At 37.1% G+C, this 288,358-nt stretch overlaps 1 protein-coding gene and 1 pseudogene across 1 annotated transcript; both read right to left on the bottom strand.

Moving 5' to 3' along the window:
* Positions 1–64,564: 64,564 nt before the first annotated feature.
* Positions 64,565–259,951, bottom strand: LOC149248718 (uncharacterized; annotated as a pseudogene).
* A 13,252-nt stretch (positions 259,952–273,203) lies between these two features.
* Positions 273,204–274,306, bottom strand: LOC149248717 (uncharacterized). The gene is made up of 2 exons (XM_089458526.1): positions 274,066–274,306; positions 273,204–273,951 (listed from the first exon to the last, which is right to left on the bottom strand). Exons 1-2 carry the CDS (start codon positions 274,213–274,215, stop codon positions 273,310–273,312), a joined length of 792 nt encoding a protein of 263 aa, XP_089314652.1. The 5' UTR covers positions 274,216–274,306; the 3' UTR covers positions 273,204–273,309.
* Positions 274,307–288,358: the final 14,052 nt, after the last annotated feature.

The following is a 288,358-nucleotide window of genomic DNA, read 5'->3' as shown; positions in this document are numbered from 1 at the left end:
TATATTTTGGGTCTTCCCATAATCTGATGAAAAATATAATCATGGACCAGCTGCAATTAGAGGTCACCAGAACTTATCACGATATTTACACTTTTGACTCCAAGAAAGTACCCTATCTTGGACTTATAAAATATCTGGTAGTTACTTTAGCTTGGATCCATCTTAAGAGTGCGGTTTTAGACATTGTAGTCACTAACACCCCTCCCAAATTTGGCATGTTATTATCAAGATCTTGTTTTTCCAAAGTAGGAGGAAGCTTTCAAATGGACATGTCTTATGCTACCATTCATGTATATGGGGGTGAGCATATTAGATTAGATAGAGAAGTAAAATTCATGAATATTGTTTGTAAATCTGATCAAGCCAGAAATCATCCTATTTATCTAATGATCAAGATTTTGGATGTTTTGAATTATCATCAAATAATTCACAAAAACTCAACTTACTAAAACCATCAACATTGATATTTGGAAATTGTACTTTGATGGTTCTTGCTCAAAGGAAGGAGCAAGAAATGGAATTGTATTGATTTCACCAGATAAAGAAAATATTACGCAATCTTATAAGCTTTAATTTGATGTAACTAAGAATGTAGTAGAGTATGAAGCTTTTCTGTTAGGATTGGAATTAGCAAGAAGTCTTAAGGTGCATAATCTAAACTCGGAACTTATTGTCAAACAGGTAAGGAATCTTTGTCAAACTAAGCACCCTAGACTTAGATCTTATAGGAATGAGATTTGGGATTCAATAGATAATTTATTTTCAAAACTCAACATCATTTCTATTCCTATAGATCAAATTATTCATGAAGATTCCTTGGTTGTTTTTGCTAGTTCTTTTAAAGTTCCTGATCAAATTCTTGTCCAATATCAAAATCAAGTTAAGTATAGACCATATATTCCTGAAAATCTTAAGCGTTGGAAATTTTTTGATGATGACAAACAATTAAAATCCTTTTTGCAAGTAATTGATGAGTTTTCAACCCTGCAAGTTGAGGAAGAACAACTTGATAATCATGAAGTTTACAAGGAAAATCAAACACCACAATTTGACTCAAAAATTGCTGATCATATAATTATTCAATTATCTAACAATTTTATTCCAAAAGGGTTAGTCTCTCTTGAGAAGTTCTTTGATCATAATAGTTCTCCCAAAAATCCATTATCAAATTCACTTGAGGAAATTATTTAAATTTGTAATATTGGAAGTTCCAAAGAAATCAAAAATGTTAAAATTTATGCATCCGTGTCAATGGAAGCCAAAGGCAAATATTTAGCCTTCCTTAAATCCTATAAATATTTTTTTCCTGGTCTTATAATGAAATAAAGACATATGATACATCTCCCATTGAACATAAAATCCCATGAAAACTAGAGGCTAAACCTTTTAATAAACAATTAAGGAGAATTAATCTTGTCATTTTCCTCTTCTTGAAAAAGAACTCAAAAAGCTACTTGATGCTAAAATTATAGTTCCATTGAGATATTCCGATTGGGTAGCTAATTTAGTTCCAGTGAGAAAGAAGAGTGGTGAAATTAGACGATGTGTGGATTTTAGGAATTTGAATAAATCATTTTTGAAAGATAATTATCCATTACCCAATATGGATCAATTACTTCAGAAAGTTTCGGGAGCTAATAGAATTTCTATGTTAGATGTTTTTTCTAGATACAATCAGATCATGGTTAGTCCAGAAGATAGAGAAAAGACAAAATTCACTACTCGGGGTACATTCATGTATGCCCGGATGCATTTTGGGTTAACTAATGCTAGAGCTACATTTCAAAGAGCTATGGACTTAACATTTATGGGTAAGACAAACAAATTTTTTGTTATTTATCTTGATGATTTGACTATTTTTTCTAATTCTGATAAAAAAACATTTAAAGCATTTGAGAAAGGTTTTTGAAAGGTGTAGAAAGTTGGGGACTTCTCTTAATCGCAAAAAGTTTTTGTTTGCACTCAAAGAAGGAAAATTGCTTGGCCATATTATTTCTAATGAGGGAGTAGTCATTGATCCTAAAATATTTTCAACTATATAAGCACTTTCATTACCAAGGAATAAGAAGGAAATTTAGGCTTTCCTTGGGAAAATATTTTTTTTAAGAAGGTTTATTCCTAATTATGTTGAAATAGTTAAGGATATCATTGATATGTTGAGAAAGAATCATGAAGTTAAATGGACTATTGTTGCAAGGTACACATTTGATCAGATTAAAAAGGATATTGCAGAAGCTCCCATTTTAGCTAGCCCAGATTATTTTGAACCATTCAATATCTTTTATTTTGCCTCTGAAATTGTCTTGGCTATTGTTATTTTGTAATAAAGATGGAGATGACCAACCTATTGCATTATTGAAAAACAAGCCTATTCTTTAGTTCAAGCCCTGAAAGCTTTTGGAGTCTATCTCCTTCACTCTTATATTATTGCCTATATACCCAATAGTGTTGTTAAAACTGTGTTAACTCAGCTTGATATTGATGGAAGGAGAGGGAGATGGATAACTAAGATTTTAGAGTATGATCTTATTATCAAGACTACCAAGTTGGTAAAGGGACAAGGCCTCGCCAAGATCCTTGCTGAGTCAAATTGTACGATCTTGGGAATAAATTCTATTTTTGCCATCCCAACTGAGAAGAATCCACAAGAACCTTATGCAATCCCATTTAAGAATAATCCACAAGAACCTTCTGAAACCCTAACATAGAAGAATCCACAAGAACCTTCTTTATTAGACTAATCAATTCCGATTCATATTCATGAGAAATTTTTATTATCTGATTCGTACACTAATATTGTCAATTCTCTTAGAGATTTTGAGTGCCCATCTGAATTTACAAAGAATCAATGTAAAACAATGAAGTTTAAGGCCATAAAATACTATATTTTTAATGAAAATCTATATTGGAAGGATCCTCTTAACATCCTTTTACTTTGCTTAACATAAAATGAGACAAAAGGGATTATTGATCAATTTCATGCAGGCATTTTTGGGAGGGCACTATGCTTGGAGGGCTACAACACATGAGATCTTAAGAGCATGAGTTTACTGGCCTATTTTGTTTGCGCAAGTGGGAGCAAAGGTTAGAATTTGTACTCAATGTCAGATGTTTGCTAGAAAGCAGATATTAGTAGCACTTCCATTAGTTCCAATACTAGTCCAAGCAGCTTTCCTTCAATGGGGATTGGATTTCATTGGTGAAATTCATCCTCCATCAAGTAGTCATCACAGATGGATATTGACTATCACATATGACTTTACCAAATGGGTAGAGGCCATTCTAGTTAGAAATGCAACAGATACTGTAGTTATCAAATTTATTGAAGAATACATATCGTCTAGATTTAGATGCCCCCAAAAAATAGTGAGAGACAATGCAACAACATTTAGCAGTGTCAAGATGATTGAATTCTATCAGAAATGTCAAACCATATTGCATCATTCTACTCCATAATATCCACACGGAAATGCACTGGCAGAGTCCTCAAACAAAAGTTTGGTTAAAGTCATAAAGAAAACATTGGAGGATCATAAAAGGAGTTGGGACAGTCATCTCATTTATGCACTTTCGGCCAACAGGATTTCACCAAAGGGATCAACAGGTAAATCTCCTTTTCAGTTTGTTTATGGTAAAGAAGCTATATTTCCCACACATTTAAATTTTCCTATCATGAAGTTTTACAAGAATCAAATGAAGAGCTTGATGATTTCTCTAGAAGGATAAATAAAATTACAGAACTTAATGAAGATAGAGATGAAGTTCATTATAAGCTTCAAAAATATCATAACAAAATGAAAAGCTTGTTTGATAGAAAATCTAGGGAAAGAGATTTTAGGGAAGGTGATTTGGTATTAAGATGGGATGCTAGAAGAGAAGACAAAGGAAAACATGGAAATTTTGATAACCTTTGGTTTGGACCTTTTACCCTTGCTAAGGTTAAGGGTAATAACACTTTCATCCTGTAGAATTTGGAAGGACATTATTCCTCATTTCTTGCCAATGGGAAATACTTGAAGCACTACATTCAGTTTTGAGAGGTTCCCCATTCATTCATCATTGTATATCACAAGAGAGTTTATTTGACATGCAATATGTATTTGTTTCAATAGAGAACCCATTAGCCCGAGGAGAAGGCACATGGATATGCAAGTTATTTGCAACTTGCAGGAGGAAGCAGTCCCCAGTTGGATCCAACATTGTAAAATCATTTATTTTTGATAAGTTAGTTTTTATTTATAAAAGAGCATATGAAAAAATAAAGAATAAAAAAACTGAAAATAAAAAAATAGAAAATAAAAAGAGATGAAATGAAACCCATCAAAAGAAAATCAAAATTTTGTATAAATGAGTCAGTTTAAATGCCACTTCAAAGAAATAAATTGCATTGTAAAAAATTAAGGTTTTGTGTGCATCTGGTTTAAATGCCACAACCTGTTGTTTTATTTGAATCATATTGTTTAATCAATGATCAAATCATTTAAATTTATGTTTCAGAATAGAGAATAAGTTCACCAAATTGTTTAATCTTGGTAGAACATTATTAGATAGGATAGAATAGAATAAATTGTGGCCTAACATTCTCAAAACTTAGCTAAGAGATATAATATATTAAGGATTGGATTGATTAGTAGATAATTACCTCTTAACGGTGATTAATTTGAACTTTTATTATGTCTTAAGCCAAAGTCATAAATGACAAATCAAGTTTATCGTGAAGCGGTAAGCAACTGACACTTTTGGAAGATGATCCACTTCCCCGCCCATATTAACGACGAGGAAGCCATTTCGCACCCCCTTCCACTATTGCATGATAACGGTAGGGGGGTCCGAAAAGCGGTTTTACTTTATGTGGGCCCCTCGCAACATGTCATTCCCTCCTCACTTCACACCCCCCGCTTATTACCACTTACCACTACCCCCCAGTAATCCGCTTATCTACTTGGCGCATATGTCACCCCCCCCAATGTCATTCCATTTCCCTCACCTTCCATTCCGCAACCATTTCACTCCACATTTCCATAACTGTCGCAATCTGCCTATCCATTTCTTCCAGCCGTTATATTCTCTTGTTGGCCATAAATGGAAATCCTCCTGTTCAGTAGCAGTTTCCCTTTAACGATAATGCATTATCTGTTATAAATAAGCCCTTATCCCTGTTACGTGATTTTCCCTCGCTTTGTCTTTTATTCACTAGTTTCATAAGTTTGATTGTTCATTGTTTCTTCTCTGTGGCATAACTAAAATTACCATCACAATGGAGCCTCTTCTCTGCTAGGTATTTTCATTAGTAACCCTTTTGTTATTTCTTCCTCCTAATTCTGTAAATAATGAATCCTAAAAGAAAATACCAGCCTTATGTTAGTCAAACATCATCATGAGAAAATCCCAAAGTATCTGATACCCCAGACCTTGATCACATTTCCTTAGCTGACTAGTTCTTCAAAATTACAGACACAAAGTAAGAATTCGACATGTTTGAATTACACCATTGGTTAAAGCAGACTTACCAGGACTCTGAAGATGAAATCAACTTATGGGAATCTTTATTTCCTGTGTACATGTTTCCTCAGACCCATTTTTTTCCTGACTTGGTCATGTGGTGTCGAGCCAAGTACAATCCCCTACAGAGAACTGTGGTAACCTAGAATGGAGACATTCTTGTATCCATCACCCTTGAACTATCAATAAGATGCTTATTATCCATGAAAAAAATTACCTTAGCTTTTTCTCCACTATTGTCTTAATGGATCTATACTATAAGCTCACTTTCCCCCAAAGAGCTCAAATTTTTGAGATATTTCTTCCATAAGATGATGAAATTCCTAAAAGAACCCTCCTTATCCACAATCCATGTTCCCTAAGAGAGCTAAACACATAATTTCCTTAATTTCTTTCTTGTTAGGTTACCAAACATATCAATGGGTAGATGAAACTATCTTAGTTTATCTATCAATCTTCTCTAAACAAAACAAACCCGCTTTCATGTATAATTACAATCAATTTTTGGCTAAAAGTATGCATGAACAATTGATGAAAATTACTACTGAAGGAATATTCAAATATTCCCCTGCACTAGTTCATATGATTCTTTTTCAACAGGGAGACATGTTGCCTATAACTTTACAAAAGTAGGATGATCAACAAGTGATTCAAGTAGCCACACATTGGACTTCACTGATTAGGAGGAACTCAACTAAGTTCAAGTTTTCAAATTTCATTCACTCTTTTATTCATCCAGTTGCATAGATTCTCAGTAGCTAGACCGAACCTGGGATCAGTATAGAAATCAAAAGGATCCTGCATCTGAGTGACCAAGCCAAGAAAGGGGACTGGTACCTTTACCAACACTACACAGAGATTAGAGTGTATGGCTATGAACTAAATCCATACAAATTGCCCAAATATGTTGCAATGAGAATTTTCTCTCTAGAATATATTAGGAAAATAATTAATATGGATGAACTACATTTCATTTCAAGGAAGAGGAAATCTCAGTTCAAAATCAAGTCAAAAGTAGGGTCATTTATTTGCAATACCAGATCAATAGGTATTGAAGAAAATTTAATACTCAAACCAAGGAGATAGCAGAAAGTGAGCAACACAAAGAAGAAATGCTCAAGCTTATCATTGAGAAAAATGTACATATAAGGACAATGGAAGAGAAAATAGAGAAATTACTTAAAGAAAAAGAAGAATCTGCTCAACTAGCCATAGCTCCAATTACAAATATACCTATTACAGTGTCAAGGACAACAGAGGAATCGACATCAACAACAACAGAGTCTAAACCAACAATAGGAGTTTTAAACAAAGTCATACAGGAGTTGTCTCTCCAAAGACAAGAGAATGAAAGGCTTCACAAGAGATTTAGAATTTGGAGACTCAAAAGATTAATATGTCACTCTTTATGTTGAATAGATGCAGAAGACCCATAGATTGACTAGAAGGATAGAAGAGTTGGAAAATGAGTCATCAATGGCTCATACCTTGGCCGAAGCCAAGGAAAATATTTGGGCAAACATCAGTTAGGCTATAACTAAATTTTTCCCTCTTTAAAAATTATTTTGAATAGGAAGAGCTGATAAATAGGTTCCAGACAAGTATTGAAGAATTTAGAGAACTTCTTAAGGATAAACCAAGTGAAGCCATAGAAATTATTAAAGTTCTAAATTCAAAAGCCAGAGCTGAGTTGGACCAGATTTAGATTGTGGATAGGACTGAAACTATTTTGGAGATTAAGAAGGGTTTTCGGAAAAAGAATATCATGACTCAGTTAGAGATTAAGTGCCAAGACTTGAAAACTATTGTACAAAGGTTTAATTTCAAGTTCAACTTACTCAACCAGAGAGGACTAACATGATTAGTGGCACCGGATGACAAGTTGATTAGTTTGGAGGAATATTGTCAAAAGCTTTATGCAACTGCAACTAATGAACCTAGATTTGCAAGTACAAAGGGTCACCTTACAGGGAAGGAAATTTTAGAAGCTTTGGATTTTGATTTAATAATTAAGTATGAAATCAGTTTTTTTTTGTTAATAAGCCTACTTTTGAAAAGTATACTGAGGTTAATGAAGTCTACATAAAATTGTTTAATCTTTCTATACCAAGTGATGATAGGTGGGATCACTTAAGTGAAATTATCGAGTAACTTTCATCACCAACTGACAGATTGATAGGCAACACATTTTGGGGAACGAATTATTAGCAAATTCCTTAAAGATAGTGCGAACATTCATTAGTTTTAGAATTCTTATTGTTTTGTACTATTTTTGTATTTTTGTTAAAATGTCTCTAGAAGATCTTTCATTTTGTATAAATAACTCTTCCTTCGAGTTATTAAGGGTTGAAACAATGGATGAGATTTCAAAGCAGAATTGTAATCAAGGTGGAGATTTACTTCAAATTAATGAAAGGATTCTGAATTTGCCTCAAATAGTTTGTCTCCTTGTAAGTTTTTCTTATGTGTTCATTTCATTATGTTTTTCTTCATGTATTTAAGTCTTTATGTAGAAATATAGGTAAGATTAAATTGAATATTAGTCCTCTGTAAATCCCCTGTGAAGTTATAAACAATAATTAGAGATTAGTTTATAACATTGTCTGTTATTATAAACTCCTCTATATCAATAAATGGTCACACCCATCTGAATTAGATTAAATACATTTTGTTGGGTAGGTAAACATTGTCTACCTGCATTCGTTCTTATGATCAATTAAATATTCTTTTTGAATATATAGTAAGTTGTAATTATTTAACACTTTCTTATTCACTTAATTAAAATCAATTAACTATTTTAGACAAATAAACAACCCTTTCATTCTATTTGGCAAGTGTTAAAGTTTAAGCACCTATTTTCAAACTATTCATAACATTGGTCATCCAAAAAACTTTAAAACAAACAAAACATTTTAGATGCTTTGGCATGATTAATTAACCTAGAATCATCTCAGAGGACAACATCAGATTGGCACCATTGTCGGGGAGCGAAAATTGAAGTATTTTCCCTGGGACAATGATTAAGACTTTTCCTTTAAGGTGAATAAAGGAATTGTAGGTTAAAATCTTTCACCTGACAACTCCACAAGCCCAAGTTGGCTCCTTCAAAACATACCAGATCTCATTATGATTCTCAAATTATTTCTCCATTATCTGATCTAGAGAGACTGGTAAGAGAAGCCTCTTTTAGAAGGAGACTTGAAGCTTCTGCTTCTTCTTCTGTACCACTATAGCCTGAAGATATTTCAACTTTTGATCCCTTTAGGTCTGTTCCATCCAAATTAGACTTGGCTGATCTAACACCTAGGGTTTTAGAACTATTATCTAAATGGGTTGATCTGCAGTCATCTCTCTTAGTCCATTATTTGGAATCATATAAAATCCCTGAAATATTTTCGAATTCACCCAAGTCAGAAGAAGAATTAGATGTACATTTATCAGAGTTAAAACCTACTGATTTTATCTCCCCCACTCATTATACATTTCCATCTACTTCTACCCAACCTAAGGAAACTTTTTCTGTATATTCAAACCCTTTGTTTGAAAATAAAGAAGAAGTTGAAACAGAGGTTCAAAAGCTAGTTATCAAAACAACTTTAAAAACTTTTAGGAATCCTCCACTTTCCCATCCTCCTCCTCCTACCATTACACCTCCATATTCACCTACAACTTCACCATCTTCCTCCTCATCCTCTACTACATCATCTCCCACCTCTTCTACTGATTCATCTTCATCTTCATCTTCAAATATGGTTGTCTTTCAACCTATTATTCAAGCTAGGTATGTTGCCTTACATCTTCCTAACCAACTCAATAATTTTTCTGATGGGTATTTAAAACACCTACAAAGGTTTAAAGGAGAAATTGGTTTGTTTGCTAAGATACTTTAGCCACCTTTTTGGATTTCGCTGATAATATGAACATTGAACATGAAGATGTATGTATGAGATTATTTGTTCAATCATTAGAGGGGAACATTAGGATTTGGTTTAGACAACTGAGAGTTGATTCAATTCATTCTTGGAATGAATTAACTACCATATTTAAGAATCAATGGGGTGTTAAGAAGGATCTAGTTTACTATCTTACAAAATTTCAAGAATTGAAAAGAAACCATGGTGAACCAGTGGCAGACTTCATAAAAAGATTCAATAAACTTTATAATAAGATTCCACCTAATTGTAAACCACCAGTGGCAGCAACAAAAGCTCGATTTTCTAAAGAATTTGATGATGACTTTGCAGTCATGCTTTAGGGAAAGGACATCTCATACCCTACAAGACATGCAAACAAATGCTATAGAAGTTGAGGCTAATAGGTCAGCATCAGCTAAACTTAAGCTAAGGCTGAAAAAGATGAAAGGAAAATGAAAATCAAGGAAGAAGGATCTTCCTCAAAAACTAAAAATGAAGATCAAAAGATAGATGAGATCACATCATTACATAGTAACCTTTCAAATAGAATTTCAAAAATTGAAGCTCTTTCTAGAACAATTCGAAAAACTGTTGCTAGACCTTAAACTCAATTTAGAAGAGCCCCCCAAACTCAAATTTTACAAAGACCAAATAGTGATCAACAGATCTAACCCCCATTGATGATTGATGAGCAGCAACCAGAAGACATTGGCCCTTTGATTTATGAAGATATAAATAATCTGGATCATTCATCTTTACAAAATCCTATTGTTTCTCTCCCATTAAATCAGTCTTCTCAAGATCAAGACTCTCAAATTTCAAAATATGAGGCCTTTTATGAGTTTTTAATTGCAGAATTGAATAGGAGATACAATCTAAGACCTAAATCAGGGCCTGGTAGACCTCCAAAAAGGCCCATTGTAAATGAACCTGAAATCAAATCCACTGAAACTAACAACAACAATTCAACCATTGAATCAAACAGATGAAACAACTCTAATTGATAAAACTTTTTTAACCACTTTCAATGTTTTGCTTGTATGTCGATTCCTTTTTATAAATAATAATAGTAATAGTCTTTTTAAAATAAAATTATAATTTAGTTAATTTCTTTGAATTTTTAATTTTTTCGCAATGTGAAATGTATTATAAGATATGAGATGAGTGTTTTGAATTTAATTTATATGATTACACTAATTAAAATGTTTTATGTTTTAGAAATAATTTTATTTGAAATAATAAAAAAAATTGTCAGCTTGGTAGGACTACATCTTCATCATGTCCAACTTTTCACCTCGATGGGGGGGGTAGCACAAGATTTGAAGCCACTTGAACCCAAGGCTTCCGGTTCAGTGAGACTTCATTTCCATGACCATTGCCAATTGAGCTACCCGAAGTGGACAAAACTATAATTTTAATAAGTAGACAGTATAATTTTATAATTTAAAAGTTAAATAATTTTTAATTATTTCCAAAATTATAAAACCATTTTAGATTATCTTAACTTTGCATGTACTAAACTTTAAAAAGATATAAAAAAAAATTTAAGTTCAGAAAACATTTGCACCTCCAGAAATTTGATTATTTTCTGTATTTAGTAAATTTGGAGATATATATATATATATATATATATATATATATATATATATATATATATATATATATATATATATATATATATATCTATTATATATATATATATATATATAATGAATTTGTTATTAATATTTATTTATTATTATTATTATTGAATTGATCTCACATTATGTTACGGGCAACTTGGAAAGCCCAACACGTGACACCCCCATGGGCATTGAGCTCCCTAGCATGCCCAGCACGCGATGCCCACATGGGTGCCTAGGCACCCCACCTTCGTGCGGGTGTGCACAGGGCAGGGGTGTTCTCTCCGTTGTGAAAATCAATGAACACAAATCATTAGCTCATCAATGAAAACAAAATATTATCATTTATTATTTCCATGATGAAAGATCAATATTTAATTATAAACCCGCTTTTAACACCTAAACAATAAATTACTTAATTTTCCAAAAATCATTCTGAGACACCCTTGTTGGAACTCAGTTCATGGGAAATCATGGGACGACATTACTTCTTTTGTGCGAGCATCCCTTGCCAAGTTGAGTTGACCCATAATCTTGTCGCATGGGCACCTCTATTGGGTGGGCGCCCTGGCATGCCTAGCACGTGATGCCTGCATGAGCGGTCGGTGCCCTGACATGCTTGACACACGATGCCCCCATGGGCGTTGGGCGCCTTGGCGTGCCCGACACAGAATGCCCCCATGGGCACTCAATGCCCTAGCACTAGTACAATAACAAAAAGATTCATAAATATAACAAAAAAAACTATTGCAATAAGAAGAATGCTTTACCAATGCACACATTTACTTGATTAACCATGTATAAAAAGGTTTTGTCAACTTTAATTTGAAAAAAAGAAAGAATTACACATCTTATTGTAAAATGAACCATTTTGCTAAATAAAATTTGCTTATATATAACTGAATGTTAAAAATAATAATGAAGAATTTATTATCAAGCAACTTAATAGAATTGGAATAATCTCAAATCCCTAAGAAATTGGTGGGCGCAAAGCCTCTTGGAAATTTGCTTATATGTAAATGAATGCTATATTTAATAATGAGGAACTTATCATGGAAAAAACTTGTTAGAATTGGAATAATCTCAAATCTTTAGGAAATTGGTGGGCGGGGAGCCATTGGCAATTTGCTTATATGTAAATGAATGCTATATTTAATAATGAGGAACTTATTATGGAAACACTTGTTAGAATTGGAATAATCTCAGATCTTTAGGAAATTGGTGGGCTAGGAGCCACTTGGTACGAATCTAATTTTTTAAATTTATTAAAAGTCAATAAACATTGTAATACACTAAAAGTCTTGATAAACATTGAGACTAAGCATATCTCTTGAGAATCTAGATCATCAATTAAAAAATAAAATAAAAAATTAACAAATTTTCATCTACCTTAAATTAAAATAAAAAACCTTGGATGATTATTTAATTTTATTATATGTAAATTTATACACCTTAAAAATATTGTGTATATTGTAAAAATTATAAAAAAAAAAATCCCACGTGCATCGTAAGTAATTTTGGTTGGAATATTGAAGAAACAATGGAATTGAGGGAATTTCGACCAAAAGAGTATAGAGAATCCCCGATTAAACAGTTAATTTTTCGGTTAGAATAGTGACGTAATAGGTAGATCTCTGCAGTAGTTTGAAGTGATCTGAGTTTTAAGAATTTAGTATTTTGAGAGTTTTGATTATATATATATATATATATATATTTCTGAGGTATTTAGTATTTTGGGAGTTTAGATTATTTTGATATTTTGGAGTTTTTAAATTTTTATTTTTATTTAAATTTTGGGAGATTTTTTTTATAAAAAATAATGTTTATAAAAATTAAAATTAAAATTAAATTATGTTTTAGTTAATAAATTATTAAATTAATTATATAAAGATGTTTTTTTAATTTATTATGGAAGAGATGTTGTAATGTCTTGTTATGTAAACATTTTGATATTGTCAAAAATAAAATCAGCATAGATTTATTTTAAATAAAGATGTAACATGAGCCAAGAGGGATCAAATTTATTCAGGTACAAACATTTTTAGAGTGCAAATTACAATGTGTAATTTTTCATTGCTTAAATTGTATTTTTGAATATATATATATATATATATATATATATATATATATATATATATATATATATGACTAAATAAATGTTTTAACCATAAAAATTTATTTTTTTCATGATATATACAAAAAGTTTTTAGAATGATATATAATATACACATAATTAACATTAAAATATTTTACATAACATGTAAATCGAGACATCTTATCAGGGCAAATTAAAATGATTTATTTATTATTAATATATTTTTAATTATTTGTCAATATTAATTCATATTAAAATAGTTTATTGATAACTCACATTGATCACTAGTTTTAAAATATTTTACAATTTTTTCCTATATATATATAGATATATATGAAGTTGATATCCACATAAATTAGTTAACATAGATCTTCAAATAGTTTGTTTAAGTTTAATAATAATAATAGTAATAATATCCATTTTTAAGATCACCCAAATTGGTGTACGAGACCCCTTTGTTTGTGGGACAAGGGACCCATCTCAGCGGAGCGATTTGACTACTAAGTCTACGAAGGCATACATACTCTACCCCCTCTGGTTTTGAAACTGTGACCTCTTAGGAGGAAACACATGCTCTTAAACAAATTAATCATACAATTTTTTTTTAATTACTGTACAACATAGTCCACATTATTTTTCTAATTAGGTTACAACAGATTCATTTTCTTTTATTATAGTGTGACATTATTTTTCTATTTAGAACTGAGTTTTTTTATTTTTACTTTAAAGGGGCATGTGTCAACTCAATGTATGCACCTACGGATGGACATATTTACACATCCTCTCGCATTGGGTTTTATTTTCTTTTATTATAGTGTGACATTATTTTTCTATTTAGAACTAAATTTTTTATTTTTATTTTAAAGGGGCCAACTCAATGTACGCACCTATGGATGGACATATTTACACATCCCCTCATACTGGGTTTCATTTTATTTTATTATAGTCTTAGATTATTTTTCTATTTAGAACCAAATTTTTTATTTTTATTTTAAAGGGGCACGTGTCAACTTAATGTACGGATGGACATATTTACACATCCCCTTATACTAGGTTGTAGAATGAGCCTCTTGGTTCAATAAGAGACACTATCCAACCCAAAATAAAAGAGTGTGTAAGGAAAATAAACACAAATGGTATTTTGTTGAGAGAAAAGCACACTTCCCTACAATAACAATTGACAGTTTCTCCTTTTTAATCATATGAAATTTATAATGTTAGATAAACATAAAAATAAAAATAAAAATGATAAAAAAAAGAAAATAAAATAAAAGAATCAAATTAATAACAATAAAAAAATATTATATATAATTATAATTAATAATTAAACTTAATCCATTCTAATTTAGAATAAAATTTAATTTTTTATTTTTTTTGAAAACTTAATAAATACAAAGTAATAAATACAAAATTAAAATAAATGCAAAGTTAAAATAAATGTAAATAGATGTACATCATATTTTTCTCACTAGTCACACAGTGGCAAATATGGATATGTGGAAGTAAAAAATGAAATTAATGTTGTTAGTATTTTACTTTTAATTTTTTGTAATTACTAAAGGATATAGAAAAAGAATAGTTACAATAAATAAATAAATAATGAATTTCTTTTATATAATTCCGGAAATGGTTAATAGTCAAAACAGAATGAAGATCTAAAGAAAGTTTGGGAAACAACTGGAGGTAGTTATTATTTAGTTTCCTTTATTCTAAGTCTTGGAGATAAAAAGGGCTCCTGAGGGACGATTAAGGGAGGAACCACTTGAAGAAGAAGGATGCATGAAAACTATAGGAGTATTTCTAGAGCTAGTTGGAGACCAACAGAAATTTCTCCAGTCAGATTGATTTCTAAGAAGTTCAAGACTAGACTCGAGTCTTGAGGTTTGGAAGTATAACCTTGACACGTTACATCCATCTATGCCAAACATCTTTCTAGGGGGGGAATATGGACATAATTTCTGGTTCCATTGGAAGGGCAGACTCGTCTCATTCTGGTTCTAAACTCTTAATCATCTAAGGAATTTCAGATAAATACATTACTCACTAATTCTAATGATAGAATAAAGTTGTTAATAATATGTTACACTGTGAATTCATTTATGAATGGAAAGCAGCAAAGGTCTAGTTGTTACCTTTTAGAAGTTTTTCTTTATAGTTCCTTCTTAAAATGGAAGTTAGCCAACAGTAAAGGTTTAAGGGTACATTACTCACTGATTCTAATGATAGAATAAAGTTGTTAATAATATGTTACACTATGAATTCATTTATGAATGGAAAGCAACAAAGGTCTAGTTGTTACTTTTCAGAAGTTTTTCTTTATAGTTCCTTCTTAAAATGGAAGTTAGCCAGTAGTAAAGGTTTAATGGTTAGTGTGTGCCTATAAATAAGTCAATCCTTGTTAAGAGGAAGACTATAGACAATGTTGTTGATAATAAAATGCATAATCTGTTACTGCTATTAAAATATTTATTGAGCATGTTACTATTGGTTAAGGAATTGTTGAATTAAAAAAAAAAAAGCAGTTCCTAATACCCACCAGGTGAAAGGACTTTCCTAGAGTTATGAGAAATTTCAATTACAAGTATTATGTCTGTAATACAAAAACATTTTTGCATAGCATTCAGGAAATTGAAATGTAATCACACTAAGAATGATAATAAGCATGTATACAGATACAAGTACAACTTATTACTACTTGAGTTCAACTAGAACAAGTAACAAAGGGAGACTTTCCACTAAATTGTGAACATAAACTATACCACTTTGTATTCGGGTTAACATGCTCAAATTTATTTTCGGGCCATAGAAACAAAACACCGAAACGAATTACCCGGATTTACCTCTTGGTCAGTCCCGTTAGGACAACAAGTGGTTCCAGGTAGAGCTGAATGTAGCACATGAAACTCACATTTTAAAAGAAAGGAAACCTGGGTATCAGGTGCATCTTTAAGCTATGAGAAAATTAACTCGCAGGGCTTGGAGTTGATCCCACAATCGACCAATAGTGGAGACAAGATCTATAAATACACATCAATCCTAGAAAATAACTGGTGACCAAGCTAGAGTGGAGGGTATCAAGCAAGGGTTAACGACAACCTCTACCTTATCAACAAGGGGAGTCTCTCCGCCATTTCTAACTATGTATGCAATGAAAATCAGTTTAGTTGGAGGGAAGCATTTATAATTTACAAGAAAGAAAATGAAGACAAGTCAGTTTGGTTGCAACAGATCGAAAACTAACTATCCATTCAATTGACTAAGCAAAAAGTAGTTTAACCAACAGCATAACTTCCTCAATTAAAAAAACATATATACATATCTGATACATCCAATACGAACAATAGTACTCTAAACTTAGGAACATCACGGTATACAGTTAAGTATGGCAATCATAACCAGAGAATATAAAACCCTCAACACAATCCAGCCAAAGGAGAAGCCGGTGTGTAAACCCTCATACAATATTATGAGCAAAGAACGAACAGAAAATTGAAAAAACAATAATTAACGAAATACAGGGCAAGAGCCCAAGGGTTTTCCCGTAGTCCAAGCACAATAACATAGTCCTTCAGGGACTGTCAACAAGTCGAATTGCAACAAAAACCAAGAGTTATATGATTGCCCACTTGGTAGCGTTGAAGCAACATTGCTGGATAGCTGGTAGAATCGATGAACTTAGTGTTATCCCTATAACCTGCAAACCCAAAAAACCTATAGATTAGGTTCAATAAGTATAACTCGGCTAAGGAAAATGAAGGAAGTTGGTTAAATAAATCTAAAAAATACAACAACTTAACCCATTACCTGTGCCGACAGTGAATGAAGAAACGCCATGTTGTAAAATATTGTATGCAGTGTGTCAATATGGTGTCCAAGCTGAATCCAGAGTGGAATGGAGTTGGGCGGCTGAGGTATGTCAAGTTTGCAGAGGCTTCGTACTCCTCCCGTCGGAGAAGGGAAACCATGGAACAAGCGTTGCAGAACCAAGCTACGTAGTGGAGACGAGGGAAAATGAGATCTGTATGCAGCAACCCAACAATTAGTTACCTTAACCCTTTCGCAAACGATCTTAGCCGTCGGAAGAACATGGGCCAAGACCATTGCTGGATCGCTACTGTGTGGTGGTATGAGGGGTGCACACCTAGTGGCAAGCCTTAGAATGTGAGTTCCACCCAACAGTAGTTAATAGCTTAAGTATTGTAAGTAAGCTCGACTGTAAACACATTGAAAACACACAATAGAATGTATTAAAGGCATGCATATCTTCAGATAATGTGTTTCTTAGATTCAATTATGAAGGTTGTAGATATCTGTTAAACTATGCCAATTAACCATTCCATGAATATAAAATTCATTGCAATTAAGTAGTAAGTAATGCATAGTCATTTTAAATAAACAAACAAAAAAATATTTTTGTTATTCTATTGTTTGAGTTAATTTGTATGTGACAAGTGCTATCAGAGCCTTCAGGTTGCTAGACTGAGGCCTGAATGGATAATTATAGAATAACAAAAGTAATTATGATGCACAAAGGAAGAACGTTGATGTGTCATGAGATGAGGAGCACGATCTGCCCCCTTCAAAGGGACAACCAAACATAACCCAGAGGTATGGGTATAGTTGGGGGAGCCAAATCAGAACATAAACATTGCACTACTGGAAACAGTCCAGCAACTACGATAAGAGATGTTGAACTTACGAGTAGACAGTGAAATATTACGATTGGAGAAGGAAAATATTATGAAGAGTTTGTTGGATAGGAAGAACGAAAGGAATCCTAATCCCAGTTAGGATGAGAAAAATAGAGTAGAGTCACATAGACATCAAGAGGAGTGTCTGGAGTCTGAGGGAGGGCGAACTTGCCATGAAGAAGAATCTGATAATTTATATGATAAGAAGGGATTTAAAAGATAGAAAACTGAACTTCAAGGGGAATTCAAAAAGATTAATCCACCAATCTACAATGGAGAGGTTGAGGGAATGATAGAGGCCTGGTTAATCAACATGAACAAATACTTCCAAATATACGAATACGATGATAATTAGAAGGCAAGGTTAGCTATATACCAGTTGCAAGGTAAGGCCACTTTGTGGTGTGAAGAAATTAAAACAGTCAAGGAAATTGATGAACAAGAAGTCATGTGGGAGCAATCCCAGAAGCATGGACAAATATCTGACTAAGCAGTTCTATGATGATAAGGAAAAAGAGTTTCATGACCTGAAACTGGGACAAAAATCTATGGATGAGTTCATAGCTAAGTTTACCTCCCTGTTGAGATATGTCCCTTACATTCGGGAAGAGAAGGCTAAAGTCCAGCGCTTCATCAGTAATTTACCGATTTATATGAAGGAGAAGTTGGAATTTGACAATCCTAAAACGATGGATGAAGCGGTTAGAAAGGCTCAAATCTTCTATCAGAAGATGAAGCAGAAGGATGAAGATGCCAAAAATTGGACAAGTAAGAAAGGGCAAAGAAATTTCCCAACTAGTAAGAGCATGAAAAATTCCAATACCAGGTATCCAGGTCAAAAAGGACCAAGCAGACCTATAAATAAGAAGAAACAAAGGTATAGACCCCAAAGTGAAGTGAAACAAAGTGAATCTTCTAGCAGGCTAGAAACTAATTAGGTTCCTAAACCTCCTTTAGAGTGTTAGGGTTGTGGGGAACCCCATTAATATAAAAAATGTCCCCATCGAGGGAGATATGAATTAGTTACAAATGTTTAAGAAGCTTCTACTATTGGTGATACAGAAAGGAACATACCAAGGATTAACACTACGTTAGAGGATCGCCAGGAAGAATATCAACCATCGATGGTGGAACTGGAAGGTAAAATATTCAACCACCTTGTTTCCATTTTGACAAATCCGGGTGAAAGCTTAAGCTATGTTATCCCAAGAGTAGTTGATTTATGTCATTTGACAAGTATAAAGTTTAGAAATCCTTGGCTGGTCTAGTTAGCGACAGGAGCTAAGAGAAGAGTTAATGCAAAGATAGATGATTGTGTAATTGAATTGGTTGGGTGACATATCAATACCAATTTAAATGTGCTACCATTAGGTTCCTATAATGTACTAATAGGTATGGACTAGTTGGAGTAGCATTGAACCTTAGTAGATTGTAAGGGAAAGACAATTAATTTACTGTCTGACAATGGCAGGAGAGTAGAAATTCAGGGTATTAGAAGAGAAGTTAAGTTACAACCCATTACAACTCACCAATTAGGGAAAATTATGCGTAAAGGTTGTCAAATTTACGCAGTCCAGGTATGATACACTAACTCTAAAGATAAAATATCTGTTTTGGACAGCATACCAATTGTTCAAGAATTTAAGGATGTCTTTCTGGAAGATATTTTGGGATTACCACCTAAAAGGAATCTTGATTTTACTGTAGAGTTGATCCCTGGAGTTGCTTCAGTTTCAAAATCTCCTTGTAGAATGAGTGTTCCAGAGCTAATAGAGTTAAAAATGCAGCTTCAAGAACTATTCGATAGGGGTTATATTAGACCCAGTGTATCCCCTTGGGGAGCCTTGGTTTTATTTGTGACGAAAAAGGATGGTACTCTGAAATTATGCATAGCTTATAGGCAACTGAATAAATTAACCATAAAAAACAAGTACCCCTTACCTCGAATGAACGATTTATTTGACCAAGTGAAGGGTGTTGTGGTATTTTCAAAAATGGATTTATGGTCCAGTTATCATATTCATATTAAAGACAAAGATATATATAAAACAACGTTTAGAACGTGTTATGGTCATTATGAGTTCATGGTACTTCCATTCGGACTCACTAATGCCTCGACAACATTTATGAGTATGATGAATGGGAATTTTCACCCCTTTTTTAGATAAATTCATTATCATTTTCATTGATGATATCCTGGTGTATTCCAAGAGTGTGGAAGAAAATATGGAACGCCTACAAATAATATTGTAGACTCTAAGATAAAACCATCTCTATGCCAAGTTTAGCAAATGTGATTTTTTTAGGGATCAAATTCAGTATTTGGGACACATTATTTCCTTCGCTGGCATAGCGTAGATCCGAAGAAGATCGAGACTATCATGAACTGGCTTGTTCCAACCAGTGTGGCAGATTTACGCTCTTTTACGGGTCTTGTTGGATATTACAGATGATTTATAAAAGGATTCTCCAAAGTAGCATATCCAATCACCTCTTTGCAGAAAAAGGAAAAAGTTTTAAATGGTAAACGGATTGTCAAAGGTTGAAGCATTTCCTTACCACTGCACTTGTGTTAAAAATTTGAGACCCAGAGGAAGATTTTATACTATGTATTGATGTTTGTAAAGAAGGCGTGGGCGGAGTTTTAATACAAACAGATAAAGTAATTTCTTACGAATCTCGAAAGTTAAAAGATCATGAGCAGAAATATTTTGATTATGACTTGGAGCTAACTGTTGTTGTTTGTGCCTTAAAGGTATGGCTTCACTACTTTTTGGGAAAGATATTCTTACTTAGGATGGATCATAGCCCCCTAACAAACTTCTTTAGTCAACCCACCCTAAATGCGCGCCAAGCAAGATAGACTGCATTCTTAAGTGAATTTGATTTTGAAGTCAAACACTTGAAGGGAAGGGAGAACCGAGTAGTAAAAGCATTGAGCAGGAAGTTGCATCATGTCTATGAAATTTCATTTAGTTGAGTGGAATTTATTTATTTTTATCAACTTGGGGTGTTTCGAAACTGCTGCCCAAGTCTGGGGAACTCGGTGTTTCCAGGTCGCGGCAAACCCTGAATCGCCCGAGAGTCTGTGGAACTTCGGATTTCCATGTCGTGGGGCCATGAAGAGCCACCAAAGTTCGGGGAACTCGGGGTGTCCATTTCGCAGCGCGATGAAAACTGCTACCCAAGTTAGTGGACACACACGGGTTTTCCATTTCGCATCACAACAAAAATTGCTACCCAAGTCTGGGAAATGCGGTGTAAGGACCTGCGGTTCTGTTTCTCCCCGTCGGTGCGAAGTGTGAACTCTACGACCGAAATGTGCGAAGGGACATAAGAATAATGCACATTAGAGGTGGAGCGATGGTTGGTTTATAGCGTCGGAGCGTTTGGCATAACCCACGGGCCGACTTACATGTTGGGGCGACTTGAACGAAGGATTGTTTGTTGACCAACAATCAGATGGCAAGTTTGCGATGCGTAAGGGCATTTTGGCACGCAGTGGTCGAGTCAGCATGGGCAACGACTCGCCCAACCGCTCGTATAAATATGGCAAGGCATTGGAGCATTTGGCATTCATTCGAACATGAGCATTCGGTGATCAAGAAAAAAGTGCGAAGTAGTGGAGCAGGTCGCAAAAGAGGCCTGGGCATATATGCACCTGCTTTGGGGCAAGCACACACGATACGCACAGGGTTCGATTATCGGGTGAGGGCGCAGGTAAGGAAGGCACCCGTCATTCGGTGTGACACGGGTGTCTCGGGTAGGTTGCCCGCCCGTTGTGCAGCAGTAAACGAGGTTCGGTTGAGGAGTACGATTGGCAGCTCGTGTGAGGGCGCGACCACCCAGCTCGGGCAAGGAACTCGGTTGGCACACGGAGGTGTTTCCTATTTGTAAAATTGGCTAAGTATGAAACTTAGTGTTTCCCAAGTATAATTGTAAAGCCTCGTAAACATTGTAGAGTTGAATAATATATTGTATTCGGGCAGACTCATTGTAATCTTGGATGGGGTAGGACCGGTTGTATATCAACTCACACTACCTAGTCACATTCGAGTGCATAATGTATTTCATGTTTCCCTTTTAAAGAAGTATATATATGATCCTCGGAACATCATAAATTGGCAAGATATTCAAGTAAAGGAATATTGAAGTATATGTATGTTTGTAATTTTTTTTATATCTCTAGATATATATTTAGATGCCAAGTTTATGACAGTTGGATGATGGTAGGTTGAACCGAAAAGATAATTCCTGGTAGATCCCCTGTGCATACTCGATCAAAGAGAAGTAACATTGCGGAGACGAGCTATCATCCAGGTTAAAGTGCAATGGAAGTAGGAGGCATACCCCGGACTATTCTAGGAGAAGCTAGAAGATTAAACACTGAGGACGGTGTTCCACATGAAGGGGGGAAGACGTAAAACCCCTAGATGTGGAAGTAAGAGCTGAAACTATTGTTGTTAATATTTTACTTTTAAACTTTTGTAATTACAAAAGGAAATAGAAAAATAACAGTTACAATAAATAAATAATGAATTTCTTTTATATAATTCGGGAATGGTTAAAAGTCAAAACGTAATGAAGATTCAAGATGATCTAAAGAAAGTTTGGGAAACAATTGGAGGTAGTTATTATTCAGTTTCCTTTATTCTAAGTCTTGGAGATAAAAAGAGCTCCTGAGGGACAATTAGGGGGTTGGCCACCAGAAGGGAGGAACCACTCGAGGAAGAAGGGAGGAACCACTCGAGGAAGAAGGATACGTGAAAACTGCAAGAGTATTTCCAAAGTTGGTTGGGGACCAGCGGAAATTTCTCCAGTTAGATTGATTTCTAAGAAGTTCCAGACTAGAGTCAAGGTTGCATCTAGCTATGCCAAATGACTTTCTAGAGGGAGAATCTAGACGTAATTGTCATTTCCATTGGAAGGGCGAACTGGTCTCATTCTGGTTCCGAACACTTAATTATCTAAGAAATTTCAAATAAGTACCTTACTCACTGATTCTAATGGTAGAATAAAGTTGTTAATAATATGTTACACTGTGAATTCATTTATGAACCGAAAGCAACAAAGGTCTAGTTGTTACTTTTCAGAAGTTTTTCTTTGTAGTTCTTTCTTAAAATGGAAGTTAGGCCAAAGTAAAGGTTTAAGGGCTAGTACCAAATGACAGTGCCTGTAAATAAGTCAATCCTTGTTAGGAGGAAGACTATAGACAATGTGCTGATAATAAATGTGTAATATGTTACTGCATTAAAAAATTTGTCGAGTGTGTTACTCTTGTTTAAGGAATTGCCGAATTAAAAAAAAGAAAAAATGTCCCTAATAGTGACCACGTGAATGGATTTTCCTAGAATTATGAGCAATTTCAACTACAAGTATTATAACTCTAATACAGAAAACATTTTTGCATAGCATACAGGAAATTTAAATGTAATCAAACTAAGAACGATAATAATCATGTATACAGATACAAGTACAACTTATTACTACTCGAGTTCAACTAGAAGAAGTAACAAAGGGAGACTTTTAACTGAATTTTGAGCATAAATTATACCACTCTGTATTCGGGTTCACATGCTCAAATTTATTTATAGGCCATAGAAACGTAACACCGAAAAGACCTACCCGAATTCATATTGTGGCCAGTCCCCTTAGGACAGTAAGGAAGCGGTTCCAGGTGGAGCTGAATGTAGAAAACTCGCATTTTAAAAGAAAGGAAACCTGGGTATCGGGTGCAGTTTTAAGTTGTGAGAAAATTAACTCGTAGGGCTTGGAGTTGATCCCACAGTCGACCTAAAAATAACCGGTGAACTGACTCAAGCTAGAGATGAGGGTATCAAGCAAGGGTTTACGACAATCTCGACCTTATCAACAAGGGGAGTCTCGCCGCCATTTCTAACTATGTATGCAACGAAAATCAATAGCTGGAGGGAAGCCTTTATAAGTTACAAGAAAGAAAATGAAGACAAGTTGGTTTGGTTGCAACATATCAAAAACTAACTTTCCACATATCCGACACATCCAATACGAACAGTAGTATTGTAAAATTAGGAACATCACTGTATATAGTTAAGTATGGCAATCATCACTAGAGGATATAAAACCCTCAATGCAATCCGGCCAAAGGAGAAGCCGGTGTGGAAACCCTCATACGATATTATGAGCAAAGACCGAACGAAAAAACAGAAAAATGATAATTAACCAAATACAAGACAAGAACTTGAGGGTTTTCTGGTAGTCCAAGCACAGGAACATATTCCTTCGAGGACTATCAACAAGTCGAATTGAAACAAGAACCCAGAGCTATGTGATTTCCCACCTAGTAGCGTCGAAGAAACGTTGATGGATAGTTGGTAGAGCCGACAAACTTAGTGTTTGCCCTGTAACCTGCAAACGCAACAAACCTGTAGGTCAGGTTCAATAATTATAACTCAGGCCAAGGAAAATGAAGGAAGCTAGTTAAATAAATGTAAAAAAAATAAAATAACAACTTAACCAATTATCTGTGTCGGCGGTGAATGAAGAAACCCCATGTTGTAAAAGACTATGCAATATGTCAATATGGCGTCCAAGCTGAATCCATAGAGGAATGGACTTGGGGGGTTGAGGTATGTCAAGTTTGTAGAGGATTCGTACTCCTGCCGTGGAAGGGAAACCATGGAATGAGGGTTGCAAAGCCAAGCTACGTCGTGGAAAGGAGGGAAAATGAGCTCTGTACGCAACAACCCAGCAAGTAGTTACCATAACGCTTTCACAAACGATCTTAACCGTCGGATGAATGCGGGTCAATACCATGGCTAGATCACTGTCGTGTAGTGGTATGAGGGGTGAACACCTGGTGGCAAGCCTCACAATGGGAAGTCCACCCAGCGTTGGTTAATATCTTACTGTAAATACATTGAAAACACACAGCGAGATGTATTAAAGGAATGCATAGCTTTGGAAATGTACCACTTAGATTCGATATTGGAGGGTATACATATCTTTTCAACTATGCCAATTAACCATTCCATGACAATAACATTCATTGCAATTAAGTAGTAAGGATTTCACGGTCATTTTAAATAAACAAACAAAAAAACATTTTTGTTATTGTATTGTTTGAGTTAATTTGTATGTGACATTTCCATTCGTTCAAATCTAAAATTTCCCCGACTGAAGACGCAAGTGATTACGCATGATTCATACGTATTTTTAATACGTGCTCGCCTGTAATGCATTCAGTTTTGTTTTGAGGAAACAAAATTCGTTGACTGTAGACTAGCAATTGCCCTAAAAAAGTGTAAAAGACGCCCATAGAATTTTTAAATTGGAAAAATAGTTTGGAGAACCTATTTTTAAATATGTATATCATATATATTGAAAAATTTAAATTTTATATAAATATTGTAAGAGATGATATTTTAATTTTATTATATGTAATAAGTTGTATATATTTATATATAATTATTTAAATTAAAATATTATAAAAGATGATATTTTAGTTTTATGGAACTTTATTATTATGTATAATTAATTGTATAAATTTATATATAATTATTTAAATTATATAACTATTGAAAACCACCATTTAAATTTTAAATAATGCAACTATTTTATCTCATGATATAATATTTAAACTCAAATTATTTTCTCTAAATATCCCCAATCAGAGTTCCATGTTTCCATGTGAAAGACTTGTAAACAACTAGTACTTTCAAACACACTAACAAATATATTTCCAAACTACAAAATTAGTCGTGTTTCCTGAATATGGATATACAATTAATAATCGTCATTGGTATTTGTTTTAGAAGACTTCTTCAAAGAACTACTTAGAGGTTACATAAACAAAAAAAGGTCTTATTTTGCTTACAGATTCATTAATCCATTGAATCGTCCTATAAAAGGTCTTATTTTGTTTAGAGATTCATTAATCCATTGAATCGTCCTATAAGATTCCTTCAAGAGTACCATTGTGGCATGTTAGCTGTAAACAAATGTGTAAATATTTAAACTTACCCTATATGTTCCACAGCAAATCGAAGAAAAAGATAGGGGCATTTTTGGCAACAGTTGTTGGTACATGAGGGCCCTTGATTCTCCTCGAGAAAAAGAGGGATGAGGGAGAATGCAAATATGAACTAAATAAATAAATGCAATAGACAAGTAAATGCTTCATAGGAGGTAGACATTAAAGCTCATAAATGTAGTCATAGATAGCCTCAAATTCTGAACCTCACATGCCATCATTTTGGACTAAGAAAAATAAAGAATACTTCATTAAACTTGGTATCCATCCTTCTGCATATTGAGTACACAATGAGGTATTGAGTACATGAACCCTTATTGATAACTGCTTGGAAGAAATTACATTTGAGATGTGATTGGAGAGTACTAATCTCTTGAAGTCTTCTTACTGCTCGGAAGAAGTTACATTTGAGATGTGACTGGAGAGTACTAATCTCTTGAAGTCTTCTTGCAAAGTTCATATTTTCATGGAATCACAACTCTATATTTTCTATCCTACCAATTAATGAGTGTTAATATTTCAAAAGGACCTAATTGGCTAGAAGCATGTAGGTATCATAAAACTCATTTCCTATGTTATATAATACAAATAAATTTAATTATATAGTTGGAAAATGAAAAGTAATATTTTTAAAATTTGAATTTAAATAATGGTTTTTAAAAAAAATTGTTTTAAGTGTTATTTTCTATTTCAGTTTCTTAAACTAGTCTTATTTTTGTTATTTAAACTAGTCTTCTTTCTTATGTTATATAATATAAATAAATTTAGTTATATAGTTGGAAAATTAAAAATAATATTTTTAAAATATGAGTTTAAATAATTGTTTTAAAAAAAAAATGTTTTAAGTGTTAATTTTGGAGTTGTCTTGATTTCTGTTATTTAAACTAGTCTTATTTCTTATGTTATATAATAAGAATAAATTTAATTATATAGTTGGAAAATGAAAAATAATATTTTTAAAATGTGAGTTTAAATAATTGTTTTAAAAAAAATATTTTCAATTTTATTTTTTGAGTTGTCTTGATTTTGTTATTTAAACTAGTTTTTTTTACTATAGATATGGATTCTGCACCCTTAAAAAAATCTTGATTTTTGTTATTTAAACATGTTTTTTTAGTATATATATATATATATATATAGAGAGAGAGAGAGAGAGAGAGAGAGAGAGAGAGTAAATATCAAATATCAAATATTTGAATAAAAAATTAAAATACTTAGATAAATAGTGTTAAACACACATGGGCAGCAAGAGAAAATAGGAAAGATAAAACATGAGAGTGCATTTTTTATTAACAATTGATATACATTTATAGTACATATTGTGACCGTTGGGTTTTACATCCCAAGGTCTCTTGAACTCCTTTTGTCTATTCAGCTTTCACTCTAACCCATTTAGGATTAGGTGTCCAACATTCCCCCCCTTAATCCGAAGGGTTATGTATGAGTCCAAGAAGAGAGCTGAAATACAAAATGTGCAAAAATGCATGGCAGCACTAAGCTGAATGTTCTCTCTGAAATGTTGGTATAAAGGGCAGTGGTTTAAGGATGACCACCAACACTGGAACACTTAGTGCAGTTCCTGGAACTCTTCCAAAGTGTCAAGAAGCTGAAGTCTTCTACTAGAGGAAGTGATCCTATTATTTTAAAGAGGGAAACCTTCAACCATGAAAGGGAGGTCTCACCCCGCATAAAAGGGAGAACTTCAACCTGAAAAGGGAAGTCTCAATCTGTGATGGTTTAAGGATGACCAACAACTCTAGAATGCTTAATGCAATTCCTGGAACACTTCCAAAACTGACAAGAAGCTGGAGTCTTCTGCTAGAGGAAGTGTTCTCAATTTTGATCCTGGAATTCTTCCGAAACTGGCAAGAAGTTGAAGTCTTCTGCTAGAGGAAGTGTCCCAGATTGCCAACTGAAGGCATGTTCACAGGCATCTTTGTTTCTGGCTACAACTCTGAAACTGGTGTGGCAGGTTGTGGCTCAAGCTCACTTGATGTGGCTTTGAAGCTTATAGATGACCATCATTTCCCCCCCTGTCAGATACAAGGTGAGATGATGGAGAAAACTCAACTGCAAGACTGTTCAATACTCTAGAACAAGTTCTGACATGTGTTTGGAATATCTTCTTGGCTGTTGATGCCCATTGCCAAGAAGCGATCCATCCAAGATGAATCTTTGTTCTTGCAGGATGTTTATTTCTGAAGCATATGTGTGAAGAATGACTGGTTTTATGACAGTGCTTACATGGATGAAGATCAAAACAGTGATCTTTCAAATGGCCAACTCGGTCACAGTGTTGGCATTTCACAATATGTTGTTGTTGCTTTGGAAGATGGGCAGAGTGTGGAACAGCTGAAGCTGAACCGTCATGAGGAGAAGGTGAACTGTCATGAATAAATCCAGCACTTTGAAACTGAATGGGCTTTGAGTAGTCTGGAATATGAAAGGACAAGTCCTTGTCATATCCAAAACCGGTTATGTGCTTGTTGTAGACAAGTTGTTCCCAAGGTCTGATGATGGGCTTGGGAAGTGCAAGCTGAACTTATGCATCTACATGTAACCTTGCTGCTTTATCTGAATGAACTATAACATTATTGACTTGCTGCTGATGGGTGGTTGTCTCAATGTTCTGAACAGAAACAGATTCAGAATGATGACTATTTTGATGTAGCTCTTCTTGTTGTAGCTGTGATTCAAGCTGCAAAAAATCGATCTTTTCCTGTGCATTTTGTAGACATGTCTGAATTTCTGAGAGAGATCCTTTGCTTATTTGTAATGTGTCATCAACAGTAGATTGTATAAGAGTTTTTACGAACTCTAATACCTCACTGTTTCTGGCCATTTTTCTTCAATGTCAGATTTACACCTTAAAAGCTTATCACAATTATTACTTAATGCATAAAAGTAATATCCACTCATAGTACACAGCAATATTTTGTATAAATGTGCAGCAAATGAATCAGGGAATCAATGCATATATATGTAGACAGAAACTATAATGGATAATGCCACAATTGGGGCAGCAGCAACTGCAAACTTGCTTGGATCCTTCAAGTACTCCTTCAAAAATGATGGCTATCAAAACACTATGTCATGGGAATTTAATATCAACGCATACCCATCACAACTCATAAAGTTGCATTAACTATATTCCATATTACATATAATTTCATTGCATCAAATGTGTATGCACAATATTCAATAGATGCACATATATTATGATCAGTGACTCCAACGCACAACAGAATTATTTTAATGCATTTTCAATGGAAATCAAGTAACACATCACCATAAATTAAAGTAGGATTTGAATGCACAGTGAAGGATCTCCCAACCAGACTTCTTCCCAATAGTGTTTTTGACTCCTTCAAAATATAGCGACGTTATTGAGACTATTACTCATCAATGCCCATTTTCTCTTGATTGTTTCTTGTTCAGCTCTTAGTGCATCAATGAACTCATCAAATGGAACAACGTTGTTTTAATGACATCAATGTTATCTCGTAGCGTTCACCACAGTCTTCACAACATTAAATTTAGGCAACGTTCACCACGGTCTTCACAGCATTCAATCTAGGTAGCATTCCACGTTATTCACAGCAGTTTCACCACGGTTCTCAGCAGAATTTCAAAAATTCCATCTTCCAGCGCAACCTTCAAATATACTCTTGATTTTGATGCAAAGAAAGCAAAGCCCGAGCGCCATTCAAGGCTCAAGCTCTTTCCCTTGTGTGACTGTGGAATTTCGACATTGTCAGTCTGCAAGGGACTAACGCAATCAGGAGTTGAACTCACTACAACTTGCACAACAAGAAGTTTTCATTCAACGCATAATAGTAGGTATTTATACACGGCATTTAGTTGAACATACAACCAACACATCATACATTCAACGCACAGTTCTAAATTGTTCAACGTCGAGCCAATATACCACCCTCAATGCACAAGATTTCAACAAGTTCATATATAGCGTACAGCAGTTCATATTCCATATATACGCATCATTCAACAGCGTTAAAACAACGTTAAACACACATGCTTTTTACTAAAAAATGTGCCATTATCGATGCTTCTGGCCTCTAATAAAATGACCTCTTCATAGAAGGAATGAAGAATTGAATGCTATGGGTACGCACCCATGAGAGAACGTTGCATACCATTGTCTTTCAGTCCCATCTCATCACCACTATAATTTCCCTGCAACTAATGAAATTATAAAATCTGCAGAAAACTCTGTGGATCCATGATATTAAAAACAAACCCGTGACAAACTGAAACAATCTTCAAATGGGGTAGCAACGAGAGTATCCGTTACACAGCTAAGCGAAGTTTTTGATGAAGCTGGAGTTGGAAAAACGACAGTTTGTCAATTACATAAACATTACATGATAGGTCGGGGGAGTCCAAGAGTTTTTAAACGGATGCTATGATCTATAATGTCTGATACTACTCAACAATTCAAACGTTGCGTTAAAATGGGACAGCGTTACCAATGGGACAACATTACCATTTAATACCATTCAATACCACGCAGAGATACCATTCGCATAAAATGTTGATACAATTCAATATCACACAGAGATACCATTCAATACCACGCAGAGATATCACATAACAGTCAAGCTTTAAATACAGCAGACAAAGATGCCTCAAGGATGATGATCCTTATGTGCGAAAGACGGCTGCTATATGTGTTGCTAAACTTATGATATTAATGCTGAACTGGTGGAGGATAGAGGGTTTCTAGAGACTCTTAAGGACTTGATTTCAGACAGCAATCCCATGGTTGTAGCGAATGCCGTGGCAGCACTGGCAGAGATCCAAGAAAACAGTAGTAGAGCAATATTTGAAATTACTAGTCACACACTTTTTAAACTTTTGGCAGCGCTCAATGAATGCACTGAATGGGGTCAAGTGTTTATACTAGATGCTCTTTCAAAATACAAGGCAAGTGATGCCCGAGATGCAGAGAACATTGTTGAACGTGTAACTCCTCGTCTTCAGCATGCCAACTGTGCAGTTGTACTTTCGGCTGTGAAGGTGATCCCAGAATTGTCAGCGTACTGTCAAATTCTTGCATATACAAAAGCGGTGTATACCGAAAACTACAGATCCCCTTCAACGCATCCGTCTCCCACGCATATACCACTCAATAATCCATTGATACTACAAACGCATTCAATATCGAACCATAACGCATTCAACAGGAGCTGGACCAGCGTTCAATTATCAGCATGTCAGGCCAGTTCAACGCACAACATTAATATTCAAACGCATTCAACGCTATTCAATGCATCAATGCATCAACCTTCAACGCACCAACAAAGGGCAGAGGAATATGGCAGAGAATGCATGAGTTACTGGGTAAAAAATGTTAAACGCATACCAATTCACTGAAAAAACGCAGAGGACAGAGGGACAACGCTCAGTGGATTAGTTAAGAAAGACAGAGGACAGCGCTGGCAGAGGCAGGTTATCTCAGGTCTGAGGGGAATAAGGCAGAGTCAGAGGTCAGGTAACGCAGAACTGACATATATATAGAGACCACAAAACAAATGGCTCAAGTTGGAGCAGGACCAGCAATCGCCCGCTTTGATATCATGTTAAACACACATGGGCAGCAAGAGAAAATAGGAAAGATAAAACATGAGAGTGCATTTTTTATTAACAATTGATATACATTTATAGTACATATTGTGACCGTTGGGTTTCACATCCTAAAGTCTCTTGGACTCCTTTTGTCCATTCAGCTTCCACACTAATCTTAATATAAATAGGTTACTCATTCTTAATATAAATTAATATAAATAACTAAAAAACTAAACATGTAAAAATAAAATAGCTAATAAATTAAGCAATGGTGGTAATTGTGTGAGTAGAGGTGCATTTGATCAAGAAAAAGTTAAACATAATGAATAATCTTTCCAAAAACACTATATTTTATTGAAATTTTATTAATATAAATTATATAATGAATAATCTTTCCAAAAAGACTATAATTAATAAAATTAATTTTAATAATCTTTTATATAATGTAATTTTGACATGAATAATATAATATTAAGATGTAAATTTGAAAAGATTATTAGGTTAAATTATAAATAAATCAATTAAAAATAAATAATAAATTTAAAAAAGATTTAATTACCAAAAATTTAATCTAATAGTGACTTATGCATTAATATTTCCAAAGATTTATTTTAAATTTTAAAAATAAAAATTTACATATTTTTTAACATTTATTTTAAAAATAATGATTTACATATTTTTTAACCTTTTAAAAATGGTAATTTAGATATTTAACAATGTTATAAATTAGTTAATTTAAATTACATTTAAACTTATGTAGTTAAGGAAACAAATTATTCACCAAAATATTAAACATAAAAAAAAAATTAACTTTTTTTTTAATATATTATATAAGATATAGTCTAACTTACAATGAAATAGTACAATTTAAAGTAGGAATATAAAATAATTTTAAAATGCATAAATAGATATTTTTCTTTAAAATGCATAAATAGATTGAATAAATTGAAAAACCCTAAAACACTAAAATTTTATAGGTTAAACAACTTCAACCCACGTTTTTCAAAATTTATACCAAATTTTTATTTAAAAATATAAATGAAATTACACCTATTATATAATACTCATTAAAATTAGTAAATTTAATTTTCATTGAGATGGGAAACCTTCCTATCCTAAACGGTGTTATCTTAAAATGCCATTTGCTGGAAGATGACCCTATAACGAGTTTATGGATTCATAACTTGAGATGTCGGATAATTGCAGAAGCGATGTCATCTTCTTCCGCAACCGCAAGCACCGCCTTGACCTGTATTTCCAGAACTCAACTGCTGATTGCTAATAATATAACTTAATCAAAATTATTTCTATCTGCAAAGCAAGTAACGTCAGAATTGTTGTTTTCGCATTGCACAACTACGAAGTACCAACAATTCAACCTAATCTGGATAATTTATGTTCTACAAATGAAGTAATATCAGGAGGACCTTGCGCATTGCACAAGCGCTGATAAGGTGATAACAGTGCATTAGTTTGGGTCTCCACTTCATGCGTATAAGTGGCAACTGCGTCTCCCTGTACGTGTGTAATTGGTACACCATTTCCCACTGCATAAACAAAAATAAGAATTTAATCAAGATGTAAATATAATACATGTGAAGAGATATATAACATTTTTTTTTGGGCAGATGAAACTTAAAAGTGTGTAGTTATTGTTATTTTTTTCTTCCACAAACTCATTGCTTATATTGCTTATAGTCCATTGAAACAAGATTGCTACAGAATTTATTGACAAATGAACCTTCATTTTATGCAAAGCCATTCCATCAGTTAATAGACTTATAGTCCATTGAAGCAAGATTATAGTCCATTGAAGCAAGATTGTTACAAAATTTATTGACAAATGAACCTTCATTTTATGCAAACCCATTCCATCAATTAATAAACGGGTTAATTATTCAAACAAGAGTGGAAGATGCAGATGCCGAGGCTCTTCCATTATTTGCAAGTCAACATCGCTTGTCACTGAACGATAATTTCAGAAGTTACTGCTTGGCAGATGGATAAACGAACTAAGCTGGTATTAAGCACCAATTGCAATATGTTATCGAAAAGTGGTATAGTTGTCAAAGCATTATGTTATATATTACTAAATTATATACAATAAACACATTAATTTTCTTTTTAAACAACATATTATCAATTATCCATATTCTTGCAAATTTTAGCAAATGACATGAAATTGAGCAAAAAAATCTATTTTTACGAGATTGGTAGCCATGCCCACAACAATTTATAGGCTGTTGGCTTGAAAATATACTTTCTTACTTGATTGTTTGTTTGAAAAAATTACATGGATCAATTGTATTGGTCAGTTAAGTTATGAATTTCATAAAGTGTTGGTAAGAATTTTGTTTAACAATCCAGTTATGAACAGAATATAAAGACTATACCTGAAGGTTTTTTGGAGTCTTACATATTATGATTGGGATTTAAAAGTTCATATTCCCATGTATGAAAGACAACTCAGGACAACCAAGCTAACTGATGGGAATAAACATTTGGGCAATCTCTGAAATACAACCCAATAAATGAATGAAATATTAAAATTACAGATGCATATACAATCAACAATGAAGGGCTAAGAGCGAGGCATGCACATGCACAAGAAACTTGTTGTAAAGAAGAAAATTGAGAAAAATGAACTTTGGGTTATAATATATTTCCTTGTCTAATGAGAATTGCTAAGATGCTTGCTCAAAACATGGGGAGTGAAAAAATATTCACACCCCAAAAAAAGAACTATGTTTGGTAGCCATACCAACCAAACATGTAAAGTACAGTAAAGCTTAAGGTAGAATTCATACTTGGTGTTGGAATGGTGAGAAGGCGCACCCTGACATGTAAGAGAATCAGAGTTTGGCCTCACATTAAAACCTATTTACAAGTTAAGTAACCATGGAGATTCAACCCAGTTTACCATGGATATTCTTATTTCTTAAATAAGCTTTGTTAAAATACCATGACTTAATAATACAACATCCCCAAAAAAACCATAACTCATGTTCATATCACATTGTTTTTAGTTAATCAAATTACGTTAAGGAAGAGAAAATGCATAACCCCTTTTAAAATAAATCTCAATCTTTAATTTGTGACTATTACTAAATCTAGCACAACCATATAAATTAAAGAGTTGCTAAATGCTCATAAGTATCCATCCATACTTCATTACATATCAAAAAATAATAAAAACTAAGTAATGATGGAGATTTATCTCCACTTTACCATGGACATTATTAATATATAAATAGATTTTTTACAATACCATGGTCCAATATCATGGATTATCAATATCACATGCCCAAAAACCCATAATTCACTCCATATGACACTGATCGATATGATATTTTTTAATTAATCAATTTAATTAAAAGAGGAGATAAATGTCCACCATTGATTTGTGTATGCTACTATGAATATTCTAGAATATTCCATGGAAGTTAAATCCATACCTTCCATTCTGTCACACATATATTGAAGAGTGATGTATTCAAATCAAATACTATTTCATTTTTTTATTTGAAACATATTAGAGAGGGATGTATTCAAATCAACTACAATTTCATTTTTTTATTTGAAACACATTAGAGAGCTATGTATTCAAATCAAATACAATTTCATTTTTTTTATTTGAAACATATTGAAGAGCAATACATTCAAATACAAATACAATTACATGCTCAAAAAACCATAACTTATGTTTTATATGACACATATGGTTTTTAATTTACCAATTTAATTAAAAAAACAGAAAGGAGATTACTATCTTGGATCTATGACTACTATTAAAAAAATTCTAAAATATTACGTAGAGGTTAACTCTCTATCATTCACTTAATAATTATTAGTAATTAAATTAAAATTCTAGAGACCTATTTCAAAATAAACATATCTATAAGTAATAATAAAAAATTGTAAGTCAATATTCTATTAATGTTGGAAAAAGGAGTACATAGAATCCATCCCAAAATAGTGAACGTGTCCTTCATAGTGAGCCATCCATGTCTCGAGCTTTTCTACTTTCTCCATGAGTTGGCTTTTCCCCCGCCAGACCACAACCAGTCTTTCCCGAAGTTGACTTTGAAAGTAATGCAACTGCTCTAGAGATGCCATTTGTACCGCATGATCCTCGCACAAAATTTGTTATGTGGTTGCCACCCTGTCCATGAAACTGGCAATGAGAGTGCGACAGTTCTCCAAGAAGCAGTGCTAGAGACCTTACCCCTCCTGAGCCTTGGGTGCTACCGGCCCACGCTTTGCCCTGCTGCCATGAATGTTTTTGCCCCTGTGAGTCTGCCCACGGTCGTGTGACCCTTCACCTCTACTCACCCCTCGTTTACTACCTCCGCGACCTCCTCACACAACTATATTGCCTTTCCACACACGCCCAACCATTTTTCCACCCCGAGGGGGCATCACTGTGACCAGAGCTTGGTATGTCACCCCTTCAGAGGCAAGGGTAGTAGGGGAGGAAGAGTAGCCCCTTTGCGCCAGTGGTTTCATAGCTTGCCATGGCAGAGACATTCCTTGAACAGGCACCAAACACCAGAATTTCCACCTGAAAGAACACTCCTTGCAAACAGAAGACCTGAGCAACACCACCAAGAATAACACGAATTCACCAAGATGGCTCCTTCTACCCAAAATGGACCTCCCCCACTAGATAATCCTGACACCTCCACCTTCTAGAATACCACCAATGATGGATCACCACCTAGGGATAGGGGAGTTGTTTTTGTCCCGAGACAATCAAAAAGTCGGCCACCATCTATAAATTTGACAACCATAAACAATAGGCGAACCCATCAGTCCCCATCGTACCAGAAATCACTATTAGAGCAGGAGCACTTGGGCTTCCTCCTTCGACTGCGAGGTTTCCTTCCCGACGAGCTCAACCACCCTATAAGAATGAAGTAGAACATATAACCTCACTGCAAGGAGTTTTTCTTATGTTCACAGTATTTCCGTCTGCCACCAATAACTAGGATTCCCAACCGCAAGGATTTAACAAGCCCACTACCCTATATATTTCCTTAGCAAGCAACCACACTCTGTTTCCAATGAGCGTCGACCTACGGTGCATCCTCCTCCTTCCTAACAACCACCATGACTTCCAACACCATATTTAAATGCAGATATAAATGCCTGGTGCATTCATTGTGCATTGCCTTAACACTTCACCACTGCCACATAGACGTTGAATCACTGCTCACAAAAACGGTTGACATTAAAAAGGTACCTCTCCTTTTGAATTATTGACCGGAGAATCCACAGTAAGAATATTTTTACACCAACGTTTCGAATCCCAAATGGGATCCATCATCAGGGTATGAGAATGATGATAAAAGAAGAGTAGAATGGAAAGGATAAATACTCATGAGGGTAACATTTTTAAGGAGCAGCACAGGTCGGCTGAATCTAAATTTATTATAATTTAATTTTTATTTTTAAATTTATTTTTCAATTTTTAATAAAATTATTTTTATTTATTTAATAGAAATTTTATTAAAATTTTTAATTTTAATAACAAGGTTCATAACCTATAGAATAAGAAGGAAAAAGAACTAATACTAAATTTTTTATAAAAGATTGACAGATCCCGGACTCATTCAGCTTAGAAGCGCCTAGCCTAGAGAGATCTTTCCTTAAATAGGAGGATGGATGCGAAAATGTGAAAGGACTGAAAAGTCATCCCTCCCATTGTATCCACTTATTTTCACACATGAGAAGCAAACTCCATATGCTACCCTAGTCTCACCCCATCTGGGATATAGATATAATTAATTTAACTCAAACCCTATTAAAATAATATTTAACACTAATACTTCAAAAAAACAAACTCTAACATATTTTATTATAATAATGTTAGGTGAGGAAAATGAAATTTATTCAATCCTTAATAAAAAAGTAAAGAAAAATAGAAACTTGATTTCTAAATAATATTAATAAAACAATGTATTGTATAAATATTTTATTTTCTCAATTATGATATAGATTTGTAAATTTACATAAAATTATTCATGACTTATATGGTGGTGGACACAAATTGATTTAGAATAAATTCAATGTTTGTTTTAAATTAAATAGATGGATAAATTTAATTAATCATATATACATATATATGAACACTAATTAAAATATTTTTAGCATTTCAATATTTAATCATTAATATGACTGTAATGTATTTCAAATATATTAATATAATTTTTTAATCATTATTCATTTTAATATTTAATTATTAATATGATTATAATGTATTTCAAATATATTAATAGAAATTTTGTTATTATTAGTGGCAAATGCAAGTTATAATGTTTAATTTTGAAAAACAAATATTTATTTTTTAATATTATTGAAAAGATTATTTCCAAATATTTATTGAACCATAACTTTGAGACATTATATGCAACCTGTTTGCCATGTGGACATATGATTCATGTTTATTTACCATAATTTATGGATGTATTTGTAATGTTTATGTCATGACTTTTAAATATGTGCAATGAATTTTCATCTTTAAGCTTAATTATTTATGTTTTCTTCAACGCTTTAACATGTATGGGTAAAAGTGTAAATGTGCAAACTTACTAGTAGTTACTACCCACCAAAAATCTATGTAAGTCCTTATCCTTAGGAAATTAACTTTTCCACTTCATATAACAATTTGCAATTTTTCTAGCATGACTGTGATGCCTTGTAGCACTTGTTAATATATGGATAGATATCAAAATGAAATGATAGATCTCATATTTCCAAATTAAAAAAGCATAAATGTTAACTAAATTATAACTTTATTTTAAATTATTACTATTAATTATAAAAATTAAAAAAAAAAAAACTAATATAAGAGTTATATATATATATATAACAAGATTCTTAACCATGGAGATGCACTCCACTTTACTATAGAGATTTTTAATATGTAAATAGGCTTTTCTACAATACCATGGGCCAATATCACCATTTACCAATACCACATGCCCATTTTGGAATAGGGCTTCTAGAATTTAATTTAATTATTAGGTGGATGGTAGGGTTTTAACCTCCATAGAATATTCTTAGTCGTAGTCACAAATCAAAGGTTGATATTTATCTCAAAAGTAGTTATGACCCTTTGACTTTTTTAATTAAATTTATAGATTGAAACATGGAAGAATTAAGTGTTTGAGACTTGGGGCATATTCTTTGGTCATGCCCATTTTTAATATGGATGGTGCAAACGAACAACACAATAAGACAAGGAAGCCATTGAAATTTCCTAAGTCTAGGGATATGTAATTTTATTTGTTTTCTTTATTTTTAATCATTTTTCCATTAATTTTCCTTTGAACAAGAATTTGGAATACTTGGAAGAAGTCCAACCACAAGTAAATTTGAAGTTGAAACCAATAGCCTCAAGAGAAGCATATATGTAACACAATTTAAAGACAACATTGGAGGTTCTTGATTCCTTAACAACTAATTTACACATGCTTGGGGAGGAAGTCATGGACAATTTAGTTTGTTAAAGTGAATCCCATATTGGATTTTAGGTAAAGAATTTTTGCAATTGTTGGAGGTGGCCTTAGAGGCCACTTGCTATATTTATTCACTTAGCAAAGCTATGTGTAACTCATTGGATAGAAATAGGCATTGGAGTATAAGGCACCTACAAGGATGCAAATTTTAGTGGAAGGATAAATGAAGGAGGAGTCATTTTCTTAGAAGGATGAAACTTGCAATGGTAGTAGGCCATCTTATTCCCCGTATCAATGTTGGTTGTTTTCCAAGAAGTATGATAATGGGTAAGGTGGTGCTAGTGCACGAGTGCCTTGAAGAACTTGTTGAGTTGTAGGGGGAAACTCGATAAATTTTAGGAAGGGGGAGAAGACATTTCCTTTAGGTAGCAAAGATGATAGTGAAAAATAATGGATGCTCACTTGGGGATCAAGGGATTCCAATTTTGAGTATATGGATGGATACAATGAAGGAGTCAACACAAGAAATGTGTGAATTCTACCTAAAGCTTCAGAGAAGAAAGTAGACCAAGTTGACAAGGAACATGTTCACCCACCATTCTATATGGGGACCCAGAATAAGCTAGAGTACTCTTTGGGTGGTTGAGGATGATTTTCGTGATGACTTGGAGATCATGATATCATTGGTTAAAGGTGATGGAAGTATTGTTGTGGGTCTACCTATCTTAGCCAAGAGGTACAGAAGTATTTCAATTGAATCATCTGAGTTATGGGACTTTACACATACTATTGGAGTGCTTGAGAGCAATGGTTGTGATTCTAACATACAACCCTCCTCTTGACTATAGAGATTAGCAAGATTAATTTCTTATGAGTTGGAAATGGAGCCTAGGTGCACCAAATAAAGGTGCCAAGTTCAATGAAAATTTTGGAAAGTTGAGTTGAAGATCTAGGTATGGTTTCGGGAGAACAATCCACCAAAGAAGTCCCTTCACATCTAGGTATCAAAATTTATTTTATGGCTATTTCTTTTCATGTAATATTTTTCGTCATGAGATAATAGATTGTAGAGCCCATGTAAGAAATAAATATATAAGGAATAAAAGTAGGGGATCATATAACTTCTCAATGAACGGTTTTGTGAGCAACAATCCTATGTTTTAATGGTAATGCTATTAAAAATTACAATTCATTTCCCCCTGTTTTGCTCTACAACAACCCCCCATTTCATACCAATTATTATTCACAAAACTATAATATGAAATGGGTCCCTTTTTATTTTTAATTGGTATCAACTTTGTATCATTCAAAAAAGGTCCAAAAACAAATTGAAAACATTACAAAAACCATTTTTTTACAAATCAATAATATAAATGATTAATCTTTTATCATTGCGATAAAGCAATCGCAAGATCGCATATCGAAATGACAAAGGAGGCATAACTTAAAGGCCCATTTGGTTTTCTCCGACGCGATAACATGCAATAGGCTATCGGATATCGGCAATAATAAGTTCCCATAACAAAAGTGCCTCCCGCTCTGATGCGATGCGATATCGCAATCGATAATCGGGGATATACCATGCATGCTTTCTAAAGTGCCCTAGTTAATACTCCCGATGCGATGCGATGCGATATCGCTATCGGCGATCGGGAATTCCAAAAGGTGTCAATATAAATATTTAAGTTTTCCCCCGACGCCCGATTGCGATAAAGCCAAAGCGCAAACTCCAAAAACTGTTAAAGCAGGGATATTACAATTAATTCATATTAAAGGCCTTATCTTTCAAACAGTGATTCACCTGCACTCAACCGCCAAAACATCCAAGGCACGCTTAAACAAATAATTCGGCCGATAAGCGATATGATGGGCATTTAAAGGATTGGCAGGTTTTAATGGCCATTTAATGAAATAGTAAATTTAAAAAATCTTCTCATAGATTGTATCCGCGGCCACTTTAAGTTAATCCTTCATCGTGCATTGAGCAATATATCTCACTCATATTTGGTTTTTGCTACCAATTCTCTATGTTACGCTTTTTTCCACTACTGTGCAGAATTCTTTCGAAGTAATAGATTCAAGCATAATGGGGAAGAAGTCTAAGAAAACCGCAATCACTTTCGCTGCACCAGCCACAGGACAAGTTGTCGCTGATCCAGCAACTAAAAAGAAAGGATTGATTTCTGATACTACATGTTCAGGACTTGGCAAGACCACTTGGCAAAGTACCTATAATTTGATCGAGGCCGAAGAACCAAAGGTAACGACAGTACAAGCTACAGCAGGTTCCAGTCGAAAATCTGATGGTACTTTAAAAGACTTGGCTGACTCTTTCCTTCATCGGATAGTAGCTCGGGAACAAATTCTCCCATATACGGATGTAATGAAATGGGAAATTGAGGAAATCCCAATCACAGACAGAACCTTCTGCACCAGAGATGGGAGAATCTTCGGTTCATTCAAGGCTAATGATTTGAGGCAAATGTATCATTTGCCTGAGCTAGAGAAAAAGTACAACAAGTCATTTCTGGAGAAATTCTGAAATGAGAACGAAACTGAATCCGAAACCATTCGGGAGTGGAGGCAAAATCCGGCGAAACATAAGCATGAAACCTCTGGTAAGTACTCTGTTGATTCTCTATGTTCTCCGTATTGTTATGCTGGGATAATGATGTGTAGATTGTGGGGGTTGCACGATTCCGCTAATTTCACCATTGAAATGGTTCCCTTGATGGAAGTGGCGTGTAATAGTGAGATAATGGATTGGGCAACCATACTATCAGATAAGCTAGCGACAACAGTTCTTAGTTTTAGAACTAAAACTTCCATCTTCGAAAGGCTTATACCCCCATTCTACTACAATGCTTATATACTAGATAACTTGTGTTTTAATTCTGAGTTTCCTGTACTCGGCTAGAGGTGGACTACACAAGACCCCACGCCAATTCACATATACCATCAGAAATTATGGAAGACTTCCTATAAGCACCATTTATACCAAGTCTGCAACAGCTTCATGCTATCCATTCATTATTCTATTTTTAATAAACCTGATCCCAAAATTTCTTACCAAGCAGGGATTGATTTGACATCAATAGGAAGATGGTTCGGAGAGGAGAAATTTACTTATGTAAGAATTTTCGGGAGCCAAGCCGAACCTCATGTCCTTCCTTTGTACATACCTGATAAACTGCTGGCAAGGGAGATAGCCTATCAGATTATTGCCGAAGGAGTTACACAAACTCTGAAGAAAAATAAGAAGCAGGTCTGGCCCTCCTTTCCTCTAAGATGTGGTGTCTATACTTTGCATGATTTCAAACATGCAGAAAAAGAAGCTATGAAGATGAAGTCATTAACTCTAGCAACTCTCCTTAATAGGAGATTTGATCCCAACAAGGTCGCCTATAATGCACTCGAACAGGCCAAATTGACAAAGTTTGATCATATAGAAGATAAGTTTGATGACCTATTCTCCTCAACTGAATCAATGTATCAAGTTAGATCGCTGGCCATAATGGAATACAAAGATGAAGGGTTAGTTGAATTCAACAGACTTAGAGAACAGAGGTTGCAAACTCTGCCTCTAGATCTGTTGGCAACAACCCCAGCAACAGGACCAAGCGAGCCTGAACAGCAACATCCTAAGGAACCTCCAGTTACAACAGAAGAACAGGAGAAAGTGCAAGAGAAAACCCAGACTAAAGAGCAGGAACAGAGCAACATAGAGGTAAATGTAGATACTCAAATTGATCCCAAATTTCTCCAGGAATGGCAGCAATTTGATTCAATTATCAGTAGTCTTGAATGCTCAAAGGACACCGAAACTTCAAAACAGACAGATACACAGGAGACCACTTCAAAACAGGTTCCAAGTGGAACCAGCGGCCTACCCAGTTCGAAGGAAGTAGAAATAATCCCAAAGGATCCCTCCGATCAAATTATCTTGCAGATAGAAGAAATTCCTCCCTTGGATGTCTTCTATAGCCCGAGACACAAAGTTGTGGTAAAACGACAGAGGAAGAGGAGAAGGACTGATCAAACTTCCCTATTCCCAGAACAAACAGTCATGGGCAATGTAGTTTGGAAGGAGAAATTTGACCCCTCTGATGACCTAACAAAACTATCACAATATGTTGGAGCCTATTCGGCAGCAACAATAGATAGGGCATCAGAGGTGAGTCTTTTATTAAAAACAAAATACCAGGAGATCTTTTTATTGCAAGCACACTAACAGAAGCATAACAGAAGGCAGAGCAGGCAGAATGGCAATTGTTGACACAACAACAAATAAATAATTAATTAACTCAACAATTGCAGGAAGAGAAACAGACAATTGATCACAGCGCAGTCCAGAAGCAGAAAGAGTTGTTTGAGGCATTGGCACAACTAAGGGCAGAAAATGAACAAATGTTGAAGTTAAAAGATGAACAGATTGCTCAACTATCAGCCCAACTAGAGAAGACAAAGGATCTTCCACAGATAGCCAAATTCAAATCCGAGGCATTACAGATAAATAAGGCATTAATAACACAGATCAAGCTTTTATGCCAACAAATTGCCCAGGAAGAACCATTATGCGATTTAACGACATCAATAAGTAAACAATCAGAAAAAGCTAGAACAGACTTGGATCAAGCTGATGAAACATTAACTGAGTTTCTTGAGTGGCAAGATACCGATCAGGGACAGGCGAAAAATTACCAGGGATTTTAGAATCACATAAAGAAATATTATTTACAGAATGGCAGTCCCAATTAATGAAAGCAGAGAGGGCAATTTCAAGATGCAAATCAACCACAAGTAATTTGGTTGAATTGGTTAATAATACTCTCTACTTGTCTAACATGATTTCCCAATGCACTCTAGGTAAATTGACAGCGGCGAAAACATTGGAGCAGTCATGTTATCTGGATCTGGAGAAAAATGGGAGATTAATTGCTGGAATTAACAGTTTAACATGGGACACCTATTGGTTCTTCTTGGTAAAACCGCATACTCAAAGAGCTGCCCTCAAATGCCTTACAGATGCAATCGGGTATATTATTCCTGATATTCAGGATGCCACATATTCCGCCCAGCCAACTCCCGCCTCAACAGACCTCCCGAAGTGGAGCAAACGCTTGCAATAAGTTAGCTCAGGTTTAAAGGCAAACAGCCTACATGATGATTCATGCGCTGACTGCCAGATCGCTGAGAAGGAGATATTCAAGATCATTCGATACCAATTAAGTAGGATTTCAGTTTCATAGATAGTTAGTTTAATTTAGTATTTATAGACCCTTTCATTGTTTTGGAAAGGGTCGTAAAGTTTTGTACTTGACTCAAAAGGCTGAAGTTGCACTACTGTACTTCAGGCATATTCTTTTATAAAACTGGACCAATTATTCTAATTTTGGCAAGGAAGCTTTTATGCAAATGTGCACTACTGTCTTTGTTTGAAAGTATTTCTGCGTTGAAAGAAGAATCTCAAATAGCAATTGATATCGGGAGTGACTAGCATCTCATATGGTACTATTATCTATGTCTGAATTCATTCCCTTTATATGAATTGTCGTCTGATTGCCTTTGCTATTATCGAATATATGTATGTTTTTCAACAAGCATTTATTTATTTCCTCCACTATTGGATGTTTATGGTGATGCTTTTCTTTTGATCATATATATTTTGATGATATAAATGATAAGTGTAGCAATATTGCATTAATCACTTTGTTTAACTATTTGAGCAGAGTAATCCTTAAATGAATAAATGTCCATGTTTATTGGATGAAGTCATCTATATGCCTGTCAATAAACATAGATCATCAAGCACTATACTTCAAAGTACAATAGTTCCCGGGATTAGTAGTAGATCTTTTATTTTGTTGATAGATTAAGTTATTCGCCTATCATTAGATTAGACAATCAATCATTCATCCATCCCGTTTATTCATTACTGGGAAACTGGTCCCATTATCCCCAGTTGGAGCCATCATTCCAAACGGAAAAGGAGTTGTATTAAGGTCTGGTGCGGGTGGTTATCCCCCAATGTTGATACAACAATTTTCGGGGCATCAACATTTTTGGCGCTAGAAGGAGGGCCATCAACTGTGAATGGCAAGCAAACCCAAATCTACAAACCATTCTAAGAGTAATTCTCCCTCCGCATCACCTCGTACTTCCCAATTGCATGTTGTTTCTCCAGTATCCAAACAAGAAGAAGAGGAATCAACTACCACTGCTCAAACCCATCATACTCCAGATCAATTAAGTCTTGAATCCCTTGAATTCCAGTCTCTTATCCACAAACTTCAGAGCTTCTCGATTTCACCACAGAAATCTGAGGTATCTCAAAGCAGTGCGACTTCGCAGTTCAATTTACCTCACCCTCTCACCAGACTTCAGAGTGAAAAGCTCGGTATTGAACCCACTGAGTTCCCTTTACCCAAAAGGAAAAAGGCAAAGAAACACACTGAAGGATCTGACAGTGAAGAATTTTCATCCACATCCTCCATCTCACCTTCCCCCGTGCGAAGTCAACCATCCACTCCCTCATCACACATTGTTGTTCATCAAGGATTAGCAACTGCAACATTCCAAACTACGCAATCCTTAATATTAACTCCTTCCCAAACTTTTGTAAGTTCAACAGTAATATCATCCACTACTGCGGTTATAATGACAGACCCATGGACCAGGCCTGGTGCAGTCAATATGCCTGCTCCATTGCATGCATTACCTGATGCACCTGAAAAATGGCTACCCAAATTTAATCCAGATGATGGAACACAAGCTGAGGAACATATTAATAACTTCATGTCGGCAGTTAATTTGAAAGGAGTAAAAGAGCTAGATGTTTTCGTTAGGCTTTTCCCTTATACTTTGCAAGGATCAGCAGGATCCTGGTATTTTTCTTTACCTTCAGGTTCAATTACCAGCTAGACGACTTGCCAAGAACAGTTTCTTACTAAGTATGGTGATGATAGGTCTTTGGCTACACTAATAAATGATCTCTCCAATCTTAGGATAGAGCATAGGGAACCAATTAAAAAATTTAATGCGCGATTCAATAAACTCTTGAACAAAATCCCAACGGCCTCTAAACCAAGTGAGCAAATCCGAAGCGAGTGGTATATAACTGCCCTACCTGCCAATATAGCTATTTTTGTAGATAGGGCTGGAAAACCAACTTTAGCTGAAAACATGAAAGAAGCACTTGGTGTGGAGAAACGTATTAATGCTCTAGAGAAGAAAGCTGCTCTCGAAGATAGAAAAGCCAAAAAAGTTTCTTTTAAAGATGATTCAAAGAAGAAAACCTCAAAAGATCCATATGACATGGAGGGTATACAAAAGGTCCTCAAAACTACGTCAAATGAAATTGTTGAAATCAAAAAACAGGTAGTCGAAACCTCAACCAAAAGACCCTTTAGAAATTACAAGAAAACTGAATCAAAACCACCAAATGTTATATCAAATGCAGATTCAAATCTTGAAGAAGGAGAAGAAGAAACAGCTACACCAACTGATGAAGAAGAGGAAGTTGTTGAATGTCATGGAATGTGGGATTTTATATTGCCTAACTCCGATACAGAAAATGAAGAAGAAGCATTTCCTGTCACTACCAGGAGTAGAGGTACCTACGAACCTGTTCAGACAACTTCGAAGAAAAGAAGTAGAGGCGATGCTACAACAAAAGAAAAGGTACCCCCAAAGAAGCCACCTGTAACAATCCCACAAAACCAACCTTCAACCTCAACAATTCCATCAACATCTAAGACATTGGTAGTGTTTGATTCAATGGATTACAATATTGTTCATGACATGAAAACGACCAAGGCAATCATTACCATGTTTGAACTTAGTAAATTGAAACATCAGCAAAAATTGCTTCTCAAAGAATTAAATGTTGTTCCTACCTCACCCCTTCCAAGTGCTAAAGCTGCAAACGATACAGGTCAACCACCTTCTGGTATGGTCGAAGCTACTGATGCAGTCCTAATAAGAGATAGATCAAATTCTCATACTCCACCTTTCCTTCTAACCTATGAGATCTACAATAGACACCTGCACAACTATTTGATTGACTCAGGGGCATCTTCTAACATAATGCCAGCTTTGGTTTGTTCCAAACTAAACATTGAACCCCAGAAGTCCGCTATTCATATTGTGCAGTTGGACAGGACTAAAGTACAGGTTTTGGGAGAGATCAACTCCGTAACTATCAGGTTATCTGCTGATCCCAGAGTAGTACAAAGGATTGATATCTTGATCAACGATATACCTGAATTTAATGGTTTGATCTTGAGTAAGGATTGGTCTGGAAAACTACATGGGTATAATTCTACCAATTGGTCACATATGTGGCTTCCCTATAAGGGTAAGCCAAATCAAATAAGAATCGATCGGGAAAAGCATATGACCCATACAATTACTAAATTTGAACAAGAAAACCAACCAATATCATTTAATAACAACATTTTGGGGAATTATTCATCAGAGTCATTCTTTGGCAACTTCGCTGCCCAACCATCTCCTTTCTCAGTAAACCATTCTACATCTCAGATTGAAAATTATTCAGAGACAAATAGGTCAATATGTTTTAATGATACTGAAGAAACTGTAAATAAAATCGTTAATACTTATTTATTTTGGTCATTATATTTCGATGGGTCCAAATCTAGTGAGGGCTCAGGAGCAGGATGTATTTTGATTAGCCCACAAGGAGAAAAAACAATGTTGTCCTGTAGGTTAGAGTTTGAATGCATAAATAATACAGCAGAATACAAAGCCTTAGTCCAAGGACTATATAAAGCTATTGGCCTCAAGGTCCAATATTTGAAAGTGTTTGGAGATTCTGAAATTATTATCAAACAGGTAAGAAATACAATTCATTGTCTTTCCACCCATCTCAAACATTATCAATCGCTGGTACAGGAACTCACCTCCCAATTTTCGTCATTCAATATTTCTTCCATTCCCAGGTCTCAAAATTCGGCAGCCGACCTGCTAGCCAATGTTGCTTCCAAGCTCCTACCCTCCGAAGACTACATCCCAGATAGATTTTTAGTAGAATTGCTTTTTAGTTCATCAATTCCTGACAATGTAACTAATTGGAGAGTATTCAACCACGATGAAGACATTTTACAGTTTTTAACTTCCGAAAAGTCCTATGATGATCAGATCATTGAGGAAAACGAGCATGACCTTCAAATGAGAGGTAAACCCGAGGAGAATTCAATCCTTAAGCCTGTGGTGAAGCTTGAGGATCTTTATGATATTAAAGACAGGTTTAAACCTGTGACCAATACAAAGCTCCAAAGTTCTACCTTAAGGTTTGAATTGATAAACCTTGGCACTGAGCAAACTCCTCAAAACATTAATTTAGGATTAGGACTTTCTGTGGAAGAAAAGAAAGCATTTATTAGACTATTACAAAAAAATAAACAGGTTTTTGCTTGGAAATATGATGATTTAAAGACGTATGATACATCCATCATCCAGCATACCATTCCAATGCTTCCCGAACAGAAACCAATTCAGCAGAAGTTGGGAAAAATACATCCAAACTTAGAAAGTCAAATAAAATCTGAACTTAATACACTCTTGAAAGCTAAGATTATTTTTCCCGTTCGACACTCAAACGGGGTCTCCAATATGGTGCCAGTCAGAAAGAAAAATGGCAACATTAGGATTTGTATAGATTTCAGAAATTTGAACAAGGCGAGCTTAAAAGACAATTTCCCATTACCTACTATGGAGCAGATACTCCAATCAGTAGTAGGCTCTGAGTTAATGTCCTTTCTAGACGGTTTTTCAGGATATAACCAAGTTTTGGTCCATCCTGATGACCAACTTAAAACCACATTCAGAACAAAATGGGGAACATATGCATATCAGAAAATGCCTTTCGAACTTATTAATGCAGGAGCCACATTCCAAAGAGCGATGGATATAGCTTTTAAAGGATTGATTAACAGAACAGTAGTCATCTATTTAGACGATATTACTGTATTTTCTAAAGAGAAGTCCAATCATTTTCATGATTTAAATCAAATTTTTCAACGCTGCAAAAGGTATGGTATTTCACTTAATCCTAAAAAATCTTTCTTCGCTCTTAACCAAGGAAAGCTCTTAGGGTTTATTGTTTCTAAAGATGGCATTTATATTGATCCCGATAGGATCAAAGAAATCTCTGAAATCCCTTCCCCTCATAATAAAAAATTCATGCAGTCATTTTTAGGCCAAATCAATTTTTTCAAAAGATTTGTTCCAGAATTTTCTCAAATCATTTTGCCACTTCAAACTATGATTAATAAAAATTCAGTCTTTAAGTGGGGATCAGCAGAAAAGGAATCGTTTGATTTAATCAAAAAATCAATAATTAATGTCCCCCCCTTAAATAACCCTAATTTTTCTAATCATTTCACACTGTATACTATCGCATCCGATTTGTCTTATGCAGCAGTACTCACACAGATTAACGATCACAATTCGGAAGCACCCATTTCATTCTATAGTTCAAATCTTCAGGGTGCTGAATTGAATTACTCCAAAGTAGAAAAACAATCCTTTGCTGTATATAAAGCTATCAAACATTACAGACCCTTCCTTTTAAAAGCCCACACAAAAGTTATAGTTCCTTTCCGTGCAGTAAGGCAACTATTAATCCAAAGAGAACTAGGTGAAAAAAGGGAAAACTGGGTCACAATACTTCAAGAATATGATTTAGAAATTAAACCAGCAAATATTGTTAGAGGCCAAGGTTTTTGCCGGTTATTGGCAGAAGAATCCAACATTCCAGAATCAGGTGATACAGATCAAACCGAAGAAATCAACCAGATAAGTATTACTGATTCTGAATCACAATATGCTGACTTAATCTTTTATTTGAAAAATGGATATGCACCTCCTAACCTATCTTACAAAAACAAAAGGGCCATTAGATTAAAAGCAAAAAATTTCACAATTATTGATGATGTGCTTTTTAGGCAAAATTATGATTCAATCTTATTAAGATGCCTAGAAAAACCTGAAGCACAAAAGGTCTTGCAGGAATTACATGATGGACCAGCAGGAGGACATTTTGGAGTTGATACAACAGCCCACAAAATCATTCATGCTGGATATTATTGGCCCACTCTGTTTAGAGATGCACATGAATATGTAAGGAAATGCCAAAATTATCAAACTTCTAGTGGAAGACAAAGAAAACCAGCTTTCCCTTTGCAACCAGTCAACATTGAACAACTATTTGAGCAATGGGGATTGGATATCATCGGAGAAATTACTCCACATTCTTCCAAGCAGCATAAGTATATTCTTACTGCTACTAATTATTTTACTAAATGGGTTGAAGCAATTCCTTTGAAGACAACAAATTCTGAGGCAATCATTGAGTTCAGAGATCAATTCATCATTACCAGGTTTGGTGTCCCAAATGCTCTTGTTTTTGATAATGCATCTTACTTCTCAGGCAATGCTATGTTTGATTTCGCTATTAAAAGAGGATTTAAATTAAAATATTCTGCTAATTACTATCCCCAGGGTAATGGTTTAGCAGAGTCTACAAATAAAAATCTGATTAAAATTATTAAGCGAACCATCGAACAGAATCATAAAAAATGGCACAAATCCTTAATATTCGCACTATGGGCTGATAGGATAACGAAAAAGGTTTCCATAGGTTCTTCTCCGTTCAACCTTGTGTATGGAAAAGAAGCAGTGCTACCAACAAATCTTGTTCTTCTTTCTCTAGCCTTAGTACAATTTATTGAAGAAAGCCCTTCTTCTTCCATTCAACTTAGACATGACCAAATTCTAAAATTAGAAGAGGAAAGAGAAAAGGCCAAAGTTATTCATGCAAAACATCAGCAAATTATCAAGTCATCCTTTGATTTAGTCTCATCTGGTTCAAAACAATTTCAAGTTGGTGATTTGGTTCTGAAATGGGACAAAGCCCATGAGGACAAGGGAAAACACACTAAGTTCCAGAAGATGTGGCTTGGGCCATTTCAGATCTGTGAGAATATAGGCCATTCGACCTTCATATTACAAGATTTATAAGGTTTGAGAGATTCTCTCCCTGTTAATGGCCTCATCTTAAAGAAATTCTTCAATTGAGAAGGTAACCCCTTCTCCCTTTTTTAGAATTTTGTAGTTTGTAGGATCATTAGAAAATAAAGTTGTGAGATATCTTCCATTGACCTTTGATGTACTTGAAAGTTTCTCAAAACAAGTAGGGTTGATATTTACTTTTAAAATAATAGAAGTCTTAAACAAAAAGGATAATTTCTGGGAAATTAGGTGTAATTACATTCTGAAACTACACTTCAATTTTTGTGAACGCTTATCAAAGTTTAGAAATATTGTAAACCATTTTATGTTTTTAAATTGGTCACAAAAAGGTTATCAATATTAAAATAGAAACTAATCCAACTTCAGCATCCTTAACTCTTACCTTGTCATCCATTTACTCTTAAGGAGAAAATTGCCCATCCCACTCACTAAAGCTTATGATTACTCAGAGTGTAATTCTAAAAAAATTGATATAAAAGATAAGAGGTCTTATTTCAAGCTTGCTTACCATGATCATAGGGAAATAGTTTAACTGACATTACCAATACTGCATACCAAAACAGGGTAATGGCTTAGAATTATAAAAAAAGGGGTCTCATCACGAGCCAGCTTGTTCGGTTAAATTACTACCAGTGAATGGCATTGTCACTAAGCTGGTCACCAAACCAGGACAATGGCATTTTATCTTACAAAATAACAGAAAAGTGGAAAAGAAATGCAAAATATGAAAAGCATGTTTTGAATTCATTCTGTTAATCATACTCTGAAATGAGTAGGACAATGGACAATAGCATGGTTAAAAAGGTATCCCTGTCGAAACTATGAATGTTTGCTGGCAGCAGAGGCTCTACCTATGACAAAGGAGTCAATTCTAAAAGATGATTTGGAAAGGTTTTCTGTTTTATCACCATCAACCAATGAAGGCCAATTTAAAACTTAGAATGTATCTAATTTTAAAACAAGAGAGGAAATTAGCAAAGATAGTTTCATTTTATTTGGAATGCATATATACCTAGTTGTATTAAGAAATTTCCCCTTTGATGAGAACTCTATTTTGAAAAAGTTTAAGTATTTCCATACTTTTCAGAGATAACTGTTTCTTCCAGCAAATCGCCAATTGTTGTGCTCTACAACAACCCCCCATTTCATACCAATTATTATTCACAAAACTATAATATGAAATGGGTCCCTTTTTATTTTTAATTGGTATCAACTTTGTATCATTCAAAAAAGGTCCGAAAACAAAATGAAAACATTACAAAAACCTTTTTTTTACAAATCAATAATATAAATGATTAATCTTTTATCATTGCGATAAAGCAATCGCAAGATCGCATATCGCAATGACAAAGGAGGCATAACTTAAAGGCCCATTTGGTTTTCTCCAATGCGATAACATGCAATAGGCTATCGGATATCAGCAATAATAAGTTCCCATAACAAAAGTGCCTCCCGCTCCGATGCAATGCGATAGCGTCCCTTTCGTCCCTATGCGATGTGATATCGCAATCGGCAATCGGGGATATACCATGCATGCTTTCTAAAGTGCCCCAGTTAATACTCCCGATGCGATGCGATGCGATATAGCTATCGGCGATCGGGAATTCCAAAAGGTGTCAATATAAATATTTAAGTTTTCCCCCGATGCCCGATTGCGATAAAGCCAAAGCACAAACTTCAAAAACTGTTAAAGCAGGGATATTACGATTAATTCGTATTAAAGGACTTATCTTTCAAACAGTGATTCACCTGCACTCAACTGCCAAAACATCCAAGGCACGCTTAAACAAATCATTCGGCTGATAAGCGATATGATGGGCATTTAAAGGATTGGCAGGTTTTAATGGCCATTTAATGAAATAGTAAATTTAAAAAATATTCTCATAGATTGTATCCACGGCCACTTTAAGTTAATCCTTCATCGTGCATTGAGCAATATATCTCACTCATATTTGGTTTTCGCTACCAATTCTCTGTGTTACGCTTATTTCCACTACTGTGCAGAATTCTTTCGAAGTAATAGATTCAAGCAGAATGGGGAAGAAGTCTAAGAAAACCACAATCGCTTCCGCTGCACCAGCCATAGGACAAGTCGTCGCTGATCCAGCAACTGAAAAGAAAGCATTGATTTCTGATACTACATGTTCAGGACTTGGCAAGACCACTTGGCAAAGTACCTATAATTTGATCGAGGCCGAAGAACCAAAGGTGACGGCAGTACAAGCTACAAAAGGTTCCAGTCGAAAATCTGATGGTACTTTAAAAGACTTGGCTGACTCTTTCCTTCATCGGATAGAAACTGGGGAACAAATTCTCCCATATACGGATGTAGTGAAATGGGAAATTGAGGAAATCCCAATCACAGACAGAACCTTCTGCACCAGAGATGGGAGAATCTTCGATTCATTCAAGGCTAATGATTTGAGGCAAATGTATCATTTGTTTGAGCTAGAGAAAAAGTACAACAAGGCATTTCTGGAGAAATTCCGAAATGAGAACGAAACTAAATCCGAGCCCATTCGGGAGTGGAGGCAAAATCCGGCGAAACATAAGCATGAAACCTCAGGTAAGTACTCTATTGATTCTCTATGTTCTCCGTATTGTTATGCTGGGATAATGATGTGTAGATTGTGGGGTTTGCACGATTCCGCTAATTTCACCATTGAAATGGCTCCCTTGATGGAAGTGGCGTGTAATAGTGAGATAATGGATTGGGCAACCATAATGTCAGATAAGCTAGCGACAGCAGTTATTAGTTTTAGAACTAAAACTTCCGTCTCCGAAAGGCTTATACCCCCATTCTACTACAATGCTTATATACTAGATACCCTGTGTTTTAATTCTGAGTTCCCTGTACTCGGCTGGAGGTGGACTACACAAGACCCCACGCCAATTCACATATACCATCAGAAATTGTGAAAGACTTCCTATAAGCACCATTTATACCAAGTCTGCAACAGCTTCATGTTATCCATTCATTATTCTATTTTTAATAAACCTGCTCCCAAAATTTCTTACCAAGCAGGGATTGATTTGACATCAATAGGAAGATGGTTCGGAGAGGAGAAATTTACTGATGTAAGAATTTTCGGCAGCCAAGCCGAACCTCATGTCCTTCCTTTGTACATACTTGATAAACTGCTGGCAAGGGAGATAGCCTATCAGATTATTGCCGAAGGAGTTACACAAACTCTGAAGAAAAATAAGAAGCAGGTCTAGCCCTCCTTTCCTCTAAGATGTGGTGTCTATACTTTGCATGATTTCAAACATGCAGAAAAAGAAGCTACGAAGATGAAGTCATTAACTCTAGCGACTCTCCCTAATAGGAGATTTGATCCCAACAAGGTCGCCTATAATGCACTCGAACAGGCCAAATTGACAAAGTTTGATCATATAGAAGATAAGTTTGATGACCTGTTCTCCTCAGCTGAATCAATGTATCAAGTTAGATCGTTGGCCATAATGGAATACAAAGATGAAGGGCTAGTTGAATTCAACAGACTTAGAGAACAGAGGTTGCAAACTCTGCCTCTAGATCTGTTGGCAACAACCCTAGCAACAAGACCAAGCGAGCCTGAACAGCAACATCCTAAGGAACCTCCAGTTACAATAGAAGAACAGGAGAAAGTGCAAGAGAAAACCCAGACTAAAGAGCAGGAACAGAGCAACATAGAGGTAAATGTAGATACTCAAATTGATCCCAAATTGCTCGAGGAATGGCAACAATTTGATTCAATTATCAGTAGTCTTGAATGCTCAAAGGACACCAAAACTTTAAAACAGAAAAATACATAGGATACCACTTCAAAACAGGTTCCAAGTGGAACCAGCGGCCTACCCAATTCGAACGAAGTAGAAATAATCCCAAAGGATCCCTCTGATCAAATTATCTTGCAGATAGAAGAAATTACTCCCTTGGATGTCTTCTATAGCCCGAGACACAAAGCTATGGTAAAACAACAGAGGAAGAGGAGAAGGACTGATCAAACTTCCCTATTCCCAGAACAAACGGTCACGGGAAATGTGGTTTTGAAGGAGGAATTTGACCCCTCTGATGACCTAACAAAACTATCACAATATGCTGGAGCCTATTTGGCAGCAACAATAGATAAGGCATCAGAGGTGAGTCTTTTATTAAAAACAAAAGACCATGAGATCTTTTTATTGCAAGCACAATAGAAGGTAGAGGAAGCAGAACGGCAATTGTTGACACAACAGCAAATAAATAATCAATTAACTCAACAATTGCAGGAAGAGAAACAGAGAATTGATCACAGCGCAGTCCAGAAGCAGAAAGAGTTGTCTGAGGCATTGGCACAACTAAGGGTAGCAAATGAACAAATGCTGAAGTTAAAAGATGAACAGATTGCTCAACTATCAGCCCAACTAGAGAAGACAAAGGATCATCCACAGATAGCCGAATTCAAATCGGAGGCATTACAGATAAGTAAGGCATTAATAACACAGATCAAGCTTTTATGCCAACAAATCGCCCAGGCAGAACCATTATGCGATTTAACGACATCAATAAGTAAACAATCAGAAAAAGCTAGAACAGACTTGGATCAAGCTGATGAAACATTAACTGAGTTTCTTGAGTTGCAAGATACCGATCAGGGACAGGAAGCAAATTTACCAAGGATTTTAGAATCACATAAAGAAATATTATTTACAGAATGGCAGTCCCAGTTAATGAAAGCAGAGAGGGCAATTTCAAGATGCAAATCAACCACAAGTAATTTGGTTGAATTGGTTAATAATACTCTCTACTTGTCTAACATGATTTCCCAATGCACTCCAGGTAAATTGACAATGGCGAAAACATTGGAGCAGTCATGTTATCCGGATCTGGAGAAAAATGGGAGATTAATTGCTGGAATTAACAGTTTAACATGGGACGCCTATTGGTTCTTCTTGGTAAAACCGCATACTCAAAGAGCCACCCTCAAATGCCTTACAGATGCAATCGGGTATATTATTCCCGATATTCAGGATGCCACATATGCCGCCCAACTCAACTCCCGCCTCAACAGACCTCCCGAAGTGGAGCCAATGCTTGCGATAAGTCAGCTCAGGTTTAAAGGCAAACAGCCTACATGATGATTCATGCCGCCGACTGCCAGATCGCTGAGAAGGAGATATTCAAGATCATTCGATACCAATTAAGTAGGATTTCAGTTTCATAGATAGTTAGTTTAATTTAGTATTTATAGACCCTTTCATTGTTTTGGAAAGGGTCGTAAAGTTTTGTACTTGACTCAAAGCCTGAAGTTGCACTACTGTACTTCAGGCATATTCTTTTATAAAACTAGACCAATTATTCTAATTTTGGCAAGGAAGCTTTTATGCAAATGTGCACTACTGTCTTTGTTTGAAAGTATTTCTACGTTGAAAGAAGAATCTCAAATAGCGATTGATATCGGGAGTGACTAGCAGCTCATATGGTACTATTATCTATGTCTGAATTCATTCCTTTTATATGAATTGTCGTTTGATCGCCTTTGCTATTATCGGATATATGTATGTGTTTTAACAAGCATTTCTTTATTTCCTCCACTATTGGATGTTTATGGTGATGCTTTTCTTTTGATCATATATATATTGATGATATAAATGATAAGTGTAGCAATATTGCATTAATCACTTTGTTTAACTATTTGAGCAGAGTAATCCTTAAATGAATAAATGTCCATGTTTATTGGATGAAGTCATCTATATGCCTGTCAATAAACATAGATCATCAAGCGCTATACTTCAAAGTACAATAGTTCCCGGGATTAGTAGTAGATCTTTTATTTTGTTGATAGATTAAGTTATTCGCCTATCATTAGATTAGACAATCAATCATTCATCCATCCTGTTTATTCATTACTGGGAAACTGGTCCCATTATCCCCAGTCAGAGCCACCATTCCAAACGGAAAAGGAGCTGTATTAAGGTCTGGACCGGGTGGTTATCCCCCAATGTTGATACAATGATTTTCGGGGCATCAACATTTTTGGCGCGAGAAGGAGGGCCATCAACTGTGAATGGCAAGCAAACCCAAATCTACAAACCATTCTAAGAGTAATTCTCCCTCCGCATCACCTCGTACTTCCCAATTGCATGCTGCTTCTCCAGTATCCAAACAAGAAGAAGAGGAATCAACTACCACTGCTCAAACCCATCATACTCCAGATCAATTAAGTCTTGAATCCCCTGAAGTCCAGTCTCTTATCCATAAACTTCAGAGCTTCTCGATTTCACCACAGAAATCTAAGGTATCTCAAAGCAGTGCGACTTCGCAGTTCAATTTACCTCACCCTCTCACCAGACTTCAGAGTGAAAAGCTCGGTATTGAACCCACTGAGTTCCCTTTACCCAAAAGGAAAAAGGAAAAGAAACACACTGAAGGATCTAACAGTGAAGAATTTCCATCCACATCCTCCATCTCACCTTCCCCCGTGCGAAGTCAATTATCCACTCCCTCATCACACATTGTTGTTCATAAGGGATTAGCAATTGCAACATTCCAAACTACGCAATCCTTAATATTAACTCCTTAACAGACTTTTGTAAGTTCAACAGTAATATCATCCACTACTGCGGTTATAATGACAGACCCATGGACCAGGCCTGGTGCAGTCAATATGCCTGCTCCATTGCATGCATTACCTGATGCACCTGAAAAATGGCTACCCAAGTTTAATCCAGATGATGGAACACAAGCTGAGGAACATATTAATAAATTCATGTCGGCAGTTAATTTGAAGGGAGTAACAGAGCAAGATTTTGTCGTTAGGCTTTTCCCTTATACTTTACAAGGATCAGCAGGATCCTGGTATTTTTCTTTACCTTCGGGTTCAATTACTAGTTGGACGACTTGCCAAGAACAGTTTCTTACTAAGTATGGTGATGATAGGTCTTTGGCTACACTAATAAATGATCTCTTCAATCTTAGGATAGAGCATAGGGAACCAATTAAATAAATTTAATGCGCGATTCAATAAAATCTTGAACAAAATCCCAACGGCCTCTAAACCAAGTGAGGAAATCCGAAGCGAGTGGTATATAATTGCCCTACCTGCCAATATAGTTATTTTTGTAGACAGGGCTAGAAAACCAACTTTAACTGAAAACATGAAAGAAGCACTTGTTGTGGAGAAACGTATTAATGCTCTAGAGAAGAAAGCTGCTCTCGAAGATAGAAAAGCCAAAAAAGTTTCTTTTAAAGATGATTCAAAGAAGAAAACCTCAAAAGATCCATATGACATGGAGGGTCTACAAAAGGTCCTCAAAACTATGTCAAATGAAATGGTTGAAATCAAAAAACAGGTAGCCGAAACCTCAACCAAAAGACCCTTTAGAAATTACAAGAAAACTGAATCAAAACCACCAAATGTTATATCAAATGCAGATTCAAATCTTGAAGAAGGAGAAGAAGAAACAGCTACACCAACTGATGAAGAAGAGGAAGTTGTTGAATGTCATGGAATGTGGGATTTTATATTGCCTAACTCCGATACAGAAAATGAAGAAGAAGCATTTCCTGTCACTACCAGGAGTAGAGGTACCTCTGAACCTGTTCAGACAACTTCGAAGAAAAGAAGTGCAGGTGCTGCTACAACAAAAGAAAAGGTACCCCCAAAGAAGCCACCTGTAACAATCCCACAAAACCAACCTTCAACCTCAACAATTCCATCAACATCTAAGACATTGGTAGTGTCTGATTCAATGGGTTACAATATTGTTGATGACATAAAAAAGACGAAGGCAAACATTACCATGTTTGAAATTAGTAAATTGAAACATCAGCAAAAATTGCTTCTCAAAGAATTAAATGATGTTCCTACCTCACCCCTTCCCAGTGCTAAAGCTGCAAACGATACAGGTCAACCACCTTCTGGTATGGTCGAAGCTACTGATGCAGTCCTAATAGGAGATAGATCAAATTCTCATACTCCACCTTTGCTTCTAACCTATGAGATCTACAATAGACACCTGCACAACTGTTTGATTGACTCAGGGGCATCTTCTAACATAATGCCAACTTCGGTTTGTTCCAAACTGAACATTGAACCCCAGAAGTCCGCTATTCATATTGTGCAGTTGGACAGGACTAAAGTACAAGTTTTGGGAGAGATCAACTCCGTAATTATCAGGTTATCTGCTAATCCCAAAGTAGTACAAAGGATTGATATCTTGATCGCCGATATACCTGAATTTTATGGTTTGATCTTGAGTAAGGATTGGTCTGAAAAACTACATGGGTATATTTCTACCGATTGGTCACATATGTGGCTTCCCTATAAGGGTAAGCCAAATCAAATAATAATCGATCGGGAAAAGCATATGACCCATACAATTACTGAATTTGAACAAGAAAACCAACCAATAGCATTTAATAACAACATTTTGTGGAATTATTCATCAGAGTCATTCTTTGGCAACTTCGCTGCCCAACCATCTCCTTTCTCAGTAAACCATTCTACATCTCAGATTGAAAATTATTCACAGACAGATAGGTCAAGATGTTTTAATGATACTGAAGAAACTGTAAATAAAATTGTTAGTACATCTTTATTTTGGTCATTATATTTCGATGGGTCCAAATCTAGTGAGGGCTCAGGAGCAGGATGTATTTTGATTAGCCCACAAGGAGAAAAAACAATGTTGTCCTGTAGGTTAGAGTTTGAATGCACAAATAATACAGCAAAATACGAAGCCTTAGTCCAAGGACTATATAAAGCTATTGGCCTCAAGGTCCAATATTTGAAAGTGTTTGGAGATTCTAAAATTATTATCAAACAGGTAAGTAATACAATTCATTGTCTTTCCACCCATCTCAAACATTATCAACCGTTGGTACAGGAACTCACCTCCCACTTTTCGGCATTCAATATTTCTTCCATTCCCAGGTCTCAAAATTCAGCAGCCGACCTGCTATCCAATGTTGCTTCCAAGCTCCTACCCTCCGAAGACTACAGCCCAGATAGATTTTCAGTAGAATTGCTTTTTACGCCATCAATTCCTGACAATGTAACTAATTGGAGAGTATTCAACCACGATGAAGACATTTTACAGTTTTTAACTTCCAAAAAGTCCTATGATGATCAGATCATTGAGGAAAACGAGCATGACCTTCAAATGAGAGGTAAACTCGAGGAAAACACAATCTCTAAGCATGTGGTGAAGCTTGAGGATCTTTATGATATTAAAGACAGGTTTAAACTTGTGACCAATACAAAACTCCAAAGTTCTACCTTAAGGTTTGAATTGATAAACCTTGGCACTGAGCAAACTCCTCAAAACATTAATTTAGGATTAGGACTTTCCGTGGAAGAAAAGGAAGCATTTATTATACTGTTACAAAAAAATAAACAGGTTTTTGCTTGGAAATATGATGATTTAAAGACGTATGATACATCCATCATCCAGCATACCATTCCAATGATTCCCGAACAGAAACCAATTCAGCAGAAGTTGAGAAAAATACATCCAAACTTAGAAAGTCAAATAAAATCTGAACTTAATAAACTCTTGAAAGCTAAGATTATTTTTCCCATTCGACACTCAAACTGGGTCTCCAATATGGTGCGAGTCAGAAAGAAAAATGGCGACATTAGGATTTGTATAGATTTCAGAAATTTGAACAAGGCGAGCTTAAAAGACAATTTCCCATTACCTACTATGGAGAAGATACTCCAATCAGTAGCAGGCTCTGAGTTAATGTCCTTTCTAGACAGTTTTTCAAGATATAACCAAGTTTTGGTCCATCCTGATGACCAACTTAAAACCACATTCAGAACAAAATGGGGAACATATGCGTATCAGAAAATGCCTTTCGGACTTATTAATGCAGGAGCCACATTCCAAAGAGTGATGGATATAGCTTTTAAAGCATTGATTAACAGAACAGTAGTCATCTATTTAGACGATATTACTGTATTTTCTAAAGAGAAGTCCAATCATTTGCATGATTTAAATCAAATTTTTCAACGCTGCAAAAGGTATGGTATTTCACTTAATCCTAAAAAGTCTTTCTTCGCTCTTAACCAAGGAAAGCTCTTAGGCTTTATTGTTTCTAAAGATGGCATTTATATTGATCCCGATAGGATCAAAGAAATCTCTGAAATCCCTTTCCCTCATAATAAAAAATCCATGCAATCATTTTTAGGCCAAATCAATTTTGTCAAAAGATTTGTTCCAGACTTTTCTCAAATCATTTTACCACTTCAAACTATGATTAAGAAAAATTCAGTCTTTAAGTGGGGATCAGTAGAAAAGGAAGTGTTTGATTTAATCAAACAATCAATAATTAATGTCCCCACCTTAAATACCCCTAATTTTTCTAATCATTTCACATTGTATACTATCGCATCCGATTTGTCTTATGCAGCAGTACTCACACTGATTCACGATCACAATTCGGAAGCACCCATTTCATTCTATAGTTCAAATCTTCAGGGTGCTGAATTGAATTACTCCGAAGTAGAAAAACAAGCCTTTGCTGTATATAAAGCTGTCAAATATTACAGACCCTTCCTTTTAAAAGCCCATACAAAAGTTATAGTTCCTTTCCGTGCAGTAAGGCAACTATTAATCCAAAGAGAACTAGATGAAAAAAAGGCAAACTAGGTCACAACACTTCAAGAATATGATTTAGAAATTAAACCAGCAAATATTGTTAGAGGCCAAGGTTTTTGCAGGTTATTGGCAGGAGCATCCAACATTCCAGAATCAGGTGATACAGATCAAACCGAAGAAATCAACCAGATAAGTATTACTGATTCTGAATCACAATATGCTGACTTAATCTTTTATTTGAAAAATGGATATGCACCTCCTAACCTATCTTACAAAAACAAAAGGGCCATTAGATTAAAAGCAAAAAAATTCACAATTATTGATGATGTGCTTTTTAGGCAAAATTATGATTCAATCTTATTAAGATGCCTAGAAAAACCTGAAGCACAAAAGGTCTTGCAGGAATTACATGATGGACTAGCAGGAGGACATTTTGGAGCTGATACAACAGCCCACGAAATCATTCATGCTGGATATTATTGGCCCACTCTGTTTAGAGATGCACATGAATATGTAAGGAAATGCCAAAATTGTCAAACTTCTAGTGGAAGAAAAGAAAACCAGCTTTCCCTTTGCAACCAGTCAACATTGAACAACCATTTGAGCAATGGGGATTGGATATCATCGGAGAAATTACTCCACATTCTTCCAAGCAGCATAAGTATATTCTTACTGCTACTGATTATTTTACTAAATGGGTTGAAGCAATTCCTTTGAAGACAACAAATTCTGAGGCAATCATTGAATTCATAGATCAATTCATCATTACCAGGTTTGGTGTCCCAAATGATCTTGTTTTTGATAATGCATCTTACTTCTCAGGCAATGCTATGTTTGATTCCGCTATTAAAAGAGGATTTAAATTAAAATATTCTGCTAATTACTATCCCCAGGGTAATCGTTTAGCAGAGTCTACAAATAAAAATCTGATTAAAATTATTAAGCGAACCATCGAACAGAATCATAAAAAATGGCACAAATCCTTAATATTCGCACTATGGGCTGATAGGATAATGCAAAAGGTTTCCATAGGTTCTTCTCCGTTCAACCTTGTGTATGGAAAAGAAGCAGTGCTACCAACAAATCTTGTTCTTCCTTCTCTAGCCTTAGTACAGTTTATTGAGGAAAGCCCTTCTTCTTCCATTAAACTTAGACATGACCAAATTCTAAAATTAGAAGAGGAAAGAGAAAAGGCCAAAGTTATTCATGCAAAACATTAGCAAATTATCAAGTCATCCTTTGATTTAGTCTCATCCGGTTCAAAACAATTTCAAGTTGGTGATTTGGTTCTGAAATGGGACAAAGCCCATGAGGACAAGGGAAAACACACCAAGTTCCAGAAGATGTGGCTTGGGCCATTTTAGATTTGTGAGAAGATAGGCCATTCAACCTTCATATTAAAAGATTTATCAGGTTTGAGAGATTCTCTCCCTGTTAATGGCCTCATCTTAAAGAAATTCTTCAATTGAAAAGGTAACCCCTTCTCCCTTTTTAGAATTTTGTAGTTTGTAGGATCATTAGAAAATAAAGTTGTGAGATATCTTCCATTGACCTTTGTTGTACTTGAAAGTTGCTCAAAACAAGTAGGGTTGATATTTACTTTTAAAATAAACAATGTAAACTTTGAAACGGGAACTGATAATGTTACCCGTTTTGTAGAGATAGCAAAAAAGTGACTCGATTTTGAAAAGGGGTGATGCAAAACACACATGTTTTGTTTAGAGCATAGTTTTTGGCACTTTAATTTTTTTTATGTACATTACATTTTAGAATGGTAGTGAATGGTAGTGATTTTCATGTTGATTTTAAAAAGTGGTTATTCTGCATCACACCCTTTTTTTAAAAGACCTATTTTTTGACTTTAAATTTTCTAATGTATGAAATGTAAATAATTATTTTGTAAATTTAATAATTTTGGAAGTGATCTTCTTCTTCATATTTTCTTGTTTTTATTTTTTATTTTCTTTTATAGTGAGGTTTTTATTGATTTGCATATTTAAAGAAGAAGGTCGATATTTTTTATTTTCAATATTCTACATATTTATACATCATTAATTAAATTTTCAATCCACATGAAATAATTGTCTCTAAAAAACAAAAATAAAAATATATATAAAAAAGGCACAAATAAAAGATAAAAAATGTAAAAAAAAAAATTATCTCATAAACCATAAAAGAATTTGGAGAAAAAAAAAAATTAAAAAAATATATATATAAAAAATTAAGTAATTAAAAATTGAGAAATTAAAAAAAAAACATTAGCAAAAACTAGGAAAAAAAAAGAAAAAGAAAATTAAAAACAAACTAGTTTAAAAAAAAAAAAATTTAACGAAAAAAATTAAAAAAACTAGTAAAATTAATATTAAAAAAAAACAAAAAATGTTAAAAAAAAAATTATCTCACAAACCATAAAAGAAATTGGAAAAAAAAAATTAAAAAATATGTATTTATATATATAATTAAGTAAAAATAGAGAAATTAAAAAAAAAAAAATTAAAAAAACTGGGAAAAAAATAAAAACAAACTAATTTAAAAAAAAAATAGAAAATTAACGAAAAAAATTAAAAAACAGGTAAAATTAATATTAAAAAAAAAAACAAAAATAAATTTAAATTATAAAAAAAAACCAAAAAAATGTGTATTTTATATTAAAAAAAAAAAGTGTAATTATTTTTTGTTAAACATACATATTTTATTTACAAATAAAAAATTAAAAATTAAAATCTATTTTTTTTTCAACAAACTTTTTTTTTATTAAAACAAATTATGATTTTTTTTAAACGATTATTATTATTATTTTTATTTTTATTTAAAAATACAAATGATTATAGTTACATTTTATACTTTTAAAAAAAAAAAAAAAAATTAAACCTACATTTTATACTTTTAAAAAAAATAAAAAATTAAAATTAAAATTTACATTTTTTTAAACAAATTTTTATTATTAAAAAAAAATTATTATAAAAAAAATTTATTATAAAATCACAAACCAATTTAAAACAAACTTATTTTTTTTTAATTTAAAATTAAAAAAAAATATTATAAAAAAAAATTTAAAAGTTAATATTTTTTTTTTGTTTTTTTTTTTAAATTAAAAAAAAAAAAAAAAATCGGTGGAAATTTATTAAGTGTGTTAGAATTCCTTAGCCCCCTTAAGGTAACAGGTGTGGCAGTTGGAAACAAGACAGGGTCTTTATTAGCAGTACAAGGCTCTTTGTTATTAGCAGCAAAAGGTTCTTTGTTATACTCTTTGCTGTTAGCTTGTTCATCCTCATTTGTTTGAGAAGATGATATATTCCCATCTAATATGCCATCATTCCTTGTGACTGGCAAAGGGACCATGGTAATTCGTCTTGCAGCCAGAGGAACTAGTGATGTTCTTCTAGCAGTTGTACACAATGAAGCTCTGCCTGTTTTCCTTAGAATGGGCTTCACATTTTGATCATCATATGGCTCAGACTTATTTTCTTTCTGACCCTTTGAGTAAGGATCTATCAGGCCATTTTTCAAAAGGAGCTCACCCTCCTGTGGTTTTCCATTGCATTCCATAGCATTCAGCATTTGTTTATTTTCATTCAAAGCATCTAAGAGGTTGACCAAGTCCTTAGACAATACATTTGTTTCATTGACAGTATTTACACCTCCAAATTGACGTACGAGGAGGGGTGGCTTTTCAGCCACGTTTCCTGCCTGCTGCTGTTGTTCTTTGAGTTTGTTTTCCAAATTCAATCGAGCCTTTCTCTCATTTGCAAGTTGTCCTTCTAGTTCCTTTACCTTATCATGAAGAAGTTTGTTTGCCTGGTCTCTTCCTTTCAGTTTTGCTTCCAAATTTTGTATGGTTTCTTCCATTTTCTTCATTGAACCCTCCTTTGATTTTCCATCTTGTTTGGCCTTCTCGACCATCTGTTTATACTTCACTAGCTCTGTAGAATCAAACTGTTTCATAGCAGGACCCAACTCTATTTCACGAACTCTGCTGGCAAAATTCAGTGAGCAAAGTGTTTCACTTATGTCATTTTCATTTGGACTAATCTGTACAAACATAAGTGTTTTTGAGTCTCCTCCTAATGAATCTTTTAGTAAGTGTGTCAGCTTGGAGTTCCTCCTAATTAACCAATGTTGTAGTTTAAGTTCAAAAATTTTGTAGCATGGACGGCTAATCTTGACCAAAATTAAAGCCTTCGTTTTGAAATTTAATAGACAGATACCCAGGAAGTATTCACCGGTTTCACTTTAATGTTAATATTCACTGATTTCAGTTTGATGTTTCAGGGCCAATCAGTCCGGTCCATATTCATATCCAAGACATGAAGATGGATCTATTTTCTATTTTTTTGCGCATTTTATAATTTGAGATTCTGTTAGACTTTGTTCAACTTAGATGTGACCTTTTTTTTTTAAATAAAAATAAGTTTTTTTTTTTTTTTTTAATTTAAAATTAATAATGTAGGTTATAAAAAACACGGCTTTATTATAAATGTGTTGGTGGTTAACATTTAATAATTAAAAATATTTTACTCTCACACTTTTAGTAATAAACAAGGATTATATAATATAGTAGCTATTGTTTCATGCTTTATTCAATATCCTGGAAATAATTAACCAATGTTGTAGTTTAAGTTCAAAAATTTGGTAGCGTCGACGGCTAATCTTGACCAAAATTAAAACCTTCGTTTTGAAAGTTAAAAGAAACCCATTATTGTCATTCTTCAAAGCCTTTCAAGTTTAATTGAATTCTCCCCCCTTACGATCACATAAAGTATGCAGTGAGAACGACTACTGTGCTCATTGGCATTAGTGGAGCCAACAGCCCTAGCACTGCTTCCAGTTTGCAGCACTTCCCAAACCTCATTCATACTGTGCACTTGTGCTTCAACAAGACCTGGTACGTGATGAATCCCTTCAGCCATCTGTTTTATCTCTAGCTTCTTTACAGCTTGTCCTGGCTGAGGAGATGCAAGCAAGTCACGTATCTGCTCATTGTAAACCTCTAACACACTCACAGATATATCATATTTGAATTTTCCTTTCCTTTCATTAGCTACTCGGAACAGCTCCTCCAATGTTCGATAGTTAACACCACGGTTTTATTTTGTTCCCTCCATTGTAAATGTCTTTCCTAATGACGATGGCACAGACAATAGGGCTACCAGTGACTGCTTCAAATCTAACAGTTAGAGTTCCCCCATTGATAACATGTGTCGGGGCATCCATCAGAACAAGTGGAGTGTTTGAACCAACCCGAGCATAAATGTCAAGCTCAGAAAGAATCTTATCCTCCTGTATAAAGACATCAAAAACTCGCATCCCTGCTGCATGCAGGCCACTCCGCCCACCATCGTGCCACCACGGGCGGCCGGGGGGCGGATGGTCGGAATCGACCATCCGCCCCCCGGCCGCCCGTGGTGGCGCGGCGGTGCATGGAGGGCCTGCCTGCAGGCCCTCCGCCCACGGGCGGTCAGGGGGTGGATGGTCGATTCCGTGAATCGACCATCTGCCCCCCCGGCCGCCTGTGGTGGCGCGGCGGTGGGCGGAGTGGCCTGCCTACATAAAGATAACCATAAAGATTTGAAAATTTTAGCTAAATCACATTTTACAACTATAATTTTATCATCAAATTTTACAACTATAGTTTTATCACAACGATGATTGATTTAAGCTTTCAGGCATTCGGTCATTTGATTTCCGATTATCGAAATGACGACCAGGTTTAGAAGGAAACATGAATGATAAAACCATACCTTAACGCCCCTTCAGTTTTGATAATGCATATCATCAATACACATGTTACATGGATTTCACAGTTATGAAAAATAATGACCTTGCACATGTTACATGGATTTCACAGTTATGAAAAATAATGACCTTGCACATGTTACATGGATTTCACAGTTACGAAAAATAATGACCTTACAAAATTAGCACTAGAAGTATTAGATGAACCGTGGGAAGTGTTCATAGCTCTGAAATTTCATTTTCTTGGAAAATCAATTTCCAAGAATGACCCTATGGAAAAATGAAATGTAATATGGATAATATATTCCAACTATGGAAAAATGAAATGTAATATGGATAATACATTCCAATGGAGGTAGTTGTTGCTTGCCACAATTTTATACTCGTAGCTTCATTTGAACTCCCGGATACATGGATTGATACCAGGAATATGAAATGACAATTCGCAAACATATTCCCAGAATCGACCATCCGCCCCCCGGCCGCCCGTGGTGGCGCGGCGGTGGGCGGAGGGCCTGCAGGTAGGCCAGTCCACCCACCGCTGCGCCACCACGGGCGGCCGGGGGGCAAATGGCCACCGATTTTTTTTTTTTAAATTAAAAAAAAAAAACAAAAAAAAATATTAACTTTTAATTTTTTTTTTATAACAATTTTTTTAATTTTAAATTAAAAAAAAAAAAGTTTGTTTTAAATTGGTTTGTGATTTTATAATAATTTTTTTTTATAATAATTTTTTTTTAATAATAAAAATTTGTTAAAAAAAAATGTAAATTTTAATTTTAATTTTTTTTTTTTTAAGTATAAAATGTAGGTTTAATTTTTTTTATTTTTTTTTAAAGTATAAAATGTAACTTTAATCATTTGTATTTTTAAATAAAAATAAAAATAATAATAAAAATGGTTTGAAAAAAAAATCATAATTTTTTTTAATAAAAAAAAAAAGCTTGTTGAAAAAAAAAATAGATTTTAATTTTTAATTTTTTATTTGTAAATAAAATATGTATGTTTAACAAAAAAATAATTACACTTTTTTTTAATATAAAATACACATTTTTTTGGTTTTCTTTTCATAATTTAAATTTATTTTTGTTTTTTTTAATATTAATTTTACCTATTTTTTAATTTTTTTCGTTATTTTTTTTTTTTTTTTTTTAAATTAGTTTGTTTTTATTTTTTTTCCCAGTTTTTTCTAGTTTTTTTTTTTAATTTCTCTATTTTTACTTAATTTTATATATAAATATATATTTTTTAATTTTGTTTTTCTTTTCCCAATTTCTTTTATGGTTTGTGAGATAATTTTTTTTTAACATTTTTTGTTTTTTTATTTTTGTCTTTTGTATATATTTTTATATTTGTTTTTTAAATAATCAACATTTTAATCTTAATTTTAGTAGTTTTTAATTTTTTTTTTGTTAATTTTTCTATTTTTTTTAATCTAGTTTGTTTTTAATTTTTATTTTTAATATTTTTTTTTCTTAATTTTTTTCGTAATTTTTCTATTTTTACTTAATTTTTATTTTTTTTTTAATGTTTGTTTTTTTTATTTTCCATTTTTTTTTTTTTTTTTCTTTTGCCAATTTTTTTTTATGGTTTAGAAGATAACCTTTTTTTTTCCCATTTTTTTTTAAATATTTTTTTTTACTATTTATTTGTTTAATGTTTTTTTTTTTTTAGTTTTTTAATTCTTATCATTAATTTTGTTTTCTTTTTTTACATTTTTATGATTGATTTTCTTTTTTTTATATATTTGATTTTTTTTTCATTTTTCATTTTTATTTTATGTTTTGTTTTTAGTATATATTTTAATTTATGTTTTGTATTTTTTTTTAAACTTTTTTTTTAAGTGTTTTTTCATTGTTTTAATTTTTTTTATTTATTTTTTTATTTTATGTTTTCATTATTTTTTTAAATTTAATGTTTTTCGGGGTCATGATAAAAAAAGTGTTCTCCCAACATTAACACTTTTCGTTTTGAGGGTGTTTTTTAGATAATTTTTGCGCAAAAAATTGATTTTGACCGCCATTTTTAAAACATGTTGAAAATTTACCCCCCAAAAAAAATGTGTTATTCCAGCATCAACACTTTTCGTTTTTAGCACTGTTTTTGATGTTTTTTCGGGGTTTTTTGGCCAGAGTTCCCGTTTTGAGTTTATAGTTCCCGTTTCAAAGTTTACATTGTTAATAATAGAAGTCTTAAACAAAAAGGATAATTTCTAGGAAATTAGGTGTAATTACATTCTGAAACTACACTTCAATTTTTTGTGAACGCTTCTCAAAGTTTAGAAATATTGTAAATAATTTTATGTTTTTAAATTGGTCACAAAAAGGTTATCAATATTAAAATAGAAACTAATCCAACTTCAGCTTCCTTAACTCTTACCTTGTCATCCATTTACTCTTAAGGAGAAAATTGTCCATCCCACTCACCAAAGCTTATGATTACTCAGAGTGTAATTCTAAAAAACTTGACATAAAAGATAAGAGGTCTTATTTCAAGCCTGCTTAACATGATCATAGGGAAATAGTTTAACCGACATTACCAATACTGCATACAAAAACAGGGTAATGGCTTAGAATTATAAGACAAGGGGTCTCATCACGAGCCAGCTTGTTCGGTTAAATTACTACTAGTGAATGGCATTGTCACTAAGCTGGTCACCAAACCAGGACAATGGCGTTTTATCTTACAAAATAACAGAAAAGTGGAAAAGAAATGCAAAATATGAAAAGCATGTTTTGAATTCATTCTATTAATCATACTCTGAAATGAGCAGGACAATGGACAATAGCATGGTTAAAAAGGTATCCCTGTCGAAACTATGAACGTTTGCTGGCAGCAGAGGCTCTACCTATGACAAAGGAGTCAATTCTAAAAGCGGATTTGGAAAGGTTTTCTGTTTTATCACCATCAACCAATGAAGGCCAATTTAAAACTTAGAATGTATCTAATTTTAAAACAAGAGAGGAAATTAGCAAAGTTAGTTTCATTTTATTTGGAATGCATATATACCTAGTTGTATTAAGAAATTTCCCCTTTGATGAGAACTCTATTTTGAAAAAGTTTAAGTATGTCCATACTTTTCAGAGATAATTGTTTCTTCAAGCGAATCGCCAATTGTTGTGCTCTACAACAACCCCCCATTTCATACAAATTATTATTCACAAAACTATAATATGAAATGGGTCCCTTTTTATTTTTAATTGGTATCAACTTTGTATCATTCAAAAAAGGTCCGAAAACAAAATGAAAACATTACAAAAACCTTTTTTTTACAAACCAATAATATAAATGATTAATCTTTTATCATTGCGATAAAGCAATCGCAAGATCGCATATCGCAATGACAAAGGAGGCATAACTTAAAGGCCCATTTGGTTTTCTCCGACGCGATAACATGCAATAGGCTATCGGATATCGGCAATAATAAGTTCCCATCACAAAAGTGCCTCCCGCTCCGATGCAATGCGATAGCGTCCCTTTCGCCCCTATGCAATGCGATATCGCAATCGGCAATTGAGGATATACCATGCATGCTTTCTAAAGTGCCCCAGTTAATACTCCTGATGCGATGCGATGCGATATCGCTATCAGCAATCGGGAATTCCAAAAGGTGTCAATATAAAGATTTAAGTTTTCCCCCGACGCCCGATTGCGATAAAGCCAAAGCGCAAACTTCAAAAATTGTTAAAGCAGGGATATTACGATTAATTCATATTAAAGGCCTTATCTTTCAAACAGTGATTCACCTGCGCTCAACCGCCAAAACATCCAAGGCACGCTTAAACAAATCGTTCGGCCGATAAGCGATATGATGGGCATTTAAAGGATTGGGAGGTTTTAATGGTCATTTAATGAAATAGTAAATTTAAAAAATCTTCTCATAGATTTTATCTACAGCCACTTTAAGTTAATCCTTCATCGTGCATTGAGCAATATATCTCACTCATATTTGGTTTTCGCTACCAATTCTCTGTGTTACGCTTATTTCCACTACTGTGCAGAATTCTTTCGAAGTAATAGATTCAAGCAGAATGGGGAAGAAGTCTAAGAAAACCGCAATCGCTTCCGCTGCACCAGCCACAGGACAAGCCATCGCTGATCCAGCAACTAAAAAGAAAGGATTGATTTCTGATACTACATGTTCAGGACTTGGCAAGACCACTTGGCAAAGTACCTATAATTTGATCGAGGCCGAAGAACCAAAGGTGACGGCAGTACAAGCTACAGCAGGTTCCAGTCGAAAATCTGATGGTACTTTAAAAGACTTGGCCGACTCTTTCCTTCATCGGATAGCAGCTCGGGAACAAATTCTCCCATATACGGATGTAGTGAAATGGGCAATTGAGGAAATCCCAATCACAGACAGAACCTTCTGCACCAGAGATGGGAGAATCTTCGGTTCATTCAAGGCTAATGATTTGAGGCAAATGTATCATTTGCCTGAGCCAGAGAAAAAGTACAACAAGGCATTTCTGGAGAAATTCCGAAATGAGAATGAAACTGAATCCGAACCCATTCGGGAGTGGAGGCAAAATCCGGCGAAACATAAGCATGAAACTTCCGGTAAGTACTCTGTTGATTCTCTATGTTCTCCGTATTGTTATGCTGGGATAATGATGTGTAGATTGTGGGGGTTGCACGATTCCGCTAATTTCACCATTGAAATGGTTCCCTTGATGGAAGCGGCATGTAATAGTGAGATAATGGATTGGGCAACCATACTGTCAGATAAGCTAGCGACAGCAGTTCTTAATTTTAGAACTAAAACTTCCGTCTCCGAAAGGCTTATACCCCCATTCTACTACAGTGCTTATATACTAGATACCCTGTGTTTTAATTCTGAGTTTCCTGTACTCGGCTGGAGGTGGACTACACAAGACCCCACGCCAATTCACATATACCATCAGAAATTGTGGAAGACTTCCTATAAGCACCATTTATACCAAGTCTGCAACGGCTTCATGTTATCCATTCATTATTCTATTTTTAATAAACCTGCTCCCAAAATTTCTTACCAAGCAGGGATTGATTTGACATCAATAGGAAGATGGTTCGGAGAGGAGAAATTTACTTATGTAAGAATTTTCGGCAGCCAAGCCGAACCTCATGTCCTTCCTTTGTACATACCTGATAAACTGCTGGCAAGGGAGATAGCCTATCAGATTATTGCCGAAGGAGTTACACAAACTCTGAAGAAAAATAAGAAGCAGGTCTGGCCCTCCTTTCCTCTAAGATGTGGTGTCTACACTTTGCATGATTTCAAACATGCAGAAAAAGAAGCTACGAAGATGAAGTCATTAACTCTAGCGACTCTCCCTAACAGGAGATTTGATCCCAACAAGGTCGCCTATAATGCACTCGAACAGGCCAAATTGACAAAGTTTGATCATATAGAAGATAAGTTTGATGACCTGTTCTCCTCAGTTGAATCAATGTATCAAGTTAGATCGCTGGCCATAATGGAATACAAAGATGAATGTTTAGTTGAATTCAACAGACTTAGAGAACAGAGGTTGCAAACTCTGCCTCTAGATCTGTTGGCAACAACCCCAGCAACAGGACCAAGCGAGCCTGAACAGCAACATCCTAAGGAACCTCCAGTTACAACAGAAGAAGAGGAGAAAGTGCAAGAGAAAACCCAGACTAAAGAGCAGGAACAAAGAAACATAGAGGTAAATGTAGATACTCAAATTGATCCCAAATTGCTCCAGGAATGGCAGCAATTTGATTCAATTATCAGTAGTCTTGAATGCTCAAAGGACACCGAAACTTCAAACAAGATAGATACACAAGAGACCACTTCAAAACAAGTTCCAAGTGGAACCAGCATCCTACCCAGTTCGAAGGAAGTAGAAATAATCCCAAAGGATCCCTCCGATCAAATTATCTTGCAGATAGAAGAAATTCCTCCCTTGGATGTCTTCTATAGCCCGAGACACAAAGCTGTGGTAAAACGACAGAGGAAGAGGAGAAGGACTGATCAAACTTCCTTATTCCCAGAACAAACAGTCATGGGCAATGTGGTTTAGAAGGAGGAATTTGACCCCTCTGATGACCTAACAAAACTATCACAATATGCTGGAGCCTATTCGGCAGCAACAATAGATAAGGCATCAGAGGTGAGTCTTTTATTAAAAACAAAAGACCAGGAGATCTTTTTATTGCAAGCACAACTAACAGAAGCACAGCAGAAGGCAGAGCAGGCAGAATGGCAATTGTTGACACAACAGCAAATAAATAATCAATTAACTCAACAATTGCAGGAAGAGAAACAGAGAATTGATCACAGCACAGTCCAGAAGCAGAAAGAGTTGTCTGAGGCATTGGCACAACTAAGGGCAGCAAATGAACAAATGTTGAAGTTAAAAGATGAGCAGATTGCTCAACTATCAGCCCAACTAGAGAAGACAAAGGATCTTCCACAGATAGCCGAATTCAAATCGGAGGCATTACAGATAAATAAGGCATTAATAACACAGATCAAGCTTTTATGCCAACAAATCACCCAGGCAGAACCATTATGCGATTTAACGACATCAATAAGTAAACAATCAGAAAAAGCTAGAACAGACTTGGATCAAGCTGATGAAACATTAACTGAGTTTCTTGAGTGGCAAGATACCGATCAGGGACAGGCGGCAAATTTACCAAGGATTTTAGAATCACATAAAGAAATATTATTTATAGAATGACAGTCCCAGTTAATGAAAGCGGAGAGGGCAATTTCAAGATGCAAATCAACCACAAGTAATTTGGTTGAATTGGTTAATAATACTCTCTACTTGTCTAACATGATTTCCCAATGCACTCCAGGTAAATTGACAACAGCGAAAATATTGGAGTAGTCAAGTTATCCGGATCTGGAGAAAAATGGGAGATTAATTGCTGGAATTAACAGTTTAACATGGGACGCCTATTGGTTCTTCTTGGTAAAACCGCATACTCAAAGAGCCGCCCTCAAATGCCTTACAGATGCAATCGGGTATATTATTCCCGATATTCAGGATGCCACATATGCCGCCCAGCTCAACTCCCGCCTCAACAGACCTCCCGAAGTGGAGCCAATGCTTGCGATAAGTCAGCTCAGGTTTAAAGGCAAACAGCCTACATGATGATTCATGCCGCCGATTCCCAGATCGCTGAGAAGGAGATATTCAAGATCATTCTATACCAATTAAGTAGGATTTCAGTTTCATATATAGTTAGTTTAATTTAGTATTTATAGACCCTTTCATTGTTTTGGAAAGGGTCGTAAAGTTTTGTACTTGACTCAAAGCCTGAAGTTTCACTACTGTACTTCAGGCATACTCTTTTATAAAACTGGACCAATTATTCTAATTTTCGCAAGGAATCTTTTATGCAAATGTGCACTACTGTCTTTGTTTGAAAGTATTTCTACGTTGAAAGAAGAATCTCAAATAGCGATTGATATTGGGAGTGACTAGCAGCTCATATGGTACTATTATCTATGTCTGAATTCATTCCTTTTATATGAATTGTCGTTTGATCGCCTTTGCTATTATCGGATATATGTGTGTTTTAACAAGCATTTCTTTATTTCCTCCACTATTGGATGTTTATGGTGATGCTTTTCTTTTGATCATATATATATTGATGATATAAATGATAAGTGTAGCAATATTGCATTAATCACTTTGTTTAACTATTTGAGCAGAGTAATCCTTAAATGAATAAATGTCCATGTTTATTGGATGAAGTCATCTATATGCCTGTCAATAAACATAGATCATCAAGCACTATACTTCAAAGTACAATAGTTCCTGGGATTAGTAGTAGATCTTTTATTTTGTTGATAGATTAAGTTATTCGCCTATCATTAGATTAGACAATCAATCATTCATCCATCCCATTTATTCATTACTAGGAAACTGGTCCCATTATCCCCAGTCGGAGCCACCATTCCAAAAGGAAAAGGAGCTGTATTAAGGTCCGGACCGGGTGGTTATCCCCCAATGTTGATACAATGATTTTCGGGGCATCAACACCCCCTTATTAAATCATGTTGAATGTTTCAAGTGTAATAATATTGGGAATAAAGATTGTGATTGTAGAAGAAGTACATTGAGGCCTCCAAATCAACTTAGATAAGAAGATATTATTAGAAATAGAAATCAAAATAATAAAGGTATGGGGAAGGAAGCAAGAGAAGCAGGAAGAATGCGGTATCACTCTGTGTGTTCAAAACAAAGAAATTCAATGGTAATGGTATAGAGACAATGGATGTTTGCATCATATGGCAAGAAATAAAAGTGTACTTTTCTCTCTAAAGGAGGTCAGAGGTCGCATTGTGACTTTTGAAGATAATAGATAAGCCAAAATAATGGGCAAAGGAACAGTTAGCCTTGATAACTAAAAAGCCAAAGCTAAATATATCATGTTTGTTGAATGTTTAAAGCACAATATTCTAAGTATCATTCAAGTGGTGTATAAAGGAAATGAAGTCACATTCTATTTTAAAGGTTGTAAAATAAGGAGGGAAGGCTCTGGGAGATTAGTGAAAAAATAAACAATGAATTCAAATAATATATATGTCCTTAATAAAGGTAAAGGAGAAGATATTTATATCGAAGTGTTGTATCTCTCATCTTATCAATAAAATACATGTGAGAGACTGCAACACCTAAGGTTTCATTAAGAATATGGGAACTTCTAAGAGTAAGCTGCAAGAAAAGGATGATGAAATGGAATGTTTGTAGGATATGAATTAGTAGCTGAAAGTGAAATGAATGGAGGAATTCAATTGGAAAGAAAGAAAAAAAATGCGGAGAGTTGATAATAAGGAGAAACATCAGTTCAAAGAGAATAACACTTTGATGTCAAAAAAGTTAAGTTGTAGAAAAAAGGAAGAATAAGCCTAGGAAGATGAGTCCCAAAAAGAAGAAGTAAAAATAAGTTCAAACATAGGGGGAGTAATCTCAAGAGTAGATATGCAAAAGAGGAAATGTTACATGCATGGTTGGATAGACAAAGCCTTGACAAGGGAGCCTGGTTGCAAAAAAATGAGAATTGAGAAATTAGAGGAAGTAATTACTTTGTTGTTAATATCTTAGGTGGAGAAATTGCAGCCATAAGTAAAAATAGCCTTTTTGTAATTGATGTAAAAGGGGGAGAATATGCATAAATAAGGTGAGATAGTAGACAATGGGAGCATTTTAAGTTATCGAGAGAATTTGTAGATAAAGGAAGAGCTACAATAATTAAGAGAAATCAAAAATAGAGGGAGAGTTGTAGATACTAACAAACGTTGTAGATAGAGGAAAAGTTGTAGCTACTAAGAGATGTTGTAAATAGAGGAAGAGTTGTAGACACTAAGAAAAATTTCATATATAAGAAGAGTTATAGATAAGGAGAAGCACAATTTTAGTGGGAGAATTCCTTTTCCATTGATTTCAAATGGGGAGAATTTGAAAGCACAAGGAGTATTATAGATAAGGGAGTTCTACAATATTATTGCATAATTGACTAAGGGTTTCCATCATTGAAAAATGGGGAGAGTGTCGGAAACATTATTTTAATTGATGTCAAGGATAGGGGGAGAATACATATTTCCAATATAAAGATTGTTGGAAATATTATTTTTGGACTTTAGATGCCCAATTTGTATACCTTATATATTTGAAGAATTTTTTACTATGATTTCATAGCTCAAATTTGAGTATGATGTATATGGTTGAAAATCTTATTATGAGACCTTTCCAACGGTATATGACACTCCTAATTCCAAAATAATGAGGATATATGAACTATTTCGTCAAGGTAACCTAACCAAAATACAAGTAGGATGGCCAAATTAGTTTTCCAAGTTGATATCATAAATGATAGATGAGTTCATTTGAAGTGTACAAAAGTAAGAAGAGATATGGGGTCAAAAGAGGATCCGAGGAATAATTTTTTGGGTATGGAAATATTAAAATAAGATTAGATTACCTCGTCAATTTTTGGAGGGAAAAAAATACTTTTTCAACTCATATTTTCAACTTATCTCCCTACAATTTTACTCAAATTTCATGTTGGCGCACTCATTGGATGCAAAATTTAATTTTTCATCCAAGGAGTACCCATGTTGCATATTTTTGATGGAACCTGTTACATGAAAAATGTGAAATACATGAAAAAACTTTATTGCAATGACATTTTTTACGTATTTCACATTTTTCGTGTAGTAGGGTCCACAGAAATTATGCAACATGGGTACTCCTTGGATGAAAAATTAAATTCTGCATCCAACGAATTCTCCCACTTGAAATTTGAGTAAAATCATAGGAAGATACATTGAAAATACGAGTTGAATATATATATATATATCATTTTACTCCAAAAATGCTGGATCATCCCCTAAGGTTGACATCATCATATTGAATCCTGTTGGTTCCTATAAAGTTGATTTTTTTGTACATTTTTGTTTTGAGACCCATTTTTTACCTTAAAATTTCTCTAATGCTTACAGTCTAAAGGTGGAAGCAAAAGAGTCATTTATGGGTTGAATAAGACATCTTGGAGTTTTCACTATAACTTTTATTTCGGAATGTTTCGGACTTTGAAACTTAGAGGAACTAGAGATAATATCTTCATATACATGTGGTTAAACCTTTAGATCTTGACTTGATATAATTTTGAAGATATGCTTTGAGAAAGGTAGGCCTCTAGAATGCTCTTGAATCTTCTTGAAACATGTCAACTTGATGTTTTTGCTATAACTTTTCTTCTGAGATGTTTAAGAAATAAAAGATATCCATGTACCTATTGTTAAAATTTTATACCCTGGTTTGTTATGCTTTAAAATATATGTTATGAGGAATTTAGGCTTCCTGAATGATCCTGAAATTTTCCTCATATAGATCTAAGATATCTCTAGGTACCTATGGTAGAAATTTTAGAACCAGATATGAAAAAATGGATTTGTATCATTTTATGCAAGCTCATTCTTAGGAAGAAGCCAAAAGAAACAAGTGTTGGGAGAAGTAAAACTAATGAAGGAAGAAGCAACAAATAGACTTGGTGAAGGTAGGAACAACTAATAGACCTTGTCAAGGAAGAAGTAACAATAATACTTGGTGAAAGCAGGAGAAACCAACATACGTTGTGAAGAGAAAAACAACTCAATGAAGTAGGTTGGTGCCTATGAGTATTTGCAGTAGAGGGGATTGGCGTATCTTGTAGGTTGGTACCTACAAAACAACATAGGGGATTGGTGTTTCCTGTAGGTTGTTTCTTCTAAAAAAATAGAGGGGATTGTTGTCTCCTTTGTGTTGGTTCCTACAAAGTAGTAGATGGGATTGATGTGTCCTATTGGTTGGTGCCTACAAGGTAGAAAAGGTGATTGAATTCTATTATAGGTTAGTGCTGTTAGGATCCCACCCTAACCCCCTTATTTATGTAATGGGATCGAGTCATAGTCAAGAGTCAATAAAGCCCATATTAATAATTGTAAGTGGTTAACCCGCAATTAATGACGGGACCACAATTAGTTGCAAATGGGCCGTAGTATTAGATAGATGGTATTAATAAAACCCATGGTATTGATCCTTGGTATTGCATGTATGAGTCATATATAAAGGATATAGACTCCCTGTGAGGAGCGTCATGTCTTATTTTTGTATCAAGCTCTGCTCTATTGGAGGTTTCCCCCTTGAAGAGGCCAGTGAACATTGCTTTCTAAATAATAAAATATTTGTTGTTGTCTCTCACTATTCTATGTTCTGGGTATCTTTCTTCGCATATTCTGTATTTGGGTATCTTTTTGCAGGTTAAGAGCATAACAAGTGCCTACAAAAAAATAGAGTGGATTGGTGTCTCTTGTAGGTTGGCACCTATAAGATATTTCATATAAAGATGTTTTTTGGTTTTCTCCCATCAAGGTTCCTGTGTATCTTATGTTACTTGTTTAGTTTAGGAAATTGAGGTTTTACGATGTTTGAATGGCTTTAAATACATAAAAGTTATCATTATACCGATCCACCCCCCATCTCAGTATACTTGTGAATACAACACATATTGTTATTAGAGTTGCCATCTATGACTTATCTGTGTGCTATCTTGGCCAAAGTTTCAATCTCCTTGGAACCATCGACTCTCGTGGGACCACTCTTTTGCACACAACTGAACATAGTCATCTTGTGCACTCAATGTTGCGATATCAACTAGAAAGACTCCTATGTCTTCTGATTTATCGTTTTTACTAGTGTCGTGAGTGTGGAACCTTGCTTTCAAGATCCCAAGAGATATTGAAGGCAAGCACATTTTTTTTTGGCTCCTAGAGGACTTGCAAGAATAAGGGCATTACAAACTCCATTATTTTGATGAATCATGTTTATTACTAGAAAAACCAACAAAGCCTTAATTTAGATTTGTATGAAATATTACTGAAATCACCAATTTTGGAGGTTGGGAGAAAAAAATATTATGACATTCTCACCTTTTGATCATTTTTAGCTTGTTCTGTTGGACAACGTATCTTGCCCCATTCAACATATAAATGGGCACTCATTAAAAGATCCAAGTACCAACTATAATTTTTATGGTCAAATTGCATGATGGTCATAGGAAGATGTCAAGACTCGTTTCTTCTAGATACAACCCCATCATTAATGAAATATGATGTAGATTTTAACCCTAACTAGTGAGGTCTTTCCTACAACTCATGCCCTTGCTTCCATAACTCGGGCTTTCAATCCTTATTTTTCCAGTGGCTCTTTTATCCCCACCACTTAAATGCAAGCACAAAGGGTGTCTCCATATTTTCATATGATAAGAAACAAAATGCCTATGCTTTCTTATTTTACTTTGTGCCTCATTGACAACTTTGGTCTTACCAATATACCTAATTCCAAACAAAAAATTAAATATTCATGTGCATTAAGAATGAAGAATTGAAGTAGGCATAGATTTTTATTCATAGTTTATGTGACTTTTCAAATAAATCCATCCATATATTCTTGTTCACCTTGTGTCAAATTCCAAGTCACACACTACATTTTGCATTTATAAGCTAGGTGTTTAAATCACCTCAATTTGGTTATAACTAGGTCTATCTGTAATTGTATTGGGCATCTTTATCGAATCTTGTGAGTGTATTCAAATTCCTTATGATTAAAACTTTTGAATCCTTGGGGTACATTTTATCTTTTTGGGCTTAAGTGATCCTTCCTTCTATTTTTGAAGCACTACACCTTTTGGTCATTCAACTCCAAAATCAGGAATATTAAACTTGCAAATATTTTTTTTTTGTAATTTTACATATAGTTTTTAAAATTGAGTTGACTTGCAAACATACACATTTTTAGTAGAGTCTAACAACCTCTATGTGCTAAGTTTTAATTTCTAGTTCAAGGTTTGATTCCTAAATACTAACAATGTCATCGAGTTGGCCAAATGGAGGATCAATGTTTTGTTATTCATCCTTATGAGCATTGTGGAAAGCATAATCATCCTTTAGATAGATTTTTTAAGAGTGAAGATTCACTATGCTTGGATCATTTCTTGGCAATGGTCATCAACAACCAAGAATATATATCAATCATATTAAAGAATTCATTCTTGACTATTGGTACATCTTGCAATGAAAATATTTTCATCTTCTCACCTCATATCTAAGAAGGGGGAATAATAATAATGAGTGATTGATAGGTAGGCTTCAAGTTTTCAATAGAGCCAAAGCCATATTGCATGAGTGTGATTGGTTTGTGGTCTTGCTTAAATAACTATTTTGTAGAAGACTTACAACTTCTACTGGACGTTAGTTTGTGGTCATCTTTAAAACATCATTTTAGAGCATTTTTAATTATAAAAGTAAATAAACTTCTATATAAACTAGGAAATGCTCTAACACTTTTTCAGCCTTAGTGTCATGTTCTAGATTTTATTATCATCCTAAACTATCACTTTCTACAGGAACTCATGAGCCCTAGAGCCAAATTTCAAAGATTGTGGTGATCTTAATCCACCATTTTCCATAAGAACTGTTGAGGAAAAAAACCAAGTTCTAGAGTTTGTGGTCATCTATAAACCACCATTTAGTAGAAGACATCAAATTCTCCTATTCATTTGGTTGGTGTTCATCTAAAAACCACCATATTTAGAGAGCACATTTAGCCATTGGTAGTTGTCCACTTCCATATTCAACTTTGTACTTCGACTCACATACTCTGCTTTGGATTATGGGGGGATGTTGGAAACATAATCCCTTAAGGTTATGAAATTTTTTACTATTCGTTTGAGAGAGAATATAAAAGAACACAAATGAATAAGAATAATCATGTGTCCAAAATACCTCTTAGAAGATGAATCCAAAAACTATAAATTGTGTATTTATGTGTATCATATAAATCAAATATATGATATATCACACACTTATTTTCTTTTCTGTGTCTAACATATTTCCTTATAAGTAGCGTTCATATGTCATATAAAGATAATAAGATAATAATATTTCACACCAAAAATCTAAAAAATTAAGAATAATATTATTTTAGTAAAATATACACAAAGACTTTTGTAACATAATTTTGTTGGATTACAATGAATATTTTTCCAATACATTTCAATTATTCATTATGATTATATTTCAATTATTCATTATAATGGTTTTATTATAAATCTACATAAACATAATTTTCACATTGACTACCACAGTGAAACAATAATCACTATCTCTTCAAATATGGAATAGAATTGATATTCCAGTAAGTTCAAGGACTCTTTCTCTTCCCAAAAATATTGTCCAAGATTTTGTTTCTATATTTTATCTTATGCTTCTGTACATCTATCAAAACATAGTCTCCACTAACTAAATATTGACAAGTATTTGAAAGGAAACTCAATAATTTCTGATACGAATAATTTCTTCACGTTGATCCTACAGAAAATAATTGCTCACAAAATCCAAGGTTACTGAGACATGAGGTAACACCTTCACCTGGTTGTATACCAATCCATTTTAATTAGTGAAATTGACCATTAGCACATAGCACAATAATTATAATGCTACCAGTTTAGTGTGATGTATTTCTTCAATATGCTCAGGTAGAACAACATGAAATGTGTAGAGAATAAAATTGGGTATCTTTTATCAAAATATGTATGGATAATAAATTGATAGAGGAGCCACCATGCGTCCCTCCCTAGTGACTTGCTAATGGTCTGAAAAGGTGACAGAGATAGATATATTTAGGTAGTTTTTCTTGTAGAAAATGATTTTTATGTCCATACAATGTTGTGAGGATTAGACAAAATAAAAGTTGCATTATATCATAGACAGACATATTTCTATATGAAATACATTTCTAATTTTATTCACCACGGGATGATTTTCAAATTTATTCGCATGTCAATGCATAATAAAACATTAATTAAATGGGACCTTTACAGAATCTTACATTGATGCTAATTTCCATTAAGTTTTGCTGAAACATTTTAAAAAACTAAAGAAACCAACTTCCATGGCTCATGGAGTTTCACTGAACTTTCGCAATTTGATGATATCAAATATAGCTAAACATTTGTCTTTGCATACAACCATATACCAATATGCTGTCATCTAGGGCATCAAACACTGGTTTCTCAAAAATAAACCTGATCATGCCCGTAGCTAGGACATCAAACCCTGTTTTTAAAAAACAAACTTGGTCATGCTAGTAGCTAGGACATCAAACCCTGTTTCTAAAAAACAAACTTGGTCATGTTAGTAGCTCGGACATCAAACCATGGTTTCCCAAAAAATAAACCTGAAATATTAGTAGCTAGGGCATCCCCACTAATACTCACTTGATTATTCCTCTATTTCCCATCATTTTCAACTTATGTGATAAGATTAAGGTTGAACAGAGCATCGATGAGGTAAGAATTAACTCAAAACCAAGACACTTTGTCCTATTTTTTGAAATAATTGGGTGAGGAGTTAAGGGGACATAATTTCACTTTTGTTAGATTATATAGAGAGCCCTTTCATATCTATTCAACCAATTAAAATCAGAGTCACCACCTACCCTAAGAAGAAAATAATATAATTTCAATCCAAATTTATCTCTTTTTTAAAGTTAAAATCTTATGTAAATCATGGCTAAGATACTCCCTACAAAAGGAGGACCATGTAATTTCAAGAAACAACCCTACCTTAACCCAAACAAGAAGGAAAGATACAAAACTATAATTATATGTCAAGATGTTGGACCGTAATTATAATATTGTTTCTATGAGAACCATGCTAGATGAAAAACCATAATTGTATGTCAAGGTACAGAAACATGATTATAATATTGTTTATGTGAGAACCCCACCAGATACAATGCACTAGAAATGCCCTACACTCCTTGCATCATTTATTTGAGGGTTTGTCTCATTACATGTAATATTCATAGGCTGAATATTATGATGTTTCTCATACATCATGGCAGAGACAGAGCCAAGCTTCACGGATTCTATTTGCCTACCATCTATTGTAGTTGCTACAACACCACCCACATTTTTGGGCATATTCAAAATTTTGGGTACCCCACCACTCACCAAGCTACTAGGGTTTCGATAAGGCCCCAGTCGATTACTCTCCCCTCGACCTTTCCTATCCAACCCCTTTGGTGTTCCCACCCACGTTCCATACATTGTATACACGCATCATGATTTATCTCAGACATATGCCTTAGGAACGCATTAGGGTTTCAAAGGTTAATGGCTTCATTGATGCATCAAGAGTCTCTCATGATTTTGAAGCTCATATTTGCATATGCCTCCAGGGGTGCATTCTCATCGGCATCACTTGACATCATGGCGAGAGGCATTTCAAAAATCTTTCCCTAGGTTCTTGGTAGATTCTTCACCTCATCATGTGCATTAGGGTTTGTAGGGGTCATGGATTTCCCTTAACATCTCTGTAACCTGTTGATGCCCCGAAAATCGTTGTATCAACATTAGGGGATAACCACCCGGTCCAGACCTTAATACAGCTCCTTTTCCGTTTGGAATGGTGGCTCCGACTGGGGATAATGGGACCAGTTTCCCAGCAATGGATAAACGAGATGAATGAATGATTGGTTGACTAATCTAATGATAGGCGAATAACTTAATTTATCAGCGAAATAAAAGAACTACTACTAATCCCGGGAACTATTGTACTTTAAAGTGTAGCGCTTAATGATCTATGTTTATAAACAGGCATGTAGATGACTCTATTTAATAAACATGGACTTTTATTCATTCAAGGATTACTTTGCTTAAATCGTTAAACAAAGGGATTAGCGCAATATTGCTACACTTATATATCATCGATACATATACGATCAAACGAAAAGCATCCCATAAACATCCAATAGTGGAGGGAATAAAGAAATGCTGTTAAAACACATACATATATTCGATAATAGCAAAGGCAATCAAATACCAATTCATATGAAAAGAATGAATTCAGACATCGATAATAGTACCATATGAGCTGCTAGTCACTCCCAATATCAATCGCTATTTGAGATTCTTCTTCCAAGGCAGAAATACTTTCAAACAAAGACAGTAGTGCACAATTGCATAAAAGCTTCCTTGTCAAAATTAGAATAACTAGTCCAGTTTTATAAAAGAATATGGCTAAAGTACAGTAGTACAACTTCAGTCTTTAAGTCAAGTACAAAACTTTACGACCCTTTCCAAAACAATGAAAGGGTCTATAAATACTTAATTAAGCTAACTATCTATGAAACTGAAATCCTACTTAATTGGTATCAATTGATTTTGATCATATTCTTCTCAGCAACCTGGCAGTCGGCAGCATGAATCATCAAGTAGGTTGTTTGCCTTTAAACCTGAGCTGACTTATCACAAGCATTGGCTCCACTTTGGGTGGTCTGTTGAGACGAGAGCTAAGCTGGGTGGCATAGGTGGCATCCTGAATATCTGGGATAATATACCCGATTGCATCTGTAAGGCATTTGAGGGCGGCTCTTTGACTGTGTGGTTTTACCAAGAAGAACCAATAGGTGTCCCATGTTAAACTGTTAATTCTAGCAATTAATCTCCCCTTTTCCTCTAGATCTGGATAACATGATTGCTCCAGTGTTTTCATTGTTTTCAATTTTCTTGGAGTGCATTGGGAAATCATGTTTGACAAGTAGAGAGTATTATTAACCAATTCAACCAAATTGCTTGTAGTTGATTTGCACCTTGAAATTTCCCAGTCTGCTTTCATTAACTGGGACTGCCATTATGTAAACAATATATCTTTATGCGACTCTAAAATTCTTGGTAAATTTACCGCTTGTCCCTGATCAGTATCTTTCCAGTCAAGAAATGTAGTTATCGTTTCTTCAGCTTGATCCAATTTCGCTCTAGCCTTTTCTGTTTTTTCACTTATTGATGTCGTCAATTCACATAGTGGTTCCGCCTGGGAGATTTGTTGACATAGAAGCTTGATTTGGGCTATTAATGCCGTATTTATCTGTAGTGCCTCTACTCTGAATTCAGTTATTTGTGGAACACCATTTGTCTTCTCAAGTTGTGCTAATAGTTGAGCAATCTGTTCATCTTTTCTTTTCAGCATTTGTTCATTTGCTGCCCTTAGTTGTGCCAAGGCTTCAGACAACTCTTTCTGCTTCTAGATTGCGTTGTGATCAATCCTTTGCTTCTCTGCTTGCAATTTTTGAGTTAATTGATTATTTAGTTGCTGTTGTGTCAACAATTGTTGTTCTGCCTGCTCTGCTTTCTGCTGTGCTTCTGTTAGCTGTGCCTGCAATAAAAAGATTTCCTGGTCTTTTGTTTTCAATAAAAGACTCACCTCTGATGCTTTGTCTATTGTTGTTGCTGAATAGGCTCCAACATATTGTGATAGTTTTGTTAGGTCATCAGAGGGGTCAAATTCCTCCTTCCAAACCACATTTCCCATGACCATCTGTTCTGGGAAAAGGGAAGGTTGATCAGTCCTTCTTCTCTTCCTCTGTCGTTTTACTACAGCTTTATGCCTTAGGCTATAGAAGACATCCAAGGGAGGAATCTCTTCTAGCTGCAAAATGATTTGATCGGAGGGGTCCTTTGGTATTATTTCTACTTCCTTTGAACTAGGTGGGCCGCCGGTTCCACTTGGAACCTGTTGTGAAGTGGTTTCCTGTGTGTCTACTGCTTTTGAAGTTTCGGTATCCTTTGAACATTCTAGACTTCTGATAATAGAATCAAATTGTTGCCACTCCTGGAGCAGCTTTGGATCAATATGAGTATCCACATTTACTTCTATGTTGCTTTGCTTCTACTCTTTAGTCTGGGTTTCCTCCCACACTTTCTCCTGCTCTTTAGTCTGAGTTTCCTCCTGTGCTTTCTCTTGTTCTTTTGTTGTAACCGGAGGTTCCTTTGAATGTTGCCTTTCAGGCTCGCTTGATGCTATTGTTGGGGTTGTTGCTAACAGATCTAGAGGCAGAGTTTGCAACCTCTGTTCTCTAAGTCTGTTGAATTCAACCAACCCTTCATCCTGATATTTCATTCTGGCTAGTGACTTAACCTGCAATATTGACTCAGCTGAGGAGAACAGGTCATCGAACATATCTTCTTTATGATCAAACTTTGTCAATTTGGCCTGTTCAAGTGCATTATAGGAGACTTTGTTGGGATCAAATCGCCTATTAGGGAGAGTTGCTAGAGTTAATGATTTTATCTTTGTGGCTTCTTTCTCTGCATGTTTGAAATCATGCAATGTGTAGACACCACATCTCAAAGGAAAAGAGGGCCAGACCTGCTTCTTATTTTTCTTGAGAGTCTGTGTAACTCCCTCGGCAATGATCTGATAAGCTATTTCCCTCGCTAGCAGTTTATCAGGTATGTACAACGGAAGGACATGAGGTTCGGCTTGGCTACCGAAAACTCTTATATAAGCGAACTTTTCCTCCCCGAACCATCTTCCTACTGATGCTAAGTCAATCCCGGCTTGGTAGGAAATCTTGGGAGCAGGTTTATCAAAAATAGAGTAATGAATGGGTAACATAAAGCCATTGCAGACTTGGTATAAATGGTGCTTATAGGAAGCTTTCCACAATTTCTGATGGTATATGTGAATAGGCATGGGGTCTTGTGATGTCCACCTCCAGCCGAGCACAGGAAATTCAAAATTAAAACACAAGGTATCTAGAATATAGGCACTATAGTAGAATGGGGGAATTAACCTTTCAGTAATGCGGGTCTTATTTCTAAAATCAAGAACAGTTGTTGCTAGTTTATCTGACAGTATAGTTTCCCAATCCATTATTTCACTGTTACACACCGCTTCCATTAAGGGAACCATTTCTATAGTGAAATTAGCGGAATCGTGCAACCCCCACAATCTACACATCATTATTCCAGCATAACAATAAGGAGAACATAGGGAATCAACAGAGTACTTACAGGAAGATTCATGCTTGTGTTTTTCCGGATTTTGTCTCCAATCTCGGATGGGTTCAGATTCAATTTCATTCTCTTTTCGGAATTTCTCCAAAAACGCCTTGTTATACTTCTTCTCTGGCTCAGGCAAATGATACATTTGCCTTAAATCATCAACCTCGAATGAACCGAAGATTCTCCCATCTCTGGTGCAGAAAGTTCTGTCTGTGATTGGGATTTCCTCAATTGCCCACCTCACTACATCCGTATATGGGAGAATTTGTTCCCGAGCTGCTATCCGATGAAGGAAGGAGTCGGCTAAGTCCTTTAAAGTACCATCAAATTTCCGAGTCGCATCTGCAGTGGCTTGTACTGTTGTTACTTCAGGTTCTTCGGCCTCAATCAAATTATAGGTACTTTGCCAAGTAGTTTTGCCGAGACCAGAACATGTAGTATCAGATATCAATCCTTTCTTTTTATTTGTTGGATCAGCGATAGCTTGTCCTGTGGCTGGCACAGCAGAAGCGACTGTGGTTTTCTTAGACTTCTTCCCCATTTTTGCTTGAGTTTTCTGCTCCGGAAGAATTCTGCACAGGAGTGAAAATAAGGGTAACACAGAGAATTGGTAGTGAAAACCAAATATGAGCGAGATATATTGATCAATGCGTGATGAGGGATTAACTTTAAAGTGGCCACGGATACAATCTATGAGAAGATTTTAGGACTTACTATTACATTAAATGGCCGTTAAAACCTGCCAATCCTTTAAATGCCCATCATATCATTAATCGGCCGAATGATTTGTTTAAGCGTGCCTTGGATGTTTTGGCGGTTGAGCACAGGTAAATCACTGTTCGACAGATAAGGCTTTTAATATGAATTAATCGTAATATCCCTCTGTTTTAACAGCTTTTTTGAAGTTTGCGCTTCTGGCTTTATCGCAATCGGGCATCGGGGAAAACTTAAATCCTTATATTGACACCTTTTGAAATCCCCGATCGCCGATAGTGATATCGCATCGCATCGGGAGTATGGGCACTTTAAGAAAGCATGGATAGTGTATCGCCGATCACCGATAGCGATATCGCATCGCATCGGGTGTATTACCTAGGGTGCTTTAATAACATGCATAGTATATTGCCGATCGCCGATAGCGATATCACATCGCATCGGAGCGAAAGGAACTTTTATCGCATCGGAGAAAACCAATGGGCCTTTAAAGTATGCCTCCTGTGTCATTACGATATGCGATCTTGCGATCGCTTTATTGCAATGATAAAAGATTGATTATTTATATTAAAAGACCAAAATTGGTTTGTCCAAAAGGTTTTTTATAATGTCTTCATTTTGTTTTCGGACCTTTTTGAATAATACAATGTTGATACCAATCAAAACTAAAAGGGACTCATTTCATAAGATAGTTTTTTTTTTGTGAATAACCATGATATGAAATGGGGGGTTGTTGTAGAGCACAACAATTGGCGATTCGCTAGAAGAAACAGTTATCTCTGAAAAGTATGGAAATACTTAAACTTTTTTCAAAATAGAGTTCTCATTAAAGGGGAAAATTCTAATATAACTAGGTATATATGCATTCTAAATAAAATGAATCTATCTTTGTTAATTTCCTCTCTTGTTTAAAATTAGATACACTCTAAGTTTTAAATTGGCCTTTATTGGTTTATAATGATAAAATAGAGAACCTTTCCAAATCAGCTTTTAGAATTGACTCCTTTGTCATAGGTAGAGCCTCTGCTACCAGCAAACGTTCATAGTTTCGACAGGGATACCTTTAAACCATATTATTGTCCATTGTCCCATCCATTTAATAGTGTGATTAACAGAATGAATTCAAAACATGTTTTCATATTTTGTATTTCCTTTCTTTCTTTTTTATTGCTAAGATAAAAAGCCATTGTCCTGGTTTGGTGACCAGCTATTGACAATGCCATTCACTGGTAGTAATCTAACCGAACAAGTTGGCTTGTGATGAGACCCCTTGTCTTATAATTCTAAGCCATTACCCTGTTTTGGTATGTAGTATTGGTAATGTCGGTTAAACTATTTCCCCATGACCATGGTAAGCAGGCTTGTAATAAGACCTCTTATCTTTAATATCAGATATTTTTAGAATTACACTCTGAGTAACCATAAACTTTGGTGAATGGGATGGACAATTTTCTCCTTAAGAGTAAATGGATGACAAGGTAAGAGTTAAAGATGCTGAAGTTGGATTAGTTTCTGTTTTGATATTGATAACCTTTTTGTGACCAATCTGAAAACATAAAATGATTTACAATACTTCTAAACTTTGAGAAGGGTTCACAAAAATTGAAGTATGGTTTTGGAATGCAATTATACCTAGTTTCCTAGAAATTATCCCTCTTGTGTAAGACTTCTATTATTTTAAAAGTAAATATCCTCACTACTTCTGTTGAGCAACTTTTAAGTACAACAAAGGTCAATGGAAGATACCTTACAACTTTATTTTCTAATGGTCCTACAAACTACAAAACTCTATTAAACTAAAAAAAGGAGAAGGGGTTACCTCCTCAATTAAAGAATTTCTTTAAGATAAGACCATTAACAGGGAGAGAATCTCTCAAACCTGATAAATATTGTAATATGAAGGTCGAATGGCCTATCTTCTCACAGATCTGAAATTGATCCAGGTGGATATTGGTGGCCACCTGCCAAGTCCACCTGGACCCCCACCATTGTCTTTCTCAGCATTTTCAGTTTCCTTAATTGTAGCACAACTTACTATTTTTAGCAGTTTTTCGGGTCCTGAACTTCCGGAGCCGTTTTGAGGCCCTAAACGACGTTTTTTGGGAAATCTGGGGGCAACATGGGTCCATGGACCGATGTTGCCCTTCCCAAAGTGGTAGTGCTCGGATAGATATTTCTAACGAGCTATTGTACGCGTCAAACGGAGATCGTATGCCAAAGTTACGACCCCGGGAAGTTGATGTACCAATTTACCCAAACGGGGCCCACAGTTTGGCGTTTCATCTCCTAGGGTTAGGTTTTGGAATGTTAAGGGTTGTCCATTGTTTCTCAACAATAAATAGGCCTTCGAGCCTCATTGTAACACAGTTCAGAGGCATGTAGCCATCACATCTCTTCTCAGAGATAAGCTACCATCGCCCTAGCTAGTTTATTGCCATTTCTGTTTGTAATCATATTTCAGTATTTTCCATTAATGAAATGAAGTATTATTTCCGCTGCATCTTTGTGTATATGGTTATCTCTGTAATTTGTTGCGTTCCTGTTTAAATCCGGATCAGTGGTATCAGAGCGGTCTGCTTTTTCTCTGTTTTTCTTTGCATGTCCCCAACAAGGTCGGGATATAAGGAGTTAGGGCTTGAACTGGTTGAACCTTTGCAAGACCAGCCTCGCAAATCCCGACGGCCTCCCATGGCGGACGAGAAGAAAGACGAGGGGGCAGGAGATCCCATCAAAATCTTGCTCGAAGAAGCGCTCGAGCGACAACGGAACGCGATGATGGACAGCTTTGCGCAGATCCTTCAGCGGCTGCCCCGAAGCGGCGCATCGGCTTCCAGTAGCTCCTCTGGAAACGCCACACCCTTTAAGGTACAAGTTAATTTTGAAATCCCCATATTCGAGGGTCAGATAGACGCCGATGCCGTAGATAAATGGTTAAATCTGCTAGAGGGTTATTTTTCTGTTCGTGAATTTTCGAGTCGGGAAAAGATTGTTTTTGCTCTTCTCAAAGCAGCCCCCCACGTCAAGGACTGGTGGGAAACCTACTGCGAGCAGAAGGATGAAAGTACTGGCTCACTATTTTCAGCTGCACCCACCTGGGATTCGTTCCGGGATGCCATCAAGGAGCAATACTACCCTGTCGGAAGCTATGAGGATGAATACATAAAGTGGACCACGCTGCGGCAGGGAAGGGACCAAGACGTGCCGGAGTTCACCAATCTTTTCCATACCCTTCGCATAAAGTTGGGTATCAAAGATTCAGAGCAACATTTGATACTCAAATACCGTGGCTGCCTGCACAAGTACATCCAGGAAGAAATATAGTTCTTAAACATCCCCTCGCTCGGCGCAGCATACCGGTATGCCATCAAGGTCGAGCAGAAGTTTAAACAAAAGAAGCGAGACTTTGGATCTGCGAATCCAAAGCAGGGGAAAGGTGCCCCTAAACCACAGAACAAAGGACAAAGCCAAGGCGGGACAGCCCAAGACAACCAGCCGAAGCTGCAAGCAAAGAGCAACGCCGCGAAGCCGAGAAAGGACACTGGAAAATGGTGCGAGTTCCATAAGAGCTCCACTCACAACACAAGTGAGTGTCGGGCCAAGCAGTCACTGGTGGCTGAGCTAAAGGTTTCAGAATCAGATGCATGTTCCGACTCTGAGTCAGAACCCGATAAGGGGTATGAAAAAGGGAAGCAGATCATTGATGCAGATCCCAGCGCCACTGTTGCTACCGCAAAGATCCAGAAAAATGAACCCGAAGATCCAGAGGAGGAGGAGCGTCTCTTCCACTCACAGATGTGGGTAAAGGGCTCCCCGATACAGTTCATTGTTGATAGCGGGAGTCAAAAGAACCTCATTTCGGCAGAGGTCGTGAAGCGGTTGGGCTTACCGACCACAGCACATCCACAACCATACACCATTGGGTGGCTTCACCAAGGGCGAGATCTTCGCGTGAGCCAGCAGTGTCGCCTTCCATACAACATCAAGCCCTTCACGGATGAGGTATTGTGTGACATTGCTCCCCTTGAAGTTTGTGATGTATTACTAGGACAACCATACTTGTGGAAGCGACATGTTGTGTATGAATCAAGGCCCCGTGCTGTTATTATTACATTCGGAAATAAGTTGTTCAGGATACCAGAGGTAGCACCACCTGCCGCCATCTCTTTGATTACTGCAAAACAATGCAGTAAGATCATTTCCAAAACCAGGAAATTTGTTTTCCTGATGATACGCCCTCAAGGGAAGAAGAAGACAGTGGCCACGGCCTCCAAACGGGGTTCCTCGGCACGGCAGCTACAGATGGACAAGATTGTGGAGGAGTACGAAGACATCTTCACCTCCCCGACAGGGGTTCCTCTGCACTGTCAAGTCAAGCACTCCATCGATCTGACCCCAGGTGCGCCGCTACCCAATGGACCAATTTATCGACGCTCCGTTCTGGAGAACAATGAAATCAAGAGACAGATTCAGGAGCTCCTGCAGAAAGGTCACATCCGTCCGAGTTCTTCGCCCTGTGGGAGCCCGATAGTGTTGGTACAGAAGAAGGATGGGACGTGGAGACTCTGTATTGACTATCGGGCGCTGAACAAGATCACTGTCCGTAATAGGTACCCGATCCCGCGGATTGATGACCTCCTAGACCAACTAAAGGGGGCGAAATATTTCAGCAAGATCGATCTGAAGTCAGGATATCACCAAGTACCAATTGAACCCTCAGATGTGTGGAAGACTGCCTTCAAATCCAAGGAGGGCCTCTTCGAATGGTTGGTCATGCCTTTCGGATTGACGAATGCTCCTGCAACCTTTATGAGGCTAATGGATGACATCTTGCGGCCATTCACCAACTCCTTTGTAGTAGTTTACTTGGATGACATTCTGATCTTCAGCCAGAGTTGGGAAGAGCACCTCCACCACATCCGACAGGTTCTCCAAACACTGCGGCAACACAAGCTATGTGCCAATTTGGAGAAATGCACTTTTGGCATGACCGAGGTTCAGTATCTGGGATACATCATTGATGAACAGGGGGTGCATGTCGATCTAGCCAAGGTACAAGTCATTCGGGATTGGCCCTCTCCAACCACTCTAACAGAGCTCCGCAGCTTTCTAGGTCTTGCCAACTTCTACCGCAGGTTTGTGTTGGGATTTTCTCATATTTCTTGGCCCTTGAGTCAAGTCACCAAGGGCGGGGCGAAAGAAAAATTCTTTTGGTCTGAATCTCAACAGAAGTCATTCAGGGAGTTGAAGGATCGCCTCTGCACGGCACCAGTGCTCGCGTTACCAGATTTACAACAACCATTTGAGGTCGAGACAGATGCCTCTGACTATGCTATTGGGGCAGTCCTTACTCAACATGGACATCCAGTGGCATATCACAGTGAAACACTTTCAGACACAGTCCGGAAGTACCCCACTTATGATAAAGAGATGTATTCCATTGTACAGGCCTGCCGACAATGGAAGCATTACATTTTGGGGAAGGAAACGGTCATCCACACAGACCACCGACCTCTGCAGTTCATACAGACCCAAGGGAAATTGCAGAATGATCGCCATCAGAAGTGGTCTACATACCTGCAACAGTTTCACTTGAATATCAAGTATAAAAAGGGCAGCACCAATAATGTTGCAGATTGCCTCAGTCGACCACCGATCATGGCGCTAACCACCGTGCTCAACTCTTGCGGGCACGAGACTTCTGATTGGCCACTTCTCTACAAAAGCGACCCAGAATTCAGCCACACATACCAGACACTCTTGGAGGGTCGGCAGGTTGCAGATTTTCACCTCCAGGATGCCCTATTATGCCACCTCGGTCACCTCTGTGTTCCTTCAAGCGAGCGTGCCAAGATGATTTGGGAAGCACACTACAGTCGGGCTGCTGGGCATTTCGGGGTCGAGAAAACAGTGGCAGTACTGCAAAACTATTTCTATTGGCCGAATCTTCGACAGGATGTTGGGAAGTACATCCGATCATGTACTGCCTGTGCCATTGCCAAACCGACCATTAAGAAGCAAGGCCTCTATACCCCGTTGCCTACCCCTAGTCGACCTTGGGAATCCATCTCCATGGATTACATGTCAGGCCTTCCTTCCACTAAGCATGGAAATGACTGTGTTTTTGTGGTCGTCGACAGGTTCTCAAAGATGGCCATTATGATGGCCTACAAGAAGAATATCACAGCAGAAGCCACTGCTAAACTCTTCTTTGAACGAGTGGGGGTGCACTTTGGGATCCCACAGTCTATCATCTCAGATCGGGACAGTCGGTTTCTCAGCACCTTTTGGTCGAGTCTCTGGTCAATGCTGGACACCAAACTCACGAAGTCCACAGCCTTCCATCCTCAAACTGATGGCCAGACGGAGGTTGTCAATAGGATGATTGTGCACATTCTGCGCATGTATAACTCAAAGCATCCACGCACATGGGACGAGAGCCTCCCCTACGTTCAACACAGCTACAACCGAGCTCTTCACAGCTCCACTGGCCATAGCCCTTTTCAGGTGGGTTTGGGATTCCAGCCACTATGCCCCATTGATGTGGCCATGCCACTTGCAGCTACTCACATGAATTCAGCTCATGTCCAGTCCGAAACAGATAAGGCCACCAGCTTCATTGAGCGAATCCAACATATTCGCCAGCAGGTCCATGACATTCTTGAGAAATCAAATGCCAAGTACAAGCAGCGACATGATCAACATCGGGTGCCACACAAGTTTCAGGTGGGCGACAAAGTCTGGTTGCATTTGCAAAAGGAACGCCTTACTGGAGCCTATCGGAAATTGAGACCACTCCGATATGGTCCTTACACCATTACTAAGGCTATGGGAGACAATGCATTTGAGCTCAGCATTCCCCCATTCCTTGGCCTGCACCCAGTATTTAATGTGGACCGCCTTCGGCCATACTTTCCACCATTGCTAGACACATCCGACATTGCAGAACAGCTCAAACCCACAGAATTAAATCCAGATTGCATGGAACAAGCTGCAACTGATCGGATCATGGACACACAGATCAAGAACACTCGCCAACAGAATATCCAACTGTATCGAGTTGTCAAAGCGGGCCAACTCCTTCAGCAGGGCAAGTGGCTCACCAGGGAACAAGTTCAGCAGAAGTTTCCTCATCTCATGGAGGAGCTCAACGCAATGGGGACCATTGCTTCCTAAGGGGGGAGGAATGATCCAGGTGGATATTGGTGGCCACCTGCCAAGTCCACCTGGACCCCCACCATTGTCTTTCTCAGCATTTTCAGTTTCCTTAATTGTAGCACAACTTACTATTTTTAGCAGTTTTTCGGGTCCTGAACTTCCGGAGCCGTTTTGAGGCCCTAAACGACGTTTTTTGGGAAATCTGGAGGCAACATGGGTCCATGGACCGATGTTGGCCTTCCCAAAGTGGTAGTGCTCGGATAGATCTTTCTAACGAGCTATTGTACGCGTCAAACGGAGATCGTATGCCAAAGTTACGACCCCGGGAAGTTGATGTACCAATTTACCCAAACGGGGCCCACAGTTTGGCGTTTCATCTCCTAGGGTTAGGTTTTGGAATGTTAAGGGTTGTCCATTGTTTCTCAACAATAAATAGGCCTTCGAGCCTCATTGTAACACAGTTCAGAGGCATGTAGCCATCACATCTCTTCTCAGAGATAAGCTACCATCGCCCTAGCTAGTTTATTGCCATTTCTGTTTGTAAGCATATTTCAGTATTGTCCATTAATGAAATGAAGTATTATTTCCGCTGCATCTTTGTGTATATGGTTATCTCTGTAATTTGTTGCGTTCCTGTTTAAATCTGGATCAGAAATGGCCCAAGCCACATCTTCTGGAACTTGGTGTGTTTTCCCTTGTCCTCATGGGCTTTGTCCCATTTCAGAACTAAATCACCAACTTGAAATTGTTTTGAACCGGATGAGACTGAATCAAAGGATGACTTGATGATTTGCTGATGTTTTGCATGAATAGCCTTGGCTTTTTCCCTTTCCTCTTCTAATTTTAGAATTTGGTCATGTCTAAGTTGAATAGAAGAAGAAGGGCTTTCCTCAATAAACTGAATTAGGGCTAGGGAAGGAAGGACAAGATTTGTTGGTAACACTGCTTCTTTTCCATACACAAGGTTGAACGGAGAAGATCCTATGGAAGCCTTCTATGTTATCCTATCAGCCCATAGTGCGAATATTAAGGATTTGTGCCATGTTTTATGGTTCTGTTCGATAGTTCGCTTAATAATTTTAATCAGATTTTTATTTGTAGACTCTACTAAACCATTACCCTGGGGATAGTAATTAGCAGAATATTTTAATTTAAATCCTCTTTTAATAGCGAAATCAAACATAGCATTTCCTGAAAAGTAAGATGCATTATCAAAAACAAGAGCATTTGGGACACCAAACCTAGTAATGATGAATTGATCTATGAATTCAATGATTGTCTCAGAATTTGTTGTCTTCAAAGGAAATGCTTCAACCCACTTAGTAAAATAATCAGTAGCAGTAAGGATATACTTATGCTGTTTGGAAGAATATGGAGTAATTTCCCCAATGATGTCCAATCCCCATTGCTCAAATGGTTGTTCAATGTTGACCGGCTACAAAGGAAAAGCTGATTTTCTTTGTCTTCCACTAGAAGTTTGACAATTTCGGCATTTCCTTACATATTCATGAGCATCTCGAAATAGGGTGGGCCAATAATATCCAGCATGAATGATTTTGTGGGATGTTGTGTGAGCTCCAAAATGTCCGCCTGCTGGTCCATCATGTAATTCCTGCAAAACCTTTTGTGGTTCAGGTTTTTCTAGGTATCTTAATAAGATTGAATCATAATTTTGCCTAAAAAGCACATCATCAATAATTGTGAAATTTTTTGCTTTCAATCTAATGGCCCTTTTGTTTTTGTAAGATAGGTTAGGAGGTGCATATCCATTTTTCAAATAAAAGATTAAGTCATCATATTGTGATTCAGAATCAGTAATACTTATCTGGTTGATTTCTTCGGTTTGATCTGTATCATCTGATTCTGGAATGTTGGATGCTCCTGCCAATAACCTGCAAAAACCTTGGCCTCTAACAATCTTTGCTGGTTTAATTTCTAAGTCATATTCTTGAAGTGATGTAACCCAGTTTGCCCTTTTTTCACCTAGTTCCCTTTGGATCAATAGTTGCTTTACTGCAGGGAAAGGAACTATAACTTTTGTGTAGGCTTTTAAAAGGAAGGGTCTGTAATGTTTGACAGCTTTATATACAGCAAAGGCCTGTTTTTCTACTTCGGAGTAATTCAATTCAGCACCCTGAAGATTTGAACTATAGAATGAAATGGGTGCTTCCAAATTGTGATATTAAGCTGTGTGAGTATTGCTGCATAAGACAAGGTGGATGCGATAGTATACAATGTAAAATGATTAGAAAAATTAGGAGTATTTAAGGCTAGGGCATTGATTATTGATTGTTTGATTAAATCAAACGCTTCCTTTTCTGCTGATCCCACCTTAAAGGCTGAATTTTTCTTAATCATAGTTTGAAGTGGCAAAATGATTTGAGAAAAGTCTGGAACAAATCTTTTGACAAAATTGATTTGGCCTAAAAATGACTGCATGGATTTTTTATTATGAGGGAAAGGGATTTCAGAGATTTCTTTGATCTTGTCAGGATCAATATAAATGCCATCTTTAGACACAATAAAGAATAAGAGCTTTCCTTGGTCAAGAGCGAAGAAATATTTTTTAGGGTTAAGAGAAATACCGTATCTTTTGCAGCGTTGAAAGATTTGATTTAAATCATGCAAATGATTGGACTTCTCCTTAGAAAATACAGTAATATCATCTAGGTAGACGACTACTGTTCTATTAATCAACCCTTTAAAAGCTATATCCATCGCTCTTTGGAACGTTGCTCCTGCATTAATAAGTCCGAAAGGAATTTTCCGATACGCATATGTTCCCCATTTTGTTCTGAATGTGGTTTTGAGCTGGTCATCAGGATGGACCAAAACTTGGTTATATCCTGAGAAACCGTCTAGAAAGGACATTAACTCAGAGCCTGCTACTGATTGGAGTATCTACTCCATAGTAGGTAATGGGAAATTATCTTTTAAGCTTGCCTTGTTCAAATTTCTGAAATCAATATAAATCCTAATGTCGCCATTTTTCTTTCTAACTCGCACCATATTGGAGACCCAGTTTGAGTGCCGAACAGGAAAAATAATCTTAGCTTTCAAGAGTTTATTAAGTTCAGATTTTATTTGACTCTCTAAGTTCGAATGTATTTTCCTCAACTTCTGCTGAATTGGTTTCTATTCGGGAAGCATTGGAATGGTATGTTGGATGATGGATGTATCATATGTCTTTAAATCATCATATTTCCAAGCAAAAACCTGTTTATTTTTCCTTAACAGTCTAATGAATGCTTCCTTTTCTTCCAAGGAAAGTCCTAATCCTAAATTAATGTTTTGAGGAGTTTGCTCAGTGCCAAGGTTTATCAATTCAAACCTTAGGGTAGAACTTTGGAGCTTTGCATTAGTCACAGGTTTAAACATGTCTTTAATATCATAAAGATCCTCAAGCTTCACCACAGGCTTAGGGATTGAATTTTCCTTAGGTTTACCTCTTATTTGAAGGTCATGCTCGTTTTCCTCGATGATTTGATCATCATAGGACTTTTCGGAAGTTAAGAATTGTAAAATGTCTTCATCATGGTTGAATACTCTCCAATTAGTGACATTGTCAAGAATTGATGGCCTAAAAAGTAATTCTACTGAAAATCTATCTGGGTTGTAGTCTTCGGAAGGTAGGAGCTTGGAAGCAACATTGGCTAGCAGGTCAGCTACCGAATTTTGAGACCTGGGAATAGAAGAAATATTGAATGCCAAAAAGTGGGAGGTGAGTTTCTGTATCAGCGATTGATAATGCTTGAGATGGGTGGAAAGACAATGAACTGTATTCCTTACCTGTTTGATAATAATTTCAGAATCTCCAAAAACATTCAAATATTGGACCTTAAGGCCAATAGCTTTATATAGTCCTTGGACTAAGGCTTCATACTCTGCTATGTTATTTGTGCATTCAAATTCTAACCTACAGGACAGCATTGTTTTTTCCCCTTGTGGGCTAATCAAAATACATCCTGCTCCTGAGCCCTCACTAGATTTGGACCCATCGAAATATAATGACCAAAATAAAGAAGTATTAACAATTTTATTTACAGTTTTCTCAGTACCATTGAAACATCTTGACCTATATGTTTGTGAAAAAATTTCAATCTGAGATGTAAAATGGTTTACTGAGAAAGGGGATGGCTGGGTAGAGAAGTTGCCAAAGAATGACTCTGATGAATAATTCCGCAAAATGTTGTTATTAAATGCTATTGGTTGGTTTTCTTGTTCAAATTCAGTAACTGTATGGGTCATATGCTTTTCCCGATCGATCCTTATTTGATTTGGCTTTCCCTTATAGGGAAGCCACATATGTGACCAATCAGTAGAAATATACCCATGTAGTTTCTCAGACCAATCCCTACTCAAGATTAAACCATAAAATTCAGGTATATCGGCTATTAGGATATCAATCCTTTGTACTATTCTGGGATCAGCAGATAACCTGATAGTTACAGAATTAATCTCTCCCAAAACCTGTACTTTAGTCCTGTCCAACTGTACAATATGAATAGCAAACTTCTGGGGTTCAATGTTCAGTTTGGAACAAACTGAAGCTGGCATTATGTTAGAAGATGCCCTTGAGTCAATCAAGCAGTTGTGCAGGTTTCTATTGTAGATCTCATAGGTTAGAAGGAAAGGTGGAGTATGAGAGTTTGATCTATCTCCTATTAGGACTGCATCAGTAGCTTCGACCATACCAGAAGGTGGTTGACCTGTATCATTTGCAGCTTTAGCACTGGGAAGAGGTGAAGTAGGAACAGCATTTAATTCTTTGAGAAGTAATTTCTGTTGATGTTTTAATTTGCTAAGTTCAAACATGGTAATGTTTGCCTTAGTTTTCTTCATATCATCAACAATATTGTAATCCATTGAATCGGATACTACCAAAGTTTTAGATGTTGAAGGAGTATTTGAGGTTGAAGGTTGGTTTTGAGGAATTGCTGCAGGTGGCTTCTTTGTAGATACTTTTTCCTTCATTATAGCATCACCTGCACTCCTTTTCTTTGAAGTTGCCTGAATAGGTTCGGAGGTACTTTTTCTCCTAGTAGTGACAGGAAAATCTTCTTCTTCATTATCTGTATCGGAGTTAGGCAGTATGAAATCCCACATTCCATGACATTCAACAACTTCCTCTTCTTCATCAGTAGGTGTAGCTATTTCTTCTTCTCCTTCTTCAAGATCTGAATCTGCATTTGATATAACATTTGGTGGTTTTGATTCAATTTTCTTATAATTTCTAAAGGGTCTTTTGGTCGAGGTTTCGGCTACTTGTTTTTTGATTTCAACCATTTCGTTTGACATAGTCTTGAGGACCTTTTGCAGACCCATCATGTCATATGGATCTTTTGGGGTTTTCTTCTTTGAACCATCTTTAAAAGAAACTTTTTTGGCTTTTCTGTCTTCCAGAGCAGCTTTCTTTTCTAAAGCATTAATGCGTTTCTCCACAGCAAGTGCTTCTTTCATGTTTTCAGCTAAAGTAGGTTTCCTAGCCCTAACAACAAAAATAGCTGTATTGGCAGGTAGGGCAGTTATATACCATTCGCTTCGGATTTGCTCACTTGGTTTGGAGGCCGATGGGATTTTATTCAAGAGTTTATTGAATTGGGCGTTAAATTCCTTAATTGGTTCCCTATGCTCTATCCTAAGATTGGAGAGATCGTTTATTAGTGTAGCCAAAGACCTATCATCTCCATACATAGTAAGAAACTGTTCTTGGCAAGTGTTCCAACTGGTAATGGAACCAAAAGGTAAAGAAAAATACCAAGATCCTGCTGATCCTTGCAAAGTATAAGGGAAAAGTCTAACAACAACATCTTGCTCTATTACTCCCTTCAAGTTGACTGCCAACATGAAGTTATTAATATGTTCCTCAGCTTGCGTTCCATCATCTGGGTTAAACTTGGGTAGCCATTTTTCAGGAGCATCAGGTAATGCATGCAATGGTGCAGGCATGTTGACTACACCAGGCCTGGCCCATGGATCTGCCATTATAACAGCAGTAGTAGATGATACTACTGTTGAAATTCCAAATTTCTGGGAAGGAAATGATGTTGCGAAGTGAGCAGGTTGGGATGTTAAAGTTCCTAATCCCTGATGAACAACAATATGTAATGGGGGAGTGGATGGTTGACTTCGCACAGGGGAAGGTGAGATGGAGGATGTGGATGAAAGCTCTTCACTGTCAGATCCCTCAGTATATTTCTTCGCCTTTTTCTTTTTGGGTAAAGGGAACTCAGTGGGTTCAATACCAAGCTTTCCGCTCTGAAGTCTGGTGAGAGGGTGAGCTAAATTGAACTGCGAAGTCGCACTGCTTTGTGATACCTCAGATTTCTGTGGTGAAATCGAGAAGCTCTGAAGTTTGTGGATAAGAGACTGGACTTCAGGGGATTCAAGACTTAATTGTTCTGGAGTATGATGGGTTTGAGCAGTGGTAGTTGATTCCTCTTCTTCTTGTTTGGATACTGGAGAAACAGCATGCAATTGGGAAGTACGAGGTGATACGGAGGAAGAATTACTCTTAGAATGGCCTGTAGATTTGGGTTTGCTTGCCATTCACAGTTGAGGCCCTCCTTTTGGTACCAAAAATTTTGATGCCCCGAAAATCGTTGTATCAACATTGGGGGATAACCACCTGGTCCAGACCTTAACACAGCTCCTTTTCCGTTTGGAATGGTGGCTCCGACTGGGGATAATGGGACCAATTTCCCAGCAATGGATAAACGGGATGAATGAATGATTGGTTGACTAATCTAATGATAGGCGAATAACTTAATTTATCAGCGAAATAAAAGAACTACTACTAATCCTGGGAACTATTGTACTTTAAAGTGTAGCGCTTAATGATCTATGTTTATAAACAGACATGTAGATGACTCTATTTAATAAACATGGACTTTTATTCATTCAAGGATTACTTTGCTTAAATCGTTAAACAAAGGGATTAGCGCAATATTGCTACACTTATATATCATCGATACATATACGATCAAACAAAAAGCATCCCATAAACATCCAATAGTGGAGGGAATAAAGAAATGTTGTTAAAACACATACATATATTCGATAATAGAAAAGGAAATCAAATAACAATTCATATGAAAAGAATGAATTCAGACATCGATAATAGTACCATATGAGCTGCTAGTCACTCCCAATATCAATCGTTATTTGAGATTCTTCTTCCAACGCAGAAATACTTTCAAACAAAGACAGTAGTGCACATTTGCATAAAAGCTTCCTTGTCAAAATTAGAATAATTGGTCCAGTTTTATAAAAGAATATGGCTGAAGTACAGTAGTGCAACTTCAGTCTTTAAGTCAAGTACAAAACTTTACGACCCTTTCCAAAACAATGAAAGGGTCTATAAATACTTAATTAAGCTAACTATCTATGAAACTGAAATCCTACTTAATTGGTATCAATTGATTTTGATCATATTCTTCTCAGCAACCTGGCAGTCAGCGGCATGAATCATCAAGTAGGTTGTTTGCCTTTAAACCTGAGCTAACTTATCACAAGCATTGGCTCCACTTCGGGAGGTCTGTTGAGACGAGAGCTAAGCTGGGCGGCATAGGTGGCATCCTGAATATCGGGGATAATATACCCGATTGCATCTGTAAGGCATTTGAGGGCAGCTCTTTGAATGTGTGGTTTTACCAAGAAGAACCAATAGGTGTCCCATGTTAAACTGTTAATTCCAACAATTAATCTCCCCTTTTCCTCTAGATCTGGATAACATGACTACTCCAGTGTTTTCACTGCTGTCAATTTTCTTGGAGTGCATTGGGAAATCATGTTTGACAAGTAGAGAGTATTATTAACCAATTCAACCAAATTGCTTGTAGTTGATTTGCACCTTGAAATTGCCCTCTCTGCTTTCATTAACTGGGACTGCCATTCTGTAAACAATATAACTTTATGTGACTCTAAAATTCTTGGTAAATTTTCCGCTTGTCCCTGATCAGTATCTTGCCAGTCAAGAAATGCAGCTATCGTTTCTTCAGCTTGATCCAATTCCGCTCTAGCCTTTTCTGTTTTTTCACTTATTGATGCTGTCAATTCGCATAGTGCTTCCGCTTGGGCGATTTGTTGACATAGAAGCTTGATTTGGGCTATTAATGCCGTATTTATCTATAGTGCCTCTACTCTGAATTCAGTTATTTGTGGAACGCCCTTTGTCTTCTCAAGCTGTGCTGATAGTTGAGCAATCTGCTCATCTTTTGTTTTCAGCATTTGTTCATTTGCTGCCCTTAGTTGTGCCAAGGCTTCAGACAAATCTTTCTGCTTCTGGATTGCACTGTGATCAATCCTTTGTTTCTCTGCCTGCAATTGTTGAGTTAATTGATTATTTGCTTGTTGTTGTGTCAACAATTGTTGTTCTACCTGCTCTGCTTTCTGTTGTGCTTCTGTTAGCTGTGCCTGCAATAAAAATATTTCCTGGTCTTTTGTTTTCAATAAAAGACTCACCTCTGATGCTTTGTCTATTGTTGCTGCCGAATAGGCTCCAGCATATTGTGATAGTTTTGTTAGGTCATCAGAGGGGTCAAATTCCTCCTTCCAAACCACATTGCCCGTGACCGTCTGTTCTGGGAAAAGGGAAGGTTGATCAGTCCTTCCTCTCTTCCTCTGTCGTTTTACTACAGCTTTATGCCTTGGGCTATAGAAGACATCCAAGGGAGGAATCCCTTCTACCTGCAAAATGATTTGATCGGAGGGGTCCTTTGGTATTATTTCTACTTCCTTTGAACTAGGTGGGCCGCTGGTTCCACTTGCAACCTGTTGTGAAGTGGTTTCCTGTGTGTCTGCTGCTTTCAAAGTTTCGGTATCCTTTGAACATTCTAGACTGCTGATAATAGAATCAAATTGTTGCCACTCCTGGAGCAGTTTTGGATCAATATGAGTATCCACATTTACTTCTATGTTGCTCTGCTTCTGCTCTTTAGTCTGGGTTTCCTCCCACACTTTCTCCTGCTCTTTAGTCTGAGTTTCCTCCTGTGCTTTCTCTTGTTCTTTTGTTGTAACCAGAGGTTCCTTTGAATGTTGCCTTTCATGCTCGCTTGATGCTGTTGTTGGGGTTGTTGCTAACAAATCTAGAGGCAGAGTTTGCAACCTCTGTTCTCTAAGTCTGTTTAATTCAACCAACCCTTCATCCTGATATTTCATTCTGGCTAGTGACTTAACCTGCAATATTGACTCGGTTGAGGAGAACAGGTCATCGAATATATCTTCTTTATGATCAAACTTTGTCAATTTGGCCTGTTCAAGTGCATTATAGGCGACTTTGTTGGGATCAAATCGCCTATTAGGGAGAGTTGCTATAGTTAATGATTTTATCTTTGTGGCTTCTTTCTCTGCATGTTTGAAATCATGCAATGTGTAGACACCACATCTCAAAGGAAAAGAGGGCCAGACCTGCTTCTTATTTTTCTTGAGAGTCTGTGTAACTCCCTCGGCAATGATCTGATAAGCTATTTCCCTCGCCAGCAGTTTATCAGGTATGTACAACGGAAGGACATGAGGTTCGGCTTGGCTACCGAAAACTCTTATATAAGTGAACTTTTCATCCCCGAACCATCTTCCTACTGATGTTAAGTCAATCCTGGCTTGGTAGGAAATCTTGGGAGCAGGTTTATCAAAAATAGAGTAATGAATGGGTAACATAAAGCCATTGCAGACTTGGTATAAATGGTGCTTATAGGAAGCTTTCCACAATTTCTGATGGTATATGTGAATAGGCATGGGGTCTTGTGATGTCCACCTCTAGCCGAGCATAGGGTATCTAGAATATAGGCACTATAGTAGAATGGGGGAATTCACCTTTCAGTAATGCGGGTCTTATTTCTAAAATCAATAACAGCTATTGCTAGTTTATCTGACAGTATAGTTGCCCAATCCATTATTTCACTGTTACACGCCACTTCCATCAAGGGAACCATTTCTATAGTGAAATTAGCGGAATCGTGCAACCCCCACAATCTACACATCATTATCCCAGCATAACAATAAGGAGAACATAGGGAATCAACAGAGTACTTATCGGAAGATTCATGCTTGTGTTTTGCCGGATTTTGTCTCCAATCCCGGATGGGTTCGGATTCAATTTCATTCTCTTTTCGGAATTTCTCCAAAAACGCCTTGTTATACTTCTTCGCTGGCTCAGGAAAATGATACATTTGCCTTAAATCATCAGCCTTGAATGAACCGAAGATTCTCCCATCTCTGGTGCAGAAAGTTCTATCTGTGATTGCGATTTCCTCAATTGCCCACCTCACTACATCCGTATATGGGAGAATTTGTTCCCGAGCTACTATCCGATGAAGGAAGGAGTCGGCTAAGTCCTTTAAAGTACCATCAGATTTCTGAATCGCATCTGCAGTGGCTTGTACTGTTGTTACTTCAGGTTCTTTGGCCTCAATCAAATTATAGGTACTTTGCCAAGTAGTTTTGCCGAGACCAGAACATGTAGTATCAGATATCAATCCTTTCTTTTTATTTGTTGGATCAGCGACGGCTTGTCCTGTGGCTGGTACAGCAGAAGCGACTGTGGTTTTCTTAGACTTCTTCCCCATTCTGCTTGAGTTTTCTGCTCCGGAATAATTCTGCACAGGAGTGAAAATAAGCATAACACAGAGAATTGGTAGTGAAAACCAAATATGAGCGAGATATATTGATCAATGCGTGATGAGGGATTAACTTTAAAGTGGCCGCGGATACAATCTATGAGAAGATTTTAGGACTTACTATTACATTAAATGGCCGTTAAAACCTGCCAATCCTTTAAATGCCCATCATATCATTAATCGGCCGAATGATTTGTTTAAGCATGCCTTGGATGTTTTGGCGGTTGACTGCAGGTAAATCATTGCTCGACAGATAAGGCTTTTAATATGAATTAATCGTAATATCCCTCTGTTTTAATGACTTTTTTGAAGTTTGCGCTTCTGCCTTTATCGCAATCGGGCATCGGGGAAAACTTAAATCCTTATATTGACACCTTTTGAAATCCCCGATCACCGATAGCGATATCGCATCGCATCACGAGTATGGGTACTTTAAGAAAGCATGGATAGTGTATCGCTGATCGTTGATAGTGATATCGCATTGCATCGGGTGTATTACCTAGGGTGCTTTAAAAACATGCATAGTATATTGCCGATCGCCGATAGCGATATCGCATCGCATCGGAGCGAAAGGAACTTTTATTGCATCGGAGAAAACCAATGGGCCTTTAAAGTATGCCTCCTATGTCATTGCGATATGCGATCTTGCGATTGCTTTATCGCAATGATAAAAGATTGATTATTTATATTAAAAGACCAAAATTGGTTTGTCCAAAAGGTTTTTTATAATGTCTTCATTTTGTTTTCGGACCTTTTTGAATAATACAATGTTGATACCAATCAAAACTAAAAGGGACTCATTTCATATGATAGTTTTTTTTTTTTGAATAACCATGATATGAAATGGGGGGTTGTTGTAGAGCACAACATAACCCTAGGTGCATGTGATTGAAGGTCCAACCCTATTTTGAAATAATACTCACCCTCTAGATTTTATGGGAATACGTTTTTGTTGATGGCACTACCTCACCATCATCCTTGTCCCTTCAAATGTATTTGGGTTTGTGTATCGTGATCCGCATATTACACACTCGAAACCCTGATGATCGAATAAACCCCCAACATTGTCTCACATCGCGCTATCCTCTAACTACATTGCAACAAACATGTGTTGGCACTATCAGTGCACCATAACATCATCCTGGTTGCACCAATGTTGGAGGGATTTTAATGATGTCCAAATTATAGCTTCGATCTCTTCCCTCTCCAAGATCAAATCATAGCTTCGGTCCTAGACACGATAGCTACATATTCATTTTTGAATTTGAGCCAATTCACACGCTAAGGGGTATTAATACATTTGATAAATTATCATTTCGTACCCAATATTAAATCCTTGGATAATACACGCGTACGCAATTTATCATGCTTGTAAGAAGGTCATTTACATTAGTGACATTTTGTCCCCATTAAGAATGCATCTACCATTTCTATAACAAGTATTTTAATAGCTGGCCCCATGTTCATTGTGCTTGTAGGTATTAATATCTAAATGTGCAAAAACTTCTCCTTGTGGTCGGCATCTAATATTACCTTTATACACGCAGGGTCGACAATAACATAGGTTTTGTGTAATCTCACTGAATATCACAATGACACCTCGCGTAGGTAGAATGAAGTGTCTAGGTCTTTGCAAATGACCATAACCTATGAGACCTCTACATTGAAAACTACCTTTTGAGCAAGTTGAAGGTGAATGGTGAACCATATATTAGATAATTTGTGTAGAGGTCAATAATGAACATATATTGAAGGGGCGTAGTGGTATTTATGAGGCAATAATGAAGGCCCAATTTGAGAGATGGACATTTGACGCACCATTGGCCATACTGTGCATATGCCTTGTGCCTTCAGATGATCTGAGGTTTGAAAGATTGTGGGTTTATCCTCATACTGTAAAACCATAAGTTGTTATGACTAAGAATATCCCTCATGAAACCAATGGGAGTCGAGCCTTCAAGGGCATTCTAAGAACCTAAAACCACCGCATACAACTCCATGTAAAAGGGCACGTGGTTGAACGTATAAATGTATGAAGAAGCATACATTTAATGGGGACATCAGGATTATGCATCAAAATATTGTTTCAAAGGGAAAATGCATAGTGTGTTGGAGCACTACCTGTATGTTGGAAGCCACTCGACAACCATTGATAATCACGTCCTTCTCTAAATGTCTTGGGAATATCATGAATCTCTCTAAATGCCTCGGGAGTATCATAATGCATCTGCAACAAAGGGAAAAGGGAGGTCATGCCATTATTGCAACACGAGGAGGAAGAACACAGCCATAACCCATACCAGTCATGCCCAAGATCGACACAACACCGCATGGCCTTCGTTGGACCACCAAATTGTTAACTCACCCTCAAATACACGAATTTCATGGTATACAAAAAATGTTTGAATGATGTTGGCATGTATTCAGAGCACGCCAACACCAGGACCATTTATGGAAATACATTTGCGTTGGATGGTAGAGTCTGAAATACAATCACATTGGATGGCATTCAGAAATACATCTGTGTTGGAAAGCGGATCAGAATTGGGGTTGAACAACCATTAAAATTGTAAAGTCATGACGACATTGCCAAACATTCAAAAAAGTGTCCATTGGAATCGTAGGAACGAAGGAAGGTTGATGGAAGTTGGCCGTTTATGGTGCTTCTAGTTTCAGATGAATAGGAGAGCAACGATTGAGATTTTTTCAAACGTGAATCACAGAAGTGAGCTCCAACAGACACATTCCAAGCTTCGATGTGACCTCGTGACTTCTATCGAGTTGGGTATCCTCATAAGTTGCCAAGTCGCAAATGTCCCTGGCTAATGGAGTGAAACCTCTGTGAATTTCAACCAGCAGCCCCATAGGTCAAAATCCCCTCTCAATGGGTTACAAAATCATAGTTCTAACAAATGCGCCAGGAGTGTGACTTGCTTCGAAGGGTGACTATGCGACTTATCGAGGTCGCATCTCTGGATCACATCTGAACACCTAGAGGACGTGACCTACTCATGGTGCATCTCTGATGAGTGTGATCAGATTGCATTCCCCAAATGTAGCCTACGCCTCAGTTAGTTGACTCAGTTGTAGTTTAGTCTGGGTAAACAATCCTAGGCTACACCCTGCTTACAAATTATGAATAGGTTACCCCATAAATCGCTGTCCCTCCCAAAGTCACATGGTCATATTTAAATTCCCCCGGTAAGCTTAGAGAAGTGCGTTTTGGACAAAACGTGACTGTGTGACCTCCAGATATTCGCAATTCTACCCAGGTCTCGCCATCACATTCTTAGACCTTAGTGAAAGAAGATAAAATATGTGACCTCTACTTGGGTGTGACTATGCGACCTCTGTTAGGGTAGGTGACTTGGAAAACGGTTCCCAAAGGAGCTAACAACTGTTGTGACTTTTCCCATTCAACGACTGTGTGGGAAATCTTATAAGCTACCACAAATCATTGGGAAAGCTATAAAATCAAGCCCGCAAGTTTTATTTGAAGTCATCCTTTTTTTCAGTTATACAACAAAAAGGTCCTTTCTCATCTTTCCAATTAGGTTCTCAAACAATGCAGCAAGTCCAACATTGCAATGATAAAGGGAAGGCTCTAAACCTATTCTAATTAAAAGTCGTGGGTCTGGACAAGCCAAGTTGATGTATAGAGAAGGAACTACCCAGAGTTTGAGCATTCTAGGTTGCAGAAAGACGAATATTTCCTCCAATTAAAATGACTTTAATCCATTTACAAATATACTTCAAGGAAGAGGAAAATAAGTGGTTAGCAACAAACTTTGTATCGCTTGAAGAGAGTATGAGGTTAGGTTGGCGTAAGTTACATGAAACCCATGTGTTGAAATAATTTTATCAAGCATTGTTTTCGCAGTAGCATGAAGTAGTTTTTTGAGTTCCTAAACAATGTTCGTGCCAATGAACAATTGTTAGAGACTAGCATACATCATCAATGTGGGAAAAAAACTAGAGAAACATGAGTTGTAGCATATCATCACCTTAGGGCTATAAATTCTCACCCTTTTAATATTTATTTATGGTTATTACTTTTTGTTTTATTAAGAGGTATCAATCCCGATTCCTGACTAGGTCATGTGTGTGTTTGCAGGATTGAAATATGGAAGGAGATGAATTATATGTGTCTTTATGCTTGCCCAAAAGTGAGAAAAAGGGAAATCCAAGTAGGGGGAAGGGACAAGAACCAACGTCTATGCGAAGATGCCAAGACTTCTCACTAGACTTTCATGACATCCTAGGCATTAGGTCAATCTCAAAGGCAGATTGCAGAGGAAAGTGAGGTCATCGACCAAGAAAAGGGAGCTAGGGGTTTCACAAAAGCTACATGATTGGTTTTTTCAATGAGATCAAAACTTGGACCATTTAAGCTCCTAAAACATGGTGGCAGTGTTTGGAACACAAAGACATAATATGACTAGATGCAAGTGAGGCATGGTGGTAATAATTTCAACCATTCATGCAGGTTTTCATAGTTTCACGATAGTGTCGACGACAAGGACTAACCTTAGGGTTCCTTAATACTTCTCTTTTCTCTCTTCTATCAATGTGAAAATCTTCTCATTATGTTATCAATGATCGTATTGGGTTCAATTTAGCATGTACTAAACAATAGTCATGAGAGAGCAATGAGGAAGCTCAAAAGTCGCAAGGTTAGCTAAAAGGTCATGAGGGGAGGTCAAGGGTCACTTTAGGTGAACAATCACCTCATCTCTATAAATGTTTCGTCGGATCTCATTAACTTGGGACTTTTTCACTTGATTTGAAGTTAATACTAGAGATAGTTGGTTTATGCTTGAGAGCTAGAGCCACTCATCTCTTGGCAGCTAGTAGAGTGGATTTTCAATGGGGCTAGGGTTTAGGCATCAGGAAACATTATGAACAACCCATGTTCCACTATTGGGTTTTGACAAATTGCATGATATGTATTTGAAGTTTCAACAATATTAATAATATCTTCATTATCTTTGCCATTGATTCCCATGCTTACTCATGGTGGTTATATTAGGTGTCTAATACTTCACTATATTTGTATGTGTGCTTTCATACACACAAATGTTATGGACTGATACATAGTGGTTGCATGTATGTTTTTCTTCTGAATATGTGTTTACTTGTCCCTTGCCATGTCAATGACATATTGTGAACTAATTTGCAATTGACTTCTGGCATGTTCCTGTTTATTATGCCTGATGAGGTTTTATCTCACTAACCCCTCTCATGGTATATCTCTTATTATTGTTACTGAGACTTGTTTGTACCTCTTTATACAATTTGTCAATCTTTGGATGATTTTGTTTCACTGCCTGGGCATTTCATTCTTGTCCCACTCTGACACCCTCTCATTCGATAACCAAGAGCAAAAACATTCATGGTGGCAGCCGGACCCACATACCCGATGGGGCTCCTATCCCAATGGTGTGAGGTCTAGTTGGGATTTTAACCGGGGAGACCTCTTAGTCGTTGGCGGTACATTTTGACCCATCAACAGATTGGTGCTAGAAGGAGGGCCAGATGACAAGCTGAGCCCTTGGAGCTTGTAGTTTAGTCTCATATCTGTTAATGGTTCTGACCAAAATTTTTCTCCTGGGCTATTTATCTGGTTTGTCTATTTTTCAATTTTCAATCCCCAAGGTGAAGCTCCATCACTTGTCTCAGTTAAAGTTTGATGGTGAGGATCGAACACCCATAATTGAGCACATTTCAGGTTTCCTCGAGTTTTGTGAATCTTTTGAGATCGACGACAAAGAGTTTACTTGTGTGTTCCTCTCCCTAACTCTTGAAGGTCGCGTCAAGAAATGGTGCCACATGTTGCCATCGATGTAGACTCATTTGTTCGAGAAAATCATCGGTAATCTTCAACACACATTTCATAGGTACAATTTTCAAAATGTGTTAAAGAGGATAAATGAGCTTAGAATGAAATCTGAATAATCTTTAGAGGATTTTTCTTTTAGATTTGTACATATTTGTTTCGAATTTCCCAAAAGAGATGTCGACTAGGTGTATTTGAATATAAAATTTCAATGATTGGTTCTCATTTCTTGACAACATTTTCAATTAGAAACAAATCTTGTTTCACATGAGTATCATCATAATTTCCAAATTACATAGTATCCAGATTCTACCCCTAATCGCGTTGTGCATATCTCTCTAAATCTGGAACAACCTCAAGCCCCCAAGGAAGAGATCACTGCTTGTGGGATTTATCATCCCCCTCTTGACTTGTTACATAATAAGATTTTGGTCGTAAATGGTTCAAAGAATGAATAGTGCTTTCTGGGTAATTAATTTGATGGTCTCAGCTCTAAATCCCTCGTATATTATTTTAATCTTGAATCTGAAAATTATATAACATCTGTTCCTACTGATGGAACCCAGATCGAGTCCATTCAATGTGTGTCTCACTATACCCCAAGATCTCATTCACCTTCCCATGATGGCCTTGATCTTGCCTCGGGTAAAGTTGATTGTCACATTAAATCCATGGACTACATCATGCCTGCAAATTCATCTCCCCCTTTAGCGAACATAAATGGGCACGATGTGAGTTTCGGTTTGATTGGTGCCCCTTCATATGACCCTATGCATCCATTCTACCCTGATTTAGTCCATGGGTCTACTACACTAGTGGTTCCTTCAGATCATGCACATCTTTGTCTTGCTCATGTTGATCGTAATCATGGACATGGGGGTGATGTTTCACAGTTAAGGGAGGCAGACCTTGAACCTCTTGTGCCTGATATTTTCAACCTACAGTATTTAACAAGTGAAGAAGAGGGCCTTGCATCTCACCCAGCTCAAGTTGTTTCTCTCATTAATCCCTCTTCACTCTCAATCCAAGAAGAGCCTTATGTGCCAGATACCTAACTTGATCAAATTGGTGGTTTTTGTAATTCTTATTATAACAAAAATGCATTCACTCATGCCTCTGGTGATTATCCTACGTATCCATCTATTGATCCTATGAAGCCACCATAATTTGATGATACACCTTTTGAATTTTTGGGGCCTTGTTAGGAAGTTCAGGCACTTCATCTTCCGTTGATGGTTATGTTAGGTTCTCATGTTCCTGATTAGACCTCTACACCAAGTCGAATTAGGGATTCTGAAATTAGGGTTTCTACACACCATGCTCCTCTCAATATCATCTTTTCAGATGCGAGCTCATATTGGAAATCCTATGATTCAAGAAATGTCTCTCTAAGAAGATGTTTCCATCACCTTTCAACTAATGTGCATCAATATCTATACCCTAATTTGTTTGCTGAGGGGGGTGCTCTGGCCATTGTCTCAAATCTTTTTTATTGTTGTCGAGCCAGTACAGTCTATCACATACACTATCAAATGATGTCTTATAATCTCCTATATGGTAAGGTGCCAATCACCTGATCTCCCCTTTGCCTGAGACTCTTTCGGTTGATTCAGTTCATTCTTGGGAATCTAAATAATCTGATTTGTTGTGCTGCCAATCTATCAATATTCATACATTGGATCCAATCCACAATATTTTCACTGATAGTTGTCCGGTCACAACCAACGATAACCATATACATCCATCTACAAATCTTGTGAAGCTACCAATATTTGATGGCATGTCATTTGAAGGTTTAGAGTTTTGTTAGGACGATGAGGCACTTCATCTTCCATTGATGGCTATGTCAAATTGTCATGCCCTGGACGAAGTCTATGAACAATTTCAAACTAGGGTTTCTAAAATTAGGTTTTTTGCGTTTGAATCCTCAGGGATCTCAATTACACCTAGAAAAATCCCCTCTTTTCAGAGTCATCAAGTTAATAGACCTCTACATCATAACCGAGTTGTTGATCGGATTAATCTGGGAGATTCCTTTGCTAGTCGTCAACATCCTTCCTTACTTGCATTGGATTTGGGGTTAAGCATGAACCACACATGAACGGATGTATGTCATGGCTAGGTTACTATAAAATTCATGCTTATGATTCGGTTCACTAGGATTTGGTTGGAGTATGCCTTAAAAGGTATTTTTTGGCATGTTTCCCTAGAAGTAGAGGGGCTTTTCTTTATGTTGTGCATGCTTTACAGGTAAGTATTTTATTTTTTCACAACTCTTTTCACAAATTCTAATTGTAGTCATATTTGTTTTGGTAGGTCAAGAACTGCTATGGTGACTACATTGGAAGTTTGATTTCACATAACCAGAACTATGCTTTGGCTAAATTAGGATTTAGGTTTTTAGAATAGTTAGGTTTCAGTTTTTTCTTATTAGTTGGTTAATTAGAATTTTCTTTACAATTTAAATTTTTCATCCTTCATTTTCCTTATTGTAGGCAGTTAGTCCCTGCATACTTATTTTTCACTCGTGTCCTTGCATTTGTTTATTTCTACATGGCATCCGTGAAAGATCTGCATATGCATTCCATTGATAATTTAATTGCAATTATTTGATCTCTTCTGCACATAGCATTACATTGCGTCATTAGCCCTATCTATTGCATTGCATCATGCACCTTCCTTCTTACTTGATGCACACTCACCTTTAATGTAGCTTGGAAATTCCCTCTATGTTGCATACACTGCATGAGCCTTCATGAACCTAAAGCTCTCGAAGCTTTGGTACTATGAATAGATTTCTCACACATGTTCACTCTTGATCAAACTCTAAAGTGATTGCTTTCGCCTATTCACACATGTTTGAAACCCTAGGAGAGTTTCCTAGTCACCTAACCCTAGAACTAAAGCCCTAGCCCTAATGATGGTGTTATTGTTATGGTTAGACCAATGGCTAGCCTCTCTTAGAACCAGTCGTCAAAGTTGAATCTTGGATATCTCTCCTACGAGTCTAATTTATTAACAAGGAAAATAACAACAGATTGCGCATGTGGAACCCTAATCAGTTTGAATGACCTATACCCATAACCTGAACCTCATGCTCAGCGTGGTCTTTATTGTTTCAATGATTTGTGTTATTTGTTCACTTGTTTACTCGAAATGAAATGTGGAAGCTTGGCATAAGGGAGAACCTAAATCAAGATATCTCTTAGTTTATGTCAAACAAAAAACAACCCCTCTTGCTCATAAAATAAGTTAGGATCCCTCATCTACCCTGGCATAATGAATGCCCAGTAATAAGTGAAAATGCACAAATAAAAGAAAATGAAATGAAATAAAGGGTAAAGGATCAATAAAGGCTTCCTGCGCAGAGCAACGTTTGTGATTTCTTGAGTGACTCCATGCTTGCTAGTAGTGGAGAAACAAAATAAACTTACTTTTAAAAGTTACTTCACAAAGGGCAATGCAACGACTCCACCATGGTACTGACCAAGCTCGCTGGTAGTGGATCAAGAAAGGCTTCCTGCACAGAGATGCAATGCAAAGACTCTGCCAGGGTACTGACCAAGCTCGCTGGCAGGGGAGCAACATTTGTGATTTCTCCATGCCCACTAGCAGTGGAGAAACAACATAAACTTACTTTTAAAATTCCGAATATTATAAGTCCTCAACCTCGTTCTTTACATTATCATCAACTATCAGCATGTGTGAAATTTTCATTGGGTGTTTATTGACTAGCACGGCCTAGATGAGACACAAAGGGAAGGCATATCTGCAAAGGTTGAGGCAACACAAAAGGTGCCCATAGCATCTGCTCAATATTCCCTTGCATTATTATTCACACTCAAAATACTACAGGGGCGTTGACAGAGATACTTGATTCTACCAGTGGTTCGCTAATTGTTGTAGTTGCTACAACACCACCCAAATTTTTGGGCATATTCAAAATTTTGGGTACCCCACCACTCTCCCAAGCTAATAGGGTTTCGATAAGGCCCAAAATTTTACTCTCCCCGCAACCTTGCCTATCCAAACCCTTTGATGCGCTCACTCATGTTTCATACATTCCATCCACGCATCATGATTTATCTCAGACATAGGCCATAGGACCGCATTAAGGTTTCGAAGTTCAATGGTTGCATTGATGCACCAAGATTCTCTCATGATTTTGAAGCTCATCTTCGCATATGCCTCTAGGTGTGCATTCTCATCGGCATCAGTTGGCATCATGGAAAGAGGCATTTCAAAACTCTTTCCTTAGGTTCTTGGTGGATTCTTCACCTTAGCATGTGCATTAGGGTTTGTAGGGGTCATGGATTTCCCTTAACATCTTTGTAACCTTAGGCACATGTGATTGAAGGTTCAACCCTATTTTGAAATAATCCTCGCCCTTTAAAGTTTATGGGAATACATTTTTGTTGATGGCACTACCTCACCATCATCCTCATCCCTTCAAATGTATTTTGGTTTGTGTATCATGATCCCCATCTTGTGCACCCGAAACCATGATGATCGAATAAACCCTTGACCTTGTCTCTCATTGCCCTATCCTCTAACTGCATTGCCACAAACATGTGTTGGCACTGCCAGCACACCATAACATCATCCTAGTTGCACCAAGGTTGGAGGGATTTTAATGATGTCCAAATTATAGCTTCAATCTCTTCCCTATCTAAGATGAAATCATATCTTTGGTCCTAGACACGACAACTACATATTCAACTTTGAATTTGAGCCAATTCATTTGCTAAGGGGTATTGATACATTTGATAAATTATCTTTTCATACCCAATATTAAAGCCTTGGATAATACACGCGCGCGCAATTTATCATGCTTGTAGGAAGGTCATTTACACTAATGATAAATTTTCCCCATTAATAATGCATCTATCATTTATATAACAAGTATTTTAATACTTAGCCCCATTTTCATTGCGCTTGTAGGTATTAACATCTAAATGTGCAAAAAAATATCCTTGTGGCCAACATCTAATATTACCTTTTTACACACAGGCTCGAAAATAATAGAGGTTTTGTGTAATCTCACTGAAGATCATGATGGCACCTCGCATAGGAAGAATGAAATGTCTAGGTCTTCGCCAATGACCATCACCCACAAGACCTCTACATTGAAAACTACCTTTTGAGCACACTGAAGGTGAATGGTGGACCATATATTAGATAAGTTGTGTAGAGGTCAATAATGAGAATAGATTGAAGGGGTGCATTGGTATTTATGAGGCAACGATGAAGGCTCAATATGAGAGATAGACATTTGATGCACCATTGGCTGTACTGTGCATACGCACTGGTGCCTTCAGTTGATCTGGGGGTTTGAAAAATTGTGGGTTTATCCTCATATTATAAAATAGTAAGTTGTTATGACTAATAATTTCCCTCATGAAACCAATGGGAGTTGGGCCTTAAAGGGAATTCTAAGCATCTGAAACCACCGCATACAACTCCATGTAAAAGGGCATGTATTTGAACGTATAAATGTATGAAGAAGCATACATTTAACTTTGACATCAGGAATATGCATCAAAATACTGTTTCAAAGGGAAAATGCATAGTGTGCTGGAGCTCTACATGTATGTTGGATGCCACTCAAAAACCATTGATAATGGCATCCTTCTCTAAATGCCTTAGGAATATCATGATTCTCTCTAAATGCCTTGGGAATATCGTAATGCATTCGCAACAAAGTGAAAAGGAAGTCCATGTCATTATTGCAACACGAGGAGGAAGACCACATCCACAACCCATACCAGTCGTCCCCAACGTAGACACAACACTGCATGGCCTTCGTTGGACCATCAAACTATTAACTGCCCTCAAATACACAAATTTCATGGTATGTAGAAAATGTTTGAAGATGTTGGCAAGTATTTGGAGAATGCTAGCACCAGGAACACTTATGGAAATACATTTGCGTTGGACGGCAGAGTCTAAAATACAATCACATTGGATGGAAGTCAGAAATACATCTGTGGTGGAAAGTGGATAAGACTTGGGATTGAATAACCATTAAAATTTTAGAGTCATGATTGCACCGCCATGCATTCAACAAAGTGTCCATGGGAATCAAAAGAATGAAGAAAGGTTGATGGAAGCTAGGTGCTTATGGAACTGTTAGATTCAGATGAACAAGAGAGCAATGTCTGAACTTTGTTCATATGCGAACCGTAGAAGTGAGCTCTTGTAGACACATTCCAAGCTTTGACGTGACCCTGTGACTTCCGTCGAGTCAGGTATCCTCATAAGTCGCCTAGTCACAAATGTGCCTGGCCACTAGAATGCGACCTCTATGACTTTCGACCAGTAGCCCCATAGGTTGCAATCCCCTCTCAACAGGTCGCAATATCGCAGTTCTAACAAGTGCGCTGAGAGTGCGACTTGCTTTGGAGGGTGACTATGCGACTTATTGAGCTTGCATCTCTGGATCACATCCAAACACCTGGAGGATGTGACCTACTTGTGGTGTGATATTGATGAGTGTGATCAGATCGCATTCCCCAAATGCAGCCTCTGCCTCAGTCTGTTGACTCGATCGTAGTTTAGTCTGGGTAAACAATCCTAGGTTGCACCCTATTTACAAATTGTGACTAGGCTACCCTGTAAATCGCTCTCCCTCCCAAAGTCGCATGGTTGCATTTAAATGCCCCAGGCAGGCTTACAGAAGTGTGATCTGGCCAACACGTGACTGTGTAACCTCCAGATAGTCGTAGTTTTGCCCAGGTCGCGCCATCGCATTCTTAGACCTCAGTGAAAGAAGATAAAAGATATGACCTATACTTGGGTGCGGCTATGCGACCTCTGCTGGGGTAGGTGAGTTGCAAAGACATGTCCAAAGGAGCTGTCGATTGTTGCCACTCGTCCCATTAAAATCAATCCCACAAGTTTTATTTGAAGTCAACCTTTTTTCAGTTAGACAACGGAAATATCCTTTCTCATCTTGTCAATTGGGTTCTCAAACGATGCAACAAGTCCAACAATACAACGATAAAGGAATGCTCTAATCATGTTCTAATTAAAATCTGTGGGTCTGGACGAGCCAGGTTTTCGTATAGAGAAGGAACTCCCCATATTTTGTGCATTCTAGGTTGTGCAATGGCAAATAGTTCTTCCAATGAAGATTACTTTAATCCATTTACAAATACAGTTGGAGGAAGAGAAAAATAAGTGTTCAACAACAAACTTTGTATCGCTTGAAGAGAGTAGGAGGTTAGGTTGGTGTAAGTTGCATGAAACCCGTGCATTGAAAGAATTTGATCAAGCACTGTTTTCCCCAGTAGCATAAAGTAGCTTGTCGAGTTCCAAAGCAATGCTCGTACCAATGAATAATCGTTAGAGACTAGCATACATCTGTTACACTAAAAAATGTCACCATGACTACTTACAGTTAGTATGGCCCAAATCAACAATCATGCTACCCTCTTAGGCAAGTCTTATGCCTCTGCTATCCATCTCAAACTCAAAAAAGAGAGAAAGTCTTGTCAAAAATATGTTTATCTCTGGGGTCGCAGGTTCTCTCTAGCCTTACCTGCGGGGATGCTCACAATGTTCACAAAAGGTGCGTCCTTGGACGCTCTGTATGTTAAGGGACAGGTGCGTCCTTCTGTAAAAGGCAAAATGCGCGAGTTTCATCTTAAAAAAGTTACTTGTGGTTACTTCTAGAACTTTCTAGAGGTCGGTTTGATGAATTGGATGCGCCTCCAGTTGGTTCATGTATCTCTATTAAGGAGGAACTTATCCCATCAATAAGGGAACTATCCCACCCAAAGAGGGGGATTATCCCATTGATGGTGGACCTGAATAACCTCTTTACAGCACTATAAATAAAGGCATTGAGCCAGAAGGAGAGGAGGTTGGAGCTATACATTTTCTTTGGGTAAATGCTGCAGGAATTAGGACTCCCATTTAGAACCTTGTGAGGAGAGATTGTCTTTGCTTGATTCTACTTGGAAGTGGGTGAGCTTTGTCAAAGTAGAGGAAAACCCTTGATGGACCCTGGGAGGAACTTGCACAACACCAAGGCCAGGTTGTAAGAGTTTCTTTGTTTCGTTATTAATACAAACTGGTTTATTTTTCTCAATAGCTTGTGTTAATGAGTTATTTCATGTGTTCCTTGGTCTGCATGTTAAATATATGTTTTATTATATGAAATGCAAGTGCTTGGTAATTGTTTGATTGTTTGTGGTTGCAGGAATTGACTTGAAGGAGGAGCTCATCCGGATTGGCAAGGACGGACTACAACAACCGCGTTTTGGAATAAGGTAAGCCTAAACACTTGTAGTTTTCATGTTTTAAAAGGTATATTTAGAGAAAGATCACTCCATTTTGTCTTGTTTGTCGCTAGAGAGTTTAGACTCCTAGGGAGGTCAGTTGTGTCCGCACAAACGACTTTTTCCGCCACGACAAATTGGCGACTCCGCTGGGGAATCCATTAATGTGAAAGTCTTTTCCTTTGTGTGAACTTTGCTCTGAGAAAATCATTTTTATTTTCTGGTTTTTGACTGTGAGAATTAGTATTTGGGTGGCTTAGCTTTAGATTTAGTTAGATTTGGTTTTTCTTAACTTTTCCAGAAGGACGCACCCTCTCAGTATTGCACAGTGTGTCTTTGGACGCGCTGTTGCCGTTTGCACAGAGCGGGCCCGCGCCTGTTCTAACGGGTTGCCTGCGTCTTCCTGTAAAAATTTAGGAAAACTCCATTTTTGCTTTAATTGCTTTTAGATTTTGGTTTTTCTTAGTGTTTTCTGCCCAGATCCTTTAGTACCCTGTCAAAAATTTTCACCTGAACTTGTTTCATTAGCATTCCTGCTTTTAGCTTTCATCAATTGGGTGTTTTGAGTCTCTTTTTTGAGAAATTCTTAATTTGATTTCCTTTGGTCATTACTTGGAGGTTTATCTCAGTCTTTTCACAATTTTGCATCTTTTTGCTTTTGTTTTTGCAAAAAAAAATTCCCCCTCATTCGCCGGGGGGGGCTAAATTGTGTATGAGTGTTAATCGCCTTTGAGTGTTTTTATGTTTTGATCTTTGGAACTCTCACCCAATTTTCTCAATTTGCACTTGATTGGTTCTTAGATCACATTAGAATCATCTTGTGTTTGAGAATTCTCTTGCATAGATCACATTTGCATAATTAGAGTTCTCAGTTTCAGAATATGAATGAAAAATGTGCATAGATTACATTTGCATACTTTTCATGTGAATTGTGCATAGATTACAATTGCATAGTTTACATTCTGAAAAATCAATCGTAGATTTAGATCAGCTTTCTTTGATTTGAATTTACACAAAAATAAAAATAAAAATTGGTTTGGAATTGATTTGCATTAGTTTTTCTTGATGAAATTAGTGCATTAGAGAATTTGTTACATTTTCTCTTAATGATCAATTTTTTGCATTGTTGGAAGTGAATGGAAACTCTCTCCTTACTCTAGTTAGGATTCATCGAATTGAAAGGATTGCATTATCATATTCGATTGCATTCAGTTGAGTCGGGTCATAACACCATTGGTTTCATCTCCATTTACCCATTTGAGTAATAACAGCCTTAATAACACAGCGCTTAATTAAAATTCATCTAGTAATTTTTACATTTCTAGGGCTCTGAAACACCAACATAGCTTAGGCTAGGGTCTTGGAGTAGGTGAGTACTTAACTCTCCAAGACTACAAAACCAAACAGATAGTTTATCTTGAGTAGAATAAATCCAATTGTTTCAATTGCACTCTGGGAAAGCTCCTCTTAAAGGAGAAGCACGAGCTCGTGTCCGAACCAGTGAGGGGATCATTCCCCCCTCGTTGGGAACGACGCCAGACAGTACGTATTACAAACGGTAAACCTCGGATTAACCATTGTCGAGGAGCCAGGGGTCACTTATCGGTAAACCTTGGATTGTTGTCAAGGAGCCGGTAAGGGGATTGAGCTTGCTACTCTGCCCTTGCGTGCTGTCGGAGTTTAGACTGTTCCCCCAGGTGTATTTGTTACTGTTGGTGACCTTAGTGACCATAATCTTTAGGGTTCTACCGAGGTGACGGTGGAGGGAAGGTCCCACTGTACCTGGAGCAGATGTCGGTTATACTCACTTGGATTTTCCGGGGGGTTCACTTCACTTCGAGACGGTTAAAGTGGAGGAACTTGTGCCGGTCTATTCATTAAGCAGGTTGCCGGGGTAACTGTTCCACCCGCCATTTCTGTACTGAATTCTGCGAGGTTGGGCTTCATCACCAACTAGTGTTTTCGGTCCGGAGAGCTTACTGTTTGTGTGTGGTTTGACTCCTAGATTTGATAGCGCGTGTTAATTTGTTTGTTTTTACTTTTAGAGACCATAGGTGTGAATTGTGAATTTTAGTTGTTAAGTGTGAATTGTGAATTGTTAATTTTAGTTTTAAATTGTTAATAAAATTCACTGAAGTTGAATATAATGGCAAATGTTCTGGAATTTATCAACCTAGGAACCCCTCCTAATGAGAATCCTAGTACTTTTCCTTACTTTGGAAATGTTGGTCCTCCTTATATGGCTACTTTGTCATTACCTGGATTTACAATAGGTTTACCGATATGGTTATTTTCAACTTCGTTGGCCCAAAATACTCCAATTGTTCCATCTCAACCGGATGCTTCACCTCAACAGAGTTCACCATCTCAACATCACCAACCTTTTGTTGACCCTTTACCTTCTTCGCCTAATTTTTCTTCCTCCATTTCTTCCTCTTCGCCTGGTAAAAGCCTTGATGCTAGTAACCAGGAGGCTAAGAAGAAGAAGAAAGGGAAGAAGAAGAAGAAGAAGAAGAAGCAAGATAAGAAAGAAGTCAACCAACCAACCATGGTTGTAAGTGTTAGTGGTGTTGAGGAAAATTCCGACATGCACCGTCAACCCAAATACCCTTGCAGGCTTTGTAAGGGTGACCACTTCCTTGTCAATTGTCCTGGTATTCCAAAGGTCTTGGAAGTTTGGTCAGAAAAATCTCATCAACTTTCCGTTGATCCATCAACCAGTGATAGTCAGGTTCCTGGGAAAAAGGGTAAAGTTAGGTTTCCTTGTAAGTTATGCAAAGGGAGTCATCAAACTCACATTTGCCCTCGCATGGATGAAGCCTCAACATTGTTGGAAAACCTTACTGTTCCACAGCAAGAATTTCCAACTGGTTACCGTAAACTTTCTCCCAACCTACCGTCAAGTGACGGAGTGATTGATCTAACTTCAAGTACACTCAATCACACTCTTCCATTGGAGAGTGAAACTCATGTCACTCAGGTTGATGATCCATTAGTTGATCAAGTGGTCGATTCAATTTCACATTCGGTCGATCACACTCTCCTTTTCGAGAGTAAATTTCATACCGCTGATGTTCTTCTTGTTACATCAGATTCTTCTATGCCGGGGGGCATTTCACCTGTTTCTACAGAACCCCCTCCAAGTACTGAGGTCTTTTCCTTTGATTGGAATAGACTGACATAACCTCGTCTTCCTTCCTCCATCCCTTTCCAAATCATTGTCAAGGCTGGTGGTAGGGACATACATCGTACTCAGGTAGATGAGGGTGCTTCTGTTAGTATTTTATCCTCAACTGTTTGGAAAGCTTTGGGTTCCCCTCAGCTTGCGCCTATTACGCAGAATCTGAAAGCTTTTAACAGAACCATCAGTGAACCTTTAGGGATTCTTCCTAAGTTTTCTATTACCTTGGAAGCTAAAACTGTCTGTATTGATCTTATGGTAGTTCGAGGTCCCTTGGATTTCAATTTACTCCTTGGGCGAGACTATGTTTATGCAATGAAAGCTGTCGTATCGACACTCTTTCGCGTGATGTCTTTCCCTCACAATGGCAGTATTGTGAGTGTAGACCAGCTTTCGTTCCCTAGTCTTATCTCAACTACCAATAATATGATGCCCCTAAATGTTCCTGATTCTAAAGTGGTATCTACCCTGCCACGGGTTAATTATGTGGCAACTGGTCCCATGTTTTCAGTTACCGATGTAAGTGAGCCTCTCACTGTTGATTTAGATCCGGTAATTGACATGGAAAACTCTATGGGATTATTTGAACACGATGTTCTTATCCCTTTTGAGTCCCTTGACGTGTGTTCCTTCCAAAAAACTATTCTTCCTTCGGATGAAGACCTTTTGGAAGCCATGATCAAGGTGTGTCCATTGACATGTCTTTCTTCCAGTTGGAAGCCATGATCAGTGAAACGAGGATAGTTTTTTCCTGTATCAACCTCATTAAAAAATGAAACAGGCTAGCATGAGGATAGTTCCTTTTACTGTGTCAACCTCGTTAAAAAATGAATCAGTGGTTATGAGGATATTTCCTTTTACTGTGTCAACCTCGTTAAAAAATGAATCAGTGGTTATGAGGATAGTTCCTTTTACTGTGTCAACCTCGTTAAAAAATGAATCAGTGGTTATGAGGATAGTTCCTTTTACTGTGTCAACCTCGTTAAAAAATGAATCAGTGGTTACGAGGATAGTTTTTTCCTGTATCAACCTCGTTAAAAAATGAAATAGGCTAGCATGAGGACAGTTCTTTTACTGAGTCAACCTCATTAAAAAATGAATCAGCTAGATTTTAGGATATGTAGTTAGATTGTAGAAAGTAGGGTTTTGAGGACAATTCCTGTTACTGAGTCAACCTCATTAAAAAATGAATCAGGTTTGAGGATAGTTCCTGTTACTGAGTCAACCTCGTTAAAAAATGAATCATGTCCGAGGAAAGTTCCTTTTACTGTGTCAACCTCGTTAAAAAATGAATCAGTTGATGAGGATAGTTCTTTTACTGAGTCAACCTCATTAAAAAATGACTCAGGTAGGTTTTAGGACATGTTAAGTAGATTGTAGAAAGTAGTTATGAGCATAGTTCCTTGTCTTGTGTCAAGCTCACTAAAAAATGAAACAACTCCCACAAGTCTTTCCAAGATCTTGAAAGTAAAGCTTCATTCCATCCACCTCATTGAATGCAATGAAGCTTGGGGGGCATGTACCTTGATTTGCATCATTATGCCGGGGGCATGTGAACTTGTAACAAGCATAGTTTTTCATTTCAAGCTTGTGTAAACATGAAACCGAATCCGAGCATAGTTCTTTTCCTGTGTCAAGCTCGTTTAAAAAATGAAACAAATCCTCCTCTACTTGAGTCGAGAGATTGACTAGATCTCATAGATGTTAAGTTGTGTGTTTAGGTTAGTTATTTCAGTTTTTGCATAATTTTCTTACAGTTTTAGGTCGAGTCTTTCAAATGATCTCGTTCTTGAACCTTCATTTCATCCACCTTAGTTGAATGAAATGAAGCTGGGGGGCATGTGCTCTAACAGTTATGCTTAGGGGGCATCAAGCACAGTTTTATCTCTGTTTCAAGCTTGTGTAAAAATGAAACTACTTCGAAGCATAGTTTTTCTCTGTTTCAAGCTTTTGTAAAAATGAAACCTATCTCGAGTCAATTTCAGTTATTTTCAAGACTCGTTAAACTCATGAAAATACCGAGATTATTTTGCTATCTTTCATTCTCGTAAAAAAAATGAAAATGCCGAGATCTTTCCATCTTTTCCTACTCGTAAATTAAATTGAAAGTCGGCCATATGAGTACATTTTTATCCCTTTTTCGAACTCGTTAAAACTTACTGTCACACGGAATTGGTCAAGGGTGCGGACACAGCTGACCTTCCTAGAAGTCTAAGACATTCTAATGACAAACAAGACAAAATGGAGTGATCTTTCTCTAAATACACCTTTTACAACATGAAAACTACAAGTGTTTAGGCTTACCTTATTCCAAAACGCTGTTGTTGAAGTCCGTTCTTGACGATCCAGATGAGCTCCTCCTTCAAGTCAATTCCTGCAACCACAAACAATCAAACAATTACCAAGCACTTGCATTTCATATAATAAAACATATATTCAACATGCAGACCAAGGAACACATGAAATAACTCATTAACACAAGCTATTGAGAAAAATAAACCAGTTTGTATTAATAACGAAACAAAGAAACTCTTACAACCTGGCCTTGGTGTTGTGCAAGTTCCTCCCAGGGTCCATCAAGGGTTTTCCTCTACTTTGACAAAGCTCACCCTCTTCCAAGTAGAATCAAGTGAAGACAATCTCTCCTCACAAAGGCTCTAATGGAAGACCTAAATCCTGCAGCATTTACCCAAAGAAAATGTATAGCTCCAACCTCTCCTCCTTCTAGCCCAATGCCTGTATTTATAGTGCTCAAGAGGAGGTTAATCAGGTCCACCATCAATGGGATAATCCCCTCTTTGGGTGGGATAGCTCCCTTATTGATGGGATAAGTTCCTCTTTGATAGGAGTGCATGAACCATCTGGAGGCACCCAATACACGTCGAACAACCTTCTAGAATGCTCTAGAAATGACCACAAGTAACTTTTTAAAGATGAAACTTGCGCATTCTAACCTTTACAGGGGGACGCACCTATCCCTTTACATACAGAGCGTCTTTGGACGCAGCTTTTGTGAACATTGGGAGCGTCCCCGCAGGTAAGGTTGAGAGAACCTGCGTCCCCAGAGATAAATACATTTATACAAGACTTTCTCTCTTTTTGGAGTTTGACATGGAGAGCAGAGGCATAAGACTTGCCTAAGAGGGTAGCATGACTGTTGATTGAGCCATACTAACTGTAAATAGTCATGGTGACATTTTTTAGTGTAACACTTACGAAAAAGTGAAACCTTGGAGTTCTCTTTTAAGCCCTTTTCAGACTCCTAAAACATGAAAAGATTGCCGAGCGTTTCTTTTACACTCGTTAAAACGGAATTAAAAGACGGTCCCCTTATAGCTCTTTTATGACCGTAAAAACAGGAAAAGATTGCCAGGTTTTTGTCGTTTCAAACTCGATATGGAAATAAAACGACGTGTCCTTGATCGCTTTTTACTTTTCAGGTCAGTGGCACTAATTATGAAAGTACTCCTTGGTCGCAAGATCAAGCGGTTCCCCCAGGTATTATTTTATACTTTTTCGGGCTTGAAGGACACAAATGTACGAAAAAGTTCAACGTGGAGTCTCCTTTAGTTTTTTCAGACTCTCTAAAATTGAAAAACGCCGAGTTTCTCCTATACTGGGCTCGTTAAACTTTTACAGTAGAGGACCTGTTCAATTACAAACAGGAACGAACCACTCCTTCCTAGGGTTCGAATTTAAACTAGGTTGGACTCGTCCGAAGGATGAGCTTATAATCAAGCATATGTTATCCTCCTCAAGCTTGTTAAAAATAAAGAGGTACTTGCCAGAAATGGTGGGGGAAAAGAGAGAAGAATGAACCTGTTTGTTACCTTTTGTCTCAAAAGAAACTTTATTACCACTCTTGAACACGACACTTTTTCATTCACCTGGGTTGGGAAATCTTTTACCTCACAGTTGACCAAACCACTTTGAAAGTCTTTAACCGGGTTCCGGGGATTAACTTTGAGTTATTCGTCACCAAGCCATCTGTCGTGTCGTTATGTGTTCAAGAGGTCTGCAAGCAAAAAACTTTCATCTGCAAAATACTTGTCATCCATTTGACCATCCCTGAGTCAGTCCTTACAGCAACATTTCTTCAACTTGAACAATGATTTCGTGTTGCGGGCTTGCCTGCAACGGGTCGCTTTCTATCGACATCGACACATTATCTAGAAAGATGACTTAGGAATTGACAGCACCTTGAAGTCTGCATGCATCAATGGCAGGTTTCTCGCCTTTGACGTCAGTTTACATCATTGACTTTCGATCAAAGGATTCCGTGAAGTGTTCGACATCAAAACATCTATTCACATTTCACGGGTTGTGCTTGGTACTTTGAGAACCATTGACATTACTGGTGGTTTCTCTCACGCTTGTTAACAGTTTGCATCATCGACTGGTAATCAAGTGGTTTCTAACATGTTCGACATCGAATCGTTTAATCACATGGCTAGAATCGTACCAATTCGGGAAGTAGAAGTGAAGACCCTGGATCTAGTTTCTACCATCCAGGCTGCGAGGAGTTTTGTATTCATTATCTATGTAGACTAATCATAAACAGATGGCTGCGTCCATACTGTGTCTACAAAAGTCTATAAAAATGATGTACTGCAAGATCATTCCTGTATCAGAATAGTTAGTCCATTAGTTAAAGTTTTGAATCTGAGTATGGGAATGCCTACCTCAGTGATGATATAATCTTATACATGTATTTTGTGTTGAAAATTGCAGGTTCCAACCAGGTCATCCACAAGACAATCCTTGAAATGATAAAGCGCTTCACCCTTCCTAGAATTATAAAACCCTAATCTATTCCAGGCTTCGCACTTTAGGGGGCAATCTGTTACACTAAAAAATGTCACCATGACTACTTACAGTTAGTATGGCTCAAATCAACAGTCATGCTACCCTCTTAGGCAAGTCTTATGCCTCTGCTATCCATCTCAAACTCAAAAAAGAGAGAAAGTCTTGTCAAAAATATGTTTATCTCTGGGGTCGCAGGTTCTCTCTAGCCTTACCTGCGGGTACGCTCACAATGTTCACAAAAGGTGCGTCCTTGGACGCTCTGTATGTTAAGGGACAGGTGCGTCCTTCTGTAAAAGGCAAAATGCGCGAGTTTCATCTTAAAAAAGTTACTTGTGGTTACTTCTAGAACTTTCTAGAGGTCGGTTTGATGAATTGGATGCGCCTCCAGTTGGTTCATGTATCTCTATTAAGGAGGAACTTATCCCATCAATAAGGGAACTATCCCACCCAAAGAGGGGGATTATCCCATTGATGGTGGACCTGAATAACCTCTTTACAGCATTATAAATAAAGGCATTGAGCCAGAAGGAGAGGAGGTTGGAGCTATACATTTTCTTTGGGTAAATGCTGCAGGAATTAGGACTCCCATTTAGAACCTTGTGAGGAGAGATTGTCTTTGCTTGATTCTACTTGGAAGTGGGTGAGCTTTGTCAAAGTAGAGGAAAACCCTTGATGGACCCTGGGAGGAACTTGCACAACACCAAGGCCAGGTTGTAAGAGTTTCTTTGTTTCGTTATTAATACAAACTGGTTTATTTTTCTCAATAGCTTGTGTTAATGAGTTATTTCATGTGTTCCTTGGTCTGCATGTTAAATATATGTTTTATTATATGAAATGCAAGTGCTTGGTAATTGTTTGATTGTTTGTGGTTGCAGGAATTGACTTGAAGGAGGAGCTCATCCGGATTGGCAAGGACGGACTACAACAACCGCGTTTTGGAATAAGGTAAGCCTAAACACTTGTAGTTTTCATGTTTTAAAAGGTATATTTAGAGAAAGATCACTCCATTTTGTCTTGTTTGTCGCTAGAGAGTTTAGACTCCTAGGGAGGTCAGTTGTGTCCGCACAAACGACTTTTTCCGCCACGACAACATCATCAGTCTGGGAGTAGAACCAAAGAAGAATGAGCTGTAGCATATCAGCACTTCAGGGCTATAATTTCTCCCCCTTTTAATATTTATTTATGGTTATTTCTTTGTGTTTTATTAAGAGGTATCCATATCGATTCCTGACTAATTCATGTGTGTGTTTGTAGGATTGAAATATGGAAGGAGATGGTTGATATGCGTCTCGATGCTTGACCAAAAGTGAGAAAAAGGGAAATCCAAGTAAGGGGAAGGGACGAGAATTTTGGTCTATGTGAAGATTCCAAGACTTCTCACTGGACCTGTGTGACTTCCTAGGCATTAGGTCAATATCAAAGGTAGGTTGTAGAGGAAAGCGAGGGCATCAACCTAGAAAAGGGAGCTAGGGGTTTCACAAAAGCTACATGATTGGGGTTTTCAATGAGATCAAAACTTGGACCATTTAAGCTCCTAAAACCTAGTGGAAATGTTGGGAACACAATGACATAAGATGACTGGACACAAGCGAGGCACGACAACAATAATTTCAACCATTCATGCAGATTTTCATAGTTTCATGATAGTGTCGATGACAAGGACAAACCCTAGGGTTTCTCAAGGCTCCTATTTTCTCTCTTCTATCAGTGTGAAAATATTCTCATTGTGTTATCAATGATCGTATTGGGTTCAATTTAGCATGTACTAAAAAATAGGCATGAGAGAGCAGTGAGGAAGCTCAAAAGTCACAAGGTTAGTTGAAAGGTCATGAGGGGAGGTCAAGGGTCATGGTAGGTGAATAATCACCTCATCTCTACAAATTTTCCCTTAGGCCTCATTAACTTGGGACTTTGGCACTTGAGTTGAAGCTAAGACTATAGATAGCCAGTTTATGCTTGAGAGCTAGAGCCACTCAACTCTTGGTAGCTAGTAGAGTGGATTTGCAATGGGGATAGAGTTTAGGCATCGGGAAACGTTATGAATAGCCCATGTTCCACCATTGGGTTTTGACCAATTGCATGATATGTATTTGTAATTGCAGCAATAAAAGATCTTCTTTATCTTTGGCACTGATTCCCATGCTTACTCATGGTGGTTGTATTAGCTATCTGGTACTTCACTATATTTGTATGTGTGCTTTCATACATGCAAATGTTATGGACTAACAGATAGTGGTTGCATGTATGTTTCGCTTCCAAATCTATGTTTACTTGTTCCTTGCCATTTTGGTGACCTATTGTGAACTACTTTGCAATTGAATTCTTGCATGTTTTTTTTTATTATGTATGATGAGGTTTTAGCTCACTAATCTATGTCATGGTATATCTCTTATTATTGTTACTGAGACTTGTTTGTACCTCTTTTTGCAATTTTTCAATCCTGGGGTTATTTTGTTTCACTGCCTGGGAATTTCATTCTTGTCCCACTTTGATCCCCTCTCATTCGATAACCAAGGGTAGAAATATTCATGGTGGCAGTCGGGCCCACATACTGGATGGAACTCCTATCCCAAATAGTTTGAGATTTGGTTGGGATTTTACAACAGGGAGACCCCTTAGTCGTTGGTGGTACATTTTGGCTTGTCAACACCAGCATATATAATCAAAGCTTGCAAGTGTAAGTCATGTTTTCATTGGCCCAAGCCTCTTTAAACCTTGTGCATACCTTTTCATTCAGGATGTCAACGCTCTTCTCTCTCATGGTGACCACAACGAATGTAGATTTGAAAAATCCCAACAATTTTTCCAATGACAATTATGTTTCTGTCTCAAATTCCAAAGGATTACCCTCACTTCCATACCCATTATGTAGCACAAATTTGAAGGGGAAGGGAAATGTCTGATATCTTTGTGCCACATATCGATGTCTGGGGTCCTAGTAAGGCCCAGTTGATTCCCACACATCTTTACACACTGCATCAACAACAAGATTGATGGCATCACCCCCATAAGTCCACATGGCTATCACACCCTGTGGTTTCTGCAGGAGAATTTTATCTTGAGAGTAAAAGGTGTTGAGGTCAAACTATTGAATTTCTTGGGCCATCGTCACGAGATCCATCGACCCCTCCCCACCCACAATTGAAAAGATCTCTTCATCCATCATGACGGGTAGAGTTACAACATATTTCACTTTGGGATGTTTATGCACGAGTTCTAGCTGATTTTTGCTTATTATGTGGCGATCACATGATTGTAATGCTCTACAATCTACTCCCCCATAATTTCATTAATTATTGGTTGTGACAACCATGTATTCAAAGTTTCACATGAAATTCAACAATCTGTGTGAAATTCAAAAAAGAAAAACAGTTGAAGAGATCTTACCGAAATAGAAGCCTGACCATTTCCGGCACCCACATCCCAAGCCAGTTGGTGTTTGGAAGTGAGAGAGGCCAACATAGAAAACCAAGAAGCATGGTAAGTCGGCGTGTTCTTCGAATAACACTTTTCTTGTTTGTCATGCAACATCAATGCCATATTTTCCTCGTTGCTCCCGCACTGGCAAATTCAGGTTATAGCTTAGATATTGCAAGATCAAAGGAACCTTTTCATTTCTCACTCCACATATCAAAGGAAGATATATATGAAGTTGATATCCACATAAATTAGTTAACATAGATCTTCAAATAGTTTGTTTAAATGTTAAGGTTTAAACATCTTAACCATACAATTTTTTTTTATATTTCTAATTACTTTACATCATATTCATTTTTTTAATTATAGTCCACTTTATTTTATTATATATATCGTCAAAATTAAAAATATCATAAATTAACAAAATTATTATTATAAACATGTCTACTTTGAAATAAAATTAAATAAAGTTTTAAAATTTGAATTAATTATCAATAATTATTAGGGGGATTGTAGGAATTTAATCTCCACAACATATTCTAGATTATTTCTTAAAAATAATCATTGATTGAGGTTTATTTCAAACGTATTTATGCTAAGTTTTGTTTTTTCATTAAATTTATCAATTTTAAAAAATGTCATATGAACATGAGTCGTGGTTTTTTGGCCATGTGGTATTAGCAAGCCATGGTATTTTTCCATGGTATTGTAACAAAACCTATTTAAAAGTTAAGTAACCATGGAGATTCACAACACTTTACCATGAACATGAGTTATGGTTTTTTTGGGCATGTGATATTAGTAAGTCATGGCATTTTTCCATGGTATTGTAACCAAACCTATTTACAAGTTAACCATGGAGATTCATCACAATTTATCATGGATATTCTTAACTCTTAAATAATCTTTGTTAGAATACTATGAATTACTAATACAACATCCCCAAAAAAACCATAACTCATGTTCATATGAAATCGATTTTAGTTAATCAAATTACTTTAAGGAAGAGAAAATGCATAACCCCTTTTAAAATAAATCTCAATCTTTAATTTGTGACTATCACTAAAACTAGCACAACCATATAAATTAAATAGTATGTTGATAAATATCAATCCATACTTCATTACATCTCAAAAAATAATAAAAACTAAGAAATGATGGAGATTTATCTCCACTTTACCATGGAGATTCTTAATATATAAATAGGGTTTTTACAATACCATTGATATGTGTATACTAGTACGAATATTCTAGAATATTCCATGGAGGTTAAATCCATACCTTCCATTGTGTCACACATATATTGAAAAGTGATGTATTCAAATCAAATACAATTTCATTTTTTTATTTGAAACATATTAGAGAATGATGTATTCAAATCAAATAGAAATTTATTTTTTATTTGAAACACATTAGAGAGTTATGTATTCAAATCAAATACAATTTCATTTTTTATTTGAAACATATTGAAGGGCAATAAATTGTAATATAAATACAATTACATGCTCAAAAAAACCATAACTTATGTTCTATATGACACATATTCATATGACATGATTTTTAATTAATCAATTTAATTTAAAAAAAAGAAAGGAGGTTACTAGTTTTGAGATGAACCTTAATCTTGGATTTGTGACTAATATTAAAAATATTCTAAAATATTATGTAAAGGTTAAATCTCTATCATTCACTTAATAATTATTGTTAATTAAATTAGAATTCTAGAAACCTATTCCAAAATAAACATAGATATACATATACATATATATATATATATATATATATATATATATATATATATATATATATATATATATATATATATATATATATATATATATATATATATATATATATATATATATATATGTATATATATGGAGTACATAGATTTCATCTCAAAATAGTGAACGTGTCCTTCGTAGTGTGCCATCCATGTCTCCAGCTTTTCTACTTTCTCTGTGAGTTGGTTTTTCCCCCACCATACCACAACCAGTCTTTCCCGAAGTTGACTTTGGAATTAATGCAGTCACTCCAGAGACACCATCTGTATCGCATGCTCCTCGCATCAAACTCATTCTGTAATAGCCACCATGCCCATCAAACAGGCAATGAGAGCACAACAGTTCTCCAAGCAGCAATGATGGAGACACTGCCCCTCCTAAGCCTCAGGTTTTTCTAGCCCACGCTTCACCCTACCGCCACGAATGTCATTGCCCCTATGAGTCTTCGCATGATTGTGCAACACTTCACCTCTGCTCACCCTTCATTTTCCACCTTCGGAACCTCTTCTCACACCTACATTTCCTTTCTGCACACACCCAACCATTTTTCCACCTCGATGGGGCATCACTGTGACTAGATCCTGGTTTGTCACCCCTTTAGAGGCAAGGGAAGCAGGGAGGAAGATAAAACTCTTCACCTCGGTGGTTTCATAGCTTCCCATGATGGAGGAACACCTTGAATAGGCACCAAGCACCAGACTTTCCACCCAAAATAACACTCCTTGTAGATAAAAGACCCGAGGAACACCACCCAGAATAACACAAATTCACCAAGATGGCTCCTTGTACTCATGAAGGACCACTCCCACTAGATAATCCTGAAACCTCCACCTTCCTACCTTCGTATAGGTGTTCACGTTGATGTGAAAATCAGTGAACACAAATCATTATCTCATCAATGAAAACAAAATATTATCATTTATTATTTTCATGTTGCATGATAAATATTCAATTATAAATCAACTTTTAACACCTAAACATTAATTTACTTAATTTTCTAAAGATCATTATGATACCCCCTTATGTTAACTCTGTTCATGGGCAATCATGGCATGAAATTACTTCTTTTGTACAAGTGCCCATTGCCAATTCGGGCCGACCCAGCAACTCTTCGCATGGGCACCCTTGTCAGGTGGGCGACCCTGTGTGCCCAACATGTGATGGCCCCATGGGCGCCAGGTGCCCTGGAACGCCCAAAACATGGTGTCCCCATGGTGCCCCACCTTCATTAGTTCATCAATGACAACAAAGTATTATAATTTTTTAGTTCTATGTAGAATAATCAATCAATTATAAACTAACTTTTAACACCCAAACATTACTTTAGTCAAATTTCTAAAAATCATTATGTGACCCCTTTTTGGGAACTCTATTCATGGGCAATCATGGGCTAGCCTTACTTATTTTATGCAGGTTCCCCTTACCAAATCAGGTTGGCCCACCAACTCGTCCCACGATCCCTACCGAGAGGACGTCCTAGCGTGCCTAGCTCGTGACGCCCCCGGTGGCGCCTAAGCGCTCCACCTTCGTACAAGTGCATCTAGGGAATGGGCATTCACCTTGTTGTGCGAATCATCCAACACAAATCATTATCTCATAGATGAAAACAAAATAGTTCCGTTTGTTAGTACATCCATGCTTCATAATTAATCAATTATAAACTGACTTTTACCACCTAAACATTAATTTAATCAATTTTATAAAAATCATTATGATACACCCTGGTGGGAATTCAATTCATGGGAAGTCATGGGTTGACCTTACTTCCCATTTCTACCCGACGTCGTGTCACTGGGTTCACCTGTCGCCCAACTCATCTAGTATGTTTGCTTAACAAATTGTTAAATTGAAAATTGGAGATTATGGTATAAACGTAAATGGGGTTCTCTTTGTTTCAAGAATAATATATTCTCTACTTAAAAAAGACAAATATGTGAATGTGGAAGCTAATATGGCGCCTCCCCCCCCTCACATCACTCTCAATTCCTCATACCTAATCTATCTACTATAATATATTTGAAAAAAGTGTAGTAACATTCAAACATAAAAACTAGGAAAATAAAAATTTAAGGTGAACAAAAGAGAACAAACCAACTAAAAACATATAAAGACATACCTCGTACTTTTCAAAAATTTTGATATCATTAATCTTCTTCCTCATCCATCTCATCATCTGTATCATCTAGTTCATAATTCATATACAAAGGATTCACCATATCAACATCATCATCATCATCTATATCATCATCTAGAACATGATATTCTACATTTGGTTCAACTTGTTCAAGTTATTTATCCAGCACAATGTCAATATCTTATAGTTCATCCAAATTAACATTGTATTAATTAACATATATTCCTTGAACTTCTTCAACATCTTCATCTGACACTACATGAACCCCCTACTCCTCTACATCATCTTCTTCTGCTACATTATACTTTACAGACTTTCATTTGGGATCATATCTAACAACGTATGACCAACTCACTTTACCTCAAATGTTTACATAATATAATTATTCACATTGGCTTGGAAGAACATATCTCTCTAATCTTGGCTCAAGATTCCTTGTATCAACCATGGTAAATTCGTTAGCATGCTCAATAACAGTTCTATCAGGGTCACATTCTTGGATTCGTAGCCTAAACCATTTGACATCGAACAAAACTATTTTGAAGGATTCAATGTCACACTCAAGTATATCATGCAGATACCCATAGTATCGATTCTTAGATAGTTCTGGGTGTATGTTACCTCTAGAGGAAAAATTGATAACTTGAAATGTTACAGTTGTCCTACTATCATAAGTTTTCATCTTTTCATCCAACCTTTTGATGTGAAATTTGTGGCCATCAGACCACATTTTGTTATGGTGTTTTAACTGCAATACATCAAACACATAAACAATGCATTTTAAATTGATAAGCATGCATATTTATACTTGAAAAAATTTGAAAATTAAGGAAAAAACACTCCATATGCTGCATCAATATAATTGTAAAATAAATTAGTATGGGTGAATATGCTTGCCTCATAATATTTTAAACCATATGTTGAATCAATTCCCCCCTATGTAAGATTGGTATCTCCACTACGTTGAGCTTATTTGACAAATGAAGACACAACATACCATGATAACCTACCATTATTAACTTGTTTTCTTCGTTCAATCCCTACCTTCATCCAATCTTTATTATTCGCAATGTATAAATCTATTGCATCTCACTCTCGACCGACTGTATTATAAAAATAAAACAATTCGCATATTATACTAGTTAGCATGTTATGCCTTCACAACATTGGATTATGTAGGAAGACGAAAAATTAAATAAGTATGATATACATAAAAACAAATAAATCAAATGTGTTATAAATCTCCACTATCTACTTACATATCACTTTTCTCATTCTACCTTTCCCTAATATGTGCTCCCTTTCAAAATCATCTATAGAGTTGACATCCCCAATGGGATCCAATACATTAATATTTTTTCCTATTTCATCACTATATTGATGAATATAATCCATGGTTTTATATACCATATATCCTTCTACCGTAGAACCCTCAAGACGTGCTCTTTTTCTAACCAAAGCCTTCAGTTATTTCAAGTGCCTCTCAACCATCCACATTGATCTTGTGTGTACAGGTCCACACCTTTCAATCTCCTTGATTTGGTGTATGAGGTAGTGTTCTTATGCATTCAAAAATGTCAAAGGTAGATAATTTTTCATTTCACACATTAGACGAGGAATTTGTTTTCTCAAATACTTATATATTCTTTATCAATTTCTTTAGATGACAACCATCTACAAATGAAGTAAGCAAATCATAGGTTTCAACAGAAAAAAATATAGTACATGGTGAAAAGAAAAACACATGTAGTGAAAAATATGCGACACAACAACTTATTGAACAAATTACACTTCGCATATCTCCACTCACCTCATGTATTTTCCAAGATAATATATAACTTGTTTGACATTGTTGTCAAAGTTTTCCGGGAGAGATAAATGTAGAACATATTGTAACAAAAATAATGATCGAATGTTATTTTTTCCCAAATTAGTAGAAAAATGACTCGAATTAACAAGATGTTTCATGAATATATAAAATATATATACACCAAAATAATTACCTTAGTGAACGAATGCGAATCATGATTTTTAGCCCACCTAATTCACCTTTCTTTGTTAGGATATTCTTTATTTATGAAGAAAATCCAGCTGGAAATTTATTTTTTACAATAACATCTTTAACATGCTTTCTTTGGTGATTTATCAATAACCATGGACGGGTGCTTATATTTTGGTTATCTCCATTGCTATTTGAATGAATTGTAGAAAATCTGATGGTAGGTTAACCCGATAATGCAATATAAATCAAAGCAGAATACTATAACCTACTTCTACTATCAATTTGCAGAAGCTTAAATATCGAGCTCAACAATATAACCAAAAGAAGAAGAATCAATGACACAATACACATGAAAATACTTTGTGAAAATCCTCAGCTAAAAACCCCACACTATTGTATTATCATACATGGTGGAAATACATAGGAATTAGACAAAGCCTTAGCTCTCACAGCTAGCCAAATCTTAGTACAATCCCCACAAATGCTCACAGGAAATCTTGGCTTCTCTCCTGCCTTCCTCTCTGCCCTCCAAGCTCCTATTTCCTTTTGTTGTTACTTGTGGAATATTTTCTTGTTACCAAGTGGAAGACCCTCTTCAAAACTGCGCAATCCTCAAGCATTAAATCCTTGACTGCATGCATGAGTTTTCTCCATGAGAAAACACATGCAACTGAGAGTAAAATGTCCTTGAACATTAATCTCAAATAGGTATTTCTTAGAATATACATGCACGAGTTTCTGATGAGGGAATTGCATGACTTCAGAAAGGCTTCTAACTTTAATTTCTCCAACTAATTAATTTAAAATAAATAAATAAATTATTTCCAAGTAGTTGTTAAGACTAAATTATATTTTAATTCACAATTTAATTCAAGGACAAATTAAATTGGAATATTCTTGTTGCCATATTTCAACACTTCCTCTCAACAAGAAAGGGATTATCTACCACCCTAATCCTGTCTCTATGGAACTCGAATTTACACTTTGACAATTCCTTTGTCAAAATGTCAGCATATTTCTCCTCTATCGAAATATACTGCAACAACATGATCCTCCTCTCTAGTGAAAAGCCACGGGAAAGAAATATTGCCTTATGCTTCTCCATACTACCATCAACAACTTGCTTTACCTTGTAAAGCCAATGAGAACTCACAACTGACTTGTTCTCCGGTCTCGGAACCACATCCCAAACATTATTACGAACTATGGAGTCATACTCCACCATAGCATCAACCCAAATCAGTTTCTACACTTCTTCCTCAAAGGAAGATGGCTTAGTCTCAACAAATTCCCCAGCAAGCGCCATGTATCCATTGTACCTCTCAGCTAACCTCCTCTGACTGTGCTGAGAAGATGGTGCTCCCACATTCTCTCTCACATCCTCCAACAATCTGTCAGCTTCTCTTGTGCGCTTCTGTCCATCTCTAGAAGGCTCTGCTTGGGTGTATGTATCCACTCCTGGAACCTTTGCATGCAGCTGCGCTGCATCAGTTTGAGGCTCCTCCTCCTTAGGAACCAATAATTCCTCCACATCCTGTAGTTGGAGCTCCCTCTGAAGGTAAAACTTGCATGGCCTTCTTCTCATCAAACTTGAGATCTTTGTGAACCACTGTCCTCCGACTGGTAGGCAAGTACACCCAATAATTGTGAGGTGTATCAGTGTACCCCACAAATATCCCCAACTCTGATGTCAGCTCAAGCTTCTTCCATGCATCGTTTGTCACATGGAAATATACCAATGAGCCAAAGATCTTGAAGTGACCCACATCTAGTCTCTTATCAGAGAAAGCTTCCTCTGGTGACTTCATCCCAAGTATGCGATGCGGGATTCTATTATGCAAATAGACTACTATTGTTATAGACATTTTTGTGCCTTACAGCATTGAGCATGAAATGTCCATAATCTAAGGGATCCAAAGTCCCTAAACATGTTGTTCCTACCCCTAGAGGAACAAGGCTAACAAACCACAGCAATTCACAGAAGTTCTCCACCAGAAACTGCTCAAAAACAAGTCAATTCAAGATCATTTCAGTGGCTACACTAGCTGTTTGTGCTGAATGTCAAAGCCAACACTGGCTACCTGCGTTGAATGTCAAAGGGAACACTGGCTACCTGCGCTGAACGAGAGTGGACATGTGGCAAGCTCATTTCTTAAGGTGTCAAAACCTAGGAAGCTTCCAAAATGACACTTGCCTCAGGGAATTCGACTGGTGATGAGTAAGAGGTTCCAAATCTCCAAGTGGAAGCAAGAACCTCCAAGTGGAATCAAGAACTGACAGAGGGAGAGGACACTAGTCAGATCTCAAGCTGACTCATCCTCTCTCCAAACATCTATATATGGATCTCTCCTCCATGAGATCTAGAGGCTGGAATTTTGTTATTGCAAAGAATTGTTGTTGGTTTGAGATTGGAATCATTGGGTGCTTAATGCTTTGAAGGGGGTGAAGATAGGAATTCCATTTGCTGGGAAGGAGATGTTGGATTGGAGCCCTCTGGGTTGTATCTCTTCCTGAACCTTGTTATTCATCAATAAAGCTATCTTGGTTTCTCCTATATACTGATGTGTCTTTGATGCATGATTGCATTAGTGTATTTGGTTTATTTCTAATCCTAAACTAGTTATGAATGTGAATATCTGTCTTTGTGTAGTGTTCTTCTCTTGTCGCAAGTAGCTGTTCTCTTGTGATCTTACATAAACCTGCTGAAGCTGGGCGAGTGAGAAGGCAAGTAGCTGTGAACTCCCAAAGAGAAGAGAGACCGGATCGAGGGACAAACGGAAGACATCGGTAAGTCTATTTATCTCTCTTCTTTCACATTTCATAAAGGAAGAAACCAGAATAGCTGTCCTTGTTTGTTGCTAAGGCACTGTCACACCTTAGGTGGATAGGATCGTCCTGCGTAGGCATTTTTCCCCACAACAAATTGGCGACTCCACTGGGGAGATCTGTTTAGTCATTTTGTTTGTGTTTCTATCATTGTTTGTTTCATAGACTCGACAGCAACAATCGAACTGCATCTGCTTTTCCCAGATGCAAAGTAGACAGTTGCTGCTTTGATCCAATCACTGGACTTGTCTATGATCTGAGCAATGGACTCACAAATGATTTGATGATCCTTTGTGATAGATCTTAGTACTCCCTCAAAGCATCCCTTTGATTGTACCTTGCTTGTTGCTTTTATTTGGCCTGAAACAGTGAATTAAATAGCAATCTGTGACCCAGAACCCAGTGAGAAACGAGAGTTTCTCCTTCAGCGCAGACCCAGTGAAGGGATTCTGCATTTCAACGCAGGTCCCGTGAAGGCTACCTGCGCTGAATGTCAAAACCCCTGTGTTGAGGTTGCGCTGAACCAGTTTGCCCTTGTGCAGCTGGGGTTCCCTGCTCTGTTTTGCCTTGTTTTGATCTCTGATTTTTGCAGCCTGTAACCGGCATAGGTACCAGTCTGATAACTCCTTTTCTCTGCTTAGATTCTGCCTCCTTTTGTACAAAAAGACTGTGAGTGTTTTTATGTGTTTGTGGCGTCATTTACAGTTTTCCTTTGCATGAGTGAAATAGTCATCCTGTAGCCCTTGATTCAGATCTGTTGATTGTGATCTTAGAAGAGAGTTCATTGGCTGTTTACAGATTGATTATACATTTACTCTTGCTTATTGGTTTGAGTTTGTCTCTTTTAAGTGTCGAAACAAGTATTCATTTCGAAAATCGTTAAGTGTTGTAATCTCTTCTACCCTCTCTGATTTCGAAAAAGTAAACTTGTTTGTACTTGTCATTTAAAAGCAAATTCAAAGTTGTACAAAAAAGCTTTCTTTGTAGGCATCAATACTAAGAAAGCGGAAAACAAACACCTGCATTGTGCATTTGCATCTTGATAGTTTGCATGATTGATTTAGGAAAAGTGCATTAGAGTGTGCTGATTGCTCTTTGAGAAAAGATGGTGTCTTTCTTTTCCCTTAGTAGCTAGGATTTTCAAAGTTGAAAAGATATAAAGCTTGCTTATCATCTTTAGACTGCATTTAGGAATTTTATCATACATCTCGTGGTGAACCTTGAAAGGCAAACTTCTAAAAAGATCAACCTAAAATAAATTGAATGAACTTAATAACGCTTTGCAACATAACGCACAACATAGAGGTCTAGGCTAGAGACGTGTTCCGGCGTCGTTAAGCCTGGTGACTTTCGATCTCGTGGATGGTGGGTGATTCCTCCTGAGGGACGATAGCGCCAGTACGGATTGTGCTCCCACGTACCGTCGCGTATATATTGGGAGACCCCTATAGGCATAAAACCTTTATCCTTAGGAAGCCGTGTCGGCCGCCCTACTGATCACAATACACTGAACACAACATTCAGGAAGATCGACCGCCCGTACCCTAAAAAGTATTCTGCGGTTTTGCGAAAAGTTTGGCACACCCTCTGCCTAGAATTCCAGAGCAGTTCCTTTTGGCCTTTTTCAAACTCTATAACAGAAAAAGTCCATCCGAGCATTTGTCACTTCGGGCTCGTTAAAACATCGAAGGAGACTAGAGTCATCTTTAGCTTTTTCTCGACTCTTTAAAATTGAAAAAGCAAGTTGTGTCTAAAGCGTCGTTAAAATTTATTTTAAACAGAACAATCACCCTTTATTCCTGCGTTGGTCTTTAGGTTAAAAAAATGGAGCACGCCAACCAAGGAATTCCCCTTGGTGGAAATCCTAGTCCCTTCTTCTCTTGGGGAGATGTTGGTGCGCCCCATATGGCCACATTGTCGCTTCCAGGACTGACAATTGGCCTGCCGGTCTGGCTCTTTTCAACCAATGTCGTTCAAACCACCACTATTCCTGAACAGTCGAGTCAACAGTTAGACCAGACCAGAGTTTCCAACCAGCCTTCTACTTCATCTAACTCTTCCTCTCCTCCTTCCTCTTCGCTTGACGGAACTGGTAAAACAAAAAACCAAGTTCCTAAGGAGAAGAAGGAAAAGAAGAAGAAAGAGAAGAAGAAGAAGGAGCCAAAAGCGACTTGGGGCAAACAAGTGTCGTCTGACAAAAATCCACACACAACACTGACCAGGCCTAAATCGCCATGTGTCATATGCAAGGGAGACCACTTCCACAGAGATTTTCCCTGCATCCCTCGGATACTAAGGGACTTGTCTCCCCGTTTGCACAATTCGGTAGCGTCAACCTCTGATAGCCATGTTGACTGCTCACCGTCAACTAGTGAAAGTGAAGTCACAGGACAGAGAGGGAAAGCTAGATTTCCCTGCAAACTGTGTGAAGGCGGCCATGCCATCCATCGTTGTCCCTTCTTAGACGAGGCCAAAAGAGTTTTGGAAGATCGCCCGATTTTACGAGCGCAACTTCCTCCTGGATATCAAAAACTCCTGCCAAGTCCTTCACTAGTTGAGAACCCGGCTGGCCCGCCCAGGTGGTCAGTCGAAGCACCTATCATTGAAGATGAACTGTCTGGATCCATGCCTGACGAAAGTCAAAAGTTTGAGACGGCAGTTGACCCGGTTTTGCCTTCAGAGGCTCTATCTTTGAATGATACCATCACGGAGGAGAGTAAAGACGACACCGTCCAAATTCTCTTCATCAACACTGACTCCGACGAACACGGGAGCAATGCACCCATTCCTTTATCGCAGGAAGGAATTTCATCAGAGCGATATCCGGCCGTCTATTCGGTCCCACCACCAAGCAACCTAGTTGTCTCGTTCGACTGGAACCAACTAGCCAAACCTCGGTTGCCAGCAAGTATACCATTCAGAATTATCATTCAAATATACAAAATGGTAATGGCCGGCACTATCATTGATGAGGGGGCATCTGTGAGTATCCTTTCCTCTATTGCTTGGAAAGCGCTTGGTTCGCCAGCGCTTTTGCCTGAAATGAGAAATTTATCAGGCTTTGATAAAGGAACCAGTCGACCTTTAGGGATCCTCCCCAATGTGCCCATAACATTGAAAGGGAAGACCGTTCAAATGAACGTGATGGTCGTTCAAGGACCCTTGGATTATAACCTACTCCTTGGACGAGACTATATATATTGCATGGGAGCCATCGTCTCCTCACTCTTTAGAGTAATGTGTTTTCCGCATGAAGGAAGAGTGGTCAAGCTCGTGGACCAACTTTCATTTCCCGGATCACGCATCGCAAATAGTCATATACCATCCCTAAATGGTCTCTTCACTCAAGAAATGTCTCAACCCACGGTCCGTCCTCCTGATGAGCGCGAGTAATCCGGGACGATATGACCGGAACCCTGGGGGCATGCGTCCTGGTCTGCTTCGGCAGGAAAACTTTGGGTATAGGGTAGGTTTCCGCGAGAGAATATGACTAGTCCGTACCCCATCCATGGTTGGAAGAGGGGTTGTTCTGGAATAAGATTCTCTTGTCAAAGTTATGTGAGAGGGCGGGTCTCGTCACTCACCTTTGTTTATCTCGGTAGACATCGCCGAAGAAGTGTTTTGTTGAAAGAATAACAGAACAATCTTTGGGTAGCCTGAAAGAGGTAGGCCTCTCCCGGTAAAACAAATGTTTTATCTGCAAATTGAGGGGTAACCTTGAAATTGTACTTTATGCCTGGGGGCATGCAAACCTTTTGGAGTGCAAGCAAGGGGCGGCTATTTATTTTTTAAATTTTTAGGTCCTCCCTTTAAACCTGTAGGTCTAACCCTTTAAACTCGTAGGATTAGTCGTTTCCGAACTTGCATAACGAAAGGATGCGGGGCATAGCTTTGTAAGATGAAGCTCCATAAAAAATAGAATCTTAATGAGACATTCTTATCATATGACTGGGTAATCGAGCAGTTTTAGCACACAGTTCATGCTCGTTAAAAAATAAACGCAAGATCCGAGCAGTTTTAGCGCATAGTTCATGCTCATTAAAAAATAAACATAAGATCGAGCAAATGTTTCCACCCGCGTTTAAGCTCGTTAAAAAATGAACTATCCCAGTAAATAACCACAGTGAATGTAATATCATCAGCCATTAAAGCCTTGGTCGTGTTTGCACCGTCACCTCCACTTTTCATTTGGCCGATCGTTCACCTCCATATGTTTGTTTACCCATTTTGAGGAACAGCTGCGAAGAGTGATTTCACTTAGCCATCCTTGTGACACTGCCGTGATTGGAAAATTCCAACCTGTACCTGGAATCAGCTGCTAACCCTGTTTATCACTCGTTCCTCAAAAAACGAGTCTTCTTTAAGCTCTTTTCAACTGACTCGTAAAATATGAAAAGATTGCCGAGTCCTTGGCCTTCCAGCTCGTTAAAGGGACAGGAAGAGCTATCCCTCCTCTAGATTTTAATCTTTTTGGACCTGAGGGATTATTACACAAAAAGATCGAGCGCTTGTTTTGTTCGGCTCGTTAAAACTATCAAAAACTCATCCCTTCTGTATTGTTTTATACTTTTTCGGACTTAAGGGATTAGATGACGAAAAAGGACTTTTGGAGTTAACTTTATGTACCTTTTCAGACTCTCTAAAAATGAAAAGGACCAAGTTATCCTTGTCGTTAGACTCGTTAAAATCATTAAATAGCGACAAACTTGTCTTTAGACGAGAACGAGTTTCACTATCGCTAGGCTCGTTAAAACATAGCGATGGGCTTGCCCGAAGGGCAGGTTATAGAACAAGCATATGTTATCCTCCTGAAGCTTGACAAAAATAAAGAGGTACTGGTCAGCAATGACTGGGGAAAAATTGGGAGAAACTAAAGAAAACTTTGATGGTAGCAAGTCGCTCTTGAACATGACACTTTTCCTCCGTACCACAATCAGGTTGGGTTGTTTCATTCACCGGTCACATCCATGGTCTCGCCATACCATCCATATTTGGGGTAATGCTACCAATCCATCGCATCAGTGTCGCCATATGTTCAAGAGAAGTCGTTCAGAAAAGTCAACCGTGTCCCATCCACTGCCATACATTATCCTTCATCCTTTCATGACCGCCACCCTGAATCATATGTCACAGATCGTTTTCACCTCCATTAAAATCATTAGCTCCGTTCCGTGTCACTGATGTGGGATTCATTAAGGCCCTCCTTTGACAGATCGCTTCTTGTCGACATCAGCTCATTATCCAAGAAGTTGATCTAGGAACAACCCCTTCAGTACTTTGAAGCTTGCATGCCTCAATGGCAAGTTTCTCACTTCCGGCGACAGGTATACATCAATGACCTTCGACCGAAAGATTTTGCGTGGTGTTCGACGCCAAGTCCTTTATTCACACCATGTGAATTGTACTGCAGTACCTTGAGGGTCATTATCATTATCGGTGATTCCTCTCGCGCTTGTTAACGGTTTACATCATTGACCGGTAATCAAGCGATGTCTTTCCATGTTCGACTTCAGAACATTTCTCACATGGATCGACTTGTACTTAGAGTGAAGATCGAACGAGTTTGAAGACCCCGGATCTAGTTTCTTCCATCCGGGCTGCGATATATATTCAGGAAAGATAAAGACATTGACATGTACATCATTGCAGCAGATAATCATCCTACTCAAAGGATGATAATTTCATCAAAATTATCAGTCTACCACCAGACGATTGTCTGTTCTATGTACAGAAAAATGAATTTATAAAGCTGAGCATGGGAATGCCCGCCTCAGCTAGATCATGAAAGCAGTATGAAAAATAATGTATTGTATTGTATCTTATTACAGGTCTCCTCTCAGCATTGGATGAACTTCGGATCCCCCTGATAAAGCATTTCACCTGATAAACGGCCTCATACTTTAGGGGGCAACTGTTATAGACATTTTTGTGCCTTACAGCATTGAGCATGAAATGTCCATAATCTAAGGGATCCAAAGTCCCTAAACATGTTGTTCCTACCCCTAGAGGAACAAGGCTAACAAACCACAGCAATTCACAGAAGTTCTCCACCAGAAACTGCTCAAAAACAAGTCAATTCAGGATCATTTCAGTGGCTACACTAGCTGTTTGCGCTGAATGTCAAAGCCAACACTGATTACCTGCGTTGAATGTCAAAGGGAACATTGGATACCTGCGCTGAACGAGAGTGGACATGTGGCAAGCTCATTTCTTAAGGTGTCAAAACCCAGGAAGCTTCCAAAATGACACTTGCCTCAGGGAATTCGACTGGTGATGAGTAAGAGGTTCCAAATCTCCAAGTGGAATCAAGAACTGACAGAGGGAGAGGACACTAGTCAGATCTCAATCTGACTCATCCTCTCTCCAAACATCTATATATGGATCTCTCCTCCATGAGATCTAGAGGCTGGAATTTTGTTATTGCAAAGAATTGTTGTTGGTTTGAGATTGGAATCATTGGGTGCTTAATGCTTTGAAGGGGGTGAAGATAGGAATTCCATTTGCTGGGAAGGAGATGTTGGATTGGAGCCCTCTGGGTTGTATCTCTTCCTAAACCTTGTTATTCATCAATAAAGCTATCTTGGTTTCTCCTATATACTGATGTGTCTTTGATGTATGATTGCATTAGTGTATTTGGTTTATTTCTAATCCTAAACTAGTTATGAATGTGAATATCTGTCTTTGTGTAGTGTTCTTCTCTTGTCGCAAGTAGCTGTTCTCTTGTGATCTTGCATGAACCTGCTGAAGCTGGGCGAGTGAGAAGGCAAGTAGCTGTGAACTCCCAAAGAGAAGAGAGACCGGATCGAGGGACAAACAGAAGACACCGGTAAGTCTATTTATCTCTCTTCTTTCACATTTCATAAAGGAAGAAACCAGAATAGTTGTCCTTGTTTGTTGCTAAGGCACTGTCACACCTTAGGTGGATAGGGTCATCCTGCGTAGGCATTTTTCCCCACAACAACTATGTTGCATGCCTCAACCCACAAGTGAAGTGGTAGGCCTTGGTTATCCAACATTGCTTGTGTTTCCCCTACAATAGTTCTGTTCTTCCTCTTGGCCACCCCATTTTATTGTGGGTTATGAGGTGCCACCAACCCTCATTTAATTCCTTCCACTACACAGAAGTCCTTAAACTCTTGAGAGGCATGTTCTCCACCATTGTCGCTTCTTAAGTTCTTGATCTTCTTCCTTGACTCTTTCTCGACCAAAGCTTTGAACTCACAAAACTTTGTGAAAGTTTGGTCCTTATTCTGCATGAAATGAATCCAGCATTTACGAGAATAGTCATCAATGAAAATCACATAATACCTTTGCTTCATTGTGGATGATGTCGAGAATGGTCTATGCTCAACTGTCTCGATCATGAAAGGAAGACTTGGTGTACTTTCCCAAGGTACAACCTTTGCATTTGTCAACTTGCTCAAGTTTATCTTTGGGAAGTCCTGTAGATATCTGCTACATTATCTTCAAAGCCCCATGATGCAAATGGCCCAACTGCCTGTGCCACAACTCGCCAATGTCTTGGCTTTGCACCAATTCTTCTTTTGTACTCAATGCTGCATAATCATCTACCTCTAGTTTATAGAGATTCTTCACTCGAATCCCTATCCTCTTGATCTGACCTATGGCTATGCATCTTAGGAACGCTTTTCCTTTACTGAAGACAACATCATAGCCTTTGTCCTCCAACTTCACAACTGATACCAAGTTCTTCTTCAGTCCAAGCACATACATCACATCTGTCAAGGTGAGAGGAGCTCCATGCTCCCTCAAAAGCAACTGTGCCCACTCCTTTAACACTATACCTTCTGTTGTCACCCATCTTTATGCGCATCTTGAGGTCTTTCTCATCCAAGGCACTGAATAAATTTTTATCGCCGGTCATGTGGAATAAGGCTCCACTGTCAAGATACCAGACACAATCCATCATCGATGACACCATGCATGCAATGAGGGTAAATTCCATTTCGAACTGAGAGGCTAATGCCTCATCTTCTGATCCTTCCGAGGATCCCTTCTTGAACTTCTTCGATGGGCAATTAGTCACATAATATCCCATCTTGTGACAATTAAAGCATCTTACTTTAGACATGTCGCCCTTCTTCCCTCCATGAGAACAATTCGATTTGAAATGGGAAGCCTTCCCCTTCCCTTTCCTTGTCTTACTTGCTAAGGCCAGATTTTCTTCATGATCATTCTTGGATGAAGAACCATCTCGTGTTCTCCTCCTGATATCCTCCTGCATGAGATCCGACCACAGTCGTTCCCAATCCGGTAGTTTCTTCCTTCCAATCACAGAGTCCTGGTAGTTACTCCAACTCTTTGGAAGTCCAAGGAGAGAGAGCCTCACCATATCATCATCGGCAATAGTTATTCCCACACTTACAAGCTCATCTCTGCAGGTAGTGAGCTTGTTCAAATATGTGGAAATAGTATCGCCCTTCTACATCTTGATCCTTTGAAGCTTATCCTTGAGCGCCAATTTCCTCTGGTCGCTACTATTCTGGTAGAGGTCCTTCAATGTCTTCCACATTGAAAATGGAGTATCCTTCCCATGGAGACCTGAGACAATATGGTCTCGAACCCCCTCAAGGATGATCCATCTCACCTTTGCCACATACTTCTTCCACTCAGGCAACTCTTGCACATTAGTTGAAGCTGGCTTTGGGATTTTTTGATCAATGAATTCCTTCAAGCCATTGTCTTCTAATACAACCTCCATTCTATCTTTCCATGCTATGTAATTTGAGCTACCTTCCAAGGCATACTCGAGTCTCAAGCCATAGAATGCCATTGGCCAACCTTGAAGTATGATATGAATTCAATTTTCACCTGCAACCTTGAACTTCAAACTTCAAATTCTCTTCTCAGTATATTATTCACAACTCTGATAACATGTAGAAATTTCTAAAATCTAGCTCTGATACCATGTAGAAAATCTGATGGTAGGTTAACCCGATAATGCAATATAAATCAAAGCAGAATACTATAACTTACTTCTACTATCAGTTTGCGGAATCTTAAAGATCAAGATGAACAATATAACCAGAAGAAGAAGAATCAATGGCATAGTACACATGAAAATACTTTGGGGAAAGCCTCAGCTAAAAACCCCACACTATTGTATTATCATACATCATGGAAATACGTAGGAATTATACAAATCCTTAGCTCTCACAGCTAGCCAACTCTCAGTAAAATCCTCATAGATGCTCACAGACAATCTTGGCTTCTCTCCTGCCTTCCTCTTTGCCCTCCAAGATCCTATTTCCTTGCATTGTTCCTTGTAGAAGATTTTCCTGTTACCAAGTGGAAGATCCTCTACAAAACTACGCAATCCTCAAGGATTAAATCCTTGACTGCATGCATGAGTTTTCTCCATGAGGAAACACATGCAGCTGATAGTACACTATCCTTGAACATTAATCTCAACTGGGTCTTTCTCAGAATAGACATGCATGAGTTTCTGATGAGGGAATCTTCAGTTAACTAGAGTTAGCACTAGTTAAGTGCATTAATGCATAAACTGACTGTTAACTCACTATTAGTTCCTCAAACAATTTGGAACTAATTTAACTAGACTTAACTCAGTAAATTGAGTTAACTAATTACAACTCAAATATAACTCAAACTTATCTCCTTAATTTAAGGGATAACTCTTGCATGACTTCAGAAAGACTTCTAACTTGAATTTCTCCAACTAATTAATTTAAAATTAATTAATTAATTAATTAATTTAAAATTAATTAATTAATTAATTCCAAGTAGTTGTTAAGACTAAATTCAATTTTAATTCACAATTTCATTGAAAGAAAAATTAAATTGGAATATTCTTGTTGCCATATTTTAACATGAATCACACTTTGCAATGCATGGTCAACCTCCTCAATTTCATTACAATTATTGACAATTTTTTCTTTATCTCTCCTTCAATCTAAGATACGAAATAATGTCTTTGTTACATTCTTCCCTATGTGCATTGTTTCAAATAAATGAGAAATTTCTAGGTGCTCATAGTAGGGGAGTGTATTGAATTTCTCAGGATAAATTTTCATTCCTCATGGAAGTGCCCTGTTATTAATTACTTCACGACCTACAACGTGAATCATAGATAAATATATTATAACAACAATATAACTTGTCAATTAGTACAATGAAGAAAATCCCATAAAAATAAAAAATAATCCAAACACATAATGTAAATTGATACATAGACAATTCGATCCATATCATGAGAGTTTCTATTATATTGCAACTTCCATGCACGAGGTGTCATTCTCTGTGGTCTTATTCCAGTCTCTTCTTTCCCATTGAAAAGGTGTTTTTCAGTACTATTAGGAGATTTTTGAGGTTTAAAATGGACCTTGTAACGAAATTATATAATAATAGTGGAAATAATAAAATTAGATTAGATTACGTCATCAAATTTTAGAAGGAAAAAAGAAAAAACTAATTTTTCAACTCGTATTTTCAACTTATCCCCCCATGGGTTTACTCAAATTTCGAGCAGAAACACTTGTTGGATGCATAATTTGATTCCTCATCTAAACAGTACACATGTTGCATACTTTCTATGGACCTTGTTACAAGAAAAATGAGAAATACAAGAAAAATGTGACTGTAATCACATTTTTTCATGTATTTCTCATTTTTCGTGTAGTAGGGTCCATTGACATCGAAAGTATGCAACATGGGTTCTCTTTGGATGAGGAATTATATTTTTCATCCAACGAATACTCTTGCTAGAAATTTGAGAAAAACTTTAGGGACATAAGTTGAAAATACAATTTGAAAAAGTAGATTTATTATTTTGTTCTTTTGTTATTTTTTAATCTTTTTACTTTTTTACTATAAAAATGGTGAATCATCCCCCATGGTTGACATCATCATCTTGAATCCTATTGGTTTTTATAAAGTTTATTTTTGTTGTACATTTTCTTAGGAGGCCCATTTTAGACCTCAAAAATACCCTAATCTAAGTTGATACCTATGGTTCTTAGAAAAGAAGTGCCTATACTCATCCAACACCTCCTTTCATAGGCTTCTTGAATGACAAAATTTAATCTTAGGACCACAAACTGGACAAGTAAATTTACCCTTTGTTTGAAGACCTACAAGAGATGGAATCATTTTTATATCAATTGTTTTAAGTATGTACAATGAAGATCGAACTATTTAAGAAACATACTTGAAATGAACTGTCACACGGAATAAGTCGATCTTGTGGACAAGATAGACCTTCCTAGAATCTAAAGAAGACCTAATGACAAGCAAACTAACCAGACACTATCTTTCTCTAAATATGCTTTATTAAACAATAGCAAACAAGTGTTTTTAGGGCCTACCTTAGGTCCAACGCTAGCTTGTGGATGCCCTCGCTCCTTCGATCCAAATGAGCTCCTTTTCGCGGATCTACAAACACAAACAAGGCAAACAAATTAAATAGCACCTGAAAAGCCAATTGCATAAAACATATTTAACATGAAAGTCAAGGAGTCCATGAAACAAATAACATAAGATACTTGTCGAGAAAAATGAGTTTGATTGTATTAATTCAAAAGAAGAAGAACCTTACAACCTTTGCCTTGACGCTGTACAAGCTCCTCCCAGGGTCCAACAAGAAGTCTCCTCTACTTTGACAAGTTTCACTCACTCCCCAATGAAACCAAAAAGGTATGTGATCTCTCCTCTTTAGGCTTAACTAGGAAGTCTTGATTTCACCAGCATTTACCCTCAAAAATGTTCAGCTTCTAACCTCCCCAGCAACGAGCCCAATGCCTATATTTATAGTGCAATGGAGGGAAGTTACTAGGTCCTCCTTCAAAGGGATAAATCCCTCCTTCAAAGGGATAGCTCCTCTCATCAAGGGATTAGCTCCTTCTCTTTTGGGATGCATGAACCACCTCAGAGCGAACAATCCACGTCAAAATTCCTTCTAGAAACCTCTAGAATTAGCCCAAAGTGACTTTTTTAAGATAAAATTGCGCCTTTTGACTTTCACAAGGGTCCACACCTACACCGTTAGGGACAGAGCGGTCAGGTCCGCAGTTTTTGTACACAGAAGGTGCGGGACCGCAGGTGACCATGAGAGAAAGTGCGGAACCAGAGTTACATTGATTTTTAATGTCTTTCTCTCATTTCCAAAGCTTGATTTGAAGAGCTGAGGTCTGAGACTTGCTTAGGAGGATAGTACAAGTAATGATAGACCCATACTAACTGCAAATAATCATGATGAAGATATTTTTGTGTAACAGATTGCCCCCTAAAGTGTGAAGTCTGTAGTAGATGAGGATTTCTTATCATTTAGGAAGAGTGAAGTACTCTATCATTTCAAGGATCATCTTGTGGAGAACCTGGTTGGAACCTGTAAAAACATTCAATGCAAAATATATATATGAGATCATATCATCGCTGAGGTAGGAATTCCCATGCTCAGATCAAAACTGACTAGAAAAACTAACTACTTCTCTGTTACAGGAATGATCTTGTAAAACATCACAAGTATAGACTCATGTGGACACAGTATGGACGCAGCCATCTGTTTATGAATAGTCCATTATATAATGAGTACAAAATTCCTCGTAGCCTGGATTGTGGAAACTAGATCCAGGGTCTTCATTTCTACTTCCCGAAACAGTACGATTCTATCCATGCGAATGAATGTGTTGATGTCGAACATGGTAGAAACCACTTGATTACCAGTCAATGATGTAAACTATTAACAATTGTGAGAGAAACCACTAGTGATGTCAATGGCTCTCAAAGTAACCAGTACAATCCATCAGATGTGAATAAATGTGCTGATGTCGAGCATGTCACGGAATCTTTTGATCGAAAGTCAATGATATAAACTGTCGTCAAAGGCGAGAAACCTGCCATTGATGCATGCAGATCTCAAGGTACTGACGATTCCTAGATCAACTTTCTAGATAATGAGTTGATGTCGATAGAAAGCGATCCGTCGTAGGCAAGCCCACAACATGAAATCATAGATCAAGTTGAAGAAATTTAGTTGCAAGAACTGACTCAGGGATGGTCAAGATGGATGACAGATATTTTGCAGATGAATGGCTTATTGGCAGTGACCTCTTGAACACATAACGACACGACAGATGGTTTGGTGACAATTGACCCAAAGTTAATACCCAGAAACCGGCTAAAGACTTTCAATGTGGTTTGATCAACTGTTAGGAAAAGGATTTCCCAACCCGGGTGAATAAAAGTTTCGTGTTCAAGAGTGGTTACAAAGTATGACAAACAAGCTCATTTTTCTCTCTTTTCCCCTACCATTTATGGCAAGTACCTCTTTATTTTTGACAAGCTTGAGGAGGATAACATTTTCTTGATTATAAGCTCATCCTTCGGATGGGTCCAACTTAGTTTAAATTCAAACCCTAAGAAGGAGTGGTTCGTTCCTGTTTGTAATTGAACAGGTCCTTTACTGTGAAATTTTAACGAGTCTAGTATAGGAGAAACTCAACGTTTTTCAATTTTAGAGAGTCTGAAAAAACTTAAGAAGACTCCAGGGTTGACCTTTTTTGTAAATTTGTGTCTCTCAAGCCCGAAAAAGTATAAAATAATACTTGAGAGAACCGCTTGATCTTTTACAAACAAGGAGTACTTTTCATCATTAGTGCCCTTGACCCAAAAAAGTAAAAAAGCGATCAATGACACATCGTTTTATAACCAGTATCGAATTTGAAACGACAAAAATCCGGCAATCTTTTCATGTTTTTACGGTCGGAAAAGAGTTGTAAGCGGACCGTCTTTTAATTCCGTTTTAACAAGTTTAAAAGAAACACTCGGCAATCTTTTCATGTTTTAGGAGTCAAAAAAGAGCTTAAAGATGACTCTACATGTTTTTCTGTCGAAAATGGTAGATTTCACCTGAATAATCCTTTATTCTGCACAAAAACACAAACATTACTCATACCTATTTGAAATGAATAAAAACGTCACAAAATACCTTTTCAAAGTGAAACATAAACAAATTTGCGATTTATTTACTCAAAAAACTTATAAAAAGGGCCTTTGTTAAATCATTTTTACCGTTTGAGTTCGGGTGAGAAAATAGTGGATTTCTTACAGTGGCTGGTTGACAGATGGAGCATACAGGACCAATGCTTCTTCATCGGCAGCCACCAGCTCGAAATTGAGTCGGCGGACATATATTTCTTGACTGGTTTGCCTAAGAGAGGCGAAGACTTGACTCTGCACGGGACTAGGCCAGTTGGCCAGTCTGTCGATAGCCTCTGTCTAGAGTACTGCAACAGCGAGGCTAGAGACAAAAGGATAGACATAAAGACCATATCCCGTCCTGAACTCATGGTGATTGCGTTTACTGTCACCAGAATTTGCGGAGCTGCCGCATTACATGTTGCCACTAGATCCCAAATGCGTATGGCAGTTGATTACTTTCGAGGCACCATCTTCAATTGGTGCGATGCCGTGTTGGCCAATGTGTAAGGCCAACTGACCAGGGCCAAGAACGGACGACTAAAGACCTTTGGTTATGGGGCTTTGGTCGTGAGTTTTGGCCTGGAGAGGGTTCCTATTTTGATCCCACAGCACCTTACTATTGGAGCTAGGCTTCCTCGAGAGCCCAAACTGATGCGATGGGTCGCAGTCATGGCCCGTCATCCGGACGAGAGGACAGAGGTTGCTCGATTCAAACCTGAGTATTTCCAATGGCTAGAAAACCAGGTATTTTCCATTCAGGACTTCCCTTACGTTGGGATAGATTTTCGTAGTGACCCAGACATGGTTCTTCCACCAGGAGAGCAGTGGGATGAGTTAGGTAAAATCCTTTCCAACATTTTTCCTATTTTAATTTTTTTTAATTTTCCATCGTCTCAAAACTAATAGTAAAAATTTTAAAATGCAGATGTGGGTCCACAGCGACCAGCCGCTCTCCGGCCTTTTGAGAGGAGGCAACCAGTTGCACCCGCACCAGCCCCACAGGACGAATCAGCAGAGGTTTTGGCCGAGTTGGAGGGTCATATCGAGCGCTTGACAGGAGATATTCCTGAGACCACTATAGACGACATTCCTCGTCGACTTCAGCGCTATGTGATTGGAGTCCCGGGACCTTTTAGGAGGCTTCTTTGCAAGGTGGCCTGTGCAGTGGTTTCTTATAGAGATCATCACCAGTGATAGGATGATCGCCTATTGTGGGCACATGTGACATTTTTGTTTGTTGTACTTATCATTTTTGCCGATCATAAGGTGTTTTTCAACCTACGATCGAGGACGATGTATTTTGTGACACACTCCTATATATATATATATATATATATATATATATATATATATATATATATATATATATATATATATATATATATATATATATGTCACTATTACCGGCTTATCTTGTAAATGATTTTAAATTCACATGTATGATTATTGTAAATGTCTATTTAACATTCGAGAAGCAATTGCATCTGCTAATGTATTTAAAGACCTTGGAATATGCTGATATTCAATGTAATCAAACTCACGTTCCAAGAGACGCACTCTCAAAAATAATCTTAATAACACTAGATTTCTAATGGCATACACTCTATTAAGCTGTAATACAACGAGTTCAGAATCTAACCTCACTATCAAACTCCGAATCCCAAATGAAATAGATTCAGACAATAACTCAATCACTGCACTGTACTCGGCAATGTTGTTCGTTGTTTGACCGAGGCTTACCCCATGCATAGATACTAACTCGTCAGAGGGTGAATAGATAACCCAAGCTGTGGAAGAGATGTTCTGTGTATTACGACAAGCGCCATCAGCGAAACCAATGTATGTTTGGAGAGGCATCGACATCTGCAATATCAAGAGTAAAACCAAGATAAGCAGGAATAATGACGAAAAACACTCTCTAAGCTAAGCACACTGTTTAAGCATAATACCTCTTCAAGTAAAGGCCATTTCTGGGTTTACCCAAAGAGTCCCCATCAAATTCTACCAATTCATAAGCCCCTTTAGCTAGCTTTCGCTTGACAACATAGGGACCATGCCACATAGGAACGAATTTTCCAGTGCCTAATTTATCATTAGCTTGATCATAAACTAAGACTAGATCTCCTTCCAAAAAATTTCGAGGGGTCACATTTCGATCATACTGAGCTTTTATCCGTTTTGCGTGAGTCTCGATCGCCAATGCAGCATCACGTTGATTCTCATCTAATTTAGCCAAGTATAAAAAACGCTTTTCCTCTTCGGAAGTGGCTGGAAGTAACTTGATGGCCATTTGCAGTGACGGGATTTCGCATTTAATGGGTAACACGGCTTCCAAACCATAGACTAGTTGGAAAGGAGTGAACCCTGTTGATGTTTTTACTGAAGTTCGGTACGCCCAAAGCGCTGAAAATAGCATGTTGTGCCAATTCGACCGATGAATCCCAATGATTCGTCACATCATGATAACTAAAACTTTGTTGATGGACGCAACCAGACCATTCGCTTGTGGATAATAAGGAGTTGAGCTATCGTGACGTAAACCAAGCTGGCCTGTAAGTTCGATCATCATAACGTTTCGAAAATGATGCCCATGATCAGTGATTATCGCTTGCGGGACACCAAAACTAGCAATTATATGATTGAACACGAAAATTGTAGCTGTCTTGACGTCTGCCTCGAATGTAGGCATCGCCTCGGCCCACTTAGTAAAATAATCTACCGCAAGGATGATATACGCATGCCCCCCGGCCGAGTGAGGGTTACATGTAATAAAATCGATACCCCATTTGGAAAAAGGACGAACGGCAATTATAGGGTGGAGATGAGCAGGTGGAGCGTGCATCTTACGATAAAAAATCTGGCAGTTGTGGCATTTTCAGACCGCCGTAATACAATCTTTAAATAAGGATGGCCAGAAGTAGCCAACGCGCAATATCTTTTGGGCTGCGGCATACCCAGACATATGACCGCCACACGCTCTAGAGTGACAGTCATTTAGAACCCTTTCATCTTCCTCGTGAGTTAAGCAATGTCGAAAAACAGAGTCCGCCCCACGGCGATAAAGAGTATCTCCAATAATTCTGAATTGTTGGGACTGGAATCGAATTTTCCGACGTTCTGACCTTGAAATTTCCGGTCGAAAGGATTGGGTCTGGAGATAAACGATGATATCCCCATACCACGAATCTAAAGTGCTGATTAGAAACAAGAATTCGTCCGCAATGGGCTCGTCCGCCACAGTTTTCGTGTCAGCACACGGGAATTCACACGTTAACTCCGCAAAAACTAAAGATTTCTTAGACTTAGATTTCTCAAATTCCAAATCGAACTCTTGCAGGATAACGATCCATTTAGAGTACTTTCCCCCTAGCAATTGCTTGGTCAAAATGTAGATCATAGGGTTGCAATCCGAAATGACTGTAGTTTTACGTAGTAGAATGTAGTGACGAAAACGTTGGACAGCTTGGACGGCTGCCAATGCCAATTTCTCCACATGTGAGTATTTTAGCTCAGTTGGATTTAACGTTCGACTAAGGTAATATATCACATGTTCCATTCCAAATTCATCTTCCTGAACTAAGACCATTCCAATGGTGGAATGAGAAGCGGCGAGATACAAGAAGTAATCCTGGTTGTAGTTGGGAGGATGCAACAACGGTGCATGGGTCAATGCGTGTTTGAGTGCATCAAAAGATTTCTGAGCTATCTCATCAGAATAGAATTGAGTGTTTTGCTTCAACAACCGGGTAAAACACTTTGTAACCTCGGCATAGTTAGGAATGAATCGTTGTAAAAAGTTTGCTTTCCCTTGCAAACTTTGGAGTTGGCAAAGACTCGAAGGAGGAGGCAATTTGATGATAGCTTCGACCTTCGAGGTATCAATGTGAATGCCGGCTTTCGAAACTACAAATCCCAGCAATCGACCCGTTTCTATATAGAAGATACATTTGTGTGGGTTCAACCGAATACGATAATGCCTACACCTCATAAAGATTGCTCGTAAATGGACGAGGTGATCAGCTCGATGTAATGAATGAGCAAGCAAATCATCGAGATACGGTTGCACAATGTGCTTGATGTCATGAAACACATAAGACATCGCCCTTTGAAAATTTTCTCTGTAATTTTTAAGCCCAAAAGGTAATTTGCAATAAGAAAATGTCCCCAATGGACAAATGAAAGCTGTTTTTGGTTGATCGGCAGGTAGAATGTTGATTTGATTGTACTTGGAAAAACTGTCCATAAAGGAAAATATTTCGCTGCTGGCACAATCATCGATGATTTGATCGATATAGGGGGTTGGGTAATTGTCCTTTGGATAGGCTCGATTAATTTCCCTATTGTTCCTTGCTTTTTATTAACTGGAACAATATTCGATACCCAATCCGTTAACGGGATCGGATAAATGAAAGCTGCTTTCAACAGTTTTTCAACTTCTGCTTTAATTGCAGCAGCTTTTCGTGGGTGAATCTGACGCAAACGTTGCCGGACGGGTTTAGCATCCGAGTAAGTCTTGATCTCATGAACAACAATCGCGGGATCAATTCCTGGCATTTCCTCATAAGACCAGGCAAACACGTCACAGAATTCTTGAAATAGGGCCTTATATAATTGAATTTCGTTATCTGAACACGAGGCACCTATATGAATGTTCTCAACAATTCCAGGCTTAACCGAAATGTCAATAGGAATAGTTCGAGAGATGTTTCCCAAATTTAACTCTGAATTGGGATGTTTCATTGGATTCTGAGGTTCCTTGACATATTCAGTTGTAAAAATTGATGAGAAATCATTTTCAAAACGATCATCCTCAGGTAAAAATGAAGATCTGTGATGGAGATCTTCCCATGGTAAATCATCTACACATAGGATTTCACAAATTTTCTCATCAAAGTGAACAAGTTCAGAAAACGTAGTTAAATCCGAGGTTGATGTGAAAAGTGATTCCTCACGGACCACATTCATTAAGTCATTTTTGGTTGAAAACGAGTCAGCAAACGACTGCACAGCTTCATAGGCAATTTCATATGGACTCAAAGGCATGGAATTACCAATTGAGTCTATCTCAGATTCAGAAGGGACGATCCAAGGATCATCATAAATAATGATGTCTGATGTAATCATATGAATGGTTGCAAATGAAGATGATGTGTTGATTGGAGGAAAAGGAAAAGTTCCCTGTAAACCGGCATCTTTAACTAATCCTACTCCAACATCCTTATATGGGATAGTCGTTTTACCAACATGTTGAATACTCTCTGAAGAGGCTGGGTTGGATGAAAAGTAAGCCAGCTGGTCTATTGTTACGATCTTTCCAGTATGTGCAAACTTTATTACTCGAAAGACCAATGAAACGACCACTGTCATAGTGTAAGACCAACTTCGACCCAAGAGAAGGTTGTAGTCTAGAGGGGCATCAACCACCTCCACATTTAAATTAACGGTTTTTCCTTCAACCCCTATAGGCAAATCCTGTAGAATGACAAAAGGATAAAACCCACGACCATCAAAGGCCTTTAGAATCGTCGGGGATTGATTTAGTGAAGGAGAACCAAGGGATCTCCAACACTGTATCGACATAATACACGTTGAGGATCCCTCATCAATTACAGTCCGATGAATAGCCCTGTTTTTTACTATCACTGGAATCTGGAAAGCCATTTGATGAGGTAAATGTGGTGTACTATTTTCTAGATCGAAAATTATTAGGTTCGGGTCCTGAACATCAACAGCTCCTATAGCCGAAAAAAGTAATTTACGTTGTTCTGGGCATGATTGCAGCACTTCCAAAGCTGACATTGTTGAGGGTGAAACAGCTAAATCCTCAACAATGTTATAATTCTGAGCCACTCTCGCATGTGGATTGAAAGCTGACTTTCGAAGTATACCCTTGGCGGGCGGTTTGATTACCAAGTATGGATTAGGTTTCTCGATCTGTAGTGGATCAGAACCAGGAGCTGAGGTTGATGGATTAGAATGAGAAGATTCTACTTCTTTACCATCAATAGGACTCTTACTACCATAATCTTGCGATCGAGTCGCAATCCTAACATGGGACATCATCAGTATGGGTTCTTCATTGGCACTCGAGGATGAACCTATCATCTTACTGTCTTGAGCCGGAAAAGGATCCTTCAAAACAACAGGAGTTTGGGAACCCTTGACAATCTTCGCAACCTCTGCACAATGAGGGCAGTCCCTTGTAAAATGTTCATCGTCACAAATGAGACAAGGATAACGAGGTTTTCGTTTTTCGTCATTGGATTCCGCCTTTTCAGGTTTCTCCTTTGAACTTTTGTCCGTTTTATTCTTCTTCTTTCCTTTCTTCTTCCCACTGGATTTTGATTTGGCTATAGATGACTCTACAACGTGAATATCGCAGAAATCTCTGCAGAAGAATCTCCTGTTGGGGAATCAGGCAAGGTTATGATAGGAGAAGAATTCTTGGAAGACTTCTTCTTACTTTTAGTGTTAACCGTACCAATCATACCATCAGCGGCATGAGATCCCAAAGGAGTTGCAGTGATTTGATTTGACTTGGGAAGATCGGGGATTTTTTCGTGTAACGTACCTAATTGAGTATAGACCAAGTCAAGGTACTATGCTTCAGCAATGACTTGCTCCTCAGTAACCACTCCGGCTTTAGCAACATCTTCAGTGATCTTTGGCAACAAAGATTTTACAAACCACTCAGCCAAGATCTGATCCGGAATAAATACCTTCACTAAACGACGTCGACATCTCCACTCATGAATATGATCTGAAATGTACGTGGATGTCGATTGTTTTAGCAAAGTTAACAATTCCGTGCCATTTTCATATCGGACTGGCAACTGGAAATGAGTTAAAAACGAGGTAGCTAACTGACTAAAATTATAAAAAGTGCCTCACGGTAACTCAATGTACCACTTGACCGCGAGACCAATTAGAGTGCGCTGGAAAAGTCTAAGATGGATCGAATCATCTGTGATGGAGTTAGATGCACACCAGAGGTGGTAAGTCATCACATGGTTTGACGGGTCCTCTCCTGATTTACCTTCGAACTTGGGAATGTCACTGGGCAACTTGTTCGGCATTGGCAGCCAAAACGGAAGATAATTAATGGGATCGCTCGTTAGGCGCGAAAAGCCAGGTAAGTCCAAAGTTGCGATAAACGGTAACTGCCGATTAGGATCCCTAAAACTCTGGGTCATGAGACCATCCCCAGGAGGAGGATATCCAGGATAACTAGGAATAGGAATCACATTCGGGATATTGTATCCTCCCGGAAAACCAGGATTAACTAGACCGTACTGGGGTTGTTGAGGTTGTTGATAAGTGTACCCAGGATACGGTTGATACTGATAAACTAGCTGCAGGACAGCAGGACCAAATTGGTACTGTCCCTGGTACGGTTGATAGGTGAATTGTGGTTGACTTATGACAACCGTACTTAAACCAGGTTGTCCTACAGGCATCTGAACTGAAGTTTGAATCATAGATCCAAACGGTGGTAAAGATGTCTGAGGAGTAGATACAGGAACAGTAGAAACTGGAGCTGTCGATACTCAAGAAGTAGGTGGGGTAGATTGAACAGATGTATCGGCAGTTGTAGCAGTCGTTTGAGGCGAAGTATGAGGTGTACTAGGCCCAGGCTGAGAAACTACCGAAGGTATAGAAGTTTGAATTTTAGACTGGACAGGTTGCTGGGATGTACCAGAAACTAAGGGTTGTCCAGTTTGAGATGACAACTGTACACTTGGCTGCAACACCTGTTGGGTTTGCGATGGATCCCACACTATATTCATTCCGGGGTACTGACCCATAACTGGTTGAGAATATTGAGGACCATAACCGGGTTGAGGATAGGATTGATAATTGAAAGGTACATTTCCTGTTCCTTAAACAAATTTTTGACCTTGGGGTGGTTGGAAACCTTGGTTCGAGTACTGACCTTGGGGTTGATACCCTTGAGGCACATACTGATACTGGGGTTGACCTTGAGGTATAAATTGATACTGGGGTTGACCTTGGGGTACATATTGAGTCTGGGGTTGACCTTGAGGAACGTATTGTCCCGTAGGTATGTACTGTCCTTGAGGTTGCCCCCCAGATGCAAATTGTGTACCTTGAGGTTGCCCCCCAGGCGTTAATTGAGGCTGCCCCCCAGGCGGTAACTGGCCACCTTGAGGTTGAGGATTGGGAATAGAACCTGACATCATAAGAATGTCTTCTATGCTCAACGGTTTATTACCATTGCTTCCAGTTAATAACCCTTGCTCAATGGGTTGAGGAGATGCTCCCAAAAAAGTACCAGAAAGAAACTGATACCTAGAGGGAATAGATGGACCGCCGTACAAAAAGGATTCGGGTGATTGAGTAAACATGGACGACTATCCTGACATATTTACGGGAGTATAAAAACCTCTAGGTGTTGAGTGATAAGGAGCACGAGGTGGTGAGAAACTTAACCCTGAGTTTTCTAAATAATTAGTCAAAGAAAGATACCAAGAACTACTCCTAGGTGGACTGTAAAAAATTGATTCACGCTCCCTTAGTTCAATGACAGGTTTATTTTTAGGGATAGGGATGCCTACTTCTTCTTCTTCTGGAGCAAGTTCTTCAATAGAAATAAGTCCAGAAGGAAGATCTTGAGTGATGACGCTTTCTACCCTAGGTGAACCAGGACCACTAAAAGTTGGAGAAACAAACCCCGATGTCGGAGTAGCAGAAAATTCACTTTCAGACTCAGATATTTCGGGTTCTTCACCTATATCACTAGTATATGAAAAACTACCAGTGATTTCGGAGACAGACACTGACTGTAGATTATATTCTACTACTGGCGTTTGAAAATCAGGATGTACTATCAAAGAAGATTCTCCTTCTTCCGGTGACCCAACTCTACTGTCTCTAGGAGTTACGAGGACTTTTAAGCCTTCAAGTTGGCTCGGTACTTCCTCAAGAGGTTGCACCCAAAGTCTACGGGACTTCCTCCGTAACTCAGCCACGTTTATAATCTCAGGAGACTGGCCCTGAATTCTATGGGACTGTCTTGGTAATTCAGCCATAGTTAAGGACTTTTAACTACTTCACACGCAAACAAAGTAAAATCTCAATGAAAAGCACCTAAGGTCTCTAAAGAACCAAACAAATTTGAATCACACGCCTAAAGAATCTACGGGATCAAACACACACAAACAACAACTTTCCGGACTGAAAACACTAGTTGGTGATGAAATCCAACGTCACAGAGTTCAGTACAGAAATGGCGGTTGGAACAGTTACCCCGGCAACCTGCTTAATAAATATACTGGCACAAGTTCCTCCACTTAACCGTCTCGAGTGAAGTGAACCCCCCAGAAAATCCAAGAGAGTCTAGCCGACGTCTGCTCCAGGTATAGTGGGATCTTCCCACCACTGTCACCTCAGGAAGAGTCCTAAAGAATATGGCCACTAAGGTTACCAACTGAGACAAATACACCTGCGGGAACAGTCTACGATCCGATACGCACGCAAGGGCAGAGTAGCAAGCTCAATCCCCTTGAAGGATCCTTGACATAATCCAAGGTTTACCAACAAGTGACCCCAGGCTCCTCGACAATGGTTAATCCGAGGTTTACCGTTTTTAATACGTGAATATCTGGCGTCGTTCCCAATGAGGAAGGATTGATTCCCACACTGGTTCGGACAAGATCTCATGCTTCTCCTTTAAGAGGAGCTTTCCCAGAGCATAAATGCAACAATTGGATTTCTTCTCTACCACAAGATACAGCTACTTGTTTGTTTTTACTGTCTTGGAGAGTTAATTACTCTCCTACTCCAAGACACTAGCCTAAGCTAAGTTGGTGTATCAGAGCCCTAGAAATAAAAATGTTACTAGGTGAATTTTACTTTAAGCGTTAATTTTAGTGGTTTTTTGTTTAAGTCCAAAGGTGCGGAGATGAAACTCGTGGTATGAAGACTCGACTCAAAATCACTAAAAATGCACCTAAGATGATCTAAACAATCTTTTTCTCTTCGATGAACTTCTAAAACTAAGAAAGAGTTTGAGAATGCAAATACTTTGTAACACAAATCTTTCTCAATTAAACAAATTAAAAGAAGAGCTTTTCTTTTCAAAGCACTCAAAACGAGACAACTAGTTATTTCACAAAAATTTCCCTTTTCGTTTCAAAGCATTCAATCACTACAAAAAACAAACTTTTTTTTTAAAAGAGATTTTTTATATTTTGTAAATAAAACACTCAAAACTAATGGAAATGACTAACTTTGAGAGCTATAAACTATAAAAACCTATTTGAAGTCAAAGCCTACTAAAAGTCTTTTTTAAGGATGTTTTACTCAGCTAGATGCAAGCTAAGGACTAATTTATGCAGAATCACAAATCAGTCAAGAACAACCAATTTCGTTTTCTTTTTTAAAATGAAAATCCAAACTCTCAAACACAAGCTTTTCGAAGTTTTGAAATGAGAAAATACAAAGCGGATTCCTCAACAAGGGGAGATTTCATACATGGTCAGACTCATAAGAAAGTTGGTAGACACTAAGGTGATCTGAAGTCCCTACAGCCTCTAAGCTCAGAGCCACTACACAACCAAAATGAAAAACAAACCCAACAAGCAAAACTCCTAGGAAATTCACCTAAAACCCTAACACTAACAAAATCAATCCAAGGAAAGTTTTTGACAGAGTACATGCAGGTCTGGGCAATGGCTAAAACCTATAAACAAATTCTAAACTGATAAAAAAGAGAAAAATTTAAAATTTCTCAAAATTTTGACAGGGTATGCAGGCAGCCTGTTTACACAGGTGCGTTCACGCTCTGTGCACAAAGCAAAAGCGTGGACAAGTACGCACTGTGCTTAACTCAGAGGGTGCGTACTTCTCCCAAAATTATGAAAAATAAAAACTAACTCAAGATTAACTAAAAACACCCAATCCCACAATCATCAAGTCAAAAACAGAAACAAAAAATACAGTTTCTCAGGTCAAAGTATAAACAAGGAAAACAATCAAGTCCCCAGCGGAGTCACCATTTTGTCACACAGAATAAGTCGATCTTGCGGACAAGATAGACCTTCCTAGAATCTAAAGAAGACCTAATGACAAGCAAACCAACCAGACACTATCTTTCTCTAAATATGCTTTAATAAACAATAGCAAACAAGTGTTTTTAGGGCCTACCTTAGGTCCAACGCTAGCTTGTGGATGCCCTCGCTCCTTCGATCCAAATGAGCTCCTTTTCGCGGATCTGCAAACACAAACAAGGCAAACAAATTAAATAGCACCTGAAAAGCCAATTGCATAAAACATATTTAACATGAAAGTCAAGGAGTCCATGAAACAAATAACATAAGATACTTGTTGAGAAAAATGAGTTTGATTGTATTAATTCAAAAGAAGAAGAACCTTACAACCTTTGCCTTGATGTTGTACAAGCTCCTCCCAGGGTCCAGCAAGAAGTCTCCTCTACTTTGACAAGTTTCACTCACTCCCCAATGAAACCAAAAAGGTATGTGATCTCTCCTCTTTAGGCTTAACTAGGAAGTCTTGATTTCACCAACATTTACCCTCAAAAATGTTCAGCTTCTAACCTCCCCAGCAACGAGCCCAATGCCTATATTTATAGTGCAATGGAGGGAAGTTACTAGGTCCTCCTGCAAAGGGATAAAGCCCTCCTTCAAAGGGATAGCTCCTCTCATCAAGGGATTAGATCCTTCTCTTTTGGGATGCATGAACCACCTCAGAGCGAACAATCCACGTCAAAATTCCTTCTAGAAACCTCTAGAATTAACCCAAAGTGAGTTTTTTAAGATAAAAATTGCGCCTTTTGACTTTCACAGGGGTCCGCACCTACACCGTTAAGGACAGAGCGGTCAGGTCCGCAGTTTTTGTGCATAGAAGGTGCGGGACCGCAGGGACCATGAGAGAAAGTGCGGAACTAGAGTTACATTGATTTTTAATGTCTTTCTCTCATTTCCAAAGCTTGATTTGAAGAGCTGAGGTCTGAGACTTGCTTAGGAGGACAGTAAAAGTAATGATAGACCCATACTGACTGCAAATAATCATGATGACGATATTTTTGTGTAACATGAACTTCATAAAATTAAACATTATTAGAGTTCAAGGTAACATTATAACATACCACATAAATGTTTTAGCCCTAGGGCATCATGAATTTTCCATACAAGGATTGCATGAAATTCAAATTCCCTTTGTGCAACTACTGGTCAAGAGATATCATACATAGTTCAATGTTCCATTACTCTACTAACTCATCGATAAGGGATTGGATATATACATTCATATCTTTGACCCGATACTTATGTAATTGATTGAACATACAATACATGATTAATACACATATTAGTAAATAAAATTTTTTATAAGACATAATTATAAGGCATAGTTGAACATATATGAGTAAATTAACAAAAAAATATTGGACATAATTATGAAACAAACAAGACAAATAAGATGTTATTGTGCTAAAAGATATCATTCTAAGAAATTAATACCTGGAACAATCATTGTCAACATTATGTGCTCCCTCTTTACTGACTTCCATGAATACATTTTAATATAGATAACAAAAATGGGCCACACCGAGTAAGTAGATTTAGCCTCTCCAAACGGATTGAAACCATGAACTGCTAAGGAAAGCCTAAGATTATGAGATTCTCTTTTAAACTCCAGCCACTTTTCCTTTATATTCCTAAATACATATACATCTATAGGAATTCAAATAACACAATCTTCACTTCTATTCCTTGCATGGTAATCCATAAGTTTTACTATGATTTTGCACCTGAACAATTGTTGCAGATGTGGAATAATGAGAATATAACAAAGAACCTTGCAAGACACCTTTTTTGTTACTTTATCGATTTGATATCTACTCTCATCACATTTCGGTAATTTGTCTTTCAACACATGTTATTTATAATAGAGAATATCATCATTAGGGCATGCATGAATAACTTGATACTCCATTCCAATATCTTTCATAACAATGTAAATATTGATACGTATGAGATAAATCATTTGACGGTGGTAACAAAAATTAACTTGATAATCTACAACATAAAAAAAATAGTATTGGTTAATGTACTAAACAATATTAATCGTACATATTGCATAAAAAATGTTACAAATTAATGAAATGATGCAGATCAACATACTAACATTAAAAAAAAATTTAAAAAAATAAAAATAAAAATAAATAATAAATAAACAAAATAAAATTCTTTATCATGTATATAGTACTAAATGTCATAAAATATATTACATACCTTAGGAGTTGTGTCACACATGTGTTTGATAAACCATTCACCACCTTTAAGTTTACCAGCAACAATAGAGAAGGGAAGATATGTTTTTGAGCCTTCATAAAGAGGTTTAATTTCCATTTCAAGTACAGGTAAATCAAAAGCATGGTCATGATACTGGTTGTCATCATCATCCATTCCAATATTATTAAATGTCTTCTAGGTCAATCTATTTGTCCCATCTTCTTCAACTATGTTATCAACATCATTATCTTCTTCCATAGGTTCATTAGCTCGATCCTCAATATTAATCACTCCATGTTCTTGAACATGCGCTTGTACTATAACCACCTCTTCCTCGTCGAGAAATGCCCTAGGGAGACAATACTATACAATTACAATCAATAAAGTAATATGAGTATATATAACAAATATTGAAACATCTATATAACAACAGTTTACAAATATAATATATAATGAAAACGAAGAAAATAAAGACAAAGAGAAATACAACTTAGGTGAGACCAAGAAACAATGACAACAAATCAATGATGGTGCTTGTGCAATTTATCAAGATATTTAAGAATGTGTTGAAAAAATCTAAGAAGGATGTTACTTTTCTGGACATGTAGGAAGTGAGACATTTTCTGAGATATATAGTCACGACCATAATAAAAAAACATTTTGATCTTATTTTTCTTTCATCATTGTAATTTCGTATTCTTTCTTAATTTCTTATGCTTCATAAAAACCCATGACTAACCTCTAAATCCTATAGGTCCAAGTTAACCCCCAAAATAATATAAATTAACCGCCTAATTCCTTAACCCCATTCCCCTGAGCCCTTAAACCCCTAACCCCTAAGCCCTTAACCCCTAACCCCTAAACCCTTAAACAATAACCCTTTATCACTAAGGTAATAAATTAATTAACCCCTAACTTGACCTAACCCCTTAAAAAACCCTAACGAAAACAATCAAATAATATTTCTAGTCCACATCAAGATGACAACATAGTTCAAACACCTCCAAAAAGAATATTATAAAATACATTTACAATAGAAAGATAATACATTTTACAATACAAAGACATACAATCTAAAATATAATATACATATAAACATTTACAAAAACAATCTACAATATAAAGACATATTATAAATAACTTAAAAATGGATGATATTCATGTATACCTTCGGCATGTCTACAGTCTCTACAATGGTTTTTAGCTGATTTTATTAGAATTCTCCTTAGCCTCAAGCCCCTGCAATTTCTACAAGGTAAATAACGTTTTTCATCCTCAGAAGGTCTCGATGTAGATTCCATGTATCATTGGTCTCCTTGAGGAATGTTATGTGAAATTTTTTTTCACCAAACTTTCAATGATGATTTTGTTCAAAAATTAACCTCAAAATAAGCCTACAACTTTTCAAAACAATCACAACTAATATATATAGCAACTATGTCAAAGTTATATGATGTTAGCCCGCCCCACCCACGCCCCCCCACCACACACACACACACACACACACAGATATATATATATATATATATATATATATATATATATATATATATATATTATAATTATAATAATATATATTAATAACTTTATATATATAATTTATATTATAATCATATAATATAATATTAATATTAATATTAATACTGATATAGATGTTAATATAAATGTGTGTGTGTGTGTGTGTGTGTGCTATTTAATTATAATACTAATGTTATATTTATTTTAATTAGTAAAATTGGTAAAAAACGGTCCCATATTAGACGTTGTCAGTGCAAAAATCCATTAATGGTGGGATTGAATGTTATGTAATGGCAATTTACCATTTGTAGGAATTTTGACAACACATTTTCATATTGGATATAGCGTCGAATATCCATCAATAAAAGAACTACTGTCAGTTATTTGATGACATGAGGAATTATAGGAAAATGTCCGATAATTGATCACATAAGGCATTCTGTCAAATATTCGACCAATAAAGAACTATCGTCAGATATTCGACTGTACTCGAGATTTTAGAAAAAAAAAAATCATTTAACTTCCCACACTTTTTCTGATTTTAGCAATTCTGTCGGATTCTACTGTCGAAATATCCGCCCAAATGTAGTAGTGTTGTGAACACCTTGATATAGTTCTACATAAAACCGATGCACGAGCATTAGATTTCAATAAGGCACATCATGAGATATTTGCATGGTATAATGAACTATGGCTTGAGGTATGTTGCAAACAAGGATGTACAACTTTAGGGATATACAAACATTGATTGGGCAGGAAGTGTTGAACACAGGAAGAGAACCTAGGGAGTATGCTTCAATTTGGGATCTGCTATGATATCATGGATGGGTAAGAAGAAGAGTTTGATTTCACTCAACATTATTGAATTAGAGTACATTGCATCTAATGAGGCCTTTATCGAAGTAGTATGGCTTTGGAAGTTGTTTACAGTATTGTTTGGCCAAGAGTTGGAACTAATAGTGATACATTGTGATAATCAAAGCTATGTGAATCATTTAGATAATCCCATGTTCCATGACATTTCAAAGCATATTGATATTAATTGACACTACATTTGTGACATGGTGTAGACGAGAGCAATAAGTCTTGATTACATCTCCATCGATGAGCAGACAATTGATGTTCTCATGAAGTTGTTCTCCAGAGACAAGTTCATGCACTTCAAAGACAAGCTGGGGCTCATGGAGATTGCCCCTCTCATTGAGAGGGAGTGCTAATATGTATGTAGCATGGATGGGAATTCTCCCAGAAGAGAGATGGGTCCAAGAGACCCATAGAGATCAACAAGAAATGTTGAGTGAGTGTCTCTTGGAGGTGGATCCTAATCATTACACTAGGAATGGTGAAGTGAGGTCCTGGACCCTGGTCACACACAAAGAATAGTGGAGTGAGGTCCTGGACCTTGATCACACACCAAGCATGATGATGTGAGGTCGTCCAACATTTGAACCTTGATCACACACCAAGCATGATGATGTCAGGTTCTGGACATTGATCACACATTATGAAGGGTAGAGTGAGGTCTAGTTCAACATCTAGACTTGATCACCAACCAGGAAAGGGTTAAGAGAGGTCTTGACTCATAATGCTCACTAGGAAGGGTGAGTGAGTGCTTGCAATTTGAGGGTCTCAACATTTTGGCTTAGGTTGTGGCCATGGGATTTGAGGATCGATCACTCTAGAGGAGTGAGTCCTTATATGTTGATGACATTTCCATGGGTTTGATACTACCCCAAATATGGTTGCTAGTAGACGCTGATGATAAATGATGATTCTGGTAATAATGGATAACCTTTTCTTTAGAGAAATCTGTTAGAAAATTATATATTACGGAGCAATGGAACACATAAAATATTGCAGAAATATAAACACAGAAAACGCATAAAACAAGAGAGACACAGATATATGTGGTTCACCCAGTTTGGGCTATGTCCACCCCGAACAGCCAGTCCTTCCTTTCTATTATCCAACAAAATGAAGAGACACAACCTACAACAAATCTGCTGTAATATCCTATGTTTTCTCTCACAGTCTCACCTCTCTGTTTCTCGCTCAGAGAATACGCATCTATCTCACAGCCTCAAATACAATGCCCTCATACAAAGAGAGGGGTTTCCTTCTAGGAAAAAAAACCCTAAACTAAACATAACTTCTACCGTCAGATCATCCGCCTAATGAACGGCCTAAATTCACTAGAAATTACTATACTTTTACAAGGCAATTTTACATCTCTTTTTAGCTTTGGCGGTGCTGCCCCCGAAACCCCCCCCCCAGGGGGGGGCTCCCAAAGGTCGCAGTCGCCCCCCTTGGACCCCCCATGCAGCGAATATTTTACGGGCGGTGTTGCCGCCCCCATTTCGAACTGGGGTCCAATGTGGAGATACATTTGAATATAGAAGATAATCAGGCTCCACACCCAACAAAATCTGTTCAATTTGAGAAAATCTATGACAATGATTATGAATACCTCCCTAGTTTAGAGGGAGTGTTGAATTTGTAACTATGGTCAGTCTTCAAAATGTACTTTTGGTCACTTGATGTTATTACATTTATCATTGTAAAGCATATTTATAAATGCTTAAGTCAAAGGAAAATTTATTTAAAGTCAAACTCCCATTGCAAATTTTAAAAGATGTAAATTTGAATTTATAAGATGAAATTTTTGGCTCCAAAAGTGACAAGTCGACTTCCCTCTAAGTCAAGTTAGCCTTAGCCAAGGGACACATCCATTCACCCTAGATTGGCTACTATATAAAGGCAGCTCGAGCTCCTCATTTGGGAAATTTACATTCCTCTCTTAAGATAGTTTTTGGGCAAGTGAGTGGAGGACTAGAAGGACAAAGAAGAAGGTTGAATTATCCCTCTCTTATCTCTCTCTAGCAACTCACACGCGTGAAGGAATTTCCCTCTATGTGATTCACAGTTTTTAAATCAAATATTGCAAGGGGCCAATTTTTTTTGGGTTATTGGGGCATTGTTGCAGGGCCGAAATTCTAGGTAAGTGGTTATTTTAGGAGGGCCACAATTCTTGAAGTGCAGTATCAAGAGAAAATTGTAGGATTAGTTTGAGTGACTTGACGTCGAAGAGAAGACTAGGTTTGACCATAGGTCTAGGTGTGTCTCTCACTGAATAGAAAAAATTTGTCTTTGAAAAGGTTGTTGGGTTTTTCCCCATAATGGGTTTTCCCAAGGTATCTTATCTCTCTTTTGTGCATTTTGATCTTAAATCTTCTACTATTCTTTGTTGTTGAATTTATGAAGTATAATTGTTGAACGATATATTGGAACAAGTTAAAAGATCTACATCAAAATTAATTATGAAGATTTCAGAAATATTGTACTAACCCTAATTGCACTGGAAAATCAACACAAAGGGTGTCTCCATCTTCACATATGACAAGAAAAAAATGACAATGCTTTCTTATTCATTAGGGGAATTTTGAAGTAAAAAATGGACCTTAGAACAAAATATGTACTAATAAAATTAATTTTTAAAGAACCAATTGGATTAAAGATGACGATGTCATCCATAGGGGAAAATATTTCAGAGGGAAAAGAAGAAAACTACAATTTTTTTTTGTTTAATTTTTTTTGGCTTAACTCCTTATATGTTTACTCAAATGTTAAGTGTAGACACCGATTGGATGCAGAATTAAAATCTGCATCTAATGAGTACCCACTCGGCATACTTCTGATTAGACCCACATTGAAAAAAATGGTAATGCATGAAAAAAATGTGTGTACCAACTTTGCATACTTCTGAGTAAACCAACATCAGAAAAATTGAAAATACATGAAAAAAATGTTGAAAAATGGAAAATGCATTGAAAAAAATTGAAAATACATCAAAAGGTGTTGCATACTTTTTTCATGTATTTTCATTTTTTTATTCTTATTTATATCAGTCTACTTAGAAGTATGCGAAGTGGGTACTCGTTGGTTGTTGAATATATTTTTTCATCCAACTGGTATCTATACTTGACATTTATGTAAACCTGTAAAGAGATAAGCCAAAAATACAATTAGAAAAAAAGAGTTTATTTTCTTTCTCTAAAAATCCATAACTATTATTATATTATTTTAACTATCTTTTTATTATTTTCCTTAGGAAGCCCATTTTATACCTCAAAATTCTTCTAATGTGACTAGGTGCCTCAATGGTAACTTTGTTGTTACTAATTTTCCCGATTCCAAATAAAATTCACAATATTCACCTGCATTAAGCAAGCGGAATTGAAGTAGGAACATATTTTTATTCATGGTGTATGATGACTTGTTAGATTCATCCATCCATACTTTCTTGTTCACCTTGTGTCGAATTCCCAAGTCACACCCTAAATTTCTCATTTATAACCTAGGTGTTTAAATCACCTCTATTTGGGTATAATTAGGTTTATCTTTGAGTGTATTGGGCATCATAGTGAATGAAGCTTTTGAATCCTTGGGATACATTTTATCTTTTTGGGCTTCAAGTGATCCTTGCTTATATTTTGGAAGCACTACATTTTTTGGTTAATCAACTCAAGGATCAAGAATATTTGTAACTTGCAAATATTTCTTTTGTAAGTTTACTTCTATTTTTTAAAATTAAATTGAATTGCAAACATATGCATTTTTAGTTCAAGATCAAATTCCTAAATTACAACATCATTGAGTTAGCCACATGGAGGACCAATGTTTTGATCTTGATCCTTAATAGCAATATGGGAAGCATAATCGTCCTTTAGACAAATTTCCTAAGAGTAAATATTCACTATGCCTCGATCATTTGTTGGAAATGGTCATCAACAACCAATAAGATATACCAAGCATATTGAAGAATTCATTCTCAACTATTAATATGCCTTGCAATGAAATGATTTCCATCTTCTCACCTTAAATCTAATAGGGGGAATACTATGTGGGCTTCAAGTTTTCAAGTCTTATTAATTGATAGGAACAAGTGAGCCTTTCACAGAGCTAGAATCATATTCCATGAGTATGATTTGTTTTATGGTCCTCCTTAAATAATTACTTAGTAGAAGATTTACAACTTATGCGGGACATTGGTTTCTGGACATCTTTAAACCACCATTTGAGAGCACTTCTAATATGCAGAGGACATCAACATCTAGATAAATTAGGAATGTTATGACAAATTTTGAACCTTAGAGTTGAGTTCCAAAGTTTGTGGTCATATTAAACTATAGATTTTTACTGTATATTCAATAGCTTATGTGATATGCTAAAACACAAGAGAATATACTCTACTACTCAACGGAAACCAAAATTGATCGATGAAAACAATACACATAAAATGAAGAATATCAATCACACATAACACAATATTTCTCTAGGGAAAGCAACTGCTCAAAACTCCAACTATCCATATTTTGTTAACCATAAGATCTAAGAAGAAAATACAATGTTTGTTCAAGCCGAACAATTCATGCACTAGTACAATCTATCTCTCTGCCTCACAAGCCAACTCAAGTCAACACTTAGCCAATTCTGAGGTCTGCCAAGGCCCTACTTCCTTGCACAATTCCTAAGAGAATTAGCTTGTATTTAATTGGGGAATCCACTCTGCATAACTGTGCAATCCATCCATAGGGCCTCAACTGATTACATGCATCATCTTTACACCTCAGAAAATTATACGATTTATTGTACATTGTCCCTGAACTCTAATCTCAACTGGGTCTTCCTCTGAATTTCCATACATGAGTTACTTATGAGTGAATATTCAGTTAATTGGTGTGGTATTGAGGATGCACTAATGCCCGTCCCCACTGCTATACCTCCTACTAGTTCCTCCAATAGTTAGAACTAGGTTAACTGACTATAACTTAGTTACACTGAGTTATTTAATTACAACTCAAAAGAAACTTGGGCCCCTAAAATTTATGGATCACACTTCGTGACTCTAGATAGACTTCCAACTCGAATTTCCTAACTCAATTAAGTCAATTTAACTTAATTAACTATTACAAGTTGCTATGAGAATAAAATTTCGAATTAATTCACAATTTAATTCAAGGAAAAATTAAATTGGAATTTCTTGTTTCTATTTTTAACACTCACTCTCAAAAAGAAAGGGATTATCTAGTACCTTGATCCCGCCTCTGTGAAACTCGAATTTTCATCTTGACAATGCCTTTTTCAAAATATATGCATCCTTCTCCTCTGTGGGAATGTACTCCAACAACATAATTCTCCTCTACCCATAATGATGAATATGATGATACTAGATATCAATATGCTTGGACCAATCATGAAAGACTGGATTCTCAAAGAGTTCAATACAACTCTGATTGTCATAGTAAATCACAGTTGGATCCATTTTCTGACCAAAAAAACCAACAACATCTAGATAACCTCACAAGTTGCTTGACTAACAGTCATGTAATCTTGTTCTTCTAAACAAATTGCAACTGATCTTTGTTTCCTATTGTACCAAGAAACATCTATCGACCTAATACTCAAGATCCCACCTGATGTGATTTTCTTGTTGGATGGACTCCCTACCCAATCTGCATTAGTGAAGCCTTGAAGCTTCACTCCCTTTGTCTAGGAGTCTCCATGGGTTTACTTCCTTCCTCCAGTTACGTTCTATACGAGTCTCCATGGGTTTACTTCCCTCCTCCTGTTACCTTCTATAGGAGTCTCCATGGGTTTACTTCCTTCCTCCAGTTACCTTCTATAGGAGTCTCCATGGGTTTACTTCCTTCCTCTAGTTACCTTCTATAGGAGTCTCCATGGGTTTACTTCTCTCCATGTGGAACCTTTTGAGTATCTCGTTGGCATACTTTCCCTGAGAGATAAAAAGTTCCTCATCACCTTGCCATACTTCCATCCCGAGAAAGTAGTGCATGAGCCCTAAGTCCCTCATTCGAACTATCTTTAAAGATCCTCTTTGCAAGACTTGATCAACTTTTGGTGAAGCCCAACATAGTGAAATAGTTATCGATCCTGGTGTACAAAGCATGGGGTGCTTGTTTTAGCCAATACAACGCTCACTTAAGTCGACACACATGCGACTCTCGGTTGAAGGTCTCAAATCCTTCACGATGCTTAATATACACCTCTTCCTCAATCATGTCATTGAGGAACGTTGTCTTTACATCCATATAATGTATCTTACATTCCACCTGCACTGGCAATTCTATAATGGATCTTATTAATGAGTACCTTGCTACAGTAGAAAATGTCTCATCATAATAAATCCCCTCCAGTTGAGAAAATCATATAGCCACAAACCTGACCTTGTGTTTCTCCACACTACCATCCGCTACTTTCTTTGTAAAGCCATCTAGAACTCACCACTGACATGTCCACTGGTCTTGGGACCACATCCCAAACATTTTTCTCGAAAATGGAATCATGCTTCTCAACCATGGCATCAAACCAAATTGGTTGTTGCAATGCTTCCTAAAAAGAGGATGGCTAAGTCTCTAAACATCCGCTCATCAGAGCCATGTAGCTAGTGTATCTCTCGAGTGACCTCCTGTGTCTGCGTTGTGATGTGGGTGTTCCCACATTCTCCCTAGCATCATGCAATATCTTGTCATCCTCTCTGGTGTGATTTCTCCCATATTTGGAAGACTCTACATGAGTGGGTGTCTCCACTCCCTGATCCTCTGCATGTGGCTACTCCACATCATCCTAAAGTTCCTCCTTTGGAGCTAAAATTTCCTCAACCGCATGTAGTTAAATCTCCTTCTTAAGGGAACATCTCATGGCCGTCTCTTCATCGAATTTTACATCTCTACGAGCCACTGTCATTTTGTTTGTTGGAATGTACACCTGATAGTTGTGAGGAGTATTAGTGTACCCCACAAATATCCCCAAATATGTTTTTGTCTCAAGCTTCTTTCGTGCATCTTTGGTTACATGGCAATAGAATTATGAAGCAAAATGTAGCCACCCTCCTCCCACATCTACCCAAGAAACCATCTAGCTAGGGTAAACATGCGACAAGAGGCCACTATGATATGATTTGACCTCCTATGTGACCTTAATGAAATGGAACCGATAGAAACACACCATACAGACATTCAACATCAACTTCAGGACCCTCAGGAACCAATCCAACACTTCAAACAACTTTCCCTTGGATCCCATTGAACTTTTGGACAACTTAAGCCTCAGTCACTATCATGCTATAGGCATGACAACATCCAAAAATCCATTATCTCTCTCACAGACTTGATTTCCAACGTCCAAAGACTCATTTAGTCAGTTCTATGCTAGCATCGCTAGGATTTGAGCCACTTTTTTAGGCCCAGAGCCTAGGTCACTACCCAGAATTGAACCATCTATTCAGGAATAATAGAATAAGATGGAAATGACAGTACTAAAGAAAATACTTGTCTAATACCTTGACTAGACCGCTACTAGCCATGATAGACATTTCGTCAAACATATCCCGAATATGTAAAATACAAGCATAAATAACATATCTGAGCATAGGGGTCTCATACTTATCTGAGACTCTCCATGAGGCATGGATGCCTTATCACATTAACTGCCACTCCATCCATTAGACCATAAATACATTATTCATTCATATACAAGTAAAAATATGATGAGAGCCATACATAGTTGTTGTCATAAAACACATCATAACCAACATAATAGGGACAAAAATACCCATGAAATCACAACCATATAAACCTCATATATTCCAGTATAATGATCATATAAATAAAAGGATAAATAACCTCTTATTGATGATGCAAAACCCAAACCCAGGATGGGACTTCCACATTCCACCTGACCATAGAATAGCGAATCCAAATCTCTCTTCATCCATTCACCCTCGTGCCATATTCCAAGCACAAATGTGGGATATCTTAGAACACATTAATTAAAACTCATCTAGGGCTTCCAGAGGCCATCCACTTCAACCCATGAAACAATGATTCCACCTCATGGTCAGACATCACCAAAACCATCATCAAATTGGTCTCTATCCCAACCTTCCAGGGCTCCAGACCGTTTGTTCCAACCCGAAGTTCAGGACTAGTAACTCAACCCACAGCTGTCACCGGGCTCTAGAGCGTTTGTCCAACCAAGGCTCCAAGACTAGTAACACAACCCACAACATTTTCCGGGCTTCCAGATCATTTGTCAACCCAGGATCCAAGACTAATAACTCAACCCACCAAGGGCTCTAGAGCGTTTATCCAACCAAGGCTACGTGACTAGTAACTCAAAGAAAGCTATTACAGGGCTTCCATAACATTTGTCCAACCAAGGCTCCAGGAACTAATAACTCAACCAAAGCTAAAAGAAACATGAGAACCAAACAAAAACACGATAATGAAAATAAACCCACAATCACCATGGCTTCCCAGTAAATGAAAAGGCTAGGCAATCCACTGTCAATCCAGGCAATCCTGCATGCCAATGGTAGATCACAACCAATAATCCACATGCATATGCCATGCATGCCAAAACTAGTGATGGAATAATACATGCAACTTGGAACCTACAAGAAAATTTGATGTAGTCGTTGATCACAATGTCCTCTTGCAATTTCCTTCTCTTCCTTTGCCTTCTTGTTCTAAGAATCCAAGTATGCCACACCCACCAAGAGTGATCCAAGAAAACTCTAAGTCGCTGAGAGTATGAGAGAGAGAGAGAGAGAGAGAGAGAGAGAGAGAGAGAGAGAGAGAGAATAATGAGAGAGCTCCAAAACTAAATTGGAAAAAGGTTGAGCCAAGAGCTTACACTAACTAAGAGCTTGCCAACTGATCCTCAGAAGCCTTTTTATTAATGAAACCCCCACTTCATTTTCTGTTATTTTCCTTCATTTTCCTCCTCACATGCAACCTGTGACATTTCACCTTCCTTTTCTCCTAATTTCCATTATTTTCATAAATAAAATGCCAATTAATGCCTCATTCCTTTCCAAATCCTTGCCATAATAAACAGAATCAAAACCCATATGATGTTTCCCCCACCATTCAACTTGGAGTATGTGTCCCATCATCCGTGGCCATATATATATATTTACATGTAATTTTCACCAGGGTTGTTATAGAACCCTCCCCCTTGGGGGAACACCATCCTCAATGTTCAATGACACCTATAACCAACATGATTGCTGAAAACAAAAGATACTTCCCATGGATCTCTATAACATAGTTCGTTGCAATATTTACAATGACCACCTACTAAAACATGACAAGCATATCGTTTAATGGAGTTTTATAACATAGCTCATTACGGTATTTACAATAACCATATATACACATACACATCTTCTTCAACCAACAAATAACCATACTGTCTGTGTAGCTTTATAAATCCATCTCGATACAATATTTACAATAATACACACATATGCGTATTTTCTCAACCAGCAAATAAAAGGATACGATGTATGCATACACAACAAGAGAATCTAAAGGCTCACACCTCCACCCTCAAAGTAATACTAGGATTCACCTCCTTCCCAGGAAGTCTAGAATCCACTGCAAAGTCAAATATGCATCCAATATCCAATGCTATAATCTTGTGCCACTTTTCCTCTTAGCAAATAGTTACTGGCTCATTGTTCCAGGGCACACTCCCAATGTGCATCTAATTCCATCTGGCAATGCTAATGACCAAAGAAAATCCATCTATGACCTTCCATTCTCCTCTAAATAGTCTCTCGGGAAATCCAGTCACCCTTTCCATGCAGTCACTTACCTTCCAAGTTCCATTGGCACACCCACCTCGTTAGTCTATCCCTTGGCAAGGATTCCTCACATCAAAAGATACAAAAACCAAGGCATATACCTACCTCAAACCATCATACCGGTCATAGAATACTCATGAAAATCAATGGAAACTATTGGGTACCAGTGTCCCACAATGGCCCTGCTCTTGAAGTGCTTTACCAGCATACTGTTGCATTTTCCAATTCCTTTTGTTGATGCTTCTAATTCTTGTAGTCGATTTCAACCACCCAACCAACATTCATTCTGTCTTGTACCAAGCACATAAATTTCATTTCATTAAAAAAAAAAAATTGAAATAAATTCACATCGTACCTCATTGGTAGCTCATCAATAAGGTACACTTGCAATCTTGTTTACTTCCTATCACAACAAGTCAAACTAACATCTTTGACCAAATAATCATGTATAACATATCACATCATGTTAGCTCAAAACACAACCATCATAGATCAACATCATAAATCACATGTAACCATCATAAACTAGAATCATAGATCACATGTACTCATCATAGACCAGAATCATAAATCACATGCATAATATTAATGAAATAAAATATTGATACTTATCCTTTAATCAATCCTTGGCTTCCCCCTTTGTCCTTATTTTGTACGCACACTTGATCGGTTACCACACTCAACAAACACCCAATGCCTTCTCCTCAACCATGTGCACATACACATAGTGTGCATCACACCCATACCACCACACACAACATACAACACCATGCAATACATGCATCTACACCCAATGTATAACACAACAGAATACATACCCCTATGTCCTGTGTATGACACAACACAACATGTATACGTACACAATGTACATCACAATACATACATTTTCACACAATGTGCGACACCACAAAATGCATACACATACACCCAATATAAAACAAAACTCATACATCTATACCCATGTACAACGCCACACAATACATGTACCTACACTTGGTGTACAACACAACAAAATACATGTACTACACAAAGTAAAACATAAGGAATACACATGTCATGATACCATGACTACACAATGCACATAAATAGTACTGCATGCCCGCAACACATCATGTAAGACATGCACATAATACCACATGTACACTAGTACCATATGTACAACATGTATAGAGTACCACTTGTACACCACACCATCTGCACAACATGTGCATAGAATCACATGTGCACGACACTACCTTCACAATGTGTACACAACGCCACATGTACACTGCACCACTTGTAAAATGTGTACACAATACCACATACACGAAATTTACACGACACTACATGTACACAACACCACATGCATGACATGTACACAACACTACCTGCACACAATGCCACTTGTACAACATGTACACAACATTACATGAACACAAAACCACTTGTACAATCATGCACACTACACCATGTTCTTAGCACCATCTGTACGACATGCACACAGTACCATAGGTACATAGCACTGTGTATCCAACACGTACATAGCATCATCTGTACACATCACTTCATATACAACCTATACATAGCACCATCTATACCCATGTACACACACTATATATGCACAACACTGCATGCACACAACAACACATATGAAACATGTACAACATATACAACATATCAAAACAATAGTACCACACATCCAAAACGACACTGTCTTTACCAAGCAAATTTACCTCCAGTGTCTTATCCATGCTTTTCCTAGAATGTTGCAAGCCACACTGATTTCATTTCGCTAATGTATCCCTAGGTATAACCTATCCATAACATAGGCATAATATAATCACATAATATAAACTCATGACCACGTTATATTGACCTCATAAATCTGTCAGGCTACTCCTCCCAATTGATTCCTTGAAAGACCCAAAACCTCTTCACGTCATTCATTTGCGTAAGCAATCATTCCTCCACAAGAATTATTCCTAATGACCCTGTTAGAAAGTGACATACATACATATATATACATATAAATATTAGCATTGAACAATCATGATCCATGATGATTCTATCAGACATGACATACGTATATAAATACATGTATTCATATATAAACATCAACACAATCACGATTACAACATAATTACCAAATATCATAAGGTCAAGGTTAAGAGAAATTCCTTATTTTTTCACAACATGCACAACATTGAGAACCACTGTTCCCAACTTGGTCAAACCATCTAACACCTCATGTCCATTTACTTTAACTTTTCTAGTTATCTTTCTCATGACTATCTTGTCACTGTCCATTTACACCAATGGACCAAACCAGTCTAACCGAATGTCATAGTCTTATCTTCAACTACGCTTGCTTGTGCATAGAGCTTCATATGAATCTTACATTACCTATCGGGTACCACATAGCTCTCCCCAATCTCCATCAACTTTCCTCTTTCCCAACCAATTCCCAAGACTAAAAACTTAAAATACAAGCACAAGAAACAAACAAGAATAAAAACATGAAAACCAATAACAACACGACTCTGCAAATAGAGTGGTATGGACATACACTAGACATAAACAAAGTTTCCAGTCAAGCACAACAAATCTTGAAATGCCAAAAGAAAAATAATGAAAACAAACACCATGACTCAATCACCATGGTTCCCAGTGCTTCCAAGGAAAGCTCAACCCAAGCCTTCTTCAAGATTTCATGGTAGTCCCTTTTCCATGCAATATCCTACATCATGTTGCCATAAACACAAAGCTGTGAGTGCATAAATAAGTATAAAAATACACCAGTTACCTTACCTTGTTGTGCCAAGCACTTTTCTTGCAACTAAACACATCCATGCCATCTCTCAAGGGACTCCAATTCCCTTGACAAATCCACCTGTAACTAGAGACTGGATAATATAGCTGTCAAGTACATGTTCATGACTATAACACATATCCACATAATGTCAAATACAATCAAGGTTAATAAGAATTCTTGTATGTAAGACACTCATTCGTTTAGAAGTAGAGTTTCCAAACATAGCCAAAGGAATTCTTATCCAATTCCTTTCTTTTATGCTTTTTTGCCTTGTTGCAATTGAGGCTTACTATGTACTACCACATCACCCAACTGTTAGTTATATAAACATATCAACTATTACTTTGTCATACTAGTACCAAGCATGTTTCTACAACTGCTCACACATGTCAACCACATGTTCAAAATATCAAGACAATCATATCTATAAATTTGGAGTCAACCTTTATCAGGACTAGCAATCATGTCTTAATCCATAGTCAACTCATAGTCAGTATACATAGTGCTACAATTGTCACTTACTACACCCACATACATATCAACTATCTCAACAGATATCTATTAGTACAACCCACTTAAAACAATATCATTTCTTCATGCAACACATACTCATATCATGCAATTAATAAAACATTCAAACAACTCGCAAACATACCATGTTAGATAAATCAGCTAGATGAAATAATAGACACCAAACACTCAAACACCATGTAGATGACATAATCAAACAGTCCAACACAAAGTAGATGACATAATAAAGCTCATACCTTAATGTGTCTCAGGAGAGGCTATCTTGTCTGCACAATCAATCCATATTAGCACATCATAATATCACATCTTATTAACTCATATCGGAATGTCATAACCCTAACCATTTGCATAGACCAATCTAACTTAGTATGATGCATACGACATCAAGATCTTAAATGAAATAACCCCAATCATCAAGCTAACTAGCATATAAAAACAATAAGTTATGTATCATGCTCATCAACAACATTTAACCTAATCATCAAGTTATCTAACATAAAACAACAATAGCAGTTCATAGAACCATAGGTTACCATCATTCTTGACTATTTGACTCATGTGCATATAAATACACTAATCAACTAACATCCATCGTGAATGTAACCATAACATCAAAAGACATGTACATAAACCTAATGCACATAACAATCCTTAACTTACTTACCTGCATTCCCAACATGCAAGCATGTATGACGATCTTCTCTTATCCCAAAGTCTAATGTTGGAACCTCATTATAATGATCTACATCACCTGCTCTATCTCAGCGAACACATTAGCATCATAACAACCAATAGCATCATGATGACCTAAGTTGCATACAATGACTTCACAAGGCATGTTTTACCTATTATTCATTCATAACTATAATCAATACCATACATGCATAACAAATGCATATAGAGGTATAATGCATGAGTATAAAACCATATACACATCATTCTAGCTAGAGTCCAGTCAACAACGCATGACCATAGCAACTACACAAACCATGACCTCATGCATGACAACAACAACTGCATCACGTGTACTTAATAACATGTGAACATTGACGTGCATATCAATGTATAATCAACCATACACACATGACGAGGACACCATCAACCTTCACATGGTGACATCCCTGAAACCATGATCAACACCATGAAAATGCAATAAGAACATGGACTACAAGAATAAGGAACAAATATGCAACCACCATGAAAGCATGACCAACACACAGCCCAAGGAGAGCACAACCACGCTCTAATACCACTCTGTAATACCCTCCTCCCACATCTACCCAAGCAACTAGTTAGCCTAGGTAAATATGCGCTGAGAGGACATTATGATATGATTCGACTTCCTAAGTCATGTTATGGAAGTGGAACCAATGGAAACACACCATACAGACATTCAACATGATCTTTAGGACCCCTAGGAACCAATCCAACACTTTAGACAACATGCCCTTGGGTCCGACTAATCTTTTAAACAACTTAAGCCTTAGTTGCTCTCATGTTATGGGCATGACAACATCTAGAAACCTAGATTCACTTTCACAGGATTTCCTACCAATGTCTAGAGGCTCATCAGTGCTATGCCAGCGTACCCAGGATTTGAGCCACTTTTTCAGGCCCAAAGCCTAGGTCACTACCCAGAATTTAACCTTCTCTTCAGAATAGTATAATAACATGGAAATGACAGTACTAAAGAAAATAATTGTTTAATACCTTGACTCGACCCCTACTAGCCATGGCAGGAATTTCGTTAAACATATCCCGAATATGTAAACTATAGGTGTAGATAACATATCTAAGCATAGGTTTTTCATAATTATTTGATATTCTCCATGAAGCATTGATGCCTTATCACATTAACTTCCATTCCATCCGTTAGACCATAACTACATTGTTCATTAATATACAACTAAAAATATGATGAGAGCCATACATAATTGTTGTTATAAAACACATACATAACCAACATAATAGGGACATAAATACCCATGAAATCCATATAAACCTCATATAATCCAATATAATGCTCATATAAATACAAGGAGAAATAACCTCTTATTGATGATGCAAATTCCAAATCTGGGATGGGACTTCTACGTTCCACCCAATCATAGAATAGCTGAGCCAAATCTCTCTTCAACCATTCATCCCCATGCCATATTCCAAGCACGAATTTGGGATCTCATAGAACACATCAATCAACACTCGTCGAGGGCTTCTAGAGGCCATCCACTTCAATCCATTAAACAGTGATTCCACCTCACAGTCAGACATCACCAAAACCATCATCAAATTGGTCTCTATCTCAACCTTCCAAGGCTCGAAATTGTTTGTTCCAACCCAGCTTCCAGAACTAGTAACTCAACACATGGTTTCCACCAGGCTCCAGAGTGTTTCTCCAACTAAGGGTCTAGGAGCAGTAACTCAACCCATATAATTTTCTGGGCTTCTAGAGGGTTTTTCCAACCCAAGTTCGAGGACTAGTAACTCAACCCACCAAGGGCTCCATAGCATTTTTCCAACCAAGGCTACAGGACTAGTAACTCAACCCAAGTTGTTATAGGGCTCTAGAGTGTTTGTCCAACCAAGGCTAAGGGAATAATAACTCAACCCAAGCCATTACAAGGCTTCTACATTGTTTCTCCAACCAAGGCTTTAGGAACTAATAACTCAACCCATGCTAAAGGAAACATGAGAACCAACCAAAAAATCAACAATGAAAACAAACCCACAATCACCATGGCTACCCAGTGAATGGCAAGGCTAGGAAATCCACTATTAATCTAGAAAATCCTCCATTCCAATGATAGATCACAACCAATTAACTACATGCATATGCCATGCATGCTAAAACTAGTAAAGGAACCATACATGCAACTCTGTACCTGCAAGAAAATTTGATGTAGCTACTGATCCCGATGTCTTCTTTCACTTTCCTACTCTTCCTTTACCTTCTTGCTCCAAGAACCCAAGTATGACACAACCACCAAGAGTGCTCCAAGAAAAATCTAAGTCTCCAAGAGTATGAGAGAGTGAGAATAATGAGAGAGCTCCAAAACTAAATTGACAAAAGGTTGAGCCAAGAGATTACACTGACTAAGAGCTTTCCAACTGATTCTCAAAAACCTTTTAATTAATGAGGTCTCTTTTTTCTTCATTTTCCATTATTTTCCTTCATTTTCCTCCTCACATGCAACTTGTGACCTTTCACCTTCCTTTTCTCCTAATTTCCATTATTTTCATAAATAAAATGCCAATTAATGCCTCGTGCCTTTCCAAAGCCTTATCCATTGCCTGTTTCGATTTCCTTAGCCATAATAAATTGAATCAACAACCACTGTGATGTTTCCCCCACCATTTAGCTTGGAATATCTGTCACATCATCCATGGCCATATTTATATTTTTACATAGAATTTTCATCAGGGCTATTACAAAAAAATCCTAATGTGTCCCACATTTGGTTTCTTCCTTGAAAAAGCTTCTTCCAGTGTACTCATCCCAAGAATTCAATGAGAGCTTATGTTTTGAAAATAAGCAACTGTGTTGCATGCCTCATCCCACAAGTGTAGTGGTAGGCCCTGATCATGCAACATCTCTCTCTTCGAGTGTACTCATCCCAAGAATTCAATGAGAGCTTATGTTTTGAAAATAAACAATTGTGTTGCATGCCTCATCCCACAAGTGTAGTGGTAGGCCCTGATCATGCAACATCTCTCGTGTTGCTCCTACAATGATTCTATCTTTCGTTTTAGCCACCCCATTTTTTTGTGGGCTATGATGTTTTATTAACTCCCATCAAATTCCTTCTGATGTACAAAATTTTTTAAACTTATTCGACACATACTCTCCACCATTATCACTCCGAAGATCTTTAACTTCCATGCAAATATATTTCTTGATTGGTGCTTTAAATTCACAAAAAATTGCAAAATTCTAATCCTTCCTCTAGATGAACAAGATAAAACACTTACGAGAAAAATCATCAACAAATATAACATAATACTTGTGCTTGTTTGTGGATTCTATCGAGAATGGTCCACACATTTCTGAGTGAACTTGATAGAGGATGACTTTTGCTCGACTTTCTTTGTTATGAAAGGAAGCTTTAGTGTACTTTCTCAATGTACACCCTTTACATGTGTCAACCTACTCTAATGTACCCTTGGGAAGATCGGTAGAAATTTGTTGCATGATATTCAAAGCGCCATGGTGCAAGTGACCCAAACTCTTATGCCATAACTCACTGATGTCTTGGCTCTGCACCTTCTTTTCTTTTGTACTCAAGGTAGCACAATCTTCTACCTCCAACTTGTGGAGATTATTCACTTGAACCTGTATCCTCGTCACCTGTCTTGTGGCTATGTGACGAAGGAACATCTTTCCCTTACTAAATATCACATCATAGACTCTATCCTCCAACATGGAAACAAATACCAAGTTCTTCTCCAAACCAGGAACATACATAACATGTCACAAAGTGAAGGGATAACCTGACTTCCTCTAAAAGGTAACTGTATTGATCCCGGTAGCGCTATACCTCTCATCATCACCCATATCAATATGTAACTATACATCCTTCTCCTCCAAGTTACTAAAGAGCTCTTTGTTATCAGTCATGTGGAAAGAAGCTCCACTGTCCAGGTACCATACACTAGCCATCATCGATGACACCATACAAGTGATGAGGGTAAAGTCCAATTCAATATGTGAGGCAAGAGCCTCACCTACCGCTCTTCCTGAGGGCTTCTTACCATCCTTCTTGAGTGGAAAATTTGTGAAAAATGTTCCAGCTTGTGACAGTGAAATCACTTGACTTTCTACATGTCCCTCTTCTTGTAGCCCTGACAAGAATCTGATTTTGAATGGGATGAATTCCCCTTCTCCTTCTTTGCTTGACCCGCTAAGGCACAATTCTCCTCATCATTGACTTTTGATGAGGATCCGTCTTTGGCATTCCACTCAATCTCTTCCTATACTAAGTCATACCACAACCACTCCCAACCTAGTAGCTTCTCGCTCCCATTAACTGAGTCCTGGTAACTATGCCAGCTCTTTGGAAGTCCTAAAAGAGCTAGGCTCACCATATCATCTTTGGAAACAATAATTCTGACACTTCCAAGCTCATGTTGACAATGGGTGAACTTGGTCAACTAATTCGAAATTGAGTCACCCTTCTCCATCTTGATCTTTTTGAGTTTTTCCTTTAGTGCTAACTTCATATGCTCACTGATATTTTGAAACAAGTTCATCAATTCCTTTGACAATGTGTATGGAGTGTCCTTACCATGGAGACTCGAGACAATGTGATCTTGAACTCCTTCCAGGATAATCCTTCTTGCTTTTGCCGCACACTTTCTCCATTCAGCTAGATCTTTAACATCAGATGTTGGAGGCTTACGAATTTCATGATTTATGAATTCCTTGAGGCCATTTTATTTCAACACTGCCTCCATCCTGTCGTTCCAAGCTATGTAATTCAAGTTGCACTCAACAAGAGAAGAGATATCTAGGTACCTATGATAGAAATTTTAGAACCAGATATGTAAAATTGGATACATGTAATGTTGTGCAAGTTCGTTCTTGGGAATAATCCAAAAGAAACAAGTATTGGGAGAAGTAGACCCAATGAAGTGAGAAGCAACAAGTAGACCTAGTGAAGGAATTAATAACTAACAAACTTGGTGAAAGAAATGGTAAGAAGACTTGGTGAAAGCAAGAGCAACTAATAGACATTGTAAAGAAAAATAAAACTCAATGAAGTAGGTTGGTTCCTATGAGTATTTGTAGCAAATCATATTGGTGTCTCCTGTATACTGATACCTACAAAACATGCAAGGGGATTGGTAATTCCTGTAGGTAGGTGCCTATAAAGAAACATATGGGATTGGTGTCTCATGTGTGCTAGTGTCTATAAATTATTGGAGGGGATTGATGTCTCCTATTGGTTGGTGCCTACAAGGTAGCAAAGGGGATTGACGTCTCATGTAGGTTGGTGCCTACAAAAAAGCATAGGGGATTTTTCTCCCATAAGGGTTTCCATGTGTATCTTGTGTTACTCATTTAGTTTATGAGATTGATGTGTTATGATGTTTCACTAGCTTTAAATACATAAAAAAAAATCATTATACTAATTCACCCCAACTCTTAGTATAATTTTGAATCCAACACATATTCGTATTAGAGTGGCCATCTATGAAATGTCTGTGTGCTAACTTGGCTAGGGTTTCAATCTCCTTCGAAATATCATGGGAAGACTCTTGTGCACACAAAGAAACATATTCATCTTGTGCACTCAATGTTGCAATTTCAGCTAGAAAGTATCCTCTACCTTCTCATTTACCTTTTTTATTAGTGTTGGGAGTGTGGAACCTCAATTCAAGATCCTGAGAGATATGGAAGGTGAGCACAATTTTTTTAGCTCCTAGAGAACTTGTAAGAATAAGGGCATAACTAACCATATACTTTTAGTGAATATTGTTGATCAATAGAGAAACCAAATAAAATTTAATTCATATTTGTATGAAACATTATGGAGTCACCCATTTGGCACATTAGGAGAAAAGGTTCTTCTAACATTCTCACCTTTTGAACATTTTTAGCTTGTTCTGTTGTACAACGTATCTTCCCCATTCAACATATAGACGGGAATTCGTCAAGAGATCCAAGTCCCGCCTATAATTTTGATAGCCAAATGATCATATTGTCATAGGAACATGTCAAGAATCATTTCTTCTAGATACAACCCCATGTTTAATGAAAAATGATCATAGGTTTTTTACATTAACTACTGAGGTATCTTTCCTATAACTTTCACCCTTACTTCCATAACTTGGGGTTTCAATCCTTCTTTTCCAGTTATTCCTTTATCCCCACCACTTAAATGCAAGCACAAAGGGTGTCTCCATATTTTTCATATGACAAGAAACAAAATGGCTATGCTTTCTTATTTTATGTAGTACCTTAGTGGAAACTTTGGTCTCACCAATATGCTTTATTCCAAATCAAATTTTCAATATTCATGTGCATTAAGCATGAGGAATTGAAGTAGGCATAGATTTTTATTCATAGTGTATGGTGACTTGTCATATTCATCCATCCAGGCATTCTCGTTCACCTTGTGTCAAATTCCAAATTCATACCCTACATTTTTCTTTTATAACCTAGGTGTTTAAATCACCTCAATTTGGGTATAGCTAGGTCTATCTGCAAGTGTAATTGGAATCCTTGTGATTGAATATTTTGATTCCTTGGAGTAAATTTGATCTTTTGTGGCTTCAAGTGATCCTTCTATTTTGGAAGAACTACATCTTTTTCTCAATAAATTCCATAATTAAGAATATTTGTAAATTGAAAATAGGTTTTTTTTTGTAAGTTTACTTATACGTTTTGAAATAAAGTTGAATTGAAAGCATATGCATTTTCAGTAGAGTCCAACATCTTCCATTTTCTAAGTTTAAATTTCAAGTTCAAGATCATATTTCTAAATGTTAATATTGTCATTAAGTTGCCCACATGGAAGATCATATGTTTTGATATTCATCCTTATTAGCATTGTGAAAAGCATAATCATCCTTTAAATAGATTTTATAAGAGTAAAGATTCACTGTGCCTGAATAATTTATTAGCATTGGTCATCAATGACCATGAAGATATATCAATCATATCACATAATTCATTCTCAACCATTGACACATCTTGCAAATAAATGATTTCCATCTTCTCATCTTATATCTAATAAGGGGGAATAATAATAATTAATGATTTGTAGGTAGGCTTCAAGTGTTCAAATCATATTAATCAATAGGAAAAAGTGAACATTAAATAAAGTTAGAGCCATATTCCATGAGTATGATTGGTTTGTGGCCTTCCTCAAATAACTGTTTAGTAAAAGACTTACAACTTCTGCTAGACATTAGTTTGTGGTCATATTTAAACCACCATTTGGGAGCATTTCTAATTAGAAAAATAAATCAACTTCTAGATAAAATGGGAAACACTTTGACAATTATTGAGGCTTAGTGTTGAGTTCTAGAGTTTATGGTCATCCTAAACCATCATTTCCTAGATGGAACTAATAAGCCTTAGAGCCAACTTTCAAAGTTTGTGGTGATCCTAATCCACGACTTTCCACAGGGAATTATTGAGCCAAGATTCAAGTTAAAGAGTTTCTTGTCATCCATAAACCACCATTTAGCATAAGAAATCAAATTCTACTAGTGATTTGGTTGATGTTAATCTTAAAACCATCATATTTATAGAGCACATTTAGCCCTTGGTAGTGGTCCACTTCTAGGTTGAACTCTCTACTTGGACTCACATACACCCCTTTGGATTAAGGTCAGGGGTGGAGTTGGAAACATGATCCATTAGGGTTACGACATTTTGTAAACAAGCGAATAGGAATTATCATGAGGATTCCAAGACACCTCTTAGAAGATGAATCCAACGACCATAAATCATGTCTTTATGTGTATCATATTAATCAAATATATGATATATCACACACTTATCTTCTCTCTTGTGTGTCTAACATATTTCCTTATAACTGAAATTCATATATCGTATAAATATTAAGATGACAGTATTTGGCATCAAAATCTGAAAAATTAAGAATAACATAATTTTAGTAAAATCCACACAAAGAATTTTGTAGCATAATTAGTTTGGATTACACTGATCTTTTTACCTAATACATTAGATTAGATTTCAATTAGTCATTATGATTATTTTATGAGAAGTCCATATTAACATAATTTTCATATTTCCTATAACAGTGAGACAACCATCACTACCTCTTCAAAGATGGAATACAATTCATATTCCAGTAAGTTTAAGGATTCTTTTTGTTCCCACAAAATATTGCATCGAATTCATACTCGAGTAAGTTTAAGGATTTTTTCTATCCCCACAGAATATTGTCCAAGATTTGTTTCTATATTTTATCATATGTTTTTTTACATCTCTCAAAATGTAGTCTCCAATAACTATATATTTACAAGTACTTTGAAAGGTAATCCAATCTAATATGAATAATTTTTTCATGTTGATCTTATAGAAAATAATTGCTCACAAAATCCAAGGTTACTAAGAAATGAGGGAACACCTTTGCCTGATTGTGTACCAATCCATTTTAATTAATATATTTCATCATTAGCACATAGCAGGATACTTATAATTCTACCAGTTTAGTGTGATTTATTGCTTCAATATGCTCAAGTGGAACAACATGAAATGTGCAAAGAATAGAACTAGGCTTGTTTTAACAAAATATGTACTTATAATGAAATAACATATTAACACTACAAGAAGAGGAGCCACCATGTGTCACCTCCCTGGTGACTCTCCATTTATTATAATTCATGATAGCTGGTAATTGTCAAAAAAAAAAGGTGACAAAGATAAAGATATTTTAGATTGTTTTTCATGGAAAAAAAAAAAATTATGTTCGTACATTGTTGTGAGGATCATCCAAAAGAAAAGTTTCATTATATAAAACGTGATTTAATTGTACATATTTTTAGGTGAAAGACATTTATAATTTTATTGACCATATAATGGATGATTTTCAAATGTATTCACATGTCAATTCATAAGTAAACATAAATTAAATTGGACCTTTACATAATCATATGATGATGCTAGTTTCCATTAAGCTTTGTTGAAAAAACAAAAAACTGAAGCATCCAACTTCCATGGTTCATGAAGTTTTACTAAAAATTTACAATTTGATGATATCAAATATCAACTAAACATTTGTTATTTCACACAACCATATACTAATATTTTATTAGCTATGACATGAAACCCTTGTAAACGTGATCATGCTAGTAGCTAGGACTTCAAACCCTGGTTTCTCAAAAATAAACTTAATCATTCCAGTAGCTAGGGCATCAAACCATGGTTTCTCAAAAATAAACTTGATCATGCTAGTAGTTAGGGAATCAAACCATGGTTTCTAGAAAATATTCTTGATCATACTAGTAGCTAAGGCATCCCCACTAATACCCACTTGATTATTCCTCAGTTTCCCATCGTTTTCAGCTTATGTGGTAAGATTAAGGTTAAAAATAGCACCAATGAGGTCATTTTCATCTAAGGGATGTGTCCCATCTAAACCATATAGAAGTAAAGATAAACCTTGAATACACACGTAAAGATAGAAAGAGAGGCTACGCCAAGTAATGCATACACAAATATCCGACATGTGGGCTCTTGTTCGCCATGAGAAGCATCTTGGTGATATCAACAAGGGATGAAATTACACTTCAGATATGTTCATCCTTTTTAATGTCCTCGAGAGGTTACCTATCATCTATAATGTACTTTCTTTACAAATGTAGAGTGGGTGGCTTGCTCAAACCTCTCGTCACTATTGTTTTCTCTTCTCTATTATGTTTTTGCATAATAACAACTTAATCATGGTTTAATAGATTTACAGAGTGATCCTAACTTTCTGAGTTTAGGACTAACTCTCTATTAGAAAATAGATTAGAAACAAATAAACCAAATGAGGTTTTATCATACCTCAATGAGAATGGCCGAGCTCTTGCTCCACCATCTGATGCTTCCATTATTTTTGTTTTCCTTAAGGTTGAACTCAATTGTATAAATCTATCAAACCCTAAACGTTGAAACAAAAGGGAAAACACCAATTACAGTAACAAATCCCTTAAAGAATCATTTTTTATCTGGTATGAATAAATAGTAATAAATCATTGGTTGGGTGTGAAAATTCCCTACTGCAATGACATAGAGCATTTTTTTCCATATGTCACAAGGCAACTAGCTTACCAAACCGGTGATGATAGTACAGATATGATAAGGAAAAGAATGGAAATATGCACATCTCTTTATTTATTAATTACCAATCCAAGTCCCTTTTTAAATTTTCACTATGTTGTGGTCATTTATTGATTCATAGATCATTTATTTGTTTGGTGTGTTTAGAAGGCAATAATGATAGAGCTACCACTCCCTCAATGTTAAGTAATAACAATAAGGGGTGGTTCAAGGGTGCAACAATAAATTCCACAAAGTTATTGAGATGTTATACTTGAGCCCTTTCATCCACAGATGGCGTAGAGCTACACCATCAAGCATTGCCCTGAACTTACTACAAGCCCTTTACTATATGTGTCAGCAGGATGACAACTTAGATCTGCTATATTTATTCCAACTTTTTTTTCATATAAATCTGATCTATTTATCTCAAACCCTTATTTTTTCCTAATCTAATCATTGGTTTTTTGGTGAAGCTCCGTTGATCTAGTAGGTTATGTATCTTGTATATTTTCTTGCCTAAAAACCATTAACCAATACTAAAGAACCATTTTAAGAAGTCACTCAAAATGAAAATATAAACTTGTATTACAAAATCACTGGTTAAGGAGGTAAGAAGGCATACTTTCACTTATGTTAGATTACATGGACAACCCTTTTAGATATAGTTAACTAATTAAAAGCAAAGTATATATTTAACCCATTTAAAGGAAATTAATCTCCCATGCGAAGAAGAAAATAAGGAAGTTCCAATCCAAATTTATATCTTTCTCAAAATCATGACTGAGATAGTTATTTTATGATAGCTCCATGCAAGAGGACCATATACTTTAAAGTAACAACCCTACCTTAACTGAAACCTAAGCCAAGATAGAAAACCATAATTATATGTTAAGATATTGAACCATAATTACAAGTCTTTTATGGGCCATGTGACTTCATGAAGTGACCTTGCCTTAGCCCACACGTTTAAAATAGGAAAAAAAAATAATTACTTGGTTCTTTTTATATTGCAAGTGAATTTGGAAACAAATTATCAATTAGCCGAAATGGAAATTTAGGATGTCTTTAACATTTATGCATATGAGATGAGACAAAATTTATATTATTGTTTCTATCAGAATCATGCCAGATATGATGCATCAGAAATGTCATTTTTATAATATAATTGTTTAAAAAAGTGTTTTCTAGCTTTTTTATGTTTTAATTTTCTTGATTGGAATTTAATGATATAAATTTGGGGGATATTATAATCATTCATTATTTAAAATATGTTTTTGAATATATAAATGAATTGAGTTTTCTCAAAAATTCAAAAGAACTAACATTATGTATGTAGACTACACAACTCAAACTTGTAGTTCTAACAAATTCCTATTAAATTTTAAGCAAACTTAACTCAAAAATATCATTTTGACCAAAATTAAACCTAAAATGCTCTAGAAGATTAGTGGAAAAAGAAACCATGACTTCAAACAATGTATATGCTCTTAATAAAGGTAAAGGAGAATATTGTTTGATGAGATTGTTCTCCCTCTCATATTATCAGTAAAATACAAGTGAGAGACTACATCCCTCAAGTCACAATAAGAAGATGGGGGATTTTGAGAGTGAGTTGTAGGAAGGGTGATAAAATGGAAAGTCTGTAGGATATGAATTAGGATTTCAAAATGAAGCGAATGGTGAAATTCAATTGGAGAAAAAGGAAAAATGGGAGAGAGTTGCAAATAAGGAAAAACATCAGTTCAGGGGGACCAACACTTTGATATCACAAGACTTAAGTTGTAAACAAAAGGAAGTAGAAGCCTAGAGGGAGAAGTCCTAAAAAGAAGAAGTAAAAGGAAGTTCAAGCATGGGGGAGTAGTCTTAAGATAAGAGCTACAGAAAAGGAAATGTTACATGTAAGGATAGGTAGACATAGAGCTGACAGGGGGAGCCTAGTTGTAGACAAATGAGGAGTAAGCAATTTGTAACACCCCCCCCCCCTCCTAGGTCTACCCAAGAAACTAACCAACCAGGGTAAACATACGATGAGAGAGGTCACTATAAGGTATTAAACCTCCTTCGTGACCTTAAGGAAATGGAATTGATGGAACATAACAAACAAACCCATCCACATCAGCATCAACACCCTCAGGAGACATGTCAGCCACTCAGACATCATGTCCTTGAGTCCCACTATTGTTTTAAGCCTTTTAACCCCTAGTCGCTCTCATGCTATAGGCATGATAGCGTCCATAAGAAAAAGTCACTCTCACAAGCCTATGTGCTAACATCCTTCGAGTTTTTTTAGTAGACCTGTGTCATCGTCCTCGAGATTTGAGCCACTTTTCTAGCCCAAAATCCTGGCCTGTGCCTAGAACTTGTTATAAAATTTAGAATCCATCAAAGACATGATATTAAGATAAACAAATCAAAATTAAACATAAAGACTAGGCTTGAGCATCTCCAACCAAGACTGAAATTATTTCAAACACTTGGCATCAATGTAACCTACAGGTCTAGGATACAAGACAAAGCATGAATGACTGAAAGAACTTATGAAACATAACCAAAAGGATTACCACCTTCTCCATTGAACTATTATATCATCAATTAGGTCTTGAATCCATCCATTTAACAATTACAAGTAAATACATGAACCAGTCATATAACCATATAAATATCAAAGATATGATAGCCATTAAATCCACATATAAACAAGTACAAAAGTAATAGAACCTATATTTAATTAATCATAGGCAAATCCAACCAGTTTCTGGACTTCCATGTACCACCCGACCATAGACATGGCTGAACCAAATCTCTCTTTCAACCAGTCACCCTTGTGCCATATTCCAAGCATGAATGTGGGATCTCATAGAACAACCAATCCATGAAAAAACAAAGGAATCTAGAGGTTAAACCACATCCACCATCAAATCATGACCACACCAAAATCGATGTTCTAATGACAACTGAACCAAACTTGGAATGCCATCCAAAATCCATCACTATCCTTGAGGAATTTCCATCTCCTTGTCTCTTAGGCTTTACCACAATCTAATCCAAAATCACTAGGCCCTAAACCGAGATTAGTCTCTCAAGATTTACCACAATCCAAACCTAAATCACTAGGCCCTAAACCGAGACTCCTCCTTAAGGCTTTACTATGTATCTCGCCAAAACTGATCAAGGGATTCCTAGGCCTTTGGAAATGAATCTTGAGACCACCTCCACCCCGGATTATGAAATCCATTCGAGAAACCAAGGCTCAAAACCAAGATAAACATATAACATACCATGGCATCTAGAAAAAGGAAAGGCTATGCTAAAAACCACTATCATAACTCAGAAAAATCATTCCACTGACAACAAGAGAACCATACACCAACATGTAAAGCCATGCATTTCCAAACCAATTAGGAAATCACACATGTAAAAGGTTACCTGCAAGTATTCATGTTGAAGTTGCTTGATCCTTCTTTTTCCTTCCTTGATACTTGCTTTCCCTTTGCTTGATTTTTCCTTTCTTGCTCCAAATCTAGAGTTCTCCAAGAAAACTCTAAGTGACCAAGAGTGAGAGAGAGAGAGAACAATGAGAGAGCTCCAAAATTGAACTGACAAAAGGTTAATACTCCCTAAGCTTGAGCCAAGAGATTACACTAACTAAGATCTTGCAAACTGATCCTCATAAGCCTTTTTATGAATGAGACCTCTATTTTCTTCATTTTCCATTATTTTCCTTCATTTTCCTCCTCACATGAAACATGTGACCTTTTACCGTCCTTTTGTCCTATTTTCCTTTATATTCATAAATAAATGGGCCAAAAATTCATTTTTTCTTTTTAATGCCTTTGCCAATTTCCTTAGCCAAAATCACACATCTAGTGATGCCCACTAGGATACCTTTACCCAACATTCAGATTGGAATACGTGTCCCTTACCCGCGGTCTTGTTTTTCCTTTATTAACTTTTATTACATATAATTTTCACCAAGGTTGTTACAGAACCCTCCCCCTTGGGGAACACCATCCTCGGTGTTAAACTACATCATGATCTCAACAAAAATACTGAAAAGAAAACATATTTCCTATGGATCTTTATAACTTAGCTCATTTCAGTATTTACAATGAAAGACCTTCTGAAAAGAAAAACATCATGAAAACATATCGCATAACGAAGCTTTATAACACAACTCATTACGGTATTTACAATAACCACATATACACATTTCATAAAGCAGCAAATAAAAGGATACGATGCACGTATCAATCAACAAGGGAGTCCAAAGGATCACACCTCCACCCTCAAAGTAATACCAAGATTCACCTCCTTCCCAGGAAGTCCAAAATCCACTACCATAGTAAAAGCTGCATCCAATGTCTAGCACTATAATCCTGTGCCAGTTGCCCCCTCCGTGAATAGTTACCAACTCATTTTTCAAGGGCACACTCCCAATGTGTATTTGATTCCATCTATCAATGATAATGACCAAAAACTATATATCCACGACCTTCCCTTCTCTGCTACACAGTCCCTCAAGAAATTCGTCACCCCCTTTTGTGCAGTCACTCACCTTCCAAGTTCCCCAGAATCCCCTATCCCAGGTGATCCATCCCTTGGCAAGGCTTCCTCACATTGGAAGATCAAACAACCAAGGCATATACCTACCTCAACCATCATACCATCCATAGCATGCTCATGGAAATCAATGGATACTATTGGTTACCAGTGTCCCACAATGGCCCTACTCCTGAATTACTCTACCAACATAATACTGCATGTTCCAATTTCTTTTGCTGCTACTACCAACTCTCGCAGTCGATTTTAGCCACTCAACCGAGCATGTTCATGCATTCCTGTTCCAAGAACATAACTTTCATTATATTCCAACTAAATTTAAATAACTTCAAATCATACCTCATTCGTAGCTTGTCAATACAGTACACTTGAAATTATGTTCACTTCCTATCACAACAAGTCAAACTAATTGTTTGATCAAAACATCATGTATAAACATATCACATATGGTTAGCTCATCAACATCATAAATAATATTTGACCATCATAAATCAGAATCATAGATCACATATAATCACCATATACCATAGTCATAAATCATATGCATAATAAAACATAAATAAAATGTTGATACTTATCCTTTCATCAATCCTTAGCTTCTACCTTTGTCTTTATTCTGTAAGCACTCCGGGTTGATTGCCACACCCGACAAACACCCATTGCCTTCTCCTCAACCATTTGAACATACATATAGTGTGCATCACACACATAGAGCTACATATGTCAGACAACACCATGCAATACATTCATCTACACCAATACCATACGTACCACATGTACACATTACCACTTATATACTGCAACCACTTGCACAACGTGTACACAACGCCACATGTACACTACACCACTATAAAATGTGTACACAATACCACATGCACACAGTACCACATGAATTACATGTACACGGCACCACATGTACACAACATCACATGCACGACATGTACACAACACCATTTGCACACAATGCCACTTATACAAAATCTTCACAACACCATATGCACACAGCAACACTTGTACAATTATGCACACAACAACATGCGTACATAACACCACCTGTACAACATGCACGCAACACCAGATGTACATAGCATGCCATATCCAACATGTACATAGCATCATCTATACACGTCATTGCATATTCAACATGCACAGAGCACCATATGCATACAATGCCACATATACATCATGCACATAGTACAATATGTATATAGCACTGCATATCCAACATCTACATGAGCATAACAGCATGTGCACAATAATAGTACCACACATCCAGAACCACACTATCTTTGTCAAGCAACATTTCTATCTTTGTCAAGCAACATTTCTTCCAATGTATTATCCATACTTGTCCTAGCATGTTGCAGACCACATTGCTTTCATTTCATTGTTGTATCCCTCAGAATAACTTGTCCATAACATAAACATAGGTTTCATATTCACATGATACTGACCTCATATATTTGTCATGACTACTCTTCCTACTTAATTCCTCATAGCCAAGAACCTCTTCCTTCCATTCACATGCGTAAGTAACCCTTCTTCCATAAGGACGATTCTTGATGACACTGTCAAAGAGTGACATGGATACATGGATACATGCATATATATACATAAGCATTAGCATAAAACAATCATGGTCCAATAAAACAATGATATACATACATATATACGTATAAACATCAACGTAATCAAGATCACAACAAAATTTCTAGATAATATTAGGTCTAGGTTAGAAACTTCCTTATTTGTGCACAACATGCACAACATTGAGAACAATCATTCTCAACATAGCCAAGACATCTGATTCCTTTGATCCATTTACTTTACCTTTTTATGATTACCTTTCTCATGTCTGTCTTGTCATCATCCACTTACCACAATGGACCCAATTAGTCCAACAAAATGTCATAGTCTTACCTTCCAATGTGCTTACTCATGCACTGAGCTTCATATGAGTCTTATGTCACTTGTCAGGTACCACAAAACTTTCCCTTAGCTCCATCAACTCTTCCTCTTCCCCAAACCAATTCCCAAGACTCAAAACATAAAAGGCAAGCCAAGAAGCAAATAAGAAGAAAACCATGAAAACCAATAATGATACGACACCGCAACTATAGGCTCTAGTGCCTCCTTCCTTCTCCTATTGTGTCATATTTGTACATCCTTCAATCCTATCCCAAGTTGTTATTAAGGGGGGATGTTAGGATATTCTAACACATAGGAAATAGTTAAGTATAACTTGGTCTAGTGTAGAGTTAGGTAAAGTTTGTTTCTTTACTATGTACTTTTGTAACTTACCATCTGATGGTCACGATATGTTCTAGACATGAAGTAATTCGATGGTTCATTCTCTCCTCGATATTACCAACACTTGATCTGTGGCTTAACACCTGATTGGTCCATGATCTCTATTTAAAGAGCATGGAGGGTCATTTGTAGGTTAACCATTGAAGATTATGTAAATTTTCATTCTTTTATTAATAAATTGCTTGAAGTGGCCACGTTGGCTCAGGTCGTGGAATGTTTCCCTCAACTATAGGCTCTAGTGCCTCCTTCCTTCTCCTATTGTGTCATATTTGTACATCCTTCAATCTTATCCCAAGTTGTTCTTAAGGGGGGATGTTAGGATATTCTAACACAAAGGAAATAGTTAAGTATAACTTGGTCTAGTGTAGAGTTAGGTGAAGTGTGTTTCTTTACTATGTACTTTTGTAACTTACCATCCGACGGTCACGATATGTTCTAGACATGAAGTAATTCGATGGTTCATTCTCTCCTCGATATTACCGACACTTGATCTGTGGCTTAACACCTAATTGGTCCATGATCTCTATTTAAAGAGCATGGAGGGTCATTTGTAGGTTAACTGTTGAAGATTATGTAAATTTTCATTCTTTTATTAATAAATTGCTTGAAGTGGCCACATTGGCTCGGGTCGTGGAATGTTTCCCTCTCTGAGGGTCTTAACCACGTCAAGAATACTGGTGTATTGATCTGTGATCTGTTTGTGAGCGGTGTCATTTGGTGTTATATCTGAGGAACTTACCCTATAAATTCCTACCTGGTATCAGAGCTATTTGAGGTCAACACCCGTTGGTGATCCAAATTTGAAGTCGGTAGATCTGCATCCAACTGTCGTTTCCTATATTTACTATTTCTGATTGTTTTCGGGCTGAGGGGACTGCTCTATTGCATTAGGAGCATATGTTCTAGTGAGGAACCCCTTTGTTTTATGTGAAAAGGTTTCAGGTAGCCCTAGCTACATCATTTTTAAGTTCTGGAGGTATACAATGTTTATTTGTAGTTTTGAGTTATTTTCTCTCTATTTATTTCGGTTTATTTAGCTCTCTATTTTTTATTACCGGATATATACCTTTCATTTCTGCATATGGTCTTTGCCCCGAGACTCAGTGTGATTTGGGCAAATCAAAAATAGAAAGGAAGGATTTTTCTCATGTGTATGCTCTTTTCTGCCACGCCTTAGTGTGATCACGGAAAATCAGAAACATTGAGGAAAATATTTAGTTTCTGGCTAAGGCTAACTTCAAGCCGTAAGGTTTGCTTTTTTTGTATGTCCATATTGGGTTTTGTGTTTTTTGTTCTGTAGGCAAAAAAAGAGCTTTCTCAAGTAAGCATGCACCCCAAAGCTTCAGCGACTAAAAAAAAAAAAAAAACCTTCCTCTTTTCCAAAAATTACTAACCTTTTAAATTAGCTCACTTGGTCTAAAGTTACTTTATGAGAATAGAGGTCTTGGGTTCAAGTCTTTCTTTTTGTTGAGTGATTTTTTCAAAAATAACATGTAGCTTATGTTTTAATGTTACTTTATATAAAAGTGTTCTCATAAAAGGTGAGTCACTTATAATTCTAAAGTATGTTTATCTTTTATTTAAGTTACAATTTAGTGGGTAGCTCATAAAGTACCATTGTAAAAGTGACTTTCACTTATTTATAAAAGAGAGTCACATTTTTTTTTTTAAAAGTGAGCAATGAGATTTATGTTTGGAAAGAGGGGAGATTTTTTTTTTTTTAAATATAACATTATCATTCATTTATGCACATTCACGTACTTCGTCGGCATCTTCAACAACTTTTCTTCAAAAAACCATAACTTCTTCATCTGGAAGCCATTTTCAGAGCCATTTTTTTTAATCAACCTAAATTTTCAAGATCTTTCCATTGGAACACTTAGTTTCAGCATCTACAACTTCAGTTTCTGTTAAAATGGAAAGTCAATGCCAAGTTATTCTTGATAGCACCAAGTACTTCCAATGGTGGTCCTACATTGTGGATTTACTTAGAAGTAAAGGTCTTTACAGAATAGCCTCAGGGCAAGAAACCAAACCTCAAGATGAAGATAAGGCAGCCAAATGGGAAAGTAGGCAAGATCAAGCACGTGGGTTGATAGGGATGTCTATTTCTCTAGACCTTAGATTCCATATTGCAGAACTTGATACTCCTAATGAAGCAATGAAACAACTCACTAAAGTTTTTGGAATCAAAAATTAAATTAGAGCCCATCAACTCGAAAATGAGTTTCTTACATTGGACCCCAATAATTTTTCTTCCATTGAAGATTTTTTGTTCAATTTCAATACCCTTAGACTTCTCTTGGAAGGTGTTAAGATTAAGAAAGAAGATTGTAGCCTTATCTATTCCATTCTTACTAAGTTGTGACCAACCTAATCTATGTTTGTTTCCACCTTCCATTCTACAAGAGAAGCCTTCATTTCTCAAGGAAAAGACTACAAGTCCCCTTCCTTTGATGCCTTTTGTGATTCTTTAATAAGAGAACAAGAAAAACTCTTACATCTTGGTCATCTTAATCTTGAAAACTCTTCTAAGAAAGCCTTAACCGCTCAGCAGAAACCAAATTAAAAGAATCCTAAGACGTCGTATCCTAAAAAGAATGGTCCTAAACCAAAAAAGGGTCCTAAGAAATTTCAGTCTCAAAATGAAAAATCATTTCAACAAAATGATAAGGCAAATAAAAACAAAGGGAAGAAGACTGATAGATATTGCCACTTTTGTAATCAAGATGGCCACTTAGAATCCAAATTCTTTAAGAATATGGAAGCCTTGGAAGTAGCAATGAAGAAGCATAACATCCATTTGGAGCACTCTTTAACTTTAACTTCATCTTCAAGAATAACACTTTCTACATGTGGCTGTCAAGCATCTCAGTCTGGCTATGCACTAAATGTATCTTCTTCTTCTCATTCTCATGAGTCGCTCATTGATTTTGGAGCTTCTTATCACATGGCAAAAAAAAAAACCATGTTTTCTTCTTTAAATGATTATAACACCAAAAATATATATGTTGGTGATGATAGATATTTTAGTGTTGCGGGGACTGGAACTGTTCATATATACAATGGTTAATTTAATGATTTATTATGTGTTCCAACCTTATCCTGCAACCTTCTATCTGTATATCAAATAACTCATTCAGGTGAAGGTAAAATCGTTGAATTTTCACCTCACGGTGTTGTAATTAAGGACCTAAGAGATCCTAGAAAGATTTTAGCTACTAGCATTGTTGATGATTCTACAAGGTTGTATAAGTTTAACAACTTTGGGTCATCAAATCTTCCCTTGGTATTTTTTGCTCACAGCGATGAAGTGAGAAAACTTTGGCATGAGCGATTTGGTCACTTAAACTATCACTCCCTTCAGAATCTATGTAAATAAAATATGGTGATAGGTCTTCCAATGGTATCTTGCAGAGATGGTGTTTGTTCTGAATGTGTACTTGGAAAAAATCATCGGGATGGTTTTGAAAAATGTGCCTCTTGGCACGCCTCATCCCATTTACAACTTGTGAATAGTGATTTATGTGGTCCACTTCCAGTTGTTTCATTCTTTGGCTACAAGTATTTCTTAACTTTCACTGATGATTTCTCCAGACGCACTTAGGTATACTTCTTAAAGCTTAAGAGTGAAGTATTTAACATGGTCTTGGCCTTTAAGGCCTTTGTTGAAAACAATTTGGACATCAAATTCTTAAGCTAAGATCTAATAATGGCGGAGAATATGTTAACAACAAATTCATCAACTTTTGCACTGAGAATAGAATTCAAATGCAACATATTGTTCCATATACTCCACAACAAAATGGTGTAGCTGAAAGGAAGAATCACACCTTAAAGGAAATGGCTAATTGTATGCTTCAATCTAAAGGAATTAGTCTTAGTTTTTGGGCAAAATTAATTAACTGTGAAAATTACATAGTAAATCACACTCCTACTAAGATTTTAAAGAACATCACTCCAGAAGAAGCATGGAGCTCAATTAAACTAGATGTAAGTAACTTTCATGTTTTTGGAAGTGAAGCATGGGTCCATATTCCAGATGAGAAACATAAAGCTTTAGAACCTAAGAGTGAAAAATGTATTTTTGTTGGATATTCTAAAGATGTCAAAGGATATAGACTTATTCCACTTAAGTCCAAAAATGTTATCATTAGAAGAGATGTAAAGTTTGCTGCAAATATATCGGCCTACAAGCCTAGTGCGGTGGATGTGCCACCTCTCTCTATCCCTTCTACTTCTGAAAACATTTATCCTTCAGATGATGACAGCGAGGATGACAATCCTCCCACACCTTCTGAGGATCCTCCTTGAGCTCCTCAGCTTCCAAAATGGATTTGTGCTATTTGGGATGCAGTAGGTGCTCTTGCTGGTGATCCTACAGATCAGTGTCGTACACTTTCTCAGTTCGATAGAGCCTCTTCTTTACTAGCTCAAGCTTCAAAAAATTATGATCCTGACACCTTTGCAGAAGCTTCAGGCCATCCAAATTGGGACACAACTATGAATGAAGAATATCATTCATTATTGGCAAATGATACATGGGATCTTGTTCCTCTTCCAAAGGGATGAAAACTTGTTAGATACAAATGGGTTTACAGAACCAAGTATGGCCTAGATGGAAAAGTTGATAAACATAAATCTCGTCTTGTTGCTAAGGGTTTTTCACAAGTTGAAGGCAATGAATATACTGAAACCTTCTCCCCTGTTGCCAAAATGAACTCTATCCGCCTTGTTTTTTCCCTTGCTGCCTCTTTCAAATGGATGTTAAATTGCCTTCTTGCATGGAGACATGCATGAAGAAATATATTTGGAACAACCTACTGGCTTTATACAAACAGACTCTACCCTTTTATGTCGAATTAAGAAATCCCTTTATGGTCTCAAGCAAGCCCCTCAAGCTTGGTATGCTAGAATGGATAGCTTTCTTTTAGAAACTAGCTTTTCTAGGTGTCATTCTAACAATACTGTCTACACTAAGAAAGTGGGAAAGTCTCTTATCATTCTTGTTCTTTATGTTGATGATCTTATCCTTACTAGTAGTGATCCCAACCTTATAAACCATGTGAAGTCCAACCTTAAAAAGAAGTTTGAAATGACAGACTTAGGACACTTGCATTATTTTCTTGGTCTTCAAGTCTTGCAATCCAAGGAGGGTATTTCCCTTTCCCAGTCCAACTATGCTTGTGATATTCTACACAATTTTCACATGGAAGATTGTAAGCCAACCCCTTCTCCCTTTCAATGTGGAGCCAAACTTTTAGTCACTTGTACTTCCCCTGAAGTTGATGCTACCTTATATCGACAACTTGTAGGAAAAATTTTGTATCTGACCCATACTTGTCCTGACCTTTCCTTTGTTGTTGGCCTTATTTCTCGGTTTATCCAAAACCCACATGAAATTCATTGGAAAGTAGCTGAAAGAATACTTCGTTGTGTTCGAGGTACAGTTTAGTTTGGGATTCATTACAGTGCAGAAGCATCTCCTCTATTGGTTGGTTTCACTAATTTCGATTTCTACTACAGGTTATGTGTTCACTCTTGGTTCAGGACCTATTACATGGGCTTGCAAGAAACAAAGTGCCATTTCTCTTTCTTTGGTAGAAGCAGAGTATCGTGGTGCCATAGAAGCTAGTAAGGAGGCCCTATGGCTTCATCAGATCCTGTCAGAGTTTTGCTTTTAGCTGCAGCATCCAACTACACTTTGGTGTGATAATCAAAGTGCCATTCAACTATGTAAAGATCTAGTCTAAATCAGCGTAGCAAACACATTGAATTGCACATGCACTTCATTAGAAAGCTCATTCATGACCATGTTCTTGAAGTGCAATATTTTTCAACAGATGATCAAGTTGCAGACATCTTTACAAAGGCTCTCACAGAGGTGAAGTTTACTGAACTTCGATTTATGGTTGGAGTTAAGGAAGTTTTCACTAAGGGGGGATAGGCTCTAGTGCCTCCTTCCTTCTCCTATTTTTTCATATTTGTACATCCTTCAATCCTATCCCAAGTTGTTCTTAAGGGGTGATGCTAGGATATTCCGACACATAGGAAATAGTTAAGTATAACTTGGTCCAGTGTAGAGTTAGATAAAGTGTGTTTCTTTACTATGTACTTTCGTAACTTACAATCTGACGGTCACGATATGTTCTAGACATGAAGTGGTCCAACGCTTCATTCTCTCCTCGGTATTATCGACACTTGATCTGTGGCTTAACACCCGATTGGTCCATGATCTCTATTTAAAGAGCATGGAGGGTCATTTGTAGGTTAACTATTCATGAGAGAAGCTTATGTAAATTTTCATTATTTTATTAATAAATTGCATGAAGTGGTTGCGTTGGCTCAGGCCGTGGACTGTTTCCCTCTTTGAGGGTTTTAACCACATCAAGAATACTGGTGGATTGATTTGTGATCTGTTTGTGAGCAGTATCCTTTGGTGTTCTATCTAAGGAACTTACCCTGTAAATTCCTACAACAACAAAGTGGCATAGCTATGCACCAAACACACACAAAATCACAAATCAAGTGCAACAACCGAAAAATACCAAAAGCACCAGATTAACAATAGACACCATGACTCAATCCCCATAGTTCCCAAGGAAGGCTCAACCTTAGCCTTCTTCAAGATTCATGGGAATCTCTCTTGCCATGTAACTCCTTGCATCATACTGCCATAAACCCATAATTTTAGCGCATAACTAAACATAACAATACACCAGTTACCTTACCTTGTTGTGCCAAGTATTTTTCCTTGCAATTGAACACATCCATTCCATCTCACATGGAACTCCAATTCCTTGACAGATCCACCTTTAACTAGAGACTAGCTAATACACCAATCAAGTACATGTTCATTAATCTAGCACACATCCACATAATTTCAAACAAAACCAAGGTTAAGAAGTCTTCCTTTATGCAAAGCACTCATTCATTTGGAATTAGGGTTTCCAAACATAGCCAAAGGAATTATTAACCCAGTTCTTTCTTTTACCATTTATCTTGCTGCAATTGAGTCTTATTACATGTTATCACACCATCCAATTATTATTTATATAACCACATCAACTATTACCTTGTCACGCTAGTACCTAGCATGTTACCCTACAACTGCTCACACATGTTAACCACATGTTCCAACTAGCAAGAATCATATCTATCAATTTGAAATCAACTTTTACAAACAATCATGTCATAATCCATAGTCAACTCATAGTCATTAGACATAATGCTACAACTATCAACTAAATTCATGTACATACCAACTATATCAACACATATGTATTAGTATAATCATCTAAAACAAAATCATTTAAGCACATACTCATATTATGCAATTCATCAAACATTCAACCAACTTGCAACATACCATGTTAAATAAATCAACTAGACACCAAACACTCAAACACCAAATAGATGTCATAATCAAACAATCAAGCACAAGGTAGATGGCATAAACAAGTTCATGCCTTAATGTATCTCAGGGGAGGCAATCTTGTCTGCACAATTAATCTAGTTAGCATGATATAACTTCATGAGATATTAACTGAAACATAAATAAGATCATGATACCCAAAAAAGTCACTATCTAACATGTTTACATCATAAATCATACACAATTATCATTCGCACATATGCAAATTCAATCTAGATTAGTACAACACCATATCACAATATGTAGGCTCATACCTAAATATCGTAACCATAACCATCTGCATAGACCAAGCCAACTTAGTGTAATACATATTGTTGAAGAATAAAGGGAAATTAGGTGTCGTGTGATTCTTCTTGACTTGATAACAATTTGTGGAGCCTTTTTACTTTTTCTTGTTAGTTTAATCTTCTTCTTATTATTATTAATGCATGTGTGTGTACTTCATCAAACTGCTACCAAAAACATAAGAACAAGAACACAAGATGTTGGCTCTCTTCCAAGGTCGAAACCTCTCTTCTCTTGAGAGGAAAACACTTCGGTAAATTTCTCTTATTGAAGCTTCTTATTGATCAATGCAAAACCCTAGACCCTTGACAAGAATATCCTCTAAGCACAAGTCAAGTCCTTCCTCCTTTCTGCACTTTGTTCCCTGACACTTCCTTCTTCCAGCACTTTGTTTCCCAACACTTCTTCCTCCTTCCAACTATTGTTAGATCTTGTTTCACTTACTCTAGAAGAGATACCTTTGGTGAGATCTTTTCCTTATGATGATCCATTCCTTCTCTTCCCCAGACAACGAACTTGTATGACTGTAATGGGAGGGTTGTTCTGGCAGCAGAAATAACATCCTTCTCCTTGCACGTGTGACTGTAATACGCTATAGAACAACCCTATTACCTTCGCTTTTCTTTCTTATTTCTTTGCTTGAGTGGGAGGCCCTTTAGGCCTACATTTCTAGCCCAAACAATGTGAGAGGTGGTGTTGATATACTACTGTTGTTATGACCGCAGAGAGGCCTCTTTTTTCACAAGTGTGACTATGTTCTTACCCTTAGATCAACTCTCACAACTTTAGCCTTGCCTTCTCATTCTTTGTTGCACTATAGGCTCCTTCTATTCAACTTCTTTCACCCTTTCCTCATCTCTCTTACTTCACTAATTTTACAGATGATTGCATTCTCTTTTGAGGGAGTGGAAAACCTCTATATATAGAGGTATGTCCCTCCTTTAGGTCGACTTGAAGACTACATGATGATTTGAAGTTTCTTCATTGTTTTTGCTTCTTGAAGGATGTCGTTGCATGGAGAGGACTTGACTTTTCTTGGAGGATTTTCCTTTCACTCTTTATTCAAGTATATACATGGTGTAACATGCCCTTAAGGTCTTCAACATAATTCTTTTCAAACTTTGACTCACCTTTAGCACTTTAACATGTGCTAGACCTATTTCAATGAGCAAGAAACTCATTGACATATATTATAAAAAAAATATTTCTTTTCTTGAATAAATACAAATATCAAAAGTACATTTATGAAGACCGGGCCTAGTTACATTTCCTTCAACACTCCCTCTTAACTAGGGACGTATTGATACAATATTACAAGGTGTTTGGCTATGTTTCAATCTTGAAGAATTCACATAAGAGAAACTAGATTGGAAATCCATCTATTATAGCATCATACTAACCAACATTGTTTCCACAGCAAGGCCTTGAATGAAAGCTCTATCTCTCAATATATCAAAACACAATGTTGGCGAGACCAATGACTTAGAGACACCTTAGTCATTGTCTCTCAAGGTACATACCCACCCGGGTTTTCACTGAATATAACCTTCTAGGACTATTCTTATCTTGGGTTCCCAACCCTCAAAGAAAATAGGTCCTCTTGCCTACCCTTCTCTTGGATTCCCTACACATCCTCAAAGAGTATTAGATGCCAGATGATTACCCAATCCTCCCACTCTTTCTTCCCAAGTGAATACAAGAATGTTGTGTCTATCTCTTCCTCTCAATTGAGGAAGAGATGCCAAAGTATCCTCTGACAAGGTACTTGTCCAAGTTCCTTTTTAATTGGGAACTTGTTATAAATCACTCTTAGCTAGGGACTTGTCCATTCATCAGCAACTTCTTCTTCATGGTTCCTCCAGCTACTTGAACTCGTTCTTTCCTTTGATGTGATGAAGTCTTTGTTCAAACTTCTTCCTGGTAGGGAACTATCCATTAATCACTTACCTTCCTAGTTTGTCATGTTATTGCTTCCTTCATGGAAAGTGAAATTATTTTCATATATCAAGTGCTCTTTTCATCTGGCTACCCCTTTGTCATTCTTCCATGCTTCAGAATACTCTTCTCATGGATGCTTTGTTGTACTTGCTTGTTTATGTGATTTGATCTAGTAGCCCTTCATGACGTCTTCTTGATATTGCTCCAACATTAAATGGTACTTTTTTTGGATGGATTCTTCATCATGACATCTTCGTAGTGTAGAATCAGTTATTTGCACCTTTCATATCTCCAAGGCCTTCACAGGTGTCAAGGGTCCTTTGATCTTTTTCTTCCTTTGTCAAAGTTGTCATGCCTTCTTTTGGGAGATGTCTTCAAAGTATCTTGTCAAATAGTGGTTCTTTGTGATCGTGGTGTTCTTCACATGCTTGATCTCTTTCTTCATTTTCTGCTTCTTTGGTAGATTGTTCAACCACCTTATGCTCCTTGCGGGAGCACTTCTTCATTTCTTTCTTCTAGGACTAGTCAACATTTCTTCTTCACTTTCTTTTTAGTCAGAAATCTTATACTCCTTATGTGAGTATTTCCTTTTTTTGACCTTCATTGCATTGTAGTACATGCTTTCAAGCATGTCATTGGTGAAAGAGATTCTTTTATATTTGATCATGTCATGGAACTATTCCCATGAATCAACAATATACATATGATAACATGACTAAACTTTGATGCGTACATACATCATCTTGATTCTCCTTTGATCATATTAGCTTCATTTGGTTGTCCTTGGTGGCCCTTCTTGCTTCACCTTAACTTGCCTGCATATCATCCTTTTCTTGAATCCCATGAATGGGATTCCCAATGAGACATCTACTTTTGTTTATGAATCTTCTTTTGAAGATTCCATCATAGGATCTTGAAGATCCTTAATCCTGTAAATGTTTCTTTCTTTTTGATGATGGAGGTATTCTAAGATTCTGAATAATGATCAATTTTCTTTCATTGTGGATGAGGTCCTATTCTAGGTATTCTCCTTCTACATGAATATATTGATCTATATCTACCATGCTCCTATATTCTATAATATATTTCTAACCATGCATTTTGTTCTATTATAAATTCTCCTTCTACATGAGTATTTTGAACTCTATGTACATCATGCTTCTAGATTCTAGAAGATGTTTATAGCCATGAAATTTTATTCTATTCCTACATGCTCCTACTCCTCAAAACTTTTAAAGAAGACTTTAAGTAAAGAAGTATACTTAGTCATAGTACAGATCCGAAGGATCCTCCTTATTTTGCTTTTTGTCTTCTTCTTTCATTTCTTGAGTCACATGAGCTTATTCAATTTTTCTTTTGTTGTTGTTGTCCTTCTTCAGTTTAGGACAATTCCTTTTGTAGTGTCCATATTCTTGGCATCCATAGCATTGGATTTTGGACATACCTTTGTTGTTTGTTATTCGTGGACCAAATTTGCCAAATTTTCCCTTTGTCTTGGTGATGATAGCAAATGCTTGCTCCTCTGATCCCACATCTTCCTTTTCTTTGATTCTTGTTTCCTTTATATTTCATAGAGACCACATTTCACTTAGCGGGGTAGCTTCCTTCTTGGCATATATGCTTGATGTGAAGTTTCCCCATTCCTTAGGTAGAGCATTGAATACTATAGTTGTCATTTCTGTGTCAAACATTACTTCCCCTAGCTCTTGAAGGTTATCCCTCATCTCAGAGATCTTCATGAAGTAGGGAGCTATTCCTTCCTTTCATATATTCATCTTATACAATTCATTTCTTACATATATCACTTCTCCAACTGTGGTTACCAAGAATAACTCTACTAGTTTGTCATAGATTTATTTTGATGTTTCAAGTTTGGAGACATAAGGAATGAGATAGTCTTTGATGGATTGTATTAGAATCATTTAAGATATTGTCTCATCCTTATTATACTTAGCTAAAGCTTGAGTTTGTTCCTTAGTAAGAATAGTGAAATGCCATTTGATGTGTTCTAGGAGTTCTTTCTCCTTGAGAAGTAAATTAGTCCTCTTCTTCCATTCAAGAAAGTTATTGGTACCTACCAATTTGTTGCTTTCCTTGAAAACTTACATTGATGTATATTCATAAGGGGACATATACTTATTTGATAAATTTTGAGATGTAGTGGACTTTATTTCTCCTTGAAGACTTGATGGCTTGCCTACCTTATATCTTGATGTTCTTCAAGTGGACTTGCTTGATGATTTGTAGCTTGATGTAGGTCCTTCTTTGATTTTCTCTTCTTGTAGGTGCCTTATGTAAGGCTCTTATTCTTGCTTTGTAGTCTTCTTTGATGAATTATAGATGATAGAACTTCTTGTCCTTGATGTGATAAACAATTCTTGGCTTGATGCTTAAACTTTGTAGATGTCTATCCTTGATGAGTGTTCTTGAGATGCCCTTTTCTTGATGTGTCACCTTAGCTCTGATGCCATGTTGAAGTATCAAGAGAAATTAGGTGTAGTGTGATTCTTCTTGACTTGATAAAAACTTGTGGATTATTTTTACTTTTTCCTATTAACTTAATCTTCTTATTCTTATTATTAATGCATGTGTGTGTACTTCATCAAACTGCTACCAAAAAATTAAGAACAAGAACACAAGATGTTGGCTCTCTTCCAGGGCCAAAACCTCTCTTCTCTTGAGAGGAAAACCCTTCGGTAAAATTCTCTTATTGAAGCTTCTTATTGATCATTTCCAAACCGTATACCCTTGACAAGAATATCCTCTAAGCACAATTCAAGTCCTTCCTCCTTTTTGCACTTTGTTCCTCGGCACTTCCTTCTTTTGGCACTTCGTTTCTCGGCACTTCATCCTCCTTCCAACTGTTGTTAGATCTTGTTGCAGTTACTCTAGAAGAGATAAATTTTATGAGACCTTTTCCTTATGATGATCCCTTCCTTCTCTTCCCCAACCAACAAACTTGTATGATTGTAATGGGAGGGTTGTTCTAATAGTAGAGACAATGTCCTTCTCCTCGCACGTGTGACTGTAATAGGCTTTAGAACAACCATATTACCTTCACTTTTCTTCCTTGTTTCTTCGCTTGATTTGGAGGCCCTTTAGGCCTATATTTCTAGGCCAAACGATGTGAGAGGTGGTGTTGATATACTACTACTGTTATGACCATAGAGAAGCCTCTTTTCTCGCATGTGTGACTGTGTTTTTACCCTTATATCTGCTCATAACTTAGGTCTTGTCTTCTCCTTATTCGCTGCACTAGAGGCTCCTTCTATTTGACTTCTTTCACCCTTTCCTCGACTCTCTTACTTTGTTGATTTAAGAGATGATTGCATTCTCTTTTGAACGAGTGGAAATCCTCTATATATAGAGGTATGTCCCTCATTTAGGCCAACTTGAAGACTATAGGCTGACTTGATGTTTCTTCATTATTTTTGCTTCTTGAAGGATTTCATTGCATGGAGAGGACTTGAATTTTCTCAAAGGGTTATCCTTTGACTCTTTATGCAAGTATAAGCATGGTGTAACATGCCCTTAAGGTCTTCAACATAATTCTTTTGGCTCTTTGACTCGCCTATAACACTTTAACATGTGCTAGACCTATTTCAATGAGGAAGAAACTCATTGACATATATTATAAAATTAATATTTCTTTTCTTGAATAAATAAAAATATCAAAAATACATTTATGAAGACCAAGCCTAGTTACATTTCCTTCAACACATATAACATCAAGATCTTAATGTAATAACTCTAATCATCAAGTTACTAGAATATAACAACAATGAGCTATATATCATTCTTATCAACAACATATAACCTAATCATGAAGTTATATAACATTAAACAACAATAGAAATGCATACAACTACAAGTTACTATCATTCTTGACTATCTGACACATGTTCATATAACTACACTAATCAACTAACATCCATCATGAATGTAACCATAACATCAAAAAACATGTACATAACCTAATCTATATAACACTAATGCATATAACAATCCTTGACTTACATATCTGTATGCAAAACATACAATACATGTATGATGATATGCTTTTACCCCAAAGTCCAATGTTGCAACCTCATTGTGGTGATTTGCATCTCCTACTCTATATCAGCCAACACATTAGCATCATAACATACCAATATCACCCTGATGACCCAAATTGCATGCCATGACTTTAGAAGGTATGTTTGACCTACTACTCATTGACAACTACATATAGACATATAGTACAGGAGTACCAAACCATATTTACATCATTCTAGCTAGAGTCCATTCATCAACACATGACCATACCTACTTCAAAAACCATGACCCCATGCATGACAAAAACCATTACTCCATTGTACACATTGCCACATGCAACCATCAACATGCATAAGCAATGCCTAATCAACTACACATACACATGACCTTATGTAGTCGAGCATGAGCGATCAATTCTTGTAACCAGCCTACAAGACTGATACATGTAATCAAACATACAAGAATCAAACCTACCATACAAGGATGTAATCAAGCTTCATATAATCATATAACCAATCATATACACTTGACGATGTATCCCAAAAGATCACATCAATTTCCTCATGACAACCTTACTACAATCATGATCAACATTATGCAATGCAACAATCACATGGAATGAAAGTGCAAGAGACACACACACAACTGACATGCATGCATGACCAACACATTCACCCAAGGAGAGTGCAACCACGCTCTGATACCAATCTATAACACTCCTCCTCCTAGGTCTACCTAAGCAACCAACTAGCTGGGGTAAACATGTGATGAGAGAGGTCACTATAAGGGATTAAACCTCCTTGGTGACCTTAAGGAAATGGAATTGATGAAACATATCAAACAAACCCATCCACATCAGGAACAACACCCTTAGGACACATGTCAGCCACTTAGACATCCTATCCCTGAATCCCACTGATTTTTTAAGCCTTTTAACCCCTGGTTTCTCTCATGTTATAGGCATGACAATGTCCAGAAGCTACAGTCGCTCTCACAAGCCAATGTGCCAATGTCCCTGGACTTTTTTCAGCAGATTTGTGCCAGTTTCCTTGATATTTGAGCCACTTTTCTAGCCCAGAATCGCGGCCTCTGTCCATAATTTTTTTTAACCTTCATAATCCATCAAATACATGATAACAAGATAAAGAAATCAAAATTCAACCTCAAGACTAGGCCTCAGCATCCCCAACTAAGACTAACATTTTGTCAAACACTTGGCATAAATGCAACCTACAGGTCTAGGATGCAAGACAAAGCATGAATGACTAAAAGAACTTATGAAACATAACCAGAAGGATTACCACCTTCTCCATTGAACTATTATATCATCAATTAGGTCTTTCATCCATCCATTTAGCAATTACAAGTAAATACATGAAATAACCATGACATGAAACAGACATATAACCATGCTTATAACCATATAAATATCATAGATATGATAGCCATTAAATCGGCATATAAACAAGTGAAAAATTAAGAGAACTTAGATTTTATTAATGATAGGAAAATCCAACCAGGTTTGGGGCTTCCTCATACCACCCGACCATAGACATGGCTGAACCAAATCTCTCTTTCATCCAATCACCCCCATGCCATAGTCCAAGCATGACTGTGGGATCTCATAGAACAACGAATCCATTGAAAACCAAGGGAATCCATAGGTTAAACCAGCTTCACCCCCATAAAAATGTGACCACACCAAAACCAATGCTCTGATCACAAACGAACCGAACTTGGAATGCCATCCAAAATCCATCACTCTCTTTGAGGAATTTCCCATCTCCTTCTCTCTCAGGATTTACCGCAATCAATCCCTGATCACTAGGCCCTAAACTGAGACCAATCTCTCAGGATTTATCGCCATCCAAACCCAGATCACTAGGCCCTAAACTGAGACTCCTCCCTCAGGCTTTACTATGTATCCCGCCAAGATCGGTCAAGGGATTCCTAGGCCTTTAGGAATGAAACTTGAGACTGCCTCCACCCCATATTCTGAAATCCATCTAGAAAACCAAGGCTCAAAACCGAGATAAACATCAGAACATACCATGGGATCTGGAAAAAGGCAAGGCTAGGCTGAAAACCACTGTCATAACCCGACAAAAACATGCCACCAACAACAAGAGAACCATACACCAACATGCAAAGCCATGCATGTCCAGACCAACTAGAAAATCACATGCAAAAGGTTACCTGCAAGTATTCCTACTGAAGCTGTTTGATCCTACTTTTTCCTTCATTGATCCTTGTTTTCCTTCCTTTCCCTTTGCTTTCCTTTTCCTTTCTTGCTCCAAAGCTAGAGTGCTCCAAGAAAAATCTATGTGACCAAGAGTGAGAGAGAGAGAATAATGAGAGAGCTTCAAACTTGAACTAAAAAATGGTTAACACTACCTATGCTTGAGCCAAGATCTTACACTGACTAAGAGCTTGCAAATTGTTCCTCATAAGCCTTTTTATGAATGTGGCCTCTATTTTCTTCATTTTCCATTATTTTCCTTCATTTTCCTCCTCACGAGCAACATGTGACCTTTTACCTTTCTTTTCTCCTATTTTCCTTTATTTTCATAAATAAATGTGCCAAAAATGCATTTTTGCCTTTTAATGCATTTGCTTTAGCCTTTTCTAATTTCCTTAGCTAAAAACACACATTTAGTGATTCCCACCAGGATATCTTTGCCCAACATTCAACTTGGAATATGTGTCCTTACCCATGGTCTTGTTTTTCCTGTATTAACTTTTATTACATAGAATTTTCACCAAGGTTGTTACACAATTAGAGGAAGTAATTTTTTTGTTGTTAAGATCTCAAGGGGAGAAATTGGAGCCATGAGTAAAGAAAACCTTTTGCAATAACTATCAATGGGGGGGAATTTGCAGACATAAGGAAATATAACAGAAAGGGGGAACAATTGTAGCTACTGAGAGAAGTTGGAGATAGATAAAGAGTTGCGGTCATTAAGAGAAGTTGCAAATATAAGAAGAGTTGTAGATACTCGTAAAAATTATAGATAGAGGAAGAGTAGTAGTCACTAAGAGAAGTTTCAAATATAGGAAGAGTTGCATAAACTAAGAAAAATTTCATACAAAATAATGGCTTTAGATAAGGAGAAGCACTAGTTTAGGGGGAGCATCCCTTAATTACAAATAGGAAAAGTTCTACAATATTTTTGCAAAATTGGTTAAGGGTTACCATCAATAAAAAAGGTGGACATTGTTTGAAATATTATTGTCATTTATGTCAAGGATAGGGGAGACTACATATGTCCAAGGAAAATATTGCAAAATGAAGATTTTTGGAAATGTTCTTTTAGACTTTTGATTCCCAATTTGTATACCCTATATTTGAAGGAAAATTTACTCTAATTTCATAGCTAAAATTGGAGCATAATATATATATGGTTGGAAATCTTATTGTAAGACTTTTACAATGGTATATGACACACCATGTAACCCCATAAGAATGAGAATATATGAAAGATTTTGTCAAGATGACCCAACCAAAGTACAAGTAGGCTGACCCAATCAATTTTGCAAGTTGGCCCCATAAGTGAACGTTGAAACACTATAAATAAAGGATAGATGAGTTCATTTGAAGTGTATCCATGTCACAAGGGCTTCACTCAATGAACCTCTAACATATCACGTGCATTCGTGGCATACTAAACAATATCCTTAATTTGACTACATATTTGAAAATACCTCTAAAGTCACATTATTTAACCTCATACCAATATGGACCCAATAAACCTTCCTAATTTAAAAAACCCCTACTTTCACTATATATTGTAGGTATCATTTTTTTCATTAAAATTTTTTATACCCCTTTATATTTTTTCATTAACTTTGAGCTCCATTTTTTATACCTGTCAATATAAAATCCCTTTACCCCTTATTATATGCTCAATATATTATGTCATTTTTTCCTGAATATATATCCCCCAATATGAACACACGTGGTATGGAATTTCTCCCCTAGTGAAGCCTCCATGATCCAAGTAAGAATATATATGAGGTCACAAGAGGAGATGAGGAATAATTTTTGGGGTGATTCTTGGAGTCTAAAGGTGGAAGAAAAAATGTGATTTATGGGGTAAATGAGTCATCTTGAAATTTTCACTATAACTTTTCTTCTATAATGTTTTATACCATGAAACTTGAAGGAACTAGAGATAATATCTTCACATACTGGTGGTTAAAATTTCAATTTTTTTTTTATAATTTTGAAGTTATGCTCTATGGAGCTTAGGCCTCTGAAATGCTCCCAAAATCTTCTTCAAACATGTTAGCTTGGTATTTTTTCTATAACTTTTCTTTTGAGATGTTTCAAAACATGAAGCTTAGAGGATACATACAAAATCTTGTCATGTACCCATGGTTAAAATTTTAGACCTTGGTTTCCTATACTGTCTGAGATATGATTTGAGGAAATTAGGCTTCCTAAATTCTCTTGAAATATTCCTCAAATTTAGAAGAGATCTCTAGGTACCTTTGGTAGAAATTTTAGAACTAAATATATGAAAAATTGGATATGTGGCATTTGCAAGTTTTTTCTTAGGAAGAAGAAAAATGCAACAAGTGTTGTGAGAATTAGGCTCGATGAAGCAAAAGCAACAAGTAGACCTAGTGGAGGCAGACACAACTAACAAAATTGGTGAAGGCAGAAGTAGCAAGAAGACTTTGTGAAAGCAAAAACAACTAATATACATTGTGAAGAAGCAAGCAAACTTATTGAATTAGGTTGGTGCCTATGAATATTTGTAGAAGTGGGGCTTGGTGTCTCCTATAAGTTGTCATGTACAAAAAAACACAAGGGATTGGTGTCTCTTATAGGTTGGTTCTTACAAAGAAACAAAGGAAATTGGTGTCTTTTGTATTTTGGTGCCTGCAAAGCAATAGAGGGGTTTGGTGTCTCTTGTAGGTTGGTGCCCAAAAAAGTAGAAAAATGGATTGGTGTCTCATATAGGTTTGTGCCTACAAAATAATATAGGGGTTAGTGTATTTTGTAGGTTGGTGCCTACAAGATATTTCATAAAAAGGAGTTTTGTTATTTTTTCCCATAAAGGTTTCCACGTATATCTTGTGTTACTTGTTTAGTTTATGATATTGATGTTTTATGATGTTTGACTGACTTTATATACGTAAAATTTGTCATTATTCTGATTCACCACCCCCTCCCCCCAATATAATTGTGAATCCAACATATCTTGGTATCAATGTGCCAATTTATGATTTGTTTATGTGCTATGTTAGCTAGAGTTTTAATGTCCTTGGAACCATAAATTGTCATGGGCCTACTCTTGTGCACACGACTGAACATGGTCATCTTGTGCACTCAATGTCATGATGTCAGCTAGAAAGAATCATCAGTCTTCTCATTCACCTTTTTTATTGGTGTAAGAGTGTGGAACCCTAATTTCAAGATGCTAAGGGATACTAATTCCTAGAGCACTTGCAAGAAAAAGGGCATAGACAACGATATTCTTTTGGTGTATCATGTTGATCACTAGAGAAACCAACAAAGCATTAATTCATATTTGCATGAAATATTACTGAAGTCGCCCATTTGGCAAGTTGGGAGCAAAAGTTCTTTTTAAATTCTCACCTTTTGAACATTTTTAGCTTGTTCTATTGGACACCATATCTTCTCCCATTCAACATTTATATGGGAATTCTTCAACAAATCCAAGTCCCATCTATAATTTTGAGGGCCCAAATTAGCATTATGGTTGTAGGAACATGTCAAGAATAATTTCTTCTAGAAACATCCTCATCTTTAAAGAAATTTAATATATTTTCAACTCCAATTAGTGATGTATCTCACCTATAACTCACACCCTTGCTTCCATAAATTGATGTTTTAGTCCTTCTTTCCTAGTGGATCCATTATCCTTACCACCTGAATGTAAATACAAAGGGCATCTCCATCTTTTCATATGACAAGAAACAAAATGACTATGATTTCTTATTTTAATCAATGTCTCAGTGGCAACTTTGTTGTTGCCAATATGCCTAATTCCAAATTAAATTTGAAATATTCATGTCCATTAATCAAGGGAAATTGAAGTAGGCATAGGTTTTGATTCATGGTTCATGGTAACTTCTTATATTCATACATACATACATTTTTTTCTCCTTGTGTCAAATTCCCAAGTCACACCCTACTTTTTCCATTTATAATCTCGGTGTTTAAATCACCTCAATTTGGGTATAGCTAGGTCTATCTATGTGTATTGGGTGTCCTTATGATCAAAGGTCGTGACTATATTGGGTGTTCTTGTGATTGAAGCTTTTTAATCCTTGGGGTACATTTTATCTTTTGGGGCTTCAAGTGATCCTCCCTTCTACTTGTGAAGCACTACACCTTTTGGTTAATCAATGCCAAAATCAAGAATATTTGTAACTTTCAAATAGTTTTTTTCATAAGTTTACTTATACTTTTTGAAATTAAGTTGAATCACAAACACATTCATTTTTAGTAGAGTCCAACACCCTCCTTTTTCTACGTTTGAATTTCTAGTTAAAGATTGGATTCCTAAATTCCAACATTGTCATCGAGTTGGACATGTAGAAAATCTGATGGTAGGTTAACCCGATAATGCAATATAAATCAAAGCAGAATACTATAACCTACTTCTACTATCAATTTTCAGAAGCTTAAAGATCGAGCTGAACAATATAACCAGAAGAAGAAGGATCAATCACACAATACACATGAAAATACTTTGGGGAAAGCCTCAGCTAAAAACCCCACACCATTATATCATACATGGTGGAAATATATAGGAATTATACAAATCCTTAGCTCTCACAGCTAGCCAGATCTTAGTACAATCCTCACAAATTCTCACAGGAAATCTTGGTTTCTCTCCAGCCTTCATCTCTACCCTCCAAGCTCCTATTTCCTTGTGTTGTTCCTTGTGGATGATTCCTAGTTACCAAGTGGAAAACCCTCCCTGCAAAATTGTGCAATCCTCAAGGATAAATCCTTGACTGCATGCATGAGTTTTCTCCATGAGAAAACACATGCAATTGATAGTACACTGTCCTTGAACATTTATCTCAACTGGGTCTTTCTTAGAATAGACATGCACGAGTTTATGATGAGGGAATCTTCAGTTTACTGGAGTAGCACAAGTTGAGTGCATTAATGCATCAACTAACTGTTAACTCACTATTAGTTCCTCAAACAGTTTGGAACTAATTTAACTGGACTTAACTCATTAAACTAAGTTAACTAATTACAACTCAAATATAACTCAATATTATATCCTTAATTTAATGGATAACTCTTGCATGACTTCAGAAAGACTTCTAACATGAATTTCTCCAACTAATTAATTTAAAATAAATTAATTAATTATTTCCAAGTAGCTGTTAATACTAAACTCGATTTTAATTCGCAATTTAGTTCAAGGAAAAATTAAATTGGAATATTCTTGTTGCCATATTTCAACACTCCCCAACAAGAAAGGGATTATCTTCCACCCCGATCCTGTCTCTATGGAACTCGAATTTACACTTTAGCAATGCCTTTGTCAAAATGTCAGCATCTTGCTCCTCTGTCGAAATATACTGCAGCAACATGATCTATGAAAAGCCACAGGAAAAAAATCTTGCCTTATGTTTCTTCACACTACCATCAACAGCTTGCTTTACCTTTAAAGCCAATGGGAACTCACAACTGACTTGTTCTCCAGTCTCGGAACCATGTCCCAAACACTATTACGAACTATGGAGTCATACTCCTCCACCATAACATCAACCCAAATTAGCTGTTGCACTTCTTCCTCAAAGGAAGATGGCTCGGTCTCAACACATTCCCCAGTAAGGGCCATGTATCCATTGTACCTCTCAGGTGACCTCCTCTATCTGCGCTGATAATATGGTGCTCCCACATTCTCTCTCACATCCTCCAACAATCTGTCAACTTCTCTTGTGCACTTTCGTCCATCTCTGGAAGACTTTGTTTAAGTGGATGTATCCACTTCTAGAACCTCTGCATGTGGTTGCTCCACATCAGTCTAAGGCTCCTCCTCCTTAGGAACCAACAATTCCTCCACAACCTGTAGTTGGACCTCCCTCTCAAGGGAAACTGGCATGGCCTTCTGCTCATCAAACTTGAGATCACTGTGAACCAATGTCCTCCGACTGGTAGGCAAGTACACCCTATAGTTATGAGGTGTATCAGTGTACCCCACAAATATCCCCAACTCTAATGTTGGCTCAAGCTTCTTCCGTGCATCCTTTGTCACATGACAATTTACCGATGAGCCAAAGATCCTAAAGTGACCCACATCTGGTCTCTTATCAGAGAAAGCTTCCTCTGGTGTCTTCATCCCAAGTATGTGATGCGAGCTTCTATTCTACAAGTAGATCATTGTGTTGCATTCCTCAGCCCACAAGTGAAGTGGTAGGCCTTGGTCATGTTGCATTGCCCGTGCTACCCTTACAATAGTTATGTTATTCCTCTTTGCCACCCCATTCTATTGTGGGTTATGAGGTGTCATCAACTCTCGTTTAATTCCTTCCGCTGCATAGAAGTCCTTAAACTCTTGAGAGACATATTCTCCACCGTTGTCACTTCTCAAGGCCTTGATCTTCTTCCCTGACTCTTTCTCGACCAAAGCTTTGAACTCACAAAACTTTGTGAAATTTTGGTCCTTCTTCTGCATGAAATAAATCCAACATTTACAAGAATAGTCATCAATGAAAATCACATAATACCCTTGCTTCACTGTGGATGTCGTCAAGAATGGTACACACAAATCAGTATGAACTTGCTCTAAGATAGCCTCTGCTCGACTGTCTCGATCATGGAAGGAAGACTTGGTGTACTTTCCCAAGGTACAACCTTTGCATGTGTCAACTTGCTCAAGATTACCTTTAGGAAGTCCTATAGATATTTGTTGCATTATCTTCAAAGCCCCATGATGCAAATGGCCCAACTTCCTATGCCACAACTTGCCAATGTCTTGGATTTGCACCAATTTTGCTTTCGTACTCAATGCTGTACAATAATCTACCTATAATTTATATAGATTCTTCACCCGAATCCCTACCCTCTTGGTTTGACCCATGTCTATGTGTCTTAGGAATGCCTTTCCTTTACTGAAGACAACATTGTAGCCTTTGTCCTCAAACATGGTGACCGATACCAAGTTCTTCATCAGTCCAGGCACATACATCACATCTGTCAAGGTGAGAGGAGCTCCATGCTCCCTCTGAAAAGCAACCGTGACTACTCCTGAAACACTATACCTTTCATCGTCACCCATCTCTATGGGCATATTGAGGTCTTTCTCCTCCAAGGAAATAAATAAATTTTCATCACTAGTCATGTGGAATGAGGCTCCACTGTCAAGATACCAAACACAACCCATCATCGATGACACCATGCATGAGATGAGGGTAAAGTCGATTTCGAATTGAGAGGATAACACCTCACCTTCCGATCCTTCCGAGGATCCCTTCTTGGACATATTCGATGGGTAATTAGTCACATATTGTCCCATCTTGTGACAATTAAAGCATCTTACTTTAGACATGTCACCCTTCTTCCCTCCATGAGAAGAATTCAATTTGAAATGGGAAGCCTTCCCCTTCCCTTTCCTTGCCTTACTTGCTAAGGCCAGATTTTCTTCATCATCATTCTTGGATCAAGAACCATCTCATGTGCTCCTCCTGATCTCCTTCTGCATAAGATCCAACCATAGTTGTTCTCAATCCGGTAGTTTCTCCCAACCATTCACAGAGTCCTGGTAGTTATTCCAACTCTTTGGAAGGCCAAGGAGAGTGAGGCTCACCATATCATCATCGGCATAATTATTCCCACACTGCCAAGCTCATCTCTGCAGGTGGTGAGCTTGTTCAGATATGTGGAAATAGTATCACCCTTCTCCATCTTTATTCTTTGAAGCTTATCCTTGAGCGCCAATTTCCTCTGGTCACTACTGTTCTGATAGAGGTCCTTCAATGTCTTCCACATTGAAAATGGAGTATCCTTCCCATGGAGACCCGAGACAATATGGTCTCGAACTCCCTCAAGGATGATCTATCTCACCTTTGTCACACACTTCTTCCACTTAGCCAACTCTTGTGCATTAGTTGAAGATAGCTTTGGGATTTCTTGATCAATGAAATCCTTCAAGCCATTGTCTTCTAATACAGCCTCCATTCTATCTTTCCATGCTATGTAATTTGAGCTACCTTCCAAGGCATACTCGAGTCTCAAGCCATGGAATGCCATTGGCCAACCTTGAAGTATGATATGAATTCAATTTGCACCTGCAACCCCGAACTTCAAACTTCGAATTCTCTTCTCTGTATACTGTTCACAGCTCTGATACCATGTAGAAAATTTGATGCTAGGTTAACCTGATAATGCCATATAAACCAAAGCAGAATACTATAACCTACTTCGAATATCAACTTGCGGAAGCTTGAAGATCAAGCTGAGCAATATAACCAGAAGAATAAGGATCAATCACACAATACACATGAAAATACTTTTGGAAAGCCTCAACTAAAAACCCCACACTATTGTATTATCATACATCGTGGAAATACATAGGAATTATACAAAGCCTTAGCTCTCACAGCTAGCCAGCTCTCAGTACAATCCTCACAGATGCTCACAGAAATCTTGGCTTCTCTCCAGCCTTCCTCTCTACCCTCCAAGATCCTATTTCCTTGTGTTGTTCCTTGTGGATGATTCCCAGTTACCAAGTTGAAAACCCTGCCTGCAAAACTGCACAATCCTCAAGAATAAATCCTTGACTGAATGCATGAGTTTTCTCCATGAGAAAACACATGCAACTGATAGTACAATGTCCTTGAATATTTATCTCAACTGGGTCTTTCTTAGAATAGACATGCATGAGTTTTTTATGAGGGAATCTTCAGTTAACTGGAGTAGCACTAGTTGAGTGCATTAATGCATCAATTGACTATTAACTCACTATTAGCTCCGCAAATAGTTTGGAACTAATTTAATTGGACTTAATGCAGTAAACTAAGTTAACTAGTTACAAATAAAATATAACTCAATCTTATCTCCTTAATTTAAGGGATAACTCTTGCATGACTTCAAAAAGACTTCTAACTTGAATTTCCCCAACAAATTAATTAAAATAAATTAATTAATTATTTCCAAGTAACTGTTAAGACTAAATTCTATTTTAATTCACAATTTAATTCAAGGACTAATTAAATTGGAATATTCTTGTTGCCATACTTCAACAGGACATGTGTACGATCAATGTTTTGATATTCATCCTTATGATTATTGTGGAAAGAATAATCATACTTTAGGGGTATTTTCTAAGAGTAAAGATTCAATATGTCTAGATAATTTCTTAGCAATGGTCATCAACGACCAAGAAGGTATATCAGTCATGTTGAATAATTAATTCTCAACTATTGATATATCTTGCATTGAAAATATTTCCATCTTCTCACCTTGTATTTGATAGTGGAAAATAACAATAATCAGTGATTGATAGGTATGCTTCAAGTTTTCAGATATTATTTATCAATAGGAAAAAGGGAACCTTAAACAAATCCAAATCCATATTCCATTAGTGTGATTGGTTCGTGGTCTTCCTTAAAAAACTGCTTAATAGAAGACTTACAACTTTTTCTAGACATTAGTTTGTGGTCATCTTTAGATTATTGTTTGAGAGCACTTCTAATTAACAAAGGAAATCAACTTCTAGATAAATTAGGAAACACTTTGACAATTATTGAGTGTTAGTGTGGAGTTCAAGAGTTTATGGTCATCCTAATCCATCATTTCCCAAATGGAACTAATCAACCTTAAAGCCAAATTTCAAAGATTATGGTGATCTTAATCTACTATTTTCCATAGCGAACTATTGAGCCAAAGAGCCAAGTTTTAGAGTTTTTAGTCATCCATAAACAATCATTTAGTAGAAGACATAAAATTCTACTACTCATTTGAATGGTGTTGATCCAAAAATCACCAAATTTAGAGAGCACATTTAGCTATTGCCAGTGGTTCACTTCCAGATTCAACTCTCTTCGTGGACTCATATACACCCCTTCAAATTAAGGCCGGGGGGAATTTTGTGTTGAATAATCTAGGCACATGTAGTTAATGAGATTCTTCTTGACTTGATAACTATTTGTGAGGAATTTTTAATTTTCTTATTAGCACAATATTCTCTTTGACATTATTAGAGTGTTTGTTTCTTATTTCATCAAATAGCTACCAAAAACAAAGAGATAAGAACACAAGATGTTGGCATTCTTGTAGGGCCAAAACCTCTCCCTCTTGGAGAGGAGAACCCGCACATAATTCTTCTTATAGAGATTCCAATTGAAGAACACCAAGACCATGACCCTTGACTTACTATGCCACTCCAAGACCAAGACACCAATCCTCTTCTTTGTCACTATTGAGATAATCATCATTGTTGCACCACTGAGGTCATCATCAAGATCTTCACTCATGTTGCAACATATTTTCACTTCCATCAAAGTCTTAGTTGTACCACCGATATCTTCTTAATGTTTGTACCTAGGCTCACAGAGGTCATGACTACTACTCCTTCATTGTTATTATAGCCTTGTGACAAAGTCTCCATTGAGATCATATCTATGCTTATGATCATGACTGCAAAGAGTGTTACTATAGGACCTTCTTTTCTAAATTATGCTGAGAATGTGTAGACTAATGTGGGATCTCTAATATTCTTGTCATCATTGTTATGGCAAGATGATATTGTCTAGAATGATGAGACATAGTGTTCCCTTGTTTCACTAAAACCCTTATCATCATACTTATGCCGAGAAAGTTACTATTTTTGTAGCACTCATCTGAAGATATAGTGATGCTGATGAGCCTCATAAATGGGTAATTATGTGGGCTCATATTACCTCCTAACCTAGTCAAATCAACCATTCTCTTAGCTTATTGTATGATTTTCTGATTATATTTATGCTTATAGGGTGAGTTGAGGTAGTTAATATGCCATGTGGTCTAACATGTATTTAATGTAGATTATTGATGGATTTCGAGGTCAATGTCAAGGATCTAGTGGCCAAACTATAGCAATAACTTGAAGTAGACAGAGGAGAGGACTTATAGGAGGGAATCCCACTTATTTATTGCTCCTCACTTTGAATTCCCCTTCATTCAACTCGGAGTACAAGCAACTGAATCATGCACTAGAAGGTAGCCGAGCAAGTGGAAGATGATTAAGAGTTATCTCGAGTTTTGGGAGCCAAGCCTCCCTGATTTTAAGGAAGTTGTTGGTAGCTTTAGATGTATAAGTAGAGAGGCCTAGGGCCTCACTAGGGTCATATTTTTTTTGCTTGTGTAAACTCTGCTCAAATTTCGAGCTTATTATTTTGTGACAGTTTCATGTAATCTTGTTATTTTTTTATAAGGAAGATAGAATCCTTTTTGAGCTAGCACTGAGTTACCTCAGAGGACTAAAGGTCTTGGGTTAGGGCCGAATCCAAGCAGCCAAGCTTCTCTTTACTTGTATTTGTATGCTTTACTTCAGTTGGTAGATTAGTTTGCTGTTAGATGTATTTTCCTTATGGTTAAGAATAGGTTGCTTTTGATGATTTAGTAGTTTGCTTCCATTTGTGCTTTCTGTAGTAGGTTAAGCAGTGATCAAAAAAGATTCAAAAGGCTAGAAATAGTGAATTTTCCTCTCTTCCTCCCTCTGGAACCATGATTTGAGGCAAGGACTCTCTTGCTGCCCCAAAAACACAGATTTTCCTCATTCCTAGGACTTCTAGTGTTTGCAGCTCTTTAGTAGGTTGATAGTCCAGTTTTGCTTTGCTTTAGATCTCCTTTATCATGTTCACTTCTTGATTTTCAATAGTCCTCTTTCATGCTTTCCTTTCTTGCAGCATTTCTCAGCATTTCCTTTCATACATCATAGTTTAGACCATTTTTATGCAAAACTCTGTTTTCCTAGGATGCACTCATTTCATTTGTTGCTTGATTTTCTTGGTTGACTGTCAGTTTCTATGAAGAATATATTTTCCAGTGGTAGGCCAACTTACTAGGAATCACACCCTCCATCTGACCCATGCCCTACAGGTCTCCCAAACCTCACCTTAATTCTGCCCTAGTTTCCTTTATTTTCCATAGAACTTCTTCCTCTATCCTTGAGCAAACCCAATCCTATTTCTCTCTCCTGGTGGTTCATGGTAGACCTTAGGCACCCTAACACCTCATCCCAAGCTTCATCCACCTTTTCCATCCACTCTCACACCCTCAAAACAACGAAAATTTCTCTCGGCCTCCTCCTGTAGTTTTCCTGTTTTCCTCCTGTAGTTTTCCTGTTTTCCTCCTGTAGTTTCCCTATGTCCTCCTGTAGTTTTTCCTGTAGGCTTTCTTTTGAAGGCCGAGTGTGGGAAAAGCCTCTAGAAGGCCACCTAAGACCTCCTAGGACCCATCCACTCCATCCTACATCCTCCAAAACTCCAAAACCACCCTCTAACGCCACCTATTTGCTTCCACACTCACACACAATAAATTAGATGCATGATTAAATTCACATAAAAACACATAAAAATACAAAAATATGTTAGAAGTTGTTTACTTCCTTGAGTAGGTAACGGAATTTCTTTCATGGTTTTCATAGTGTTTTTGGTAGAAGTAGAATTGGCTTATTAATTAGACTTTATTAGGTTTTGCTTTACATTCCAGTCTTTCTCCTTTCTACAGTTAGAATAGCATCTGTAGAGTAATATTTCTTTCCTTTCATCACACATAGAGCTTCTTCTGAAATCTATAGAAGTTGGCTTGAGCTCCTAGTGATCTTGCGCCGGCTGACCAAGTGACAACTTGTAGTGAGAACTAGTACTTGTGCATACAGCACCGATGCTTCCAAGTTTGTTACGAACTACCGGGTTGATAAAAGTAAAGTTGGAAGCCCAGGAGTTGCAGCATTCTTGCTGCAATACTGGCACTCACCACTTTTTGGTGCCGTTGTTGGGGAAGCATTAGAGTATTCTGTGATTACTACTTTCTTCTATTTCCTATTGCAACATTTTGCTAATAGTTTATTTAAGCAAAAGTAGACTAGTCATTTCTTTTCTTTCAATTCTGCATTTCCTTTCTTTCCTTTTCAATTATGCAAATTTCCATTCAGCAAGTTCATTTCAACTAGTTGCAATTTGTTTTTTTCAATCACAATTTCAGCTTCTGCAGGTACTATCAGTGTGGGGAAAAAGAAACAAAAACCAACCAAAAATATTTCCTTTCATGCCTCGTAGGAATAGAAATAACTCAGGAAAATTTTGCGCAACACCCCCACTGCTTCACACAGACAATCTTCTCTCTTCTTTGGTGGCTGCAATCAAGAAGAGCCCTTAGGTGAATAGCCAGACATATTTGAAGAACCTATAGGGGAAGAAGAAGAAGAAAACATTCCTCTGGAGCCAATGGCTGAAAATAGAAATGCTAGGGGAAATGGAGAGAGAATAGAGGGTACCCTCCCCATTCGAGAGACTAATGGGGACACCAAAATGAAGAATATAAGCCCTTCAACCCTACCTCACTTCCATGGCCTGACTATAGAAGATCCTAACACCTTCTTGTTTGAGTTTGCTGTCATCTGTCGAACTTATGACTATGCAGAATATGAGAAAAAGTTGAAACTATTCCCTTCTACTCTTAAGAATGCAGCATTACCCTGGTTCATGGGATTACCTGGAAATAGCATCACAACTTGGGCTCAAATGCAGCAGGTCTTTAACAACAAGTATCGAGACTATTGTAGGTCAAAAGATACTAAAGAATAAATCTTCCGAATGACCATGGGAAGTGATGAGTCCCTGGAAAACTATGAAGAGAGGTTCTAGCTCAATTACAAAAGGGTTTGGTGTACACTTGACCCTGAGTCTCTGAAGTTGGTCCTGCTTAGGGGAATTCGGGAAGACCTTTTAGACACCCTCCATCTACTGGCCAGGGGAGACATCTACCAACTATCCTATGAGGACATAAAGACTATTTTTAGAAACCATTCTAGAGAAGCCAGAAAGAAAGGTAGGGGGAGTCAACCCATAGCCAGTAACTCTTCCTCTAATTCGTCCATTAAAGGTGAAAATGGAAACATGCTGGAAGACTTCAAGAGTGAGATGTTGCAGACTCTTTCCATGCAAATGGATACCTTACATATCAAAATAAAACAAGAGGAAGCAGAGAGGTATTTCGCCATATTTTGTCCTAGATGCGCCAAGAGGCATCCGAGGAACGAATGCCCATTGAAATCTATAGAATTTTGTTCAATCTGTGAAGAAAATCATTCTACAGATAAGTTCTTTTGAGCTAATTTGTGGACCTAAATTAACACAATTATTTCTTATCAATCCGGGTTGTTTATGCTTTGAGGCAAGTTCACTATATGTGAAGATCAGACGTAATCAAACCTTCAAAGATAAGTTATTCAAAAGCTAAAAGTAATACATTCTATAACTCTAATTCAATCAGCTTAAAAAGAGAAAAACATTGAAAGGGTTCTTGACCTCAAGAAGTCCACCTTCACCTCAATTATCACTTAATGAATCAGAGATTGAAACCAAAAGCTTAAGATGGATAAATTATTAATGAAAGAAGCTCTTAACTTAAGAGACACATAAGGTATTCCATCATAATTCATTCATCTCAATATACAAATCTCAATGAAAAACTACTTGCATGCAAACAAAAGAAACTAGTTTTGATTCATCATTTTAGCAGAAGGGATGCCCAACTTGAACACCTGTTTTTCCAACTCAATAAAGTGATGAATAAGCTATTAACTAATGAAATCAATCACTATGCATAAACCATAAAGCAAACTGAAATAAAGCTTTGAAAAACTAGTGCTACAATCAACCAGATTATAAGAAAATGAAACTAGTTAACAAGGAAGTGTACTTAGCTTGGAATGGGGGCCCTCCACCCTTGCCTTGCACACTTTAAGAGGTGATATCAGAAGCTTAAATTCAGTCACACATCCATAGCATTGAACATCAAAATAATAATAACACAAGTCTTCAAATTAACTCCTCAATCCAAAGATGTCACAGCATAAGAGTATATCACAAAATCAATACATAAGCCATCAAAGTTTTGGCTTTAAATAAGAAGTATCATGAACAAACTGATCTATATTCACTCAAACAAACCCATCTACTCTCATCCACATATCTAAGTCGAATTCATTACGCCTATCCCAAGAAAGATGACCATTCCTATGAAATCTCAAAACTGCCCTATTTCTATGGGATTCGTGAATGACTAGTCATGGTTGACTAGCACCAAATGGGCCTAATAAAGATTGTTCTGTTCGAACTAAGCATTGCTGGATTAGTCCTAGTTCCCAAGTTGTTCATCCATGCATTCCATTCGTGCCCAAGTGTCCTGCAACCATATCAACCATAGATCTATTACGGGAATTTCAGAATCTGCCAATTTTGCACTAAAAACCAAATTTTCATAAAAACTTTAGAAATTGAAAAATAAAAATTAAATACCTAAATGGATATCAAATATACATCAAAATGGGATAAATGAAGGGAAAATGGATGGAAAATAGATGGATAAGTAAGTTTCTTTGAGCAAAAATAAGACCAAAACTAAGGCCCAACATCTCTCCCTTGCTTATCATCAAGCATGTCCCCATGCTTGCTTGCTCCTCTTTGACCTCCGTCTTTCTGTAGTAGATGTTGTACCTGTAGATGCTTCCTGTTGTGCTGCCCTAGCCAAACAATCTAGACCTGTTTCATGTCTCTCCCTAAACAAAGCTGCCTTGACCTTTTGTTTTTCATACTTTGCCTGCCACATGTTTTTTTCCTTTAGCCATTTAAATGCTTGCTTAGAAAGTAGATCATTTTTCCTTTTCAGCCTCCCCAATTCTTCATTCAATTTTTCATTTGCCTTAACCAATTTAGCATTATCTTTCTTATTTGCCTTGTTTTCTTCTTTTAATTGTTTCTCCAAGATTTTGCTAATTTCCAATTGGTCAGTTAAATCCCTGATTCTTCCCAAATTAATTTCTCTCTCAAAATCTTGTGTTGTTTTCATTAGTGATGTTGTTGCTGCATCATCATATGAAGAATCCTTCTCAAATGCCTCTTGTGCAATATCATTTTCTACTTGCTGTCTTGGGGAATATGTTTCTACTTCCTTGTCTAAATCAATGGGACTTTTATTCCTAAATCTTCTAGGAATAGACATAACAGATGTTTCATTTTCTTTCATGTCCATGCTATTCTGTTGTTTGGCTCTTGTTCTAGGATACAAGGGTGAGTTCATCAATCCTCTGTTTTCCTGCTCTGTTTTATCATGTACCTCATTAACATGTTCAATGAATTGATTTTTAGACATGAATTCTCGCCACACTATGCCCTGTGATCTCACCTGATACTGAACTAGGATTTTAATTAATCCTTGGTGGTCAATCTGTCCTGCTTTAGGCCTGTGTTCATGTTTGACTATTTCAATCATTCTCAAAAGGCTCCTATATAGGAAATAAGGCAAGTTAATCTTATCCTCCCCTTTTATATGCTGCAAAAGTCTGACATGATACAAGTGGGCCACGCTATATCCTATATCACAGGTCAAAAACTTTTGGATAACCAAAACCAACTCACCCCATGGTTCATTAAACCATTCCCTGGGTATCCCTTTTGTTCTATCAAATGTCCATTTCTGTTTCTTCTCAAGAAAGAAAGTCCAAGCTTTCTCCTTGAAGTGCAGGCCTTTGTAATACTTCTCACCTATCATGGGTAGATCTAAAGCTTGGGAAAGATATTCCTGGGTTACAGGAATAATGACATCTCCCACCCGTGTCTGTTCTTGACTGAAATTGTTTATAAAATCCCTGGTTATTTGTTCAGAGTGGCCATCAAATTTTTGTAGGAAACTTATCATCCCTGCCTGGTAAATTTTTTCTATAGTTTCCTTCCCCCAGCTCTCTATTTGAAATTTTGGCTCTACTCTGACTAACACTGCTTCTGTAAACCAATGAATGAACTCCTCTGCTGTTACTAATTTCATTTTGACACAAAAAAGATATAATTATTTGTTTGTTTTCAAAATGAAATTTTGAAAGCGAAGAAGCTTACCTTCCTCCTCTCAATCAACTAAATTCTGATCTCTGCTTGACTCTGTTCTTTATAACAGCACTGTTTTAGTTCCCTGTTTAATACACCTGTATACCCTTGTTAATATGCTGCTCTCTGTTTTTTTTTTTAAAAACAAAATACATATATAAACAATATCCATACATGCTCCTGGCCTTATTTCATTGCAAAAATTCAAACCATTGTTTACTGTGTATATTCAACCAGGAAAACTGTGTAGTGCGCATGCATATGGCTCTCGGCCTCATCAAAAAACATTCAAGATGCTCTCGGCCTAACCAAAAATATTTGAAAAAAACGCTTTTGACTGATCACAAAATTTGGAAATTATGCATACGGCCTCAATTACCAAAACAATTACCAAAAATACGCTCGGTTGCATAAAAAATATGGGCAAGAAGGCACTTGGCCTTAGCATGGCAGATTGAGGGCTATACACATACGCTCAGCCTCACAAACACAAATGATAATAAGAAAACACGGCGCATTTGGCTCAGCAATCAAATCTTCTTTTGGCAAATCAAAATTTCACATGCATTATGCATTCAATCCTTAGGCACAGTAATCCCCTGTTTTCGGTGCAAACAAAACAACAGTGCGCAGCAAGGGTTATGGACGCATGTCGTTTCATAACAGTGAACCGTTTGTTTTGACGTTTGAACCGGCGCGCAATCAAAACAATGTATGGCAATAGACAAGCGCAGTGCGCAGTTTATAACATTCACATTCACATTTTGATTCCCACTCACCGCCATTCAATATAACATGCCATAACAACTAAGTTTCGTGCCTCCCCTGTGTATTGTTTCCATTGTTAACACGGCATATAAAAATTCCTTATAACAATGTCAAATCTTAAACGTGTTAACCATGCATGCATTGTCATTTAAGGGAAGCGTGATCCATTAGCAGTGCATTCCAAGATTCACGCAGCGAATCAACGGATTTGAGGCTATGGTTTCGGCTTACCTGTTATTAACGAGCGCTTTGAGGGATATCCGGCGCTCCAAATCCTTGTTTCAACTTGTGCAATTGACTGGTGGCAGGGACAGAGCAATCGTAACCATTAATTCAGATAGTTCATGACCTTGACTTACTGTATGCCGAGTTTTAAACAACTAGCCCTTACCTGGTTAAATCCCGAAAATCTGTTATCCTTGAACGTGAAACCCGGGATGATTTCCTTCTTTAAATCCACCCCAACTCAATTCACTCTTCTTTTTACTATGCTGCGGCCTCAAACACCATTGCTCTGAGCTATTTGGCAATGAAGATTATGGTTTAAACAACGCAAAGCTCAGTCGGCTCATGACTGTTTCAGGGCTATACTGCGCTTTGTGTCTATTGGTGTTTACAATGCGTGGTTTACATGGCCGTCCTGTTTGACTAGTCGCCCGACTGTATCATGAGGATGGCCGAATCATTGTTTCATACGCATGACCCCTGCGCAGTATACTGTCCAATGACCATGAGTTGCCATGCCACCGTGTTAAGCTTGTACCTGTGTGCTGGCCGGTGGTTGTTTGGGGTTAACGTTTTATTTATTACGGTTGTTTTACCATTATGCCCACCGTCATGCGCTTGCAATGATATATAACCATTGCTTGTTTTGCAATGATTCGCATGCAATGATATTTCAACCTCCCCACCGTAACGTTTCAATTGTTGTTTTATATGCGGCCTTCCACCATTTATATCATACCATTGTGTTATGAACCGTCACTTATAACTGCATCATATACCATATGTTATGTTGTGCACCACTTATCATATGCGCGTTGGGTGATATAAATAATTTGAGCGCATTCACACATTTTGTTTTGAACTATGGTATAGGTTGTATGACATAACTTTTGATTTCCATATAGCGCATATTTGATTTGTATAACATAACTTTATAATTTTAAAATGACCATTTGGGTCATATTTAAAATTATCACCATCACTAATGCTTTGAGTTGTATGTGCAGGTTGAAGGTTGTCCCAGTTTGGTCTTTCTAAGCTCGTAAAGAAAATACTTTTAGGAGTAATAGGGAATATGTATGGAAATGAAAAGGGAATAGGGTTATGAGGTATAAAAGTATGGAAATGAAAAGGAATAGGGTTATGATGTATAAGGGTTATAGGATATGAATGATAATGAATATCCTCAGGTACTAATTTGAATTTAACAAAAACTAAAAATTTCTAAGAAAATTTTGAATTTTTAAAGCACAAAATGACTATACATATACTCCCCTGGATGATGGCTGTACAAGTGAGATTAAATCAATTGATCAGATGTTGTAGATGGATCAAAATGTAAACTTTATTGCTGCTCCTTGTTCTTCATGTTCTAGTTCTTGAATTGATAATCAGGTCCCTCTGTAATGATTCGTTGTTTCATGTCCCTTTGTTGACAATACAAGTTCTGTCTATACTTCAGCGTTCCAGCTAAAGAGCTGATGTTTGCAACTTCAGTTGTCCACTTAAAGAGCGAATGCAAGTCTCCCCCTTGTTGAAGATATGACTTGTCCTCAAGTCATTGGTTGGTGGAGTGTACCTGCATTAAATGTATCTGAGAACAATAGAACAAGTAGAAGGAATTCATAGAGTCCAAGTTGCCCTGGTTTTCCCCTATGAATTCGTGCTTGCAAAGTGCCAGTTGCCTGGTTTTCACTTGCAAACAATTTATTTGTTTTTTTTATGTTTTTTTTTTATATTTTTTTTATGTTTTTTTTTTTTTTTTTTTTTTTTTTTTTATTCAACTACTAGACTGGAAGATGGCTGATCCTGTGCCATGAGTTCCAGTTCTGTATCTTCGATCAGTTGTTTCATAAATGCTTCTTTACTGATAGGCCTATTGTAAACTTTGAGCCTATGTCCATTCACTATAAATGAGGTGGAATCCTGGTCGATTGTCTTGATCCTGACTGCTCCATTATCAAAGATTTCGTCAATTTCATATGGGCCTAGCCAGTGTGTTGTGAACTTCGCTTTGAAGTCTTTGAATTTGGAGTCGAAAAGCAATGCCCAGTCTCCCTTGTGAAATGTCTTTGTTTTGATATATCTGTCGTGCCACTTCATTCTTTGTTGTTGCACCAATGTAGTATGTTCCATGGCTTGCTGACGATGCTCATCTAACTGATTCAGTTCCATGATCCGCTGCTGTTGTGCTTCTGTCAAGTCGAGTCCTAGTTCAGCTGCTAGTCTGTATGTATGTATCTGAAACTCTATAGGCAGTAGTGCCTCCTTCCCATATACTAACTGGTATGGACTGAAACCAGTTGTAGTTTTCCATGTGATCCTGTAGGCCCAAAATGCATCTTTTAAGTTTTCAGACCAGTCTTTTCTGTTCATCTGTACTGTTTTTGTCATAATATTTTCTAGGACTTTATTTGTTGATTCAACCTACCCATTTGCTTGTGGATGATATGGTGTAGATTTCCTGTGTTTGATCTTGTATTTCTCCGTTAGATCTCGTACCAGCTTTGATGTAAATTGTGTGCCCTGATCTGTTACAATTTGTCGAGGTACTCCATATCTGACAAAGATTTCTTCAAAAGAAAGGTGACCACTGTATCGTTTGTTGCCCTGTTTACTGCTTTTTCTTCTGCCCATTTGGTTACATAGTCTGTACATACTAAGATGTACCTCTTCCCATTTTATGGTGGATTGATAGGTCCAACAAAGTCAAGTGCCCACTGCTCAAATGGTTCTATGAGAACCTGTGGCTTCAGCGGCATTTCATCCAATGTTATTGGTCGTCCTATTCTCTGGCAGTTGTCACATTGCTTGACATATTTCTTAGAATCTCTGAAGATGGATGGCCAGTAATATCCCAGTTGCAGCACCTTATATGTTGTTCGTTTATCTGCAAAATGGCCACCACATGGTTCATCGTGACATGCTCTTAAAATGTCTAATATTTCGTCTTCCCGTACACATTTTCTAATTATCAAGTCTGAACCAGTATAAAATAAATCACCATTGACCCAAGTATATCTAGAGCTTGCTCTAACAATTTTGTATTTTTGCTTTTTAGTGAATTGAGCTAGAAACCTTCCAGAAGATAAATAGTTTGCAATATCTGCAAACCATGGTGTTTTGACTGTGATGGCAAACAGATGTTCATCTGGAAAGTTATCTGCAACTGGATTTGGATCGTGGGGTGAGTGTATGCGGGACAGAAAGTCAGCCACTTGATTTTCTTTGCCTGGCCGATCTTGTATTGTGATATTAAATTCTTGCAACAACAGTAACCATCTTGTTATTCGTCCATTGGTGATGGGTTTATTCATCAAGTATTTGATTGCTGAATGATCAGTATGAATGAAAACTTGATATCCTGTTATATAGTGCCGGAATTTATTTACTGCATGTATAACGGCTAACATTTCTTTTTCTGTGACTGTGTAGTTCATTTCTGCAGGTGTTAGATTTTTGCTTATAAAGTATATTGCATAAGTGAACAAGTTCTCCTTCTGTCCAAGAGAGGCACCTATCGCAGTATCGGATGCATCAGTTGATATATGAAATGGTAAAGACCAGTTGGGCCCACGAAGAATGGGGGCAACTGAAAATTTCTCTTTTAGAATTTGAAATTCATTTTGACAATCATTTGTCCATTGAAATTCGATATTTTTTGCTAATAGTTTGAACAGAGGTTGGGCTATTTTACTAAAGTTTTCAATGAATCGTCTATAATAACCTGCATAGCCTAAGAAAATTCTTACCTCTTTCTGTGTTGTAGGAGGCATTAAGTTTACTAGGACTTGGATTTTTGCTGGATCCACCTTTATTCTTGAAGCAGAAATGTGGTGTCCTAGAACTATTCCTTCTGTCAACATCATATAGCATTTCTCATTGCTTAATGACAAATTTGTTTCAATGCATCGTTTCAAAACTTTCTCAAGGTTGTTTAAGAAATCATTGTATGTGTTTCTGTAAACTGTGAAGTCATCCATATAGACCTTTACACATTCATGAATTAGATCAACAAATATTGCAAGTACTGCTCGTTGGAAAGTTGCAGGTGCATTGCATAGACCAAATGGAAAAACATTATATGCATAGGTTCCCCATGGGCAAGTAAATTTTGTCTTGTCTTGGTCTTCTGTTTCTATTCTTATCTGGTTGTATCCGCTAAACCCATCTAAGAAGGAGAAAATTTTCTTCCCAGCTAATGAGTCTAACACTTGATCAATGAATGGTAGAGGAAAATGATATTTTAGTGTAGCTTTGTTTAATTCCCTATAGTCCACACATACCCTCCACTTTCCATTTTTCTTTGGTACAATAACCAGTGAAGAAACCCATTGACTATCTGAAATAGGATAGATGAATCCAACTTTTAACAATTTTTGCAGTTCTTCTTTCACTATTTCCTTCATCATGGGATTCATTCGTCTTTGAGGTTGTCTTACAGGTTTAAGTTGATCGTCTGTATAGATGTGGTGGATACATGTGCTAGGATGGATTCCTTGCATATCAGTATAATCCCAGGAAAAAGCTTTTGAATATTTCTGTAATAATGCAATTACCTCTTGCTCTTGTGATGATTGCAATTCATTTCCAATGCTTAGATGTTTTCCAGGATGAACCTCAATCGTTTTGATTGTTGGCTTGGAGATTGTGTTTACAGGAAAGATGTCTATAAAAGATTTCTGCAAAGTTTGAATTGTAAAAGTTTCCTGAAAGCATTGATTCAAAAGGTTACTTGCAGCTTCATATTGATCTTTCCTAAGATGCTCTGAAATACTTGGTTCTGAAATGAAAAGATCCATTAAGTCTTCATTCCCTTCTTCTTCTCTAAAATCGAAGAATTTATTTATACTTAAAACTGATTTTGTTTGCTGTTTTTCTTGAGTTTCAAGTATTGATTCTAAAGAAGTTGATTGTGCAGGTGAATAAAGATTTATGTGTTTCCTTTCATCTCCATGTGAAATAATCATGCTTCCAGATCTGCATCCTATGAAGGCATCAGCAGTAGCTAACCATGGTCTTCCTAAGATTAGAGGATGTCCTCCCAAGTTTGTATTTGGTTGCAAGATCAGGAAGTCAACAGGATACTCCCATGAATCCAAAGAGACTATGATATCTTCTAATATTCCTTCAGGAACAACTTTAGATCTATCTTCTAGTTCCGAGATTGTAGAAGTTGATCTAATGTTGTTTAAATGCAAAGTTTTCATTGTCTCCATTGTCATTACGTTTATAGCTACTCCCAAGTCTATTAATGTATTTGGTACTCAGAAATTATTTATTGATATAGTAACCATTGGGATACGAGGATCAATATATTTCTCTACTATAGTTTGTGTAGACATGAGGCTTGCTAATTTACCAATGACTTGGATTGTAGTAGGATCCTTTTTCTTTTTCTCTGATTTGCGAATGCACAATTCCTTTATTGTTTTAGCATATATTGGTATTTCTTTAATGGCCCTTAACAAAGGAATTTTTAAATAAGCATATTTTAACTCATCTAAGATATCAAATTCAGGAAGGATTATTTTGTTTTGTTGTTCCACTAACCTTTCAGGATAAGGTGGTGTTTGTGTTGTAATATTTGTTCCTTTCTGATTTTGTATCTCAGTTTGTGATGTTTCAGGTGATTCTCCTTGTTCAGTTGGTTCTTCTATGATTGGAGGAGAATCCTTTTTAAGCACTTTTTCAGACCTTAGATGGAAATCATTAAGAGGAAGAATCGAATATGTAGGAAAACATGTTGCTTCCTCTACAGTGTATGCAGATTTGTCCACCTTATTATTTGGATTGGCCATTGGTTGGGCTGGTAGTTGAGTTGGTCTGGGTTGATTTGTGGGTAGCTGTAACTGTTGTGGTTGGGTCAACAACGATGGTGGATTCTGCTGTGGGAATGGGATGGATTGCAGATATGCAGAATGTTGTTGTTGAAAGGGTATGGATTGTGGATATTGTGGATATGCAAATGGTTGTTGGTATTGTTGTTGGTATTGTTGTTGATAATGTTGAGGTAGTTGGTTTCCATAACCATATCCTCTCCAACCTTGTGCAGGTTGTTGTGAATATTGTTGTGGAAGCCAAGCTTGCCATGGCATTGGAGGGGTCCAAGGATTGTGAGGTGGATAGGGATAATTTTTTTGAGGGAATTGCTGCTGATTTGGTTGAGGCATCCTAGGTTGCCATGGTCTTCGTGGTGCTACATAATAGAACCTATCCCTGGCACTTCTTCCATTGAGTTCATTTGTAATTCTTTCAATTTCACACAATTCTCTGTGGAATGATTTTCTGTACAAAGACCACAAACCTGAATACTATCTAAAGGACATTCTCTCAAAGGATGTTTCTTTTTACATTTGGAACAAAAGATTGCTAGATCTTGTTCTTGTTCTTCTTTCTTCTTGTTTGCCTTTAGCACATCTACTTGTGTCCCTGATGTACTCAAAAGATCTGTTTTGAAATTTTCCAATAAGCTTCCTATTTCAGCTCTTGTTATCCCTCCTGCAGTTGACTTTGCTGCTTTTGTACTTACTTCCCTTCTTCTGGTTTTTGATCTTCCTCTAGAATATTTTTGACATAACTCAACAATTTCATCGAATGGTAGGTTTGAAATTTCTCCTTTACCCATCACATTCAAAATGTCAAGGTATTCATCCCTTACACCTTTGAGAAAGATCGTGCGAACGGTTTCTTGATTTAGAGAGTGTTGTTTAGATTTATGTAGATTATATGCAAATCTTTCCAAATATTCTTCTAAACTTTCATCTTCTTGTTGTGTCATTCTGAAAACATCTTCCTTTGAATCTCTAGATCTACAATAAGCTTGATATTTCTTAAGGAAGACAGATCGCATATCATCCCAAGAGGCTTTTGTTTGTTCTCCTAAACCCATAAACCATTTCAAAGATGCTGCTTTTAATGTTGCAGGGAAAAGACGAATTTTATGAACGTCATTAGTATATCCATATGTTCTACATAGAATATCAAATTCAAACATAAATGCATCAGGATATTCTGTGGACATTCCATAAAAGTTTGGCAATACATAAGGTCGAATATTTTTCATTTTTACTTCTTCTCCTAATATTGCACTTGTGTCTACTATTGGAAAACCAAAAGTAGTTTCTTGATCATTTCCATCTTCTTGTCTTTTCCGATCATTTTCTAGCTTCCTATCATTTTCTTGTTTTGCCTCTTCTTCTCTTTTTCTTCTCCATTCTCTTTATTGTCTTTCATATTCAGCCCTTTGTTGTTCAGGAGTGAGAATAACGGATCCATGTCCCTCTTCTGCCATTGATTGATTTGTTTCAATTTCAAGTGGAATTTCAAGTTGTTGGGAGATAGGAGGATTTATGGATGGAAAGACAGATTGTTTTCCTTTAACAATTTCTTTTTGTTTTCCAGAAGTGGAGAATTGTTTTTGTTTTTCTTCCCAAGGTAACAAAGTTTTCCTTTCGATCAAGGTTAATCTTTGTCCAGTTCTTTGTTTTTCTGCCAACTCCTCAATTATTGGATTACCAGTAACTGGGGTGTGTGATGATCCTATTTGTACTTGTGGGGGGTTTTTGATAAATCTACCTTGAGGATCTCTATATCTAGGCATAAAGAAACATAACTAAAAAGGAATGTAACTAATGTTTTTGTGGTTTTGAAATTTATCTTTCTATTGACTATGTCGATATTTGCCTCCCCGGCAACGGCGCCAAAATGTTGAGCTAATTTGTGGACCTAAATTAACACAATTATTTCTTATCAATCTGGGTTGTTTATGCTTTGAGGCAAGTTCACTATATTTGAAGATCAGATGTAATCAAACCTTGAAAGATAAGTTATTCAAAAGCTAAAAGTAATACATTCTATAACTCTAATTCAATCAGCTTAAAAAGAGAAAAACATTGAAAGGGTTCTTGAACTCAAGAAGTCCACCTTCACCTCAATTATCACTTAATGAATCAGAGATTGAAACCAAAAGCTTAATATGGATAAATTATTAATGAAAGAAGCTCTTAACTTAAGAGAAACATAAGGTATTCCATCATAATTCATTCATCTCAATATCCAAATCTCAATGAAAAACTACTTGCATGCAAACAAAAGAAACTAGTTTTGATTCATCATTTTAACAGAAGGGATGCCCAACTTGAACACCTGTTTTTCCAACTCAATAAAGTGATGAATAAGCTATTAACTAATGAAATCAATCACTATGCATAAACCATAAAGCTTACTGAAATAAAGCTTTGAAAAACTAGTGCTACAATCAACCAGATTACAAGAAAATGAAACTAGTTAACAAGGAAGTGTACTTAGCTTGGAATGGGGGCCCTCCACCCTTGCCTTGCACACTTTGAGAGGTGATATCAGAAGCTTAAATTCAGTCGCACATCCATAGCATTGAACATCAAAATAATAATAACACAAGTCTTCAAATTAACTCCTCAATCCAAAGATGTCACAGCATAAGAGTATATCACAAAATCAATACATAAGCCATCAAAGTTTTGGCTTTAAATAAGAAGTTTCATGAACAAACTGATCTATATTCACTCAAAAAAACCCATCTACTCTCATCCACCTATCTAAGTTGAATTCATTACTCCTATCCCAAGAAAGATGACCATTCCTATGAAATCTCAAAACTACCCTATTTCTATGGGAATCGTGAATGACTAGTCATGGTTGACTAGCACCAAATGGGCCTAATAAAGCTTGTTCTGTTCGAACTAAGCATTGCTGGATTAGTCCTAGTTCCCAAGTTGTTCATCCATGCATTCCATTTGTGTCCAAGTGTCCTGCAACCATATCAACCATAGAGCTATTACGGGAATTTCTGAATCTGCCAATTTTTCACTAAAAACCAAATTTTCATAAAAACTTTAGAAATTGAAAAATTAAAATTAAATACCTGAATGGATATCAAATATACATCAAAATGGGATAAATTAAGGGAAAATGGATGGAAAATAGATGGATAAGTAAGTTTCTTTGAGCAAAAATAAGACCAAATCTAAGGCCCAACAAGTGCCCTTCCTTGAATAGACTTAAAGCTGTATACCAAGGGGCCAAAGGAGTCACTGAACAGAACTATTACATAAACCAAAGGAGGCCGCATGGACCTATACCATACCAACAGGGGATGCCAGGGACATCTCAGGCATACTACAACCCCAACCAATTCCCCACCATACCTTCTTGGGGCCCCCCTACTCATCCTTCCTAGTCCACGCCTCATCCTTGGTCCTTCACATCTCAATATCATGCTCAACCAGCCACCCATTCATTTCAATCTTATACTCAGCTGCAACCTCAGTTGAATGCATCTCATCAGGGTTGGAGGCCCCAATACAACTCTCTTCCCGCTCTTCTGCCTCCACTACTTGCCCAACCACAACCGTTACCTTATGCTCCACCAAGGCAACCACAAATGCCTACCCAGCCAAATCCGAACCAAAACAATAGACAAGCTCAAAAAGTGTATAGTGGGGAACCATCATGCCCAACTAATGTTGTGGAGATTCAAGAAATTAACTTGAGATCCGGGAAATTTCTCCTAGATAGCCAGCCTCCACCTAGGGAAAGGAAACCTAAAGAAAATATGCCCTTTCCTGAGAGCCTATCCATGACAATCCAGCCTACCCTAGAAGAAACTGAACTCCTGGGAGAATTGAAAAACTTATGTGTGAAGATACCACTTCTCCAAGCCATAAAAGATGTGCCTATCTACAATAGGTTGATCAAAGAGAAGTTCTTTAGGCATCCAAGAAGGCGCAAGAGAGATGCCCCAACCATCAATGTCATAGGACAACTGTCTGACCTGATGTTGGGGTAGATAATTTGTGCAAAATATCTGGATCCTAGAAGCCCAATAGTTGATGTCCACATCAATGGCACAATGGTCCCACATACCTTGATTGATCTAGGAGTTGCCATTAATGTGATGACAAAGGACACAATGCTCAAACTTAACCTCCAAGGCTCCTTGAGGAAGACCACGACAGTGCTATAGCTAGCAAACCGCTCCATAGTGACCCCTGAGGGAATTTTGGAAGATGTGATGGTCTCCATTGATTCTTTGGAATACCTTTTTGATTTCTTAGTTCTCCAGCCAAAGGCAAAGCTCACTGGGTATCCTCTCATCCTGGGAAGAGCCTGGTTGGCTACAGCTAATGCCTACATCAGCTGTCAGGCTGGGAACATGACCATAAAGAACAGGCGCATGTCCAAGTAATTAACCCTATATCCCCCTACCCAACCCTTGCTAGACCATGATCTACCCCTCTGGTTGGAGGAGGAGGATGAGGATGAAATTTATTCGGCATCACTTTGTGCATTAGAAATCGCCATGGTGGGGAAACTGCAAGATGAGGATGATATGATTGAAAATTTGATTCAGAATCCACCTCCCAGTGTATCACCATTAGAAGACATAGTAAGAGAAACCCAAAACAAACTCTCAACTGATCTCTGTGTGGTCGGCCCTACTTCTCTCTGTGTCAAAAATATAGAGTTTGGCCCAGAAAGAACATTGAAAATCAATCCATCCCTATCTACTTCCGAGGAGATGGAGCTATGCAGCCTACTGAGAAAACATCTAGATTCCTTCGCCTGGAGTTATAAGGATATGAAGGGAGTGCACCCTTCAGTATGTACTCATCATATATACATCAAGGAAGATTGCAAACTAGTCAAGCAGCATCAAAGGAGGATGAATCCAGCACTTAAAGATATTGTTAAGGAAGAACTGTAGAAATTGCCTGATGCAAGATTCATCTATCCCATCTCTGACAGTGAATGGGTCTCTCCTTTGGTGCTAGTGCCAAAGAAAAATGGTGAGTGGAGAATCTGTTTCGACTATTGGGAATTGAACAAAGCCACTAAAAAGGACCATTTTCCTTTACCTTTCGTAAATCAAGTTTTAGACAGTCTGGCAGGGTAAAAGTTTTTCTCTTTCCTAGATGGGTTTAGTGTGTACAACCATATTCAAATTAGCCCGGAGGACCAAGATAATACCACTTTCACTTGTCCTTGGGGTACCTTTTCATACCGAGTCCTTCCTTTTGGTTTGTGTAACACTCCAGCCACTTTCCAAAGAGCAGTATTGAGTATATTTTCTGAACTGGTTCATGATGCAGTAGAAATATACATGGATGATTTTACTCCTTGTGGCTTTGACTTTCAGGAAGCTTTATCTGACCTAGGAAAAGTTCTAGATAAGTGTATTGAGATGAACCTGTCCCTCAGTCCAGAAAAATGTGAATAATTTATGATTGAAGGGACCGTGCTAGGTCATGCAATATCTCAACAAGGACTGTAGGTGGACCCCAACAGAATTTCCATCATCCAAAGGGTCCCACCTCCTCAAAAGGTGAGAGATGTCAGAAGTTTCCTAGGCTTAGCCGGATATTACAGGAGATTCATTAAAGATTTCAGCAAGATAGCCTCTCCTTTGTTTGGCCTCCTAGGTAAAGATGTTGAGTTCATATGGTTGGAAAACTGTCAAGAAGCCCTAGATACCTTGACGAGCAAGCTAGTGACTACCCCAATTCTTAAAGGCCCAAACTGGGCCCTACCCTTTCACATTCACACAGATGCCTCGAACAAAGCGATAGGAGCAACCTTAAGACAAATTGATGGAAAGTTACCTTATGCCATATACTTTATAAGAAAATAATTGTCAAAATCAGAGCTAAATTATACAGTGACCGAGAAGGAACTCCTAGTTCTCGTGCATTCCTTAAACAAATTCAGACATTATATCACACGCTATCAAACCTTTGTGCACATTGATCATGCTGCAATTAGATATTTAATGAACAAACCAGATGTAAATGCTCGCATTATTATATGGTTGCTTTTACTGCAGCAGTTTGATCTGACCATTATTGATAAGCCTGGTAAAGAAAATGTTGTTGCTAACTTTTTGTCTAGAGTAAATTTGCCTATAGGTCAAGAAGGAATGGTGGATGACCAAATGCCAAGTGAATAGCTATTTTCTATATCAGTACTCTCTCCATGGTTTGCTGATATAGAAAACTACTTGGTTTCAGCACAATTCCCACCACACCTATCCTCAAAGGAAAAGAGAAAGATAGTAAGGAAAAGTGCCCCTTTCACCTGGATTGGAGGTAATTTCTTCAAACTTGGCCTAGATCATATCTTGAGAAGATGTGTCAAGGAGGAGGAAGTCTTTGACATCCTCTTGACTTGTCATGACGGGCCTTGTGGAGGTCATTTCGCAGCAAAAAGAACCACCTTCAAGATATTGCAAGCAGGCTACTACTGGCCCACTCTTCATCAGGATGTGAGGAGATACATGAGCCAGTGTGATCGATGTCAGAGGATGGGTAAACCCACTCCAAAGGATGAAATGCCATGCAACCTCAGGTGATATTTGAGCCATTTGAGAAGTGGGGCATGGACTTTGTGGGGCCTATCAACCCCCCTTCAAAGCAAAAACAATACATCATTGTGTGCACTGATTACCTGACAAAGTGGGCGGAGAAAAAAGTAATCAAAGGAGTGATAGAGACAAAAGTAGCTGAATTTTTGAGGGAAAACTTATTCTACAAGTTTGGGTATCCAAGAGAGTTGGTCACAGACCGAGGTAGTCATTTCACTTCTAGCCTGATTGAAGACCTGCTCACACATCTTAAGATCAAGCACAGGACTTCCACCCCTTACCATCCACAAGCCAATGGGCAAGTGGAGGTCACTAACAGAGCATTGGAAGGCATCCTAACTAAGGTAGTGAGCAGTAGCAGAAAAGACTGGGCGGACAGATTAGTTGAGGCCACTTGGGCCTACAACACAACATGGAAGACCACCACCGGGTTCACACCCTATGAACTGCTCTATCGGAAGAAGGCTTTGTTGTCAATGGATTTTGATTTCAGTACCCTAAAGATGGCAGCTCAGCTGGACCTAGACCTCAGCCATGCACAAAAGGAGGGATTACTCCAGCTCAATGGATTGGATGAATATAGATTGCAAGCCCTTCTCCATACAGAGGTAGTTTAGCTTCAGAGAAAGATATGGCATGACAAAAATATCAGGGAGAAGCAATTCCAAGAGGGAGATTGGGAACTACTCTATGATTCAAGATACAAGGATTTCAAAGGAAAGCTGAGGATAAGATGGTTGGGACCCTACACTGTGGAGAAATGCAATGACAATGGTTTAGTTCTGATCAGAACCATTGATGATGAAGCCATCCCCATGCTTGTCAATGGACATCGGTTGAAAGTCTACAAGAAACCCCTCTCCAAGCGAGAGTTTATTGAAGATTTGAATAAAATAGTGATGGTAGTGGAGCATGTCCTAGCTCCCACTTCACCCACTCACTGAAGAAAAAGAGAAAAATAATGACTCAAGTGAAAACCTCCATGAGGTGCTTGAGTCCCATCATTGGGTTGAAAACCTCTCCCGAGGCAGCTTAGTGATGTCAAAAAAAAGAGAAAAAGAGAAAAAAGGGAAAGAATAAGATACCTGGGTAAAAACCTCCCTTGGGGCACCAAGGGCATGAAATTAGAGTGAAAACCTCTCTAAGGTGCCCTAATTATTTTCAAAAAAAAAAAGAGAGAAGAAAAAATGAATTTTTATTGCATTGCAGGTTTGTAGGAGGACTACAGGGAGCAAAAGAAGGTGCCAAGGGGACCCTGACATTCACACCAGCATCCATCTCATCTCCTCCAAACCTTCCTCCATCATTTTTGGCATCTATTTCACCCCACTGTACCTTTTCTTTCAAAACTGTGTTTTTTACATGAGGCTCTGTGTTTTCTATAGGAGGCTCCTGTAGGAATTACAGAGAGCCAAAAGTGTCTACAGGAGGCATTTTGAGGGACAAGAATAGCTTCATGAGGAACTTATCATCCCTCTTACCACCTTCAAGCCTCCTTTACATCATTTCCAAGTGTGCATCACACTCCAAGCGTCATTATTTTTTCCCCTGCCCAAGAAAAAACATATAAAAACAGTTTTTCAGTTTTGAAAAAAAAACAAAAAAAATAAAGGAGAAAAGGCACCATCAACTTCACTTGAAGCTTACCTACTATCGCTCCATATTTATCTACACCTCTGGCATAATTCTCGAGCTCCAAACACAAGAAAAAACTAAAGTTTCAAGGGGAGAAGTAGCTACAGGAGCTCCTGTAGGAATTCCTGTAGCAGATGATCCCATAGAAGTCCAGCACCAACAGCAAAAGAGTGCACATCTGCAGGTTGAAAAGGCACATGCAGCTCAGCTCTAGCAAAAGAAGAACCTACAAAAACACACAACAACACACAACAACACATCAGCAAGCAGAGACAACATGCATAAAGGAAAATGATGGCATGCAGCAGAAAAAAGCCACAACACCTCACAACAAATACACTTGGATCGCAGGTAAGTAACTAAGTCACTCCTCTGTTTGCATTTGTGTAATTAGGAGTCATACGAAGGCAATGATATGGTTGAGATCGAATGAGGGAAAGGTGGCCAGTTAACTTGGCCACCTTCATTTAGTTGACTCCACTTATTTGAGATGTCACTAACACGTCTGCACAGTCAACTCAAGAAAAAGTGCCAAGGACAGGTAGTGGGAGGAAGAGTTAACTCCAAGGCAATAATGAGGGATGATTATGAGGAGGGGCCATGATGACCAAGCAGGTGGGGACCAATGGTCCTAATTTAGGCAATGTTGATCTGAAAATCACTCGTGAGTGATCTCAGTTAACTAATTAATGAATGAAGGTATTACAGACTCATGTGTTGGTGTGTGTCTATGTTATCTTAGGCAATGGATCGATCAGATTGCAAAATACACAGACACTGAAAAATGGAAGACAGTAAGAGAAACACAGTAAGTAATACAAGAACACAACACATTAATAAGGAGTTCACCCTATTCTCTAGGGCTACATCTCTGGTCCAGCTCTCAGTGGTGGCCTTCTTTTATTGTGTCTTTAAAGAAGAGATTTACAATGAGGAGCTCAACTTGAGTCTCCTGAAACAGAGGATGCTTAGCAGGGTGGTTCTTGGATTCCCCAAGCCACTAGAGTGCACAGACGCTTTCCCTACCAAGTCTCAACCTCTCTAGTATTTAATGGGATGAATCCAATGTGGTGATCAATTCCCAAAAGATGTCCTCACAGGGATTGCTTGAACATCTCAAGCCTGGTTCTGTCTGCTTGATGCTACCTTAAACTTGCTGGTCAGCTTGGCTCTCTATCTTCTACTTCTTACTTCTTTGTCTCTTTCATCCTTTTTCACTATTCCCTTCTCTAGCTCTTCCTTCTTCTGTTCTCTGTCTGTTCATGGCTTAAAGCCAATTTGTTCTTGACTGTTCACTTCCTCTTCCGCTCCTTTGGATCACCTGTTTCTGTTCGTTTGGAGTTCCCTACCTCTGCATCATCACCAACGTCCCACAGGGAAGTGGCCACTTGTCCTCTCACGAACTGCGCCAGCTCTTCTTCAAACGGTTCGGTATTTCAGTTACGCTATGTAATGATTCATCCACCAACTCAGCAGTCAAATCGGATTTTAGACTTTTATATGTCTTGGCTTAATTCCTCCATCAAATCTAGTTTCCCATCGGTCGCAATCTCTGCCGTCAGATCTAGAGCCCCTAGATCCTACGGTGTCCGCTCTTATCGCACGGTTGACTTGCTCGACCGTTAAACCCGCGATGAGAAGTGGTTTTCTCTGTCATCCGTCAGACATGTGTCATGCAATGTATGGAATCGCTCGTTTTCTGCCAAATCCGCTTACCACCCCAATATGCCTCCGATATTCTGCCAGATTTTGAGCGCAGGGCCCACCTTTTGCTTTGGTACTTTCCCTACGGTTTCCCGGCTTCCCATGTGACTGATCATTTCGGGGCTTTTCCTTCTCGAGGGGTTTTTCCCAGTGAATCACGCATCCGAAATGGCCTCTGTTTTTTGATCTGGACTTCCTAACTTCCAGTTTGCATCCTGCGTGGTCTCCATGGGCCTTGGTCAATGTGCTTTGGCCAAGGTCCTCATTGTTCCTTGCTGGCTACAAACTGCCACTATCCAGAGGTCTTCCTGATAACTCTTTGTTCATAAATTTTTGAAGTCTGTCCTAATTTGATATAGTCATAATACTTTGCTAGTTTTCATGGATCTAATTCAGATCACGGCCTTCCCACTGAAAAAGCTTTTGGACCACCAAAAGTTGGTTTTCAAGCATCGACTAAGTGAGGGTACAATCGTCTCACTTGTCTAATCTCTATCCATTTTGCACTGCTCGGCTTTGAACCCTTCAACCCAATTCTGAGGTACTCAACATCTCCCCTGCGCATCGTCCTCACCTTCCTGTCCAAAACTGTGTCTTCCTGCAATTCATTAAGATATTCAGGTAGCAGGTCATCAATAGAAGGCAATTGAATCTGCTCTTTGGGATCTTCAATTAGTGAAGGTTCAAACAATCTTAAGCAATCTGCATTTACGACTAAGTAGATGTGCATGTAAGTTGGTAGATAGGGGCAAAAAGCATCTTCATCAATCTTCTCAAGTATCTTGAAGGGTCCATACTTGATAGGCTTTAGCTTTTTACCTTCACCTTGCATCCTGTCCTTGCTGATATACAGCCAAACATGTCCACCAATTTGGAAACTATGCTCCATCTGATGCTTTTCATGCCTTGCCTTGTATTTGGTTTGGCTCCTTTCCAGCTGTTCCTGTATTGCCTAGTGGATCTCTTAGATTTGTTCAATGAACCTAGTTGCCCTGTCCACATCACCGTGTCCCTCAACTGTGGTGTCTTTACCAAAGACAAAATCCAAAGGAGACCTTGGTGTGAAACCAAAATAGGTCTCGAAAGGAGATCTCTGTGTAGAAGAATGTTTTGCTCTATTGTAAGAATGTTTCACATAACATAAATGTTCATCCCAAAGCTTAGGATGCTTGCTGCAATATCCCTTGACTAACTGGATCAAAGTCCTGTTAACTACTTCTGTCTGGCCATCAGTTTGTGGATGAAAAGCTGTGCTTTTCTTCAATTTGGTGTCCATCAGTTCCCACATACTTGACCAAAACTTTCCCACAAATCGGGTGTCTCGATTAGATACACCGGAAGTGGGTAATCCAAAATGAACCCATACATATTGAAAGAACAGTTTTGCAGTTTGTTCAGCTGTAATCTGTTTATTACAAGGTATCAAAATACACATTTTGTTGAACCTATCCACAACAACATACAGATAATCATGACCTTTCTTAGATTTAGGCAGTCCTCCAACAAAATCCATGGAAACACTTTCCCAAGGGTGAGAAGGAACTGGTAATGGAGTGTACAAGCCTAGTTTTCTATTGTTGGGCTTGCTTTTAGCACACATAGTACACCCTCTTACATATCTAGAAACTGTCTCGTTCATTTTTGGCCAATAACAAAACCTTTGCAGCTGTGAAACTATTTTAATTACCCCATAATGACCTGATATTAGAGAAGTGTGTGCTTCTCAAATTATCTTTACTCTTTCAGTTTGTGGAATGCATAACTTCCCACAATGATACAAGAGTTGGTCCTTTACATGATAATCCAATTTTTCCACTCGTTTTCCTTGACTTAAAGTTGCATATACATCCTTGAAGTCTATATCTTGAGAATATTGTTCAATGTAACTCTCATGTAACACAGAATTATGCTTAAGTATAGTAGATGCATTTATAATGGGTCTAGATAGCATATCTGCAACTTTATTATGTATGCCTTTTTTATATCTGATGACTAAATGAAACTGTTGTAGAAAACCCATCCATCTATAGTGTCTTGATTGCTACAACTTAGTTTGGGAGTGTAGATATTGAAGTGGTTGATGATCAGTATGTATTACTGTCTCTTTAAACATTAAGTAATGTTTCCACTTTTTCACACTCTGTACTAATGCATACAATTCTTTATCATATGTAGGATAGTTAACTACTGCATAATTAAATGTCTCAGAATGATAACATATGGGTTTGTCGTGCTGTGTCAATACTCCTCCCATGGCATAGTCACTGGCATCCGTTTGGATCTCAAATGGTCTCTGAGGATCAGGCAGTGCTAGTACAGGTGTTGTACTAATCTTTTCTTTCAAGGTGTTGAAGGCTTTCTACTGTTTGCCTCCCCACTAAAACACCTTGTTCAATCCTGTTAAAGCATGTAAGGGAGTTGCAATTGAGGAAAATTTAGAAATGAACTTTTTCCAATATTGTGCTACTCCTAGGAAGCTTCTAACTTCTATAGCAGATTTGGGTTTAGGCTAGTTCACAATGACTACCACTTTAGAGGGATCTATCTTCAATTCACCACTCCCTACTATATGAACCAAATAATTTAGAGATTTTTTGCCAAATTCACATTTTGAGAGTTTAACATAAAGTTTTTCTCTTTTCAAAGCATCTAGTGTTTGCTTAACATGATTTAAGTGTTCTTCCCACGTTTTGCTAAAGACCAAAATGTCATGCAGATACACAATAACAAAATCATCAAGAAAAGGTTTTATATATCATTCATTAATCTCATGAAAGTAGCAGGAGCATTAGTTAAGCCAAAAGACATAACCAGCCACTCATACAATCCCTGCTTTGCTTTGAAAGCAGTCTTCCATGCATCTTGTTCTGCAACTTTGACCTGATGGTATCCACTATGCAAGTCTAGCTTGGAGAAATAAACAACTTCTTTAAATTGATCTAAAAGATCATATATGAGAGGAAGGGGATAACAATTTTTTATTGTTATATTATTCAATGCTCGGTAATCAATGCATATTCTCCATGAGCCATCTTTCTTTCTCACCAAAATGATTGGTGACCCACATGGTGATGTGCTAGGTCTGATGAACCCTTTCTCGAGCAACTCCTGCACCTACTTCTTGATTTTAGCATTCTCTAAAGCGGACAACTTGTACATTCCAATGTTAGGCAATGGAGCATCTTGCTGCAAAATAATATCATGCACTATTTCCTTTTTGGATGGCAGACCTTTAGGTTCTTGAAACAAGATATCATACTCTGAAACAACCTTTCCTAAATCATCTTGCTATGTAGCATTACAACCTTCAAATACATTGGTTTTATCAGGATTCTTTTCCTTTACAACCATCAGTAAGAATTGTTTGCATGAATTTATCATTCTTTTAATTTGCCCTGAGTTTATGAGAGTATAATTATTCTTGAGCTTATGAGATTTTACAAAGTATTCGATTCCATCTTTAACAAGTAGATACTTGTTCTCAACTCTATAGAAAATAGCTTTTCTGTCATACAAGTAAGGACTTCCTAAAACAATTCCACATATATCCAAAGGAATTATTTCCAACTCAACCTCATCTACAAATGCTAACCCAAAAGAAAACTTGAGTTTTCATTGTCCAGTCACTTGTAGTTGTGCTTTATCATTCAACCATCCTAATGGGTATGGTTTCTTGTGAGGTGTAGTTACTAATCCCAACTTCTTTACAATTGCCTCAGAAATTAAATTTACTTGTGAACCACTATCAAACAAAGTATCAATCTTTTGATGTTTGGAAGTAACTCGATTATGGAAAAGCTCATGTCTTTCTCTCTCGTTTTCTTCATCAATAGTAGATTGTGAAAAATTACTAGTAGATGCTTCAGAATTTTTACCTCTTATACCTATGGCTGCAATAGTTGTTTCATCTCCCGAGTCTGACCCCAAATCTTTCTTAATAGCTGCAGCAGTCTTCTTCTTCTTGCCCTTGAACTTCTTAGGTCTCAACTCTGCATGCAGAATCCAGCAATGCTCATCATCATGCCCATTCTTTTTACAGTGAGTGCATGAAGCCTTGCTTTTCTGTGTAGTGTTAACCTTCCTTGCTTTCCATTTCTACTTTCTTTTCTCCTTATTCTTTCTTGCAGTGGGTTGGGATGATCCCCCAACTTCTGGACTTCCATTCTTTACTCTAGCTTCTAGATGAGTAGCTTGTACAGATACCTCATCTATACTAGTGGGATTAAACATGAGGATGGTGTGCCTCATGTGGCTGTGTAGACCACCAATGTACTTCAACAGAGTCTCAGGTGAGTCTAATGAGATTCCTAGAATCAATGCTCTCTTTCTAAATTCTTCAGTGTACCCTTGCACACTTTGCCCTTTCAACTGTCGAAGAGTTTACCAACTCATCATGGCTTGCTACATGTAGGCCAATGGATAGAACTGCTTTTTGATTGCAGAAACAAATTCACTCCAGACAGAGATAACCTTACCATGTATTTTCATGTCAGCTTGGGTCCTACCTTCCCACAAAACCAAGGTTGTGCCTCCAAGGCATAGGCTTGTGATCCAGGTGGATGTTGGTGGCCACCCACCTATCCCACTTAGACCCCCACAACTGTCTCTTTCAGTTTTTTAGTTTCCTTAATTATAGCGCAGTTTACTATTTTTAGCAGTTTTTCGGGTCCTAAACTTCCGGATCCGTTTTGAGGCCCTAAACGACGTTTTTTGGGAAATCTACCACCAGTAATTTTTCTAATAAAAGTCATCTTTTCCGTCGTAGTCCTCAGAGAGATCTTTCCAATGGGCTATCATGCACGTCAAACGGAGATAATACAACCAATTCGCGACGCCGGGAAGTTGGTTGTCCATCTCACCCCAAAACGGGGCCCACAATTTGGCGTTTCATATTCTAGGGTTAGGTTTTGGAATGTGAAGGGTTTTCCATTGTTTCTCAATAATAAATAGGCCTTCGAGCCTCATTGTAAGCACAATTCGGAATAGTTCAGAGGCATGTAGCCGACACATCTCTTCTCAGAGATAAGCTACCATCGCCCTAGCTGGGTTATTTCTATTTCTATTTGTAAGCATATTTCAGTATTTCCCATTAGTGAAATGAAGTATTATTTCCGCTGCATATCTGTCTTTATGGTTATCTCTATATTTTATTGCGTTCCTATTTAAATCTGGATCAGTGGTATCAGAGCGGTCTGCTTTTTCTCTGTTTTTCTTTGCATGTCCCCAACGAGGTTGGGATATAAGGAGTTAAGGCTTGAATTGGTCGAACCTTTGCAAGACCAGCCTCACAAATCTCGATGACCTCCCATGGCAGATGAGAAGAAAGAGGAGGGGGTAGGAGATCCTATCAGAATCTTGCTTGAAGAAGCCCTCGAGCGGCAAAGGAACGCGATGATGGATAGCTTTGCGCAGATCCTTCAGCGGCTACCCAGAGGTGATGCATCGACTTCCAACAGCTACTTTGGAAATGCCACACCATTTAAGGTACAAGTTAATTTTGAAATCCCCATCTTCGAGGGTCAAATAGACGCAGATGCCGTAGATAAATGGTTAAATCTACTAGATGGGTATTTTTCTATTCATGAATTTTCAAGTCGGGAAAAGATTGTTTTCGCTCTTCTCAAAGCAGCCCCCCACGTCAAGGACTGGTGGGAAACATACTACGAGCAGAAGGATGAAAGTACAGGCTCACTTTTTTCAGCCGCCCCCACTTGGAATGACTTCCGGGATGCCATCAAGGAGCAGTACTACCCTGTCAAAAGCTATGAGGACAAATACATCAAATGGACCACACTGCGGCAGGGATGAGACCAAGATGTGCCAGAGTTCACAAATATTTTTCATACCCTTCACACACAGTTGGGTATCAAATATTTTGAGCTGCATCTGGTACTCAAATACCGCAGCTGCCTACACAGATACATCCAGGAAGAGATGGAGTTCTTGAACATCTCCTCACTCGGCACAGCAATATCGATACGCTGTCAAAATCGAGCAAAAGTTCAAACAGAAGAAGCGAGACTTTGGATCAGCAAATTGAAGCCCAAAGGACAAAGCCAAGGTGGGGTGACCCAAGACAACCCCTCGAAGCTGCAAGAAGAGAACAACACCACGAAGCCAAAGAAGGACACAGGAAAGTGGTGTGAGTTCCACAAGAGTCCCACTCATAACACAAGTGAGTGTCGGACCAAGCAGTCGCTGGTGGCCGAGTTGAAGGCTTCCGAATCAGATGCATGTTCCAACTCTGAGCCAGAACCCGACAAGGGGGACGGCAAAGGGAAGCAAATCATTGATGTGGATCCTAGTGCCACTGTTGCCACTGCCAAGATCCAGAAGAATGAGCCCGAAGAACCAAAGGAGGGGGAACGTCTTTTCCACTCACAGATGTGGGTGAAGGGTTCACCGCTGCAATTCATTGTCGACAGTGGCAACCAAAAGAACCTCGTTTCAGCAGAGGTCGTGAAGCGGTTGGGCCTACCAACTACGCCACACCCACAACCGTATAGTATCAGGTGGCTTCACGAAGGACGAGATCTCAAAGTTTGCCAGCAGTGCCGCCTTCCCTACAGCATCAAGCCCTTCACAGATGAGGTATTGTGTGATGTTACACCTTTGGATGTTTGTGATGTACTATTAGGCCAACCATACTTGTGGAGGCGACATGCTGTGAATGAGTCAAGGCCTCGCGCTGTCATTATTTCTTTGGATAATTCATTATACAGGATACCATAGGTAGCTCCACCTACCGCCACCTATTTTATCACTGCTAAGAAAGGCAGCAAGCTCATCTCACAGACTAGGAAATTTATTTTCTATCTGGTTCGCTCCCGAAGTAAGGGGAAGATCGTTGCTACATCCATGACCCCCGTAAAGGGTTCCTCCACGCAGCAGCAGCAACATAGGGATACAGTCATGACAGGACACAAGAACAACTTCTCCTTACCCGAAGGGGTATCACACAAGTTTCAGGTGGGCGAAAAAGTTTGGTTACATCTACAGAGAGAACGCCTTACCAGAACCCATCAGAAACTCAAACCACTTCGACATGGTCCTTACACCAGTAACAAGGTTGTGGGAAACAATGCTTTGAAGAACAACATTCCTCCATTCCTTCGCTTGCACCAATTGTTCAATGTGGACCATCGCCGACCATGCTTCCCACCATTTCTAGACACATCAGAGATTGCAAAACAGCTCAACAGAAGCTTCCTCATCTCAAGGAGGAACTCAACGCAATGGGGAACATTGCTTCCTAAGTGGGGCGGAATGATCCAGGTGGATGTTGGTGGCCACCCACCTATCCCACTTGGACCCCCACAACTGTCTCTTTCAGTTTCCTTAATTATAGCGCAGTTTACTATTTTTAGCAGTTTTTCGGGTCCTAAACTTCCGGAGCCGTTTTGAGGCCCTAAACGACGTTTTTTGGGAAATATACCGCCATCAATTTTTCTAATAAAATTTGTCTTTTTCGTCGTAGTCCTCGGAGAGATCTTTCCAACGGGCTATCATGCGCATCAAACGGAGATAATACGACCAATTCGCGACCCCGGGAAGTTGGCTGTCCAACTCACCCCAAAACAGGGCCCACAATTTGGCGTTTCATCTTCTAGGGTTAGGTTTTGGAATGTGAAGGGTTTTCCATTGTTTCTCAATAATAAATAGACCTTCGAGCCTCATTGTAAACACAGTTTGAAACAGTTCAAAGGCATGTAGCCGACACATCTCTTCTCAGAGATAAGCTACCATCGCCCTAGCTGGGTTATTTCTATTTCTATTTGTAAGCATATTTCAGTATTTCCCATTAATGAAATGAAGTATTATTTCCACTGCATATCTGTCTTTATGGTTATCTCTATATTTTATTGCGTTCCTATTTAAATCTAGATCAGCTTGCTAGCTGAATCTTGCTCTTGTCTGAATCGATATTCTGTACTCTGCAATAAAAATTAATTTGTCTAATCTAATTGTCCAGCTTTTCTTCATTCAACTCTCCATCATATATAGGTAAATCAAATTTAACATCTATTTTAATTAAATATGCTTTCTTTTTGTGTTAAGGGCTATTAGGAGGTGTGAGAAAGCTTTCCTCTTTCCCTTTGCCTTTTGAGTGGTCATGGAAATGAGACTCATCTTCTCATTTGTCTTGTTTGCAGCCTGACGAATCTTCATCCTTGTGTTTCTAAAGTCCCTATACATTTCCTCTACCATGGACTTTATGGCTAGGAAACTATCTATGAATTGAGGGTCTGGCCCCATAGAACCTTCCTCTGACATTGTCTTCCAAGGATAGAATCTCTCAATTTCATGATTAGTTTCGACCAACTCTCCTTCTCATAATTTGAGCTTTGATCTAGTTAGCATTCAACAGCTAAATCCAACACAAGCTTGTCTAACCTTAACAGCCTTGAGCTCTGATACCACTTGATCTAAAAATCACTCGTGAGTGATCTCAGTTAACTAATTAATGAATGAAGGTATTACAGACTCATGTGTTGGTGTGTGTCTATGTTATCTTAGGCAACGGATCGATCAGATTGCAAAATACACAGACACTGGAAAAATGGAAGACAGTAAGAGAAACACAGTAAGAAATACAAGAACACAACACATTAATAAGAAGTTCACCCTATTCTCCAAGGCTACGTCTCTGGTCTAGCTCTCAATGGTGGCCTTCTTTTATTGTGTCTTTAAAGCATAGATTTACAATGAGGAGCTCAACTTGAGTCTCTTGAAACAGAGGATGCTTAGTAGGGTGGTTCTTTGATTCCCCAAGCCATTAGAGTGCACAGACTCTTTCCTTACCAAGTCTCGACCTCTCTAGTCTTTAATGGGATGAGTCCAATGTGGTGCTCAATTCCCAACATATATCCTCCCATGGATTGCTTGAACCTCTCAAACCTGGTTCTTTCTGCTCGATGCCGCCTTAACCCTACTGGTCAGCTCAAATCTCTATCTTCTGCTTCTTGCTTCTCTATCTCTTTCATCTTTTTTTACTGTTCTCTTCTCTAGTTCTCCCTTCTTTTGTTCTCTGTCTATTCATGGCTTAAAGCCAATCTGTTCTTGACTGTTCGCTTCCTCTTCCGCCCCTTCGGATCGCCTGCTATTGCTCATTTGGAGTTCCCTGCCTCTGCGTCATCACCAACGTCCCACAGGGAAGTGGCCACTTGTCCTCTCATGAACTGCACTAGCTCTTCCTCAAACGGTTTGGCATTTCAGTTACACTGTGTAATGATTCATCTGCCAACTCAACGGTCAAATCAGACTTCAGAATTTTATATGCCACGGCTTAATTCCCCCGTCAAATCCAGTTTCCCATCGGGCGCAATCTCCGCCATCAAATCTGGAGCCCCCAGATCTTACGGCGTTTGCTCTTATCGCACAGTTGACTTGCTCGACCGTTAGCCCGTGATGAGAGGTGGTTTTCTCTCTCATCTGCTAGACACGCATCATGCAATGTATGGAATCGCTCGTTTTTTGCCAAATCCGTTTACCGCCCCAATATGCCTTCGATATTCCACTGATTTTGGAGTGCGGGGCCCACCTTTTGATTTAGCACTTTCCCTACGGTTTCCCAGCTTCCCATGCGACCGAGCATTTCAGGGATGTTCCTTCTCGAGGGGTTTTTCCCAGCATCCGAAACGGCCTCTGTTTTCTGATCTGAACTTCCCAACTGCCAGTTTGCATCCTGCGTAGTCTCCATGGGCCTCAGTCAGTGCGCTTTGGCCGAGGTCCTCATCGTTCCTTGCTAGCTACAAACTGCCACTGTCCAGAGGTCTTCTTGATAACCCTTTGTTCATAAATTTTTGAAGTCTGTCCTGATTTGATACAGTCATATCACTTTGCTAGTTTTCATGGATCCAATTCAGATCAAACGTACACCTTGCCAGCTCAGCACTCATAATCGAAAATATCCATAAAAGGTAATGAGCACTCCTCCGCGCGCATTCTCACCACCTTTTCTTCATTTTCTCCTCATAACTCAGCCACATAGTAGTCTTCTTGTGCCCGCACAGCCACCATCCTCCATCGATTTCCTCCATATTCTTACTCTTGGAATTTTCTACAGGAGCACCTAAAGGAAATCTACAGGAGGGATAGTGGGCTTCTACAAGAGGGGTAGTGAGTCATTTTGAAGGGAGAAACCACGATTTTTGGCACAAATTCCAATCTGAAGAGGTAGGGTTCATGAATGCCCCCTATTGAATATCAATTTATGAAGGAAGTAGTCTCAATTTGAGGATGAAATAAGTCTTTAGGAGGGTAAAAATACATAAAAGGAATTTCTATTTAAAAAAAAAAAACACACACACACACACACACAATCTCCCCTGTTTCTCTGTTTTTCTCAAAATTCTTTGTCTCCACCTCCATATTTGGTTTTTTAAAAGAAGTACAGGCAATATGATAGGGGGGTTTATGAGAAAAGATCCCACTAACTCCACTAGGCTCCATGCACATCCTCAAGTGGTGGACATATTTACAAGGGCAAACTGGATGAATTCCTTTGAGAAGTTTAGAGGGTTTAATGATGAAATTTCCCAAGAATTTGTTCTCTCTCTGGTCCCTCACACAAGAACTCATGCTACTGTAACCATTAGAGGCCTCTCCATTGAAATAACCCCTAAATTCATCAGTAGGGTCACTACCCTTCCTCTTGGGCTGCCTTGGAGTAAATATGAGAAACCAATTGGCCAGGCTGCCAAGAAGAATTTTTTCCAAGATAATGAAACCCCTGTTGAAGACAAAAATGGAATTAGGAGGGCTAGTATACCATATCCCTAGGATGAGGTTAGCTACCAAGTAATCAAATACATTTCTTGTGAGGGGAGGCACAACATTATCTATGGATATCATTTCAGAATCCTCCATGACTTGAGATATGGCATGGATACCCCAGCACCTCAAAAGTTCAGTATCCCTTACTTTCTCCTTCAGTCCCTCATTGACTCTAGCACTAAGGTACAAGCAGGAAATTCACAGCAGTTAGCTCACCATGGCTTAATCAAAATCCTAGTAGAGGAAGCCCTCCATACCTTTACACTCCCTATAGCATGGGAAGTTTTCCGAAATATGACAGCTGAGGATGACATAAAGGCATTAACCTATGATGTTAGTCTTGCTATCAGTGAGGAGGAAGAACAACAAGGAGGAGAAGATGAAGCTAGTGGTGACATAGTAGAACAAGAAAGGAAGGAGGAAAGAAAAGAAATAGAGGAGGGAAAATTTGAAGAGATAGAAAAAGATACAAAAGAGGGAGAAAAGGAGGCAAAGAGGGTAGAGCAAGGAGAAGAGTCCCCTGAAACTTTGGAAAGAGAAGCAGCAGCTGCCCTCACTGCCCTCAATACACCAATCAAGCAGAAGCATAAGAGGAAAAGAAAAACCTCCATGTATTTCAGGGCAAGGAAGAGCACAAGAATTAAACCAGGAAAACCTTAGCCCTCCTCAAAAGTTCCCATTACCATTGAAGATTCACCATCTGCTAAGGTGAAGGAATCTCCTTCCAAGACACCCATTACCTATGAAAGGGGGACTCCAAGATCTTATACATGGAAGGGAAAGGCAATACTACAGGACCCAAAACCAGACCTATAGGAAGCTGAAACAGTCCTACAGGAGACACTGTCCCAACTACAGGAGACCCAAAAGCTTGAGAAAAATATAGGGGGACAGTCAGGGATGAAAGGGGAAGCACAAGAGCTACAAGAACCTTCCCCCCAACCTAGTCTTGCCTCCTAATACAATCTACTTGAGGGAGGCAATATAATCCCACAAAAATTTGCAATTCCACTATTTTTCGAATTGGAGAAAGAGAGAGTGAGAACACATAGGTGGATGTAGATAGCCAAGTCCAAAGGAGTTGAAGATATTGGGCACATGGAAAAAAAACTCAAGGAAATGGGCAGAGAATTGAGTGCTCTCAGAGACAGAGGAACCATTACAAGAAGCCACCTTGAAAATGAGAATGAATTATTAAGGAGGCAGCTGCAAGAGAAAGAGACTCAGCTGGCATACATGGTGAGCTTATCCATGGAAGAATTACAATGCAAAACACTATCCAAATCTTATGGCCTCTATCTAAAGGATCGATGGCTTCAATTCCAAATAAAAACTTTGGCACAAAGAGGCACAATGCCTTTCCAAGACTATAGGCAGTTCATGGATTTGTGTGACCAAAGCACCTCAGAGGATAAAGCAAAGATGGAAGAGTTCTACCTACAAAACATGGCCCTCACAGACATGAATGTGTGGGACCCCAATGCTAAGCTAGGTGATCTGCAATTAATGGTCATGGCCTCATGGATGAACCATGAAAAATTGAGGGTAGCAGAAATGAATAGATTGTTGATAAAAGAGTAGAATTAACCATTAATGATAAGAGTTGAGCCATCAGATCCTATGGCACTCATCATCACACACAACCTGCTTGCTAATGACCCTCAAATTGCCCCTAAATATCTAGCCAATTAGGCACAAGTCATTGCACACTTTGAATATATGCAAAGGCTACTTGGGGATGATTGTGTGCATGCATGCATGAGAAGATGGAACACCCTACCCTACAGCTTGCAGCTCAGAGCATACCATTCCCCAATGAGGTTGAGGGAGGCATTGAAAAAAGTGCCAATGTACAAGCACTCCATGCAAAGGCTGAAGGTCAACTGGATTGGCCTCAAACTGAGTCCTCCACTCCTATTAAGCATGTTGTAAGGTAGAAGAGAAGAACAAGAGAAGGAGTAGTGGAAGGACATAGGCTGAATAGTAGGATTTTATGGAGAACATCAGCAGACCACATCAGAAGCCTAGAATGCTATGGAGGCCACCATGGCCATAAAAGATGAAGAGATTGACTAGGTTGCTCAGAGGATGAGCAACACCTTCAATAGAGGGGTGATGATGAGCCTAATAAATGGGTAATTATATGGGCTCATCACACCTCCTAACCTAGTCAAATCAACCATTCTCTTAGCTTATTGTATGATTTTCTGATTATATTTATGCTTATAGGGTGAGTTGAGTTAGTTATTATGTCATGTGGTCTAACATGTATTTAATGCAGATTATTGATGGATTTCGAGGTCAAATTCAAGGATCTAGTGGCAAAACTACAGCAATAACTCGAAGTAGACAAAGGAGAGGACTTATAGGAGGGAATCCCCCTCATTTATTTCTCCTCACCTTGAATTCCCCTTCATTCAGCTCAGAGTACAAGCAGCTGAATCATGCACTAGAAGGCAGCCAAGCAAGTGGAAGATGATTGAGAGTTATCTTGAGTTTTGGGAGCCAAGCCTTCTTGATTTTAAGGAAGCTGTTGGTAGTTTAAGATGTATAAGTAGAGAGGCCTAGGGCCTTACTAGGGTCAGATTTTTTTTGCTTGTGTAAACTCTGCTCAAATTTCGAGCTTATTATTTTGTGACAGTTTCATGTAATCTTGCTATTTTAATAAGAAAGATGGAATCCTTTTTGAGCTAGCACCGGGTTACCTCAAAGGGTTGAATCTCTTGGGTTAGGGCCCAATCGAAGCAGCTAATCTTCTCTTTACTTGTATTTTTATGCTTTACTGCAGTTGGTAGATTAGTTTGTTGTTAGATGTATTTTCCTTAAGGTTAAGAATAGGTTGCTTTTGATGATTTAGTATTTTTCTTCCATTTGTGCTTTCTGTAGCAAGTTAAGCAGTGATCAGAAAAGATTCAAAATGCTAGAAATAGTGCCTTGGCCTCTCTTCCTCCCTCTGGGACCATGATTTGAGGAAAAGACTCTCTTGTTGCCCCAAAAACACATACTTTCCTCATTCCTAGGACTTCTAGTGTTTGCAGCTCTTTAGTAGGTTGATAGTCCAGTTTTGCTTTGCTTTAGATCTCCTTTATCATGTTCATTTCCTGATTTTCAATAGTCCTCTTTCATTCTCTCCTTTCTTGTAGCATTTCTCAGCATTTCCTTTCGTACATCATAGTTTAGACCATTTTTATACAAAACTCTGTTTTCCTAGGATGCACTCATTTCATTTGTTGCTTGATTTGCTTGGTTGACTATCAGTTTCTATGTAGCAGATCTCTTCTAGTAGTAGGCCAGCTTACCATGAATCACACCCTCCATCTGACCCATGCCCTATAGGTCTCCCAAACCTCACCTCAATTCTGCCCTAGTTTCCTTTATTTTCCATAGAACTTCTTCCTCTCTCCTTCAGAAAACCCAATCATCTTTCTCTCTCCTGGTAATTCATGGTAGACCTTAGGCACCCTAACACCTCATCCAAACCTTCATCCACCTTTTCCACCCACTCTCACACCCTAAAAACAATGAAAATTTCTCTCAGCCTCCTCCTGTAGGCCTCCTGTAGTTTTCATGTTTTCCTCCTGTAGTTTCCCTGTGTCCTCCTGTAGTTTTTCCTGCCGGCTTTCTTTTGAAGGCCAAGCGTGGGAAAATCCTCTAGAAGACCACCTAATACCTCCTAGGACTGATCCACACCATCCTACATCCTCCCAAGCTCCAAAACCGCCCTCTAATGCCACTTGTTCGCTACCACACTCGCACACAATAAATTAGATGCGTGATTAAATTCACATAAAAACACATAAAAATCCAAAAATATGTTTTTTTGGTTATTTATTTCTAGAAATAACATGGTTAAATATTTTTTACTTCCTTGAGTAGGTAACGGAATTTCTTTCATGGTTTTCATAGTGTTTTTGGTAGAAGTAGAATTCGCTTGTTAATTAGGCTTTACTAGGTTTTTCTGTACATTCCAGTCTTTCTCCTTTCTATAGTTAGAATAGCATTTGTAGAGTAATATTTCTTTCCTTTCATCACACAAGAGCTTCTTTGAAATCTATAGAAGTTTTCTTGAGCTCGTAGAGATCTTGCATCGGCTGACGAAGTGACAACCTGCAGTGAGAACTAGTACTTGTGCATGCAACACCGACACTTCCAAGTTTGTTACGAACTACCAGGTTGATAAAAGTAAAGTTGGAAGCCCATGAGTTGCAACATTCTTGTTGCAATACTGGTGCTCACCAGATGCCATCTGAAGTCTGAGCCTTATGCAAAGATATACAATCTTGTACCCATATGAAATCCAAGTTCTTGTACCTTTGAAGTTGCAAAGATATTGATCTAAAATTCTATGTTTCTGTCGTGACTCTAGCCACCTATTTATAGGTGGTATGCCTCCATAATGAGCCAACATGTCAATATGAATTAATGTGTCTCTTTATTGAGCTGAGATGTCATTTGTATATACTTTAAGGCCGACTTAACTAATCTCTTCATCATTTTACTGGAAGTCGTCTTCTTTGTAGGATGGTGCTTGTCTTGGAGGGCTACTTGACACTAGGTTGACCCATATTCTTGCTCAAGAAAAGATCTTTAACATGAATTTGATTCTTTGACTTTCCTAGACCTATGGAATGAGTAAGAAACTCATTCAAATAATTTACAAAAATAATATTTATTTTTCTTTATAAGTACAAAGATCAAAATTACATTTACAAATACTAAACCTAGTTACACTTTTCTTCAACACTCCCTCTTAACTAGGTAGGTATTTAGAATGGTACTTGGTCCTTCTCAATCTGAAGAATTTCTCATAAGAAGAATCATATTGGTAACCCATCTGTTATAGCTTCATAGTAACAAACATTTTTTATAGCAAGGCCTTGACGAACAACTCTATCTCTCATAAGGTCATAGCACAATGTTGTCGAGACCAATGATTTATAGACACCTTTATCATTGTCTCTCAAGGTACATACCCACCTAGGTTTTTATTGAGTATGACCTTCTAGGACTATTCTTATCTTGGGTTCCCAACCCTCAAATAATATTGGTCCTCTTGCCTACACTTATCTTGGATGCCCTACACATCCTCAAAGAGCATCAAATTCCATATGATTACCTAATCCTCCATTATTTCTTCCCAGGTGAAGACAAGAATGTTGCGTCTATCATGTGTCTACATCTCCATTCATGGCCTTCACCTAGACTTACGGTTGTTAGTCCAGGTCTAGTGCATGACACATGAGATAGAAAAACACAACTGTCACTCCTTTTTAATCAGGAGTGATCTAATCCAAGCTCCCTCTTGATCATGGACCTGTTAGAGCTCCTTCTTAGCTAGGGACTCTTATATACATCAACACCTTCTTCTTCATGGGTCCTTCATTTGCTTGATCAAATTTTCTCCTTGATGTCATAAAAGTTAATTGAGCTTCTTTCTTGTAGGGTAACAGTGATCGATCATTTTCCTCCTTAGTTCATCATGTCATTCCTTTCTTCACGGAAAGTGGCCTTCTTCATATTTGGAACCTTCTTCATATGACTACTTCTTTCTAATCATGCTTCTTCCATTCATCACATGAATGCTAGTTATACTTGTAAGTAGCCATGCATGAACCTATCCAGATATTATTCAAGAAATCAAATATATCATTAAATCAAGTCATACCTTACTAGGTGGCTCTTCATCATGAAACATTTATGTAGGTATCAACATCCTGCACTCATGTTGACACATCTCCCAAAGATATCCATTGTCAAGGGTCAACATCTTTTCCATCAGAGTCTTCATATATTTCTGAGAGATTTTCTAGTCAAGTATTCTTGATATTTTTGGATGTTCATTTCCTTCATCATGGTTGCATATCTCACGATCTCTTCCTTCTTTACACATTCCATTCCCAGGTGCCTTTTGGAGCTTTCTAATCAGAGTTATGTAATTGTAGTCAACCACCTCATATTTCATATGAGGTAATATTATGTTGATTTCATCTAGTGTGACTTATGTCTTTCTGCATCCTTTTAGAGGAGGAGATCATTTTCCTTCGATCATGCTTCTCAATATAGAAGTATTGATGCAACCATATGACATGACATTATAAAACTTAAATACAAGTATACATACCTCATTTTTACCTTTAGGTTGTCGAGGCTTCTTTCAACAACTTCCTTGATTAAAATATCTTCAACCCCTTGAACTGGTCTTATGCCATCATATCATTATTCATGAACACCACAAGTTGGAGTTTCTATTGAAACATTGGATTCATCCCTAGATCAGTGAATCTTCTAGTGAAGATTCCATTAGAGAACCTTGAGGATCTTAAAGATCCCTATCAAACAAGTGTTTCCCTTTTGTTACATGATGGGAATTCTTCAAATGTTTGAGTTCTATAAAGTTGTTTCCTACAACTTGCCTTCTTTCATAGAATCCCTAAGTTGTTGACATAGGTATCTTACGTATCCTCATGATCATAGTCACCCTCATGATGATGTCGTGATATCTTGTTTCTAATACTTCCATAATGTTACACCACATCCTATAACATATTCTAGTCACATTCTATGGAGGATCTAGGAGCCCAAAAAGAGACTTTATAAAGAGATGCTAACTTAAATAATTCTACTCCCTCTTATCATTGAATCCATTCAAATCCTTCCATCCTAACCAGTAGCATGGATTTTCTTTTTCTCCTCTATTTAATATTGTCCTTTAAGGACCATCTTTTCTTCTTCCAGCTTCTTTTAAGTCTCCAAGGTTATCTATGTGAGAGGACTTTAAAAGTTTCTTCTCATTAATTCAGAGGACACCTATTTCAATGACTTCGCCTATCTATAAAGACTGAGACTATCCTCCTTATACAAAGACTGACATATCAATTTGTACAACAAAGTCATTTAAATCAAAGATTGATCATAACCATGAAAGATACTTACTTGGAACATGAAGAGGAGATCCTTACCTTGATGCGTCTTTGAATGAGATTCTTGCTAGAACATTATTGAAAACCTGTTACCAAGACTCCTTGCACTGTCCAGCACTACGCATGACAAAAACTACTCCAAACTATATGTTATTATGATGTTCGAAATCGTTTCATCATCTTAAATTCTAAGGCACTTTGACTCCTTATTAGGTCTTTATGATTATTTATATATGGTACTATATTGCTGACACATAAATAGGCTATGGAGTATTAACAACAGTGTGTAGATATTGATCATCTCTTTATGACACAAAGACTTAGCAATGCTTGCCTAGAATAGAGGAGCTAACACTTCTTTAACCCAAGTAGATTTATCCTAGTTTTTCTTAGCAACATTATCTCCAAACTTTGACTTTACCGAGATAGTATGAAACACTCAGGATACTGTGATGTCACCAGGATTGCATGCTACAAAACCAAGATATATTGTAAGTATGAGAAACTGAACTGTGTGAGATATTTATATTGAGGAGGTTATGTGATCTTGACACCACGAAGTGATATTATAATGCCACTGATTTAAATTCTTCTTGAGGATATCAAAGACTATTATTGTTCTTGCAGTAGTGGCATCCCTAAATCATGTAGTAGTATAGAATATCATTATGAGCCTCAGACATAAAGAAAACCTTTGTAATGAGATCATGTAGCATTATTGTGAAGTATCATTTGTTGTTACATCGAGCCATTCATCATTGGAAGCACTAAGACTGTGAAGTACACCTAAGAATTGAATACCCAAAATTGTAGAGGGTGATTGATCTGTGGTTTTGTAATATCATGGTTTCTTTCAACATTTGTGACATAGATTTGAGTTTTGTTGTATGAACTCGAAACTGTGATTGCCAACAAGACTATGATATCCGAGACTATTCCTTGATATGAAGATGAGATGCAGCATTGTACATATTTTCAAACTCATATTTTGATTTTCCTAGATGCAAACTTGATCCTTGAATGTCTCTTTTTTTCCCTTCCTTAGACTTTAGCGCCTTAGCTCTGATACCATGTTGAAGAAGCTAGGGCACATGTAGTAATGAGATTCTTCTTGACTTGATAACTATTTGTGAGGCATTTTTAATTTTCTTATTAGCACAATCTTCTCTTTGACATTATTAAAGTGCGTTTCTTATTTCATCAAATAACTACCAAAAACAAAGAGACAATAACACAAGATGTTGGCATTCTGTCAAGGCCAAAACCTCTCCCTCTTGGAGAGGAAAAACCACGCATAATTCTTCTTATAAATATTCCAATTGACGAACACCAAGACCATGACCCTTGACTTACTATGCCACTCCAAGACCAAGACACCAATCCTCTTCTTTGTCACTGTTGAGATAATCATCATTGCTGCACCACTGAGGTCATCATCAAGATCTTCACTGCTGTTGCAACATCTTTGCACTTTCATTGAGGTCTTAACTGTACCACCAAGATCTTCTTAAGGTCTGCACCTAGGCTCACTGAGGTCATGACTGTTTCTCCTTCGTTGTGATCATAACCTTGTGACAGAGTCTCCATTGAGATCATATCTATGCTTATGATCATGACTGCAGAGAGTGTTACTATAGGACCTTCTTTTCCAAATTATGCCGAGACTGTGTAGAATGATGTGGGATCTTTGAGATTCTTGTCATCATTGTTATGGCAAGATGAGACTATCTAGAATGATGAGACATAATGTTCCCCTCTTGCATCGAAACATTTATCATCATACTTATGCTGAGAATGTTACTATTTATGTAGCACTCATCTGAAGCTACAATGATGCCATTCGAAGCTTGAGCCTTATGCGAAGATAGACAGTCTTATAGCCATCTGAAATCTGAGTTCCTGTACCTCCGAAGTTGTAGAGACACTGATATGAAATTCTATGTTTCTGTGGTGACTCTAGCCACCTATTTATAGGTGTTATGCCTCCATAATAAGCCAACATGTCAATATGAATTGATGTGTCTCTTTTATTGAGTCAACATGTCATTTGTATATACTTTGGGGCCGACTTAACTGATCTCTTCATCGTTTTGTTGGCAGTCTTCTTCTTTGGAGGATGGTGCTTGTGTTGGAGGGCTACCTGACACTAGGTTGACCCATATTCATGCTCAAGAAGAGCTCTTTAACATGACTTTCATTCTTTGACTTTCCTAGACCTATAGAATGAGCAGGAAACTCATTCGAATAATTTACAAAAATAATATCTCTTTTTCTTGATAAGTACAAAGATCAAAATTACATTTACAAATATCGAACCTACTTACACTTTTCTTCAACATGTTAGAAACATGACCCATTAGGATTATGAGAATCTATACTATTTTATTGAGAAATAATATAAGAGAAACACAAGTGAATTGAAATAATCATGGGGAAACCAAGATAACTCTTAGAAGATGAATCCAAATGCCATAAATCATTTATTTATATGTGTATCATATTAATAAAATATAAAATATATCATACATTTATCTTCTTTCGTGTATGTCTAACATATTTCCTTATAATTCACTTTCATATGTCCAATAAAGATAGTAAGAAAATATTTGATATCAAAATCTTAAAAATTAAGATTTTTGTAACATAATTTTGTTAGATTGCATTGGAAATTTTTCCTAATACATTATCTGACATTTCAATTGGTCATTATGATGTTTATGGTGATAGACATTAATTTAATTATCAATAATTATGAGGTGGATGGTAGAGATTTAACCTCAACGAAATATGACAATATATTCACAGTACTATTAAGCTTTATATCCAAGGTAGTTATGCTCTTTTAATCAATTTATTTCAAAATAATGAAATAAAGAAAATATCATATCAACATGTTCCTATTGGATATGTGGTATTAATAAGTCATGGTATTGTAACAAAAATTATTTACAAGTTAAGAATTTTAACAGTAAAGTGAAAGGGAAACGATTTGGCTACTAAGTCTAGCAAGGCATACATACTCTATCCCACTTTGGTTTTGCACCTATGACCTCTTAGGATGAAATACATGCTCTTAACCATCAGGGCCACTCAAGCTATTAGGATGAAACGCATGCTCTTAACCATTAGGCCCACTCAAGCTATTAGGATGAAACACATGCTCTTAACCATTAGGCCCACTCAAGCTATATAAATTGTCGAGTAAGTATTTTAATGCTTACATTGAATTGATACCTATGAATGTTTACCAATCATTTAATTTATATGATGATATTAATTTATTAAAAATCTATATTAACATATTTTTCACATTGCCTACAACAATGACATATCACTATCCAATAAAATATAGAATAAAATTCATATTCTAGTAAGTTAAAGATTCTTTCTATTCCCACGAAATATTGCCCAAGTTTTTGTTTCTATATTTTATCATATATTTATATACATCTCTCAAACTATAATATAGTCTCCAATAACGATATATTTACAAGTAGTTTAAAAACCATCCAATCTGATATGAATAATTTCTTCACATTAATCCTTCTCCAATAACTAAATATTGACCAGTAATTCGAAGGGCCATCCAATCTAGTATGAATAATATCTTCACATTAATCCTATAGAAAATAATTGCGCATTTCCAACGTCACTGAGAAATGAGGGAACACCTTGGCCTAGTTGTATACCACTCCATTTCAATTAATAAATTTGACATTTTAATTAATAAATTTGACCTATAGAACAAATACTAATAATGCTACCAGTTTTAGTGATATTGCTTCAAGATGTTCAAATAGAGCAATATGAAATGTGCAGATAAGAGAACTGGGTTACTTCTAGCAAAATATATTTTGATAATGAAATAACAATTTGACACTATTATAAAAAGAGCCACCATACCTTACCTCCCTGGTGACTCTGTTTATTATAATTCATGTAGCTGTTAATGGTCAGAAAAGGTGACAGAGATAGAGATATTTACATTGTGTCATGACAAAAATGATATATATTGCTGTGAGGATTAGACATAAGAGAAGCTGCATTCTATTAAATGTGATTTCACTGTACATATTTATGTGTGAAAGACATTTATAATTTTATTGACCATTAAGTGGATGATTTTCAAATGTATTTACATGTCAATTATTGACATAATCGAACATATAAATTAAATGGACCTTTATAGAATCTTACAATGATGCTAATTTTCATTAAGCTTTGCTGAAACATTTTAAAAAACTAAAAGGTCAACTTCCATGGCTCGTGAAGTTTCACTGAACTTTCACCAGTTGATGATATCAAATATATCAACAGCAAACATTTCTCTTTGCATAGAACCATATAACAATATGCCATCAGCTAGGGCATCAAACCCTGGTTCCTCAAAAATAAATCTGATCATGCCAGTAGCTACGGCATCCCCACTAATGCCCACTTGATTATTCTTCTGTATCCCATCATTTTCAAAGTCAGTGGTAAGATTAAGGTTAACCTAACACCGATAATGTCAGTCATTTGCAACTAAGGGATATGACCCATCTAAACCATATATAATTAAAGATAAACCCTAAATATATACATAAAAAGAGGGCTTATGCCAAGTGATGCATAGACAGATATCTGACATGGGGGTTCTTGTTCGCCATAGGAAGGTTCTTAGTACTCTCAACAGGGGATGAAATTATGCTTCAGAGATGTTCATCATTGTTTGTGTCCTCAAGAGGTTCTGTATCGTGTATGCTATTGACAAATGCAGAGTGCCCGGCTCGCTCCTCACCATTGTCTGACTCTTTCTATTAGAAAATATATTAGGAACAACTATTAGAAAATATATTAGGAACAACTTAGATCTGCTATATTTATTCCAAATTAGTTTTTCAAGTAAATCTGATCTATTTATCTCAAATCCTTATTTTTCACTCATCTATTTACCTCAAATCCTTATTTTTCACTAATCTAATTTTCGTTGATCAGTGTAGCTCCATTGATCTAGTCGGTTATGTAGCTGATTAAGTTACTATTTAATTTTATTTTGTGTGAATACAAAAATGAATTTAATTCTCTAACAAATTCAGAAATAAATATTTAGATTATAGAAACTGTACAGTTACAATTCGTAATTCTAATAAATTTCTAAAAGCTTAATACCAAACAGAAATCTAAATTTCTAAAAACTTAATACCAAAAAGAAATCAAAATTAACCATAAAATTTACACTCAGACAAGATTTAAGAAATGACACACCTTGCAAGATTTAAGAAATGACATATCTTGCATCATTTATTTAGGGTTTGTTCATTACATTTGTGAAGATCAATGATGTTTTTTTCATACATCATGCCAGGGACAGAGCCAGGCTTCAAAGAGACGATTTGCCTATTAGCATCCACACTGGAAGTTTGCAAGTGTAAATCATGTTTTCATCGCCCCACGCCTCTTTAAACCTTGTGCATACCTTTTCATTCAGGATGTCAACGCCCTTCTCTCTAGCTGTGACCACAGGAGATGAAGATTTGTAAAATCCCAACAATTTGTCCAACGACAGCTCTGTTTCCATCTCCAGTTCCAAGGGATTACCCTCGCTTCCCTGCCCAGTATGTAGCACAGGTTCGAAGGGGAAGGGCAGCGTCCGATATCCTTGTGCCACATACTCCAATCTGGGGTCCCAGTAAGGCCTGGTCGATTCCCAAACATCTTTACACACTGCATCAACAGCAGGATTGATGGTAGGAGTCCAATAACTCCACACGGCTATCACACCCCCTGGTTTGCGCAGGAGGCGTTTAACTTGAGAGTAAAAGGTGTCGAGGTCGAACCAGTGGACTGCCGTGCCCACCGTCACCAGATCCACCGATCCCTCCTCCCCCACCGTCGAAAACAGCTCTTCATCCGTCATGACGGGCGGAGTGACAGCAAACGTCACTTTCTGATGTTTGTGCGCGAATTCCAGCTGATTTTTGCTTATATCTGTGGCGATCACACGATCGTAATGCTCTGCAATCTACTCCCCCATAATTTCATTAATTATTGGTTGTGACGGCCATGTATTCAAAGTTTCACATGAAATTCGACAGTCTGTGAAATTCAAAAAAGAAAAGAGTTGAAGAGCTCTTACCGAAATAGAAGCCTGACCATTTCCGGCACCCACATCCCAAGCCAGTTGGTGGTTGGCAGTGAGAGAGGCCAACATAGAAAACCAAGAAGCAGGGTAAGTCGGCCTGTTCTCCGAATACTCGTTTGCTTGTTTATCATGCAGCATCGCCATGTTTTCCTTCCTTGCTGCTCACGCACTCGCAGTTTCAGGTTACAGCTCAGAGATTGCAAGACCAATGGAGCACTTTCATGTCTCATCGGTATTCCTTCTCTCTTATATATATATATATTTTGGAGGGCGATGTATTCAAATCAAATACAATTTAGATTTTTTAATTCGAAACATGGTTAGAACTGTGGATATAATTCACGTGAACTTTATAAATGTAAAATAATTAGTTTGGGCGAGCTTTATTTTTATTATTAAATAATTTATGAAAAAAATAAAGTTAAAAGTCATTTTTAAAGAATTAAACTATGCTAAGAAAAGTCTCAACTTAACTAAATTTTAGACAATCTTAATAATACATATCACTAATAAATAGATTATTCTTTTTTCCTCCAATAAAGTATCTTACACCAATCTAAATTAAACCTAATTTTAAAAAATAATTCACATAACTTTAGTGAACCTGGTCTTATTTTTGAATCACCCAATTAAATACTTCGTTTTTAAAGGCGAAAGTGAACATGGTCTTAATTTTCAATCACCCAATTAAAGTCAAAGGATCATCCTACGTAGAAGATAATAGAGCACGTGTAAAGTAAACGTCATCAACATCATCAATTTTGAATATATTTTTTTTTAAATGAGGGTATATTTTTTAAATGAGGGGGTGAGTCACTTTATTAGAAGCTATATATTAACTTATTTTTCACAATTTTTCACAATTTTTATATATATGTAAAGAAGGGAAATGTTCACAATAACTGCGGGGCAGCGTAGTCATGTGAGGAGGGTCGAATCCGGGTGGAGAGGCTATAAACAAGCCATCTTATCCACGTAGGATAAATGCCCAAGTGCGAATATATATATATATATATATATATATATATTATTTTGCACTCTCAAATGTAAAAATAATTATTTATTTTTAATATTTGTAAATTTACAAAGGTTAAATTCTTTTGTATACTGTAAAAATTATAATTAAATTAAATTAAATTTTTTTATTTTTGGTGAAGCGAAGAGAATTAAAAAAATTAAAATATTAGATTATATTTTAGTTACTAAATTATCAAAATAATTTAATAAAGTTAATTATCATTATTATAAAGAAATGTGATATTTTGTTATGTAAATATTTTGATTTGTGTAAAAAAGAAAGACGCTTTAAGAAAAAAAAAATGTTGTAAAAGAAAGATATTATGGAAAAATATATTATAATGTTATATTTTGTAAATATAAAAATAAAAAGTAAAATAAAAGAATAAAATTAATAATTATAAGAAACATATATTTTAAATCAATCAATTGGATTATATTGAGTGAATATGTAAAACAATTTTTATCTTTTTTACTTATTTTGCTAATAATACAAGGATAAGAAATATTGATGTAATAACTTTCTTTAACTGATTAAAGAAGATAATAAATCCAAAATTAAAATAAATCTAGATTAATATTTAATACTAATAATTTTTAAAAAAATATTTACCTAAATTAAAAAACTCTATGACGCAAGCGATTACGCGTGACTTATACGCATTTTTAATACGTGCTGACCTGTAATGCACTCAGTTTTGTTTTTACGAAAGATGTCCGTATTATTGGCAGGCAATGAATCAAGCGATTACGGGTGATTTGTATTCATTTTTAATATCTGTAGTGTGCGCAAGTGATGACGCAAGGGATTACGCGTGATTAATACCTAATTTTAATGTTTTTTGTCGGTAATGCATTTGGGTTTATAATTTTAAACCAATTTTAATGTGTAATTTAAATCTGGATAAACACATTCATCACGATATCCAAAATTAATAAAATTATTATCATAAATGGTTTGTTTTAAATAAAGTTAAATAAAGTATTAAATTTAAATCTAATTATAAATAATTATTAGGTGGATGGTTAGAATTTAATTTCTATTTAGTATTTTAGAATATTTTTAATAGTAGTTATTGAGATTTATCTCAAAAGTAGTTATGTTATTTATGTTTTCTATGATATTTTGGGCACACGGTACTCACGGTACTTGTACATGGTATTAGTAAGTCATGGTATTGTAACACAACATATTTACAAGTAACCATGGAGATTCACCCACTTTACCATGGAGATTCTTAACTCAAAAGTCATACTTATTTACAAGTTAAGTAACCATGGAGATTCACCCCACTTTACCATGGAGATTCTTAACTTGTAAGTAATACCATGGTTTACTAATACACCATGCTCAAAAAACCATAAGTCATGTTCATATCACACTTTTTAATTAATCTATTTACTTAAAGGAAAATAAAGAGCATAACCACTTTTAAGATAAGTCTCAATCTTTGATTTGTAACTAAGATTAGCACAACCATATGCATTTGCTAGAGGTATCAAAACCATTAATCACTCTGAATGTCACTTAGGGTTTGATCTGAAGCGAATAGGGTTTATGCAGCCTTTGTCATGGCTAGATGACACCCACGTGGGGGGCTAGTGGAGGCCCCTCATTCAAGTCACTTGTAGTTGGTTGATCATACCAACCATCTCCATGAATCATTGTTCATCATCAACATTCTGCACTACAGTCTGGACCCTCTACACAAGCAGGGTCAAGTCAAGGATAAGTGAATAGATCTACTTCAAAGAAATTTGCTAAGACTCAATCAAATCCTGGCTCATATCGCCCTCAGGGTCAAGATATTCCCCTTCTAGAGATTTTGGTTGCGAAACTGAGATCCAACATCGATCAAATGAAGGAACACACATTAATCTGTAAATTCATTGGCCCTTCTCCCTCTTAAAAGACTCTACTCAACTAGCTTTAAAATAACTGGACCATCAAGGGTGAAGCCAAACTCAAATTGGGTGCAAGAAGCTTCTTCACAATTGTATCAAATAATATTGAAGATAGGGACAATATTCTGCAAGGAGGGCTTTATTTTATGAACTATGTTGGTCACTTTCTAAAACTTGGGTTCCTCGCTTCAACCCTGAAAAAAGAGCATTTCTCTTATCTCCGAGTGTGCATCAAGATATATTATTTGTCACATGAGTACTAATATCGGAAAATTTTAGCTCACATTGGTGACAAGTTAGGTAAATTCGTGATGCTCTCAAATATCATGAAGGAGTGGCATTATAAATCCTATGCCAGATTGTGTGTTTACATGGATCTCACAAAACTGCTCCCAACACACATTCATCTCAACTACGAGGACGTTATCTGGGAACAAGTGATTGATTATGAGAAAATATCATTTCAATGTTGCCACTACCACACTTATGGCCATCTCTTCAAGGATTGTCCCATGAAATCATCCCTATCTGAGGCAGAGCGTACCAATGTAGCCTCCCAATTGAGTGAAGATGGCTTCAAAACCATGGGGGCTTCACTAGGGGAGCAATACCATACCACGTGGGTTCATATTGGGGGATATTTATTGAGGAAAAAATGACACAATATATTGGGGGATATATAGGGGGTAGAGGGTTTTTATATTGGCAGGTATAAAAAATGTAGCCTAAAGTTAATGAAAAATATAAAGGGGTATAAAAAAATTTAATGAAAAAATGGATACCTACAATATTTAGTGAGAGCAGGGGTTTTTAACTTGGAAGATATATATTGGGGTCATATTGGTAGGGGGTTAAATAATTTAATTTTTAGAGGTATTTTCCAATATGTAGTCAAATTAAGGGTATTGTTTAATATGCCATGAACGCACGTGATATGTCAGAGGTTCATTGAGTGAAACCCCCGTGTTCAAAACGGTTTCAAGTCGTAAGCAAACTGCCAAGAAAAAGGGAGAATCCTCAAACCCCTTCGACACTTAGAGCGGAAATAAATTCTCCCTCCAAATTGACTCAGAGGAGGATCCCACCTCAGATCAGATCCAAGGGGACACAAAGAATCCTTCATCACAATTGGCAAAATAAACAACAGCTTCGACAAATCCTCCTCAAAGTGCCAATGTTCACTCGGAAGAACTCCATTCCCCAATGGAAGAAGAATATCTTCAAGATCTAGAGTTGAAAGAGATGAATCTACATCAAATCGCAGAAGAATGACAACACAAAGACCTTGCATCCATTCCTAAGGACCAAATTCAACTAGTTTCTAGAGCTTACTTGCATCATCAAGATGTGCTTCTACAAAAAGACAATACCTAAGGTATCATCCTTCCCCCTCATCCTCTCTCTCAATGATGGGAATAAAACACAATGCCACACAAGAATTTTCCTCAACCCTAAAGGAGCCCAAGAAAAGGGAAGGAAAACTAAAAGTTAGCTCTTGAAGACCTTGGTGAATTCCTAGTTAATTCAGGACAAGTTTCCCTAATGAAAACCATATTCCCTCCCTTATCATTATCTCAATGATCAAGATCATTTCATGAAATGTGAGAGGATTAAATGAAAAATCCAAACACTAAATCCTCAAAATCCAGATCATCATGAATCAACCTGACATTCTTCTCCTTCAAGAAACCAAATGTTCTCATCAGACCCTCACTTAGATAATACCTTCCATTTGGAAAACTTGTAACTTCCTTTCTCAATATGCCTCGGGTACTCTGGAGATTTGGCCATTCTCTGGAATATGACTATATTTCATCTCAGAGATTCTTTCTCACTTCCTAGAATCCTTACTTGTTGAAAATGGCAACAAGAAATGTTAAAAATAGCATTGCTATAAATAACAGTTTAGGTACCAGTGTTGGACTGAGCAACAAGGAATGAAAAATGGAAGTGCTAAAAATAATATTTCCATTTTTAGCAGTTCAGGATAGATTACTATTTTAGTTAGTCCCTGAACTAAAATAGTGAAGTAAAATTTGAATTTGATCTTAGCAGTTGTTTGTAAAATAATTAATTAAGTCATATTGAGTTAATTAGTTGTAGAAAATCAAACATGAAGTCTATGTGAGGACATGCAACAATTATCCCATTAATTGAGGAATTTATCCATCAGTTAAAGAGATAAGGATGAGTTGTAATATTGAGTTGTAATTAATTGTGAGTTCAATTGGTTAATGCTTGCATGCATGTAACTCTTGCACTTCAGATAACTGAATATTCTCTCATAAATAACTCATGCATGTCAGTTCAGTCAAAGACCCAGTTGAGATCAGAGGAGGGACATTGTACTATTAGTTGGATGGATTTTTCCTATAAAGTAAACTCATCTATACAAAAAGATTAATCTCCTTCAGGATTGTGCAGTTACTACTGGGCCAAGTGTGCAGTGTGAGGTGGGAATTCACATGTGTGGAAGCACTGGACCCCAAGAAAAACTGCGCAAGGAAATAGGAGGATTGGAGGGCAGAGGAGAAGGTTTGTGAGAGGCCTTTGACTGTCTATGAGTAGCAGAGGGAGTATACTGAGAGTTGGTTGGCTTCCAAGCTAAGGCTTTGCGTAATTCTGTGACTATTTTCCACTTGTATGATAATACAAAGATTGGGGTTTTAGGTTGAGGCTTTCCCCAGGTTATTTCTTTTGTGTTATGTGTGATTGATTTCTCATTCTCAGCTATATGTGTTCTCTTGATCTTGCTCAATTCGATTAAGCTTCCACACAGTGTCGTAGAAGTAGATCTTGTATTTTGTTTTAGTTTATTGCATAATCTGATTGATCTACAGTGGGAATTTCTACATGGTATCGGAGCAAAGGTGATCAAAGCAGAGAACAGTATACACGAAGAAGAGAATTCGAAGTAAAAAAAAAATTGGGCCGTGAGTTTTCAGAGCAGATCTGAAAATTTTTGTGCAAAATTTTCAAAAACAAATAGCAGATATATATTCCTTGCGGAAAAAGACCCAAATTCAAAAAAAAATCGTCTAAATCAGAGTTCGGATGAGGGAGATATCACTGATTTAAAATCAGCTCTTTTTTCAGAAAATTCCGTGACGGTGGGAAAGATGAAACAGATTGGTGTGACAGCCAAGAACCTATATGCACTTGAGGTACAAGATGCATGCAAAGCCTTGAGGAGCAAGGCAACTGATGGAGACTTGGTGGTTGAGAGGGAGAGTACATTACCTATCAACATGCAGTGCTAGAAGAAGTCTTAGACAATTGTGGAGGAGCCACAATTGGTGAAGCAGCTTCAGGAGGTTGTGGTGCAGCCACAACTGGAGAAGCCGAGAGGAGATTGAGAGGAGGCATCCACTCATGCTGAGACCTCCAGTATGGGGAAATTTTAAGCCAAGTGGGCAGAGGGATCACATGCATCCATACCTCCAGGTGGGAGGTGGGGCGATGTGGAGTGATAGTCCCAAGTAGGCTGGAATAGGGCAGGATCATTGAGGTACCCAACCTCTTTGATTAGACCTTGCTAGGGGAGCCCCGCTGAGGAGTAGCAAGAATGGCTGAGTGGGTAGAGATAGATGTGGATCGAGCGGTAGAGAGAGCTACAGTGCAGGAGTCCCAAGACTATGTAGAGCTAGCAGGCTGCAGCAATGTGAGAGGCACAAGAGTGTTTCACCAGTGCAGGATGGCACAGAGAGGTGTGCAACAGTGCGAGATGCATGGAGTGTTGCAGTAACTCAGAGGTCATAGAGGGAGCACTTGTGAACGGCAGAGGGAGCTTCAACATCAGAGGATGTTTCTAGCCCAACAAGGAGGTCAGTTGGGAGTTTTTTTGTTTCTAGAGTTGTTGGAGCAATAAAACTTGGGAGAAGTGTTACATGCAGACCATTCCAATGGTTCAGGATCGGGTTCGAGTTGAATGCCTTTCTTTTTGAGAGGAAGTGTTGAAAATGGCAACAAGAAATGCTAAAAATAGAAGTGCTAAAAATAGCATTGCTATTTTTAGTAGTTTGGGATGGATTCCTATTTTAGTTAGTCCCTGAACTAAAATAGTGAAGTAAAATTCGAATTTGATCTTAGCACCTGTTTGTGAAATAATTAATTAATTCATCTTGAGTTAATTAGTTGTAGAAAATCAAACATGAAGTCTATGTGAGGACATGCAACAGTTATCCCATTAATTGAGGAATTTATCCACTAGTTAAAGAGATAAGGATGAGTTGTAATTAGTTGGCTCAGTTAACTGAGTCAAGTCCAGTTAGATTAATTCAAACAATTTGTTGAATTAATTGTCAGTTCAGTTAGTTAATGCTTGCATGCATGTAACTGTTGCACTTCAGATAACTGAATATTCTCTCATGAACAGCTCATGCATGTCATTTCAATCAGAGACCCAGTTGAGATCAGAGGAGGGACAATGTACTATTAGTTGGATGGAATTTTCCTATAAAGGAAACTCATCTATGCAGAAGGATTAATCTCCTTCAGGATTGCGCAGTTACTACTGGGCCAAGTAAGCAGTGTGAGGTGGGAATTCACACGTGTCGAAGCACTGGACCCCAAGAAAAACTGTGCAAGGAAATAGGAGGCTTGGAGGGTAGAGGAGAAGGTTTATGAGAGGCATTTGACTGTCTATAAGCAGCAGAGGGATTATACTGAGAGCTAGTTGGCTTCCAAGCTAAGGCTTTGTGTAATTCTGTGACTATTTTCCACTTGTATGATAATACAGAGATTGGGGTTTTAGGCTGAGGCTTTCCCCGGGTTATTTCTTTTGTGTTATGTGTGATTGATTTCTCATTCTTATTTATATGTGTTCTCTTGATCTTTCTCAATTCGATTAAGCTTCCGCAAAGTGTTGTAGAAGTAGATCTTGTATTGTGTTTTAGTATATTGCATAATCTGATTGATCTACAGTGGGAATTTATACATTACTATAGTCTTTTAGCCTATCGAATCCTTTCATTTTAGCTTTCTCTCCAACTTTTATGGGCCTATTCTCCCCCAAGAAAAAATATCATTCATTTCCAATCTTACTGCTATTGTTTGCATGGTGTCTCATGAACCTTGGATTATGGTCGGAGACTTCAACCTGATTCGATCGCTTAAGGAAAAGAGGGAGGGGGATAAAAAAACTGGATGAAGCATCAAACTCTTTTAATTCTTTCATTGACAACTTCAAAATGGTATATGTTGAAATGGAAACGATATATTCACTTGGAATAACCGAAGAGGAGGAATACACATGGTAGCTTCAAGACTTGATCAGTTCCTAACCTCAAAGGATCTTCTTTTATCTAGTCTCCAGCTCGATGCCTCAATCCTCCCTGTTTACGGTTTTGATCATTGGCCTATTTCTTTGCAGATGGATTGGTTGTCATCCCTAAAGAATAAGCCTTTTCGCTTTTAGGCCTTTTGGATGTGTCATCCTGAATTTCTTACCAATATGACCAATTAGTGGTCTAATTTTGCACCAATCACTAGAAAAGTCATGTACTGCTTCTAGCAGAGACTAAAATTTATCAAACAAAAGATCAAGGAGTGGAATAAGTGAGACTTCGACAACATTTTTTAGGATAAGATCATTTGGAGACCAAATGAAAGAGGTTCAACAACATATAATATCTACAGGAAGAACACCCAATTAAAATAAGTTGAGAGTACTCTTTGACATCAAATACAAGAGAGATTGGCACAAGAAGAAACCCTCCACAAACATAAATCAAGAATAAAATGGCTAAGAGATGGAGAGAGAAACACCAAGTTCTTTCGTCGATCAATGATCAACTATAGGTATCAAAACAAAATTTATCGACTACATGGTCACAATAATAAGTGGGTGGAGGATCATACAACATGTTTAGTCTTTTATCCCAACTTTTCAACAGTCTCTTATCTGAGCCCATTGGTAACAAATTGTCTGCTATAAGGAAAATCACTCAACATATTCCTAAGATAATCTTAGATGAGCAGAACACAATGCTCTTACAACCCATCTCCTTGCAAGAGGTTGAATCAATAGTCATAAGCATGCCAAGAAACAAAGCTCCAGGCCCAAACAAATTTACAACAAAATTTTTTCAAGCATGCTGGTACATCCTTGGACAGGATATTTAGCAGGTTGTTGAAGGCTCTAGAACTTCAACTTCCATTCTCTCAACCTTCAATTCCACTTTCATTTCTCTCATGCCCAAATCTAGTAAGGCCTCCACCCCCTCAGACTTTAGACCCATTTCTCTATGTAACGTGATTCACAAAATCATCTCCAAAATAGTTGCTAATCGCCTCAAACCATTCCTCCCTAGAATCAACTCTCCAGAGAAAATGGATTACCTCGAAGGATGACAAATTTTGGACAAAATCATTCTCATCCAAGAGAAATTGCATTCTCTTCGCTCCACCAAAAGGCCAGGTATGATTCTAAAACTTGACATGTCTAAGGCCTTTGATAAAGTAAGTTGGTAGTGCATCTACCATGTTCTTACAACTTTTGGATTTCATGAAATGTGGATAGCTTGGGTGATGGCCCTTATATCAAAGGAATTTTTCTTTATTCTTGTCAATGGTTCACCTTCCCCTACCTTTGTTTCCTTGCAAGGTATTAGGCAAGGGGATCCACTGTCTCCTTACATATTTATCCTAGTTGTTGAAGGTCTTAGCCATGCCATCAAGCATTCCCTTTCTTGTCATCGAATAAAAGGCCTCCCCTTAGGATCTCAAGATCAAAGTGCAACCCATCAACAATTTGTTGATGACACACTCTTAATGTGTGCTCCCACTATCAGCAAAGCCAAAGAATTTAAGGATATCCTTAATACCTTTTTCTTTGCATCTGGCACTAAAATCGACATCAAGAAATCCTAAGTTTTCTTCTTCAACACCCCTCCTATAGTTCAAATGAATATCTCCCGATTTTTGGGTTTCTAAAAGATCTCCCTTCTGACCAAATACCTAGGAACTCTTCTCACGCTTAACCCCCTCAGATGCTCAATCTGGGAAGATCTCCTTCTTAATTCTGAAGCCAAACTCTCCTCTTGGACCTTTAGATCTCTGGACATCGCAAGTCATTTTACCCTTCTAAAGTCGATTTTGCAATCCATGCCCTTCTATTTACTATCTTCCTTAGATGACCTCGAATTCATTCTCGGTAAAATCTGAAGCATTCAACTCTCATTCCTATGGGGAGGAGCCTCTCTTCACAAAAAATGGGCCCTTGTTTCATTGGAAAAACTTTGCTTGCCTAAATCAAAGGGAAATCTTGACCTAAGACACCCAAAAATTCTCAGCAAGGCTTTGAGTGCAAAGTTTTGGTGGCAATGGCTAAATATCTCGCAACTATGTGGAGTAGAATGTGGGAAAATAATTATTCTCGTGGAATTCTAGACTTGCAATGGGTTCGAATGGAAGCTTGTCCTCAAGGTTCTCATATATGGAGAGAAGTTAACCACAAGAAAACTCTTATTCAGGAACACTACTTCTAGGAGGTAAGGGATGGAAAAACTACTCTCTTCTGGGATGATCCTCGGAACCAATGGTCGTGTCTCTCCTCTCTTCCCCACTCCTTTCACAATAGAAATCGCCACTCTTCTCATGGCCTCTCTGTAGTGGCTCAATTTTGGTAGTATCAGTCTTCCTCGAATATCCAATGGTGACCTTGGAAACTTCTCTCTCAAATGCATTAGCAGGCTCACCATGATGAATGCTAACTCTTGGAGCCAATTCTAATGGCTTGAAATATAGCCATCCAAGTGGGCCCTAATATTCTGATATGGGAGTATGGAACTACTATAAACTTCAATCTAAAGGAAGCATACAAGCTCCAAACCTATGTACACCATGATGAAGTTGACAATGTCTAGAAACACTTATGGAAATTAAAGCATTGGCCAAAGGTGACACTCTTCCTTTTGTTATTGATTAAAATGGAAATGATCACATGGGAAAATTTACAAAAAAATGCTTCATAGATCCTTTAGTAGGCCCTCTATGCTATAATTAGATGGAGGATCTAAAGCGTCTATTTCTAGAATATATCTTTGCCACATATATTTGGGACAAGCTTCATAGGGCCTTTAAAGGAGCGAATCTTAAGCCCCCATCAATTCCCATCAATCCAGAAAACTGGAAAGAAACACCTTAAAGAAATGCTATCCGTAATAGAGTATGGCAATTGACCCCTGGTTTCACTTTATGGAATATACTGAAGATGCATAATGCTTAGATCTTCAAAAATCAAGTCCCATCAACAGACAAAGCCTGGGATCATATCACTGCTTAGCTTGGAGAAACTACTACATCAGTACATTAGAATACACAGGACTGGGATTGTCCCCCATGAGAAAAATATATCATCTAGTCTTTAAGCATAACTCAACAACATCCCATCCTGCCAAGTAGAATTTTTTCTCCTTCTGTTTCCAACCATTCAACTTGGTTCCCTTCTGCGGAGGGATTTTTAAAACTTAACTTCGATGGAGTTTCTGGAGGCAATCTTGGTCCTGCAAGATATGGGGGAGCTATTTGCAATAGTGAGGGGTGCATTATTCTCATATATTCGAGCTCACTTGGAACTCTCACCAACAATGAAGTAAAACTTTGGGCCTTAGAGCATGGCCTTTCAGATACTCTTAAGATAAAGCATCATCCACTTATAATTGAAGGGGACTCTCTATTAATTATCTCAATCCTAAAAAAGGTTCAAAATGAAACTCCCCTTTCCAAGGCCTCGGCAAGTTGCTAGCTAGATTCTCATTTTCAAAGGGTAGAAGATATTCTTAAAAGGATAAAGGTGTTCATCTTCTCTCATGTTCGTCGCACAAGCAATAAGCTTGTAGATCAACTGGCAAACCATGCTTTAGATGCTCAGTGCATGTCCTTGGATTTGAACTGGTCTCAACCAATTCTTGTGCAATTGAGAACTATATGTGAGTACATCTCAAATTAGGACATAATCCCCATGATAGGTGAAAATGAAGAGAAACCAAGTTGACCGTAATCCCGGAGAATTAGTGAAGGACAAGAGCCCTATATCACTGCTTCTTTGTAGTCACAGTGGTCAGATGAAGTAATGCTTCCGGTTATATTATGGTCGTAGCTAGATCATATTCGTAGACTTGTTGGTTAGAGGGATGAGACCAGGCACAAAGAAGATCATGATGGTTTGTTGGTTGCTCGTCGATGCTCGTGGATTGATGGTTGGATGCTTGCTGCACCTGGGTCATTCATGGGTTATGTTGGTATCAATTTTTTTGTTCGTGACCTAGAGGAGTTAGAGGAAAGGCTTGAGGTGTTTGAATCCCATGGACACAATTTGTGGTTGGTGTGTCTTCACGGCCAGTGCATTGTCCCAATTTATCCAAACTTAGCCAATTCAGTGGCTAACTACTATGTTAGTTCTTGTCTTTTTTATCTAGTTTAGTTTGGTCATGTTTTGCACCATCACTGTTAGTTTTGTGGCTAGAGGAAAAAGTGCCAGCCATCATGCATTTTTTTGCATAGGACTTTCTTTCCTTGCTATGGTTCTATAGGATATCCTAGTTAAACTTAGTATATGTAATATTAAGACTTTAAATTGGTGGGTTTGTGCTAGTTTCCCTACGGGTCAGTCCTTGACACCAAGTAGAACTGCTTTTACTCATTCTCAACAATAATTAATGTCGAGCCTTACAAAAAAAAATGACTAGCATACCCATATAATTATCAATCCATCCGGCCAATAAGTATCAAACCATACTTCATGATACATCGAGCTTTACTAAAATTAAAAAAATCATAAAAACTAAGTAATGATAAAGATTTACCTCCAATTTACCATGGAGATTCTTAATATATAAAAAGGGATTGCTACAATAACATGGGGCAATACTATCACTTATCAATACTACATGCCAAGCAAACCATAAATCACTCCATATGACACTTGTTGTTATGCCATTATTTTCACTTAATCAATTTAATTAAAAGGGAAAAAAGATCATAACTACTTTGGAGAAAAATCTCAAACTTTGCTTTGTGTATACTAGTATGAATATTTCATAATATTCCATGGAGGTTAAATCTCAACCATCCACATAATTATGCCGACAGACATGTCCATTTTAGATTAGGGTTTCTAGAATTTTAATTTAATTATCAATAATTTCTCCAAAGTAGTTATGTTCTTTTTTCCCTTTTAATTAAATTGATTAATTAAAAAATAATGTCATACGAACAAGTGTCATATGAAGTGAGCTATAAGCCATAATATTGGCCCATGGTATTGTAACAAAGCCTATTTATAGATTAAGAATCTTTGTGATAAAGTGCCCAGTAAATCTATATTGTTCAAAATATTGTTTCATTTTTTTAAAATGTATATATGTTTAACTTATATACTGACCTAGATCCATCTTAATTCTGGATCTACCAAGCACCAAGCGGGATCAAATATCTTTTCACTTTAAAAGAGGTTTACATGTCAAAAAATTTGATCCCTCTCGACACTTGGTAGATCTAGAGTTAAGAAGGATCAAGGCTAGTTTAATTCCCCCCACTTAAGTAGGTTGTATTCCACATGAATTCCATGGGTCAATACTATGGGTTCTCAATACCACAAGTCATTTTTTTATAGGGTTTTTTTTTTTTATGTTTTATATAGCAGCAGAAGGTATTCCCTTCAATACAATAATGCATAATATAATATATAGATATAAATAACCAATAATTAATTAATATATATCAATATAATAATGTTTACTCAATTGTAAAGACGAAATATATCAATATAATAAAATTTACTCAATTGTAAAAACGTAATTAAGGCTGAGCTTTTTTCAAGTGTGTAATTATTGATCATAAGGAAATAATTACCAAGATCTCAAAATAAGAAAGAATTCAATATCATAACTAGGTTAAAAGCCCATGGTATTTGCCTAAACAAATTCCCAAAAAGAATTTGTTAACAATCAATAAAATTTATTTTACTGGATAAATTAAAAAAATGTACGTATCATTTCGTAATGTTTTTTACGGTTAGTGGTTTATAGGTCCACGGTTTTGGTAAAAAATGTCCCATGGTATTTCCTACCATATAAAACAAAACAAAATGATTTCTTAAAGTGAAATGCATGTTAATACAAACACTAATCCATAGTTGAAAATAAATTAATTTAATTTGTCATTTACAAGATGGTGTCCAATCTGAGAGTAGAAGATAGGCTAGATGACCCCAGATAATTTCAAATCATGGAAGTAGAGAACACTTCTCATCCTAGAAGAGAATTAGCTCTTGGATTATGTCAAAAAATATCTATTAGAACTAGAAGAGGAAGAGGCCAAGGAAAAGAATAAGAAGAATGTGATTAAGGCCAAGAGGATCTTG

Source organism: Pinus tabuliformis, chromosome 7 (assembly GCF_031772625.1).
Source record: "Pinus tabuliformis cultivar Carrire ecotype Pingquan chromosome 7, CPIR1, whole genome shotgun sequence".
Lineage (NCBI taxonomy): Eukaryota > Viridiplantae > Streptophyta > Pinopsida > Pinales > Pinaceae > Pinus > Pinus tabuliformis.
This window is presented reverse-complemented; position numbering and strand designations above follow the sequence as displayed.

Coding starts and splice junctions, on each gene's coding strand:
- LOC149248717 (XM_089458526.1), bottom strand. CDS start 274,215: ATGGCGATGCTGCATGATAAACAAGCAAACGAGTATTCGGAGAACAGG. Junction 273,952..274,065: donor ATGGTCAGGCTTCTATTTCG/GTAAGAGCTCTT, acceptor ATGGGGGAGTAG/ATTGCAGAGCATTACGATCG.